The 288,358-nt window shown below is 41.9% G+C and overlaps 6 long non-coding RNA genes and 1 pseudogene across 8 annotated transcripts; 3 read left to right on the top strand and 4 right to left on the bottom strand.

Moving 5' to 3' along the window:
* Positions 1–50,781: 50,781 nt before the first annotated feature.
* LOC102151674 lies at positions 50,782–68,769 on the bottom strand. The gene is made up of 3 exons (XR_005385735.1): positions 68,498–68,769; positions 67,732–67,900; positions 50,782–51,425 (listed from the first exon to the last, which is right to left on the bottom strand). It is a non-coding gene; the product is annotated as an uncharacterized LOC102151674 (long non-coding RNA).
* A 168-nt stretch (positions 68,770–68,937) lies between these two features.
* On the top strand, positions 68,938–157,424 carry LOC111094562. Its single transcript, XR_005385736.1, has 5 exons — positions 68,938–69,077; positions 76,300–76,365; positions 77,968–78,081; positions 123,568–123,748; positions 157,270–157,424. It is a non-coding gene; the product is annotated as an uncharacterized LOC111094562 (long non-coding RNA).
* LOC119868050 lies at positions 131,225–147,794 on the bottom strand. The gene is made up of 4 exons (XR_005385737.1): positions 147,672–147,794; positions 144,496–144,639; positions 135,152–135,324; positions 131,225–131,515 (listed from the first exon to the last, which is right to left on the bottom strand). It is a non-coding gene; the product is annotated as an uncharacterized LOC119868050 (long non-coding RNA).
* LOC106558351 lies at positions 136,521–137,554 on the top strand. 2 transcript variants are annotated; one of them, XR_005385734.1, is made up of 3 exons: positions 136,521–136,583; positions 136,887–137,010; positions 137,245–137,554. It is a non-coding gene; the product is annotated as an uncharacterized LOC106558351 (long non-coding RNA). The 2 variants fall into 2 exon arrangements; XR_005385733.1 differs by lacking the exon at positions 136,521–136,583 and having other exon boundaries at positions 136,652–137,010.
* Positions 157,425–164,730: 7,306 nt separating the features above from the next.
* LOC119877923 lies at positions 164,731–165,002 on the bottom strand (annotated as a pseudogene).
* A 66,861-nt stretch (positions 165,003–231,863) lies between these two features.
* LOC111094583 lies at positions 231,864–240,025 on the bottom strand. 2 transcript variants are annotated; one of them, XR_005385730.1, is made up of 3 exons: positions 239,364–240,025; positions 239,108–239,280; positions 231,864–231,985 (listed from the first exon to the last, which is right to left on the bottom strand). It is a non-coding gene; the product is annotated as an uncharacterized LOC111094583 (long non-coding RNA). The 2 variants fall into 2 exon arrangements; XR_005385731.1 differs by lacking the exon at positions 231,864–231,985 and adding an exon at positions 231,995–235,248.
* Positions 240,026–240,104: 79 nt separating this feature from the next.
* Positions 240,105–241,684, top strand: LOC111094584. Its single transcript, XR_005385732.1, has 3 exons — positions 240,105–240,193; positions 241,140–241,186; positions 241,525–241,684. It is a non-coding gene; the product is annotated as an uncharacterized LOC111094584 (long non-coding RNA).
* The last annotated feature ends 46,674 nt before the right edge of the window (positions 241,685–288,358 follow it).

Below are 288,358 nucleotides of genomic sequence, written 5' to 3'. Positions count from 1 at the left end.
TCTTACTCATATGTGGAATTTGAGAAATGAAACAGATGAACACAGGGGAAGGGAAGGGAAGGAAAAATAAAATATGCTGAAAATGGAGAGGGAGGCAAACTATAAGAGACTCTTATTTATTTTTATTTTTTTTAATGAAATACCATTTATTTTCTCTTTCTTTCTTTCTTTCTTTCTTTCTTTCTTTCTTTCTTTCTTTCTTTCTTCTTTCTTTCTTTTTATAAATTTATTTTTTATTGGTGTTCAATTTGCCAACATACAGAATAACACCCAGTGCTCATCCCATCAAGTGCCCCCCTCAGTGCCCGTCACCCCAACCCCCCGCCCTCCTCCCCTTCCACCACCCCTAGTTCGTTTCCCAGAGTTAGGAGTCTTCCATGTTCTGTCTCCCTCCCTGCTATTTCCCACTCATTTTTCTCCTTTCCCCTTTATTCCCTTTCACTATTTTTTATATTCCCCAAATGAATGAGACCATATGTTTGTCCTTCTCTGATTGACTTATTTCACTCAGCATCATACCCTCCAGTTCCATCCACGTTGAAGCAAATGGTGGATATTTGTCGTTTCAAATGGCTGAGGAATATTCCAGTGTATACATAGACCACAGCTTCTTTATCCATCATCTTTCGATGGACACTGAGGCTCCTTCCACAGTTTGGCTATTGTGGACATTGCTGCTATAAACATCGGGGTGCAGGTGTCCTGGCGTTTCACTGCATCTGTATCTTTGGGGTAAATACCCAGAAGTACAATTGCTGGGTCGTAGGGCAGATCTATTTTTAACTCTTTGAGGAACCTCCCCACAGTTTTCCAGAAGTGGCTGCACCATTTCACATTCCCACCAACAGTGCAGGAGGGTTCCCCTTTCTCCACATCCTCTCCAACATTTATTGTTTCCTGCCTTGTTAATTTTCCCCATTCTCACTGGTGTGAGGTGGTATCTCATTGTGGTTTTGATTTGTATTTCCCTGATGGCAAGTGATGCAGAGCATTTTCTCATGTGCATGTTGGCCATGTCTATGAAGAGACTCTTTTAACTACAGTAAACAAACAGGGTTGCTGGAGGGAGGTGGGTGGGAGGACGGGGTAACTGGGTAATGGGCATTAGGGAGGGCACATGATGTAATGAGCAGTGGGTGTTGTATGCAACTGTTCAATCACTGAATTCTACGTCTGAAACTAATGATATGATATGTTAAGTAAATTGAATTTAAATTAAAAAAATGGGTTCAGAGAGAATTGCATGAGTGGTTTCAGAGATCAGGTCTGGAGATGGCATGATTACTCCTACCAAGGTTCCCTTGGTCAGAGCTTGTACCCACCATCTCACTCGTATGGGATTTGTAACCTAGCTATGTACCCTGGGAAAAGAGGAGAAACAGGGGTGTTAGTCAGTACCAGCATTCTCTGCTGCAGCAACTGACCTTCCTGGGTTGGAACACCAATGGAACACCAATGGAACCCTTCCTGGGTTGGAACACCAATCAGGGTTGGAACACCCTGGATGTGGTGGCAGTTGTGAGAGAAAGTTGTTGAAAGGATCAAGTAAAAAGGTAAAGCCTAGGAAAATAACTACTGCTGTTTTTCATTGAATTCTTGACTATAAGCCACTGTGTTTTGTGTAATGCTAATAGAGAAAATTTTCTTTGAATTAAACAGTGACCCTGCCTTTCCATCACTTAGAATTTTTGTTTATAACTTACCAAAAGAATTCTTTTAGTTTTAGACATTTTAAAATTATAAAATTATACATCATTTTGTACATCCAATAGAATGGAAAATAAAAGCAAAAGAAGTTGGTTAGTGTGACCCTAAAATCTATTCATACAGACTCTTGATTTTTCTGAATTGTTTCTGGTCTGTCATCAGCATCCATGTTTTTCCACTTGCTGCTGTCCTCTGTGCCACCAGGAGCTTTCTTTAAAAAAAAAAAAAACTCCCTTCACAGTGTCTCTTCAGTCTTCCTGTGGGTCCCTTCTAGCATTTCTGCATGTTTTGAAACAAGGACTTTTTTGATCTTATAAGACAGTGGCAACCAGAAATTATATTGCTCCTTCAAGTGGTCTTTAAATGTTGTCTTGGCTGAAATGTGTAGTTGTCCAAACGATGTAGTTGTCCAAACAAGCTCCGGGAATAAACAACCAAGTTCATGTGCATGCAGGCGATGATATCTCTGTCATGATGACCATGTGGCCAAGAGTGGTTGTGGGACTTTGTTGATTATCAGATGAATCCTGGTTTAAGAGATGTTAAAATGTGAAAAGCACCTCACATCTTACAGTAAACTAAATAGTGGGTTTAAGATGTAAAGGATGAAGAGATTCCTTCAAGCTATTAAAAACATCAAATACTGACTTAATAGTACATTTCTAAAGGAGTCATAGCATGGGGTTTGTGGGTTTCACATCTGTGCGTCAGTAATGCAATCGTGCCTAGGACATAAGAAGCCTGATTCTCATCTCTGTTATTTATCTCACAGACTCAGCAAGGGGAAGGGAACACTGTGCGTGTCATCTCCTGCCCTAGCCTACTCCAGGACAGATACTCATGTCTTCTCCCTGGAGCTTCTTAGGGCTTTGGCCAGGCTGGCTTGGGAGACTTGCCTGCCATTCAGCTCTGATCCACCAGCCTTGTAGCATGGCAGGTGTCGTGCTGCATTTCTGGTGGCCTGGGATGAACCGCTGGTAGTGCTGCTCATGATGCCGTAACCTGCTAAACTGGGCTGTGGGTTCCCATGCTGCGGCACTGGGCTTCTGCTAGCTCCTTACCCAGCCTCAAGTTTCATATTAAGACTGTGTTGCTCTGGATCTTGGTCCTATTGACTAGCATTTTACCATTTCACCTGAGTCTTACTAATATCCTTTTTTTCCCCAAAACAAACCCCTTCCTGTTTTCTTTCTTGAAGCTGGCATACTTTTGTTGCATTAGATTGGATTTTGCATGGACGTGGATGCCAGTTAAAGACATCTCTGTACCGACCAGTCATTCAGAGGAGTTTATGTGGGAGTCCTGGCTTTCCTTGGCTTTAGTTTTCTTTGGACTCATCTTCCAATGATACCTGCTGCTTCATTCCAACTGAGGGCTGGGAGGGCTGGAAGGGAAACTCCCCCAAATCAGGAACCAGTGGGGATGAACATGAACAGAGCACACAGGCTTTTGAAAATCTGATATCTTAAAGGAGGCCCTTTCAAACATGGAGAAGACTCCCCTGAGGTTTTCAGAGAGTTCTGTCTTAATAAAATAAGTGAATGCCAAGACAGAGATGTCTCAGAGAGTTGGGGAATGACATGTTGAGTGGTTGATGTCTTGTTTGAAGATTTCACAGCCATTGTACATGGATCGCTGAACTGTGGTCCCTAAAACCCATGGTCAGGAGCTGTTAAGATTAAACTATAAACAAGAAGCTGTATTTGTAGAATGGATGAGCTTATAAAATCAGATTTCCTCTTTCTTTTTCTGTTCCTTAGATTTTCACTTAAATAAAACTCCTTGGCTTTTATGGGTTTTATTAGCCTTACATTTGTTTAACTTCAAATCACTCGGATGATTTTCAGGAATAATTAAGACCATTTGATTATCAATGCTGTGGTGTTATGGGATTTCTGTTATTTTTCAGAAGATATTCCCCCCGCCCCCCCCCCCGCATCTTCACACATCATTGTGTATGTAACTATCGTTTCTTAGATGTTCATAAAGGTGTTTTAAGATATTTTTAGAGGGGACATTTCTTGCCAAATTTCCAAGTAACTCATCAGAAATTGGACAGCATGAGTCATTGCTGGGCGACTCATCACAGCCAATTCTCCGAGCCAGGCGCCAAGCTCCATAGACGCTGGTTTAGATGTTAGTGCAGGTGGTACAACCAGGCTCAGTTTCTATCAGAGCTAGAAGGTATTACAATTGGGAAAACTCCAGTAGTTTTTAATATCAGTATATATTTATCCTTCCTTCATGTCAGTGGACTCTCATGTAAAATTTGACTTACCATATATCCAAACATGGAGAGACAGTCTAGCCTTTGACCAATGAGGTCACCTCTTTGGAGTTTAGCTTTTGCCATGAAGAAAGAATGGTGGGACAGAAGGGGAGTAGTATTTCAGCTCTTCTTTGGAGGGGTTTCCTTTTCTCTCCTTTGGTGTAGTGAAATTGCCTTTTCTTGTATTTGATTGTATTTTATTTCTCTCTCATTCTGTGGGAAACATCTTGGAAGGCAGGAACTTGCAACCTCATTCCAGAAACACGAAGGGACATGCTCCTCATGCCAGAGGAAGCTGGGGCTCATCATACCTTCCTCATTTTCAGACTAGACCCTGGGATACATTTCAATGACCTGAGTAAAATTGGCTCCAGTGAGTTCCGAGGGAGCTGTGGTCCTGAAGGGGATCCAGAAGGACACATTGAAGATGGGACTGTGCCTTCAATTCTGTCATGAGAATTGAAGCCAAGGGTGCTGAGAACCCATGGAGGTAAGAAGCAGGTGCCTGTAAACTCGCATGATAAGTGTGTGGACACTCAAGCACCCCTTGGAGCCGAGCTGTCAAGATCAATTACTGAGATTCTGTACACAGAGTGTGAAGATGGAAAACTCCTGTGAGTGCCAAGTGTTATCGGCTTGCATCACAACTTAGATATTTAGTGGAACAGCGGACAGATTAGACATTTTCAGGAAATCTAAGTTTGTTGACTTCTGCCCTCAGGATTTTTTTTATTTTTTATTTTTTGGAAGGAGTGCCTGAGATTTCATTCCACCGAGGCTCAACATCTCCTAATTCGTGGTAGATATTTTTTGTTGTTGTTGTTATTGCTTTTCAATCTTTCTCTTGCCGATATTGTACATTACTTTGGCTTTTGTCCTTACTCCACATGTTTCAGATTCAAGCCAGTGCTGTATTTTACAACACAACTGGAATCCCCTGTTTGGGTAAGTGGAAAGAGTAAGTGATGCTGTGGGCAGATCTCAGAAACTGTGACAAACTCTTCCCTTCAGAATAGGACCCTCTTCCCCCATCCCAACACCACATGTTTGGATGACATCAGCTCATCACATCCACATGATTCCGTTGCTGGTGTTGGGATGGGGAAAAAATACGTGTGGATGTGATGAGCTGATGTCATCCAAACATGTGCGAGAAAAATGGTCATGCCCCATAGGTATGCCCCCTTTCTCAGCAAGTGCATAGTAAGTACTTTCTTCAAGAACACCTTTCATTTTCTCTTCTCTGTAAGCAGCACATGTTTATTAAGCTCTGCAAAGATCTTCATAGGTTCTAGTGAGGCAAAAATGAGTATGACACATTTCCTGTTCTTAAGGGGCTTGTCGGAGTGGAAAGATAGACAAGAAAGTTGATACTTACTTACTATCCCATTTTTTTTCTCTTGGATTGTTACTATTTTTGTATTTTAACATTTTATGTTATGTAGAGAACTGAGTGCCTGATCTCAGGATGAGGTCTTTCAATTTTTTTTAAAGGATAGATTTATGGACTTTACTCTGAAAAAAATGTATTAATTATTTGGGGGAACCGAAGGCATCCAAATTATTTTCACTTATCGTGAATCTTTTGTGGGCAAACTTTTGCAGATTACTCGAAACTATCAGAGCCATGTACCAAGGAGGCCCCTACTTTCAATGTCTGTGGATTTGAGTTCTTAGCATATTTCTTTGAGTAAAGTAGACTGCTTTCAAACTTCCTGCCAGGTGGGACTCAGCCCACCATAACTTCCCATTCCCCATTCTTCTGTTCTGATTTCTAAGCAATTGTAAACCCCAAATCAGAATAATTATACAAACCACAAAGCTAACTTCCTGGTCTCGGTTCTGCTTCATTACACTTGAAGTAGAATATTGTAGATTAATATTTTGATGAGGAAAACATCTGTTGTGTTTTTATATTCCTGCTTATACAGAGTGGCTTGGAAATTTTCTCTGCAGCCTGTTCTCCAGATTCTTAAGGAATAACTGTGGGAATAACTTTCTAGCATAGATCCACACTCTGCCATATGCTCATTTATTAGGTAGTTGAAGAAGAGACTGGGACCTACTCTCATTATCATCATCATCATCATTATTATTATTTAAACAGTCTTTCCTATTGACACCAAATGATGGGAATATTGCTCTGGTAAATTGAGGTTATTGGCTGAAGTATTCTGGTTTAATTGTTTCTAAAATTGATCTTTATGAACTTGGTGGAATCCAAGAGGTTCAGAGGCAGTGCATCATGGATTGTCATATGCTTAGGGCAGGGCTGAGGTCGAGACAGTCAGCTCTGCCCTGCTTCCACCAGAGTAATGCCATCTCTGTTTGTTTTATACATTGGAATTGAACATAAAATTTTGTTTGGCAGAGGGTTTCCATAGATTTTGTTCATTATATAGTCAGTCAGGGTTTCCCTATATGGGGAAAACTGAACAGTTAATGTTAGCCACTTTAGTGGGGACAAAAGTCATTCCCAGTGGGTTGGTTGATTAAAATTTTACTTTCCTTGATGTCGCTTATGGATTGCCTCTGCCAGTGAATGCTGAGCATAATAGGCACCATGAAAGAGTGAGAAATCTTTACCTTCAAGGTGTTTAATGGTATGGGAGGAAATAAAGTATATAGCATCTATGCATACACCATGTACTAGAAAATCTCCATGATATAGAGGAAAACATTCAAAAGAAAAGAAACTAATGGCGTGTGTTCTGGTGAGTTAGTGGGTCATGTTGAGTAAAAACTGGAATTTTAGATTCTACTGACCTTGGTTGAGGTCTACGCTTCTCATCTCTAAAACACTACTGACTATGCAAGATTGATGTGAGGACTGTGGGAGAAAAAGCATTTGGAATTATAGTCATTACACTGTATAGTTGCTCAATAAATGCTACTTCCTTTTCATTCTCTCTGATCTCTTCCTTCTTTTGTAGATGTTAGCTGCTTATATAAATGTCCATCAATCCAGTTTATATTCTCAAGTTCTAATCTTTGATATTGTACACTATGTTTGTGTATATGTGCATACACACATGCATGTGCTATATATTATATTTCTTTTTTTTTTATTTATTTATGATAGGCAACAGTGAGAGAGAGAGAGGCAGAGACACAGGCAGAGGGAGAAGCAGGCTCCATGCACCGGGAGCCCGATGCGGGACTCGATCCCGGATCTCCAGGATCGCGCCCTGGGCCAAAGGCAGGCGCCAAACCGCTGCGCCACCCAGGGATCCCTATATTATATTTCTTACTAGACTATAGAAACCTTAAAGGCAATGGTATTTTTATTGCTTCATGCTGCCTGTTTTAGCTTCATATTTGATCCCTAATATATGCAAGATAGATATTCCTCTGCCTTCCTAACATAAAAATACCCAATAAAAGAGCAATGCATCTGACTGTTAGATCTCTAGACCCATAAATGTTTTTTAAATTAGATTTCAGGGAATATAAAATTTCTGGCAAAATTAATGGGAATGAAGAGATGACTAAATGCATGTTAGAGATACTTCTTCCTTCCCCCCACCAATATGTCTATTCAAACATTTCACTAAAAATCTCTTTGGAGAAAAGTGGTCAATGGGTCACTGGAATGTTATAATTCTTAGTGTGATTCTCATCTGCAAATGATTTTTGGAAATTTCAGTCCAAGTAAGATTTGAGTTGAAGTTAATACTATGTCAACAAACTATAAAAGTTTGAAGCAAAATCAAAGAGAGTCTTTCTTTAAGAAACAAACAAACAAAAGATCACGAAAGGTGGGCCTTTTGCCAGTCCAATAAAGAGAATTTATATTATTTTCTATGTTCAGTTTCAGAGATTTATGTTCTAAGTCTCAGGTAATTCTTCTAGCTAAAATAGTAAACTGCACCCAAATATGTGTTTAAATAAACCCTATGACTAATCTAATGATAATCAAAACATTTTGCACTTCATGTGGTTGAAATCCTCTCAAAACCTTGGTGAATGCATTTACTATTTCTTACACTCTCTTGGGAACTTGAGCTCCATCTGGCATATTCTCAAAGGCAGCACTGTTTGGGTTTTCACAACACCTAGTATCTAGATGTTACCAAATACCCAGATGTTGGGCTTCAAGAAAACATTTGCAGGACTTAATGGCTCTTAATTATTCAATTGAGTGAGTAAATGTATTGTATCAAGATGACCATGGTGGCTGGGTGCTGATTTGTTCCCAGGCATTGGAGTGGGGTGGGGTGGACAAAAGAAAACTAAGAAGAAGCTTCCAGGAAATTTCATACTTGGCTAGTCTTAGGCTTAGGAAAAATAATCAGAACATTTTGGACTTTCAAGAGTTATGTAAAATCTTTAAAAATGCTGCCATTTTTTTGCCTTCAATAAAGGAGAGATCCACATTGTGAACTAGCTATAATTCTTACTCTCTCACTTTAACTTGGGTTGGTTCTTGTTTTTCACTTCTTGAAGGTTCAATGTCAAATATTTTATTCTTTTAATGACTCAACCATAGTAAAGTGATTGGGTCATACAGCCCTTTGCCAACTTTGGATAAAGAAATTTCTTTTTTTGTGGAAAGAAAGCTGTGACCTCAAGCTACAAGTTACTGGGCTTACAAGGTACCAGGCAGTGATTTAAGTATTAGATATTTATAGACTCATTTAATCTTCATAACAATATTATAAGGTAGATGCTATAATCATGAGCATTTTACAAATGAGGAAATGGAGGCCCAATGTATATAAGTTACTTGGTCAATGTCACACTGCTAATTATTCAATTTGGGATTTGAATTCAGTGGCCAGATGATGGGTAACAATTACTCATGTTGTGCCCAAGCTGGGCATGTCATTGGGCATGCAAGTCTATTGGAGAGATAGGCTCATTCTGCCAACTGGGAGTTGGCATAAATTTTCAAGGATTTAGGCAGGAGGGTTAGAATTTCTTGAAGCTTGATTTCCATTTGGTGCAGGGTTTACAATCTTTCCTATTCAGACTGCTATCTTTAAGCTTGACTGGCAAGATTTATGGGAATAAATTGCCTCGTGTTGATCTAACAGGTTCTTGGTTCTTAGGTTTCTACTATTGGCCAGTAATTCCTAAAATCTTTATTGGTGTGATTTTATGTGCTTTCAGAAAAAGCCAGACACTTTTTTATTATACATCATGCCATATATTAATTATGTGGGCTGACTCCAGCTCAGTGAAGTATACCAGTGATCTGATCACATCCCCTAAAGTGGGATCTGGAGTTTGTGTCAAATGCTAAGTAAGTGGTCTTGCCCTAGAATTTGTAGCTCTCATATCTTTTTCTCTACTTTCTAAAAATAAATCCAATCAGATAAGATTAGCATAACAAGCAGAAACTTTCGCCTTGTAACTTTCCTGCCAAGGACACAAAGTATCTTCTTTTCAAAGTATCTTGTCTTGAAAACCAAGTGCCTTTGAAGTGATTGGGGTCTATGAGAGCACAGGCAAGAGTAACCACAAACAAATTTTGCATGTGAGAATGCAAGTAGGATTTGCATCATCTTGTATTAAAACCAAAGAAAAAGTCAAAGTTTTCAGTTCATGTAAGAAAACAAGGAATATTCCAGAAAAGGAGTAGTACTACTATGCAATGTATTTAAAGTACTGCCAGAGCGCTGGTGAGTCATGCATTCAGCTTGTAGTTACACAAGCAACTTCTGGAAGGAGGCTTTATAGGAGAAAGTAACACATGGCATCAAGACCAAAAAGTAATGAGAATTACAGTGTGTTTCTATTGGGAGTTATGGAGAAAAATGAGTATGCACATTCGAGGGACCCACTATCCAGTAATGTAAACAAGGGACTTCAATGTTAAACACAATGAGATTGATAATACTGCCTTCTAATCGCAGAATTTTGTGACTACAGTGGTGTGCCAAGTGTCCCTAAGACCACCCCAGGTTCTGTGATTTTGCTAGGATGGTCCACAGGACTAATCATACAGTTGTACTCACAGCTGTTGAGTTTTTTCAGCAAAAGTATCAGAAACAAAATCAGCAAAGGGAAAAGGTGCATGAATGAAATCCAGAGGAAACCAGATGCAAGCTTTCAAGAGTCCTCTCCCAGTGAAATCACACAAGACATGCTTACTCCCCCAGCAACGAGTCATGACAACATATGTGAAATGCTGTTGGTTGGGAAGCTTGTTAGAGACATGGTGCCCAGAGTTTTTTTGGGGGGGTGGGGAGAATTATCTTATAGGCACCTTTTGTCAAGGAAATACCAAAATACCAGACCTCTATGACAGCAGATGTTTGGCACAAATTATATTGTTTGTACAAGGGGTATATATAGGCCCTGTGAGCCACTTACAAGTTAGGGTGGTGGGAACCCTCCTAAAAGTCAAGTTACCAGATATTAGCTAAAAGGCCAACCTTGCAGGAAGGCCTTTCTGAAGACAGATGGCTATGGTAACCCTTTGCTGCACAACTGGAAAGTAGCATGATTGAGTGGGAAACACTGATGCACAAAGAACCTTAGTATAAATGCTCAAGCTATGGGATTTCTGAAGTTTAGACTTGATACCACATGATACAACTCTGATAGTGGGATAGAACACTATCTTGCTTCCATGAGAATTCCAGATCTGGGGTCACATCACCCACTCCCATTGTCCTACCCCTACCTTTGCTTTGAGGGTGACTGGACAAGTTATTTGAACATAATCTCTTTATTTTAAAGGAACATGAGAAATTCTCTTCTGAGATAACATCTGCAAATTCTTTGGCCTATTGAGGTGAAAGGTAGTAGTTAAGGGTGAAGTTCTTATGAGACTCTCAGGACACGTAGGCATTTCAAAGCTGTGTTGCAAGCATCCGTTGAAGGGTGTTTCTTCAGATGGGTGTTAGTTAGTTGTTAACGTTACACAGTCAGACATTGCAACCCAGTTTGTTTCTCTGGATACCCTAAATGTGGTATGTCAAGTGTGTCATTAAACTTGAACTTCTCTGAATTCCATAGTTCTGGCCTCATAAACAATGAAACCAGACTCTTTCAGTCTTTAGAAAGTAATGCATCTACTCTGGAATGGGAATAGAAACGACACGCCTGTAATCGGAGATTCTACAGATGAAAAAGACCTTATTAGATCATCTAATTTGCAGCTGGGCTCTTCTCAGTATGGTTGCCAGTGTTTGAACAGGGCCAGACTCAACATTCCAGTGTATCTCTGAGAAGGCTCCACTACCATCCAATTAGGCTGGAAATTTCACTAAGAAGGTCTCTGTGACACCTGTCTAAGAGCTATTCCATGTAACTGGTGAGGGAAGGTATATTTTCATGGTGTTTAGGAGAAAAAGACCTGGTGCGAGGGCCTCTGGGGGAGGAACAAATTAATTATATCAGTATAACATATTTACACATGCATTAGTTTAATATACAAGGGAAAAGTAATAATACACGACTTATAATGTTTCAGATTTATTGTAATTCTAAGTAAGGATTTGGGAAGGTGAAAAGAGAGGATCCCAAGTGTTTCCTCCTTTTTCTCTTCCTTTCTTCCATCCGTCCTCCTTCTTTTTCTTAATCAGTTCATCTAACTAATACTTGTTAAAACATTCTGTGAAAAAAAAAATAAAACATTTCTGTGTACTGGGTACCATAATCAGTGCATGGTCCCTGCATGTAGAGAACTTTACTCAAATGGAAGATCAAATTTATAAGCAAAGATAACATAGTGTGGTGAAGTCTGTGAAGACAAGGGAACAGGGAGCTAGAGGAAACACATGATGTGGTGTCACAACTCAGTTTATCTGGCTCAAAGAAAATGCCTCATAGGAAGTGAGATACAGGTTGACTTCTAAAGGATAAGCAGGACTTAGTCATGTAAAAGAAGGGTGAAAATAATGGTCATTGGCAGAAGACATGGCAATTGAGTAGGTCTGGAAAAATGAGAACTAGGCAGGCAATTGAAATAAGCCGAGTGTACATGGAGCATACAACAGAGGGCGAATGGAATGATAGGGTGAAAAGAGGAGGAACAACATTTGTTGAGATATAATGGTGAAAAGATTATCAGAGACCGGGTTGGGAGGCTGTGCTTTGCAACTTGAATTTTCCCCAAATAACAACAGGACTCATCAAAGAGTAGTAAGAGAGAACCATACTAAAATTTTCTTAGAAATATCACTAGGACCCTCCTGCATAAGATTGGTATTTAACTCTTTGAAGATGTTAAGCCAGTGGGACTCTGTGCTTAGGAACACAAGGCAAAGTACTATTTGGGGGTTTTAATGAAAACAGAGTAATTAACTGAAGGTTGATATTCTGAACAGTGAGATCCATACCCTCTTTCTTTTTCCCGCACTTGCCTTCTGATATGGTCACAGTTGTGTTTATACTTATCTCTCACCCTCAACCTTCAGGCAGGAAATTTAAAAAGTTATTTCTGGAAAATAGAAAAGTACTACAAATAAGGCTATTTAGGGATCTATAAGGGAATAGCTCAGCCCTTGTCATACTGCATTGTGGTGAAGCCTACTAGGTGATAAACCTCCTACCCATGCACAAACTTCCGATTAAATTTTTAATGCTGCCTTAAAAATGAAGACATGACCAACCATCAACACATTTGAGGAGAGCTTCTGACATAAAAGTCAGAATCCAAAATGCAGGGTGGGGTGCAACTTCAGAAGAAAAGAGAAAATGCGGAAAAGTAGAATACTTTTTTAAAAAGTATATATATATATTTAAAGATTTTATTTATTTATTCATGAGAGACACACAGAGAGAGGCAGAGACACAGGCAGAGGGAGAAGCAGGCTCCATGCAGGGAGCCCGACGTGGGACTCGATCCCGGGACTCCAGGATCATGCCTTCGGCTGAAGGTGGCGCTAAACCACTGAGCCACCTGGGCTGCCCTAAAACGTATATTCTTGAGGGAAAATTGAATGACAAAAAATTAGAGAGAAAGACAAACCATGAGAGACTCTTAACTCTGGGAAACAAAGGATTGGAGAAGGGCAGATTGGTAGGGGGATGGGATAACTGGGTGATGGGCATTAAGGAGGGCACATGATGAGATGAGCACGGGGTGCTATACTGTATATTGGCAAATTGAATTTAAATAAAAGAAAAAATCAAATAAGAACTATATTCTTAGAGAAATAAATGACATTTCATCTCTAAAACAAAGATGAATATACAAAAGAAAGATATATTATTATGATCAGGAAGAACTCTTTGAAATGAAAATAATTATAGAAGATCTAAAAAACCCAATAAAAGACCTGGAAGACCAAGTGAGGTAATGTTCTAGAAGTAGAATAAGAATAAAAAAAAGAGAGAAGTTGAGAATAGAATAAGAATAGTAAGAAGTAAGAAGATTAGAGATCCAGATTAGGAGGTCCAATTTTTAAAACTATTTATTATTTTAGGACACGGAAAATTGAAAGAAATGATCAAAGGACTAATTCAGGACAATTTCCTGGAATGAAAGAATATGAACTTAGACTGGAAGAATCGGAGGATGCCCAGCACAGTGGATGTGGATCAAACAAGACCCGTTACAATGCACATGAATGTGAAATTTCAGAACCCTGAGGGGAGAGAGAAGCTACTGAGACCATCCCTAGGGAGGAAAGAGGTTCTCTTACAGAAGATCAGAAACCAAAATGGTTTGCAACTTCTCAAGAGCAAAAATAAAGGATAGAAAACAAAGGAAGAATGTCTTCAAAATTTTATGATGTCCAACCTATCATTCTATACTCAGAATAGAAATCAAGTGTGAGACTTAAATGCAATATTTCAGACAGACAGGATCTCAGAAGTTTTATTTCCTCAGAGAATGAGTGGAATGAGTAAGGGAGTAATCCCAGGTGAAGGACAGAGAAGTGGGATCCAGGAAGCAGGGGATCCAGGACAGGAAGGAGGAGACCAGATCCCCTTGGATGATGATGAAAGATGACCTTGGGATATCTGCTCTGTGGTGGACCTGGAGAGAGGCACTCAGGACTGAGCAAAGTGAAGGAGGGTTTATGAGCAAAGCCTGTAAGAAGATGAACTCAATGGTGAATGTGATGAATAATATGAGACTAGATTTATATTGATGTGGAGAATTTGGAAATAATGAGTAACAAGTAGAATCTCTGTCTTATAAAGATACTTGTGATTGCTTCTAGCACCTACCTGGTGAATCCAGAATAATCTCCTTACCTCACAATGCTTAATTTAATTGCATTGGCAAAGTTTCTTTTGCCATAAAGGGTACATGTAGAATTTCAGGGATTAGGACCTGATTATCTTTGAAGGCCATTATTCAGCCTTCCATAGTATCATGTTAATTATGAATTCAATCCCACCTTTGATATAATTGTTTCAGAGGTTGACGGAGGGAAAGTTTGTGTGTGTGTATGTGTCTATGTGAGTTTGAGACAGAAGGCAGCTAAATCTTTACTTTCCCCTATAGGCACTCAAAAATGCCTAAGTCTGAAAAATCAAGTAATGTCAGTATTGTGTTGAGAGTAATGTAAGTATACAGTTGGTATCTTGTAAATACCAAAGTAGCTAAGAAGGTTGGAAGGTGATGGTCATTGAGCATCGAGGGAACAGGAATAGTGGAGAAGCTTAGGGACTGCTGTTTTTCCTGATAAATCTTGTAAAATTCCATCTAAAATTAAAAAAAGGAAACCACCAGTAATTAAATTAAAGTGAAAAGATTAGGTTAAATCCTTTGGCAAGAGTACAGAAACTTTTCAGGAGTGAGATTATTATGTGGGGGAAAATATGTCTTTCTTGCTGAAGTGTAAAAGGGAGACGTTTGGAGATTAACCAGGAAGTGGAAATGTGGCAGGAGGAGGGATTAGGAGATCCCCCAGAGGGTGCCCTTGTGGATCTCCTCCATCCTGATAGGGATGGATGGCTGATTGGAAGTGAGGATTGAGAGGAAAAGTGGTGTCAAGGTTGACACTCAGCTCTGGTTTGGGTATTGGGTTGATGTGATGTCATTCTGGGACAAAGGGGGATCAGTAAGAGGAGCCACTTTGGAATCTGGCAGGTAGGGGTATGTGTGCATGTGCTTAGGACTGGGTGTGCATTTGGGAATTAGCAGCACAATGAGAGGCATGGAGGGAAGGAAAGTTTCCTCCAAGGAGAGCCTGCCTCTGAGAGAGTTTTTTTTTTTTTTTTTTTTTTTTTTTTTTTTTTTTAGAGTTCTGAAGAAAAAAGTGTATGCATTCTTATAAGCCCAAGAGTCAGGCGTTTTGATTCTTTTATTTCTCTGCTTGGCTCTGCTATTTTACTTTCCAAATGGACAAGAGTAGTTAAGAAATCTGTTAATATTTCAACGCTTAGAAACATATGGAGGGTTTCTCTTTTCTCCCCAATAGAGTCTCATAAGCTGCAGGAGGGAATATGTAAATATTGTTTCAAGATTAATATTTAAATATAGAAAATGATTTATGAGAGCCCATGTATCTACATCATGTATTTTACAGTAGATGGTTAAAACTTCCATTTGTCAGCAGATTCTTTTAAAGAAGCCTTGGTAATTGCGATGTGTACAGACCCTTATCCTAAATTATCCTAATGGAAAAATGCAATGCAGAACAAATTGCATGGAATGCATCTATAATACCCGAGCTGACAATATGTGAAATGCAGGTGAGGTCAGCAGACTGGGCAATGCCGAAACACTCCTTTTAGCTTGACATCACCTCCCCCATTTTGGATAGCAACCCAAACAGAAATGCACAGGAAAAATCCTAATGAGAAGTAAGTGGCTCTATATGAACACAATTATAAAATGTTATGATCCATACTAAGAAAAAAATTTGTATAAAGGAATAGAAATATCAGACCATTGGGTAGGAAAACTAAAGGGTTATAAAGATGACAATGTTTTCATCAAATAAATGAATATATTTAACAAAATCCTAATAAAAGTAAAGTGACAATGACTAACCTAAGATGTGATTTTCTGTGATGAAATGAACACTGGGTATCATATAAGACTGAGGAGTCACTGACCTCTGCCTCTGAAACCAATAATACATGATATGTTTATTAATTGAATTTAAATAAAATTAACAAAACAAAAAACCCCCACAAAAAACCCAAACAAAATAAATAAAATTTGTTAAAATGCTGCAGTTAAGAGTGGCAAAATGAAACAAAACACTTTGAAAGAGGAAGAATCTTGGAGGCAAACTCGCTGTGTCAGATGTTAACATATATTATTAAGCCATTATAATTATACTGATGTAGAGGAGGTGTAAGAATTGATAAATTGATTTTTAAGAAGTTAGTATGGCTCTAGATTATATACTGGTATACATAAAAACTTAATACAAGAAACATTTCAAATATCATTGCTGCTGAGATGCCCTCACTGACTATCTGGAATAAATAAGATTCCCTTTGCTCATGTCCTCATAAGATCTACAGCATAATTATAATTGTGTGTGTAATATCTGTCCGCTCCATGAGACTAATGGCCATGTCCAAGTTGGTCAAACTTATATAGTCTACACTTAGCACCGTACCTGGTTTATAGTAAAAAATACATATTTATGTACATTTTTATATACATGTATATACATTTTTATTATAAAACACATATTTATAATTACTAAACATACACATTTTTTACTAAAAAATACATATTGATAGTCAATAATACTGTAATATACCTATTGTGGTGACCATTGGGTAATGTATAAATTGTAAATCATTATGTTGCACACCTGAAACTAATTCAATATTATATGTCAACCATACTTCAATTAAAAACAACAAAAGAGGCACCTGGGTGGCTTGGTCAGTTGAGTTTCTGACTCTTGGTTTTAGCTTAGGTCATAATCTCAGGCTTGTGAGATCGAGCCCCACATCAGGCTCTGTGCTCAGCTGGCAGTCTGCTTGGGGTTCTTGGGATTCCTTCCCTCCCCCTCTGTTCCTCCCCTTGCTCTCCCTCTCTCACATAAATAAATAAATAAATAAATAAATAAATAAATAAATAAATAAAATAAATGTAAAAAATAAAATAATTTTTTAAAAAATCAAATAATTTAAATTAAATAAAATGTAAAAATAAAATAATTTAAATAAATAAATAAAATGTAAAAAATAAAATAAATAAAATGTAAAAAATAAAATAAAATTAAAAAATAATTTAAATAAATAAATAACGGAAAAACGTATTTGTTGAGTTTTTGAAACAAATAGGGGGAGGAGAATAGCTTTTCAATAGCTGTGGATGTGTGGATAATCAGCATTTGGAAAAATTAAATTCGATATTTAATCTCATAACATACTTCACTTTGAATTCCAGATGAATTATAGAAATTATGGATAAAATGTAACCATAAGTATCTAAGAGAAACAATAAATTAATATGTATCTTCTCTTGGAACAACAATAAAAAAGTAACTTGCAGCATAAAGGCTATTGAAAAATCACAGGTGAAAAATTTGATAGAGCTTTAATTAAGAAATTAAATTAAATGGCCCTGAATGTCATAAACGGTATGCACAAAATTTAAAGTGGAAAAGTTATGATAAATACAGCAGAGTATGCTTAATTATAAAGAGCTTTCATAACTCCAAAGAAAGTGTATGATATTCCCAGGTATCTTATGCTTTTGGGTGCAATTGTAAATGGGACTGACTCCTTAATTTCTCTTTCTTCAGTCTCATTGTTAGTGTATAAAAATGCCACTGACTTCTGGGCATTGATTTTGTATCCTGCCACGCTGCCAAATTACTGTATGAGTTCTAGCAATCTTGAGGTGGAGGCTTTTGGGTATGTGAAATAAGTCAATCGGAGAAGGACAAACATTATATGTTCTCATTCATTTGGGGAATATAAATAATAGTGAAAGGGAATAGAAGGGAAGGCAGAAGAAATGTGTGGGAAATATCAGAAAGGGAGACAGAACATAAAGACTCCTAACTCTGGGAAACGAACTAGGGGTGGTGGAAGGGGAGGAGGGCGGGGGGGTGGGTGGGTGTGAATGGGTGACGGGCACTGAGGGGGCACTTGACGGGATGAGCACTGGGTGTTATTCTGTATGCTGGCAAATTGAACTCCAATAAAAAATAAATTTATTATTAAAAGAAAAGAAAGTGTATGATAGTAAAATGTATGAAAGCTGCAAATAGGGAAATTTTTGAAAGAAATAGAAAAGGCTTATTACAATGTTAAAATTTGCTGCCTGCCATAGAAATCCAAATAAAAAACAGGATATCATATTTTAATATGCCAAAGTAACAAAACTTTAAAGAGAAAGCTTTAGTGAAATTTAATTTTTACCACTGCTAGGTTTCCTTGGGGCGCCTGGGCTGTGACCAGCCAAGCAGCTCTGTTCCTGGGCTGGGACCAGAGCACCACTGAACCCAGAAGCTGCAGGCAGAGATAACCCCATAGAGGAAGCCTGGAACTGGAAGATTTTGTTGGAGCCTCTGCTTCATCACCATGAGGGTCCCTGGAAGCCCTTTTGAGTGTTGGGAATGATGCAGACTCTACTGCCTTTGGCACTGAACATTCATGAGAAGGAACAGAGATATTTCTAAAGCTGGAAGCAGCAGTGGTCTTTGACATCTGCTGAATGTGTGCTTTTCCCCCACTTCCTGTCTCTTGGGTTATTTTCTGTGTTGAGCTTATTGACCAGAGAAATCCTGCTTGGCCAAGTCTTCCTTTCCCCAACTCCCTTTCCTTGTTACACACAGTAGAGGGAGGCCCAGGCCCTGGAGGATGTGATGGGAGGCTATGTCATCTGCCTTAGGCAACACTAGCAACCAGAAAGAGCTGGTGAGATTTGGCACAACATTGCCAGGCTTTAGAAGGACAAAACTGGACCCTGTGTAGGACAACATGGGAGGGTCTGTTGAGCCTAAAGAGTGATGCTAGAGCCAGTTCCCTCCTTCAGGTGGTCTCACATATGCTTGCTCTGGAGGAGCAGCGAGCTTGGTTCCAGGTGGTGCTGGAGGAAATCCAGCCTCAGTGATGTACCTCTTCTGAACGTTTGAAACAAGTGGGAGATTTGGATATTTAATGATTGGTAACTAATTAAAGAAATTAAGCAAAACATAACATTGTGTTCCAGCAACATTCTGGCCAAACAAGGGCCACAGGTCTCTAGACTGTAGATTCGGGATTAGATTGTGTCATCTCAGGAAAAGTATTGTGTGTTTTGGGAGGAGTGCTTTTTGACAGGTGAATCAGGGAGGCCCCCTGTCACCTGGCAGCTTTCGCTTGTGGGGAGGCTGAGGTGGAAATGGAGGCCCACCTCCGCACCTGCTAGGAGGACAGGACCCACTTCTGATAGCCTTGGGGTGGGTCAGCAATGAGTATCCAAGGGGCAAACACTCTCCCAGCAGAAAGGAGGCAAGTTTTCCCGGGGTGGGGGGGGGGGGACTTGAGGCAAGTGTTTATGGGCCCACCTTCTAGGAGAAGGCTAGGTCCAGACTTCTCTTGTGAGGCACAAGGTACAGCCCAAGCTCGGCAGCATCATGGTATCCTGCAGAGATGTACTTTGTGGATGGACACTTTCTAGTGGGTAAGGCTGGAGGGAGCTGGAAGGAGCAGAGTGTGCCAGAAGGGACGGGATGGCTTGGCCTCTGTATTCATTTTCTTGGGCTGTTGTAACAAACTAACACAAGCTTGGTGGCTTAAAATAACAAAAATTTATTCTCCTACAGTTTGGAGGCCAGAAGTCCTGAACGATTTTGTGGGGTAAAAATCAAGGTATAGACAAGGGCTGATTCTTTCTGGAGACTCTAAGGGGGAGAAGTTGTTTCTGTCTCTTCCAGCTTTTGGTGGCTGTTGGCATAGCTTGGCTGGTGGCCACTTCACCCCAGGCTCTGTCTCCATCATCACACGGCCTTCTGCTCTTTGATTGTCAAATCTCCCCCAGCCTCCCTCTTCTAAGGACATTTGTGATTCTATCTAGGTCCACTTGGACAATTCAGGAGACTCTTCCCATCAAGACCCTTAACATACTCCATTTGCAAAGTCTCTTTTAATTTGTAACATTCACAGCTTTCAGAGATAAGGATCTGGATATCTTTGGAAGGAACTGTTTGGCCTTCAGTGGTGTTCACTGACTTTCTAGACTCTGATGGAAAAGAAGGTATCATGTCAGGTAGACATGGGTGAGCACCACCTGTGGCTAATGACAAAAGTGGAAAGACTCACAGTCCAGGAGCTAGAGAAGACCTTAGAAATGAGAATGAGTTTGGGATAATAATCCCCCCAAGTGCCCCCATGAGGAGATGTTTACACTTTTGATGAGGGAAAAGGATAGGGCCTAGTAACACCTGGTCAGTACGGACCACTGTCTGCCTAGGATGACATTTTTATTTTCCTCAAGCTGATGCCTAGAGACACACAAGCAGACAGTGAAAATTAGAAAAATTATGTCCTGGGTTTCCTCAGTGAGAGTTTCTCAAAGGTCTTCATCTCCCTCCAGAGATACCTCACCTCCATCCTCAGCCTCTGGCAGGCTGGTTTCTGCTGTTCGAGTGTTCACACGCTGAGGTTCTTGATGCTCTTGAGGTTCTTGAGGAACATATTACTATTTGACCAGTTAGCTGTCTAAAAATCCTCTTCTCTGCCCACGTTAGCCACAGAACCATGTGCACTTTCTCCTCTATAATTCCTGTCTCCATTCTTGATTTAATCTCCCCACGTAGTGCATCTCGGAACCTTTGTCCTGACCGCCTGTGTACCATTCTCCTCACTCCCATCCATCACTCCTCTGCAGCACTAGCTCATTGGTTTATTAGCATCTTATGGAGGCTGCTCTCTGTCACATCCACGAGGATGGAGGAGCTCCTGGCACTTGCTGCTTGAGGCTTCACACCATTTGCCTGTGCTGTTCTTCCTGCCCTGTCAGCAAGTGTGTTTGAGCTTGAAAATATGTGCACATATTCATTCGGCATTTGTTCAACAGATGTTTATTAAACATTGCCATGGGCTTGGCATTTTACTAGTCCTCAGGGAACAAAGACTGGATGAAGCATGAAGGAGTTTATATTCTAAAAATAAAATGGTGAACATTTATTGAGCATTTACTAGGTTTGGTTAACGTGTGCTTTTCCAAGTGTATTTTGCTAAATCCCACAAATGACCCATGGAGTAGGTATTTCCATCCCCATTTATAGAGGAGAAAGAACAGTACTTCCCAAATACCTTGGAGGTGGGCTTGGTGGGCCTATAGCCTTGGAGGTGAGCTTGGTGGGCCTGTAGCCTAGGCAATCTGAACCCAGGTTGTCACTACTAATAGGGCTCAACTCTGAACTCAGAAGGCAGTGTGATTCAGGGTGTGTTTTCCTGACCCTCCTGGTCATTCCATGTTCAGTTGCTTTCTTGGAAATGTAAGGGAATTCCTGGAAAGTAAGACAGAGAGGACAAGTTAACCTCACACACATTGCTTGAAGAGTCAAAATTGCTCTATTTCTTTTGGAGAGCAATCTAGCAGAATACATCCAGATACTTGAAACCTTCGACCCAACTACAGTCCTTCTGGGAATTTACTCTGAAGAAAGAACCCAAAACATGGAAAAGTTGTTTTATGCCTGGGGACGATCACTGGAACAGTATAAAGAGAGGTAGACATTTTACTTATAATGCATTCCGATGCACAAAGGAGATGTAACTTTGTTTTTTTGCTTTCCTGTAACTAACCTAATTTTTTTCGGGACTGCTCATCCTGCTGTGCCCACCTTCCCTCTACCCTCTACCCTGGTGGTTCAAGGGGAAACTGAAATGTCTTTTCATCTGGTTACCCTGGCTCAGCCTCTTTGGGATACAGTATCACAGTCTTGTCCCTTTCATTGGTCCACATGGAGATGGCATCTGGGTGTGTGGGAGAAGGTGTGACTGTGACTTTATGGACATGGGAGACACCTGGGGTCTTGGACACATAAGCACTTGTTTTTGTTCTGTCCTTTCCCTCCCCTGGCCTCTGTGGTGACATTTCTCTGGACATGCAGCCTGTAGCTGCACTCTGGAGGAGACTACTCTTCAGTCCTGGGTCTGTATCTATTAGCTGCTTACCAGAGGGGAGGATGGGAAGATGATGATGGATGTAAACAGTGACATTGAGAAAAAAACAGCACAGTAGTACAAAACATACCCATGGAAAGAAGACTAAAGGAGTAACTTAGGGGTGCCTGGGTGGTGCAGTTGGTTTAGCATCTGACTCTTGATATTGGCTCAGGTCATGATCTCAGAGTCATGAGATTGAGCCCTGAATTGGGCTCTGTGCTCAGCATGTCGTCTGCTTGAGATTTTCTCCCTCCCTCTGCCAGCCACCAACTCTCTCTTTCATAAATAAATAAATAAATAAATAAATAAATAAATAAATAAAATCTTTAAAAGAGCAGCTTAAACCAATAGGCTAAAAACACTCATGCTTCAGTAAAAGGTAGAAAAGAACAAATCAAAATTTTGCCAAAGCCAGGTGTTGGACTTGGAGAAAAAAATGAACTGGATCTCAGGTACGAAAGTAAAGGGATGCCCAAATATATTAGTAGCATCAAATCAGTTGTTTCTCTGTATATCCCTTAGATGAATTTTTGGTGCAATGAAAAGTATTTGAAAACCTGGAAAAAATACTCAGTCTTGTCTGAGAATCAGCCTCTGGAAGCTCTGTAATCTGTCTCAACAGAGGAACATCTGTCCTTTGCTCCTTGCATGGGAGTACTAAGTAGGCCTGGTCCTGGGCACTCCTGGCTTACGATCTTGGTCCCTGAAGAGGGACCATCTGAGTGCTGGTGGGAAGCCAGGCTGGAGTCCCTGCTGCTCCCAGCCCTTCCTCCCCATGTGACTCCATGGTAGGATGGTGAGATTATGGGTGATTTTTCCTTCCAATTTTTGATCATAATGCTTTCATAAATTATTCTTTCATCATCATCATTGTTGTCGTCGTATTCTTTTTTTTAAGAAGAAGGTGACTTTTAAATTATGGCTTTTCAAAGAACCTGATTTGGATTCTTAATTACAGGGGGCCTGTTTTTGAGGTAATACTGTTTCTAAGTACAAGAGGTCAAGTAATGTAGAACTGACACTTAAAGCGTGTAGTTGAGGCCTGGTGGCAGGGCAATCACCATAGGTGGTGGAGGAAACAGAACCTATAGCCACCCTTGATTACCTAGCCCACACCTTCTCCCTCTTTCCTCCCCTAGAGACAGACCCATTATATCTCTGGTCAAATTAGAATATGGAATTCAGGTACAAATAAGGTGAAGCCCTGAGATAGAAATCACCATGACCTCTCTCCCTTTGCTTGGAGAACCTACCTTTTAGAGATCAGAGATTATCAGCATTTTGAGAAAGGGAGTTAGTTAAAAGACTAATTGAGAAGAGATGGCTGAGGATGCATGGTGCAGCAACACTTGGCAAGGGAAAGGCTCATGTAGGATGTGGTCAGCCAGGCACCAATTCCTCTACAGAGAGATTCTCACTGGCACCCTGGATCCATGTTCAGCCTCGTTTTGGGCTTGCTGCTTAACAGGACCAAGTAGATACTTATATTTACCTTCGTATCTATTATTTAATGGGTCCCTCGTTTAAGTACTCCTATGCTTGTCCACAGTTTTAGTCATTTCTTGAATTTAATTCAGTGACAGCGTGGTGAAACTGTTCAGCAGGAAATGGCTGTAATATGTTTTGCAGACATCAGAAATACCCCGAGGAGAAAGTTAATGGGGGAGAACATAATAAGCCTTTTTGTGAAGAGTAAGATGTGGGATATATTTTATCTTAACAGTTTTTGAGAAAGCCCCTGGAGGTTGTTTTTATGTGGGTAAGAGTTTTTCATTAAAGTAGAATTTTTTTATTATTATTTTTTTAATTTGAAACATTTTTGCCTTAAATTTTTTTTATTTGCCCAAAGGAAACCTCAGGCCAAGCCCCCTCATCTTCTATGATTTCTCAATTATATTTGTTAATCTTGGTTGTAGACATACCAAGGCAAGCATTACAAAGGTATCTTTTTTATTTTCCATGAAGATTTTCCTATGGAGGACAGGTTCTAGTAAGTAAAAGTGCCTTAAAAAAAAAAGATTTATTTATTTATTTTAGGGAAAGAGAATGAGAGTGCAGCAGGGGAGGAGCAGAGAGAGAGGGAGAGAAGGATCTCAAACAGATTCCCCACTGAGCTGGGCATGAAGCCTCACCCAGGAAACTGAGATCATGACCTGAGACGAAATAAGGAGTTAGACACTTAACTCACTGACTGAGCCACTCAGATGCCCTGAGCTGAGTCAGGATAACAATCAGGCACCAAGCTTGAGCTTGTACACTAATGCTTGCAGACATGGTGGTCTGTATTTGGGGTAGCAGTGAGTCAGTGGCTTACAGAATTCCAGCTAGCCTTATTACAACTAAGAATTAAAATATTGACTACATTCCCTAATATGTAATTATAAGTACAGAAAGCAACTGCTAGCTCAATTTGAAGCCAAAAAAGAAAATTTACTGAGATTCCAACACAGAGACCCTGTCACCTATTGCAAGTCATACAATTTGAGATGGATTCTTCTCCTAACACTGAGCATGCATGAGTGCCTGTGAGCTCAGTATTCCCTAAGTGGTCTAGTTGTCCATCCTGTGGTTCCAGCTCTAATTTCTTACAAACCCTACAGGAGGTAGTCTATGTATTTGCTTACGTATGTTTAGGTGACATAGAGCCTTGCCTAATCATGAAGGGTCGTTGTCTTTATATTCTGGGTTTCAGCTGCACATGGAGGACTCAATTATCCATTCCAAAGCTATTTTAAAGGAGTTTTCAGTAATATAAGAGACTATTTACAGAAAAGTCATAAAGACGAATGAAATTCCCACAGGGTTAAGGGGGTAAAGTTTGGTTCCAAGATGGCACCTGGGGTGGGAAGGGAGGATCAGTGTCAGAGCTGGGGCTGAGAAGATGTCAATGCAAATATAAAAGCATATGTATAAAAGTGTTAATAATAGTAAAGATGGATGCAAATGAGTGAATAGTTGCTTGACTAGAAAGGGGCTAAGGTGTGGTGGGATCTTGAGTGTCTCAGCTGGTCCGTTCTGTCCCCTCCCTCCCTTCCTTCCACCCTTTGTTTCTTTCTTCTTTTGGGGGGAGGAAAGGAGGGGCAGAGAGAGAGGACAGAGAGAATCTCAAGCAGGCTCCATACCCAGCAAGCAGCTCAACTCAGGACTTGATCCACAGTCCTGAGATCATGACCTGAGTTGAAATCAAGAGTTAATGCTCAACCAACTGAGCCACTCAAGCATCTCATGTTTCTTCCTTCTTTCTATATAATAAAAGTTTCTATCAGAGGTTATTAACACTATTTGAATTTAACTGTGGGTATTTGGAGGGGAGTTGTCAGTCGTGTAAAACCTTCTGCATGAGCACCGGGTGTAGGAACTGCCTGTGATAGGGTGCGTACAGAGCTAAAGGAATGACAGCTCTAGGTCCTGGATCTGCCAATATGCAGAAAAGATGGGGAGAAAACATGGTAGGAGGGAAGGAACTGAGTCATCCTTGATCTGGAAATGATTTCATTTTCCTTAATAAAGATTCTTTCTTATGAATCCCTTCTGTAGTTTATTTCCTGCAGCAAGAAAACACTGGCTTTTTAACCAGTGCATTAGTTTGTTAGGGCTGCCATAACCTAGTACCACAGACTGGGTAGTTTCAACAACAGAAAACTCTTTTCTCATGGTTTCAGAGGCTAGAAGTCTGAGATCAAGGTGTTGGCAGAGTTGGCTTCTCTTAAAGACTCTTTTCTTGGTTTGAAGATGGCCATCTTCTGTGTCCTCACATGGTCTTCTCTCAGTGTGTGTCCTAATCTCCTCTTATAAGGACATCAGTCATATTGGATTAGGGCCACTTATATGATCTTATTTGAACTTAATCTGAATTTAATGACTTTAGAGGATCTGTCTCCAAATACTGCCACAGTCTGGGGTAATAAGGATTAGGATCTCAATACATGAATTTTGGAAAACACAGTTCAGCCTATGACACCCTAAAATAATTTCCTCCTTTATCCTCTAGTCTCTTTTAATTAATGGAATACACTAAATGAGAAAGCTTGGAAGCTTGGAATGCTTTCCAAATGTATAGAGATTTTAAATTACACAATTTAGAGACCTACTATAGATAAAGGTACAAAATACTCTCTCATTGCCTCCAAGGATTCTGATGGGATCACTTGGCATGCCTTCTGTATTTCCCAACTTTTAATATTTGATTTCATATTCATGAATCTAGGGAGTCTCTGGTAGTCTCTTTCTTTTTTTTTATTTATTTATGATGGTCAGAGAGAGAGAGAGAGAGGCAGAGACACAGGCAGAGGGAGAAGCAGGCTCCATGCACCGGGAACCCGACGTGGGATTCGATCCCGGGTCTCCAGGATCGTGCCCTGGGCCAAAGGCAGGTGCCAAACCACTGCGCCACCCAGGGATCCCCTAGTCCCTTTCTTTCACACAATTAATAAGTGTAGAATGTTTCCATATTGTTCTCCGAGAAATAATTAGCTTGCGAGATATATATTTTTAAAATTCTTGATTAATTATAACATAAATACTTATAAAGGTTCAAAATCAATTAGTATTTTTACTTCTTCTTGGATAATTTAAGGACTTTAAAATACTTCAATTCTGTTTATCCCCTCAAAATTTATAGGCCATTATTTTTGCATGTTTTAATTGTCTCTATTTAAAAACCCATAGACTATATTTTATTACCACTTTATACAGTCAGTATTTATTTAGATCAACATATAATTTCCCTTTCCATTGCTATGTATTTTTTCTTGTATATCCAGGCTTCTATCTAGGAATATTTTTCTTCTTCATGAACCTTTATAAAATTTTCATTAGAACTAGTCCACTAATGATCAATTCTCTCAAGTGTTTGTCTTGGCATGTTTTTATTCAATATTATTTTTGGGAGATATTTTTGGTAGATATAGATTTGCAGCTTAGCAGTTTTTCTCTTTCTTTCTTTCTTTCTTTCTTTCTTTCTTTCTTTCTTTCTTTCTTTCTTTCTTTCTTCTTTCTTTCTTTTCTTTCTTCTTTCTTTTAGAGAGAAATTGCATGTGCACATGTGCTTGTGAGCAGGAGAGGGAGGAGCAGAGGGAGAGGGAGAAAGAGAGTCTAAAGCAGGCTCCATGCCTAGTATGCAACCCCACAGGGGGCTTGATCTCATAACCCTGAGATCATGACCTGAGCTGAAATCAAGAGTCACACACTAAACTGACTGAACCACCTGGTATTTATTTTCTTTCAAGACTTTGAAGATATTTATATATTATTTTCTGACTTTCATAGTTTTTACTGAGAAATTAGCTACCAAACTTACTGTCCTTCTGATGGCAAAGAATCTATTCCTTGGCTTCTTTTATGATTTTTGTCTTTGTCTCCCCCACCCCCAGTAATTTTACTTTGATGGGCCTGGAAGTGTTTTTCTTTGTTTTATTGTGCTTCTTGTTCACTGAGTTGATTAAATCTATGGTTTGAACTCTTACATAAGTTTTGGAAAATTCTCATCTCTTATCTCCAAATATTTCTTTACAGCATTCTCTCCCCTCTGAAATTCTAATTACACATTTTTTCTCTAGTATCCTGTTTACTTCCTTCTCCTTTATCTATATTTTCTATCTTTTTGTCTCTCTTTATGCTTTAGCCTGGATATTTTTATTTTCTAGTCCTCTATCTCTTTCTTCAGTTGTGTCTAAACTGCTATTTAAGCCTATAACTTCAGTTATTACATTTTAAGTTCAAAAATTTTCATTTGGTGGCTCAGTGGGTTAATAATTTACTTTTTAGTTCTATACTTAAATTCTTTTATTGTCTATTTCTTTAACTTATTAAATGTAATTATCTGAAGGTTCATGTTTGATATCTTTTTTATCTGGGTGTCTGTTGCTCTATTTTAGTTTGTTTCTGTTTCTCTTGGTTTTCAGTTTTATGGGCATATCTCCTAGTATGCCTTGTTTTTTTTTCACTGTGCCAGTTATTATATATTAATAGAGATAGTTTTAGTCCCTTGATTAGGTTATTTTCCTGCAGAAAGGATTTACATTTGCTCTATCAGGCAACTAGTCTAGGAATACACAGGTCACCTTAATCCAGTCAGGAACTGAGATTATTCAAAGCTGGGTTTATGTCCCTGCAGTGGTTGCTTGTTACATTGTCCAGATCTACTTTCTTGACTGAAGGACTTATTTCCCTACTTGTTAGAAAGGATGCTTGCAGTCAGCCCTCAGCTGTTAGTTCTCTCAAGTACATCCACAGCTAAGGAGAAGCATTTTGTTTAAGGTTATACCCTCTTCCCAAAGGAGGCTTGTATCCAATTACTAGTAAATGTAGGGTGTAAAGGTCTAGCTCCCTTCTTTCAGTATGGGAAAACTCTACAAGGTTGCCCAAGTTTCAGAGCTTCCTGTGGTAATTTCCTGAAGCCTTCACTGAGATTCCATCATAGCCCTACTTCTCCCTCTGTTCAGCGTGCTTCTTTCCATTCCCCATAGGCGTTGGTCTGAGAAAACTTATGAATAAACTTCCTGTATGCTGATATCTAGTACAAAGTCTTTTTATGTTTTGTATTCATAAGTTTTTCCTTGGATATGATTTTTTGGGTCCCACCTCTAATCTTGTGAGGTTTACCAGACCTCGTCTTTATTAGAAGACCATAAACTTTACTTACTTGTCCCCACAGGATCTTTTGGAAGCTTTTCTAGGGTTCTCAACCACAGTTTCACAATTGGTAGATGCCTGAGGTGAAGAGTGGTCCCAATGAAAGACTTATCTCTCTGGTCTTCCATCTTCTTCCAGATAGTGTCCCCACAATTTCACTGCACTTATATCTGTCTTGTTCAAAGAAATATTTTAAAACTGTTGTTAATAGTTGTTTTCAGAAGGACACCTATAATTCTTTTTGCTTAGTCTGCCATTGCCAGAAGTGGAAATTGTTACCTCTGTGATTTGAATGAAAAATTATTTGAAAAGTTTAAAGTCTGACCCAATTTAATTAAATTCAACAATTATATTTTATGTACATGCCAGATGCTGAGCTGTGTTCTAGGGATAAACTTATGGATATTATATTACTTTTCTGCCCCCAAGGAGCTTATAATTGAATAACAACAACAAAATAGATGCATTCTTAAGGTATTACCCTGATTAGTAATGATAAGACTTCAAAATGCAGCTATATTTCCTGGCAAGTTGCCTTTGGTGGAAAACCAGATAAGAGTTAATGTACTAAGTAGCTGTGATAAGTAGATTTATGCCTATAACCATGTCTTGCTGCTCAAAGTTAATATAATCTTGGACTATGAAATCAGGTCTGATCACACAATCAGTACAAATCAGGAAAAGGAGGTGGAGTGACACCATTATGAGAAAACCTTTTGGGCCGGGTCAAGAATGGATATATAACTGAGACCTTGAAGTCAATAATAATACTAGCACAAAAGAAATACTTTCTGAGACAAATACTATATGATCTCATGTATATGTGGAATCTAAAAAATAAAATAAATGAACAAACAAGCAAACAGACTCTTAAGTACAGAGGACAAACTGGTGGTTGCCAGAAGGCAGAGTGGGCAAAATAGGGGAAGGCGATGAAGAGGCGCAAACTCTCACTTATAAAATAAATAAGTCAAATGAGATGAAAAGTATAGCATAAGAAATATAATCAATAGTATTATAATAATGTTTGGTGACATACTATGGTAAGTGTTGCATAATGCATAGAATTGTCAATTTAATATGTTGTACACCTGAAATCAATATAATATTGTATGTGAATTATACTCCAATAAGAAATAATTTAAAAAAGAACCCTTTCTGCAATTGAGCTTATGGGATGGCTGCGATGTAATGTCCTGGGGCAGGCAGTGCAAAGTGAACAAAAGCAAAGGATTTGAAAACCAAGGTGAAGCACAGGCAAAGAAGACACTGAAATCCAGCTGTGTGCTCCAGGGAAGATCCATGATCTGCTGAGAAATACCAACTGGATATAACAAACAATGAATCCTTATGATCCAATGGAAGAAATGGCTGTGAACCACAAGAAGAAACTTCACACATGGCAGCCTCTGCTCTGTTATGCTTAGGCTGAGAAGACTGAGGTGAAGCCTGATTGTCACACATTAGGACTGGAGTAGTACCTGTCAGAGAAGTGCAGGAATCTAAGCAGAATGTAACTGATATGGATGGGGTGCTGGGTGGGAGAGAAAATTAGGACAAAGTGCAAACTTGTTTACCAGGTGTGAATTAGGCTTCAAAGGTGGGCCATGAGGGGACAATCCCCATGGTCCATTAGAGTGTCCAGAGGGAGCTTCAGTCAATCTAGTTTAGTTGAAGAGAAGGAATGCAAGCAATAGGTGAAGTTTAGAGTTGGGGAGGGAGGTGGTAAGTGAAAGAAGATCTGCCAGTACTGTGCATGAAGCAGACTGGGTGAGTGGGATTCAGGCTAAAAGGAAAAAAAAAAAAAAAAACCCAGAGAGCCTCCTTTCCACTCTTCCATCTCAAAGTTCAACCATCTGGCTGGGCCAGACTCACTGACACCTGAATGTGTTCTGCTGTTCCATGGCTCTCATAGAATCCTTATGTCTGAAGTAAATTTTCTAAAAATTGTTTTTAAATACCTTTCTGAGATTACTTTCAAGAAGGCAGGAACTTTCCATTATCCATATCTTTTCTTTTTACTTTATTCTAGAATAGAAACTAAAGGAGAATCACAACCTAACATAGTACATGCTGTGCCCTCAAGGAACTTACATGTTCAGTATATTCTTTAAGCACCTATTAGTTGCCAGGTGTCAGGATGGGTCAAGAAGTATGGGTGTTTTCTACACTAAAATACAAGATCAACACACATAGACCAATGATAAGTAATAGACATCGATAGATAATTTCACCAAATAAAATTGTGAATCTAAATTTGGAGATAAGAGCTAAACATGATATAGAAGTTTAGCATGCATCCACACATGAGAGTTCATATATGTGCACACATGGTTATTTATATATTATTTAAAAAGATTTATTTATTTGAGAGAGAGAACAAGAGAAGAGAGAAATCAAGCACACAAGCAGGAGGGGCACAGAGAGAGGGAGAGAGAATCTCAAGCAGACTCCATGCTGAGTGCAGAGCCCAATGTAGGGCTCAATCCCAGGACCCTGAGATCATGATCTGAGCCAAAATCAAGAGTTGGCTGCTTAACCAACTGTGTCACACAGGTATACCCCCTTCCTCCATTTAAAGATGTTATTTCTTCCCATCCTATCACCTCATCCCTACCATTGAGCTTTTGTCAAGATAAGTTAACAATATATCTTTTGTTTGGATCTCATGATGAAAATGTTTTTTATGAAAAGTTACTCTGATTCTTAGATGCAGAATTAATTGGAGATGCGGTATCAGGGATCTAGAGACATCTCTCTATTGTCAGTGTCCTCACATGTAAAATAGGGAGATTAACAGAAATGGGAAATCTACATTATTGGTTGAAAAACAATTGCTGCCCAACTGACCTAGCAACAGAGAGCTGTTGTTATGACTGTTTTCACAGTTTGGGGAGTGGCTTTGTATTGATCCTTCTGTGTACCTTCTGGTGCAGGATCCCTGTGGACAGTAACCAGCATAATGTGAAATGGCCTCTCCCTAGGCGGGGAAATGGATTACCCTTCACTAGATCTAAGTTAACCTATTCATATAGTGATGAAACCAAATCTGTGTGTTCACTCTCACTTAGAGAGCAATCATAGAGTGATCAGTTTAAAAATGCAGTGGGCAATACTGAGTGCAGAACACTAAGTGTTGTATGTTTTCCTTCCTGGTAAAGACTGTCTACCACTATAAAAATTGAAAATGCCAGAACTCACATTCTTCAGCTTCCCTTATAACTGGTGCATGAACATGGCATCTAATCCTGGCCAGTGGTTCCTGAGGAGAAGTCTGCTGGGGAGCTTCTGAGAACAGGAAGTGTGAGGAGAAATTCCCTTCCCTGTCTTTTGACTCAGAATGGTGCCAATGTGAGGATGTGATGTGGGGAGCAGTAGGCTTTGGAAGCCATCGTGAGCCCATGAAGCCATAGGACTCAGGATGAAGAGCTCTACACTGAGAATGGCAGAGCAGAGAAATAGAAACACTGGGATTCTTTTTTTTTTTTTAATTTTTATTTATCTATGATAGAGAGAGAGAGAGAGAGAGAGAGAGATTGAGAGAGAGGCAGAGACACAGGCAGAGGGAGAAGCAGGCTCCATGCACCGGGAGCCCAACGTGGGATTCGATCCCGGGTCTCCAGGATCACGCCCTGGGCCAAAGGCAGGCGCTAAACCGCTGCGCCACCCAGGGATCCCGAAACACTGGGATTCTTGATGAGATCATTGTGCCCCTGAGGTAATTGGTCCTGGGAACATCATTATGCTATTTGAGATCATGACAATGTCATTAATGTGTCAACATTTATTATTTAATTATCTGCTCACTTGTAGCTGAAAACACTAAAATACAGTGAGATGTATGAGAGATAGACAGAACCCTTGAGACACTTTCAGTTTAATATAAGTGAAAGGTAAAGTAGATGTGACCAGAACTAAGGAATTAAGCCTGGAAATAGTTGAATGTGAGTGAAACATAAGTAGCCTTATTGTGTCATATGCTGGGGTTGTTAGTATGACTACAGTGATCAGAACCAGGCATCTTTATCCTGAGAATACGTCACAAAGGATGTGATTTTATTTCTCCTCTGTTCTGGGCTTCTAAACTCGGTGACTGCTGTCATAAAAGCTTGTCATTTCCACTCTGAGTGTTTTTCATTAAGACCATTATGCTGTTACCAAGGATGGGAAATGGGGAGCAGAGAAGGTTGGCAGGGGACGAGATTCACTGTTAACAAGTAAAATATTTTCAGATGTTCCTTGGGTGCAGAAAATGTTCCATTATGTCACAGAGTCATTCATCCCAAGAATCCATTGCTTTCAGACCTTGTTAAAATGATGACTTCCTGCAATGACACACACAGCTGTAGGGGGTTGTCAGCACTGAGTGATAGGATTGTTTTCTTCAGCAAGGAGCTCCACACACCTCATCCCACCCTTGCTTTCCTGACTTTCACTCACCAGGTCATCTAGAAAATCAATGGGTTCCCATCTCACCCAAGGCCAGGATGACTGAGCTCTTGAATCAAGGAAGGACTGATGTTTCTTTCACTCTATCGTGATTTTTGCTAGTGGATCATGAAATGAATTTATTGGGGGTGAGATCAGCATTTTGAAAAGACAGAATAAAACAGCACAGAATTACTAAAATAGAGAAGAATAAAGCTGAACAGATTGGAAAACATTAGAGAATGCAGAATATTAAAAGTGGATAATGTCCCAAAAGTCTTTGTTCAGTTTTAGATGTATTTTCAAAAGTATATATATATGCATATTTTTTATTGGAGTTCTATTTGCCAACATATAGCATAACACTCAGTGCTCATCCTGTCAAGCGCCCACCTCAGTGCCTGTCACCCAGTCACCCTATCCCCCTTCCCACCTCCCCTTCCACTACCCCTTGTTTATTTCCCAGTTAGGAGTCTCTCATGTTGTCACCCTCTCTGATATTTCCCACTCATTTTCTCTCCTTTCCATGATCCCTTTCACTGTTTTTTATATTCCTCATATGAATGAAACCAGATAATGTTTGTCCTTCTCCAATGGACTTACTTCACTCAGCATAATACCCTCCAGTTCCATCCACATTGAAGCAAATGGTGGTTATTTGTCATTTCTTTTTTTTTTTTAGTATTTTATTAATAAAATAATTTTTATTGGTGTTCAATTTACCAACATACAGAATAACACCCAGTGCTCATCCCATTAACTGTCCCCCTCAGTGCCCGTCACCCACTCACCCCCACTCCCCCCCCTCCTCCCCTTCCACCACCCCTAGTTCGTTTCCCAGAGTTAGGAGTCTTTATGTTCTGTCTCCCCTCTGACACCTCCCACACATTTCTTCTCCTTTCCCTTATATTCCCTTTCACTATTATTTATATTCCCCAAATGAATGAGAACATACACTGTTTGTCCTTCTCCGATTGACTTACTTCACTCAGCATAATACCCTCCAGTTCCATCCACATTGAAGCAAATGGTGGGTATTTGTCATTTCTAATGGCTGAGTAATATTTCATTGTATACATAGACCACATCTTCTTTATCCACTCATCTTTTTATGGACACTGAGGCTCTTTCCACAGTTTGGCTATTATGGACATTGCTGCTAGAAACATCGGGGTGCAGGTGTCCCGGCGTTTCATTGCATTTGTATCTTTGGGGTAAATCCCCAACAGTAGTGCAATTGCTGGGTCGTAGGGCAGGTCTATTTTTAACTCTTTGAGGAACCTCCACACAGTTTTCCAGAGTGGCTGCACCAGTTCACATTCCCATCAACAGTGCAGGAGGGTTCCCTTTTCTCCGCATCCCCTCCAACATTTGTTGTTTCCTGCCTTGTTAATTTTCCCCATTCTCACTGGTGTGAGGTGATATCTCATTGTGGTTTTGATTTGTATTTCCCCGATGGCAAGTGATGCAGAGCATTTTCTCATGTGCATGTTGCCCATGTCTATGTCTTCCTCTGTGAGATTTCTCTTCATGTCTTTTGCCCATTTCATGATTGGATTGTTTGTTTCTTTGGTGTTGAGTTTAAGAAGTTATTTATAGATCTTGGAAACTAGCCCTTTATCTGATATGTCATTTGCAAATATCTTCTCCCATTCTGTAGGTTGTCTTTGAGTTTTGTTGACTGTATCCTTTGCTGTGCAAAAGCTTCTTATCTTGATGAAGTCCCAATAGTTCATTTTTGCTTTTGTTTCTTTTGCCTTCGTGGATGTATCTTGCAAGAAGTTACTGTGGCCAAGTTCAAAAAGGGTGTTGCCTGTGTTCTTCTCTAGGATTTTGATGGAATCTTGTCTCACATTTTGATCTTTCATCCATTTTGAGTTTATCTTTGTGTCTGGTGCAAGAGAGTGGTCTAGTTTCATTCTTCTGGATGTGGATGTCCAATTTTCCCAGCACCATTTATTGAAGAGACTGTCTTTCTTCCAATGGATAGTCTTTCCTCCTTTATCGAATATTAGTTGACCATAAAGTTCAGGGTCCACTTCTGGGTTCTCTATTCTGTTCCATTGATCTATGTGTCTGTTTTTGTGCCAGTACCACACTGTCTTGATGACCACAGCTTTGTAGCACAACCTGAAATCTGGCATTGTGATGCCCCCAGATATGGTTTTCTTTTTTAAAATTCCCCTGGCTATTCGGGGTCTTTTCTGATTCCACACAAATCTTAAAATAATTTGTTCCTACTCTGTGAAGAAAATCCATAGTATTTTAATAGGGATTGCATTAAACGTGTAAATTGCCCTGGGTAGTATAGATATTTTCACAATATTAATTCTGCCAATCCATGAGCATGGAATATTTTTCCATCTCTTTGTGTCTTCCTCAATTTCTTTCAGAAGTGTTCTGTAGTTTTTAGGATTTAGATCCTTTACCTCTTTGGTTAGGTTTATTCCTAGGTATCTTATGCTTTTGGGTGCAATTATAAATGAGACTGACTCCTTAATTTCTCTTTCTTCAGTCTCATTATTAGTGTATAGAAATGCCACTGACTTCTGGGCATTGATTTTGTATCCCACCACACTGCTGAATTGCTGTATGAGTTCTAGCAATCTTGGGGTGGAGGCTTTTGGGTTTTCTATGTAGAGTATCATGTCATTGGCGAAGAGGGAGAGTTTGACTTCTTCTTTGCCAATTTGAATGCCTTTAATGTCTTTTTGTTGTCTGATTACTGAGGCTAGGACTTCCAGTACTAGGTTGAATAGCAGTGGTGAGAGTGGACATCCCTGTCTTGTTCTTGATGTTAGGGGAAAGGCTCCCAGTGCTTCCCCATTGAGAATGATATTTGGTATGGGCTTTTCGTAGATGGTTTTTAAGATGTCGAGGAATGTTCCCTCTATCCCTACACTCTGAAGAGTTTTGATCAGCAATGGATGCTGTATTTTGTCAAATGCTTTCTCTGCATCTAATGAGAGGATCATATGGTTCTTGGTTTTTCTCTTGCTGATATGATGAATCACATTGATTGTTTTATGGGTGTTGAACCAGCTTTGTGTCCCAGGGATAAATCCTACTTGGTCATGGTGAATAATTTTCTTAATGTTCTGTTGGATCCTATTGGCTAGTATCTTGTCGAGAATTTTTGCATCCATGTTCATCAGGGATATTGGTCTGTAATTTTCCTTTTTGGTGGGGTCTTTGTCCGGTTTTGGAATTAAGCTGATGCTGGCCTCATAGAATGAATTTGGAAGTGCTCCATATCTTTCCATCTTTCCAAACAGTTTTAGTACAATAGGTATGATTTCTTCTTTAAACATCTGATAGAATTCCCCTGGGAAGCCATCTGGCCCTGGACTCTTGTGTCTTGGGAGGTTTTTGATGACTGCTTCAACTTCCTCCCTGGTTATTGGCCTGTTCAGGTTTTCTATTTCTTCCTGTTCCAGTTTTCGTAGTTTGTGGCTTTCCAGGAATGCATCCATTTCTTCTAGATTGCCTAATTTATTGGCGTATAGCTGTTCATAATATGTTTTTAAAATCGTTTCTATTTTTTAGTGTTGTTAATGATCTCTCCTTTCTCATTCATGATTTTATTAATTTGAGTCTTCTCTCTCTTCTTTTTAATAAGGTTGGCTAATGGTTTATCTATCTTATTAATTCTTTCAAAGAACCAACTCCTGGTTCCGTTGATCTGTTCCACAGTTCTTCTGGTCTCAATTTTGTTGAGTTCTGCTCGAATTTTAATTAACTCTCTTCTTCTGCTGGGCGTAGGGTCCACCTGCTGTTTTTTCTCTAGCTCCTTTATGTGTAAGGTTAGCTTTTGTATTTGAGTTCTTTCCAGTTTTTGAATGGATGCTTGTATTGCGATGTATTTCCCCCTTAGGACTGATTTTGCTGCATCCCAAAGATTTTGGATGGTTGTATCTTCATTCTCATTAGTTTCCATGAATGTTTTTAATTCTTCCTTAATTTCCTGGTTGACCCTTTCATCTTTTAGCAGGATGGTCCTTAACCTCCACGTGTTTGAGGTCCTTCCAAACTTCTTGTTGTGATTTAGTTCTAATTTCAAGGCATTATGGTCTGAGAATATGCAGGGGACGATCCCAATCTTTTGGTATCGGTTCAGACCCGATTTGTGACCCAGTATGTGGTCTATTCTGGAGAAAGTTCCATGTGCACTTGAGAAGAATGTGTATTCAGTTGAGTTTGGATGTAAAGTTCTGTAGATATCTGTGAAATCCATCTGGTCCAGTGTATCATTTAAAGCTCTTGTTTCTTTGGAGATGTTGTGCTTAGAAGACCTATCGAGGGTAGAAAGAGCTAGATTGAAGTCACCAAGTATAAGTGTATTATTATCTAAGTATTTCTTCACTTTGGTTATTAATTGGTTTAAATATTTGGCAGCTCCCACATTCGGGGCATATATATTGAGGATTGTTAAGTCCTCTTGTTGGATAGATCCTTTAAGTATGAGATAGTATCTCTCTTCATCTCTCACTACAGTCTTCGGGGTAAATTTTAGTTTATCTGATATAAGGATGGCTACCCCTGCTTTCTTTTGAGGACCATTCGAATGGTAAATGGTTCTCCAACCTTTTATTTTCAGGCTGTAGGTGTCCTTCTGTCTAAAATGAGTCTCTTGTAGACAGCAAATAGATGGGTCCTGCTTTTTTATCCAGTATGAAACCCTGCGCCTTTTGATGGGGTCATTAAGCCCGTTTACGTTCAGAGTTACTATTGAGAGATATGAGTTTAGTGTCATCATGATATCTATTCAGTCCTTGTTTTTTGTGGATTGTTCCACTGAACTTCTTCTTAAAGGGGAATTTTAAGAGTCCCCCTTAAAATTTCTTGCAGAGCTGGTTTGGAGGTCACATATTCTTTCAGTTCCTGCCTGTCTTGGAAGCTCTTTATCTCTCCTTCCATGTTGAATGAGAGCCTTGCTGGATAAAGTATTCTTGGTTGCATGTTCTTCTCATTTAGGACCCTGAATATATCCTGCCAGCCCTTTCTGGCCTGCCAGGTCTCGGTGGAGAGGTCTGCTGTTACCCTAATATTCCTCCCCATAAAAGTCAGGGATTTCTTGTCTCTTGCTGCTTTAAGGATCTTCTCTTTATCTTTGGAATTTGCAAGCTTCACTATTAAATGTTGAGGTGTTGAACGGTTTTTATTGATTTTAGGGGGAGATCTCTCTATTTCCTGGATCTGAATGCCTATTTCCCTTCCCAGATTAGGAAAGTTTTCAGCTATGATTTGTTCAAATCCATATTCTGGCCCTCTGGCCCTTTCGGCGCCCTCGGGAACCCCAATTAAACGTAGGTTTTTCTTCCTCAGGCTATCGTTTATTTCCCTTAATCTGTCTTCCTGGTCTTTTAATTGTCTGTCTCTTTTTTCCTCAGTTTCCCTCTTTGCCATCAACTTGTCTTCTATGTCACTCACTTGTTCTTCCACCTCGTTAACCCTCGTCGTTAGGACTTCTAGTTTGGATTGCATCTCATTCAATTGATTTTTAATTTCTGCCTGATTGGATCTAAATTCCGCAGTCATGAAGTCTCTTGAGTCCTTTATGCTTTTTTCTAGAGCCACCAGTAGCTGTATAATAGTGCTTCTGAATTGGCTTTCTGACATTGAATTGTAATCCAGATTTTGTAACTCTGTGGGAGAGAGGACTGTTTCTGATTCTTTCTTTTGAGGTGAGGTTTTCCTTCTAGTCATTTTGCTCAGTGCAGAGTGGCCAAAAACAAGTTGTATTGGGAAAAGAAGAAAAAGAGAGAGAGAGAGAAGGAAAGAAAAGAGAAAAAGAAAAAAGAAAAAGGAAGGAAAAAAGAAGAAAAAGAGAAAGAAAAAGAAAGAAAGGTGAAAAAAAAAAAGGGCTGGGGGAAGCAATCAGAAATCAAAAAGAAAAAAAAACCCACGGGGGAGTATCTTCTGATTCTGTGTACTTTAAGTCCCTTGACTTCCCCTGGAACTTGTCCGTCTAGCTGGTGTTCTGGGGGAGGGGCCTGTTGTGCTGATTTTCAGGTGTTAGCACTTGGGGGAGCTGCTCTGCCTCCTGCCTGGTGCAGGGCTCAGTGGGGGTTGTTTACCCCGTTAGGCCCCTGGAGGAACAACCCCAGTGGCTGCTCTGGAAACCTGGATTCAGCCCCCGCAGTAACTACGGAGCTCTCAGTTTGCAGGACCTGGAGGCTCCGGGGCGGGGCCGCTGATCTGCTCAGCTCGGGGCAGGAGCGTCCTCGCTGTCCTGGGCCCTCCCGGCCTCTGCCTGTCCCGGGGGAGGCCGGATCCTGGGCTGTGTCCCGGCGCCCTGTGCTCCTGGCTCCTGTGCTGTTGGATTCGCGCTCCTGCCCCGCAGCCCCCTCCGCGGAGCCGCCCCCGAGCCCCTCTGAGCCGCTCCCGCCCTGCAGCCCCCTCCGCGGAACCTCTTCCTCCGCCCGAGCCCCCCGCAGCTGCTCCCGCACCGCAGCGCCCTCCACGGAGCCTCTTCCTCCGCCCGAGCCCCCGGCGCTGCTCCCGCCCCGCAGCCCCCTCCGCGGAGCCGCCCCCGAGCCCCCCGAGCTGCTCCGGGTCCCCCGTGCGCACTGCAGCCCTTAGGGAGCTCGGCGCACTCCCCCGGCGTGCTGGTGTCTGTTAGTGTCCCCGGGAGCCCGAGGGCCTCCCCGCCCTCCTGGATCCTGCTCCACCTCCCTGCGAGCCCCTTTCCCCCGGGAAGGTTGGTGCAGCTCCTGCTTCTCTGGGCCGGGGCTCTCCTGTCCTGGGGACACTGGCCCCGGCCTCAGCCCGGCTCCTCGCGGGGCCCCTCCCCCTTGGAGCCCTTTTGTTCCTTTATTTCTTTCTCCCCGTCTTCCTACCTTGATAGAAGCGCGAACTCTTCTCACTGTAGCATTCCAGGTGTCTCTCTTTAATTCTCAGGCCGAATTCGTAGATTTTCAGGATGATTTGAAGGTTATCTAGGTAATTTGGTGGGGACAGGTGATTTGGGGACCCTACTCTTCCACCATCTTGCCCCTCCGGTGCAGATTTTTTAAAGTTCCCACTTCTCCAGGGCTGGGCTCTCCTGTCCCAGAGGCACTGGCTCCCCTGGTTAGCCCAGCTCCTTGCGCCCCCACCCCACACTGGATACTTTTTTATTTTATTTTTTTTTCTGCCTTCCTACCGTGTTAGAAGCGAAATTCCCTCTGTAGCATTCCAGCTGTTTCTCTTTAAATCTCAGGTCGAATTTGTAGGTTTTCAAGATGGTTTGAAAGTTATCTAGGTAAGTTGGTGGGGCCAGGTGAGTTGAGGACCCTACTCCTCCACCGTCTTGCCCTGCCTCAAATCGCATTTTTAATTTTAATTTTTTGTTTCAGTACCTCTGATGGAAGATGGCATACATCGACTGAAAAAAATTAAAGATGTATCTTTCAAAGGTCATAAACCAAATAAAAACACAATAAATCTAAATAAATAGTCAAATGATGCTATTCTAAGTTTGTTGAGCTTATCCTTCCCAGGTTATTACAACTTAAAACTGTACTAAGACATTTGGGACACCGTGTCTTGCTTTGTGAAACTTGTTTCAGTTTGGGTTTGTGTGTGTGTTTATGTGTGTGTGTGTGTGTGTGTGTGTGTGTGTGTGTTGGTAAAAAAAGCATATTCAAAAGTCACTGTTCTGGTATATTGGGGATTTCTATTCAGTTCCAGCACATGGATCTAATCTGATTTTTCTAATGTCTTATTTATATCATCTGTGAGAGTCGGCATTAGCCATTGAGCCAGAATTCCTATAGAAGCTAAACACTGGATCCAAAGAAAACGAACATAGAGTCCAAATGAATCTCAAAGCTCTTTGCTTCTCCTTTTTGATAATTTTATTTTTTCTTCAGAAAAATCTATATTTTTTGGCAGAACATCCAACAGAGGGAGGTGCTGTTGAATGAAGAATATTGGTGTTATCTTCTGAGATGGAAAGTGGTAAAAATTGGACTGGCCAGCTAGAAGGAGAGGCCCAACAACAAAGGTGCTAACCAAATGGATTCTATTGTGCTTTTTGATCTGATAAAAGAATTCGCTTAGCTGGTTAAGATTTTTGATTACCAGTGAAAGTTCTCATCCATCTAACACTCTTCTTCTAAGGCCTACTTCCCCATGATCCATCCTTCTGCCCACTTCCATTCCAATCTGTCTGTCTCTGTCTCTCTCTCTTTCTCTCTCTCTCTCTCTCTCTCACACACACACACACACACACACACACACACACACACCTGCCCCAGCTACTGGGTTTTATTTTCCTCAGAGTCACATTTGCAAATATGCCAAGAAAAAACCTGAGAGTGTCTGCTCCATACAGTGAATGAAGTTGCTTCCTAGTGACATATGCTACTCTACTTGGATAAGAAACAACATCAAACATGTTTGAAGAAATACTACTCTTTCTGATGAAAGACTCACTCTACCTATCATCTATCTATCTATCTATCTATCTATCTATCTATCTATCTATCATCTATCTATCAGTCATCTATCAAAAGACTTTAATGAACAATGGTTCTGATCCTGGAGTCAAAAAGAAACATACAACATTATCCTCAATTTCAAGGAGCTTTCTGTCTCATGGCTGAGATAGATAAACATCCCACAGTGGCACTACAGAATGTAAATGCTATGATAGAGTATGTTCAGTCAGTGTGAGAATAGAGAGGAAGGCCAGCCTACTGGAAGAGGAAAACCAAGTCTGATAAAGATTCCAAGATTTAATGAGTACAAGATATACAAGGAGTGGGGAGTAATGGAATAGGAAAGGGAGAGGCAAGGATAAATGTGGAGAAGATCATCTAAGCTGAATATGATAGCATGTGTGCAGGTGCAGAGGCAGTAGCGAACACAGCATTGGGGAACACTGCAGGTAGTTCTAATACATGGGGCATGTGGAGGGGAGTGGTGGAGGTGAGCCTGGAGGACTGGATGGTGCTGGGTTGTGAAAGTCCTGCAGTTGGGGTTGAATGAATGAAAATCTTCTCTCCCTTCCTTCTGCTGGAGGTAAAGTTAAAGTGGAATTGTTGGGGACCAATTTGAGGGGAAATTCACTCATAGGGCTGCTTATAGCTGGTGATAGGAGTCTTATAACTTAGGTCAGACTAAGGGGACTTTCAAGATCTTAGAATAATAAATCAAGGTTTATTGTTTCACAAGAGGGAGGGGTTGAGAGATGGGAGGAATACAATTAACTCAACTCCTGGCATTCAAAGTCCAAGATAAAAGAGTAAATAAGAAGGCAGGTGGGCTTAGAGTCACACTAACTGGAAGAACAGCCTTCCTTCCTATGAGAAAGGTAGTTTGTTATTTGTCAGGAAAGATAAAATAACACCTTTTAATTAGGTTTTACATAAGAGTTCTGAGAGGAGGGCAGAGAGAATCATCAGGCCCTGATCCTGCTCCCTGACAATGATTTCTACATGAGCCGCCATGGTTATTGGTAATTGCATGGACCAGCAAAGAGAGGGTAAGATTGACTTACACACATGAAGTTAATGAGTTTGGGTTTTGTCCTGAAGACAATGGTCTTCTACTGAAGGATTCTAAGTAGAGTGTGAAGTGAACATATTTTATATTTTAGGAAGGTATAGTTGAGTTGGCTAAAGTTTAGAAGATGATTATAAACAAAGACCAAAGACAGGGAAGCTGCCTTTCAGGAGGCTTTTGTGGTGACCCAGAAACCAAAGAATAATGCTCTGCACCAAGGAAGATGGTGGTATGAGGATACAAAAAACATTAAGGAACTTCAGTGACTAATTGGATGTAGTAAGTAGAGGGGGCTTTAGAAAGGTTCTTTTATTTCTGGCCTTGGGGGCTGATCAAGTGCATGGCATTATTGATTGACATAAACATACAGGATGAAGAATAAGCCTGTTGGGGGACTCTAGAATGTTCTGGTTCTGACATGTTGAATTTATGATGGCTGCTGAGGCTAGTGGAGGTTGCCCACATCATTCTGGATGGAATTCAGGAGGGGAGGAAGCCAAGGAGTATAGATTGGGGATTATCAACAGGTAGGAAATAATTTGAAGCCAGGAAGATGGATAAGTTTAACCAGAGAGTGTGTAGGTAGCACGAAAAGAGAAAGGCAAGATGAGGAATACTGAAAATCACCAATATTTAAGAATAGCTGGAGGAAATAAGTGCAATGCAGGAGCCAGAGATGCAAGGATAAGAGATCCAGGGAAAAGCAAAAGTGATAGTATCATAAGCATCACATGTGGATTTCCAAAATGTTCAAGAAAAGCATGATGGAGGTGTTAAGTGTCACAAGTCAGTGAAATAAGGTGGGCCTGAGAAGTGAGGGCCAGACTTGGTGAGAGGGGATTTGTGGGAGACTTTAAGAAGACCAGTTCAGTGGAGGGGTGAGGACAGAGCCCAGATATAGGTGACTGAGAAAAGAATAGAAGGTGAGACCATAGATACAGGAAGTTCTAGACACATATACAACTTTCCTAAATGCCAATTACACTAGTGTGAACTAAAATCCTTCCTCCCCATTCCCTTCCTGTCATCCTCCTATACTTCCCTCCTTCCTTCTCTTTCTTCTTCCTTTCCTCCTATCTACAAATGCATACTGGACTACACTAAGGGCCAAGAAGCACAGAAGACATAGGACACAAAGATAAAACCAGCACAACCAGTCTCCTGCAGACCATTGTCTAGTAAGTGAAACAGGATAAAAATAAACGGTGGAAAAGGGATGTGTCATATAAGAAGCAGAGATCAAGAACAAGGTGGGTATTTAGTTTTTTGTCTACATTGGCAGAGTGGGAACAGAACCGAAGACACAGTGGAGAAAGTAGCATTTGAAGTGGGTGAGGTGTATTGAGGGTTGGGGCAGTAGGTGTCCCAGGCTTAGGAAAAAAAAAGCAAAGGGTCAAGGGAGAAGTGCTGGTGTTTGAGTGGGCAGCAGTGAGTAGATCCAAGAAGCTAGAACTCAGTGCAGGAAGCAGAAATGGGGATTAGGGTTAGAGAAGGATGGAGGACCTTGCATATCAGGACACAGGTTCTGGGCCTTACGGAGAAACTATGGGAAGTTTTGAGCAAGGGAGAAGTGAGTAGAACTGTGAGCATTTTTCTAGTAGAAAAGGGTCATCCATGGTGAAAGACCCCAAACCCAGACACAGAAGGCTAAGAAATAAGAAACCAGTTCTTCATGCTGTGCTAATCAAACTGTGTCTGTTTAATCAACATGCATTGACAATGATGAATAATTGATAAGACCAATGATACAATGACCTGGTGAGTTTGTTTCCTCCTTTTGCCTGGTGTTTGTGGCATCTGTTGTCTTCTTCAAAGAAAAAAGCAAATCTCATTTTCAGTGTCATATTGCAGCAGTGCATTGAATAAAAATAGCCTAGGGTGATTAAAACTGTTTTTTCAGTTCGTTTGCTCTTGCCATAGATTGATTTTCTGAGCACCTGTTTGATACCGGAAGTCTTATCTATTATGACTTCGGAGGTTGACTTTTTAATAGGCCGCTTATACACTTTCTAAAAATGATCTTGATTTAGATCATAGATACCAAAATGAACAACTGACCAGCACAGTTCTTTTAGAAGATAGTCTAATGATGAGTGTCCCATCTTACAATGGAAATAACACATGGGCATCTGGAGCCTGTTGACTCATTACTCAAAACCCCAATTCTCAAGTCACCCAGTATGAGTCAGGCTCAGGCTACGGGGGAAGACAGGGCCCTTTTTGGGCACTGGTCATGGATGGCACATTTACCCTGACATTCCTTGCATGGTTCGTAAGAGATATTGATATATTTGATTCATGGGTTGGTCTCCCAGAACAATGCTCTCAGCAGGGGATCAGGGCACCAATTTGTGGCCCACAGCATGATCCCTTGATGGAGTGAAGTCTTGGCTTCCACGTTTGATTGTTAATAATTCACCTGATCCTTGATTCTTCCTTCTTTAAAATAAAGACATTTTTGTTTCTGTTCTGATGGTATATTTCTTCTTTTCTTTTTCTCAGCGGCAATTTGGGGAAGATGCGGGATCTTCTCCACAAATACTTTCCCCCTTCTGAATTAATCAGTAGATGGAAAGCATTTGAGAAGACTGGATGCAGAAGGGTGGCCAACCAAATGAAGAAGAGGAGTCAGGATTTACCACGGTTTTTGACCAAAGGCCTCAACAATTTCAAAAATTTCAAAATTTTAATATGTTTTTTAAATTGCTTGGTACAGATCACTAGATGTGTATCAGAATCCTCTTCTAAAACATGTAGCCTTGTAATCAATCCCAGCCCAGTAATGTCTGTGTTGGACTCAGCATTTTGTATTTTTAAAAGTTCCTTGGGTATTCTTCATATGACCAGGTTTTAAGCTCACTGGCTTTACACTGGTATGACATTCTAGGGGTTTTAATTCACAGATTGTTCTTGATCACAGTGTCCTTTGAACTGGCTCTAGGAATTATTTCTCTTCTTACTTGTCCTAAGGACTTCATGTGAATTCAGTGTCAGAAAACTCCAGGCTCATAATAGGAGTGACCAGCCTTGCTTTTTAGCACAAGAGCTTTCTATGCCACACCCTTGTGCTCTCCCACTGAGCCCCCATGCTGGTCTCATCCCTGGACAATCAATAGCACAGGACCAGGGGCTGTGTGGCTGGTAAAACCTCAGTTCCTAGGTGGGCCTCTTCTCCCTCCCTCCCAACTCCTAGATTCTTCTTCTATCTCTCCTCTCTCCTTCCCTCCTTCACATTTTCTCCTGCTCCTGAAGGGCCCTGAAACTCCAAATTTCCACAAGCAGGAGAGTTTAACCCCTTTCTTACCTCTTCCTTCATTACTGCTTCCAGTTCATGGTCTAAAGGAAGATGTAAACTCTCACACAAAAGGGTACTCCGTCAGGTTATTTTTCCAAAGCAAGAGTGATGTGTTCTGATAGCAGCCAGGCAATTCTCTAGTACGCAAAACAGCTCAATGCATTTTCTCTGACTCCAGCTGATGTCCACATCGTTGCTACCGGTTTTGGATCACGAGCTCCTACAGCGTAGATTCATAACATTATTTTAACTCTCTGAGATTATTCATGATGCCTTCTTAAAATTTGGATGGCAAGTACTTAATTGCATTTTTGAAATGAAGACAGTTTAAAATAGGTTGAAGAGAAAAGCTGGTGGCCTCTGTGAAGATAAACCTCTGGTGACCCTACTGAAGAGCCATGACCACATCTCCTACTTGAGTGGGAGGGCACCCAGCTCTGGGTGTCCAGAGCATTTTTAGCATTGACTGTGGTCAAGATTACTTCTTAACAAGCTGGTTTCTCCAACACATAGGAAGAAGATAACAAGTAAGGATACTAACTGCAAGCAACTCAGCAAATAACTCACCAATGAAATCCTAAATATTTAAATGGAAATATTAAAATTCTGACAACTACTCATTCCCTTGAATGACAGTTACCTAGTTATTTTCACAGACCAGTGACTCGGACTGAATTTTTGTTTGGCCATCTGGCTTGCTATATGGGGGTGGGGAAAGAGTAGATTTGATTATAAGGATGAAGAGTTTTAGAAAAATGGCTTCCCACAGCTCAGCAAAGATAGTCAAACAGCGTCGCTGAGCACATCATGATTAGAGCAATCTGAGATGATTATCTGCTGAGAGATAAAGAAACACAGTTCTCAGTTTTTCAGAAAAAATTATGCAAATGTATAATAAAAACCTAAAAGTGTAACAACTTCAATTCTAGCCCAGCCATGAGATAAAAGAGTAAGTAAAATTATTATACTAATTTGAATAAAATGTTTGATAAATTGCTTTAAAAATTGTGGGTATATAAATATTGATGCAGAATAGAAATATAAAGAAAGAAAGTGTACTTTATGTTCAGAATCAGAAGAAAGATTTTTTCTTTTATCTGCTCACAGACTATTAGACAATGTCTAAACACAGACTTAGGAGAAGTAACAGTTGTTGCGGGTATATTTGGAAACTGGAAGGGAAGTGGGATTGCAGAAGATGACTCAGAATCAGGAGCAGGGGGTCCGGGTTCAGGTTCTGGCACAATCCTGCTATGTGACAAGGAATAACAGTTTCTACCTCTCTGAACTTTAGTTTTCCCACGTTGTGAAGTGAGTGGCTTGAGTTAGAAAGCCTCCAAATTCCCTTTCAATTTTATATTAGGATATTGTGATTCCAAATATGAAAATCACAAGTATTTTCACTGGCTAACCTTTTTCTGGGTCTGGTTGCTATTATGCTAAACCGGAGGTTCTGCAAGCTTGGCATGCATCAGAATTACCTGCAAGGCTTTAAAAACAGGCTACTGGGCTCTACTCCCCCAGTTTCAGATTCTGTAGGTCTGGGCGGGGCCTATGAATGTGTATTTGTAATATTTCCCAGGTGATGCAGCTGCTGGTAGTCCTGAGACTACAGTTGGAGAATTTCTGCGTTAAATGGGAAGAGCCCAGCCTTTACCTGCAGAGAACACTGGAAAGGTCAAGGAGCTCTAGTGAGCCAGCTAGCTGCTCACTGCTTGGGGATCAGACCCAGGCTTAATTCTCTAACTCCATACTTCCTGTACAAATTCTCATGAGAATAGAGAAATCGAGGGAGATAAAGTTAAAGATTTTTTTTTTGCACTGGCTTGCCAGTACTCTGGCTGTGTCCATGCAGGCAGAGGTAGAAGGAGCCTAGTGAGTTGGTTACAAAGGGTAAACTGGGCAAATGGCTTGTCTTCACTATGCCTTAGTTTCTGAATCTACAAACTGGATCTAATGTTATCTGCATTAGAAGACCGCTGACAAGCTTACACAAGGAAATGCACTTAAAATTTAAGAATCATGACAGGCACATAGTGAAATACTCAACGAAGGGCAGATATTATTAATTTATGGTGTGCTTTGAGAATTCACCCTTGCAAGGAGAAAGGGGCATGCCATGTGTGAGGAACAATGCATGCCAGACGAGAAATGAAATCTGATTGCAATGGAAAATGACCCCAACCCTAAGAACATGGGATGCCCCCTCACACACACACCACCCCAGACAGCAATTTCTTCCAGATACAGTTCACCAGACTCAATTCTGGTGGCCAATGTCCTTCAATTTCGTTTATATCCAGTCTGAATATGCTCATCCATCCTGGACTGTAGTTCCGGAGTAGAGCTTGGAAAATAGAAAAATCCTGTCTCTTTGATTGTGGATTTAAGATGAATCATTCCCTTTTTTGGTTGGCTTTCTGTCTGAGAACAGGCAGTGATTAAGGCATAATTTGATCTTATATTTCAGTGTGTTCAAATGCTTATTTGACATAACAACAAAGCACTCTTTATGGCTAACCACAAAATTCCCACCTTCTGCGTGTATATGTGTCCCACAGAGTGAAATGCAGAACAGTAATTAATAATATTTATGAGGAACTCACTGTGTGTCCAACCTTGAGCTGGGTGCTTTGGGGAGCAGAGAAGACTTGTAGGATATAGAGTCTCCTCTCCCCTCTAGGACCTGCCTTCTAGGTCTTTGTCAGGCGGTAAAGGTGAACATGTAAATTAATTATCGGGCATTGAATTATTAACTTGTGTTTTTGAAACCTCAGCATGGAGTGTTTTTCCTGCTCATTGCAATCATCCAAATCCTATACATATTTTAAATGCCACTTTATAAAGAGCCTTTTCTGTGAGGGCTCTGGAACAGGAGGGAGGAAACCCAGGAGCTGGCCCTAAAGGGTCTACTCTAAGGGCCACTTTATTCCCATCTCCCCCCATGTGGGCAAAATCACTTGGGGATCTTGGATAACCTGCTGGTTCAGGGGTCCAGGTCATTCTTATCCCATCTTAGTGATTTTTTTTTTCATCTTAGTGATTTTTGAATGTAACCATGAAGCAAGCAGTCAAAAGTCTCCAAAGTGCTGACCACGGCAGGATTGACATGCCAAGGCCCCAATTCATCATGAGCTGCAGGTGGCAGACTTCGGGGTTCAATCTTCCAGGGGATCCAGAAGCAGAGTCAGCTTGGGATGGAGCCCCCAACAGTCCCCCCAACCCCAGTATGGCGGGAACGCAGCCCTCAAAAGGCAAGCATCTTGGTTTTCAAACCATTGCAAACATGTGACTTTCATCTTGAATGAAAGATTCACATATATTTAAGGCATAACGTCATAAACACAGACATTATTTTATAAAAATAAATATATGTTCACATGCATATGTGAGGCAAATGGGTAATCAAGTAAAGCCTCTGTTGTCAACCGGGTTATCTTTCCTTGTAAATGGAAGGTGTCTATAATATGTAATAAGGCTATTACGAATGTTGGAGACTAAAGTCATAAAACCTCCAATAAAACAATTCTTTCTTACTCGTGATCCTCCTGAGCTGAGTCATAAGAAAAGTAAATTTAATAAAAATTTTCACCAAGTGCTTTTCTCTTAAACATATGATATTATGTAAAATGAGCAAGAAGGATGCAGAAAGATGGGAACATAATGTCCCAGGGAAATTTGTGAACCTGCTCACAGCCTGATGTGTGTAAACCGATGACACTGGAGAGCCTGCCAGTGTCCCCACGTCGTCCTCCATCGGGGGTTCTCCGATCACACTCTGGAGGATGCTCATTGATGGCCAGGAAAAGGGTTCTGAGTCAAGTAGCATTTACTAGATATCTGTGGCATGTCTGGACTGTGCTCTCTGCTTTCCCACATAGTCTTGCTTTTGATTACCAAGTAGCCCTATAAAGTGACATTATCCCTACCTTACAGATGAGGAGACAGAGGCTCAAAAAAGCTGAATAATTAGGAACAAGCAGATACAGAATTCCACTTGTGTTGAGTTTCTGACACTCCCAGAATACCAGGCTGGACATCTGTGTACAAGGAGGGGCCTCCTTTTTGGCAGAGACACAAAGGTAAGTCCCTGGACACTCAGAACACTGGCCACAGCCCAAATATTCAGAAGGGATGAAGTTGTAGGCCACTGTCAGGGGAAAAAGCCAATTAGAAAATGAGTTTCTGATTCAAGAGGAGGATCCTAAGCTCCTGGATGAAATATCCAATATCACATAGACCAATCAGTGTTGGGGTCTGACCCAGCACTTGTATCAGCAAAGGGGGAATGTTGCAGGTGGGACCAGAGCCTGGTGGACTGCTCAACATCCAGGTGGCTCTGCCAGGGCTGCTCACCCTGAGACACTAGGGATTCTCAGCTGCAGAGTCTCTACTGATGAAGTCTATGTTTTCCTGCAACACAGCCTGTGGTTGAAATTTCACCTAGGAGTGGAAATAGAGTAGAAAGCCAGGGGATGTCTCCCTGGACACGCTGGGGTAGGAGGCCAGGGTAGTTGATGTTTATCCAAAGGGAGCATTGACCCAAGTTTCTTGGGAGGTGAAGGTGGATCAAGCCAAGGTGGATGTAACAGGAAAAGGTTGTGGGGGCTAGATGCCTTGCCAGGTGGATATCTGATCCCTGATGGAGAATGGCCTTGCCTGGCACTCCCTTGAGCCTCCTTCTCCTCCCAGCCCCCCTCACTGTCCCTGCTGCAGGGCACCAAGGCCAAAGCAAGAATCAAACCACTCTCCCCTTGCCCATGGAGCCAGAGGCCCCCCCCCCACCAGATTTCCAGGGGTGGAGGGTTTTGTAGCCTCTGGGCATTGGCTATGATCCAGTGCACATTTTTCTGTACCCTCCCTTCTGTCTCCTGTCCTCAGGCCTCTGGATATAATAGAAGCTCCATCCTGTGCAGGGATGAATGAGAATTGATGTGAAATTTATTTTGTAAAGCTGAATTCTTGCCCTATAAGGTAATGGGATTCATCGTGCAGAGTTCGTAACAGCTGTGCCCTGGAGAGGGAGGATGGCACCAGGGGAGTGGCAGCCACACCACGGATGCCACACTCACCCAACTTCTAGCTTCCACTCCCTCCTTTGCTGGTCAAATGGAACAGTTTTTGAAAAGGGAAAAGAGTCACTGAAAATAGTGAATTTTTGGATATTTGGCTTTCTCCATATGAAAAAGGAAATCACTTTTAGAACCTAGGAGAGTTGACTGTTAGAGTGTATAGGGTGGCGACTAACTATAAAAATAGTAAATATTCCATGTTTCACAGCATCTGAAGCACCTTTGCTGGGTTACTTTGGATATGAACAGCTGCTATATAAAGTAAGTTCTGGAGTCAAACCTCAGACTTTTGGGTCAAAGTTGGCACATTCAATGTTATAATGTGAAAGCATGAAGGATAAGGAAAATCACATCCTGGATTCTTCCATTGAATTGTCTTACTTCCTCTTGGAACTAGGTTGACTTGGGACTCAGAGCAGTGTGTTGGGCTGATGATTCCAGAATGCTCTTCTCCAGTAGAATGGTCCAACATGGAGCACTGGTGGCAAACACATGGCTTCTGGCTTTGACCACTCAAGTCACTTCATGAAGGCTGGGCTACATCCTGCAGGAAATAAGTCACTTGCTTACAACCACACAACTGAGAAGTGGTGGATCCACCAGGGCTTTCAGCCTGAGAACCTCAGTTGTCTCCAGACACAGGCTGGAGTCAAGCCCTATGCTTTGTGTATCTTCAAGACCCCGCTCAGGGCCTGGGCACACATGGCCAAGGTGATGCTAAAGTTAAATGGTTTGGACTCTTGGTAGAAAAGGCAAGGGAGAGAGATTGAACTTCACTAAGGACTACAGCAGGAGTGGAAGGGACTTAGCTGACCTGGCAGGGTGAGGGAAGGAATAGACTTTCATGAAGAGGGACGCAGGTAGGTGCCGAGGGCAGGGATGAAGGAAAACTCTAGTGGATATCCAGGGTGGAGCCGGAAGAGCCTGGTCGGATGTCCAGGGTGGGGAAGGTCTCTGGAAACTGGCCTATGTAGGGCTCTTTGCTAACGAGGAGGACTGTGCCAAGGACTAGCTGAGCATCAAGCCAGGAAGGCTTCCTGGTGGTGGTAGCAGTAGTGGTGGTGATGGTAGTGTGTGTGTGTGTGTGTGTGTGTGTGTGTGTGTGTGTGTGATAGTCAAGCTCTGAAGTAGGATAGAGGAAGGAGAGTGTGAGAGCCATCCTACATTACTGCCAGTCTCCTGACATGCCTTCAATATGTATAATTATGTCCGCATGCTCACTGTATTACTTCCCACACCTAGCCCAGGGCCTGACACACATGTTGGCTATGTTAAAAGATGTTTGTTGGCTGAACAAATAAGTGAAACATTTGTGAGCCTGTTCCAGTGGGCTCCATGCTGGATACTGTAAACATCACCAAGAACACGAATGTGGGGGACACCTGCGGCGCCCCTCAACTGGGTAAGTGTGCGATGCGGACAAGCGCAAGAGTGCCACTCTCAGGGCACATTGGAGGGGAGCAAGCACCCACCACGCCAGCACCAACATTTCTCTACTGTCTGCTCTTCCATCTTCCAAGCGAAATTCCCAATTTTAGTCCTTTCCATTGGTAGCTAAAGAGACACTAGATCAAAACTTTCATTCGAAACTGAGAAAGTTTTTGGAAGTCGACTTTACCTTGACCTTGATCTTCTCTCTGGGAAAAGCTATACTCAAATATTTTTCTGAACACATGTTAAGAGCTGGGTACTACTGTTCTATTTCATTCTCAAAACAAACCTGGTCACTATTACCGTGAAGGAAATGAGGCAAGAAAGTGTGGAGGAGTCACTTGCCCAAGACCACACAACCAAGAAGAGGTGGCCAAGGCTTTTAGCCCGACAGCCTCAGAGCCCATGCTAGTTTTCAGCCACTCTGTGTGATGCATCTCTACGGCATACTCCTTACTCTTAAAAGAGCTTCCTGCCTCCTGGGGAAATGCTGACCACTCACTCAGGTCCGTGTGGATACTTTTTCACAAACAGGCTAAACCTGAAATTCAAAAGAATGAGTGCCAGCTGGGTGCCAGGCACTGTGTTGGAAGTGAAGGAGCCTAGGACTGGGCAAGCTGGCCTATCAGTTCCTTCCTCTGAGCGGTGGAGATTTGTGTGCTTACTCCCGAGGTAGTGTGTGAGCATTAGCAGGGATGATAAGGCAGGCTTGGTGTTTTGCAAACTGCTTCACACACAGTTAGAACTTAATGCATGTAGAGTCTTTTATCAAGCTGGTCTGTGGTTGCATACTCTTGAGCTCATGGAAATACTGGATTCTACACCCCTACAGAACCACCTTCTTGCTGCTACTTAAACCAGCAATCTTCCCTCCCCTTACCCCAATACATGCGCCCCCAATCTGCTGCTGCTGCATTGGGCATGCTTTCAAAGTCTCAACTCTCTGGCCAGAGTAGTCTTCTCTTAAGTGTTAGATTATTTATTTTGACTCTTCAGTGTCTAGGAATAGAAGACAATCTCACACAGTATGTCTTTGTGGAATATTATCTGGGAGGTAAATCGGTTGATTTCATACCCTGTTAGACATTTCATGTCTGTCATGCCTGGAATACAGAGTTGGAATACATTTGTACTAATTAATTGAGCTAATTGTTACATATGTGGGGTTAGGGCCACTTGCATTCGTTATTTAAATTTATGCAAAATAGATGGAAATGGCACAATCATCATACTCTTAAACACAATTATAGTGCTGGCTCTCGCCCAAGAAATGTGTTTTGAAGACTGAATTGGAATTCTCTGAAAGCTTGGCTTTTATCAACAGAGACTTAGTCTAAACCTCTTAAATCATCTGTTCCACTGGTTTCTATTGTAGGTTTAGTATCTGAAATGCCAATGGTCTCAATTGTCTTTCTAGTAACCCCACTGGTCCAAGATGGAGATGCCAACAGCTGGAGGGAGAGAGAAGGCATTAAGACAGATTTAAAAGTAAATACGCTTTACAATACAGGCACAATATACAATTAAGTGATAAAATCTACAGAGAGGTCATGCTTTAAGCAAATATGATAAATAAAAAATTCAGCTTACAAAACAGATTAAGGAACGAATGATCATATTAAAGATGAATGCTTTGCTCTGCAAAGTAATTTACTGTAGGGTACATTAAATATCACCTGTCTTGGTATATTTAAACTATAACTGCCATTTGAAAATTAAGTAATTTATACACAGATTTTCAGGGGATAATCTAAAGTCATCTAACATCAGGTGTAACCCATACAAGATGTTTTATTTATGACTCCATTAGAATTATGGATCGGGGATGGCCCTGAAATGAAATATAAGAGGAAGTGCAGACTCGGCATTGCCTGGAAGACTCGGCACAAGATAATATGGTTATTTTTCTCTCTAAAACACATGTGCAATGAACAAATGCCACTCGAGAAGTGGAGGAGCTAAAATATTTGAGGACATTTGAGAGAAGGTGTTATGATTCAACCTGCAGAAGAAGAGACCAAGGGGACCTGGGTAAGATGTGGGGGCGGTGAGGGCTTGATGCAGAGGGGTGGTACCAGCTTGGTGCAGGGCTGATGTGCTGCTGGTGGTGGTGGCTGACAGTGACAGTGACATGCATGAAGAACTTAGTGTTGTAGGAACTGTCTTGCGTATTTTCAGTGGATGATTTCCTTCAGTTCTCACTTTTGAATTGTGGGACTATTATTCATGCTCCCCCTCCTATTTTTTTATACCTGAGGTAGCTGATGCTTAGGGAAGTGATCCAAAAACTGACTTACAGCTAGAGGTTGGTAAAACCAGAAAAACCCATTGCTTCCAACCATTATATATAGAAAGTTAGAAAACTTATGTGAACCCAAGAAAGACTCATCTGTGAGAATTTTAATCAGTTTAAAAATTCTAATACATAGCTAAAATTTTCAAGATACTATTTGTTGGCAGCGTATGTTAAAAAGATTTTATTTGTTCATTTGAGAGAAAGAGCACACCCATGCATATGTGACATGAGCAATGGGAGAGGGACAAGTAGATCCCGACTTGGGGCTCAATCCCACGACTCTGAGATCATGATCTGAGCTGAAGTCAAGAGTTGGACACTTAACCAACTGAGCCACCCGGGCACCCCTAAAAAAAAAGCATACTTAAAAAAGGATTGGCTCTTAGGTGCCTTGGATAATGTAAAGGAGGATCAGGGTAAGCATTAGAGAATTTTCCAACTTTCATGTCTGGTGAATCTATAGCAATGTAGTGGCTGTATTTCTACAGGGAGTATTGAAAGTTATCCAGAGATCTAAGTCTTCAGATGTGCCATTGATACCTTTTGCTATGATTTAAAATAACCATAGGCTGTGAAATAAAACATAGATTCTGTGGTTGGCCAGAGTTTTATTTATTTATTTTTGCTTTTTTTGATTTGTGAATTGTTTAACAAAAAGTCTCACAAAACTATAAAAATGAAATTATATTTAGTTACATGTCTAAGGAATCTCATCATGGAAAATAAAGCTACTCTACAAATCCAGGTTGCTTTGGAAATTCTACCGGACAGAAGTGCTGAAGCCCCTCTAGAAGCTCCTCGCATGCTGGTAAATGAGCCAGTCACTGTGAAGTCTTCTCTAGCCAGTGCTGTTAGGAAGTACCTCTCATTTCAGATACCATGTAACTATCTTTTGACCATCTGCCTTGTTGCCCGGCCTCTCTGTCTTTATTATCAGCCTCATGATTGAGTGGTTTAATTTCGTTATCATGAAATGTCTTTCCATTACACCAGTGGTTTTTATAATTTGTACTATATACTGTCATCTATTTTGGAAATTTTAATTTGGTAAAAACCACTCTAATGCAGTGTGTATGAAAAAACTCTACAAGAGAAAATTATACTGTATTGATTTCTCTGGATCTAATTGTTCTCCTGGGTCCTGATAAATTTGACTGTGTCTGTTTTTCTCACGTATACTTGTACAAATCCACAGAATTGTTAATAATATTTTATATCTATACAATGCATTTTTTGGGTCTGACTGAAGATAGTTAATAGCTTGAAATGCCGATTCTGTTGTATTACAATTACTCAGTAGCCAGAATAGGAAATATTTTTGGTCTGAGAGCAGTTTTTAGCTCCTTGTTTGTAGATCTTGTTGAGTTTTTTTTTTAATTTTTATTTATTTATGATAGTCACAGAGAGAGAGAGAGAGAGAGAGGCAGAGACACAGGCAGAGGGAGAAGCAGGCTCCACGCACCGGGAGCCTGATGTGGGATTCGATCCCGGGTCTCCAGGATCGTGCCCTGGGCCAAAGGCAGGCGCTAAACCACTGCGCCACCCAGAGATCCCGATCTTGTTGAGTTTTTAGCTTCTTAAAGATAGAAGGTTAGTGGTGGAAATAAGTCAGGATTATTTTATCAACTACTAGAGCATTTTGTTTATATGAAGATTATGTAAAATTTTATGGTAAAAGTAGTCAATTTATTTTTTAAAAAATACTACAGTCTGTGTCAACATAAACCCAAATAGTTGAATTCAGTTAATTTAGGGGAAGATTCAATAATCTTTAGCCTTGAAATCTTGTTTGGGGGTGGCCTGCTTTGGGGAAAAGAAAGAGAATTATCTTTTTTATGAATAGAACATTTTTTCATTTTGAAGTAACCTATTTTGTCACTGATGTTGTCTTATGTCTAAGGACAATAGTTTCCCAGCATTTTTTAGGTTTTAGTAACTCTAAAGTATCTTCTTCTATCCTTTACTTTCAAATTTTATTTAGTATTTTGATGGGTCTCTTGTAAATAGAACCTGAGTTTTTTTTTTTTTTAATTACAGTCTAACAGCATCTCTCTTGAGAATTTAGTCCATTTACAATTAATGCAATTTATTTTTTTTAAGGATTTTATTCATGAGAGAGAAAGGAGGCAAGACATAGGTGGAGGGAGAAGCAGACTCCTCATAGGGAGCCAGATGTGGAACTCCATCCCCAGACCCCAGGATCACCATCTGAGCTGAAGGCAGACACTCAACTGCTGAGCCACCCAGTGGTCTCCAATTAATGCAATTTATAATACCATTTACATTTTTGGATTTAATGGATTTATATGTATCATTTAGAATTGTTAGAATTATTATTTTTTTCCAAACTTTTCCTTCATTTTGATTCCCACTTTTTTTGCCAAAAATATTTTCTTTAAGTGAGATTGTTGTAGAAGTCTTCTGATTGTTTACCAACATGTCATGGCTGTGTTTTGGCAATGGCCAATATTGTCCAAAGTGGCTCAGTGCTTTAACAACCTTCTTCCTATCTGAAATGTCCCTGTCTCTAACTTTCAGGGCCCCATGGGGACCTTTTTGACTCTTACTTATCTCCACATTGTTGAACTGGCTTATTCTCCCTCATTCCTTTATTTGTGTAGCCTGGAGCCTGGTCTTCTCTCTGCGTCTAGTCCCTTTGAGTTACACTTTACTTAATCTGTGCATCTCTTTGATTCTGTCATCCCATCATCTCTGGGTGCTGCTTTTGTGGTTCTCTTGGCTCCATGTTTTGAAAGCTGGACCAATCTTTCCTCTAGGCTTGGAACTGGCCCCAGGATCTCAGGACTGAATATGGCTGCCTCCTTCCCCAATGTTCTGGATGCTTCAGGGGGCAGAGAGGATAGTTTTGGAGAATGGACATGTTTCCCTTGTCTACTTCTCTGGTTTTCATTTCTGGCCCCTCTTCTGTGAACAGCAACTTCCCCCAGGATATGCTGAGAAATTCCAGAATCTCAGAACTGAGTTCTTTCATTTTCACTCTGCCGATGAAGGTTTAATAACTCAACCAGAATTGAGGGACCCACTCTTTAAGGTTAAGAATACAGAGCATTAGCTTGTCTTCTCTCTGTCTCTCCTTTCTTAAGCTAGAAGCCCTCTAAGGCATTCTATCTTATCTAAATTTCTGAAGATATTTTAAGAAGTTGGGCTTCTTACCAACTGTTTGTGGTAGATAGAGATGCATTCTTCTGTTTATTAATCCATTAATATTTATTGAATACAATACCTTCTAGGTGCTGTTGTAGACACCAGGACAGCATATAAACAGCAAAGAAAAACTAATAAGTGAACAATATTTCTGCTTTCAGGGAATTTACATTTCTTTTTTTTTTTTTAAGATTTTATTTATTTATTCATGAGAGACACAGAGAGAGAGGCAGAGACACAGGCAGAGGGAGAAGCAGGCTCCATGCAGGGATCCCGACGCAGGATTGATCCTGGGTCTCCAGGATTACGCCCTGGGCCGAAGGCAGACGCCAAACTGCTGAGCCACTCAGGGATCCCCAGAGTTTACATTTCTTGTGAGACAGAAAAGTACAAATAAATACACATATAAACTTACAGGTACTAATTATTACTCTGACAAATAAAGTAGGGTAATTGGTTAGGGAGTGATGAATGTGCATTTGAGTGTACATTTTGCTGTATAGAGTAGTCAGAGTAGGGTGTCTTAGGAGGTGACACTGGAGCAGAGGTCTGAAATAGTGAAGGAGTAAGAAATACAGATAGCTAGGAGGACTGTCCCAGGCCGAGGGAACAGCAGAGATGAAGGAGCCAGAGGAAATGTGTGGAGACAATAAGAGGCCAGTGTGCTGGAACAAGCAAGGGGGAGACAGGGACTGAAGGCTCATGAGACCCACTGCATTCATTTCATAGGATTTAGGTAACATCTGTATACTGTCAAAGTATGTCAACATTGTACCCATCCAAATCACCTGAGGAGGTTGTTAAAAATATAAAGTCATAGGCTCTACTCCACACCTTAGTAAAAATCTCCAGTAGACTTGAGAATGTGAATTTTTAACAACCTTCTCTGGTGATTCTTAGGAAGCCACACCAGCACTGCTCTGCAATCTGGTATTTGGAGGCCACTGTGTTTGATGAAAGTTTAAAAACTGCCTTTTGAGGATGCCAGCAGGAACTAGAAACCCTGGCAGGATGCATGCCCACTTTCTGCCCTTTTGGATAACAGCTGTAATGGGTAGTTAGGAGGAAGAGGCATTTGGATCACAAAGCATGTTGAATGCTGTGAAGGGGGGTAAGAAGCAGACTAGAAATCCTGGTTGTAAACTTTTAAGCTAAGTGTACACTTTACAGCCCATTCCCAAGATCCTGTTGGACATCACGAGTGCAACAATTTATCTGAGCTAGAAGGGTAACCATTTTTGATATATCTTTCAGGAGGTTTAGCAGGTTCCCTGGCAATCAGGAGCCTGCCAATAAGAAAAGATTGTATTTCTTATTCATTTTTCTCTTCTATTAATGGAAACAAAGCCAAGTACAATCTAGTTGAAACCCAGAAAATGGAGAAGAACTGAAGTATATTTTTTGTAGTGAGTTGAATGACGGTTTTCCAGAAGATATGTCTATGTCCTAACCCCTAGAATGAAGAACTTGTGAATATGATCTTATTTGGAGAAAGAATTGTTGCAAATGTAATTCAGTAAAGGATCTGGAGAGATCATTCTGGGTTATTTAGATGGATCTTAAGTTCAATGACCAATGTCCTTAAAAGATACAGAAGAGGAGATGTAGGCACATTGGAGAAGCCTACATGAAGATGGACGTAGAGCCTGGTGTCCGGCAGCCACAGGCCAAGGAACACCAGGGTCACCCTAACTGGAAATGATGAGGAAGAAACCCCAACCCCATAGTCTTCAGAGGGTGATGGGCCCTGCTGATGCCTTGATTTTGGACTTCTGGCCTCCAGAACTCTCAAAGAATACATTTTTGTTGTTTTAAGCCACCAAATTTGTGATAATTTGTTATGGAAGTCATGAGAAAGGAATACATTTTCCTTCACCTTCTAATGCTATCTCGTGACAACTGTGGTCCCTTCAGCTCTGGCCTGTTTCAATAGTTACTCAATTGTGGTCATACTTTTGTCCTGTTGTCTTTGAGTGGTAGATATCTTTTTATATGCCATTTGAATTTGTAATGTTGTTTTCCTTCTTTTGATACAGGTTTCTTCCTTCTCCTTTCTTAGCATTTTCTTTTTTGTTCCAATGTGTCCAAAGAGATGCTTATTTCTAGGAATTTGCCTTTTCTCTGGTTGCTGATACCTCTCAAAACCTTCAAGAAAGGGAGGAGGTTGACTTCTACAATGAGAGGTGTGCTTTCTAGGTCTTGGAGAACTGAAGACTCTAATAGTTCTCTGAAACCTGGAAATTGTCACATTATCAATGTAGGGACAGAAACGCTTACAGAAATGCAGATGGCGATAGTGTTTGGACTTGTCTGGCTCTCGTTTGGTATTAGCTGGCACGTAGCTCTCTGTCCGAATTCCTCAGACTGACCTTCAAGGCTGCCACATTTGGACATTCTTCCAACTTTCCCAACTTCTGTCTGTAGTTCCCCTAGGTGTGCCTTGGCTCTCATGGCTTCCCACATCTACACTTTCCCTTCCTTCCTGTCTACTGGCCAGATCTCTGCTCATCCTGAAAAACTCATTCTAAATCTCATTTTCCCCAGGGAGACCCTCTTGATTCCCCGGCCTGGGGTAATATCTCCTTGCTCTGGACTAACTCTGAGACTAGTCAAACTCCAAGGCACCCCCTTTCCTTTGTAATTCCCCTGTCCCTGGCATAGTGACCCACACTTAGTAGGAATTGCCCCTGTGGACTGAGTCAACCCTGACCATGATTTTTTGTTTGTTTCTTGCTTGGAAAACTGCTAATTCTAGGAAAAGATGGCAGGCCCCTTTTCTAATCAGATCCCCAAACTTGGTGCTGTTCTGGGATACTTAATTGTTTCTCGTAGATAGTTAAAGTCTACTTAATTTGTTTCAGCCCTAACAAGGTCTCTAATTCACAGAAGTTCAAGCAGGCAGTAGATGGGTAACTGGCAGTTGGAGATCTCTGCCAAGGCTTGGGCCAGCAGGCAGATACCTTGTCTAGCATCCTTACCTGTCTATGCACCAGCATGGGTGTTATGGGGGCACTTGAAATGGCAGTTGGGTCCCTCCTTCCCTAGCAGGCCGGGAGCTGGGGAAACAGAAAACACTAGGACATTGTCCCTGCTCAGGAGGGCCTTGCTGTATCATCACACAGAACCCAAAGATTCAGGCTGATAGCCCCTGGGACTCTCCCCTGCTTGGGTGAGAGCACAGATGCTCCAGGTCAGGCGGGTGAGGGGGAGGTGGCCTAGGGAAGAGAATGGCTGTGAGCCCAGGCCCTAGTTAGAGGGACTGCCTCAGAATCACTGTGTCCTTGTTCACAGCATCTTGGCCTGGCTTTTCATTCCTTTTGCCAGCAGCTAGCATCTCTGACTCCTGTCTGCCCCTGTGTCCTGCCTACTGGGATTCTGGATCCCCTTCTTCCCTCCTGTAGCAGCATGCTCTAACTTCCGGGACTGCCCTTTTTCAGTTGGCATTGTCTTGACAACTGCTGCTTCTCTTCTGCCCAGAGGCCGGTCAGCCAGGGGCAAAGGGGACCCGTTGATTCCATTCCTAAAAATGGACATTTCTATAAATCCATCCTGAGCCAGAGTTTTGCTCATCGTGAGAAGATGCCCCCATCGGAACATGGGAGAGCTTTGGTTTAGTGGGGTTTGGGTTCCTTGTCAGTGTTCATCCGCATCATCTCACTGCATCCTGAGAAAGGGAACAATTTGGGTCCATTCTGTCCTAAAAAACTACAGCTTAATACATTTTTTTAGGTGTGTGAGCTAGTGATAAAAGTTCTAATCTCTGCAAAGCAAGAGAAGAAGTGTTAATACAGCTTGGGAAAATACCCTTCCGTCCTCAATTTCCTGGCACGCTCCAGTCCCTCGCCAATGCAGAGCTTATCTCACCAAGGCAGTGGATTCCAGAGTGACACTTCTTAGACCAAGAAATAGAATCTATTTTCTCTATGCCTGCAGTTTCCTTGCAGTATTTTGGAGAGGCATTTAGATTCTCAGGGGGGAGAAACTTTATTGATTTGGATAGCTCCTTGTTCCTTGTCTCTTTCTTTCTTTCTTTCTTTCTTTCTTTCTTTCTTTCTTTCTTTCTTTCTTTCTTTCTTTCTTCTTTCTTTCTTTCTCTCTTTTTTTCTTTTTCCAGTTTTACTAGAGTCATTGGCTTTATGAGGGCATCAGAAGGGAATCTAATTTTGAGAGAGGAAAAGGAAATGCTTGGAAAGCTCTCTCTGGAAGGAAATGGCAGTATGTTGCTATAGAGCTGGATGCCTCAGGACCATTCACTGGAGTCATTCTCCTCATACCTTTTGTTAGGATGCTCAGCCTAGGGAATCCCATGTGGGTGCTAAGTGTGGGTTCAGTAAGAGTGAAAGCCTTGTCTTATGAATGTATGTAACCTCAGCACCTCGTCTGTTTACTGGGGAGGCTTGTTGAAAGAATGAATAAATAATTGCATTGGAAATAGGTCCAGGCACAGGTTGTCTTTAGACCCAATTGCCTTTCCTGTGTCATTAGGTGTTTAGGTAGGTTTTTATTTATTTATTAAACATTTACTAAAAACCTCCAGAGTGATAAGGACTTTGCTGAATGCAGAGGGAGCAAAAGTGAAGAAGGCAAGGTCCCTTTTTAGAGTGTCTTTGGTTGATACCTAAAGAACATTTCCACCAATAACTCTTCTGAAGTTAAAGCACAATAGCACTTACTCAAATATTTTGAATTAAAGTCATCCCCACTTCCAGAGCTAGAAGCAGATCATTCAGAAAAGACCAATGGCTAGGATTCACACACACACACACACACACACACACACACACACACAGTAGGGACTAACCCAAAGCAGACTTACAAATATTCATTGATATGTGTAATTTTGAATTTGAAATCTTTTCTGTTTTTATTGTTCATATTTAAACTAACTTTCAGAACTGGGGTGGGAGCAGCAGGACATGTAACCCAGGCTTTGGAATTTGGCTCCCGGTTAGAGGTCATCCTGACCAGCCTGTTCACATCATCTTCTTCAATATCAATGTCCCACTCTAGGGTTGATTTGGCCAGCCTTTTAAATATTATGTTTTTTATGTCATACATGATGTCATTAGGTATGATGTTTTATTCATTATTTATACACAGTAAAATTCACCCATGTTAAATATACATTTGATGGATTTTGGAATCATATACTAATTTGTAAACACCAACACAATGAAGATATGGACTATTTTCCTCAGTCCAGAGATCTTGTGGATGTCTTTGGAGTTAATGCCTCTCCTGGTGCCTGGCTCCAAGAAACCACTGATCTTCTTTCTGTTTGTATAGTTTTGGTTTTCTAGAAATTCATATAAATGAAACCATAGATTACATAGTCTTTTGTGTTTTCTTTATTTCACTCAGTATAATGTTTTAGGACTTGATAAAACAGATTGCTGGGCACATCTGGGGTATATTGATGCTGTTGGTCCAAGGGCCATATATTGGGAACCACTGCACTATCCCCCACTCTCTCCCAGAACACTTTACCATCTTTCAAAGAAGGGCCCTATCAAAGTGCAAGTGTTCACTTTTCAAAGGGGAAATTGAGGACATTAGGGGATCCATGGGCTATAACTCTCCTTCTGTGGAGCTTCTTCAATAAGCCTGCCTGTTGGGGGACTCTGCTTGCCATCACAGAGCAGAGACCTTGAGTTATCGATGGAAGGGCAATGATTCAGCACCTCATTCTTGCCATCACTGCTGCAACCCTCGTTATCCGCAACCTAGATGGTTGTGGTCAAGTATAGGATCCAGATTTACTCATTCTGCTTTCTTTCCTATCTAACCGCAGCCCTGAGGCTAGACTCGGGGGCTCTTTGTTCTGTCTGGGGCACCCCAGCTCTGCTCCTTGACTGTGGCCAGTGCCCTTGGTGCTTCTCTGAGCTGTGACCTGGAGCTTAACAACCTTCCTATTCCTGAAGGACAGTGTTAAGGTTAATGGCAGGCCATGGGCAGACCTGGGCAAAGAATAAAGAGAGGGCCCACTTTGGAAATCATGCCAGACTCAAAATATCTCAGTGCCATTCCCGACCTCTGCTCTTACTGGCTGTACAATCTTGGGCAAAGACATCTCTCTTCACTTGGCCTCAGTTTTCTCAACCATACAATCATGATAATAAATAATTAAAGTGTGATCATAAAGTTAAAACGATCTTATAGAATTATTCAACAGACATTGAATATCCATCTCATGCTAGATATTGGGCAAGATGGTAGAGCTAAGCTGAATAGGACTCAGTCCCTTCCCTTCACAGGTGTGATGGAGGATCACCTGATTTGCATAGTGAAATACATATGTGGACATGCTTTGTATTGTACTGTGTAATTGTAAATTCAATAATTAATGGAGGGATGGGAAGGAAATAACACATAGGCTGGGATGAGTGGGATTCCTTGAAGAGTTGATTTGTCAATAGGTAATTTCCTATCCATTATAATGATCTGGAGAGTTTTTTTAAAAGTATGAACACAGGGGCCCAAGTCCCAGCTATTCAAATTGAATTGGTCAAGAAGGGTGTGGGGTCTGGACATTGTTTTTTAAAAAAACCATACCAGATAATTCTAATTAGTATCCAGGGTTGAGGTCCACTTTACTTCATGATTTGCCCACCCAAAGGGAGAAGAGATTGTTGCTTCTGAGTACGGAGATAAGGTTTAACCAGGAGTCACTGGCTCCCTTGCAAAGTGACCTTGCATCTCTGTCCTTAACTCCAGGGCCCTGTGTCCCTGAGATAAGTCCTCATTTCTCCACTCCACATTGGAATTCAAAAGAAGGTCCTTGAGATCAGAAGGTGATGAGAATGTCTGAAGAGCCAGCTTATTATTTACCACAAACCCAAGACAGATGGAACGCTCCAGAGTATTCTTACAATAGCTGAGTTGCCAAGGGAGGAAAATGAGTAAAATTAATCAGCAGCAGGAAGGGAAAGGATGTTGTGGAGTGGTGAAGCAATTAGAGCCACGTTTCAGATGGGGAGCCAAGGCCCTCGGACCAGCACGGGGATGCTTGGAGGAGGCTGCAAATGTGGCCAGCAGGGCCATCTGTCTGAGACCCCGGGAGTCTGAGAACTTTGTAGGCAGAAACCAAAAGCAAGTTGTGAGTGCTTCTTGTCCTGGTACTGGCTGTTGCCCGTGCCCTCTCCAGGGAGACACTGCAGGTTCCCCCTGTCTCTGTCACCAGCCTACTCTGTCCAGGGCAGGAAGGGTAACAACAGCATCAAGGGTGAGGCCAGGAAGAACCAAGATGGCAGGTCATCTGTACGCTTTACCTGTCAGTCTTTTCTATAGACTGTGTTCTATATAGTTTGACATCTCTTTGCCCACCTGTTCCCGCTGGGGCTGGAGTCCCTCTCTGAATTTGTCTGTGACACTGTCAGTGGGTCAGGAGACTGCTCTTTTATCTACACCCCAACAGTGGTCCCAATGCCTATGGCAAGACCACCCTCTCCTCTCATGGCCTACACCTACCTGTCTCCTTCCAGGTAGCATAACTACTTTGAACTCCTTAGATTGTAAAATTGTTTGAGCTCACTGCTGCCTGAGGCCCAGGAACCAAAGATTTGAGCTGCCTGGCTGGAGTCCAGGATTAAGCCTCAAACTGTGAGAATGGAGATGAGCAACTGATGGACATATTCACTAGATCCTCATTGCAGCCAGGTGAGTATCCCCAAGCCCACCCTGCCTGGACTGGATTCATTGTTTCAGGGTGTTGCTGGGGATGTGCCCTGCATCTCTCACAGACTAAGTATGACATTTCTCCAGGGCATCATCATCCCTGCCCAGGGCACCCTGACCAGCAAGCCTTTGAATGCAAATGAGATCATGAAAAGTGCTTTGTAAACAGCACAGTACTCTATGCATGCAAATCATCGTTACAAATGGCACACTTACTTGTTTGCTGTGAACTTTCTTCCTGCATCAGCCTTGCATTGAGATCCATCAACCTGGTATCTTAAGTGGGATGACTCATGGCAGACATGTTTTAAATGTGGTAGGCTGAGCAAGGTGGCAGGCACTGAGTTCACCCACTCACACTGCTCACCATCCCCAGCTCTGCTCTTTGGATACAGTTTGTCTCCCCATTCCTTACTGTGAGGGGGAAAACCTGTGAGGGTGGTTTTTAACCTTTCTTTTTTGCATGCACATCATTTGACCAATTTAGTTGGTCTCTCTTTCTGTTCCTTCCTTTTCCCTGAAGCTCTGTTGTAGTGACCATGTCCCTGGGCTCCAGTGTTTTGTGGCAAAGGAAGGATCAAATTACATGAGTTTTCCAATCATAGCCCACAAGAACTTAAGCATCGAGATCTGCTGGAAGATGAAGGTGGATATCTCATAGGCAAGGCTGGACCCCTTCCCCCAGCACAACAAAACCTCTAAATCTGTATCACATTATTCAGTGTGCTTTCAGGAAACATTTCATTTGAAGAAAGGATTACATTGATGTTAGATTTGAGAATAATGAAGTCTATAAGGAACCTATCAAACTCAATACCTAAAAAAACAAAAAATCTAGTGAAGAAATGGACAGAAGACATGAACAGACATTTCTCCAAAGAAGACATACAACTGGCTAACAGACACATGAAAAAATGCTCAACATCACTCAGCATTAAGGAAATAGAAATCAAAACCACAATGAGTTACCACTTCGCACCAGTCTGAATGGCTAAAATAAGCAACACAGGAAACAACAGATGTTGGTGAGGATGTGGAGAAAGGGGAACCCTTTTATACTGTTGGTGGGAATGCAAACTGGTGTAGCCACTCTGGAAAACAGTATGAAAGCTCCTCAAGAAGTTAAAAATAGAGCTACCCTATGACCCAACAATTGCACTAGTAGGGATTTATCCAGAGGATACAACCATAGTGATTGGAAGGGGCACATGCTCCCCATGATTGTAGCAGCAATGTCAACAGGAGCCAAACTATGGTAAAAGCTCGAATGTCCATCAACAGATGAATGGATAAAGAAGATGTGGTATATACATATACATATATTTATATATATTTATATTTATATATGATGGAATATTACTCAGCCATCAGAAAGGATGAACTCTTGCCATTTGCAATGACATAAATGGAGCTACAGGGTGTTATGTTAAGCAAAATAAAAATAAGTCAGAGAAAGACAAAGACCATATGATTTCACTCATGTGGAATTTAAGAAACAAAACAGATGAAAATAAAGGAAGGGAAGAAAAAATAAAATAAGATAAAAAGAGAGAGGGAGGCAAACCATAAGAGACTCTTAACTCTGGAAAACAAACTGAGGGTTGTTGGAGGGGAGGTGGGTGGGGGGATGGGGTCACTGGGTGACGGGTATTAAGGAGGGCACTTGAAGTAATCAGCGCTGGATATTATATGCAACTGATGAATCACTAAATTCTATTCCTGAAACTAATAATACAGTTTATGTTAACTAAATTTATTTATTTATTTATTTATTTTTAATTTTTATTTATTTATGATAGTCACACAGAGAGAGAGAGAGAGGCAGAGACATAGGCAGAGGGAGAAGCAGGCTCCATGCACCGGGAGCCCGATGTGGGATTCGATCCCGGGTCTCCAGGATCGCGCCCCGGGCCAAAGGCAGGCGCTAAACCGCTGCGCCACCCAGGGATCCCCTGTTAACTAAATTTAATTTAAATAAAACATTTTAAAAAAGGGAGGATAATGAGATTAAATAATTTCCAATTTTTGGAGCTCGAATATTCTGTTTTCTCTTTTATATCCCTGCGTGTTCTTGGGAAAGTTACTTAATTGTTCTGAACCTCAGAGTATCTGTAAAATGAGACTTATCTCGCAGCAGTGTTGTGAGGACTAAAAGAAATACATGACTAGTTCCAGTGAGAAATAGGTTACTGATCAGTGAAGATGAACATCAGTATTTAATACATGTGTGGTCCTTCTGCTTTATTAGATGTGTAGACTGAGATCCCACAAAACTGTGACTTACCTGAAGTCACAGCATTGGAAGTAGCAGAGCCTGGAGCAGAAACTTGGGCCACTGCCTGTATCCCACTGGCTTCACACCAGGTCTCCCGTCTTATGTGGATATGCATAAGGCTGTGGCCTGTCTTCTTCTCCTTTCTCCTTGCTCTGCTTTGAGTCATCTGCCCAAGCTCCTAAGAAAAATGAAATCATATGTATGTTCATATGAAGTAACGACACTACTAACCTCATTCAACTTCCAGAAGAGCCTAGTGAAGAAGGTATTACTGAGCTTTCTATTTCTGAACCAGCCAGCCTCATGTCTGTCTTCAGGTCCTGGGCTCTTGGCTTTTCCTTCTCCCCAAAGCACTTTTGTCCCGCACATCCATGTAATATTGTTGGAGAGGTCGTCTTGGAACACTCTGTAAAGAATCACCCTTACCACTGCCTCTCCTCTAAACTTGCTTTGTCTTTCTTCATAGAACATAACACTACTTGGCATGGATCTCTGTGTTTTCTTTGTTTATTACCTATTTCCCCCAGTAGACCATGGGCCGTGAGAGGGCTGGAGCTTTGTCTCTTCTGACTATGTGCGGATAATAAGTGCCTGGAGCCAGGAGGCAGTGAGAAAACATTTCATAAATTACTAAATGAATGGATCCCATTTTACAGATGAGGAGACCAGGGCTCAGATGCTGTGCATCTTGCTCAGGGTTACCAAGACCCAAAAGGCAGATTGGGACCTCAGCATGATTCTGCACAGGCAGTGTGTCCCCGATCATCTAGATTACCTGCTTTAGAGTATTTCCTGGGCCATATGTAGGGTCCCCAAATTCAAGTGTGTTGTTGATTGTTCTGGCTGGTGATTCCAGTCTCTCAAGGCTGAGACAGTTCTAGATCTACTCCTGTCCTCATTCATGTCACACTGTCCTGCTTCTTGCAAATAGAGTATGGCTCTGTAGTGAATCCCATGTGCCAGCTGTTTTCCAGACTTCACACCCTCTGTTTGGGGGTGCGGGCTAAGGAGGGTGGGAATGAGGGGTGGTGGTGCCTCCATCTCTCTCATCAGCTCTGGGTTAGAGCAGGCCACAGCTCTGCCTTTTGTGAGGGAATAATAACCAGAACCAGAGAAGACAATGGGACTTTGGGCATGTGCATTATGAGTCTTGCAGTGACGAGGAAGTTGTGCTTTCTTTCACTCCCTGGATGACAGTGATGTCATTGACTCAGAACCAGCTAGTCATCGAGGCACCTGCCATTACAGTAGGATGAGCTCCTCCTTCCCCAAATATGCTGCTTACAACTCACTGGGTATCGTCGAATCCTTTGGATGAACAAAGCAGGCAAATGAAGAGTGGGGAACAAAATGGGGTAAGATCTGGCATGACGCCCACAATGCAGTCTTCATATAGGCTGAGAATAACTGGCACTGATGCTCTTACAGAAGGGTGACCTGCATTTCACCCAATGAATCACAGCCCTGCTTCCTGATCCAGCTCAAGGCAAATTCATCGTTTATTTCTGAGAACAATCCCCCAATCTAGGCAAAAAGTCTGACTGCAGCAAGAAGCTGAGATGAACATTTCCCTGGAGAACTGAGCAAAATTTCACTGTTTGTGTTCAAAAAAAATTTTTTTTCTGCTTATAGGTCAGCCATGGGGCCCCAAGCCTCCCCTACTTGAGCACAAATGCATATAGTTGAGAATAAAACAGCCATGACCAGGCAGTGCCACTGGGTATCTTTAACTGCTCTCAGTCATTAAGTAAGGTGCCTGGATTGGATTTATCACCAACGATTCGATCGATTACTTGGTGCTCAACTGCAATCTAAGTCCTTCTGTGGCTGACTTCAGGCATTGCGTTAAGATGAATGGACTGGTGAGGTGCACCCCCTTCCTGTAGGAGGTGGGGCTGGTGGGCTCCCCCTGAATGAAGCCTCTGAGATAAACATACACTGGGTATACATGAGGTAAAGGAGTAGAGAAACAGGATTCTTTGTTTGGGCCTCCTGGTGCCCAGGACCCAGGCAGCCTGGCAGGTGGTTCTGTTGCAGTGGGTGGTGACAGCTCATGAGAAGGGACTCCTTTCTCCCCATCACAGTCAGGTTTGCCTTTGTCAAGTGTGAACACTGTTTCATGGAGCTATGCAGAGCCCTTTCTCCCAGGCCTGGCCTTACCATCCCATGCAAAATTAACCTTCATTATGATTTAGGTCTCTTGGCAGTGCAGGCAGGGCCATCCCTGCATGGTGGGGAGCAGACTTTACTGGAGAAGCTAAAACATCCTTGGGGCTATGACCTGAGTCTGTGGGTCCTGGTGGGCCTCCCGGGGCAACTGCAACAAAATCATGCAAGGAATAGACAACATCTGATCTGTTTTGTAATGAGTAGAGTTCAACAGCTCAGGGTTCCAGAGACATCTGTGCTTACTGCGTGCCTTGTGATACTCTAGGTCTCCCCTTTTCAGCCAATTTGCTGGAATATCCCACAGGCCCTTGCTGTGTGACTTAGTCACACCATTGCTGGCCTCACCCCATGGGATATAGGCACCCCAAGAAGCTCCATGCAGTCAAGTCAAACATACACTTGGCCTTGTGTGCATTCAATGTGACACTGAGTGTCCCCTTCACTGTCACTCATATCTCCTAGCTAGCTTTCAGCAGTCTGGGTGGATAGTTTTTGGGATCCTGGCCATCACAAGAAACAGAGCCTGCATTGCCAAGGATTTAAGAAGATCAATATTCCTAGCTTCTCCTTTGTAGGACTTCTTCACTTAAAGGCAGCCCTTGATTGTTGGGCTCAATTTGGGGCCTTTCCTTCCAAATTGCTTGACCCTCATTGAACCCAGTATGGAAACATACTCCTGGTCACCTAGACTTTTGCTTTTGGAGACACACTCTTATTCACACTATCATTTCAAACTTTCTTTGGATATTATATTTCTTTTCCTTTCTTGACTTCGATCCATGATTTGGTGGCTCTGGGTAAATCCTGCCTGGTCTCCAGATGCCTCTCCCTCGGACCAGGGCCTGTGGGACAGTGAACTGACCAATGTGCTGGTCTTCCTGTTCAGTTAGACAGATTTCTTGACTTCTTACGTTTGATCTTCATAATTGCAATTCTTTCACTCCAGAGCACGAAAATATTGACTGCAAAAAGCCATTTGATGTTCGTGAAGACTTTGGAACATTTTAATCAGCTTCCAAGAGTTCTTTAGGTCACAAAGATTGTGTTTTACTGAATCTGAACAGCCTCATTTGAGAAGGGTTGGAAAATTGTTCAAATTGAGATTTTTCTTCAGGCTAAGGAAGTGGTTGCTTTATGTGGGAAGATGCCAAAACTCTGTGCCTGTGGGCCAAGGGGGTAATAATAATCACCGAAATTCATATACTTGGCATGTGTTGGCACAGATCCAAGTACTTTATGTGTATTTCATCTCACAGAGCTTTCCCACCACCACCACCACCACCAAGCTGGGGTGTCAGGAGATAGAGAATAGACACAGGCCTTTACCATACTTTTGATTCCTACTTCTCTAACTGAGGTGATGGCGATTCCCCCAATCCTTCTTATCTCACTGTTTAAGTCTTATAGCTATTTTTCTGAAAATCTCAACTAGCAGAGTTTTAGAGAAGATAGGCCATAGAGAAGGTTTGGGTTCAAGTAGATCCTTGACTCTTACTAGCCAGATGGCCGTGGGCAAGGCAGTCAGCCTTTCTGAGGCTCGTTCATTCACTGCACAATTACTGAGTGCCCAGTGTTTAAGGGACTGTGCCATGTTCTGTCCAGGTGCCTGGTAATAATGAGGACAACACTTATTGGGCTAGGATTATGTATTAGGCACTGGCTTATGTATTTTATTTGTAACTTCTCATTTAGTTTTTCCATAATCTTTTAAGACAGGCAGCATCAACAGGAGGAAGCTAAGGCTAAGAGTTTAATGAACTTGCCCAAAGGCCACACAGCTTGTAAATGACAGAGGAGAGAATCAATCTCAGTTCTGTTAGGATCTCCAAGCCAAGTAATCAAGACGACTCACGGTGGAATCCTGGTTCAGGCATTTAGAGCTTGGAGGGGAGGTTAGTGTCCTTAGAGAGATTTGGGTTATCAGACCACAAGAAACAGGTACTGAGAATTTGGACACCAGTGTTTTTAGCTGGTGGAGTCAAGGAAAACTTTGTAGAGAGGTTGTTTTAATTTTGAAATCTGGTTATGATTTGAGTATGAGATATGTGAACTGGGGCCCCTTCCTTTCTGGGTGCTCTAGCAAGTGCTATGCTAGAAATTTGTAAGGGCTGTGGAGGAAGTAGGGGGTGGTTCTATCTGGCATAGCATATTCTTAGTCAAAAAAAGGTATAGATTAAATATATCTATATTTATCTTTGTAATCTAAATCTACTCATACCTATATCTACACCTACCCATCTATGCCTACTCATCTACATCTATACATATATACCTACACATCTACACCTACCCATCCACACCTTCACATCCATACCTACCCATTTATACCACATCTACACCTACCCATGTATACCAATACCTCCACACATACACATCTACACCTACCCATCTATACTTACACATGTACACCTACACATTCACACCCACATGTCTACACCTACCCATCTACACCTACACAGGTACCCCTACACATGTACACTTACCCATCTACATCTATACCTATATATTCCTGTATCTCCATATCATCTGTCTTACAGAGCTTAATTTAATTTGTGGAATATGTCCCTAAAAGAATCTCACCCAGATCCATAAGGAAATACGTGTCATGACATTCTCAAGAGCATTGTGTGTGTGTGAGGGTGGTGCAGGGTGGAAGGGCTGAGGGGCCTGAGATGGTGTGGGCATGTTGTAGCTTATAATAAGAACTCTCCTGGACCCAAATCTAGTCCTCTAGACTCCCAAACCCCACCCTTGACCCCTGTCCTTGGCCCACTTAGTCCCCTACCCTCAATATCTGACATAATTTGTCCTTCCTCATCCTCGATATCTTTTTTTTAAATTTTTATTTATTTATGATAGTTTCTCTCTCTCTCTCTCTCTCTCTCTCTCTCACACACACACACACACACAGAGAGAGAGAGAGAGAGAGAGAGAGAGAGAGAGGCAGAGGGAGAAGCAGACTCCATGCACCTGGAGCCCGACCTGGGACTCGATCCCGGGTCTCCAGGATCGCGCCCTGGGCCAAAGGCAGGCGCCAAACCATTGTGCCACCCAGGGATCCCTCATCCTCGATATCTTATCACCCTGCCTGCCTCCAGCAAGAATCCTGTTAAGTCGGTTTAACCAGAATCCCCCTGTCTCTGATATTTCCTCTTAGGGATTTTCCATCCCCGATCCCTACACTTCTCCTCTGATATGAGTCCTCACTTGTCCTTATTGTATTTGGACTTGAACCCAATTGTATTCTGAGGTCTCTCTTTTCCCTTTGTGATAGCTCTAGAACAGAATTCACCTTTACCACTTTTTCTCTCCAGCTCTGGTGTTCCTTGACACCCACAGTGCCACAATTAGGAGCACACATAGCAACATGCATGCATCTTAAAAGTATAGTGTTGAGTGAAAAAATATGAAATACCACTTACATGAATTAAAAATAGATGTACAAAATAACAATATGTTTTTACAAGGACACTTACAAATAAAATGGTAGAAACTAAACACATAGATACCATTGCTTATGCAGGGGGTGGGAATGGAGAACAGAAATAAAAAGGAAAAGTAAATAAAGGATTTTCTCAAACTGAGGATGTGAATGTGTTATGAACTAAGGACATAATTAGTTCAACCCCCTGAGATTCACCTCCAGCCACCCCACATACGTTTACACACATTTATCTGGTTGGAGGGCAATGGGCCAAGATGGGCATCAGGAAAGACTATATGATGGCAGGTTAAGTGTCCACCAGACATGCAAGGGATTCCATGATCCTTGATCATGGGTCAGCTTCCAAGATTTGACAGTATGAGTAACAAATAGGCCTAGAATCTTAGGGCCTGACCTACAGATTACTTGCATATGTATCAAATCAGAGAAAAGAAATAAAAGCAAAGCATGAAGGAGAAGTAGCTGAAATTAGAAGTTCCTTGACGGGAGAAGGTCAGCAGATTAGAGCTGCAGGGAGAGCATGTGCATAACTGCATTTGTGGCAGAGGAGTAAGGAGGAGAAAGCATGAAGTACGAGGGGGCTCAGTAGTAAGTCAGCCCATACTGGGCATGTGGGGGACACTACTTATATGCAAAGCATTGGGTGTATTGCTCAGGCGGGGATGTGGTGGGGTGAGATGGGGAGGGGAGGGTGATTAAAAATGTTCTCCAGGGACAAACATCTTCTCCCAGACTGAACCCTTCTCCCTTGCCCCACTCGCTGCTTGGCATAGCACACTGGATGTTTGGGAGCTATGGTCTGCTTCACCCAGCACTTTCCACATTTGTCTCTCACGACCTGACTCATTTGCCTCTTATCCTTCCCCAAAGCCTCTTTCTTTCTCCCCATCCTCCTGCTATTTCCTCCTCCCAAACACCCCTGTGCAAAGCTCTCCTTCTCTTTCTCCAACCTTATCTCACTTTTACCCGGAAGCTTTCCTGGTTAGATAAATTATTTGAATGGCGTTGGAAAAGGTTATTGAAGTCTGCCTTTCGTTTTCCTTTATAAAATAAGAGTGCTGCGTGGCATGGTCTCCCTAGCCTCTTCCGGTGCCAGCCTTCTGCGATTACAAATAATCTGATCTCTTCCTTTCCCTGGTATTCCCTCTGCAGCTGTGGACTTTGTTTCATATTAGCTTGATTCGCAGTTTCCACCACGCTACTTTGTTTTTATCCTTGGGCTGTTGCCATGTGCTACACTTAGGTATTCTATCTATACTGGAAACTCCTGGAAAGGAGGAATCATGTGACCTTCAAATCATGAACCTGAGGTTATACAAACAGCGCCATCAATTGCCAGATACATGACAGATGGCAAAACCCATCCAGAGCCTTGTTTTTTTGGCGTCCCTGCCATGTTCCTGCCACTCACCTTTTTAAAAGGTATCTTTAGTTCCCCCTCTGTCTGGGAATTAGGTCTTAACTGTTGCCTTTTCTATGATTGGCTCTATTAAACAAACTGGCCAAATCTATGTCCATGCCCTTGGCTGGGAGGAGCGATCTAGATATACCTGTCTCCTTGTGATGTTCTCTGGGTTTTGGGAATAAACTTCAGGTCCTCTTGGTCCTCAGGTTCATCAGGGATCTGTCAGCACCATTATGGTTAGATTTAAATGTTTTTCTCCTAAATGCTGCTTTATGCAGGGTCCGATGTTTGTATCGTGGAGGCAGAAGGCAAGATTTGTTTATTCAGTCATGTATTCAAAAATCATTTTACTGACTACTCAGGATGTGTCAGAAACTGGGGGGTGAAAAGATAAATAAAACCTGGTTCTTGCCTTTAAGAAGTACTTGACCTAACGAGGAAATTGATATGAAAATCTTACATTCATGCAGTGAGATACCCTGTCATAAAGGTATAATCAAGGAGAAGGAGAATTACTGAGGAGCTAGGAATTGCTTATAACCATGGGCATCACAGATGTCACAGCAGAGGTGAACCTGCGCTAAACTTGAGTGAGATTCGGCAGCAAAAGGCCAAAGGACATTCTAGGCAGAGGGAACAGACTGCATAAAGGCATGGAGCAAAGGAGCTGGTGAAAATAAGATTTAAAAGGTGGGCAGGGGCTAGATGTAAGAGTCCTTACATGTCCTATGGAGGAGGCTGCAGGGCAGTGGCTCTCCACGGGTTGAAGCCTCATCTACAGAGCTGACTGAATGTACAGCTTTCTGGGACCCACAGATTTAGTCATAGTCAGTTGGTTTGAAGTGGGGTTCAAAAAATCTTTAATATGAGCCAGCTTCCCAGGGGATTGTGATGTAGGCAATCTGCTAATCACTTTAGACAGACACTGCTATGTTGTTGCACTTGGCAATGGGAAATACCAAAGAGTGACATCAGAAAGACATGTCTAACCAAGTGAATTCAAAGGAGAATTGGGGAAGAAAGTCACCCTGTGGGGTGGTCTGTTAGCAGTTCACTGTGATGGGTCTCCTGCAAAATACCCCATGCCTGAACTATGGCAGCAGGTGGTGGTGATGCAGAGAAACGAGTGGAGAAAGCTCTCTAAAGGCCGAGTGGACGAGAGTTAGTGAGGGAATGGAAATTGTGGGAGGGGGACCTATTAGTCATTGGACTAATTGGGAGTTGGATAAAAAAGGGAGAAGATAAAAAAGCGTGGTGTAGGACTTACCAAGGTTTGGGAGTCTGTAGAATCTACAAATAAAGATTTAATTCAGTTCCCCAGATTTGCATTTGGGAATTATGAGCATGTTGAGATGAAAGCTGAAGCCATGGGATTCTCTGAGATGATTCTATAAGAGAGACTAGAGGACAAAGACTGTGCCTTTAGGAGAAAGGCAGAGGGAAGAGGCCTATTCCCTAGACTGCAGGTGAGCAGCTCAAGGCAATTAAAGGGAGGGGAGAATTTTAGGAAGGACTTTTCCAACATCAAGCTTGGACTGATGCACAGTTTGCCCCCTAGAGGCCAAGACGAGCATTGCAGTAGGAGCCAGATGTGCTAGAAGGAAGGGGGAGAGTCTACATATGGGTGAGTGTGCTAAGGAGTGTGTCCTTATGGAGGGATAATGCTATGTGTGTGTGCACTTGTGTGTGTGTGGGCTATGAAATACATGTTGATTTATGAATGCATATCTAATAGTAGCCTTCTGTGTGCCAGGCATCCGACAATCCTCTGAGCAAAGTGGAGGAATGGCAGCCAAAGTGTGGGTGCACACCCGAGGGACAAGAGTCAAAGAGTCAGGGAAAATGAGAGCCAGGAACTGTGAAGCAGACAGTGGCCTCGATGAATTCCAGTGAGGGGTCCTGATACACAATGGTGACCATAGGAAATAGACATGGCCAGGATGAGGCCAAGTGGAGCAGACTGTGGTGCCAAGTGCCACAGAGGGCCTAAAAGGACCAAGAAGTGGCCTGGATATTTGGAGGGTCATGGGACTTTTCAGAGTGTTTTCTTGGAGCTCAGTGGAGCAATGGGCAGAAGGTGAGGGGTGGAGGAGAGAGGCTGTGATTCTTGAGTTGGAAGCAGGGATGGGATACAGCTAGGCAAGGCGTCCATTAACCTTATTGGTACAACTTGAGAAGCTAAAAGGACTTATTTGGACAACTTGCAATTTCAAAAATTAGTTTTTTTCCTAAGAGGTTATTAAAACTGGAAAGAACCATAATATGCCTTTCTGCAATATTTAAATAGCTTCTTATCCTGACAGTTGTTAATACTTGCTTCTCCAGGAATTCCAGGCCTTTGGCAGTAAACCAAGTGAATATTCTAAAATAGAAAATAAAATTGTCCTTTATTATTCCTCAGATATAGTCAGTGTTCTGAGTCTGAACACTTAGATTCAGGTGTGTGTGTATGTGTGTGTGTGTGTGTGTGTGTGTATACGCACGTGTAGAGTTGGAGTGTGTCTGTGTATTTTCATTTAACTAAAGTATTTCATATTCCATATGTCAGGTAGTGTAGGTGCTAGCATTACCAGTGAGCAGGAAGGGCATGGGGGAGCCAGTTGATCTTATGCAGGGATACCCAGGTAACTTGGTTCTCTGGGGGTACAGAAGGAAGGCCTGATTGTACCATTTGCCAATTACCATGGTGTAAATGCTCTTGCCATGGTTGATTTCAAAATATCAGCATGATGTCACTGGATGTGGACTTGGGGGAAGAGTTTTGCACAGTCTCTTCTTGCATGCCAGCACAAGCCAGCTCCAACACACCATTGATCCTTAATGCAGGAAGAGAAATAATTATGACACTAATAATTCCTTTGACTTATGGGTCTGTTTGTGCTTCCCCAAGCACTCCAAAATATTTTTCTTTACCTGCACTGTACCGTGTGATTTGAAGGATATAAAAAATCTCGTTGGCTAGCCACAGGCCTTACATTACCACCAAGGAAACTCTTTTTAACATAGAAACTGTGTCTTTTAAGGAATAGAGTACAGGATATGTTAATGTGAATAACCCAAGATCGTACAAGAAAGATCTAGATTGTGGGATATCATTGGAGAGAGAAGATCTGAAAGAGGGATCAGAGGGGGAGAGGGAGGACGCAGTAGCCAGGTAAGGAAGATGTTCAAAAGAGAGATCCAAGATATTAAAAATATAATTTTTCCTACTTCATAATTTTGCTAGGGCCTGGCCTACTCCTGGATCACAGATCTTGCCAAATAGAGTTCATGCTCCATTATCCACTCTAATGGAAGAAAGTTGGACAACATAATTCAAAACAACGGACAACCTTGAAAGGTAAGTACAATTGGATGTGCAGAGGATATGATGCTTGTTTCTTGGTATCTTTACCATCCTGTGAACGGTTTACCTGTTCTACTTATGGAACTTGCCTTACTCATGGCATGAAGGGAACTGAGAGAAGCCATAGGATTAGTGCTGATCTAGATTTTTTTTTTTTTTTGTATGAGTAAGGGTGGGATTGGGGTGGTTACATCTCCTTATAAGCAATTTAATAAAGTTTTATTTAACAGTTGCTTCTTATTAAAGGGTGAAAAAATCTTGTCTTAGAAAATGAAAATATGTTTCCTGAGAGAGACATATTTAATTTACTTGGCCGTAAGCTTGGAAGTATCATCTGTGTGTGTGAGTGCGCACGTACACATGCGTGTGTGCCTACCTTCAGTTGCTGTTGAGTACAGGAGAAATCAATACCTAGCCACTGGCGGTTGTGGGCTGTTATCACTTGGTGACAGTTGATATATTAGTGGCCAGCAATGAGGAGAATGGTGGGTGTGCATCCTATCAATTTTTAGAGCATATTTTATCTGTACAAGTAACAGCGCCTCCGCATTCCATTTGTCATTTCTGTCCTTGAAAGCAGGAGTTGATAAATGACAAGAACTTTTAGCCCACCAAACCACATGCTTCTCTATGTCCTGCGGTTCAATTTCAGGGTAGAGAGAGAGAAAAAGAAAACCTCTAATCTCCGGTGGAAGCTGGGGGTACTGGGACATAGAATGGGGTAGGAAATGCAAGCCAAGTGGTAGCTTCAGTAGAAAAGCCTGCTGTGTTGATGCCACAAATGCCTAAGTTGAGGTTCCTTTCCTTGGTTGGCATTAATGGGAAATGATTTTTTTTCTTATCCTACTTAGGCTCTGTGGCCCCAGCCTCCACCAATCCGATCAATGACCCACTTTGGGGTCACTGGGGTCTCCTTCATTATCTTTTGTGTCTGTTTCTTCTTGTCAGTGCTTTACTGCCTTCACGCCATTCCAGGATCTTATTACCCCACCTTGGGATAAACAGCACCTTCCTGATGGTAATGTTAATCATAGCAATATCTCACACCTAAAATCTGAGTAATGTTCACAGTTGGCTAAGGACTTTTCCGTCCTTTGTCTCACGTGATCCTAATGGCACTCCTGTGATAATGGGAAACTGAGGCTCAGAGGGCTAAGTGATTTGCCCAGACTGGTAGGGTTTGCAAGTGGGGATGAACCTTAAGTTGGTACTGGCCCCAACCTGAACACCGCCAGCCTATATTTGTGCCCTTAGCGTCTCCTTGTTCTGATCTAATTTTATCCAGTTGCTAGAACCATCATCTCGTAAACTCTTACATCCTGTAGGGCGGCTAACTCCCTTTGCCTCTTTGCCCACAATCTAGAACCATCATCTCGTAAATTCTTACATCCTGTAGGGTGGCTTACTTCCTTCGCCTCTTTGCTCGCAATCCCTTGACTGCTCTTGGGCCCTTGGTTTCCTCCTACACTTGACCTCATATTTCCCTTGCTCTTGGTGAATGTATCATCAGATAAAATCCCTACATCTTTTCCATGAGAACTTTTGAACCATTTGATCTGTGTGACCGTAAGCACTGACATTATCGAGAGGAAAACTGCCTATCAGAAAAAGGCCAAAATCGGTTCACGAAATACCTCCTTCTTCCTTTGTGATTGAAAATCTCCTCGGCCTTCTGGGCTTATCTCAAATGTCATTTTTTTTTCATGGATTATCTTTTTGATTCTCTAATGAAACCTGATCTCTTCTCTGACATTTTTCTTCTTTGTTCTGTTACATTTATTTTTATTCTTTTTCTCCTGGTTCCTACTCCCCGTGTCATCCTCGGGGTCAGTGAGGACAAAGAGGGGATGCTCAGTAAACATCTGTTGAATTCCGTTGAAAGGAATTAGTTCGAATGACTTCTGGTACAATGGAAGCCCTTTATCAAAGGCGATTGCTACCAGTATTTTTTGCTTAAGTAAAAAAGTAGAAGGGGATCCGAAAGCCCTGAGCAGCCTCGCGGTGAGGGGCCAGTCATCATCGCACCCCGGGCGGGGGGGAGCCATAGCAGCTGCAGCTGCAGACAGCCCCATGGCCCCCTTCCCACAATATTGGAGGAGAGATGGTCCTCACACTGAAGGTAAAGAAATTGAAAGAGAGGAGGCCCAAGGTCAGCAGCCACCTCTACGTGGATGCTCAGCTGCCCAGATGCCCAGAAAACCCCAAACCACTCAACCGCGAAGAAACAAAACAGTTGGTCCACCAGCTGAGAATTCCACCTTAGTGGGGCTGAGTAAGCAGGCTGGGCCTGAAGCATGGACTCTAACCTCCTCCACCATCACCAGGTGTAGTGATCTCATGTGAAGAAGTGAATGCGAAATCCCAACTGTAAGAGACCAGCAAAAGTTGGCCCTGGAGGCCTTAAATGCTTACTTTTTACCACCCCCTGATCAGATAACTAGAACTAGCTGCATTATTGATGCAGCATGGGGTTTTAAAAATTGTTTTTACCTAAAGACTTTTCTTGTTCGTAATGACAAATGTGCTTTAATTAAAAAAAAAAAAAGCCTGATTTCTCTCAATACACCTTTAACAGGTCCCCCACTCTTAGCCCTTGACAGTTTTAAAATTCTTTCATATTTGGCCACATTGAGATTTTTGAGACCCCCCCCTTTTTAATTTGTAATAAAAATGTACAACTTGGTTTTGTTTTGAAACAACAAGAAAAATCAAATGGCAAGCACCTGTTAATAGAAGTATTAATTTTTTTAAAAGACTTATTTATTTATTAGAAAGAGGAAGAGAGAGCAAGAGTGAGCATAAGCAGGGTGAGGGGCAGAAGGAGAAGGAGAGAATCTCAAGCAGAGTCCTCGCTCAGTGCTGAGTGGGAGGTGGAGCTCATCCCACTGTCTCTTTGAGATCAGGACCTGAACGGAAATCAAGAGTCAAACACTTAACTGAGCCACCCAGGTGCCCCAAAAGTCTTAATTTTTAAATTTCATTTGTTTGAAAGATTTTTATTTATTCATGAGAGACACACACAGAGAGAGAGAGAGAGAGGCAGAGACACAGGCAGAGGGAGACGCAGGCTCCATACAGGGACCCTGACGTGGGACTCGATCCCAGGTCTCCAGGATCATGACCTGGGCTGAAGGCGATGCTAAACCGCTGAGCCACCCGGGCTGCCCTTAATTTCTTTAAAAGTAGGTTAACATAGATAATCATTAAAGAGAAAAATCTATATGTATATGTAAAGCATTTTGTTTAAAACCTACATTCTTTGTCATGTTTTTTTGATGGAGAGAAAAGGACTCTCCCTGTAGTATGTTTTCTCTGATTTGAGTTCTGGTTTTTCTTCTTGCATTAATCATATTCACAGTGAAGCATTGTAATTTCTAATTTCAGTGTCTTCAATATGGAGGGAGAACTTATAGACCCAGCACAAGCTGAGTTCAATAACTATCTATCTAAAGTTTCCCTTAGTCTATAATAGTTGGGTCTGTTAAATGAATTGCAATTCTTTAGACTTGCACTGTCCAATATGGTAGTCACTTGTCATTTATGATTATCGGACACTGGATACATGGCTGGTCAGGAGTAGCATGTGCCAGAAGTCTAAAATATACTTGGATTTCTAAGATAGCACAGAAGAAGAATACAAAATATCTCATTAATAATTTTATATATTACAGGTTGAAATGATAGTAGATGTGATGACTAGAAAATGGAAAGTTACATATGTGTTTTGCATTATATTTTTACTGGATAGTACTGCTTTAGAGAGTCATGCTTATTGATTTTCCATAAGATGTTCAATTTTTTTTGGGGGGGGAGCGAGAGGGCGGGTGATGGAAAGGGAGAGAGAGAATCTTAAGCAAGCTGTACTCCCAGCTCAATCTCACAACCCTGAGATCATGACCTGAGCCGAAATCAAGAGTCAGATGCTTAAGTGACTGAACCACCCAGGCACCCCGTCAATGACACTTACATAGAAATACTTTTTCCTTTTTGACTCATGTTTCTTAAATGTACTTAATACGAAATGAAGTTACATAATTATAGTAGGGACAATGATCACAATTAGGGTTGAGAGCAGGCATGCCTGGATTTGGGCATGGTCACTTTTGAAGTTGTAGGATCAGAAATCCACTGGTAATCTAGAGTCCCCATCTTGTGCCTGGTAGATGCTTCCTTTCTGACATGCTGTTTTAAAATGACAATATGACAATTCTATTTTCTATTAACTTTACTGACACCCTTAGAGTTGTAGACTTGAAAAATGAAATTTAGGAATGTCCTGATTAAGTGGAGAACAGATTCATTTCATTACAGGAAAATGAAAGACGCAACCAAGTGAGTAATGGTTGTCTCAACAAAAGTGGCTCATGTGGCTAGGGTATTTGGAGTAGGAGGTTGTCCATATGCTACCAGCAAATTAGTAGGCTTGCTAGCAAGTTAATAGGCTGTTTTGGTTTACTCTCCAGTTGGAAGGGTAAGGAAGAGGCAATAGCTCTCTTGGAGAGGAATTTGTTCTGGGTCAGGATCTGGCCTGCTGAGTAAAGTCATCCTTATCCCTCTTACTCCATCGTGGTCTGCTGGCGTCATGCTGAAGTTCTCACTTCCATATAAGAAGACAGTTTGCCTCACCCACAGCCTTGTCTGTCTAGAAGGGGTAAATAGCTTGCCAGTTACATTATGTCTGCAAGGCATGTGAGAGAGGATTGTGGAATCCATGATCCAGCTGGGACTAGAGTGAGAATTACGAATTGTCTCCTGTGTGTTGGGGGTAGGGATGGGTTGGCTTGGGGAGATGAAGAATACAAGGGGGTTGATATAAACTGTTCCAGCCACACGTTACTTCCCTTGCCTGACAACCTCAGTGTGGCTGAGAGTCATTGCATAAAGTCTGTGCATAAAGCAATGCAGTTCTAGTGTCTCAAGGGCCTGGCACATGCAAACAAATCAGCTCACCAGACATTACTGGAGTAGAGGCAAGACAAGTGTTATTTCTTCGACAACCCTCTCCCATAGGACTTTCTCCTTGAGCATCCAGTGTGATGGAATGGGTGATTTAGCCTAGATGAATTGGGGTCATGTAACTCTAACCCTGATGTAAGCAAATGGCAAGGCTGGAGCCTCTGACTCCCTGAAACCACTAAATTGTACAGTATTAGGAATAAGCACCAAAAGTTGATTTCAGGATACGAACATTTGTAAGGAGATGAGTTTTGCTGAGCATTGTTGGTTTGCTTGTAAAAGGTAACAAAGAAAATAATAATCAGAAGAGAAAATGGCTATGTTTTGCCCTACTCCGTTTTGTAATAAATAAACGAACCGAGCATATGAAATTTCGATGGTCCTGTTTATTAGAGAGTCGTTCTGCTCCATAGGTTCCCTCCAGGGAGATGTGAGAGGCACCAGGCTGCAGATTGGAAGTGGCTGCGCCGAGGAAAAATGAGAGGGGTCATGAGGGCCTTGCAGAAATTAGGAGTGAGGTGCCCTGTCTCACCCTCTCCCTCTGAACTGAATCCCTGGGGGAACAGGAGATACCCCATCCACCCCACCTCAACTCCTTCTCATCATATTCCAGCTCCTAGCCTGCAGTTTGAAAATCTGAGGCTGTGTGCACCGTGGCAGAGTGCTTTAGGGGTCTGAAAGCCAGCCCTGAGTTTTTACATAAACATGAGGGGAGGCCTCAATGTAGTTCAGTTCTCGAGAAGCCAGTCTATGAGTCGCCTGGCTTCTTGGCTACACGGTGAGGAGTGGCAGAGGGAAATGTCAAGAAGGAAGTGATATGCAACATGGAAACCAACTGCTTTCCTCAATTTTAAGTGTGTGCGAAGTATCTTGTGATGTTTCTGCATCCCAAGCCCGAGAAAGGAGAGGCATCTGTCTCTTTGTTGCTATTCACAGACAGGCTCTTATCTGTGTAAATCTTATATCTAATTCTCAAACTATCGCCAAGGGAGATACTAACTATTGGGTAGAGGCAGCTTACAAATGGTCAAATAATAAATGTTAATAAAAACATTTACAATGTAAATAGATTGCTTGACGGGAGCGCTGACTGTGACAAATCTGAGAAAACAAGAGCTCAGATAAATTGCCTGGCATGGTTGGCAATAATAATAATAATAATAATAATAATAATAATAATAATAATAAAATTATAATGCCACATTAACTGTATCATTATTATTGTCACTATTTATTGTTTTCCAGGACGGGTTAAAACCTTCGTATACAGTATTTTATTGGATTTAATCCTTACAACAGTCCAAAGGGGGAGGTATCAGTATCCATGTTATTCAGGTTTGTACGCCAAGGTTTTGAGAGGTCAGGTCATTTGCCCAAGGTCATCAAACTTGTAAATGATGGAACTGGGATTTTAATCTGCTTTTATATTAAGACTACAGGACCTGGTCTTTCTTTTTTAAAGCAATATTTCAAACAAGAGTCAAAATAAAGCCAGAAAAGTCCAAAGGCTGATTTATAACCTGATTTCTTCTTGGCCTTCACAATGCTGAGTAAAAATTGCTGAGTCTTTAGTGTGGAAGGAGCGTTTGAAGTGTAATACAGAAGATCCTGCTGCCAGGGGTTGTCTCATATTTGCCTTTAAACTATAGTGACCCAGAGCTCCAGTACTGGTGGCAATTTATTAATCACCCCTACGTGCCAGGTACTGCAGGCCTTTTGTTGATGGAAAGTGCTGGCTTTATAGTTGAGAAAGCACACTTCCTTACATAAATCCCTACACCGAATCCTGGACCCAACACATCATACATAGTAGAATGGAAAACCAAGCCTCAGAAACATGAAGATGCAGATTGAGGAAATGGAAAAAAGGAAAGGGCCCAGATAAGACCTTCTGCTCCCCATCTGAGAGCTACCTTGACTCCTTCATGCTCTTTTATGAGGGACACATGCAGAGTTCATTCATACTGTATAGCTTGTCCTCTCTCATTTTCACCCATAACAAACCTGTCTTGAAAAAAAATTCTAGTGCTTTCTGATACCTCTCTTGAATTGAGGTTTTCAGCATCAATAGGGTCAATTTGAACTGCCTCACTTTGTATGTGGCTAAAAAAACACATGCCATCTTTTATCCTTAAAAATTGCTGTTCTGTTAGAACAACTGAGTGGTACTTTTCCATTTCTCTTTGAATCTATCTGTAGGATCTAACAGTGCTTAAAACTATTTCAATAGTTGCCTCCTTGAATATAATCTTCATCCACTTTTCCTTCTTTTTAGACTTAGGCTCTACAAGATAAAAAAATTAGTTAGCATCCCTAGGAACCCTACATGGTCCATATGGCTTTCTAAGCAATGCCTGTATTTGAGACTCTCCTATCTTCCTTCTTCCTGGAAGACATGCATTCCCCTCAATCGATGTAACACCTTGCTGCTTTCATCATAAGTATCATTTAAAAATATTTTTTAAAGATTTATTTATTTATTTTAAAGGGTATGGAGGGGCAGAGGAGAGGGAGAGAGAGTCTTAAGCAGACTCCGCACTGAGCACAGAGCCCAACACCAAGATCATGACCCTAAGCCAAAACCGAGAGTCCTATGTTTAACTGACTGTACTACCCAGGTACCCCAAAAATACTTTTTTTCTATGAAACCTCTTTGAATTTTACATCATGGAAAATTTAAAACATATACAGAAGCAGGGAGATTATTATAATAAAGTCAATGTAGGGATCCCTGGGTGGAGCAGCGGTTTGGCGCCTGCCTTTGGCCCAGGGCACGATCCTGGAGACCCGGGATCGAGTCCCACGTCGGGCTCCCTGCATGGAGCCCGCTTCTCCCTCTGCCTGTGTCTCTGCCTCTCTTTCTCTCTCTCTCTGTGACTATCATGAATAAATAAATAAAATCTTTAAAAAAAAATAAATAAAGTCAATGTACCAACTTCAAAAGTGATCATTACATGGACAATCTTCCTTCATCTATACCCACCCATCCCCACCAACAGGATGATTTTGAAGTAAATCTCAAATATCATGCATTTCATCTGTAAATATTTCATATGCATCTCTGGAAAATGAGGCCTACTTTAAAAAGCATAACCACAACATTATTACGACACAAAATAAATCAATAGTCATTCTTTAATATAATTAAATATGCATTCATTGTTCATATTTCACCGAGTGTCTTTTAAATTGTTTGTTTATTTGAATTGGATTCCAAGAAAGGTTCCAACTATGTCATCTATATATCTCTTTAAATGTCTTTTACTTTATAGATTTCCTCTCTCACTCATTTTTTTTCTTGTCATTGATGTTGAAGAAACTGGCTGCTTTTGCTGTTAGAGTTTCCATAGTGGTTTAGATACTTCAGAGATCCCTTCTAGTTTGACGGCTGTTCTCAGATGGGCCCACCATGGGAGGTTTTCTGGTGAGGACCCAGGGGTGGTTTTGAGTTCTGTTTTCAAGGCTATTTAGAACCTCATTACATTCCCTCCACTTTATCTTGCCTGAGTGCTGACACCATGAGGATTTGGGAGCAATTGGTGGTTTGTCTCCACATCAATTATATTTGAGAGTTTGTAGGGATATCTTTTTATCTTGTTTTCTTGTGGTAGTTTTTAAATAAATCTTTGCTATTCTAGTTTTCCTATTTTTAAATATATCAGATTGAATATTTTTAACACCAAAACCTAACTATAAAACACATTTAGATTTAGGTGAAAGGCTGCCTTTCATTGAATACCTTGATTTTCTTTTGCCAGTACTCAGAATATGTAAAAAGGTACCTGTGAATGTGCACTAGGACCAAATTGATCAATATCATCCCTTTTTGTTTTGGCGTGGTTTTCTGATGCATGATCTCCCATGGTTAGACCAGCAGTCAAGAGATCAAATGTCTGTATGCATGTGTGTGTGGATGTGCGTGTGTTTAAGAAACCTGTGCCAACACTGACCCTAGATTTTTCTCAATTTTAAGAGGCTGAGCTTTTGTAGTGTAGGATGGTGGTTTCTGGGTCTGTAGACACTCATATAGTTGCTCTCCTTACCCTACACATGTAGTCGTCTCTTTGTAGGGGTATTGTAAACATCATCTGAATTTTTTTTTCATCTGAAATTTATACACCTTGGATCTTTGTAGTCATGGCCTAGATTCTTTGCATCAATCAAGATACATATTCATTATCAAAGGCATTCTGGGAAGACAGAGGCAGCAGCATAGTTTTTGAATTTCTTCCTTAACACAGAGAAAATAGATAATAAAACCAAAATCCTATATACAACATTTAAAATAAAACTAACAGGGTGTCCTCTGGAACCCCCAAATTCAGCTGGGTAGAGAGAAACCAGCAACAGGCTCAAAACCTACATGGAATCAATGTCTGTTCAGGAGGAAGCAGAGGAAAGCAATGCAGCATTTACTAAATCTGGGAAGAAGAAAACCCAAAGTAGGCAATAAATATTCACTAAAAATTTCAGAGTCTAGTTTGAGAACAGCAAGTAAATTTTGGGCAACTTTTGTGACCTTATGTCAGTGGGATATAATGAAGTCTCCAAGGTGTGGAAGAGTCTAGGCTCTGTGAATTTTTGAAACGTCATCTTTTTCAGGGTAACACCTCATGTGGAAGGAGAAAACAATGGGGATGGGATTAAACTTACCTGAGATAAGGGCAGTAGAAACAAGAAACAGAATGTACCGATGAAAAGGGGGAAAGGGAAATTACAGCAAGGAAGTCTCAAATAGCAAGCTTCATATTACCTCAAAACAACAGAAAAGGAAACTCTTAAGTTAGAAAAGCTATCCTGAACCACACCTCTTTTTTTTTTAATTTTTATTTATTATTTATGATAGTCACAGAGAGAGAGAGAGAGAGGCAGAGACACAGGCAGAGGGAGAAGCAGGCTCCATGCACTGGGAGCCTGACGTGGGACTTGATCCGGGGTCTCCAGGATCGGCCCTGGGCCAAAGGCAGGCGCCAAACCACTGCACCACCCAGGGATCCCCACACCTCTTTTTAAATTTTTTTTAATTCTTTTTTAATTTATTTATGATAGTCACACAGAGAGAGAGAGAGAGAGAGAGGCAGAGACATAGGCAGAGGGAGAAGCAGGCTCCATGCACCAGGAGCCTGACGTGGGATTTGATCCCGGGTCTCCAGGATCCCGCCCTGGGCCAAAGGCAGGCGCTAAACCACTGCGCCACCCAGGGATCCCCCCACACCTCTTTTTAAAGTTCAAGAAGCTAACTTCAAATTAAAGTGAACAATAGGGAAATATCAAGACCAATTCTCTCTTTTTTAAAAGATTTTATTTATTTATTTATTTATTTATTTATTTATTTATTTATTTATTTATTTATAGAGACAGAGAGAGAGAGAGGGTCAGAGGCACAGGCAGAGGGCGAAGCAGGCTCCATGCAGGGAGCCCGACGTGGGACTCGATCCAGGGTCCCCAGGATCAAACCCCGGGCTGCAGGTGGCGCTAAACTGCTGACCAAATCTCAAAGGAAGTTACTATGAGCAAAAAGGAGCAAAAGCAGAATAACATTCCAAAACACAATGAAAGGATATATGAAAGTTATATTTACAAAACAGATAAAAATTGTAACTTCCTATTTCAAAACAAGCTTAGTGACATTAAGAAATTGATACAAAATATGATAAAGCAACACAAATTAGAACCAGAATTCAGAACATGATTTTAGAAGTCAGGAAAGCATTAGAAATGAAAGAATCATAATGTCAGAAAAGAAGACTAGAATAGAAGAAATGCAAAAAATTGTGCCTTAAGATAAATGGAAACTGAAAAACAGAAAAAAAATAAAAATAAAGAAGAAACAGCAACTGGTAAAAAGGATTCTGTGAAATGGCAAATACTGAAGATAGGCAAAGAGGATCCAACATATGGATAATTAGACCTCTTTAAAAAGAAAACCAAAACAAGAGAATATAGCAAATGTTAAGCTGTAGGTGAAGAAACTTGCCTGAAATTAAAAAAAGAGAGAGCTAGTTTTGAACTACATATTGAAAAAGCATAATACCTTATAATATCAACTCAGAGGGATACACATATCAAGACATATTCTACTAAAACTGCTTGAGGTGATGATAAAACAAGCCAAAAATTTCCTTCTGCAGTCTTGACAAAAAAATATAGTGATTTATGAGGAAAAAGTTAGATTATTATCAGAATTTCAACAGCAGCACCTTTTGCCAGAAGAAAATGGAGTGATATATTTAATCTAATCAAAGAAAGAAAATATGAGCCAAATTGTTTATATCAATTAAAACTGATTTGAGTACATAAAAAGACATAGAACAAGTGTTACCATCACATAAGGACTCAGGGAATATGTTCTTTTCTAGTATTCTTGGGAAATCTGCTAGAAAACAAACTTTCAATATATAAAATGACTGCAAACACATTACTAGTAATCTCTGGTGGTGAGATTTAAATATATATTTACTTATAGACTGTAGACTAAAGGTAATTTAGCTTTAAGAAGGGAGAGAGCATAATATGTAATGGCTAGATATATAGATATAGTAAAATAGAAATAAAATGGGGGAAGTTTGGAGAAAGCAAATGCTAAAGAAGTTTTAACTTAGAATGGTTTTATTGGGACTCTTCAGTAGTTAACACATGATAAAGCACAAAAGTATATGTGGGCTACTCTAATTCTATCACCTCTTAATATCGTTGAAAACCAAGTGTCTTGGTTTGGAAGAAAGGGAACACATATAATACATAAAGTTAATAAAAAACCCTGTGAACTATATATTAGAAGTACCAGTATGGGTGCATGAATATAAATATATAAACACACGTGTTGCCTTTAAATCTGACAAGACAGGGGTGCCTGGGTGGCTCATTTGGTTAAGCCTCTGCTTTTGCCTCAGGTCATGATACCAGGGTCCTAGGATCAAGGCCCATGTCAGGATCCCTGCTCAAGGGGAGCCTGCTTCTCCCTCTTCCTCTGCTCCTCTACTCGTTCTCTCTCTCTATCTCAAATAAATAAATAAGAATCTTTAAATCTAATAAGGGAAAGAATGAAGCATTTTTTCATACTTTTACTATATGAAACATAATACTAATAACCAAAGAGCTAATAACTAATATAGAAGTGTATTATTATAGAATCATTTTGCTGAATAAAGGAAGAGGATAATGATAGAATATCACCCTTGTGGGGTGTAGTCATTGAACACCAATGGCTGTTGCCTTAGAAGGAAAAGAGAAAACAGACATAATAGACTTGATGAAAATGCACCACCACCACCACCTGTACTTTCGTCAAAGGAATTGAACCTGAGTTTGGTCCAGTGTCTAGATCCAGTTGCACATTTGTAGGAAATGGAAAGGACAGAGGAAATGCTGAATGGCAAGCTGTGAGCTATCAAAGAGAACTAGAGCTGGACACACGTTAAAGCAGTAAAAATGGATTTTATTCAAAACTATTACAATAGGGGAAAAGAGACTTCAGTATAGAACTGAGCAGGATTCCAAATACTAGAACAAGTGGGGATTCATAGCCAAGGAATAGGGTAAAGGGATTGGTATATGGAAATTTATTAGGAGGAGACATCATCAGGTGGAGGGTTGGAAGATTCTTGCTAACCTGAGTTAACAGGATTCTGGCTGAGGACAGGCCAGGGTGGTCAGATATCAAGAGTGGAGGGATTCTTGCTACAGCTGGCCCAGGCAGGCTAATGACAGAGTCCAAGGATGAGGTATAGTCAAAAAGAGGGCTCAGAACAGCCTTTCTCAAGTTTGGTCAAATAGAGGGTCTTTATTTGAGTGTACAATCAGCTATATCTAGACTGTGGGAACTACAGGTTAAATGGCCTGGGCTTTCAACACATAAATTATAAAGGAAAAAAAGGGATATGGAGGGAGGCTTGCAAATTAAAAGACAAAGATTAAAAATAAAAAACAAGCAATATGAAAAGATTGAGACTAGGGATACACACATGGTATAGTGGTCGAGTAGTAGTCCCCAAAGACATATTCAAATCCGCATCCCTAGTAACTGTGGATGTGACATTGTTTGAAAACAGGGTCTTTGCAGATAAGTTAGGATCTTGGGATGAGAATATTTGGGATTCAGAGTAGGTCTTAAACTAGTGACTGGTATCCTTATAAGAGAAAGGAGAGGGAAATTTTAGACACATAGACACAGAAGAAAAGGCCATGTGAAGACAGAGGCAAGATGGGAGGGCAGACACAAGTCAAGGAATGCCAAGGATTGCCAGCAGCCACAGGAGGCTAGGAGAGAGGCCTAGAATAAATTCCCTCTTAGGGTCTTCAGAGGGAATCAAGTCTACCAACATCTTGATTTTAAACTGGACTCTAAAACTGTGAGAGAACAAATTTCTGTTATTTTAAGGTACCCACTTTGCAGTAATTTGTTATGGCAGCTCTAGGAAACTAAGACATGTGACTATATCGAGAAATACAAAGTGCTGATTACCATGCAAATCAGAATTATTTCCTGGTGCAGAGGCTGGGATTAGAATGAGGTACATGGAGGTCTTATGCAGAGGTTGAAAATTTCTGTTCTTGATCTAGATACTGGAGGTGACAGTGTCTTCCTTACAATAATGCCTTGAGTCCTACGATTGTTTTCTGTGTTCTTCTATTTCTGGGTCCTTTTCTCAGTAAAGTTTTTAAAGTCTACACACAATGCATCTGTGGCTCCACCCCCATATATAATTCCTGCCATTATTTCTAGAAGGTAATGACATTATCTGAAGATTTATTTTAATTTCAGTGTAATTAACAGTGTTATATTACCTTCAAGTGTAGAATAAAGTGGTTTAACAATTCTATACATTACTCAGTGCTCATCATAAGTGTATTCTTAATTGTCTTCACCTACTTTCCTCTATACCCCCACCCATCTCTGCTTTGGCACCCACCAGTTTGTTCTCTACATTTAAGAGTATTTTTTGTTGTTGTTGTTGGTCTCTTTTTTATTTATTTCATTTCTTTTTTTTTTCTTCTTTCTTTTCTTTTTTTTAAAAGAGGTTTTATTTATTTATTCATGAGAGACACACACACACAGAGGCAGAGACATAGGCAGAGGGAGAAGCAGGCTCCATTCAGAAAGCCTGATATGGGGGACACCTGGGTGGCTCAGCGGTTGAGCGTCTGCCTTTGGCTCAGGGCATGATCTCGGAATCCGGGATCGAGTCCCACGTCGGGCTCCTTGCATGGAGCCTCTTCTCCCTCTGATTGTGTCTCTGTCTCTCTCTCATTGTCTCTCATGAATAAATAAATAAAATCATTAAAAAAAAAAAAGAAAGCCTGATATGGGACTCAATCCCGGGTCTCCAGGATCATGCCCTGAGCCAAAGGCAGACACTCAACCGCTGAGCCACCCAGGCATCCCTATTTATTTCGTTTCTTAAATTTTATATACAAATGAGATCATATGGTATTTGTCTTCTCTGACTGACTTATTTCACCTACCATTATACCCTGTAGATCTATTCATGTTGTTGCAAATAGCAAGATGCCATTCCTTTTTATGGCTGAGTAATATTCAAGCAGATATCTCTATATCTATTTATCTATCTCTCACATATTCTTTATGCACTTATCTATGGCTGGACACTTGGGTTTCTTCCATAATTTGGCTATTATAAATAACGCTGTAATAAATATAAGGGGTGCATATACCTTTTCAAATTAGTGTTCTCATATTCTTTGGGTAAATACCCAGTAGTGAAATTGCTGGATCACATCTAATTTTATTTTTAATTTCTTGAGGAACTTCCATACTATTTTCCACAGAGGCTACGCCAGTTTCCATTCTTGCCAACATGCAGAAAGGTTCTTTTTATACACATCCTTATCAACACTTGTTTCTTGTATTTTTGATTGTAGTCATTCTGACAGGTGTGACGTGATATCTCATTGTGGATTTGATTTGCATTTCCCTGATGATGAGTGATGTTGAGCATCTTTTTGTGTGTCTGTTGGACATCTGAATGTCTTCTTTGAGGAAAGTCTGTTCATGTCCTCTGATCATTTTTAAATTGAATTATTTGGGTTTTGTTGTTGAGTTGTTTTAGTTCTTTATATATTGTGGATACTAAACCCTTATTGGATATGCCATTTGCAAATATCTTCTCCCATTCTGTGCATTGTCTTTTTGTTTGGTAAATTGATTCATTTGCTGTGCAGAAGCTTTTTATTTTGATGTAATCCCAATAGCTTATTTTTATTTTTGTTTCCCTTAAGAAACATGCCTACAAAAATTGCTATGGCTGATGTCAGAGAAATTGCTGCTTGTGTGCTTTCTCCTAGGATTTTTAAGGTTTCAGGTCTTATGTTTAAGTCCTTAATCTATTTTAAGTTTATTTTTGTGTCTAGTGTAAGGAAGTGGTCCCGTTTCATTCTTTCCCATGCAGCTATCCAGTTGTGTTGTGGCTGAGCTACATTTGCCTTCAGTCCAGTCATCTGCAATGTCTCTCTGTGCCTGTTGTGACAAGGTTTAGTCCCTGGGTTGTTGGTGGGGCAGTCTTGGACTGCTTTGGCCTTGAATTGGGTTAGATCAAGTGTTTGCCAGAGTTCCAGTAGCACTAAACTGCAGGGCACTCTCCCTGTCTTGTCCCCTGAGAACTTTTGTTGGTGGATGGGGTGTGCAATCAGACCAGATGTCTGCCCTCAGTCCTGCTGGGACCGCAGTTGAACTGGTGTGTATGGTTTTCTTCCCTTCTTCCTAGGGTGGGGTCATTTTGGATTGGGTCTGCTTGCACACCACTACACTTGTGGCACTGCTTTGGATGGATAACTGCCAAAGGCATGGATGTGTGAGGGTGGGTGTGCAGGACCAGCAAGTTCTGCAATGATCCTCTGGGATAGGGAACCTGCATCGGCCTGGGAAATCCCCTGCCAAGTCAGGCTGGAGGGGGCTAGTCCACAGAGGAGTGAGGGGCAGGGCACACTACTAAGTTGGGTGAAGAGTCTTGATGCTGTACTAGTTCCCTCCCTCCCCCGCCCCAGGCTGTCCATGTATCTAGGCTAGGAGGCAGGGGAGAGAAATGGCACCCTTTTGCCATTTCTCTTTTGCCCTTGGAGAAGTCTCCCAAAGATCCCTGCCCCTCCAGCACATGCTCTGAGATTAGTAAGCAAATTTCCCTCCCATATACTCTGCAGGCATTTTTCAAACTGCTGCTTCTATGCTGTATCTCAGTGGGGCTGTTTATTACACTGTCCCTTTAAGGATGGGGACTCAGTTTCCTATCACCCCCCTGGCTCTCTCAGATCTAAGCCCACTGATTTTCAAAGTTCCAGGTGGTAAGACATATTGATTGTAAGAATTTGTGAAGTTAAGGACCTCTTGTTTTCAAAGCCAAATATTTTGGAAGTTTGTCTTTCCGGTGTGGGTCCTCCATGCCTAGGGCCCCTGGTGTGGATTACTCCTCTCTCCCCTCCATCCATGGTGTCCCTGCCTCCTGTGGACAGTCCTGTGGATCCATTTGCCTCCTGACTATGTCTCTGCTCTTTGATGTGGCCTCTTCTTTACATTTAGTTGTGCAGTCTATTTTTCCAGTCTTCAGGTCATTTTCTGGGTTATTTCCCCTGATGTAGGTATTTTTGAAGTATCCAGGGGACAGGTGAGGTAGGATCCTTCAACTTTGCAATCTTCCCCAGAAATCCACTGATAATTTACTCTTGACAAAGCCATGCTAATTCCATCTTCTATTTTTCTTGCCATTTTTTGGCCAATTATTATTTTTTTTTATCAAAAATATTATTTCTTGCAGCACCTGGGTGGCTCAATTGGTTAAGCATCTGCCTTTGGCTCAGATCATGATCCCGGGGTCCTGGGATCAAGTCCCATGTTGGGTTCCCTGCTCAGGGGGAGCCTGCTTCTCCCTCTCTCTCTGTCACCCACCCCTGGCTAGTGCGCGCGCTCTCTCTCTCTCTCAAATAAATAAATAAATAAATAAATAAATAAATAATTTCTTTTTATCAAAAATAGCAGCAACTCATTTTATTTCTCAGTTGCATATCATGCTCTAGCTCTTATAAAGAAGTGTCTTTCACTGCCAGTTTTGAAGCAAGTGGCCCACCCAAAAATACATGTCATTGCCCTTTGCTGATGTGAACATGCCATTTAAAAAAAACAGTTTTGAACTACTTCCTTCTCCAGTCCAATTTACTTTTTGTCCTTCTCACATAAATGATGCATACTCTGTATCATGGTTGACCTTTTAAAATATGTTATCAAAACAGAGACTAAAAATAGCATGAAGCATTTCTCCTGAGGTTTTTAATATTATCTATTATCTGCTTTTCATTTTCTATTCCTGTAGGATGGAAAATCCTTCTTGACCCCCTCACCCCACCACTCTCCTTTGGATGATTAAAAAAAGCAAAGTTTTCTCTATTGTTTTCCTGTATCTTATTAGATCTATTGTTTATTGTTTGTCCACACCACAGCATATGGATCGCAATATAAGTCATATTCTGTTTCCTAAGAACCATATTGAACTTGGAAAATTTTTTTGAAAGATTTTACTTATTTATTTGAGATAGAGAGAGAGCACATGCACACGTGCACCAGTAGGGGGAGGGGGAATAGCTGAAGGAGAAGCAGACTCCTCGCTGAGCAGGGATCCCAAAGGATCCCTGGGATCATGACCTGAGCCAAAGGCAGATGCTTAACTGACTGAACCACCCAGGTGCCCCAACCATACTGAACTTTAAAAGGTAAATAATAACTACTTTGTTTACTTCATTGGGTGATTAATCATAATGCCGGTGATCTTCTTATTCATGATCCCATATTTGCAAATTTGCCTACTCACTAAAATTTCTTTGTAGCTCTTCAAATCAATACCTGCTGTGCTTTCCTGGTCATTCACAGATATGTGCAGAGCAGTGAAATATGTAAGTCCCTGATGCACATGTTCCTAAGATGAGGGCAAGCAAGGTGACATGCTACTTTTTTGTTTCAGATCATACTGTAAGCAAATATCCTTTCTGTTATCTATTTAGTGTCACATTTTTTCATGTTTGTGCTTTTTGTTGGTGATTTTACTTTTATTTTTATTTATTTATTTTTTAATTTTATTTATTTATGATAGTCACAGAGAGAGAGAGAGAGGCGCAGAGACAGGCAGAGGGAGAAGCAGGCTCCATGCACCGGGAGCCCGATGTGGGATTCGATCCCGGGTCTCCAGGATCGCGCCCAGGGCCAAAGGCAGGCGCCAAACCGCTGCGCCACCCAGGGATCCCTGTGATTTTACTTTTAAAATGGGCTCAAAATATAGTGCTCAAGTGCTTTTCCGTGATGCAAAGTGTAAGAAGGCTGTGATGTGCCTGATGGAGAAAATGGGTGTTTAAAAATTTTTTTTTATTTTTATTTTATTTTTTTTTTTTTTAAATTTTTATTTATTTATGATAGTCACACAGAGAGAGAGAGAGGCATAGACACAGGCAGAGGGAGAAGCAGGCTCCATGCACCGGGAGCCCGACGTGGGATTCGATCCTGGGTCTCCAGGATCGCGCCCTGGGCCAAAGGCAGGCGCCAAACCGCTGCGCCACCCAGGGTTCCCTAAAAATTTTTTTTTAAAGTAGTCTCTAGTCTCTTCACCCAGTGTAAGGCTTGAACTCACCTGAGAGCAAAAGTCACACGCTCTACTGATTGAGCCAGCCAGGCATCCCTGAATATAGGTGTTTTTGATAGGCTTTGTTCAGGCCTGAGTTATAGTTTTGGTGGCCAGGAGTTCAACAATATATATTAAGCAAGATGTCTCTAAACAGAAATACTGATAACATGTGATTGTGTATTGACTGATTGATGAAAATGTTACCAGAGGTAGAAACCCACCTAGGAGCAATGTGTCAGTGTTTGTGAATTCATTTTTTGAGATGAGTTCATAGACCATAACTACTGTGAATAACAATAATTGACTCTATAGTAGACAATCTTTACTGAGCACCCGAAGAGCTTTATGTGCATTTTCTCACTTAACTATAAACACAGTGAGTTAGGTGCTATCATCATTCCCGTATTACAGGTGAGAGAACTAAGTACAAGGAAGTTAAACACCTGACCTAACATCACTCAGCAGAGAGGGAGGAGCCAAGGCTGGCAGTTTGGCCTTAGCCTCTGCACCCACAGCCTCCTCTTGAGCCAGTGTGGCAAGGGGATGTTTATGGAAGCCTTTAGAAATGTATAATGTTTTATTTTTATTTATTTATTTTTGTAAATTTGTTTTTTATTGGTGTTCAATCTGCCAACATATATGTATAATGTTTTATTAAACATGATTTATCCTTATTAACTATTGATTCATCTCATAGTAACTGGCATGAAACAAAAAATCTTTGAGCCATGGAGAGCAACCGTGAAGTTCTATCCAGCTTGGTCATCAAGACGACACAATGTGGTCACCCATAATTAGAATTTTGTCCAGACCAGCTGAATGCTCAGGACTCAAATCATCGTTTGGTCTTCAATTTGTGAGAGGCTAGATGCCAAAAGCATGGAGAGCCAGGCTGGGATTTAATTGTAAAATGGCTGCCTTGTGAGGAAAAAGGAACTGACACAGGGACAGAACTAATCCTGGCTCTAAATGTTCCTCACTTCCAAAGTATGTCCCTCCCTCCCCCTTCCACCAAGAGGCTTCTCATCCCAAGCTTTTCAAAGGCCACATGTTGTCAGCAATTTATGAATATGAATAATGTGATTTACATTCCTTTGATTTAATATAATGATTAAGCTTCTTTGTACTCTGTTCTGATTCACTGAAATGAAAAATACATTTTCTTTGTCCTTTATTAGTAATTTTTTTTCCCTTCCAAATTTGCTTGGCTTTGGCAAATGAAAGAGAGATAAATTTTGCTTTGATTTGGTGGTGCAGAGAGTGCGAAAGAGAATTAAAACATTAGTTAAAAGGCACAAGGGAATTGAACAGGGAACAGAAATTAAGTTAGTTGAAGCAAATTACCTTATGGTTGTAAACCAACGGGGGTTCAGATAGATGTAAGGAATTCATTTCTGCTTCTAAATAATTATTTTTGCTTCTCCACAATAGCAGTGGACTGTGTTTCTATGGGCGGTTAGGTGCTGCATAGCCAATCTTTAATTAAGTGGAGGGGGCCCCTCTGAATATGAGTATAACCTGATTAGTTTATTGCAGGCTGGGATTTGGAACTGATCACACCCCTACCCTCTCCCTCGTAACCTTTGGGTGACCCCAGAATTCACTTCTTAGTGAGTTTCTCATTTAAGGAAATATGAAAGAAAAAAGATGTAAAGAGAGGCTTTAGAACAGCCTAATAAAAAGATTGAAAGGCCTTATTGCAAAGGGCTCTTTGAAATGGAGAATGGGAAGATTGAGTTGGGAAACTGGAAGAGAAGGAACTGGAATATTTCTCCTGGTGAGGGCTCCTATACACTTGGGCTCCAGGAGGACATGCAAGAGAGGGTTGGAGAAAATTGCTGGGACATTGACACGTGTGCAGAGGCAGGGGTGCAGAGCTGGACTTGTCAAGAGAAGTGGGACACCGCTCCCTCTCTTTTCTGTCCATTCCAGCCTGGCACAGCAGAAAGAAGCCAGGATCTGGCTGGGGTCTGAGTTCTAGGTGGGATTCTGTGAATCTGGGCAAAGGTTTTTTTAACTCTTCAGGTTTCATTCCCTTGCCTGTAGAGTGGGATTAGCATTTTGTGCTCTGTACATCTCAGAGGGTTTTGGTGAGGATCAAATAGACAACATGAGTGAAAATGCTTTGCAAAATTTAAGGCATTTACAAAATATCTTACCTTGAGCAGAAGAATGGAGTTTCTGAACCTGACCTTGTATTACATTCAGTCAGTGTGAGATTTCAGATATTACATCTCCTCTCCTGAGGCTCCATCCCCAGGATACAAGGGCCTGAAATCATTAAAAAAACAGAACTATAGGGGATACTTGGGTGGCTCAGCGGTTTAGCGCCTGCCTTTGGCCCAGGGTGTGATCCTGGAGTCCAGGGACCGAGTCCCACATCAGGCTCCTTGCACGGAGCCTGCTTCTCCCTCTGCTTCTCTCTCTCTGTGTCTCTCATGAATAAATAAATAAAACCTTAAAAAAAACCAACAGAACTATAGAAATAAAAAGATAAAGATAGAAATTCTTTGGATGGTGATGCTGGTGAGGATGGTGGCGATGATGATGATGATGATGATGATGGCGAATATAATGGTTATGATGGACTTTGAGCATGAAGTGGTATAAAGATGGCTTTTGCTAATCCAGTGGAGCATGGTTGGAACTTGTTCTCTCTCAGGCTCCAGGTGATAAGGAGGCTTGGTTGACAGATGTTTTTAGGGGACAGACCTTGGCGGGTCTGGTGCCTAATCCTTCTATCCTGAAAGAGAGAGGCAAGGGGATAAATACATTTTAGGGTCTTCTCTGTGTCAGAAATGGTGCTGGGTAAACTTCAAGTGTTCAGAGGCCCCATGAACTCCCAAGCCCCTAGACAAATGGACAAATGCCTGGCTGGTCCCAGAAGGTGGTAGGAGCCTGTCTGGAATAGGGAATCTGTCCTGAGCAGAGCTGGAGGTTCTGTGAGCGATGGCAGCTTTTGTAAGTTAGGCTGTCTTCTTACATCTACCTCCATGATGAGCGGATATACCTGCCATCTTGCAAGGGCAGCCTAAATAGCCCTCCTTGCTAGGAGGTACGCAGTGCTAAATCAACTAATTCTGTTAAAAACTTGGAAGAGGAGGCGAGGCATTGTGATTGAAGTTTCTGCAATCCCAAAGAGAAAAGGTAACAAAAATGAGTGGCTCCAGCTTTAATCTAAAGATCAATGCGGTATCAACGTGAATAGCCCTGCCAAGCACACCATCACAGCATGCAGGGCTGAGCTTGCAAATCGGCTTCCTCTTAAAACTAAAGATCAGAGCAGCCTCGAAATTTTTGGTCTCTACTTCTGCTCACTTATTCCTTGAGGAGCACAGCTGACAGTTTCAAAAGGGCTGCAAACAACTGCCTATTCATTTGCTCATTCAGTCTGTGATAAGTTCCTATCAGGCATGGATCCAAACCCGTTTCTTCTATTAGGATGGCCTGGGTCACAGCAGGACACTTCAAAAGAGAGTTCTCCAAGACCATTTAGAAACAGGTTGCAGATGCACATTGATTATTTCCAGTTGCTTTAAAAAACCAATGGGATTTTAACCTCATTACTTTTTTTTTTTCCTTTTAATAAAGTAACTGTTGGTTGAAAAACATCCCTTGGTAAAAAAAACAAAAAACAGAAAAACCAAACAATTTGTGCATCCTTTCCTCTAGCTGTGAAAGAGAATGCATAGGAATTGTGTGCATAGGAATGCACCAATTGTAACAGTCATTATTTTTTTTGATAACAGTTAAATTTAAAGAGGTGGGAGCTCCATGAGGATACGAAAAGGAAGGAGTTTCAAATGCAAGAGATAGTGACTGTGGAATGAGCTATATAGGGTCTTGTCCTGTTTCTTTGTGATCTCCCCTGAGTCTCAGAATTGCCGATAATTATATATACTTAAATCTTAACAGTATGTACCTTTCTGGTGATATATTGTTAGGTTAATATAGTATCAAGACAGCATATTATAGTTACTCTAGTATAGTATGTCTGGGTCGGTGTGCTCACACTGTGGTGTTCATGGTCCAATTCAATTGTCTCTCTGCTTGCTGTCCTTTCATTCTGCCAAATACCTTCTAAACCCATAATTGTCCCTTCGGTTCCCACCACCAATGCCTTCGGCTCTCATTTCTCACTTGGAGTGTACTTGCCGCCTCCTGCTGATCTTCTCATTGCCTCTCTTGTCTTGAATCTCCTCTTCACACCAGGCTTAGGGTTGTGGGCTGAGCGTGTGGGCCCGCCTCCCACCAGTAATATATTGAAATTCCTCCCCCCAAAGTGATGGTATTTGGAAATGGGGTCTTTGAGAGGTAATTAAGTAGTAGGGCTGGAGTCCTCAGGAATGGGATTTAGGTGCCCTTGCTCTGAGGACCCCAGAGAGCTCTTTAGCCCTCTTCCTGCCATATGAGGACACAGCGGGAAGACTGCAGTCTCCACCCCAGCAGAGGCCCCATGCTGGCACCATGATCTTGGACTTCGGGGCCTCCAGAACTGTGAGAAACAAATTTTGGTTGCTTATAAGCTGCTTAGTCTATGCTACTTTGTGGGAGCAGCCCAAACTGACTATGACACTTACTTATCTAACTACAAATCCTCCTTGGGATGCTTCTGGAGCTCCCCTTTCTGCTCATAGGACCCGGATATTTCAGCTCTGCATGCAAGGTGCTTTGTGAACAGATCACTATTTGGGTCTTTTGTTTCTCCTCCCCAAACATCCCTTTCTCACAACATACTGCTTGTAACTCCCTAATTTTCCTTCATTCCTGTACTAAAGCTTTCCCCCACCCCAAAATCATTAACTCTTTCATATTTTCATTCAATTTTATGGAAAGACTTTCTCTTTAAAACAGCCACCCTACAAATGCCCTCGCTTTTCCTCTTAAACCTGGATAGGTTTTGTTCTTTCAGGTGTTTTTTGCTCTCCTATGATTGTTCCCTCTATCAGCTTCTTCTATTGCCAAGTAGGTGCATAGTCTTCTTAATCTTGGGGAAAACAAAGATCACTTCACTTAGCCTGCTAACTCCTCTATCCCTTGTTCTTTGGTCTTTCTGGCACAACTAATCATCTCAAATGACAGATCTGCGTATAATGATGCAGAGCTGCCTGCCTGTTGTGCCTTGGCACGCCGGTGGTTTACCAGGCATACCAAAGCACAGTGTTTCAGGAGCCTCCCGTACTGGTGTCCTCAACCCTCAAGGTGGCCAGGGGGCCCCCCGGGATCATCACACCTGACTACAAGCATAGCCTGTGTTTACGTACACCAGTGTGTCATGCAAAATAGAGAATTCCTGGGCATACCATGATATGGGAAAGTTTAGGAAACCCATGTGAACCCTTCCTCACCCCTCAATTGTTTCTTAGCCTCATTCCCTGCTCTTTGGAAAAGAATGACATCCTTCCAGTTGAATCCAAAGAACCAATTCAGACTTCACCTTCGTGAACTCTTCATCATTTGCTACACGCATGTTCTTTATCTTTGCCCCTGCCTTGGTCACTGTAACTACATTATGTGGTTCCTTCATCTTCCTGTCCAACTAGAGTACTGTTACAAGTGTATCCTCTTCCATTCCATCACAGGTATTGACCCCCAAAGCACTCCCCCAGTCAAGTTCTGCATGTAGATCTCTGTCTCAGAGTCTGCTTCTTAGGGAAGTTTATCTGTAATGGCAACCTTCTTTGAATTTTGTAAGATGAATTGTTGAAATCTATTCTGAGCTGCTATAGCATTTTGTTTATATGGATAGAAGAGGATTCATCCTCTTAAAATAAGAGTGTTTTTAGACTTCTGTCTCTATACTAAATCATGAGTTCCTTGAGGGCAGAGGGCCCACCTACCAGACACTACACCCCCAACTCAGTACTGGTCTAGTGGCATTTGCTCAGCAATGGACATGAGCCTGTTGTTGACAGAGTTAGGAACACCCTCTGCTATATAACTCCACATTAGAAACAGTGTCTGTCTGTACCTCCCACCCCCTACTCTTGCTTATCTCATGTATCAGCCCAGTTGGGCTCCATCATGCAGTGGTAACAGCTCAAAAGCTCACTGTCTTAAAACAACAGAAGTTTATTTTTGACTCATACATGTGTCAACTGTGTTTGAGCAAGATTTTTTTATTCTGCTTTATTATCCTCTAGGGCTCAGGTTAACAGAAAAGTCACTGTCTAAAATCTTAAAAATCTCTGTGACAGAGGAAAAGAGACCTCTGAAGGGTCTTGCTTAATCTATCAAGTGCTCTGGTCCAATGTGGTCACGTGACACCTTTCTTCACCAGTCATTGGTTGGAAGTAGCCACAGGATTTATGATTTGGGTCTTGCAGAGTCCTAAGGGGCCCTGTGTGTAATCCACATGTCTGGAAGACAGAGAGTTGAAATCATTTGGAGAGCAACCCCAGGGCTACCACACATCACAATAAAACTGCCCTCACAAAGGGTGTGGTGGGCCTTCTGTGTCTCCACTTGGCACCAAGAGCCCAATCAGATGCTCACAAGAGTTGTTACGTACTTTTGACTCCAGCCAACCTGGCATCCTTAAAAAGCCCAGAGCAGAGGTGCAGGATGCCAATCGCCAGAGAAGGAAGCTACCTCACCCTGCAGACTGGCCAGGAGAAAATCTGCTCTGGCTGTAGTCTTCTTCTCTTAAAGAAATGTAATAATGATGGAATAACAAAGTAACCAAACTCCACTGAAAAGGGGACAGTCTGTTTGTGAAAAGCAGAATTTTTATGCACACACAGGAGCATACCTGCATACAAATATATATATATGAAGCGTTCTAAAATAGTACTTTCGAGTACATTCTGTACTCAGACTGGCCTAAGGAGCCCAGCAAGGCTCCACTGGGATCTCTGTTGGTGATAAGCAATTAACACAGCACTCGTTTTTTCTTAATTGTCTTTTGAGAGTGGTTGAAATCAGATTTTAAAGAGTTACCTCCTTGAGGTAATTTATGTGTAAATTTATATTATTATAGAGAAAGGAGTTGCTAGCCAAAGTTTTGTAGTGTTGTATGCTTGATTATTTATATGATATGTGGGTTTCCTTACTTTTTTCCATTTAACAAAAGGAAATTGCATGGAATTAATAAATTAAGACTTTTCCCCCCTTTATTCCCTAAAATAGTTCCAGGTTGGCCACAAAGGAAGAACAAATCCTGTTTATCTTTATTTGCTTTGATGAATTATTTGAAAACCTGAGTAGGGGGTTTTAGCCTGGAAAATGCTTCCCATAAAGGATCAGAGATTTCTTGGACTTTTATGTATGTTTAGACCAGTGTGATCCAATAGAACTTTTGTGATGATAGAAGTGTTTATATCTGTACTCTTCAAGATGGTAGCCACTAGCTTCATGTGGTTATTGGGTGCTTGAAATGTGCTAGTGCAACAGAGGAACTGAATTTTTCATTTCACTTACTTTTAATTTATTTAAATTTAAATGTAAATGGCCACATGTAGCTAGCAACTACATTGGACAGTGCATCTTTAGAAACTTGACCCAGAGCCTGAGTGATTTTACAGCCTGGGAACCTTGCTTTCTGGCTAGGCTGTGGGAAAGCTTGTATGTTGTATAACACTCACTGCACCCTGTTTGTAATTCCCTAGTGTCTGCACACATGTAGGGTCTTTAGTCCAGAAAAGGTGGGTGGCTTTTTAGTTATTTCAATTTGTTATTTCCAGGCAATTCACTTAGAATTCCTTAGATTGCTAAAATCTGCTGGCCTCTGAGACAACACGCTTCAGTGTGGGACCATGTCATCGACAGAAAAAGGATCCTTATCGGGGACCCTAAGACCTTAGAAGAGTAGCCCATCTTAGGCCCTCCCCACTTTTCCTGCCCCCCTCAGCCCGGTCACAATCTTATTTCCTTTGGCTGTGACATTAGTTCTTTGTGCCGAGGGAGATATATCCAATTTAGGTTTCTTGTCTAGACATTTTGGATGTATTTTAGGCAGGCAGATTATCTTTTCCCCCCGCCACTCTTGGTGGAAATTAAAAGGACACAAAATCATCGGGGCTTAGGGAGCATGGAAGGAGGTCAGGAAGATTCCCCAAATGCTCCTCAGTGAGCCACACTGTCGCAGGTCCATTTGACAGAACTGGCACTCGACGAATTAGAGCTAACACACACAAATCCAGAAAACTCCTTTCTGTTGCTGGATCTCAGCATACATTTGCATCACCAAAGTCATGAGAGGGAGACCCATGGCATAAGAAACTACAGATGCTGGAAAGCAAGGTTAAGGCAAAAATCAGAGTTAAAAACATTCCCATACTCATGGCTTCTCGATACAGAATGAACGTAATTTTACACTGTGTTTAATTTAATACAGTTCATTTACTCTGAACTAATGTGACTCCTATTTAAAAGTCAGAGTCATTTGTATGAAGCCATGTGACTGAATTTTATACAACCATGTAAAAACTTAAAAACATCAGGATGCATTTTCACTTGAGAATGGGCAACTCTGGATTGAGCTGCTTGTCCCAACAATATCGCCCTTGCTAGGTGCGCCTTTCCATCTGTCTGCTGAGCACATAGTACATACATCCTTTGGAATAGTCTTCAAATTAATAAATCAACCTCCTTATTTGATGGTAGGCTCCATGTGAAGGAATCCTGATTATAAGGATTCTATGCAGCCACAAATAGACAGAACTTCTTCTTCTTCTTTTTTTAAGATTTTATTTATTTATTTAACAGAGAGAGAGAGAGAGCACATGAGCTGGGGGAGCTGCAGAGAGGGGGAAAAGCAGGGTCCCCACTGAGCAGGGAGCCCGATGTGGGGCTCAATCCCAGGACCACAGGATCATGACCTGAGCCAAAGGCAGATGCTTGACTAACTGAGCCACCCAGGTACCCCTAGACATAACTTCTTTTCTTTCCTTTCATTCATTTTTTTAAAAGATTTTATTTATTTATTCACACAGACACACACACACACACACACACACACACACAGGCACAGACACAGGCAGAGGGAGAAGCAGGCTCCATGCAGGGAGCCCAATGTGGGACTTGATCCTGGGTCTCCAGGGCCGAAGGCAGCACTCAGCTGCTGAGCCACCTGGGTTGCCCCTTTCCTTTGATTCTTAACAGCCAGAGTTCATTCAGAGTCTCTCAGGTGAGGAGAAGCTGGATAATGAAGCTGGGCAGCATCACTCTGGCCCAAGCCTTGTGCTTCACTTCATGTCATCTAATCTCCCCAGCAACCACGAAGCCTACATGTGGGGCCAAGCAGAACATCCCCTCTCCTGGGTGCTAATCTAAATGAGCTGAGTGCTGAGAGGTCCCTGGTGCCAGGACATGAGTCATTGCCTGTGGAAGTTGATTAAATGTGGTGGTCTCCTCTGCTTCCCCTTCTAGGTGGCAGGAAGGGGAGGCAAAAAGATGCCAAGCAATGGGGCCTGGTTACCTTGCTGTTCTCTTACCCCTCTCTTGTTCTCATGCCACCTGGCTGGCCTATGTCTTGCTGCCCCAGGGCAGGCCTGGCCACACATCTTGGGGTGATTCACCACTTTTTAGTTGCTCTCCTTTAAGGGGTTGGCAGAGGGTGAGCAGGTCCTAAGATGTGGCTTGGGCTAAAGATAGCAGGATAGGATGTGCTGGAATGGGGTGGGATGGAGTAGAATGCCAACCTTGACCACAGGATACAATGCAGCTTATCAAATTCTTCCTAATTGAATTCAGAGGCATAAGTTGTACTTATAGTAAAGTGTTTCTTTGCCTCTCTTGGTCAGAATGCTTTGTGTGTGCAGCTTCTTCAGAAAGTGAGAAGTGATCCAGTTCTCCTGCTAGTAGTCCTTTAGTTGTGCCATTATTTTTCTAGTATTATCTTCCCCACTATATACAAGTAGAAATTGATATTCAGAAAGGCTCAGTGGCTTGCCTCAAATCTTATACTGGGAAGTTATGAGCTGGGGTTAGTAGAAGGTCTCCTGGCAATGGGGTGTTGGAGCTGGCTGGCATCAGCTCTTGAGAGCCAATTATTGCCATCTTTGACCAACTCTGTGTTCAGTGGCATCATCTTGACATCTTGAAATGAGCCATGATGGGAGTACTTATACTATAGAATGACATGACAAATGTTACACATCAGAGCTTCCTCCCTACCAGTGGAGATCTGGTTATTAAACCGGGACACCGCTAGGTCTATGTGACTTCAAAGCCTATATTTTTTTCACTGTTCCATAGTTTTTCATGTGATTAACAACACTATGGTCTTGAAAGATTTGAGTTTCTAAAGTTTCTACAAGTTACTCATTTGGATTGCATGTACCATCATAAGACCAGGGGTTTGCTTCAGAGTCAGCTAGATCGCTGTGTTTGTGCCACAACCAACTACCTGAAAGAGAGACATTTTAGTATTGACTGCCACACCCAGGCTCCCTGGCTCCAAACATTACATGCTGCCCACCGAAGTGATCACATGCATGCAGACCCACCTGAATTTGGGTCCCACTAATGGAGACTGGTGGGCAGTTAGCACTGCTCACTTCGCATACATAAAACAAGAGAACAACTAGGGGTATAGGAGGTGCAGTGAGAATATGGAAGGTGTGGGAACTAGCAAATCCTGACCTGGATCACTACTTATATGGCCTTAGGCAAGTCACTTAACCTTTTTATTCTTTAGTTTCCTTCCATCTGATATATGAAATCATCCTTGAAGTGAAGTATTGGAGATAGTACAAAAACCAAAAATACCGAGGGACGTGGCTTTATTAAGCACTTAGTAAATTCTCAACAATGGCTTTAAAATATGGACTTATAACAAGTTAAAGTCTCCTGAAACTGATGGCTAAATTCATATATATCCTGGTAATATATCTGTGTTTGTCTATTTTCCCAATTAGAAAACTCATTACCAATAAGGACCACATCTGAGTACAACTACTAGCCTAGAAGTTCATGGTAATTGTATAAGATATAGGTAGGATGTGAAGAGAAGGGCCTCTGAAGGGCAGCTCAAATTCGAAATCTGCTATTGTAGGCCATGATCTTTGAGTTTGTAAAAGTTGGTATCCTCCCATGTAAAATGAGAATTAAAAAATCACCTACATTGTAAACTGTTAGGATGAACTGAGATTTTTATAAATGTGCTCAGCACATTTCTTTTTTTTTTTTTTTTTTTGCTCAGCACATTTCTTAATAAAGAGTTCAGGACAATGAATGTTAGTAGTCTTTGTTACCATTAGAATCATAGACTTTTAAACATTCTGATATGGTGATCCACACATTCAGACAATCATATTTTAGAAGTCAGCCTGGCTTAGGGGCAGGGGGCATGGGAAAGAGTTTCTGGGGAGACCCTTTCACCTCGAGGACCTGGGAATGGTACAGGCTAGCAGATGTGAATGAAGACCCCCACTCTTGGATTAATTACAAGGTTGGTTTTATTGCAGTAGTAACATTATAAAACAAAAGGGAGAAAGACCAATTTGGACCCTGGTCTAGACAGGGGCCGGCAACAACATAAGAGTAGGAAATCATTTGCTACTATTGATTTATGTTTTGGGTGATGGTGTAATAATTGCTTTTGCTTTTTGTACTTTGTATTTCTTAGAAGCTGTGATGCTAAAAGGGGGGGTGAGACAATTCAGTACTGACCATGATAATTGAAAGTGAGTTTTGAGCAGAAAGCCAAGCAGTATAGGGCTGTTTCCTTGTGCTGGTTTCAATATAAGAATATGCATCCTCTTATAATTTAATAAAAATGCCCATGAGGGCAAATGATGCACTGCCAATTTTCTAACCTCTTTGAAGAATTCCCCAAGTGTTAAGAAACTGTGGAATTAGACTTAAAGGCTTACATAATGACTAATTTGGTTGCATGATGCTGTCCATTCCCTTTAAGCAAGCCTGTTTTCCCAGGTCCCTCTGTGTCCCAGGCTGATGGGAGATTAATCTGGATTCTTGCTGGGACATGTCAGATAGAGAGGTCTGGCTAACCCTTCATAGAAGCCCCAAACTTTTCTTGAAATAACAACGCTACTGTGAGACCACAATGGAAAGTAAGCGGGTCGGGCCAAAATTCTGTAACTATTGTAATGTGAATTCATTTGGGGTGTCAGGTTTTTATCCATCAACTAATGGCATTGAGCCCTAGAGCAGTGGTTCAGCCCCTTTAGTTTCTGGGGAAATATATGACTTCTCTTTCCATCACAACGCACCTAGATGGAATTTCAAGGGCCACCAGGGCCCAGGCTTAAAAACTTTGGTTAAATTATTGTAAGAATTTCTTTGAATTCTGGGATCAAGTACAAATATATTTTCCTAGGAAAAATTTTAATGACTCTTCTCATTTCTCCTAAGTTAGACAACCAAATGATACAAATTAATTTTATGTCTTTGTTCCCACATCTTACAAAACCTATTCCAATGGATGCTTGTTTGCCTCCATTTCCTAGTGTTTTCACTGAAATTATGACTTCCGAAGAATGAAGCTTTGTACATTCTAATCGTGTTGTAAATCTTGCCTCATAAAGCAGTGAATTTTGAGCCAAAGAGTGGCAAGATGGCATCTTGCATAGTTTTGCCATGTCCATGCGAACGAATGGTATGCAACTGTTGCCTTATGTGCGAGAGCATATGTCTGGTACAATGTGATAGGAGACTTAAGGACTCTTGACTCTGGTTGTAGAGGCTGTCTAACATCAGGAACTTTGTATCTGCCCCTTGTGTCCTTACAGGGGCATGTGTGATAATTTTCCTTCTTAGGAAGGGTCAACATTGGTGGAGCCAGTTGGCAAGAATAATGTTCATGAAAGTAGGGTTCATGCTAATGGCTGTCCTAGGTTGGCTCAGATGTCCATGAGACACAGATGGATTGGCTGCTTCCCAATACCTATGCTGTGGAGTCTCTATCTGATGCTTCCAGGCACTTCTGTACCTGGGTAGCTAGTTGCAAGGTGCCTACTCAGCTGCCCAGCGGTCTCTTGCTGGGTCATGTCACTGTCCTGGACCTCAGCTCACAGCAGGTAGTCTTCTGAGGATCTTGCTTCAATGTCGGGCAGTGCTAACTATGCCAGGCTAGGTGTTGACTCACGGGAAGGCTGAGGCTAACATGAGGCTTTGTGTTCCAGTCTAGGGATCAGGCCATGTGGCAGGGTGCTGTGGATGTTTGCTTCGGCATGACCAATTCTTCCTTCTGGTCCCAGGGCAGAAGGTCACATTTCTGGAGCAGAGCAGATGCTGTTTTCCGCTTCTCTACTCCAGATAGGTTTGGCCTTGACAGAAGAGCTTTGGGAAAAAAGATCACAAAGTAACTGGAAGATTAACTAAAATAACCTGAACACTTGAGCCCATTCAGAAGATGGTCAATATACCATAGTTGAATTGGAATTGAAATCAGATTCTTGGGATCCCTGGGTGGCGCAGCGGTTTGGCGCCTGCCTTTGGCCCAGGGCGCGATCCTGGAGACCCGGGATCGAATCCCACATCAGGCTCCCTGTGCATGGAGCCTGCTTCTCCCTCTGCCTGTGTCTCTGCCTCTCTCTCTCTCTCTCTGTGACTATCATAAATAAAAAAAAAAAAAAAAAAGAAATCAGATTCTTGGACGCTTTAGTGGCTCAGCGGTTGAGTGTCTGCCTTCAACTCAGGGTGTGATCCCGGGTACAGGGATCAAGTCCTACATCGGCCTCCCAGGAGGGAGCCCGCTTTTCCCTCTGCCTATGTCTTTGCCTCTCTCATGAATAAATAAAATCTTTTAAAAAATCAGATTCTTAAGGTTTTCTACACCTTTATTTGGCCTTGCATTTTAGAACATCTTTATTTCTACTGAACTAAGGACCAAAACTTTATATTAACAACTGCTTGGGAGTCTGGCTTAGGTCCGAGAAGTTGCAGAGCTTGGAGGGGTTAGCCCCCTTAATTTCAAATTAAGTTTAATTAATCGGTAGCCTTGCTCTAGTTTTTCTTACATAAATTAGGTACACTTTTTAAAGGTTAATTACTATTTTAGAGAGAGAGAATGTGAAGGAGGGGTAGAGGTAGGAGGAGAGAGAGAATCTGAAAGCAGACTCCCCACTGAGCATGGATCCCACAACCCTGAGATCATAGCCTGAGCTGAAAATAAAATTTGGATGCTCAACTGACCAAGCCACCCAGACGCCCCATAAATTAGGTGTATTTTTAAAGAAATCTTGAGCCTTTGTTGAAACTAGCGGTTTTTCCTTTTTAGGTTGAGCTATAGATTACCTGCTGGGCATAACTCATGAATTCATTTGGCAGTTAATTTTTTGCCTGTTTAATTAACTCACTTGAAGACAGGGATCTAAGACAGTACCTGAGCCAGAGGAATCTTCAAGAGGGGAGAATAGAGAAAGGCAAGAAGTTTGAGGACTGGAGTCAGCAGTGTGAGGCTCTGGGGCACCCACTAGGTTATGTGGGGCTTGGCCTACTGGAGGGACCCCAGAAAATAGAGCTGGCAGAGGCAGATACCACAAGTTACCGCAATTGAGTGGACGGGCATTGAATACAGCAAATGCAAACCCTATTTGCTTTGTCCCTAAGAAGAAAATGTATCAGTTCTTCTGAGGAAGCCAACCTTTTCTGGTTACTGAGCTCTGAAGGATTGTCTCACTAGGCTCCATGCGCTGAGCACAGAAAGCTGCGGTGGACAGTGTTCTCAGCAATGCCTGAGCATTGAAAAGCAAGGCATTTACTAAGGATCCCTCCCAGAGGCCACACCCCTAATATGTTCCTCTGGGAGAGACAATCTGTGGGGAACCACATTGTGGTCCCAGAGAAGCTGGTTTCTCCATTGCTAAGGGGAGACACACCGAGCGGAGTTTCTGGAAGAGTCATACCACCCTAGAGTGCATGTTTTACCTCCAGACTCCTATCCCACCTCTTCTATTTCCAGCTGTGTGATTTGGGGGCTCCCTACAATTGTGTGTCTCTCTGAGCCTGTCTTCCCATCTGAAAAACTGGGGTGAATGCCTCCTGGGATTGTTTTGACGATTATGAGAAAAATGGTTATGAAGGACTGGGCATAGTACCTGTTAACAAAATACACAAAACATCATGGTGAGACCTCTCCTCCTACAGACAGCCTATTATAGATAAAAGTGTGGGATAGAGATTCCCAGCCTTTTTGAGTTACGATAAATCATTTTATCATCAAATATTTCACAGACTCACACATGACAGCTGTTCTACTTTCCGTACCCACTAACAGAGAAAATACATGATAGTGATGCTTTGAAAGGACTTTGTAAATCACTAATCCTAATAGCATCTACACACATTACAAGGTGTACTACATGCTGAGTGAGATGCGGCCCTCCAGGAACCGCGTCGCCCAGGCTTTCCATTGTTACCGGCAGTCCCACCAGGACTCAATGGTCCGTGTGGGTCTGACAGGTTGCAGACGTTGTGTTCTGGCCTGTGTTGTGGGCACATGCCTGTCCTCTAGCTCTGGCCCCACTCCTCAACCCAAACAGAGGCTGAGGGAGAGGCTGGCCATGTAAACCTGGTGGCTAAAGCACCCCTTCTCGGGAGTGAAGGCTTCATAGGGTCAATGGTCACCTAAATGTCTTCAGGGGGATTAATCCCTTCATTGTTATGGATACTGGGTTGAATAGTGTCCCCTCAAATTCATGTCCAACTAGGGTCTCGTCATATCCTGTAAGGTCTTGGCAGGTATAAACAGTTAAAATTAGGGTGGATGTCCCAAAATCCAAGACCGGGCCCCAAATTCAAAGATGGGTGACCTCATAAGAAGGCCATGTGGAGGCCCAGACGTGCATATAGGGAGCACACCTGTGGAGGCAGAGGCAGAAATTGGAGTGACGTGTCTATAAGTCAAGAAACAAACATCAAGGACTGCCAGCAACCACCAGAAGCCAAGAGAGAGGCACCAATAGATTCTCTCTTAGAAGCTCTAAAAGGAACCGACCTTACCGATGCCTTGATTTCAAACCAATGGCCTCCAGAACTGGGAGAGGATAAATTTCTGCTGCTTTGAACTGCCTGGTTGTTGTATTTTGTTACGATAAACTTAGCAAACTAGTTCATTGCGTAGGCTTGGTTTTTTCAGAGTTTTTATTAATCAATTTTTCTTCTTATGACCAAAATAATAAACATTTGTCATAGAACATTTAGAAAATAAAGTCATACACAAAAATAAAAGAGATCATCCTTTATTGCACCACGTGAAGATAACTACTGCAAACATTGTGATGTTTATTCACCTGGACTTTTTCTGTGAGTGTGTCTGCGCCTGTGCACGCACGCACGTATGCGTATGTGTGTGTGAGTTATGTTTCGAAACAGTTTCCGGGTGATCAATATCTGTACTTGTGTGCCTTCCTTACTTCTGACTCGGTGAAAGCAGAGAAATCAAAACCCACGTAACCCAGTCCTTCCCAATATGCTCAGACATTCCAGACGATACTCAGTCTTTCCCCAAACCAGAGTGGCCCAAGTGGCAGGGAGGCCTTCAGACAGATGCTGACATATGTCTAATAAATTTAGCGCTTAGCTATAGCTGATGTTCGACCCCACAGTGCCCAGGAGATAAGACAAAACTGGTTGTATGTAAAACCTTTGACAGCCTCTGGGCTCCGGGACTTAGCATGTCTTTATATTAGGTCTGTTTACAAAGAAAAGTCTTTTGAAGGTTTTCCCTGCGGAACAGGGTTATTTCCAAACGGCATATGGTGAAAATGTTACATGAGCTTCATGCAGCTTGTCTGCACCTGACAGGTTACAGGGGGAAATTGCTCTTGGCAGCCCAGAGTTGCCCCTTGAATTTGGGCTGTTTGCTCCCTGGCTCTGCCGCGGGGTTAGCTCCCCCTGCCGCTGATGGTGAGAAAGCCGAAGCAGAGGCGCAAAAGTGGGTGCTGCCCATGGATGGCAAGACTGGAAGAGGGCTTTGTGCCAGCTCTTCCTTGGATAAGAGGTAGGGGGTCTGCTTTGCGCCCCAGCATTGAACCAGAGGCCTGGCGTTGGCCCAAAGGGATTCAAAATATTAGCAGTGGGGTGGGGGGACGGTGGGCTCCTGGAAGGTGGGGTTCCCAGGCAGAGGTGTGCTACAAGGGAGGTGCCGGGGAGCAAGCATCCCCACCCTGCTCTGCATTGCTACCCCTTGACTTCACCTGCCTCCCCCTTGGGGGTTCCGAGCTGCAGCCCCCCCTAACACAGATCAGGCTCCCGGAGCAGGTCATTTTCACAACCTTCACAACTGGTGCAGAGTGTCCAGCTCTCCACTGTCCAAGGGGACTTCCTCCGAGTACAGAGGAGTCAAGCTGCCCCTGGGAGGAGGGTGGGCCTGGGCTCCTCAATGTGGGTGGTGGGGAGCGCTAAGCCCCTGTTGGCCTAATCATCCCCCCCCCCCCCCCCCCCCCCGCCGAGGCTGTGGGCTGGCCAGGTCCCCAAGCACACAGGTGGCCGACCCGCTTCAGAGGTCTTGTTTCTCCCTCTTCCCTCCTCTCCTCCCACCTTCCCTCCTGCCCTCCCACCCGCCCTCTCTTCCTTCCCTTTCGCTTTCCTTCAAGGAATTTGAATTTGTGCCAAAATATAAAAAGTTGGGGATTTCAGGCCAGAGGGGAGCGGCATCCTCTGGCTTTTTCACAAAGAGCCAATTGGATTGGGCCTTGCTTGTGTGCATTCCGGCAGGGCGAACCCCCCGCCCCGCCACCGCCCTGGGTTGAAGCTAAGTAGTGGCTCTGCCTTTACGTAGGAACTGTGGGTCCTGTTTCCCTAGCTACGTCTCCCCCACTGCTGTGACCCCCTTTTGTATTATTACTTGGCCCTGGGGAACATTTGGAGGGTGCTCTGCCCACCTGAGCAGGACCTGCTGCGGTCCAAGCTGTGTCACCATGAATCTCCCCAGCACGGAGAAGCGTGGGGACCCCTGCTCCTATTTCTTCCAAGGTCTCTTTCACCTGCGGAGGTGCCTACCCTACCGGATTCAGTTTCCCCGATCTGGACAACAAGGGGATGAGAGGACTGGGATAGGTGGAGTTTTTGTGACTCTCCATCCCCAGGGAAATGCAAATGCATCCTCAACTTGGAACTGGTGCAAACCATCAGGTATAGAAGAAGGTTATGCTTGCTGCCCCACAGGTGAGAACCTGTGACCTGAGTGCATCCTGCAGCTGTGGCCTCTGCCCGTCTAAGCCACCAACACCCTCCCCCCAGAAGCTCTGATTGGTTCTCTGCTTCCATGCTCATCCCTTTATGGTGTGTTTTTGGTTATTGTTAAACATGAGTCAGACCCCGGCCACCTCCCACTTCAAGACTGTCCTGGGGCATCACCTGCTCAGCAGAACCAACCCCTGCTCGTCTCCTTGTCTCCTTGGTCTATGAAGCTCCAACCCTCTCCTGGCTTTCTCTGTGGCCAACCCTTGGCCCTCTGTCCCACCCCTTCCATTTGGGCCCAGCCCACAGTGGGGCTCCCTCATCATCCCAATCTAGAATCACCTCGGATTCCCCTCTTGCTGTTTGGGGTTGAATATTTGTGTCCCCTACATGTTCATTTGTGGAAGCCTTCACCCCAGTGTGATGGTATTTGGAGTTGGGAACTTTGGAAGGCAACTAGGTTCAGAAGAGGTCGGGAGGAATGAGCCCTCGGGATGGAATTTGTGCCCTCGTAAGAAGAGGAAGCGAGACCTAGTGCCTGGTCTCTTTCTGTCTCACTCTCTCTCCACACGCTTGTACCAATCAAAGGCGATGCGAGACCCCACAAGGCAGGAAGCGAGTTCTCACCCAGAACCAAACTGAGGCCCTTTGATCTTGGACTCCCAGCCTCCAGAACTGTGAGAAGTCAATGTCTTGTTGAAACCACCTAGTCCGTGGTATTCTGTTATAGAAGCCTGAGCTCAGACACTTATTTATAAATTTACTCTTACCTGATAGAAACTGAGCATCAAGAGGACAGGGGTGATTTTTTTTTCTTGCACACTAGTATAACCCTGGAGCCTAGAAGAGTGACTGGCATGTCGTGGGCACTGGATAAATATTGTTACCTGTGGAATGAAAGGCCCTCTGGGGTATCTTCCAGTGCCGTGCTTCTGTGACCACCTATGAGTCCATCTTCTGTGGGTACCATGTGAGGAGCTGGTGGTTTTCTGAAGAATTTAGACTGATCTTCATTTCAGGGAGAGGCTCGCACATGAAGTGGGAGAGACTCGGCTGGCAGTGTAATGACAGCAGCTTTAACCATCACTAAATTATTAAACTACATTGGGGCGCCAGGGTGGCTCATTTGGTTAAGCATTTAACTCTTGATTTTGGCTCAGGTCCTAATCTCAGGGTCGTGGGATTAAAGTCCCATGTCGGGCTCTGCACTGAACAGGAAGTCTGCTTAAGATTCTCTCTCTCTCTCTCTCTCTCTCCCTCTGCCCTTTCCCACCTAAAAAATTATTAAACTAGATAAAACTAAAGTAGTCTGAGGGTGAGGGTAAGAAAGGGCGAGCCAGTGAGTAACAGCTAAAGGACAAATTCAGGTGGCCCCAAGCCCTGTCCCATCCCAGGCTGAAGTACTGCTCCCATTTCTCTTGAGAGGGCTGAGTGTTCTAAAGTCGCTTGCCCACTAATGGATAGTTGGTTTTTTTTTTTTTTTTTTAATTGCTCTTCTCTTTCTTGGATTCCTAGAAAGCACTTCTTTATCTTTTTTAAAGTCCTCCTTTGGTATTTCTTATCACTCTTTAATTTACAGATGAGGACAAATGAGGGTCAGGGAGGTGAGACTCTGGGTCACACGGCAAAGTGATGGGCCTTTCCAGAAGGCAACGTGGTGCTGCGGACACAACATGGGAAGAACACTAAACGTTCCACGTAGACACTCTTGTCACTAGCCCCTTGGTGGTTCCCAACAAGGAATTCATTTTCTTGAATCTTACTGTCATCAACTCTGAAAGGAAGGCTTTCCACTGGAAGCACCACTCTCCAAGTGTGGACATGCATCAGAGTTACAGGGTCGTGGCTCCAGCCTGCAGATTCGGATTCAGTCGGCCTGTGATTAGACCCAAGAGCAAGTATTTTTAGAAAGATGCCAGGTGGGGCATCGGCCAGCTGGGTGGCTCAGTTGGTTAAGCATCTGCCTTCAGCTCAGGTCATGATCCCAGGGTCCTGGGATGGAGCCCTGCATTGGGCTTCCTGCTCAGTGGGGAGCCTGCTTCTCCCTCTCCCTCTGCCGCTGCCTCTGCCATTACTCCCCTGCTTGTGCTCTTGCTCTCTTTCTCTCTCTCAAATAAATCAATAAAATCTTAAAAAGAAATAGAAATAGAAAGATGCCAGGTGACTTGCCCAACTTGCCCAGGCTTACCCCTGTCCTCCTGGTGCTCTCTCTGGAGAGTGCCCCCTTCCTTCTGAAATGTGCCCATGTGGGTCTCCCTGGAGGTTCCTCCCCAGTCTGACCTTCCTGGAGTCTGGACTACTTAGAATGTCCTCAAGGCCTAAGTGGTTGGAGATGTCTTTCTTCCCCCCAGACGTGATGGAATCTTTAATGAATGGAAGGCAGCCTGCAGTTCCTCTAAGTGAAACCTCGCCCCATCTGCAGGGAGGCTGCTCTGAGTGGGAATTTCACTAACCGTACAGGCTGTGGGATCCTGCTCAATCTTTTGAGATCCTTCACTTTCACTTGAGCAAGGCAGGAGAAGCTACTCTGTCCCCAAGTAATAACTCTGTCGGCCACTCCCCCATATCACGTAAGCAGAATTGCCAAGTATCCTTTTATTTAATTCATTCCTCTTTGTCCTTCTTAGTTTGTCTAGAAGTGAAATTACATTTGCATGAAAATTAGTCTCCTTTGAGAAAAGTATTTGAGTAATTCTGGTACGGCCATATGGCAGTCCAATGTTGGCATCATTAAAAAAATAAAGGTCTCCAGTAAATATCCATGTTGTATTCACAGCATATACACAAACACCATTTGGCTTCACCTCTTCTCCTGCCTTTTTTATGCGATATTTTAAAATATTGGACGACAAGTGCATTTAATCATTCCACAATGTCAACTGAGGTCATCGTCCTAGTACTTTCTTTAGGGAAAAAAAATCCCTTTACTTTTGAGGGGTTCATGGTTTGTTAGGATGAGTCAGGGAAACCACACGACGGGTTTTCAATGGAAATGCTACTCTGTTTATAATTATAACCTTCACTCAATGCAGACAGTCAGGCAAAAGGGCCACAGCAAATAGCCCCAATTAGAAAATGATACGTTTGGTGAAAATTCTCCTAAACAAAGGCTTTCCGCAGTGGCCTGACTTCCTAACATCCCCCACTCTCTCAGAAAAACAACTGACTGGACAAAAATGTGGGAAAAAGCAACAAAAGGCTTGGCTAGTCTTCCAGAGGCCCCTCTGGGGACCAGTGATCTCAAAGGCCCACATCATCCTTCCCCTAGGCCCCCGCTTCCTACAATGGGACCTTACGCACATCCGAAACACACGCCCTCTGTCCCTGGCTGGCGTTGAGCGGACCTTTACGAATGAGATTTTCTTGTGTGTTCCTTTGGGGGAGTGGAAGGCAGGTGGAGGTGGGGTGGGAAGAAACACGACAAGAAACCCTCGTTTTCCCCCCATTCCCTCCACAATAAGCAAGGAGATAAAAATCTGGTTCTAATCCATTTTTATTATGAAAACTACCTTCCTTAGTTCCACGATAGTAGGCATTGAAGTTAGAGTTTCAAGATCTGTTTGTGAGTGACAACATTAGTTATAAACTCAGGCTCCAGGGGACCTGGGTGTCTCAGTGGTTGAGCATCTGCCATCGGCTCAGGTCATGATCCCAGGGTCCTGGGATCGAGTCCTCCATTGGGCTCCCCTTAGGGAGCCTGTGTCTCCCTCTGCCTGTGTCTCTACCTCTCTCTTTGTGTCTCTCGTGAATAAATAAATAAAATCTTAAAAAAAATAAACTTAAGCTCCAGATAGGTTGGGATCCCAGGTTTTGTCAAGATGGCAGAAGTCATCTCTACTGTTGGAAAATTATCATGATGGTGTTACCCTTATGGTAGAAAGAAGAGAGCAGGGACTGGGAGGGAGCCTCTTGGTGGCTGGAGATTCCATTTCTTCACCTTGGGGATTGTTACAAAGGTGGTTCTGGGAACACTCATTGAGCTGTGGCAGGTGCCCTTGTCTAGATGTATGTCCTATGACCATGAAGCATTTTGAAATGTTCAGTCTTATGCAGTAATCAAAACTTTTGATTTTGCTCAAAGTTATGACTTCTCCTCCAGCTCTCTGTTATAGGTGGGTCTTTTGTCTTTGGAAAGGGATATGTGTGTGTGTGTGTGTGTGTGTGTGTGTGTGTATGTGTATACACACTTGTGTAGAGAAGGTCCACTCCTCTCTGTCTCCCTCCTCCCTGTCTCACTTACTAGCTGTCTCTGACCCCTGAGGGATGGAAAGAGTAAGGAGAACCACAAAGTTCTGAGGTGATGGGCACGAAGTGGGCAGAAGGAATGTTGCTAATGCTCCTTCCAGGGTCCGTACCCAGGTGCTATGAGTATCAGAGGTTAATGGCCCACAGTTGCCTCCTCCCCACTTTTGGAAGAATTTGCCCTTGGTCAGATAAAGCCACCTTCCTCGGTGATGACTCTGCATCTCCCCAACCCTTCCTACCCCTTGGCTTCCCCCCTCCCTCTACATTATGAGCAGCAGCCAATGACCAAGTGACATGGAGGTAAAGCCTGGCCCCTTTCCACAGGACAGACTAGTGCTCCCTGTGGGGCCAGTGAGGAGCTAGCTTCTCACGGAGACCTTATCCTTGTTTTGTGCTTGCCCCATCCTATCCTGATTCCTCAGCTCCCCTTGCCCTGACAGCTGTTCCTCTGTAACCCTCTCACAAGAATTCCTGTGGTAGACTCTGCTCCAAGGGAGCCCAACTGCAGACAGCTGGCTCTGAGCTTTCCAAGCCTACAGAGAGTTGAAGGCTGGTGGCTTCTCTTAAGTTTCCTTGTAAGCCTTCCCCGCTCACTGGTGGCCTTTTACCTCCAGATCTTCTCACCCTCTAAAGCTCTCCATTGCAGTGGCCACAGACTTCCCCCTCCCCATCTGCCCCTGGAGACCAGAAAGTCCCCTGCTGACTTCTCTGCTGACATCCCCTGTGCCGGCTTCCCCACATGGCCCACAATGAGTCCTTGGAAACCCTCTGCCAAACCCAAAGAGAGCAAGCTGCCTAGTGCTGTCACCTCTCCCCTGCCAGCCATCCCTCACGTTTTAAGGGTTGTTGGTTGAGAGAAAGGTGCCAGTTCATGTTATACCCTTAATTATGAGGTGGCCTTTAACAAACTAAGTTTTCCCTTGAGATTTCATGAAAAGACTTTGAGGGATGGGTGGCACTCAGGGCACAGCTTTCTCTAAAGAGAGGGTCAGGGAAATGTGAGGTGGCTATTGAGTGGCCTTTTGGATAGTTTTATGCCTCGTACTTATGTCTTGATACCCAATTAAAACTTCCAATTTAACATCTTGTTACACTAAAATACCTGAGAGCACTTTAGAACTTGCCAGAAAGGGCCCTTTGCCCATTTGCTTTTGTATCACTTGTGAGTCCCTGGACTATCCTGATGTTTCACCTCTGTAGTCTTCCTGAATTCTCCACTTGGCTTATGGCTGAAAGAAATTCTGGATGCTACTTCCCAGCTTCAAGAGGACCCCCGTAGACAATGAGGACCCAGAATTCTGCTCATATCACTGGGGACACCCAGGTTTTCCTCTCCCCCACACTGTGTAACACATTCAACTAGTCAAATGTGAAGTTTCCGAAGCAGGCCATATCTCAAGATGCCAGATACCTCCTTGGGTTGTGTGATCAACTGGTAATCCTGCCTTTGAGTCCTAGCTCATCCCCCCAAAAAAGCTCATCAGTCTTCATTTTCCTCAACTGAATATGAGGAAACTGTCCTATGCAATCCCTAAAACCCGCTTCATGCTAACATTCTGACATTAATGATCTTGAACTCAATTGTTAAATCAAATTAACTGGTCAGTTTAGAAAAAGTAGTTGGCACAACAGCCATCTTCAGAGGCGGCCTCGGTCTGCCCATCCGGTATTTGTCACGAAAATGCGATGGTATCAAGGGGAGCAAGGCATGTGAGCAAATGTCACCCCTGATGATGGGACTGTGAGTCTTCTTTTAGATACCATGGAACAATCTTGCAAAACAAAGTGTAGCAACAACCCAGGTCAGACAAGTAGGGCCCCTTTACAAATAGCAACCCTGTGGGTTCATATAAACAGATGTGAGGCAGATCCTATTTTAACTGAATCACCCACTTGGCAACTGAACAACAACAGTAAACTGCTTGTTGCTGGCTTCTGTCTCTGTCAGAAAAAAAAAAAAGTGGACTCCCAAACATTTCTGAGTCTTTTGCTTTATTAAGAAACTTGATAAATATAGTTTAGTAAGTGTGTGGTCCATCTTGGATTTATAGCCAGCTTTCAAGCCTTACCAGAAGGGGTCACAGTGTAAAAACCTATGCCTCATTTTTGCTTTGAGTAGAGAAAAACTCAAGAAAACAAGAAGCCCTGGTTTCCTGACTTGATCTCCCAGGTGTGGGGTGGCTGCCCTTCCCACTCTCCTTCCCTTCTGCCCTCTGGGCCTGTGTCTGCTGTGGTGCTTCCTGGAGCTGCCCAGGCCTTTGTTTGTGGTACAACCTTTTGAGAAGACTGTTGACAGGCTTGAAAATAAAGCAGGTGATGTGAAGAACAACACGAAGTCATAGATAGATGAAAATCAACCAGTTTGTCTCTACAGTGTAGGGATTAGCAAGGATCAGCTGTCCAGCCAGGCTGCTTCTGGGCAGCAGGCCTCCTCCTGGGTGGAGATGGGGCAGTTGAACTTTCTCTGCCTCAGCTGCCTGGCTGCTACTCTGGGCCATCTCTGTTATCCTCAGACACTCCTGAGTGGTCTCAGGAGGCCAGGGCACATGGGCCACCACATTGCAGAAGAACCTAAAAGTAGGCTTGTGACATGGTACTTGGGCAGAGTCTTCCCTGTGGCTGGGTTTACTGCCCCTCACAGTCAGCAGCTGGGGGCAGAGCCCTCTGGTTGGAAGGTCAATGTGGCAGGGACAGACTGTGGTTGAAGAGACCTATAAAGGGCAAATAACACCCCAGAAGCATTTGCTGGTTTTGCTTGGGGTCATACATGTGCTTCTAGATTTGGGGAGAAAGAGTAGAACTATTATCTGAGAACAACACCCAGGGAATCTGCGATCTTCACAGGGTAACATCACTCAAGTCCTGGACGTGGGGCCATGTGTCATCTTGCCTTCTCATTTTCTTACTTATTTCTGTTCTTTATTCACATCGGTGTGCAAAACCATTGTTCCTTCTTCACACATCAGTGAGATGGGCGCTTGTGATTCTTTGAAACCTCTCTAGAAATAAAAAGGGGGGGGGGAGCTATAAAAGTTTCCTGGTATTGGATACTGGCATATGCTCTGGAAAGAACCCAAATGATAATAGGGACCATGAGAGAATCTTTCAGTAGCAGATCCATTATAAAAAGTATTCATATTCACTGTGATCCCATTTTATTTATTTTTTTAAAAAGATTTACTTATTCATTTGAGAGAGAGAGAGAGAGCATGTGCAAGCGGCAGGAGGGGCAGAGGGAGAGGGAAGAAGAGAATCCTTAAGCAGACTCTTTGCTGAGCACGGAGGCTGATGGGGGGCTTGATCCCCAAACCCTGAGATCATGACCTGAGCTAAAATCCAGAGCCAGCTGCTTAACTGACTGAGCCCCCCAGGCGCCCCACCCCACTGTAATCCCATTTTAAACACGTGTTGACTCTTTCAGAAACCCTGTGTCTCTGTGGTCCTCCATGACTTGGCATCCATCAGTCCCTCCCTGCTGCCATGATGTAGAACGTGGCTGTTAGGTCCAGTATGAACAAGCTACTTTCTGGGTAAGGTATTGGGATTTGAGAATCTACATAGGTGAGATGGGGCCTGTGGACTTCTCCTTAGAGAGCAATTCTGCAAGCCTGCCTCCCTCTCACCAGACTGAATGATCTCATTGGCATCATGAAATTGTGAGGTTTATCACAATGTCAAGAATGGTCCGGTGATGTTGAGGAAACCAGAGGAGTCTGAAAATAGGAACGGAAAATGATCCCCTTGAGGACAGAAGGTGGAGTTTCTCTGAGTGGGGACGACGGAACTTCCTGACTTTAGGGAACCTATCAGCTGGGGGGAAAGGTTGAATGCATACTGTTGAAGATCTAGAGGACATCACAAGGGAATGCAGAGCCTAACTCTGTGAGGATGCACAAGAGTCTGACTTTCCTAATGATGTACTCCATGGTTTGGCCCAAGTAGGATGTGGTGCTCCTTTCATTGTCCTGTGCGTTCCTCTTACTTGGAGACAACACGCTAAAGACATGTGCACTAAGTGAGCTAGCTCATTTAATCCTCGCTAAGCCACATTGTGAGGCAGGTATTGTCATGAGCTCCATCTTACAGATACAGAAACTAAGGAGAAAAACTTCAGCAACTTGCCCGAGTGGTGCTGGTAGTTGGAGGACAGAACTGGCTTCCCTCTTGAGTGCCTCTCGTCCTTAACCCCTAGGTGTGCCAGGGGAGAGAGCCCTACTGTTCTAGGAATCCTCCAAGGCCCAGCTTGTGTTCACAAGACTTTCTCTCCCCAAGATAAAGTACTTCTTTGCTGGGAGCCCCAGAGTCCAGGCTGGTGTCTTGAGTCCAATGTGGCATCATCCCCCTGCCCTGCGCAGAGCCATTTGCGTCCACATCCACGTGTCAGGGTCTGACATCACCACATGGTGTATCCCCGGTGTGGCCTTTGTTAGCATTCAACAAATGCTCCTACTGGCCTGACAAGTGTATGAGTTAGTTAAATAAAAAAGTAATGTTATAATTTATTAGGCTCCTGCTGTGTACATAAATTATTTCATTTTATCCATACAACATTTATTATTCTCATTTTCAGTGAGGAAGCAGACTCAGGAAGATGAATAACTTGCCCAAAGTTGCAGAGGTAGAGAGGCAGCCTAGAGATCCAGCTGCCAATCTGCCAGATCCCAAAGCTCCTCTCCGGCTTGACCTCCATGTCCAAGCGCTGGGACAGTGGGCAGGGAAGGCTGTGTCAGTTTCTGGATCAGATCTTGGAGGTGAGCTTCTCACGAACAGGGCTTCCTGGAACCTCTAGTTTTGTGCAAGTCACACCAAATGGTGTGAAACCAAAGCATCAACCGGTGGAAACAACTCTAGCCCAGAAAAAGCTGATTGAGCCCAAGAGCCCCCAAAGCCAATCTAGTCACTGTTCTGAAAAAAAAAAAAAAGAAAAAAAAAAAAGAAATAAATCAATCCCCCCTTGCTCCTAAAGGAGGTATCAAATACATGAAACATCATATGTAATCAGAGTCCATGGGCATTTGTGTCACTGCGCACAATTAAAACTAGCTTTTGCTATTCCTGGGAAACATATTTTTAGTTTAAGCTGGGGTGTAATGAGATCTCTAAAAATAACACCGTGAAAGGTGAGGCTGAGTGTGGGGGGTGAGTTCACCCTGGTGCTGAGGCAATAAAGCATTATTCATGGTCCGTTTAAAGCTCTGCAGCCCTGGGCCAACTTTTTTGCTTGAACAGAAGTTTGGTTCATCCTGTTTGGACCTAACTCAGTTTCCATCTAAATGGTGGTGGTCTGAGCAAGAGGAACTTCGAATATAATAGGCCACGGGAGAAATTTCTCAGCTGCTGGAGCACCTCAGGCTGGCTTCTCTCTGAAGGGCTTTGGTTACACTCGGGTGAGAGGCTTGGATATCCAGCGTTGAGACCCCCCCACAGCCCGGCCAGCTCACTGCCCTGCAGTGTGTGCTGGCTCCTCTCTGAATCGTGCTCCCTGGGTCTTGGCTGTAAGGATGGCAAAACCAACTCCAGGCTTGGCAGTGGAGGGCTTGGGCATGCTTGTAACCTCAGATGCAGAGGGTGGCACCCAAGAGCAAGCGGAAATTGTGATATGAGGCTCGTAGCAGATGTGGGGAACTTCAAGGTTTTAATAATTCAGGCTCTGGTGGGGATATAGTTTTCCTGGACAGAAAAGCACCGTATTAAGTGTACCGTCCACAAGTACTTTGAACACATGCACACACTCGCACCACCTGAAACACATTCACATTGGGTGCCCAGGGCCAGGGCTCCTGTTACTTATGGGAGGCCTGACAGCAGCAGCAGGTGATCCTCAAATTTCTTATCTCACTCTTGCCATCCAAAAACATGATTCCTCCTCTGCCCTTGGGCTGTGCTAACGAAGCTGAACGACAGGCTGGATTCTGTTGCTGATCCAGTTGACTTCATTCTCTTTCGTGGTCGTGTTTGCTCGCTTGTTTATCTGTTTATTTGTACTCAATCTCCACCAAACACAGATCCAGAGTGAGGTCATAGACTCCACCCTGTCCACTGGCTCATGAATATCTTGCCATAGATAATTGTACATGTACATAAACGTGGTCCAGTACAAGCCAGTCTCCACTATGGGAAAAACTGCCTATAGTTCAGTCTATACTATAGATACCAGCAAGGTGGCTAAAGGAGGTTATCACCATGGGGACTAGACCAAACTCAATTTTGTATACTCAGTGTCAGCCAAAGGCAACACTAAGAATGGATTTTATGACCTTTGACATGTATGGAGAATGTGATCACTCTTAGAGTGCTTTGTCCAGAGGCAAACCAGAGCCATTGAAATTTTTTGTTAGTACTTAAATAAATTTAAGAAATTATTTTTTTGCTGTGCTAAGATGCTTGGCTAGTACTTCCTGGGGCTGTTGTGACCCTCCTCCCCCCACCACGTATCTGTGTGGCTATTTGCTCTATTTCCATTAGTCAGCTGAAATGGAAATAGAGCAAGCCCCCCCTCCCAGCCCTACCTAGTTACAGAAGTTGTCCCCTAGTCACAGACGTCAACCCTGAGTCACAGAAGCCTTGGCTTTAAAAGCAGCAGGGTCTTGTTAGATTATCAAGGCCAACTCCATAATTTTTATAGCTGATATCAAAACCTAGGTTGGAGAAATGACTACTCAGTGTCACCTGGCGTTTGGTTGAATTTGGAGCTGCCTAAAGGCACGAGTCAACTTTCATTGGACCTTTTCTGTTCAGTTTTATAAAGTAAGACATGCCCTAGATGGACCTTTGAGTAGTTTATTGTTATCTCTGCTGCTTTCCCTTTGAGTCTTTTTCCAGGAAGCAGCCTCATGCTGAGTGGACTCCATTCCCATTCCTGCTCTGAAACCATGAGCCAGAAACAACCAGAAAACTGCAATCACACTCTGGCAAAATGACCAATAATAGCTATGTCCCCATCCATGTATGTAGGAGGGATTAAATGGCATTCAGAGTGTTAAAATTTACGATAGAATCTGAGGTTGCCCTAGGCCAGTGGGGAATATTTTGGATAGGGGAAAACTGAAATTACTCTAGAGTGAAATGGTGAAATGGACATGATGTAGCAGAAATGTTTGCCTTTTTTTTAAAATTTATTTTTTATTGGTGTTCAATTTACTAACATACAGAATAACCCCCAGTGCTTAGCGGGGAGTCTGCTGGAGAGTCTCTCTCTTTCCCTTTGCTCCTCCACCTTTTTTTTAAAGATTATTTATTTGAGAGAGAGAGAGAGAGAGAGAGATCTGGAGGAGGAAAGGTCCGGGTGGCTGCCCATCTTAGCAAACAGCAAATGCATTCTTCCTGTGGCTCCTGTCAAAACCTTGGCATCATCTTGGAATCTTTTCTTACTGTTATTTGGCATTTCTGGCACATCTATCAATCCTATAGATTTTACCCTTAAAGTATATCCAGAACCCAACCATTTGTTGATTACTTTTAATTTCTATCTCCCTGGTCCAAGCCAATATCTTTTCTCACCTTGTTAGGGGAGAAAGCTCCTAGCACCTGTTCCTCTGCAACCCAATCTCAACACAACAACCCAGCTGGCCCTTTCCAAATGGAAGTTGGATCCTTTTACTTAAAATGCTCATTCCGCTCAGAATAAAAGCCAGAGTCCTCATGGTGGCTGACAAGACCCTGTAAGAGTTGGACCTCTGCTTTGGGGGCCTTCATCTCCTACTCCTCTCTTCCTCCATCTGCCAACAGGTCCATTATGACTCAGGACCTTTGCACTCACTGATCCTTCCACAAACCCCCACATGGCTTATTTCTACTCCTCCTATATATCTTGCTCATCCATTGTTCTTTGAGTAGGGTCTCTCCAACCCCCTCCTATAAAATGATATCCTGGCCCAGAGTTCTCCCTCTCATATCTTATTCCTTGGCATGTATCACCATCCAATATGGTCTGTATTTATTGGTTTATTGTTTATTGGCTCCCACTAGAGTAGAGGCTCCAGCTGGGCAGGGAGTTTTGTCTAGAGCCTAGACACTGATCACAAAGTAATCAGCAATATTCGCTAAATGAATGAATAAATGGACAGGAGCTCAGGTCTGCAAAGGGCCAGCTGCTGGAAGCTGTGTATAAAGAAGCTTCCTGGCAGAGGGAACCATATGTATAAAGAAAACAAGGGGATGGAACCTGCCTCAGAGAACCTAAAAGAAGGGAAACAAATGGCCTACAATGGGGCTTGGAGAGATCAGCAGAGACTGGCTTGGGCAGACCCTTTGAAACTGTAATTGGGACTTTGAGGTTGAGCCCAAGTTGGTTGGAAAGATGTCAATGGGCTTTACTCAGGGAGTGTTTTTGATGCGGAAGTCCCCACAGTGCTCGACCTAAGGTACAGCACTTGACTTCAAGGAAGTCATTGCCTATGAGAGGAGTCCATACAGACACACAGCTCACAGTGCAGACCACCCTGGGGGGACCTGGGAATACACACCTCCTTGAGGGCAATGAGAGGAACCAGGAATATTAATTTTCTGATTTGATTGTGGAAGATAATCAAATGCAGGGTGTGGTGCACAAGGCTGAGTAATAGAGGGTCTTCGGCAGAAGGTAGGGGATATGGATTGCCATTTCAATGAGGGGCATGAGGCCCAAACTGCTAAATAAAAATGTGCTTTTCAAGTTTGGACCTAAGTCTGGCCAGCTCCCAAGTTCATGTCTTTTCACTGCACTGTGCTGAGACGTGGCTTGGAGGGAGCCAGCTGGGGTGGATGGAGGGCATTTAAGGCTCACAAGCATGCTAGCTCTTCTGTGTGTAGGAAAAGAGCATCCATTCTTATGGCCACATCTCACAGAAGAAAATGAGGCTCAGAGAGATGAAGTCACTTGTTTAAGATTACAACAGTTTGTGAGAAGAAGGCTCCAAGGCCAGTTTCTCAGGGGTGGTTAAAAAAAAAAAAAAAAAAAAAAGAGTGTCATCTAATATTGAACTGAATTGGGAAAATGCTCATGAAGTTCTTTGGAATGGAAAATGTTTGCAGTTAGCACATTTTTCCCAGGGTGTGTGTGTGTGTGTGTGTGTGTGTATGTGTGTATGTGTGTAGTATTTTTTCAAAGGAATTCACTAATGGCTCAGTTCTGCTCCTCCGGTTTGATCAATAAGACTTCTTTAGCAATTAATACTTGATGTTCTTAACAACCAGTTTTTCTTTTATCCAAGATAAAATTAAATAAGTTATATCCTTATTTGTAATAATGGAGATCATAGCAAGAATATTAATCACTATTGTGATGGGACAACAGACACCTGTCATCCCTTCACACCCAATCCAAATGGCAACTGAAGCAGAGTTAACATCAGTGCAAGCACCACACTAAATTCCTTTGGGGGGTTGAATTTATTACTGGTGCCCTCCAGCCCCCACCACAATTCAGCTGTGCTTATGGTAGTCTACAGTGTAATTTGGGAAACTTCTGTCAGCTACATACACTTTATTTTATTTTATTTTTAAATATTTATTTATTTATTTGAGAGAGAGAGAAAGTGAGTGGGAAGGGCAGACAGAGAATATCCAGCAGACTGTCCCACGAGCACAGAGCAAGACATGGGCCTGAATCTCAGGACCTCGAGACTGTGACTTGACCTTGGCTGAAATCGAGAGTTGGATGCTTAACTGACTGAGCCGCCCAGCCATCCCAGCTACATATACTTTAAACGCAATATAAGGACATAGCCAAATCAGAGCTGGAAGACAGCTGGAAAAAGTGGCTAGAAGAGTGCCACCAATTAGGAATGGCCTGTTTGGACCACAGAAATACATCTTTAGTCCTAGAGCTGAGAAGGACATTAGAGTTTCAACAAGACCATTCTTTGGCTTTAGGAAGAACCATACTTAAGCCAACCCAGGCAAAATCCATCCTGCTATTCTAGATCAGAGTCAGCAAATATTTTCTATAAAGGACCAGATAATAAAAATTTTAGGCTTTGTGGGCCATATGGTCTTTGTCACAACTCCTCCATTCTATCCTTGTAATGTGAAAGCAGCCATAGACAATATGTAAATGAAAGAGTGTGGCTGTGTGCCACTGACACTATTTATGAAACCAGGTAGCTGGATTTCACCCATGGGTAGTACTTTGGCAACCCCCATTTTAAATCTCCAGAGGAAAAAGTTTCCTAAACTTCTCTAGGAAGTTTTTAGCTTTTATGGCTGGATATTCTTTACCATGTCTAGTTTATATCCCTTGGCTGTAATACAAATCCTTCTTCTATCCTTTGGGGAGATGGAGGACATCTGTTTGGTGCTTCCTTTTGTTGGAAGGGCTAACTCTGCCTTGGGGAAAATGATGACAGATTGACTTTGCTAAGGGCTCTGGAATCAGAGGACACACATTTATACCCTGGCTTCACCACTTATTTGCTGTATGGCCTTAGGCAAGTTGCTAAAACATTCTCTGCCCCAGATTTCTCATCTGTAAAATGGTTGTACTCATGATATTAAACTCATGGTGCTGTCATCAGGATTAAGTAAGATACTGAATTGCGAAGCATTTTAACACAGTGCTTCAATAAATGTGAGCTGGAAGGAAAAGGATGAAGATGGCAGAACGAAAAGGTGAGATTCTCCTGACATTGACAAAAATAAAATCATCTGAGGACAAACTTGGAGAACCTATCTAGGGACCTTAGCAAAGGAGCAGACAGTCACGTATGTTGAGTTGAATAATGACCTATCACACTACCCTTCATTATATATATCATTGTGAAATGATCTTGCCCATTTGTTTATTACTATATCGCTTGACTTTCCCAGCTAGAACATAAGCTCCCAGAGGGACCAACACAGGTACCTAGAAGAGCACCTGACACATACTGGAGATTCAATAAGTAATAAATAATTGTTCAGTGAAAAAACAAATGAAGAGGAACATTTTCTCTTCTACAGAGCACCCGGCTTCAAGAAGAATCCAGTGTGGTGAGGAAAGAACAGCCTGTTTCCAGCCAGCCATCATCGTCTGCATGAATTAGTGCTGGTGAATACCCTCATGGCAGACATCATTGCCACATCACCCTCACATGGCCTCTGGACCAACTGAAGATTTCTGGTGTTATAAAACATTTGTGAATATTCTATATTCACAAATATTTGTGTCTCTCTAAAACTCATATATTTGAAGACCCAACCCCGAATGTGATAGTGTGAGGAAGTAGAGCCTTTGGAAGGTGATTAAGTTTAGATGAGGTCATGAAGGTGGAGCCCCCATGATGGAATTAGTGTCCTTGCAAAAACAGGAAGAGACTGGAGCTCAGTCTCTGTGCCATGTAAGGATGTAGTGAAAAGACAGCTCTCTACAAGCCAGGAAGAGGATCTTCACTAAGAACCAAGTCTACTGGCATCTTGGTCTTGGATTTTCATCCTGCAGAACTGACTAAGACACCTGCTAACTGTTGTATCAGATTTTAATCCCAACTCCCTTGCTTGTTGACTCAATTTGTACTTCCGGATGCATTTAAGGGGGATAATAAAGTAGATTTTCTTTACAAGAACAAATGATGGTTTGACAAATATAAAAAATATCTGGAAGGTGGTCACCTTTGTGAAATCCCTATAACAATGAGAAGTTAAACTGAGTAAAGAGGCAGACAATATGTGCTTCATTCTCTGTATTTTATGGTTTCTCTTGGTTTTCTGTGTTCTGTTTTTATCTTATTGAAGAATAATCCAATGGCAATTATTTTATTCATCTGATTTGGCCATGATGCTGCATTTACAGAAGCAGTGTATATTAGGCATTCATACATTAGGAATACTCCTCTACCTTTCTTATTTTTTTGTTCTTTCTTCTTTCTCTCTATGCATTCCATTTTTAATGCACATTTTTTGAGAAGGTGATAAATGCCTAACACAATTCCAGGTATTCATCTTTCTGTAACTGGAAAGGAACAGATATTATAAATAAGTCAGTTGGAAGACCTGTATAAAGCAACCAATATGCAGCCTAAACCCTCTGAGGCTGAAGGAATGCCAAATGTGGGGGAGGGGATCACGGAAGGTATGGTTAATCTCAGATGACTTTCTGCTAGAAATGAGTTTGAGCCAGGTCTTGGAAGAATGCCTTAGTCATTTTTAGTGAAAGGAGATAGTAAATGGGAAAAGAATAGGAGGCCAAGTGGGGGGCAGGTGCCAAAGTCCACACAATGCAAATTGAGTTCAGAGAGAAGAATAACATTCAAGAAATGTTTATTGAGCAGCAATTCTGTGTCAGTACCACCCCAGGGATTAAAAATAAATGAGGAGACTTGATCCCTGTCCTCAAATTGCTGATAATACAATACAGAGAATTAGCAGACTTTTGCTAAGCAACTTCAAACTCCACAATTTCTCTAAAGGAGATTTAACTTAAAATGTCAGAAAGTGATAAAATATCTCTAGTCAACCGTCATCTCCAAATGACTCAGTTGAATTCTCTGAAGAGTAGTTTCTGATTCTGACACCTCAGCACCGAGCTTCTGCTGGATGGTGTTTTTCTTTCTGGGTGTGGATGGCTAAAGGCAAGAGAGAAGCCGAACAAGTTAATTTCTAACTGCTCCATTCAGTGAATCTGCAAAGCCACAGTGGAGGGTGTTTTGGTTTTAGTTATGGATGAGGTTTCCCTAATGACTTCTGGAGGAAGCCCCCTCTCAAGCTCAACATCAGGTAAATCTGAGGAAGAAATTTTATCACCGGGCTTTCCCAAGTCCATCCTCCATTAACTAATCTTGGGGAGATAAACGTCTTTAAATTACTGAGAGATCTTGCTCAGACACAGAGCAAAGACTTCACATGTGGAGTTCAAGCATTAATCCAAAGAGGTCAACTGGTCTCACCCACACATTCTTAGAACTCCAAAGCCGTATGTGTTTTTTCTTCCATCAGGCTGGGATTTTTTCAAAATCAGTTTGGAACCAATTGAACAAATTAACAGAACAAGTTAAAAGATAAATATGTGTATTTTTCTTTGGTCAAATTCAAATGTGTAGTGGTCGGGGGTGAGATGATAAAATAAAATATTATTTATTTATTTCTCTTTGCCAACACTTTATGTATAAGCTCCCATTTACTTCTCAAAGTAAAGGGTACCTTGATTAAAAGCACACATCTTAAATGAGGCAGCACTAAGTATTCAAACCTATATTTTCTTGTTGTAAGATTCAGTCTTTGCCCATTATACAATCCTGCTTTTCATTCATATTATTCGATTATCATTAGGGAAAAAAAGATTATTTTATATTGTGCATAGCAGTTTTAAGAACATGTGTACAAATATCTCTTTTAGTCTTCATATTTACAACAAAGGAGGTGAGAATCTTCAATCTCATTATACTGTGAGGGAGATGATTTCATTCTTGTTATACAGGGAAGGAGGCCCATAAGAGCTCTGTGAATTGTCTATGGTCCCTTGCTAGGAAGTAGAAGAGTTGGAGTTACATGTGGGTCTCCAGACTCCAAAGTTCAAGCTCTTTCTCCTCCAGCACAGCTGTTTAGTAAACCTATGACCACATAGAATACGGCTTCAGCCACATGACACACCAGGAAGGATGGCCCAGCACTGTGTCTGACCTTGCATAATCTGTCTGACTCTTTTAAATACACTGTGTATTGGAAGCAATGATCAGTAGAGAATAGCTAAGGTGGGCATCATGCCAGTGGCTACATTTTGTGAGACATTAATAGAGTTTGCAAACCCCTTTGTATGTGAACCAGAAACCTAAAGATGGGATGAAAGGGACTTGGTTTGTACATTAATTCCTCTGCATTTAGTAATTTTGAGTGATTGTATTCCAAAATGCAGTGTGTGTGTGTGTGTGTGTGTTATCACCTTACATCTGCACACTTACACAGTGAAGTGAGCAGTTTATCAGGATTATTAACTTCAATTTCCAGTTAAAATTTTTAGTGCTGAGTTAAGGACTTAAAATGAGCCACTGACCAAGGCAGGCTTTGGCCCTCACTATGCTGTGTTCAAGATTCATTGGCGTGTCCCCTGAGAAGCCCATGAATTAGTATGTCTGGGAGCATGGCAGGTGACTGATCATTTTGTATCACTGGTTCATTACATTTTATTTTAGCACCTTTATTCAATTGGTGTTGGCTCTTGATGCAGGAGATAAAAAGTTAGATAGGTCTTTAGCCTAGACCTCTTCTCTGATGGACAAATTGCTATAAAATATAAATTACCAGAATTAACTCAGGCAGACACAGAAATCCTGAATGGTGCTATAATTGTCAAAATTTTTGAATGAATAAATATCAAAATCTTCCCCTAAATAAAATACAACATCTTTTTTTCCCCAAGAGATTTAATTTATGTATTTGACATTGAGAGAGAGAGAGAGAGAGAGAGAGAGAATCACAAGTGGGGAAAGTGGGAGAGGGAGAAGCAGGCTCCCCGCTGAGCAGGATTTGATCCCAGGACCTGGGGATCATGACCCGAGCCAGTGGCAGATGCTTAACCAGCTGAGCCACTCAGGTGCCCCAAAATACAACATTTTAATGACATTTCAGACTAGTCTTTCTAATACTCGAGGTAATTTATTTACTTTTTTTTTTTTAGGTTTTATTTTATTTTATTATATATATTTTATTATATACCTATATTTATTAATTTTTAGGTTTTATTTTATTATATTACATATTTTATTATATATATTTATTATATATATATACATATATATACTATTGAAGTTCGATTTGCCAACATATAGTATAGCACCCAGTGCTCATCCTATCAAGTTACTCAAGGTAATTTAAATATTATTTAAATTCTTCCAGATAATAGCAAAACAGGAAATGCCCCAACTCATTTTGTAATTCCAAAACCAGATGATGACTGTATAGAAAGGGAAAATCACCATCCAATCTAAATCATAAATATGGATGTAGAAATCCTTGGCAAAGTATTTCAGCAAACAGTGTACAGAAAAGGTAATTCTACAAATATCAGAATATCATAATCATATTGAATTATTCCAAGGAATGCAAATTTGCTATAACGTGAAAACCATATGCTGATCTTTTTAGATGAAGAAAACACATGGAATAAAAGATAACACTTGTTCATGGAAAAAAAACTCTTAGCAAACTAAGAATATGAAGAAAATTCCTTAACCTCATAAAAGGTATTGACCAAAAGACCTTCAGCTACATCATACTTAATGGTAATTAATTAGAAGCATTCTCCTTAAAATCAGAAACAAGAAAAGGATACTTCTGGAACATAACCATCATCAGTTGAAGGCAGTATTTTTGTCCTACCCCCAAAAATCTCAGATGGTCTATAGACAAACTATCAGAATTAATAAGAAGTATAGCTAGGTTGCTGGATTTAAGTATTTTAAAAATTGGATGTCAGCAATATGCATTTTGAATATACAGTTAAAAAGAAAAAGAGCATACCATTCACAATAAAAAGCAAATGGCCAAAAAGAACATTCTTGAAGAAAAACAGGGTAAGGAAATATTCCTTATGTGATATTTTTGAAGCTATATTAATTGGCCGTGTACCAGCAGTACAGAGATTTAAAAAAAAAAAAACTAGACCACTAAAATAAATTCAGGAGCTAGGAAACCTACCTTTGCACATATAAAACTTGGTGTCAGATAAAGCTTGCATATTGGGCTAGAAATAGGCACAGTGCTGGGAAAATTGATTATCCATATTAAGTGAAATTGGGTACCTACATTATACAATATATAAAAATAATTTCCAGGAAGACTAAAGATTTAAGTGTGAGAAACAAAACCTTAAATATTTAGGGAAATTTTTGTCTTATGTATTTATTGATTCAGGGTAAGCCGACAATTAAAAACTACAAAACATTGATGAAAAATTTGACAAATCTAACTGTACTAAGATGAAAACTTTCCAGTAAAACACACTACTAATAAAGCAAAAAACTCCCCACAAATGTACCTAGTGTTTTATGCATAAAGAATTCCTACACTTCAATAAAAAAAGAAAACTATCCCAATAGAAAAGATATGAATAGATATTTTACAAGGAAACAGAATTTAGAATAAACAGACAAAAAATACCCAACCTCATTGGTAATGAGAGAGATTCAAATTAAAATTATAATGCAATATCACTTGATACCCCAGAGAGGTACATGCTAAAAAGTCGAGTGATACTGAGTACTGACCAAGATGTAGAGTAGCAGGTGTTTTCATGCATGGCTGAGAGCAGGGTTAAGCCACTTGGTGAAGTGATTTAGCAATACTATATTTGGGATACTTGATAAGGAGGAGCATCTTCTAAGATCCAGATATTTCCTTTTCAGGCATGTACCCTAAAGAAACTGCTGCACTTGTGCACCTGTAGGGGAATGTTCATAATGACGTTATTCATTACAGCCAAAATGTATAATTTCATTGACCATTAATAGAGGGATGACTATGTGAGTTGCAATATATCATACAGTGGACTACTTAACTCAATAAAAATGAATGAATGACATCTATAGGCTTCAAAATGGACAAATCTCACAAATGTAACCAGGAGCAAAAAAAAAAAAAAAAAAAGCAAGTCACAAATACATGTGGACATTTCCATTTCTATAATTCTGAAACTTTCAAAATTAAACATGTTATTTCAAGATGCATATAGGTATAGTGAACCTGTGAAGGAAAACAATGGAGGGACACTAACAAAAACCTAAAATTTGGCTACTTTGGGAAAAAAAGCCATGATCAGGGAAAGAGGTATAGGAGCACGACTGGTCATTCATAACATTCTGTTTCTGTGCTGTTTGGTGAGTGTGTGCACGTTTATTAGATTATTCTTTGTATCTTACATGTAGTAGACATTTTTATATGCAAGAAATGTTTCATAAGCTTTTTTTCAAAATATGAAATTTGTATCATTAGTGTCCATCACGTGGTTTGATGTGCTGGTAATATTTTTTCTTCAGGTACATGGAATTAAAAACAAGTCTGCTAAAATAAAAATGCATTTTTATGTCACTTAAAACTATTTCTTTTTTAAGTTAATTTTCTTTTTTTTTAAAAGATTTTATTTATTTATTCATGAGACACACAGAGAGAGAGAGAGAGAGAGAAAGAGAGAGGCAGAGACACAGGCAGAGGGAGAAGCAGGCTCCATGCAGGGAGCCCGAAGTGGGACTCGATCCCGGGACTCCAGGATCAGGCCCTGGGTTGAACGCGGCGCTAAACTGCTGAGCCACCCGGGCTGCCCTTAAAACTATTTCTTACACCATTTTTGCTGCCCATATGTCACTTCTAAAATTTCTGTCTTAGAGTGGTGCCTGGGTGGCTCAGTCAGTTGGGTGTCTGCTTTTGGCTCAGGTCACGATCCCAGGGTCCTGGGACAGAGCCCCACATCGGGCTCCCTGCTCAATGAGAAGCCTGCTTCTCTCTCTGCACCCAGCTCATGCTCTCGCTCATTATCTCTGTCATTATCTCTCTCTCCCTCTCAAATTAAAAAAAAAAAAAAAGAATTCTGTCTTAGAGAATGGTGTCACGGAATGGTAAATGATTCTAGAAGCTGTGGCCATTGTGGCCAGTTCAGCCATTGTTCCAAAAGCTATGGCTTTGGTGACAGCTGACAGGGACAAGGTTTTATCCATATTTCTGCCAGTGGAGGGGGGAGCGGTGGGCTGAAGGGCCCACAAGCAGCCAGAAGGAACATTACTGGGGGCGGGGGGTGGGGTGGTGAGGCCTGGAACTCCCTGTAGCCACGTGCTCCTTTGTGCCTGAGGCCAGGCCCCTCAAGCTGCATGTGGCTCTTTGGCAGTTCCAGCCAGGTGCTGGCAAGATTAATTTTTCATCCCTTAAAGTTGAGAACTCAGATTTTATGTGACACCCACAGATTTTTAAGCCTTGACGATTAATTCAAGTATTTAAAAACAAATACTGCAGATCTGTTGTCAGTGTCTGGGAGCTGTCCTGGTCTGAGAGCTGTCCTGGTCTGCGACCCACGAGTTAGCTCACAGACTTGTTCTAGAGCCCAGCATATCATCTTGTGCTCAGTGGTGGGCACCCCGTAAGTATTTGCTGAGGCAATGAATGAGGTTATGTTCTCTCTGCCACTCTCTCAGGAGCCTTTCTTGGAGGTACATCAAAGAATGGCTGCAAATTCTCTTCTGTTTCTTCTATTGAAGGGTCAGGTCTACGTCCCCTCCTATGTGAGCTCCAGGACTGCTTGACCAATCGGCAATGGTGGAAGTGACACTCTGTGGCCTCAACAGACTGTGAACTTCCACCTTCTGTCTTTCAGAGCAGTTGCTCAGTGGGAAGCTAGCCCCACAGGAAGTCCGATTTTTCTGAGGTGACCGTCTTGGAATGACCCGGTGTACATCCTCCCCTTGGCAGTCCCAGCTGAGTGTAGCCTCCCAGGCATCTGTCATGGTACCAGATCTGTGAACGAAGCTGACTCTCCAGACTAGCCCATCTGCCTGTGGACAACCCCCAAGTGTACTTGCTTTATGCCATAAAGAACCTAAGAATTATGCCGCTGAGCCTTGTGTGAATTCCTGACCCACGAAATTGAGAGACATAATAAAATGGTTGTCGTATTAAGCTACTAAGTGTTGAGGTAGTTTGTTATGCATTAATAGATAACTAAATACTCTGGTCTCCTTCATTTAGTTTCTAATTAATCTAACCATGAATCACTATCTGCCACGAACTTCATTGTGTTCTACTTTGAAGAAAGAGACCAACGATTTCTTGTAAGTGCCATTATGCATTGTATCCAGGAAAAAGAGGCCTGCATAGATGTGTAAGAAGAGAAAAGTCACCAAAGGGTAAGACGTTTGAGATTGCACTGGGAAACTAAAACACAAACCTTATACATGATTGACATATAAATCATCTGACTTTGAAGAATACACTTAAGGAGTTGTGGGTTTTTAAGTTTTCAAACTCTGCTTCCAGTGTCATCAGGGAGCTTGTTTGTATAATTACACTTCACTGCGGAATATAAGATCTTCAGACACTTGTACAGTCCATGAGTGGGGAAAACCCAGATTTTGTGCAAAGCTCTAGAGTTATTCTATAACCCAACTGTCATTGATTGAGAATATTGACACATTCTGTCAGCAGAGCCGGGAATAATGCCTCAGGGGCCTCACAGTTCAGGAGAGGGTCTGATCCACTTTGAAGGGGCATCTGCTTTATTCCAGTAGAAGAGGCCATTTCTAAGTAAAAGTATGGAAGGTCAGAAAATTAGGCAGGGGTCAGGGATTGGGGGGCAATCCCCTGCAGAGAACTGATCACCTAAGAGAGAAGTCTAGATGCATCTTATTTGCACGAAAATTAGCGGAGCTCTAAGGGAAAAGCCATAGTTGACATTTTAAGGTACTGGAATTAAGGGACCCAGAAGGGTGAAGTTCAAACTTTATACAAGGTATCTGAGTGTTGGCACAAACTAAGATGGTAAAACTGAGCTCTATCACGTCAGTTCTGTTCCAGTTGGGCAGGACAGGCACCCACAAGGAGCAAGAGGTGATCAGGGGTGAGAAGGGAGGCACTGGAGGATGTCATTCACATTGTTCTTCAAGTTACTCCTCAGGGAATACTTTCTAATTTTGGATAATAGGGAGCTGGGTTATAACAAAATAAATTTTATTACATCATAGGGACTATAAGAAATGGCAACACTAAGTCTCCATGGTTGGGTACCTTAGAAGAAATGTAATGCCATGAGGGAAAGAGTAATACCTAATGGCTACAGCATGAGTTGTAGCTGGAATTGCCCTGACCTATCACTGTTGGCATCAGCAGAGGCAGCAGCAGCTGGAGAGCGGGGCTGCCAGATGTCCAGCAGAGATTCATGAGGAGAGGAGAGGAGAGGAGAGGAGAGGAGAGGAGAGGAGAGGAGAGCTGAAGGGCTCTCAAGAACATGTTAGATGTTTCTGTCTCCATGGTCAGATCCACTGACTGTCATCATCTCCTGTGTGAAAGGTGCTGTTTCAAGCATTTAGGACAGAGGGAATGAGGAATATCCTTACCCTCAGGAGGCTCATAGTCTAGCTCAAGATAAGTTCACATGAAAAATTTTGATGTTGTGCAGTGTTATAAGAAGGAGCTATCCCGGATGTTGTGGGGACACAAAGGAGAAGCATGTAAACCCAGCTTGAGGTTGGGGTCAGGAGAGGATGAAGCTGAGAACGATTGAGTTTAGAAAGGCATTAGTGGGAGCTGGCTAGGCGGTAGAGTTGCTAAGAGTGTTTCTGGCAGAGAACACAGTATTAGCAAAGCTACTGAGGTGTGAAATAGTGCTGCATGGGAGAGAGAACACAAGCAGTTTTCAGAGAGTATAAAGTTCAAGGTCAGAAGACTAAGGTGGGAGATGAAGGCCACGAGTGTGGAAGGGTCTGGTTCCCAGAGCCAGTGGGGAATTAGGTAGAGCAGTGACACGGGTTGGTTTATCTTGTAAGAATGTTCCAATGATGGTGTGCACAATTGATTTGTGGGGGCAGAAGGCCCTAAATTAAAAGAGGGAAGTAAATAGAAGGCTATTTCCATAGTCCCAGCAGATTTAAAAAGGGACAGGGACAGGTGAGTGTGAATGGAAAGAATGAAAAGATTAATGTAGTCAGAAGGCAAAATTGGCCAGTTTCATGACTTATTCATTTTAAGAGAGGAGGGAGGTCTAGCAGGACCTTCTTCTGGCTTGAGCAATGGTGATGGTGGTACCATTGATGGAGCAGGGCTTATAGGAGGAGGAGCACCCTGTGTGGAGCTTGGTCAGGTGCAGTTTTGAGGTGTCAGCAATTGCAATAGTGGAAGCTCAGAAATTTAAAAAAAAAAGCTATGCTTTTAATTGGTATCTTTAACCCTGGTCATCTTTCCCCACTCAGGAACAGCCTGGGGAATCAAGGATTACATAATGTTATATTTTAAAAATAGGGTAATAACCTCTTTTACTGGGGATTTAGCTACCTCAATGTCATGCATCTGAAACACACTGCTAAGTTGTATGTCACATAAAGCAGAGAATCTGGAACACCACTCAGCAACAATAAATAAGTGCAGTCTTCCTTCTCTAAATGTAGCAAATCTATTTCTGAGGAGCCAATGCTATAAAATCTAAGTATTAGAACTCACAAGTTTTGAAACTGTGAAGTACAATATTAATATGGAATCTCATAAAATTCCTAATGCCCTCACTCAGAGTCTCATGTATTCGTATTTTAAGTACATAAATAGTACTATAGTACCAAATATATAAAAAATATAATAAATGTAATAATTACCAAAAGAAAAAAAAAAACCTCTCTATATTTGAAAGCAAAAGAGGCAAACATACTACCAGCAGCAAGCTGTGACCACTGACAGCGAGAACATAGCTAGCATACATCTGAAAAAATAGGCCCTCCCAAATGAAAGTTCCAGTGCAGAGGCTAACAGTACATGCAACAAGAGGCCTTGAACACACACCCAAAACTGATGCAATGATGACCCCGTATTATCAGGAAATGGTTAATTGTATACTTCATGCCTTTTGTCTGTTCAAACAGTGATCGTGTATGTATTTTATTTAATTTTATTTTTTGAGAGAGAGAGCAAGCAGGGGGAGGGGCAGAGGGAGAGGGAGAGAGAAAATCCGAAGCTGACTCCATGCTTGGCTGGGAGCCTGATGTGGGGCTCCATCTCAGGACCCTGAGATCATGACCTAAGCTGAAATAAAGAGTTGGATGCTTAACCAACTGAGTCACTCAGTCCTCCCATTGATCACATATGTATTTTAGACAGATTTCCATTAAAGGCTGGGGGACTGGGCACATCACTCAGGCCACCCAGCAATCTCATCTTTGGGAAGGTGCCTCATTCAAACTGGTTTGGTGGGGAGTAGATAAAATACATAACAGCCAGTTAAATTCGTATTTCAGGTAAACAATAAGTGATTTTTAGAATAAGTATATCCAAATATGGCATCCTGCAATTTTATTTGCTAAATCATGAAATCTTAGTGGTGAGCGCCCCAATGTAGATATGTTCTAAGCCCCAGGATCTTGCTTCTTTCTTCCCCTACCATCTGGAAACCAAACCAAACCAACCAACCAACCAACCAACCAACTGACCAGACAAGAGTGACCTGGTATGAAAAATCTCTGTAGAAGCAGTGATAATAGTGATTTGCAAGGTCAATTGTTTTTTCTTTCTTGGCTTCTGGAATTTAATTTGGAAAATTAGATGAAGGTAGGAGACAGAATTGTAGTTAAAACAACACATGCACATGCAGACACATACGCGCGCACACACACACGTTTCACAAAGCAATGATGACAAAATGGGCTCTAAAGCTAAAGCTGTGACTAAGGCCACATTAGGAAGGAATAGAAAGGATGGGCATTTCATTCATTCATTCATTCTGAAATATTTATTGAGGTGGAGAGAGGGTAAAGCATGAGGCGGATGGTGCATAGAGGAAGGGACAGGAGAAATAGCTGGGAGGGTGGAATCTTCCCAATGAGGAGATTGGGGAGATCCTACTGTCAAAGGGGGAGGGGTCCATTCTCCATTTTCCCGAGTTTATTTCCTTCCTTAATGCTCTCTGTGCCTTGCGGTAAAACCCTATTATCTGAGGTGGCCTGTGTGGCTCTCTGTTTCCTGCAACAAAAGAGACTGGTAAATGCCTATAGAGAAAACAAAACCACTTCTTGGGCAGGAGGCAGCAAAGCCTCCACAGTAAGAAAACAATTCCCTGGAAACAAAAATAAGCCCTTCCTGCAGAACCTGAGATAGTTGGGTCTTCAATGGGTTAGCTTTTGTTGTTTGTTTGTTTGTTCGTTGGTACATTAAAAAGATCAGCTTTCTCCAGAGACTCCCAAGGAATTGAGGTACCACCTTCCTGATCAGTTTCCCTGAGCACGCCCCCCTTACCCCCACCCCACCCCAGCATGTTTCCACTCTTCCCATGGGCGGTGTTCATGGGCCAGGGGCCTGCTGAAGCCTAATAGTTGGCTCTGAAGAATTCAGCATGCTCAGTCTTTCTTTTCATCTTTCTCCAGCCTCCTGACTTTTCAGGGCTATTTTACGATTAGGAAATCAAGGCTACTTTTGCATAAGTGATGATTTCCATCTGCTTCCATCTTGGTATGCTTGGAGTGCCACAACAATACCATAGCCCAGGTGGCTTAAACAGCAGACATTTATTTCTCACAGTACTACAGGCTAAAAATCAAGGTGCTGGCATGGAAGGTTTCTGGTGAGGCCCCTTTTCCTGGCCTATAGGCAGCCACTTTCTCACTGTGCCCTGGGATAGCAGGAAAAGGGAGAGCCCTAGTGTCTCTTCCTCTTCTTATAAGGGCCCAAATCTAACTGGACTGGGGGTGGGGTCCTGTCCTCATGACTTCATCTAACCCTTATTGTCTTTATATACCATCACATTGGGGGGCAGAGCTTTGACATTTGAATTTTAAGGGGGCATAATTCAGGCTATAGTAGCTTTCATAAGAAACATTTTAGACTCTTTTTTTTTTTTTTCCTACAAAGCACAGCTATGAGAAAGAAGGCTAAACCTTACTGTTTAGGGCCTAAAGCTATTTGAGTGGCTCCCTTCATCTGTTCCATGAACTTGGCCATTCCAATTCAGATGAGGGCATCAGTAGTGACAAAAGGCCAAGGGGTCTTGATGAAGGGAAATGCTCATCACCTATGTGCTAGGTAGATGTAAAAATTCTCCCAGGGAAGTCAAGAATGGTGACGACTATAGTATATTGGCTTCTAAACGTATTCTCCATGTGAGAGCCACCTCCTGAATACATGCAGAGCACAAAGTCATTCGGAAAAACCCAAATCAGAAAAAATACTGGAGGGGCATCTGGGTGGCTCAGTCAGTTAGACACCTGACTCTTGATTTCAGCTCTGATCAAGGTCTCAAGATCATGAGATTGAGCCCTGCCCAGTGTGGAGCCTGGTTAAGATTCTCTTTCTCCCTCTGCTCCTTCCTGCTCACATGCTGTCTCTCAAGAAAACAAACAAACAAATAAACACCAAACAACCCCCCCCCAAAAAAACCAACCCCCCCAAACCCCCCAAAACACCAATACATTTGAGTTTGCTTCACTTATAAAAATAACATACATCTTCAGAAGGAGCTTACCCTCATCACCACTGTGATAATTGCTCTGCCTTATTTGTTTCAATGCATGTTAGCAAGACCCCCCCCCAAAAAAACTTGCTTGTGAGGTCTTACGAGCCAGCTGTCACTTGTATCTGTAGCAGTGCTTTGCCTGAGAGCATGAACAGGGCCTCGCAGGTTCAAGTCTGGGGAGAGTCTAAGTGGGAGGAGGACAGGCTTTGGCTGCATCACTTTTGATCCTCTGGTAAAGGTGAGGAGAAGAGCAGTAACTCTTAGAAAAGAAGAGCAATGAGGAATTGTACTGGGGGGCATTCGTAAGAAACTTTTGTCCCAATGAAAAAGAAACAAGAGAGCCTTTGGGTTATATGCTTCCTTTGAATCAGAAGAAATGGTGGGATTAAGAAAGAAATGCAAGGGACTAGGGGAAAGCAGAGGACAGCTGGGGCCCTGGTTCAGTCCTGGTTCCCTCTCTTGGGAACCCATGACAGCATCATGGGCTCTTTTGTGGGCATGACTTTCTTTGTAGGTGTTTATTATTGCAGAGTTTGAAACTCAGATTCACCGCTCCAAGGAGTTCCGTATCGCTGGGCTCTCTTGCCAATGAAAAAGCTTGCCAGGAATCATGGATGAGCTGTGTTTGATGTAAACATTATTAGGTTACCTTTTTTTATTTGGTGAAGTGACATTTTCTTATTGAGAGTGTTGAAATAAGAACGCCAAGAGTCAAGATCTTACAATTACTCAATCCCATCTCTTCCCAGACATTCAAATCTATATTGGTGGTGCTGGAATTTATTGCTGTATGAAAACCATCCAGCTTCTTAACATCCTGATGGAGCTGACATCGTGAATTTGGGAGATGGATGGAGCCAACTCTGGATGAGTTCAGTCAATTCAAATAACTGGATGCAGTGAATCCCAAATCCAAACTAACTCTGAATTTCATTAAAACAGAGAAACTCTGGGACACCTGGGTCCCAGCAGTCGAGCATCTTTTTTGGTTCAGGGTATGATCTCAGGTCCAGGGACTGGGTCCTGCATCGGGTTCCCTGTGGGAAGCTTGCCTGTCTCTCTGTCTATATTTCTGCCTTTCTCTCTGTGTCTCTCAGGAATAAATAAATAAATAAAATCTTTAAAACAGAGAAATTCTGACATGGAAATCAAAATAAAAGTTTTGCACAAATAAGAAATAAAACCTCATTGACTTTAACAAATAAAACAATACCTCCCAATCCTAGTTCTAGAAGGGTAGGAGCCCCTAGGTGATAGTGCCAGTTAGACTGTATGTAGAGCTTGGAGGCATGATGTCTGCTCAAGAAGGAGATGCTCTCTCTGCATCCTCCCAGACATGGGGTAAGTAAAGTGAAGTTTTCCAGAAAGTAAATAAAAAGCACCCTGACTCAAACAATTAGCAGTCCAAGGTAATCTGTTGCTTACTTGAAAATGACTCTAGGAGTTTACTGAATAGGGTGGTGTTGTGAAGATCCCAGGATGCAGCCTGTCAGAATGGCCAGCTGTGAATCCTGATCCTTTCGCTGATAGCATTGTGCCCCTGGGCAAATCACTTACTCCCTCTGATACCTAAAATAAAAATGCTAATGAAAGATTCAATTTACAAGATGTCAGAATTAAATATCATTATATGTTCTAGTGGATAAGAAAAATAAAATGAAAGGCATACTGTGTGTCAGGCAACGTGCTAAGTGTCATTGTTATTCCTGTTTACTACAAAAGAAATTAGAGTTCAGAGAAATTTAAGTCATAGTCCCAAGGTACCACAACTAGTGAGAAGCATATCAGGGTCTAAATCCAGGTTTGTATATAGTGTCAAAGCTCATAATCTAATAAACCTTGCTCAGAACCTCATACATTATAGGTGCTCACTTCAGACTAGGCCATTCATCCCTTCGTCCATGAACAAACATTTTATTTGACACCTAATCTGTACCAGATTCTCAGGTGAGCTAATGATGCCATAATGAGTACAATATAGTTTGGGCTTTAAAATCATAGTCTGAGTGGGCTTTGGGCAGTTTGTTATGATGCAGAGATCATTGGTTTGGGGGTTTGGATTCAAGGTTATTGATGTTAATCCAGAGGAGATGAAAGTGACATAGGGCCTCATAAAAACTGGAAGCATTAAGTGGCTCATGGGGATGTGAGAGAGTCACCGATCTGGTGCTTTGTGCCAGTGGAAGACTTAGCTGGGTCTCTGGTGAGATGGCTGTCTCTATCCATCCTGTCCCGAGTGTGTTGTGACAACAGCTGGCCAGACAGATGGTGATAGCAGTTTGGTTGCTTCTGTTCAAAAGTGAGGATACTCTACCTCAACCCTTGGTTTTCTAAAGTGAGTCTGGCTCTGGATCCTAGCCGTTTGTAATATTTAGATGACCTCAGTGGTAGGTGAGTCTCAGTGGTACTCAGACGGGAGCAATTTTGGCCATGAGAGACATTTTTGCTTATGTAGTGGGACTGCTGGAAGGTAAAGAGGGAGGGTGGTGCTGGGGGTGGAGAGCAAGGATGCTGTTAAACATCCTACAATGCACAGGACCCCATAACCCTAAGAATTACCTGGCCTCAAATGTCAATGGTGGTGACGTTGAGGACCTCTGTGTTAGGCTGAAAGCAGTGAACTCCCAGCTGCCTCTTCCTGCTTTTGGTCTTGGAGATTTGTAGGTGGCTTCCACTTCTACTTATCTCTGGGTATTCTCTTCTACTTTTTGCCCATGAATATGTTTGTCCTGCTTTTGAGAATGACTATGTGTCTCAGAAAGATATTTTAATATTTTAACTGTCATACAGTGTGTTTGGCAGAGGAGGGATAAAGGTATTCCTTGGTGTAAATTAATCTACACTCTGGTTTGTTATTTCAGTCTGTGAGTTTGGTTAATGTGATTCCATCTCTTAGAACTAGACCCCCAGCTTGCATAAAAATAAATATGAATCTCACAGTCTATAAGATCGGGGCCATGTCATGGATGAAGTAGTATTCAGCAAGATAAATGCCATTCTCAGTGTGAACCTCATAGGGGATCAAGCCAATCTTTTCCAAGGGACAACCTCATTTACTGTTGTGCACCACATGCCTTAATGTGCAAACCCCAACTGCTTGTAAATCAGGTTTTCCAGTGCCCACTGTGTGACTTTGAGCTAGTCACACTTTTTTCCCACTGAGCTTTATTTTTTTTAATAAATTTATTTTTTATTGGTGTTCAATTTGTCAACATACAGAATAACACCCAGTGCCCATCCCGTCAAGTGCCCACCTCATCCCGCTGAGCTTTAGTCTCATTATATGTAATATAAAGGAATTGGACAAGATCTCTGAACTCTAAGATTCTAGGATTCATGCATCAGTTGTGATGTGTGTAAGGTAGGGCTAGATAGTTGCAGTTTATTTCAGAATAACATAGTTAATATGTAAGTATTTATGGTAGAAGAATTTTCATGGATTACTTGTGTTATGTGGTTTGCTCTTTAAGGAACTAAGACCAAGTATAGCATTTCAGCATGACACGGTTAATTTCTTAACTTCTCTCTCTTCATATATCTGATCTGCAAAATAGAGATAATACCTCTACCCTTCTGATTGATTTAGATAAGCAAATACACATAGTAAACAGTCAGTTGATAGCAGTTTGTAAGACTTCCAAAATAATCTATTGAATCCATGAAAATATAGTTGGACCGTTGAACATCGCAGAACAAAAACAACATAGGTTTGGTTCTACTAAGGCTCTAGAAAGGCAGAGCAATTCCAAATAGGAATCTTCAATTTTCCTTCAGCTGGGAGATATCAACTCAAAGCCTTTATCTACACTTAAAAGTTTGTCTTTTTTGCTATGTGTGCTCCCATGCATAAGAAGGAGTGCAACATTTTGGCTGGGTTTAAGAAAAAGAGCTTTAAGTTAATGTGCAAAGGAAAGTTGCAGTACAGTCTAAATCCAAATCCACATCCAAACACACAAGCCCCATTTCAAATTGGAACCAGAGTCAAATCCCTTCGAGGCTGGCCTATCTCTAATTAACAATAGTTAGTCCCTGTGCCTAGCTAGGAACAGCCAAAGTGGCATGTGTCATTGGTAAGATAAGGATTTGTCAAAAAAAAAAAAATTTCCTCTTGCAAGAAATGTATGTCCTCTTCCATTGCAGTTCAATTACTCTGGACAATATGAGAAGAGGAAAAGAGATTTTAGGTGGTGGAGTATGAATCTCAGAGAGGGGATATGCCTTTAATTAAGAGGACAATAAAAAAGGGAAATGAACTTAGCCAACTGTAGCTTCTCCTAAAAATTCTTGATGCAAAATTAAGTAGGCTCCAGTAAAGAAGCCTAGGGGAATAGAGGGAGACAAAGTCATTGTCTAATAAAAGAAGAAGTCTGTGGCATTTATAGGGGGTTGAAGATAAAGATACTGGAATTCTATGTTGGATAAGGCGACAGATTCTTCAGAAAGCCTTTAGATCCACAGAGAAACACACTCTTTATACCAACTGGCCTTCGCAGGGGCACAGACCATCCCAAATTATGGGATGACTTAAAACAATGACTTATTATTTCTCATGACTCTTTGGGTTATTGAACTCAGCTGAGTGGTTATTCTGCTGGTTTTACCTGGGGTCACCCATATGGCTGTAATCACCTGGCAACTTAACCAGGCTCAGAGGAGTTAAGATGGGTCACTCATCTGTCTGGAGCCTTGACACTGGTTGTCATCTTCACTGTCATTCTAGATGGTTCTCATCATGCAGTAGTCTCTCCTGGGCTAGTGATGGGAATTTCAAGAGGGTAAAAAACAGGTGCCAGTCCTCATAAGTCTCATCGGCAAATGACATACATATTAAGTCTGCAGCATTCTGCTGGTTAATGCAAGTTGCTAGGTCAAATTCAAAGGGTAAGGAAATGACCATCTCTTGATGGTCAGAGTGACAAACTTATGATGCAAAGAGGCATGGATATAGGGAGACATGATTTGTTATGGGCCATTATGAAAACAATCTACACATTTCTGCCCTAATGTATGAAGCTGGCAGAAATTGTATGCCTATTATGGCATTCCTGTGGTAAAAAAATATCAGCCCAATGTCCCCAGCCAAGAGGGTAAGGCTCAGCCTCAAGCAGTAACTGACCTTCGAGGTGTGCTGTCTCTCTTCCTTCTGTTGAACACTAATACCCTAGATTGAGTGATGGACTAGTCCTTCCTTAAGATGCAAAGTTCTTTCAGACTTAACTCTAGCCTGGCCATGGTTCTCTGGAGTAAACAGTTTCATAATGCTTTTGGAATGAAGTACATAACTCTAGAATGCAGAAAGGAGCTCCGTCTTACTCTCCCAGTGACTTTTTAAAAAATCTCTATATTATATACAATCTTCTGAGATATAACTCTATTTCCTTGTCTCATTTTCCTGGAAAATGTGGTTTAATGTAACTATGCAGTATAACTATAGCCCTATTGATGGACATCCCACCTCAGTGAGGGAGGCCTTACTTACAAGACAAAAACCTTGCCCAGAAAAAATCATAAGGAATGGAGATACTGAGAACTCATCCCTCCAAAAGGAAAATGGGAGGAGATGAACTGTGCTTGTCTAGTTTATTCTTCACAAATTTAATAATCAGCTAATTTAATCCTCCTTTACTGGGACAGGATAAATAAAACTGGCAGAGAGAGACCAGAAATTTTGCCAGAGTGGGGTTCTCTCCACTTGGAAGGAAACATTAAAAATGGAGAAGTGTTCCTCCAAACATAGGTCTATTTAAGCTCTCTTGAAACATTATGGGAGTAAGTCAATACAATTGGTTTGCTGAAAACAAAGATGCCTGAAGAAGATGCCACGGATTGAGGTCAGATGGCAAAGAACTTGTAGACATTTGGACAGACTGGGAGTGTTCTCTAAAATACCAGCATTAGGATTTTGAGACCACCATGTCTTGGTTGAGAAGGAAAGAAGCCTATGATAATTTGATGATGTCTGTGCTGGGCACAGTAATGGGGTTGGTGTTGGGTTTACCTGTAGTTGTCAGTCCTGGTATAGATTGTATAATACCCTCCCCACCTTTACTCACTTTTCAAGGTTCGGCTCAACCATTTACCTGCCCTCCCTCAATGTGACTTACTGATCACCATTCACACCTTTACCACTAATATCCATGTACTTCAATCATACCATCCAACTCACATTATGCCATTTTATGCTTATATTCTTACTCAGTTTGGGGTCCCGGAGGCCTAGCACTGTGCCTGGCATAGTTAAGAGCACAATACCAGTTTGTAAGATTTAAGTGGGTCTTATCCCATAAATTTTGCCTAATTCCATTTGGCCACTGTGTTTCAGAGACTGCCCTGGGAAGACCATGGACATCAGCTCCAGTTTTCTTGCAACGATGCATTCTCTGGGGGAGAATCTCAAGCAGACTAGAGTTTGGGTGGGTTCTATACATTGCCTTTGAAGAAACACACAATCCTGTGAGCCACATTTGCAAAACTGAATAAAAAATGACTCTAGAATAGTTAAACCCAACTCCAAAGGCTTTAGGAAATGACGGCTTAAATAGGAAGCATGAAGCATGAAGTCTTTCATGTCTGGCTGATTTGAGGAAGACTAGTGGCTACATTCCTATTATCTCAAAGTTGATTATTTTTAATTTACTTAAGAATAGAAGTGACCTCTGAGTAGTGACTTGGGGAAGGGGTGGGGCTTTATTTATTGCAGTTTCCAAATCACTCTGCAATTCCATCACAAGGAAGAGTGACTAGTTGCTTAGGAGTAGTTGGGATAAGCCTTCGATAATCTCTCAAGTGGTGTGTAGAAGTGTGTAGAGAGGACACAACACTGCGTTGGAATCACAGAGCCCGGATGTAGTTATGGTTCTGGGACTTGGTAGCTGTCACAATGGGAGATTTACTTCTCCGCTCAGTACCTCCTTCCTTACCTGTAAAACGGAGAGGGTAATGCTACCCTCTCAGGCCTTGTTGGTGTCATGGAATATTGAATAAGAAAGTAAGGGGCTGAGATCTACTGAGAGCTAGTTGGAATCTGTATTATGCTTTTCTTGTTAGCCAGTAATTATGGTGGCTTTTCAAATATTTCAATGTTACGAGTGTTTGCTCTTTGCAGATGTGAGTGTATAGCTCTGCTTCTGATTCAGTTCCAAATGGAGCTTTTTGGTTTGGGGATGGCAGTAGCTATGCCTTTGCTCCTTTTCAGCAGTGAAGCACTGGCCCTTTGTCCATAGATTTGTAAATGGTCATCCTGTTTGTGAATAACTCAATGGAGAAATAAGAAGTTGGGGGAACCCAGGAAAGCTAACAGAGCTAAATGTGTCTGAATTTGGTCTCCTTTCCCATAAACTGGGTATATGCTGTGGCCTCGTGCTTTTCCCTTCAGCCAGAATTCATCTGTCTGAAGGATTTTGTTTGCAAACCTCTGCTAGGAGTTCTTGGCTACAACACTGGCTTGGCTGGGCCTGATGGTCCGGTCGCATAGCTCAGTTTCCCACCACACATGGAGGGGAGCCACCCTCATGTGAACATTAACATCTTGTAATTTCTTTTCTGCAGCCTGAGTCTATGGTGAGCTTCCCAGTATGACCCAACAAGGAGAACCATCTGATGGTCTAGTCTATGTGTAAAGCTTTCTCATTTATGTGGAATGTAAATGTTTTTGAGTTTGAAATGGTTTGGGCACTGCTTCCCAAACTTACGTACATATAGGAATCACCTAAGGGGGATCTTCTTAAGAAGCCCTGATTCTGATTCCATGGGTCTGCAGTGGCATCAGAGATTTGGGTCATTTGAACTGTCTAGCTCATGGGCCTCACTTGGGAGAGCAAGGCTGCAGAGATAACAGGAGAGAACTGACTTTATAAAAGAACCTCTTCCATTCTTAAAACTCTCTACAGTCACACAACTCTAGACACTGAAGCCTTCTTAGCTGATAGGTGCTAAGTAAATCAAAACCTGTCTGAGGCAAAAGATTCACTGCTGTCTGGAACACACTTGGTGCATTTCAGTAGGAGGAAAACAGGTACAGATGGCAAAAGTGTCACTCAGGGCGGAAATACAAAGCTCATAGCCAGACAGTTCAAGACGGGGGAGATGAACAGTCCCCACGAAGAGAGAAATGCCAGAAAACATGGAGAGTGTCATGGAGACTTGTTACTTTTTCTTGTTTGGTATTTAATCCATCACACCCAGTCATTGGCTAAGGAAGAGCAGTATTTATTCGGGCAGTTTGTCCACAAGTCTCTCTATCAGTGGAACTTAAAAATAGTTTGTTTCATAAGTGTAAACGTCTTTGGCTTTGCCAAAAAAGCCTTTTATTGTAATTGTAATTATTTTTATTTTTGGTGTGAGGAGAGAAAGAGGGCACTATAGTTGTATGTTGATGAAACACACTGTTGGAAAAGTGAAAAAAAAATAACACAAGTTGATTGTTTGCCTCTGTGCCAAAAAGATCTCATTTGATGGAATTTTACTTATTTACTTTTGACAGGAATTAACTGTTGGTCTTGTAAACTAATATGAAACTTTGGTCTCCTCCACCCCATATTCCTGACACGTGCAATGAAAACTGTACAGTGTTTGCCATTGTATTTCTCTCCAGAATTTTATTATACAATATGGCAAAAATAACAAAAAATAGTCTCAAAGAAGGGATTATTGCAGCCATCTATGCATTCCTTTCACCACCAGTTATATTAGAAGCATTAACATCTTCATCAGCATCTTACATTAACACCTTTGACTTCCTTTCATCATCATAGCAGAAAAATTGTAAGGTGTATTTCTTATAAACATCAGGTGTGTTCCTGAAAATCTCTGTGAATTAAATAATTTTTTCATTAGTTTACAAGATTATTACAAAGTTTCTTCTAATGCTAACATTTCAATTAAAGATCCTTTGGTTCCCAATCTCATTGTCAAGTAAGCAATGATCTGAAAACCAATACTTACGTGTACTTTGTTGCTGCCAACTTACAGAGTCCTTCAGAGAATTCTTTTGTCATTTGAATTGCTACCCTTATGATTCATTTTTGAATCATTTCTATCCTGAACTATCCTAAAGAGATTTTGGAAGTTTTAAAATATGTTCACATGTTGCTCGATATTCCTCTCTTAGACAGGTGGAGACTGAATGTCACCCCCTCCCATCCTCACCCCTTGGACATGGCTTCAGCATTTCTAAATGAAGAGAGTTTTCTAGAAGTGATGATGTATGTCTTAAGAGACTAGATCATAAAAGGCATGATGTCTTCCTTCTTGATCTCTGTCACTTGGATCACTCATGCCAGGGGATATCGGCCACCATGTTGTGAGGACACTCAAGCAGTGCTATTGAAAGGTTGGCGTGGAGTAATTAAGACTTCCCTTCAACAGCAATTAGGAATCTAGGACTCTTTATGACAGTCCTGTGAGTGAGTCATTTTGCAAGGGGATTCTGTAGACTCAGATGAGGGTTCAAGTGACTGTACCCTGGGCCAACATCTTGACCACAGCCTCATGGAAGACCTCCAGCTGAAATCACCCAGCTTCCAAGGTAACGATCTACAGAAACTCTGTGAGATAACATATATTTATTGTTAAAGCCACTAAGTTTGGGAGTGATCTATTATACAACAGGAGATAATATAGAAAATACATCTATTATCAAACAGGCATCTATTGAGGGTTGGCTGTATCTCTGAATATTTAGGGAATTTGGGCATGTGAAGGATAAATATGGAAACAGCTATACATCAAGACTAACTAAAGAAAGGGGATGGAACCTGAATGGTTAAAAATAAGGGTTCCATAAAAAAGTTCCAAATCCCTAAGTGACCACAAGTCATGAACTACTGTAAAATTCCCTGCATGTCCCAAGAAGAAAAGAGGCTGGGAGGCCACATCTGGGGGAGGAAGTGTGAGGGATGACAGTGCTTCTATGATCTGTTGACTTTGTAAAGTAGGCTGCACACTTACTCCCCATTGATTCTTCCTTTATATTATCAAGTCCAGTGTGGTTTGAGTGCATTGCTCTGTTCGATTTATGTTAGTTCACAAAGCAAGAAATAGGACAAACCTGTTATGAGGACAAAGGGCTCATACTACGCAGTTTTTCTCTCCAGTGTCAGTACAAGTCGATCTTACAGACTTCAAGTGGAAGAACATTCATGTTAGCGAGTGCTCTGGCACATTCCATCTCTTTTCCTTGGAAGGGGCTCAGTGTCCTGCATGGCCAGTTCAAAGGAGAGGCTGGAACTCTGGAAAAAAACCAAAAATACTAACCACCTTCTTCCTCTTTGACTCTTAATTAGAGTGGACCTAATTTTTTCCCTGTTATTTTCTTTTCTTCATCTTTAAAATGACATAATGTGGATCAATTTCCATTGTGCTGGACTTCACAAACACCTTGTACAGATGGAGACACAGGACTCTGGTTGTTGTTGTGGTTAACATATTCCATTTAGAACCATAGAGCTTTGGTGCTACAGAATGTCTACAAAATCAGTTGGTCTCCTAGTTTGCAAACAGAGTCCCACAAAGCGTTAGGGTTCCTCAGTAGTGCTCCAATTTTATATCTTTTCATATGCTTGGGTTCTGGCCATATTTATTTAAACAAATGCTCCTGGGCCTCTGATTTAGTTATTGCCCTCATATTTAAGATGCTTAACCTGAGGTTTCAAGAAATAAATGGATTTGTGTAAAGTCACATAGTTTGTGGTGGCTGGTTTGACATGACCCTACAATGTAGGGTTTCAGATACCTGGAGGGTGGTCATCAAACATCCCATGCCATCTTCCAAAGAGCAGGATAAATGTTACACATTTACAGGTACAGCCAATTGGGAAATACAAGGATGTGGCTCAAGTTAGGTGTGCTTCATCTCCTCCTTCTCCCCAGTAGTTAACTCACCCCATCATTGGGAAGACTTTTTTTTCTTTATCTTGGCTAGATTTTAATTACTAGTGCTTTTTGACATTTTACATATCTAGTCAAATACTCTTCTTTGAGAATTTGTTAACACTTCAGGGAGAAGGAACCACTTTCCTAAAGTCATGGATACATTTCTATTGTGAGAATGAAAAAAGCCATTAAAATGTTTGAATCATTAAAAATGTAATTTCTCCCCCAAATAATCTTGTTTTTACCTAGGGTGGACATGGACAATGTAAAAGCAACACAGTAGGTGGCTCTCTTGAGCAGAAAGATGTAAAAGGATTTTGATTCTGCAGCTCCCCTCAATTCAGGATAACACCTGAGGCGTCAGAACACGACCCCTCCTGTGGTCTCCAGGGGCTGTTCAACCCCAGTGGAAGGCTTCAAGCCATTCCATCCCCTCCAAGTCTTGTCCAACAGTAATTCATGAAGCTATGAAATGCCTAAGGAAGAGGATTTTCAATATAAGTATTTCCCACAAAGTTTTAAAGAAATCAATTTAATTATAAAGCAGGCAGTTATTAAGTGTCTCTAATTTTTCAATCTGAAGAAGAATATCCAAATTTTATTTGTATCTTCCATCAGGTTTATGTGGAGGGCTGGCCAAAGAGAAGGAAGTGCTGCTTCCTGCAGTTGTTCATAGGCCCCCTGGGTCTCTGGTTCCCCATTTCCCTCCCTCTGAGGTGACCATCCATTTTGATATTTGTAACTAACTGAAAACATTCTTTCTGCGAACTTAAGTTGGCAAAAATGTCAACAGGGAAAGCATTTCCACCTGATAAAAATGAAATAAAATTCTGGGTAACATTTAGCCTTTCTTTGTCTGTCAAAAGACTTTATCATGAATCTTTTAAGCTACTTACCAGTATGTAAAATTGAGTCAAAAATCGAATGTGTTCTTAATAAGTAAATCCAAGGGTTCTTGAAATGGTTCCATATTCTTGTTAGCTTGCTCAGATTGACTAGTGGCTGGCAATGGGCCTGTGATCCTGCATTTTTTTATGTGAATAAAGCTAATTAAATTGTTTTTAAAAAGTGCCATTGTGTTCATTTTGGAATTTGATTACGGGGCACTTGCAAGAAATTAGTACAGAAGGTTTACTTAAGAATAAATAAAAATAAAAAAATAAAATAAAATAAAAAATATCAGGTCTTACAAAATATTGTACAACTAACAAAATATTTGTAGTTGTTATACTTTCTTGAATACTTGTCATATACTGGTTTCTGCATCAACGATGCCTAACATACGTTAATAATATGAGGCATACAACATATAGTACTCTACCTAATTTCCCAATAACCCTATGAGGTGGTATAATTAGCATGGTTTTACACATGAGAGAACTGAGATTCACACATGTGGGTCTCCTGTGGTCTCACTGTGTGGAAGTGGATAAGAGGCAGAAACCCAAGAAGCCCCTAAACCTACTTGAACCACTCTCCTGTATAGCTTCCCTACTGCAGATTGGGTATAGTGTACCAGCAATCAAATTTACTGGCTTCCCTTTAATCACTTTTAGGTGATTTAAAGAAACATGGTTTTGCAATCTTTTATTTGCATCCATGAACCATGGGGTTTCCCTTTTTAGAAAAAGGCAAAGTGTCTGGTAGTGTGGCAGCAAGAAAACTGTACTTGATTCACCTTACTCCACTTTTCCATCAAAGCAACTATGATAATTCAGATGCCAAGTTACCACAACCAGAAAAGAAGATTATCAGTCAATTATTTGCTAATGTCTGTTAAGAACAACCCATTAAGGAATACTCAGGTGGCAAAATAAATCCTCAAGTTCCATTAGTCAAGGATGAACAAACAAAAAGATAACATGAAGCCTATAAAAAATAGTGCAGTTGTTCATAAATCTATACTGTCCAAGGATAATACCACATGAGAAAAAACATACGCAGAAGAGAAGAAAAGTCACCTAGACCACATTCTCTTTACGTTCTCAACAAATTGGAGAAAGCGTGAGCTTGTGAAGCAAGAGTTGAGAGATGAGATAAAAGTGGCTTCGGGAATGCCAGCAGACATGAAAAAGGATCTGACAGGGGCAGGAAGAGAATTCTGGGAACCTAAAAATGCAACAGAAGAATCAAAATATGCCTTGAAAGTAGTAAGTAGAATAGGTAATGCAGAGAATCAAGTCAAGTCAGTGATATAGAGACAATGGTGATGTGGAGATATGTTGTAGACAAATATATCTGGCTATAGATGCTGAAAAAAGATCTTAAAAAATTAGAGAGAGGAATTTGCTATAGAGAACAGAAAACCAATTTTAGGCAAGCAACATTCAGAAGAGAGAGACCAAAACAAAAGAAAGAATAAGGAAAGATACATAGACGAAAACTTGACTGATCTAAAATGATCACCATTATCAGCAGCATTAGCAGCACTTCACAAATGTGGATTGTGATCCAAGGAGCTTACACCATCTTTCAGGATAAACTATTGATAGACTAGCATATTCTTGCAACTCTTTTTTTTTTTTTAAAAAGAATTGAAAAACATGTAGTTTAACAAAGAAGAAAATTTGTGCTGCCCTTAGGCTATTCTTCCTAATATTTTATAAAACTTTATAAGAAAGTTTTAAAAAGGCAGAGTTTTGATGAAAAATGTTAACCCAAGAGTTCTTACAGTAATACAAAAGGTTGTTGTCTGAAATGTTCATGCTTAAAGGCCAAAGAAAGGCATTTTTAATCATGGAAGGATTTCGGAGAAAAATAGCACTCTTGTGGATGTGTGCTCGAAAACATGACAGCTGCTCCGAAGATGAGTCAAACACTCTTACCCGTGAATGGACAAATTCAACCATTAAAGAACCATAGTGTAAACTGATAACATTGAGAAAAAAAATGTTAATTCTAAATAATTGTTACAATTATGATTCCAAAATTCAGTGCAAAAGTAACATGATATAAACAAATTCAACCAAAATGAAATTTTGGTTTCACAAATTACATTTATAAAGGTTGGAGAATGCAGATAATTAGTAATATCCTAATTTGTTTTATCGCATAGAGAATTACTGCAGTGTACTGCCTTTATAATTAAAAAATTGTAGTTTCACATATGTCTTTGAAAAATTTGAAGTAGATATAAAGATATATTAGTTAGGAATGTATTCAACTATAAACACACCATAACCAATAAACAGTATATTCAACAATAGGGATTACTTTTTCTCTTATAATAAAGATTCCAGAGGTAGTTAGTTGTTGGTGTTGTTTTGGGAAATAAATCATCTTTAGAGATATATCTACAAGTCTTGATCCTGCCCTCCTGTTCACAAGGAAACTGCTGTGGCTCCAGCTGGTTGACCACATCCAGGCCAGAAGGAGAAAGTGGAGAATCAGATGCTCCAGCAGAATCGTGCTTCATTTTACTGGCCAGAACTGTATCAAGGGGCTCTGTCAACTGTTACTGAACAGGTGAGCATTAAATGAATATTTGATGAATGACTTCATGAACTAAAATAAAGCAGCTGAAACATGCCACACATATATTTTAATAAGTTAAAGACTGTAAAATTGAGTTCAAAAATAAAAAATACACATATAATAAAAGGATACAGAAATAAACAGATGTAAACTTGTAGGAAAATTTACCATGTGCCTCTCATATTTTGAAAGATTAGGGGACTGAAAATCAAGGACTTAAGTTAGATAATATAATTTGGCAGGATTAAATAGTAAGTATTATTTAATAAAAATGAATTAATGTATATCTACTGAAAATAGAATATACATGTAGAATGTTCACAAAATAAATACAGGATTTTTAGGGATACAAAGAAAACCTCAACAGATTTGAAAATACAGATAGAGCATAATTACATTTTCTGATAACTTTGGCTCTTCATCAGGTTTAAATAACTAAAACAAGCAAACGCATTTAACCATGTGATAATTTTCTTAAAATTTCTTAAACAACTACTGAGCGAAAAGGGAAAATAAAATTTTCACTACAGATCGTGAACTGATACTGGGAAAGTTATTTAGAAAATTATCATATGAAGTGAACAGTATATCTATAGACAAAACAAGTAATTTATGTACTTTTGTGATTTATTAGCAGTGACAGTTTTATGTTTCAAAGATTATTTATTTATTTATTTATTTGAGAGTGAGAGTAAGCAAAAAGAGAAAGAGAGCACAAGCAGGGGGAGGAGTAGAGGAGGAGAGAGAAAGAATCTCAAGCAGACTCCACTCAGAGCTGGGAGCCTGGGGCAAGGGCTGGGGGGTGGGGGGAGTGGTGATCTCATGACCCCCAAGATCAGGACCCCAGCCAGAACCGAAAGTCAGTTGCACAACCTACTGATCCACCCAGGTGCCCCTAGTTTTATGTTTCAAAAGCAACAAAACAAATTTGAGTAAAATAGGGAAAATAAATAAGAATAAAAGCAGACAGTAAAGAATTAGAGAATGGAAATAGAATAATTAGTGTTGATTAGAAAGTTCAAGGGGCACGTCTTTAAGAATATTTATAAAATAGATTTAGGATAAGATTTATAAAAATAGAATAAGGATAAGGATAAGGATAACCGCAGCCCGGGTGGCTCAGCGGTTTAGCGCTGCCTTCAGTCCAGGGCCTGATCCTAGAGACCCCGGATCGAGTCCCACATTGGGCTCCCTGCATGGAGCCTGCTTTTCCCTCTGCCTGTGTCTCTGCCTCTCTTTCTCTCTTTGTGTTTCTCATGAATAAATAAATTTTAAAAATTAAAAAAAAAATAAGGATAATCAGGAGAAAGTGAGAGAGTATTCAAAAATAAAATTGAGAAATAAGAAAGGGCTATAAAATAGACATGGTAGAGAGGAAAACTATTAGAGATTTATTTGCATAATTCTAAGGCAATAAATTTGAAAATCTGAATAATTTGGACTGAAAATATAATTGACTTGATGTGATTTAAAAAATAAATAGAAGATTGAATAGAAAAATTAGCTTTGGAGAAAATAAATAAGGTATCAAAGACTTATTTCCAGAAAGACACTTGTCTTATTGGCAATTTTCCCCCCCAGTTGTCCAGGCATTGATAATTCTGATGCTATATAACTTTTCAGATAATGAGTGGGAAAAATCAGAGAGGATGACAAAACATGAGAGACTCCTAACTCTGGGAAATGAACAAGGGGTAGTGTAATGGGAGGTGGGAGAATGGGGTGACTGGGTGATGGGCACTGAGGGGGGCACTTGATGGGTGAGCACTGGGTGTTATACCATATGTTGGCAAATCGAATTCCAATTAAAAAATTTTTAAAATAAAAAAAAACTTTTCAGATAATAGAAAATCATGGACAGCTATACAAATCATTTATTTATGCTAATTTTTATTAAGTTTCTCATTTTAATTGCTGTATAGTTAATATAGTGTTATATTAGTTTCAGGTGTAAATTATAGTGATTCAACACTTCCATATGGTCCTCAGTGCCATGCAAATAATTTATTACGATAACTTAACCTTGGTATCAATATCTGAATGAGGTAAAATGAAGTAGCATAGCTACAGAACTGAGATTTTCAGTATATTTCTCAGCTACCTACATTAAATGTATTGGGAATATGTGCAAAAATTTCAGATTTGTGGGTCCCACTCTTCCCCATTGGATCAGAGTCCTTAAGGATGGGGCCGAATAATATTAAATTCTTATTATCAATTTAATATAGAAAAATATATAAAAGAAAATGCGTTTTGAAAGTCTTAGAAAAATGTTTGCTCATATTACACTTTAATAGAAGAAATGTGGAAGATTCCAACAGTGTAGAGAGTACACAGTAAAAAGCATCCGTATCCCCCTTCTCTCGCCACCATCTTATTCAAGTTTTGTCCCCAAAGATATCTTCTGGTGTGAACAACAAAAAAGATGCATATACCAGTATCTATCTTTACCTATCCATCTTCAATAAGTGTAAAAATGTGGCCAGAATATGCTCATTCTTCTTCAAGTTGCTTTCTCTCATTTAATAAGTTATACTGCAAACTTTCTATATATTGTACACAGAAATCTATTTTTTTCCCTAATGGCAACATACTATCCCATCAAAAGGATATGTGTGTGTGTGTGTGTTTTTCTTTGAAGATTTTATTCATTCATTAGAGAGAGAGAGAGAGAGAGAGAGTGCACAAGTTGGGGGTGGGCAGAGGGAGAGGGAAGCAGATTCCCCATTTAGCAGGGAACAGGAGTGACTCCGTTCTCAGGACCCTGAGATCATGACTTGAGCGGAAGGCAGACACTTAACCGACTGAGCCACCCAGGCGCCTCAAAAAGATATGTCTCAAAATTAAGACTGATTGGTAAATATATTGGTTGTTTTGGTTTACTTTTGCACTTTCTGCATATACTTTGTGAATACCTCTATGTGGTAAATATTTAGTAGCAGAGTTGCTGGGATCTAATATACATGGATTTTTAATTGGGTACCTATTGCCAAGCCCTTCCCTAGAAACAATAAGGAATACGAGTACCTGGTTTCCCACATCCTTGCCAGGACCGGGTGTCTTCATCAAATGTTTGGAATTTTGCTATATTAATAGACTTAAAATACTATCTGTTTTAGTTTTAAGTTGTATTTCTTTAATTATCAAAGAGTTTGGGAATTGTTTCAAATTATATTGTCCACTTACAGTTTTTCTTCTACCCCCTGTGAACTACCTGTTTGCAACTATTCTTTTTACTACTGGATTTCTTCTCCTTCTTGTGATAGATTGCTTGAGCACTTTGAAAATAATGGAATTGATCTCCAATTCGCTGTTTTTAACAAATTTCTATTGTCTTTTGGCTGAGGGGCATGTTTTCTATTAGAGAATTAAAATTATTCAAAAGACAAATTTATCTTTTTGGTTACGGCTTCTGAGTCCTGTGATCTTCATCTTTAAATTGTTTCCCACGTGGTGATTCTACTGCCTCACAGCTGATCTCAGTTATAAAAATGTATGTGAAAATCCATATTTCTGTAAAGAATTGGTGCAACTCACCCACTACAGTAAAATAGTCTATCCTAAATTCAAGAATGGTTCACCAGTAGGAAATTGATCAATATATTATTTCATAGCAGTATTTCAAAAGAGACAAATATAGTAATTTCAGCAGATATAAAAATGTAGGATACAATGTAACCTATTTCTCATGGAAGAAAAAGAAACTCTTAGAAAGCTGAGAACATATTTCTGTAGATGATTAAGAATAAGTGTCATGAAGTATCAGCCAGTGTGATGTTTAATAGTGAAGCACTAGGGACAATTCCAATTAAGATTGGAAAGCTGACCAGAATTCCTGCCCCTGCCATCATTATTTCAGATTGTTATGAACAGAATGTCCAGCACAACATGCAGAAAATGGAAAGAGGGTGCATGAATATTCAATGGGAGAGAACAAAATTATCATTATTTGCAGACGACATAAGTATATAGAGGAAAAATTCAAGGAAATCCACTTGAAAATTTCTTAGAATTAAAGTAATTTCAGAAAGGAAATGTTTTGGTCCCTTCCGGCTAGTATAGCAAAATACCACAGACTGGAGCTTAAACAACACACAGTGATTTATCATGGTTCTGGAGGCCATCAAGTCTGAGATGAAGATGCCAGCAGATCCAGTGCCTGGTGGGGGCCCACATCCTGGTTCATGAGCAGCTGCCTTCTCCCTATGCCCTCACGTGGTAAAAAGGGACAAGAGAGCTCTCCGGATTTCCTTTATAAGGTAAAATGGGGCAAGAAAGCTCTCTAGATACCTTTTATAAGGGCACTAATCCCACTAATCATGAAGGTTCTGCTCTCAAGACTTACCTCCCAAAGCCCCGCTTCAAATACCATCATGTGGAGGGGGAAGGTTTGAATACTATATGAATTTGTGGGGGAAACATGACCATTCAGTCGATTCAGGGAGGCAATAGAGAGTAAAAGGTCGAAGAAATTTTTGTTTTCTATGAACAAATAAGAAACAATGAGGAGAATTAATGGAGAAAAAATGGCTTAGTGTCTTTCAGAATGACGATTAATGCTAATTCATGGCCATAACTCAACAAAATATATGTGGAGTTTATCTGAAGGAATTTAAAAATCCACCTAAATCCAGCTAAAGATATAAAAGTAAACCTAAACAAAGGGATAGGTTTCTCATGTTCTTCCATGGGATGGTTAAGTACTTTAAAGATATTACTCCTCAGATGAATTTTTAGGCTTAATGTTATTGCAGTGAAAATCTCAGTCTGAAGAGTCATTTGGTAAATGATTCTGAAGTTAATTTCAGAGAGTAAAATGGGTGGGAATAACAAAATTATTTTGTAAAAGAATAGCAGTGCTGAAGGAGAGACTTTAATTATTAGATTTCACCATGTTTAATGATGATATTAGAATTAAAAGGACACCTGCATTAGGTAAGTTTCAAAATACACTCAGTATTGGTCCAAGTGCCTTAGCTGAAACTCTTGGGGCCAGATGTGTTTTGGAATTTAACATTTTGGAATTTAAAAGGTAATTTGGTTGTATCCTAAATAATACTGAATACCTTCAGTGGAGTCTGGACCAGTTACTCCATAATCAAATACACTGATATTTCTGTAACAAAACTGGGCAGGATACATCAAAACTATAAACGGCCTCCTACTGATATGGATCATATTTTTCTCCCAAATGAATGTTGGCACCAAACTCATGATAAACAGCTTTCAGTTTTCAGAAGTTTTGGGTTATAGATTGTGGGCCGCTATGTATGTGTGTCACAGGCTGTGTTCCTGGGACTCTGGGATGATGATTAGGGTGCAGGATGTGGGATAGGGAGTGTTCTTAGGATCATCATGGAAACAAGTAGGGAATGGAAGTGAAATCAGGCAAAGGGAGAAATTGAGCTTTGATTCAATCCCAACACAGGCTTCAGCCACATGGGGAGGGGCTGATAGGGCCATCAGAATTCTCCTTAGCTAGGGGAAGGGCTGTCTTCTGCAGCTGGAGGAGTGAGTCTTTCATTCCTGAGGGGGGAGGGAGTCTGGGTGATACACCAAGGTGTGTACTGCATGTATGGCAGTGTAATATGTGATAAGGAAACATCATAAACCAATGGATTAGTCAAGAAAGAGTTTGGAGAATGATCTCCAGTAAATTCCTTACTTCATACTATATACAAAAAATAAACATGAATCATAAAATTAAATATAAGAAATAAAGCAAAGCATGTAGGAAATATGAATATATATTCTCTAGTCTTTAAAGTGGAGAGGGAATTATAAACATAAAAGCATGGAGGAAGTCACAAAGTAAAGGCAAAGATTTGAGGACAATTAAAAATTTTAAATAATAAAATCATCATCAAAATCAAAAGGCCAAAAACAAATGGAGAAAAAAATTTGCAGTGCACATAGCCCAGGATTAATATACAAATGTACATACATATGTATAAATATACTGCTCACATAAAGTTCATAAGAATAGCTCATAAAAAAAAGAACAGCTCATGTAAATAAGAATCACCAATAGAAAAATGGGCAGCATTATAAACTGAGAGTTCTATAAGCATGGGAAAAATGTTCTCAAAATAAATTCAAAGAAATCCTAATTAAAACATTGAATTATTGGGACACCTGGGTGAATCAGTCATTGAGCATCTACCATTGGCTCAAGTTGTGATCTCGGGGTCCTGGGATTGAGCCCCACATCGGGCTCCCTGCAGGGAGGGACCCTGCTTCTCCCTCTGCCTATGTCTCTGCCTCTCTCTCTCCTTGTGTCTCTCATGAATAAATAAATACAATTAAAAACAAAACAAAAAAACCAAAAAAAGTCATTATATTTATCACATTTTTACCTATGTTAAATTCTACTCATGAAACAGAATGTTTAATGTTGGCAAGTGTCCAATACTTATACCCCTAATAAATTGTTGCCACTTACTTAGAAAACTTTTCTCTCTTTTTTGATGGTCATTCTCTCTCTCTCTCTCTCTCTCTTTTTTTTCCAAGCCAAACTGTATCCAGCCTTATTAAAGATACTTTTCATAAACAATCATGGTATTTCAGGCAGGACTTGGGCGGCCAATTGTTAACAGTATACAACAACTTTCAAACTCCCTTCTTCAATGGACTACCAAAATCAGAAAGCCACTATAAAACCCCATGAAGTCTTCATGTGATGCTCTGAACAGGGCAAGTTTAGAGTGAGGGTTGACAGTTCACATTTAGCATGTTGTTTAACAACTTTTCACAAGCAGACCCGGACTTTCAGGAAATGAAATGAAAATGGCAGAATTATCAATCTGAAGATCCACAAGCTAAAAAAAGGAACTCTTTTGAGGGACGCCATCTCAATGGTGACACTGTAAAGTCCAGATTTCCTGACATACTGGGAACCATTTCATGGAGTCAGGTTCCAACAGGTCTCTGGGTTTAAGGGAGTCAAGTCTATGTTGAAGGCAGAGAGGGAGAAGAGTACATAAAAAAATGAATTTTAGTTTTTCCACACCACCAAGGTGGCTCATGTGTGTCAACATCGAGGAATCCCTCCTCCTGGGAGCCAAGAGGAAGTTTCTTAAAACTAGAAGGGGAAGGTGTTTTTCCCTCTTGTTATCAATCTAGCTTCGGAGATATTCTATTAGTGACATGCCCTTCCCCCAAAACAACAATGAAGTGTTCCGTGTGTTAACAACATAGCTTAAAAAAAAAAAAAAAGTAAAACAAAATTCTGCATTTTTATAAAACTTGATAAAAAAATAGTATTTCAAACTGTACAGTCACCAGAAGTACACAGTTATCAAAAATGCACACACTTCACTTGGCATCTCCAGCACCTTCAGCTTTCTGTGCCTGGTCTGTTTAGGCCTTTCCATTTTCTGCAGGTTATTTCCATCCTTGCCAGCATCAGCTTTCCCTTTTTTCCCTTTGGGTACCTTCTCTCCCTTCTTTGCAGCGGCCTTTTTAGGCTTGGGCTCTGGCTTTGGAGGAGCAGGTTTAGCAGATAACCTTGCAGATCTTCTCTGTGGCTCATCCTTCACCTTGGCTTTATCTCCTTTAGCCTCCCCTTCAGCCATGGCAGCCGTCGAGGGAGGGAGACTGGAGGCGCCAGCAGCAGGGGGAACTCGTGGGCGGCAGCTCTGATGGCCATTCTCATTCAGACTTAAAACATCCCCTTTTTGACTGGACTCAGAGGCAGAAGCCCTCAGAGAGGATAGGCTCCATCTCTTGTTATCTGTTCCTGGCATTTTTCTTTGGCCCCTTCATTCTTTTGGTCAAAAGTTTCATAACCTGCAGCCCTTCCTTATTCTTCTTAGTACACTGTTTGGAGCAATACACCCACATTTGTGTGGACCCTCGAGTAACAAGATGCAGAATTTGGGCTAATTGGTCCTAGGTGTCCTATCTTCCTTGTTTTGGGGCTTTCTCACAACATACTGGGAGGCAGTGTCTTCTTCAGAGAGACTGGTCTGTGCATTCTGCGAGCTCTTCTGGGCCCCAGATGACGAGGTGCAGTCCTATGAGTGAGTCCAGGGATATCCTTCCCCTCCTTGTTTTTACAAGAAATTGAGAACCCTCAGATGGGCATCCACAGATGTGTGCATTCGTTCTCCAGTCCTCCTTGGTCTGTAACAGGAATGCCCATCACTCAGTAGCAGATGGATATGGACATGGGTGGAGACACCCTGCTTCATGGGGAACCTGGCTTGTCGTTCCCAACAGGAATTCACACCACATAACCCTTCCATTCTTCACCCAGAGTATCAGCAGCAACTTCTGCTCCTCATAAAAGATAAGAAGTTTGCAAACATCATCCACTGCACTGAATTCCCGGCAGCCCGTGGCTGGGAAACAGATGCTCAGCTTCATCCCAAAGCAGCCCACCACCTCTGCGAAGCCATGAAAAAGAGCTAGAAAAATTTTTGATAATTGATTCAAGAGCCTTAAAACTCTTTGTTCCCCTTTACACGTAAAGTCATTTTTAAAGGAATCTCTGCTAAGGATCAACTCAGCAATTCGAAGAAATATGCATGCAGGAGGATTTTCTTTGCCATATCATGTACAATAAGCAAAGAATTGGAAACAATATCTCAATAATGGAGAAATTTATTTACTTGTTTTAAGATTTTGTTTATTCATGAGAGACACAGAGAGAATGGCAGAGACACAGGCAGAGGGAGAAGCAGGCTTCAGGCGGGAAGCCTGATACAGCATTTGATCCCAGGATCCTGGGATTACAACCTGAGCCAAAGGCAGACACTCAACCACTGAGCCACCCAGGTGCCCCTCAATAATATAGAAATTTAATAAATTATTATATATATAATAATATAATATATTATCATATATAAAATAATATATAAATATATATTTATATATAATATATAAAAATAATGTATATAATATATAAAATATATATTATAAATTATAATAAATTATAAATTATTCAGTATGCATTAAATTAGATGTAATAGACATTAGAAAAATCAAATGATATAAAAATGCTTACAAGATTGTATAAAGAAAATGTAAAATATAAAGCATTATGTGGAACATCTGTCTACCATCTACATCTATCCATCCATCCAACCATCCATCCATCTATCTATCCATCTATCTAATCATCATTTGTCACCTTAGAAAAGAGAATAAAAATAAGTAAAACGTTAATGGTGCTCATCTCTGAGTGTTAGAGTATAGCTAATTTACATTTCCTATGGGGTCCTGTCTGGTATTGTAAATGTCCAATAGGGCTGATTTCCTTAATGCAGGGCCACCCACAGGGAATCAAACTGACAGCAGAATCTGGAGAGGAGTCCTTGCCCTGTCCCTGCCCTGTCCCTGCAGGCTGAGCCACCCTGGAACTGAGCGGCTGACCCTACTTGGTCTCTGGAGGCTTAGTCTGGAGGCTTAGTCTCTTCAAACCTCTGGCAAAGGATCACCTTCTCCTATGACAGCCTGTACCCTGTCCCCAGCCACACTCTCCACACAGGCCACTGCAGCGTTCATCACACAAACCAACAAAGTCTGATGTGCACACAGGCGATTGCTCAGTGGAGGAGACCTGGCCAGTGTCTGTACTGTCGCCCTTCCTGGGGCTTGCCCGGTTAACCTCTCTATGCCCTTCCTGCTAACGAGCTAATGGATACCCAGTGAGTGCAGCCCAAACCAAATATTAGATTGTTAGTCAGACTGGAATGTTCCTCAGTCGTGTATATGAATAGTGTTTGCAGTTTGGGGTTATCCACATGACCCGCCTCTCATTATCACAGATGACAAAGAACCGACTGTATTCATAACCATATGAACGTTACTCACACGAGCTAGATTTTAGAAGCAAGAGAAAACAGAGAAAGGGGAAAGAAAAAGATGAAAATAAATGGACAGAGGAGTAGGGGGCTGAGAGAAGGAAACAAGTGAGAGATTGTGTTAACTAGAAGGGACCGTGCAGGGCAGTCTGCGAGTCCAGCCCCAGCATCTCCTGGCCTCTGTCTTGGAAGGGACATGGGAGGGGAAGGCAACTGGTGCCAGGCCAGCTCTGGGATGGGATCTCCTCAGTGTCTCTAGCCCTTAGAGACCTGTGCGTGGTCCCTGTCACCCTCTAAGCCTTAGAGAGCTGTGCATGGTCCCTGTCACCCTCTAGGCCTTAGAGAGCTGTGTGTGGTCCCTGTCACCTTCTAGGTCTTAGAGAGCTGTGCGTGGTCCCTGTCACCCTCCAGGCCTTAGAGAGCTGTGCGTGGTCCCTGTCACCCTCCAGGCCTTAGAGAGCTGTGTGGTCCCTGTCACCCTCGAGCCCTTAGAGAGCTGTGCATGGAAGAGAAGACAGACGGGGTGAGAGAAGAAGAAGACAAGTGAATGTTTGGTCAACATAAAGATGAAACCAGGCCCTGACTTTTCTAAAAGAACTAGAAATGTCATCATTTCCATTTATTGACCCCTTTTACTGTTAACGCAGTTACTCACAAGTGGGTGCACACGTATCACTTTTCCCACATCCTCTTGGCCTCTGGCTGGGCCCCTCGAGGCCTCAGCATGGCCTGTGTTTATCTCTCATGTGATGGCTCTGTGAAGTCACTTCTCTGCTGCCATGCTCCGTCACTGTGCTATTCCCTGTCACCCCGGCAGCTCCCCCCGGCTCCTCTGGGTTGGCTGGACTCAAGCCCTGTCTTCTCTGAGGGCTGCTGTGGCCCCAGTTATCTTGAGTCCTCGGCCTCAGACCATCCAGTCTAACAGGACCAGTATCTGGAGTATCTGGTTCTCTTCCCGGGTCAGGCAAGCACAGTTGGTGCCTGAGAACTCCGCTCTTTTTCTGGACAATAGAGCATCAAAGGCCTGCTCAGTCAAGACCAGCTCTTCCTTCTATTTAAAGGATGTATATTTGGCAGAGTCCAGAGAAATTTGAATCCAGGTTCCCTCTGTCTTTCCCAAAGGAGACCCGAATCCCCATGAGCCTTGAAGCTTTGAGGACCCAGTCTGTTTCTGAAACATCCTCTTAGGAATGTGCAAACCTTTAAGGACTGATCTCATTTAAATGCATACCTACTAAGTGGTCCCAAGGATCCTGGTTGGAGTCTCAGGCAGGTCTCCTGGAAACTCTCAGAATTCCAAGTACACACCCCCTGGGATTCTATGCATCCCTGTTAGTTAATGAAATGTCGCAGATATGGCTCCAGCCTTCCATGTCTCTCTGCTGCGCTCCTGTCATCATCTCTTTACTGGTCCCTCATCCCCCCACCCATAGCATTTCATCAGTGCCTGGGAATCTGACTTTTCCATCATCCTTCACAGGGCTATCAAAGCAGCAGCTGTAAAGGGCAAAATCAGATCACGTTCCCTATTTCCACGGCTCGTCACTGCCTGGAGCTGCTTATGGGACACATGAGGTGGCTCCCACTTCCCACCTGCCTGCATCCCTGCCCTTAAGCGGTGGTCTCTGATTCAGTTTGATAGCCATAATTTCGTTCCTTTAGCTCCCTCTACCTGAGTAACTGTGGTTGTTCTCTGTTGGGGGAAACCTTAGTGATTGTTTAAGGCCGGATCAAGTGTCATGTTTTTAAGGAGGGAGCATTGTAGTGTTAATACAGGATGTAAAGCACCAAGTACTAGATCTGGGAACATCAGGGAATTTATTATGCCCACTTTCTCTTAACTTTAAATTGTGCAAAAAAAAAAAATCTACCACATAAGATGGATGAAAAGATAAATAAATTCATGTATATAAAGCAACCAGCTTGGTATCTGGCAGGAAGAGTCAATAGCCTTTTCTCTACCTTTTGCTTTTCCTGTGGCTTATGACTCCTTATTTCCTTTTTCTTCCCTCTGTTCTTTAAAGGCCTTTCTAAGCCTTTGGATGATGTTAACTGTGCTCTTGTGCGGTCATTTTCCAGGACCTGCTGCTCTTGCTGGAGGGGGCACTTTGAAGGCAGGACCTTTGTCTGGTCCCTCTTCCCAGCCCAAGGCAAACAAGGACTCAAGAAACCTGAGTGAAATAGTGAATGGACAGTATAGGCAACCTCTCCAGGGGAAGGCAAAGACTGCATGCATGCCTTGTGTTGTTTCTTCATGGAAACCAAGAGCTATTCTCCACGGTCTCCCTCAACTTCTCCGTCACCCTGGATAAGACCTCATGGCTCTGAGTTATAGAACCTTGGGGATGTCAAAGGGTCAGAAGGGGTGGGGTGTCAGGGATCACCAGAGTTCGAGACTCAGAGTGGTGAGGGCTCTGGTCCAAGGTTCCAAAGATGGAACAGACATAGCTGGGCCCAGACATGTTTCAATCAGGGTCCTGGGCCAGGGGTCCCTCTGCTCCCTGCTTTTGCTTGCCCCAAACCTCAGGGAAGGGGCGTGCTGACTCAGCAGGAGTGCTTACAGAATTCTTATTATCTTGAATATTTCCAAGCTACAGGCCTTCAGGTGACTCAGGATAGAGTCTTAACATGCCTGACTGTCTGGACATAAGCATTCTGTAGTGAGAAGGTGGAAGAATTAGGTGCCTCCAGAGAGTCCACATTTGATATGACCACATAACTCCGCAGCTCCAAGTGCTTTCAAACACGGACTTCTCTGCCCTCAGAAGCACCCTGCTAAGAAGGGGATATCACTCCTCCCTCTACCAAGAGGAAACCGAAGGCCCAGAAGTGAAACCATGTCTCTTGGATGCCTCAGTGACTCAGTGGGGAGGCTTTAAATAGAACCCACCACCCTACCACTCCCACTTCCTACCCATTAGACCACACTCTCTTCTGAGCACAGGAATGCAAGCCCTGTACATTCCTTCTAAGGACAAAATGTGCTCCTTGGAATTAGCTACAGGATTCCAGATTGAACGTCATGAGTGAGGGAGAGAGGGAGGGGAAAGAGGACCAGGAAGATGAAAGTGACTTTCTTCCCTTCTCTGTTTGGACTACACGTTGGCAGGGAGCCGGAGTGTCAGGGGAAGGTGGGCAAATACTGAGACTTTGTGCATTTAAGTGGTTACTCACATCCCTAACCACCGTACAGCATTGGTGCTGGGGACCGGTGTTACCTGCATTGGCTCATCATGGCTAGAAGGAAGCTCAATGTCTCAGATCCCATTTAATAAATTTTGCTTCTCACACAGAAAGCCAGAAAGACAATATCTTGTTTACTCCTTAAAATAGTTCTGTGAGGTTATTATCATATTATTACAGCTGAGGATACAGAGCCTCTATGAAAGCAAATAAGTTGCCTGGGTGACTCAGCCGTCAGTGGCTAAATTCATAATGGAAGTCAAGTGACTTTGGTGCTTATGTTCTCTTCTTCTGTTCACCAGTGGTTCTGAAAGTGTGGTGCCTGAACCAACAGTGACTGGGAAATTATGAGAAAAAAGCAAATTCTTAGGACCCCACCAAGTCTTACAAATCAGGAAGTTGGAGGGAGGGAGCCCCAGGAGACTTCTCTAACAAGCCTTCTGGGGGAATCTGAGGAAGTTTGAGAACTGCTGTGCTCCGCAGAGGTGCCTGGGCAAGCAGGAGCACCCAGAAAGGAGACCAGCAGTGGGTGAGGGAAGCCTGGAAATGGTAGGGAACAGCCCAGACAGGACAATGTGTCACCAAAGATGAGAGAGCAGACTCAGGTCAGCCCCCTCCCTGACCCACTGTGGGGAACACGGACAGGTTAACAGCATCACAGCGAAGGTGCTACCTGAGGGTCCAGAGATGCACCTAGTGGGAAGGTATTTAAATCAGCCAGTGGTTGGGTCTCCTGGGTGGTTCAGTTGGTTAAGCATCTGCCTTCGGCTTAGGTCATGATCTCCAGGGTCCTATACTGAGGCGCATGTTGGGCTCCTGCTCAGCAGGGAGTCTGTCTCTCCTTCTCCCTCTGTTGCTCCCTCTGCTGTGCTCTCTCTCTCCCTCTCCCTCTCTTAAATAAATGAATAAAGTCTTAAAAAAAATAAGCCAGTGGCAAATGTAGACTTCCCTAATGCAAGTGTCCACAGGGACTAATAGGAAGAAGCGAAATGGAGAAAGGAAATGGGTAACAGAGGAATAGGGAAAAGGAGAACAAGGGGAAAAAGGGAAGGGAAGGCATCGAGTAGGCTTTGGGAGAAAAATATGAACAGGAAACATGGATGCCCCTTGTGAACTGAATGCCCTTACCCTGCATGGAAGGGTTCTGGATTGCTCTATCTTTCTACTTTTAAATAAACTGTTTGGGAGTAAATAAACATGCCCTTGCTGATACTTTGCTACTGATCATCTCAGCTGGAGTGTGTGCGTGTCAGAATTACCTGAGACTCTTCATCAAAAGACCTTCAACAACAGATGAATCGAAACCTTGGCATTTTAGGAGCTGGTAGGGGAATGTTTATCTATTTATTCTGACAAAGTCTTCAAAGTGATTCTGATCCCATCTTTACTACCACCCCACACAACTACACACAGACAAATATAGACACAGACGTAAGGACTACTTTATTTCAAAAACTAATAAGTAGATTTGCGCCTCCCCCCCCCCCCCAAAAAACCCAAGAAGACCTATAACCCTCCAAATTATACTCTTGCAGAATCTCAGAGATGTAGGAGGTGACACCCATCTCCCTGGTGCTAACACCTCCAGAACTGGTTCCTCATGCATCCGTAGGGCTCTGGCTTCCTGGCTGGTCTGGAGGTGCTTTCTGTAGCTACCCAGATTTGCTCCTACCATCACTGTGACACCCAGATGTTTTCATTAGAATTGAGCCAAATGTGGAAAACAAACATTTTTATCTTTAATGGGCTTCTGGGCCCCCTGCTCTGGTTTTGTAAAGGTGGGTGTGGGTGTGGCTGTGTGTATGTGCATGTACATGTGTGTATGGGCATCTCTCAGGGAGCTCCTCCCCTACACCTACCCATTCACTATCATGTGATTGTGATATTTGTACTCTCTAAGATGGTGTGGAACACAGAGAGCAAAATCTCCAGGTGAAGTCAGGGCAGGTGGTGGGAGACACAGATGTCAAGGGAACTTAGAATGGAATTAAGGACTTAGACCAGCTTTTCTGTTATTAAGACAAAAGCAAGGTCTCCCAAACTGTTTTGATTTCTCTCTCTTTTGCTTTGTTTTGTGCAAATTAGGATGAAAGTGAAGGTCATTAAAAGGCAGACCTTCTAGCTGACGGCTTCTGAGTGTACACTACTACATGCCAGGAACAGTGCTAAGTACTTTATATGTATTCTTTTATTGAAACTTTCCTTTGATGACCATCTGTCATTATTATCTCATTCTTCAGAGGAGGAAACTGAGACTGTGCACATGGATTTTTGCCAAAAGTCCCACTTCCAGTAAGTGGGGAGCTGATACTTGAACCCAACCTTGTCCTGTTGATGGCTTGGATGCTTTTGAGTAGGATGATACAATGACACAATTTATAATTTTGGGGGGCTTTTCTAATGCATTGCCCTTGGGGTTTTATGGAAAAAAGAATAGGCTTTATACTCTTAACTCTAGGAAACAAATTGGGGTGGCTGGAGGGGTGGGGGAACCGGGTAACTGGATGATCGGCATTAAGGAGAGCACCTTGATGTTATAAGCCCTGGGTGCTATATGCAACTGATGAATCATTGAACTCTACCTCTGAAAGTAATAATACACTATGTTTTAACTAAATTGAATTTAAATACAAATTAAAAAAAAAAAGAATAGGCTTTGCTCCTACTGATAAGGATGATGGAAAGAAGGGAAAGAAGCCAATACTTACAGAGCCTGCTATCAGAGGATTTTGCATATGTCCATCCATTTATCACAACAACCCAGCTGTTTCTAGGGGATTCTATATGACATGAATTCCAAGGCCTAGGGAACTGAAATACATGTCCTAGGCAAAGTGAATGAAATATATTTTTATTCTGGCTTTAAATTGTGAAGATCCTGCCCCATATCCACTTGAAGTATGCCTTGGGCCTCTGTAAAAGTCCAGAGGGTGGCTCAGGAGTCAGAGTTTATTAATATCTCTTTTCTAGAAAGATAGAAAGGACAGCTAAATCTGAGCATTCAGGTTCATTTGGCACTTTTTTTCATTTCCAACTATTTAAAATTAAAAAGCATCAAACTCCTTAATGTATAATGATATGAGTCTCTCCCCCCTCCACACACGCACCCTCACACACAGAGACCTAAACAGAGCAGGGCACGCCTCACTGCAAATCCACATCAGCTTTAGAGACTCCATGTGACAGATGTCATGGGTGATTCAAATCCATGAATCACTTATCTCAGCTCATTGAAGAATGGCATGACACAGCCCACACTATAGGAGACATTTGTTCTTTTTGGTAAATCCCTAAAATTCTGAGCAGCTGTTTTGTTCCTTACATGCTCCATCCTGATTATGGGGATGAGGGTGGAGAAAAAGTGTCTGGAGTGTATTTTGGCTGCAGTTAAATTGTACATCACAGTTCTCTTTGTGGTAGAGTGTGGCCCTCCTACGTAGCCCTCATAGGCCTCGGTCCAGGCTGAGACATTGTCTCACTTTCCTGGATTCAGTGCTTGTTCCTCATCAATGTCTGTCTTTCCTTGGGCAATATCAGCGTCTGTATGGATCACCCATCTGAGACTGGCCTACACAGCTAGTTAATTTCTTTAGCCCTAAAGTCCTTCAACTCCCCCGAAGCCAGATGAACAAACCACGATCTCACTCTAAAAGAGGTCGTGACCCATGGGAAGTTCTGGCTGAAGGAAGTAGAAATGTGGGATGACTAGTGGAAGAAGAAAGCCATAGATATCAATTATGGAGGGTATTCTGACCAATTATAGATGGGGACTCTGGTAACTTTGCATATTTCTCTTACAATATGTATATTTATATAGGCTAATCATTTTCTTCTCATTTTTTTAAAGATTTTTTAAAAAAAATTTTTCAGGAGAGACAGAGAGAGGCAGAGACACAGGCAGAGGGAGATGCAGGCTCCTCATAGGGAGCCCAATGTGGGACTGGATCCCAGGACCCTGGGATCATGACCTGAGCCGAAGGCAGATGCTCAACCACTGAGCCACCTAAGTGCCCCCTCTTTTTTTGTTTTATACACAAGTCGTTCAAAGTCAACTTTACAATTTTAACTTTAAGCAATAGACACTGGGAGCATTTGAGCAAAGTGTAGCTGGTGTTGGATACAGAGTCAGTTCGGACTTTGTATCCCCTTGTTTTGGGGAGAAGTTGGGAATTTCTTCCCTTTTCAGGATAGCTGCATCTTGTTAGATGAAATATAGAAATAAACAGGTTCCCCCCCCAGTTTTATTGAGATATAATTGACATATAACACTGTGTGAGTTTAAAGTGTACAATGTATTGATTTGATACACTTATTTATAACTAAATTGTAAATTGTAAATGTAAAATTATTACAGTAGGGTTAGGTAACAAGGTGACACTCCTATCACTTCACATAATTACTATTCCTTTGGTAGTGAGAATTTAACGTCTATTCTTTCACCAAATTTTAAGTACATAATATAGGCTTGTTAACATAATCACTGTGCTCTATATCAGATCCCCAGAACTTACTCATCTTATAAGGGGGAGTTTGTACTCTTTGACTAGCATCACCACATAACCCCACTCTCCTAGCCCTTGGCAATCACCATTCTGCTCTCTGTTGCCATGAGTTTGGCATTTTTGATTTCACATAAAAGTAAAATCATACAGTATTTGTCTTTGTCTGTCTGACTTATAATTTACTTAGCACAGTTCCTCGAGGTCCATCTATGTTGTTGCAAATGCCTTCTTTTTCATCATTATGTACATCACATCTTCTTTATCCATTCATCTAAGACAGCCACTTATGTTGCTAGATTGTTTCCTTATCTTGGCTATTGTGAATAATACTGCAATAAGCATGGGAGTCAGATATCTCAGTGATACCCTGTTTCATTTCCTTTGGATAAGATATCCAGAAGTGGGATTAACTGGATCATTTGAAATCCTATTTTTAATTTTTTGAGGAATTGCCATACTCTTTTCCACAATGTCTGTACAAGTTTACATTCCCTCCAAAGGGTTCTTTTCTCTCCACATCCTTGCCAACTTGATATCCTTTGCCTTTTGATGATAGCCATTCTAACAGCTATGAGGTGATACCTCATTATGATTTTATTTTGCATTTTCCTGATGACTAGTGATGTTGAGCACTTTTTCATGTACCTGTTGGCCATTTGTATGTCTTCTTTGGAAATTCAGTTCCACTGCCCATTTTTTAATTGGATTTAAAAAAAATATTAGGTTGTATCAGCTCCTTATATATTTGGATATGAATTCCTTATCAGATATGTGATTTGCAAATATTTTCTTGTATTCGGTAGGCTGTCTTTTCGTTTTGTTGATCATTTCTTTCCTGCACAGAAGCTTGTTAGTTTTGTTTTTATTCCTTGTGCTTTTGGTGTAATATCCAAAAAAAAATCATTGCCAAGGCCAATATCAAGGAGCTTTATTTCCCCTATATGTTCTTGTTGGAGATACATGGCCTAAAGTATTATGTTTAAGCCTTCAAATAAATTTCAAGTGTTATAAGATGCTGTGAGTGATATAAGATGGAGGTCATTCTTCTGCATGTGATTATCCAGTTCTCCCAACATCATTTATTGAATATCTTTCGGTATTGAGTATTCTCACCTCCCTTGTCAAATACTACTTGACTGTGTATGTAAGGGTTAATTTCTGCGCTTACATATTTTACCCGAATTATTCATTCTTTATATCATTCACAAATGGAAAAAATGCAAGAAAGGAAGAAGGGAACAAAAGAAGGAAAAAAGAAAGACAAAAGGAAGAAAGAAAAAGAAAGAAAGAAAGAAAGAAAAGAAAGAAAGAAAGAACAAAGAAAGAAAGAAAGAAAGAATAAAGGTCTATCATTACTTTACTCCATTCTTTCATTACAGGGTAGGAAAATCTCATAAAATTGATAATCTTTTTTTTTTTTTCCCCAGATAAATATGGTTGTAAGTGGATGAAGTGTTTATGGCTTTATTTGGACAATGTAAATGCCCTGGGTCCTCTTGTAATGATCTTTATTCAGGGAGAAAATTAAAACAATAGATTAGTGGGGGTCTTCATGCAAACAATGTGACTGTAAGGCCATCCCAGTTGTCCAGGGCTGCTCCTTTTCATAGTCCATACCTGTGCCTGTCTCTGTACCTGAACAGCCATGCCGAGCTGCCTCAAGACTGGCCCACCTCCTTAGAGGCTGTGGCATCAGGAGGGTGGGGTTAGCAGCTGTTTAATTTACCTCAAGATCGGCAGATAAATGGGGGATGGGCTGCAGTAACTATTGTGTAAACTGCTTTATTTTATTTGAGATACAAACTCACTAAATCAGAACAGGCTTCTCCCAGGATCTTGCCAGCCATTGCAAAACCTTCTCTAATTCTTTACACATCTTTTAGGAAATCATATACAATATCTAACCCTAAATATAATGCCTGAGACTTTTTTGTGGGGGAGGGGGGTTAAGTTTCTACATCAAGAAAATCCAAAGTTACAATAATTTCAATATAACAAAATTTTTGTTTCTTTCTCATTTAACAGTGCAAAGGGGAGTTGTCCAGAGTTGGTAGGATATTTTTTACCACAAAGTCACTGAAAGACTTAAAGTAAAAGGTGGTTCTGGGTCAAAGTTGGTTGCTACACATGTGACATTTAGAAGTTTTTTTTTTTTTTCTTTTTAAAGATTTTATGTACTTATTTTGAGAGAGAGAGGGAGAACGCAGGAGCGCAGTGGGGGCAGAAGGAGACCGGATAAACCCAATTCAGGGCTCGATCTCAGGACCTGGGATCATGAACTGAGCCAAAGGCAGATGCTTAACCGACTGAGCCACCCAGGCACCCCAAGAAAAGTTTCTTTTTAAAGATATAATCTGGAAGTTGTAAACATCATTTCCACTTATTGGCCAGAACTACATCGTATGGCCACACCTAATTGCAAGGATAGCTAGCAAATCCTGTATTTATTTGGGCTAACTTGTACCATACTAAAATTCAGGTGATTCTATTGCTAAAGGGAAGAGAGTTTGAATGGATCCTGGGAGACATTTAGCAATTTCTTTTTCTTATTTGTATCTAATGCTTTTTATTTTATTTTTATTGAGGTATAATTGACATATAATGTTAGTTTCAAGTGTACAACATAATGCTTTGATATTTGTATATATTGCAAAATGATCTTTGCAATAAATATAGTTAACGTCCATTACTGTACATAGTTATAGATATTTTTCTTGTAATGAGAGCTTTTAGAATACTCTCTTTTAGCAATGTTCAAACATTCAACACAATATTATTAACTATGTTGCCATGCTGGACATTGCATCCCCAATAATTATTTATTTGTTTTATAACTAGAAGTTTGTACCTTTTGACTCCCTTCACCCATATCACCTCCCTCCACCCCTCGCCTCTGGCAACCACCGATCTATTCTTTGTATCTATGGACTGGTTTTGTTTGCTTGCTTGTTTTTAGATTCCATATGTAAGTGAAATCATGTGCTACGAATTTGTCTTTCTTATTTATCTGACTTATTTCACTTTGCATAATACCCTCAAGGTACATTCATATTGTTGTAAACAGCAAGATTTAATTCTTGCTTTTGTGACTGAATAATTTTCCTTTATAGATAGGTAGGTAGATGGACAGATAGATAGACATATAGATCATATTGTCTTTATCCATGTATCCATCAATGGACACTTTCCATGTCTTGGCTATTATAAATACCAAGAACATTATAAATTATAATGTTAAAATTATAAATAATGTTGCAATGGACATGAGGATGCATATATCTTTTTGTGTTAGTGTATTCATATTCTTTTGATAAATATCCAGAGGTGGAATTGCTGGATCAGATGCAATTATGTTTTTAATTTTTGAGGAATCTCCATATTGCTATCCACAGTGGCTGCATGAATTTACATTCTTACTAACAGTGTATGAGGGTTACCTTTTCTCCACGTCCTCCTCAACACTGTTATTTCTAGTCTTTTTGATGATGACAATTCTCATAAGTGTGAAGTGATATCTCATTGAGGTTTTGATTTGCATTTTCCTGATGAATAGTGTTGTTGAGCATCTTTTCATGTACCTATTGGCCATCTGTATGTCTTCTTTAGAAAAAGGTCTATTCAGATCCTTTGCCCATTTTTAAATTGTATTGTGTGTTTGCTATCAAGTTGTATAAGCTTTTTATGTATTTTGGATATTAACCTCTTATCAGATAAATGACTTGTAAATATTTTCTTCCATTTATTAGGTTGCCTTTTTGTTTGGTTGATGGTTTCCTTTGCTCTGCAGGTTTTCAGGGATTTTAAAAAGATTTTATATATTTGTTTATTTATTTATTTATTTATTTATTTATTTATTTATTTATTTATTTATTTATTTATTTATATAGAGCATGCAAGCAGAAGGGAGGGGCAGGAGAGAGAGAATCTCAATCAGACTTCGTGCCGAGCTAGGAGGCTGACTAGGGGCTTGATCTCAGGACCCTGAGATCATGACCTGAGCCGAAATCAAGAGTCAGATTTTTTTTTTAACATTTTATTCATTCATTCATGAGAGACACAGAGAGAGAAAGAGAGAGGCAGAGACACAGGCAGAGGGAGAAGCAGGCTCCATGCAGAGAGCCTGATGTGGGACTCGATCCTGGGGTCCAGGATCATGACCTGGGCCGAAGGTGGCGCTAAACCACTGAGCCACCCTGGCTGCCCAAGAGTCAGATGTTTAACTGACTAAGCCACCCACATGCCCCTTACAAGGTTTTCAGTTTGATATAGTCCCACTTGTTTATTTTTGTTTCTATTGCCTTTGGTTTTGGTATCAAATCCAAAAAAATCATTACCAAGACTGATGCCAAGGAGCATACCACCTATGTTTTCTTCTAGAAGTTTAATGGTTTCAGGTCTTATATTCAAGTTTTTAATCTATTTTGAGTTAATTTTGTGCTTGGTGTAAGATAGTGGCCCACTTTCGTTCTGTTTCATGTGGCTGTCAAATTTTCCCAACACCGTTTTTTTTCGCGAGTAGGAAACCACGTCTATATACTGACTAATAAACCAAGTAGCTACAATGACAATGAAGAAAAGCTTCAGTTGCCCAAATAGATAAAGTTCATGATTTCTGAGCTTTTCTATTAATTGTAATTATGGACTATTTTTTTTCATTGTCCTGTCATCTGCCTGTCAATTAGTGGCAAGCATGGAAAACTAAAAAAGCAAAAGTAGGAGAAAAGTTAAAAATTGAAAAAAAATTCTTAATCGTCAACTTAATTTTTTTGTGATTTGGGAAATGACTGCCATTATTAAATTTTATCAGCAGAATATTTCTGCCAAATAAGGGAAAACATTCTATGGGAGACAAATTCCAAGAACCTCTGGAGTGGATAGTAGACAATTTTTACTAAATCTCGATCAAAGTAATTATAAAATAAATGTGGTATTTTAAAAGTGAATTAATTTGTCAACGGTGCTCATGATGGATAGGAGCTAATGGAGAAAAGGAAGTCACCATGTGCATGACAACATTGTACTAAGCACGGTAGGTTCCTGATGAGGTAAGTCATGCAGAAGTGGAAGGAATTGTGTGAAAGTAAGAATCATTACAAAGAAAAGAATGTGAGGGCTTGTAGAGTCATTCGGGATAGTAAATGATTAAGATGATATTTCTAGTCTGGATAAATGGGAAATTTACAAAGAACAGGAAATTTGGGAAAGGAAGTTCGAGGAATAAAAGTGCATATATTTTTAAGTATATTCAAAGTGATGGTATGAAACTTAATAAAGATGAAAATATGGTAATGGTCAACAACTATAAGAAATGCTGCTCAATACTATTAATCATGAGGGAAATGCAAATCAAAGCCACTATGATATATCGCCTCATGCCAATTAGGGCAGCTATTTATGATCAAAACTCAGAAAGAAAAAAAAAAAACCCCAGAAATTAACAAGTGTTGGCAAGGCTGTTGAAACATTGGAACCCTTGCACCATTGGTGAGAAGGTAAAATGGTCCAGCTACTATGGAAAACAGCATGGCAATTCCTCAAAAAATTAAAAATAGAATTGCCATATGATCCTGAGTTAGGGACAAATGAGGCTAGGCAGGGAAGGATAAGGGAAAGGCCCAGAGTTGGGGTCCCACAAATCTCTGGGTTCTCACAAGTCCCAAGGACATTGAGAGGCCCCAAGGTCAGGCTCCCATAAATCCCAAGGTCACTGAGATGCAACAGAGATAAGGCAGTAAATCTGGCCCCCTGGCTCCAAAATACTAAGGAGTATCTTCCTTAGCTATCAAGTAATCAAGTCTTGTTGTTCACTCAAGATGACAACAGAAATCTCAAGGCCCTCACCCCTCCCAGTCAGGTTTTCTATAAAAGGCCAGCCAAAAAAGCCCTCCGTGGCAACCCTGTCCGGACCCCTCTCACTTCTAAGAGCTTTCTCTGCTTTAGCTTTTCTCCATTAGCTTTTCTCCTTTTCTCCATTAGCTCCATTAGCTCCATCTTTGCTTAGTAAACTTCTATTGCTTTACTCCCTCTCCTTTGTTTGGGAGATTCATTCTTCCACTCTGTGAGACCTGAACTAAGCTCTCCTCTCCCCCGCTCAAAACCCCATTTCAATCCAACAATACCATGTTTGGGCATATGCCTGCTCCCCCCCGCCCCACCACCAAACTGAAAACAGGGTCTGGAAGAGATTCTTGTATACCCATGTTCATTGCAGCATTTCCCTACCAGCCAGGCGATAGAAGCAGCTCAAATGTTGGTGGGTGGATATACATGGATAGACAAATGGGGTATACAATAAAATGAAATATTATTCATTCCTAAGAAGGAACTAAATTCTGCACGTACCATGCATGGATGAACCTTGAGGACGTTACGTTAAGTGAAAGAAGCCAGGGACAAAAAGAAAATACTGTATGATTTAACTTCTATGAAGTGCTGAGAATAGTCAAATTCATAGAGACAGGAAATAGAATGGTGGTTGCCATGGGCTGGGGGGAGGGCAAAATGAGCAGTTATCTCACAAGTATAGTTTCAGTTTTGTAAGACAAAACAGATCCTGGACTTAGCTCAACAATGTGAGTAGTTAGCACTACTGAACCGTACGCTTAAAAATGGTGAAAAAGGCAAGTTTTAGGCTATGTGTCTTCTAGCACAACAGAAATACAAATACAGTACTGTGCTGTGGCAAGCAGTTAAAGACAGAAAAGTCTATTTGAAGTTAGCAGAGTTTGAGATAAAGTAAGACAATGCTGCTAGGTACACCTTGGTTTTGTGAAGCACCCACCTGGTGGCAGGAATGTTAGAAGCCATCTCTCTATTTAATCATTATTAAAAACCTTCTGAGGCAGATATTGTGTGACTTATTTTTAAAGATGAGACGTTGGAGATTCAGAGAGATTAACTGGTTTGGCCGGGCCCACCAGCTGGCCAGTGGTAATGCCAGGCTTTGGGAGCTACAAGACATGATGTTCCAAGATGCCATGTCACCTCTGTCGCAGGAGAAAAAGAACTGAAGTTTTAGCTCTAGGAGAACCCAGATATGTCCAGGAGGGCAGAGAGGAATCAGAAAGAATTCAGCAGAAGAATGATTAAAGGGGGAGAGATACTAGGGTCAAATAGATCAGAATAGTACAGCGTTGTGGTTGAGAGAGCGAAACCAAAGAGACCCCATAAAAATAGCTGTTTTACCCCTTTGCTCCAGCTTCTATTCTTGCCCAAACCTGCAAACCACCCCCTCTTCAACTCTACACATGCCTTGGCATGCAGATAGCATATGTTGTCCTGGTAAGTGACAAAGAGAAAATGATATCTTCCAGCACAATAGCTAGCATCTAAGGAGTGATGAGTGATTGGGTGGAGTGTCATAAAGGTCTTCCAAAACCACTGACTCCAAGCACCTTGATGCCAAGACCCCTGGCCCCAGGGAACAAATGACTTATGAAGGACACCTGGACACTGTCTTTGTTCTGACCAGATAGTTCCTGGATGCCTGAGAGGACATGTGCACCAGGCCACAATCACCAGTAAAAACACCAGACGCCAAGCAGAGGAGACACGTGCTCTTTTCCTTCCCGTCTCCAGGACACTCTGTATCTCGCTCTCTGCCTATATATATCTTCAATAAAATCTGCTTTCACCTCCTGCTGGCTTGAGTCTGATTTCCATCCTTCCTGAAAGCAAGGGCCCTCTTGGCTAGTCCTGTGGGACATTCTCTAGGTGCCTGCCTGCCTACATCAGTGGGAGTCCCAAAGAGAATTTCAGAGAGACGATGAATGATCTCTAAGTGCCTCTACCTGTTTTTGTATAATTGTTTATCATACTGCCTTTGTATTTAATTTCTCTAGTTGTGTTCGGGAAAGAAAGCAAGATGAGCCTCATTTGTTTTAATTCTGCTTCTATTATGTTAATCCTTTGAAGTCCCGGTTTAGAAAGTCACTGTGCCACTGTTTAATGGTTTATTATATTGTTTGATCGCACTGAAAATACTCCCCATAGGTGTCACTTAAAATACCTTTTCACTTAATGATCTGATGCATTAGACCCTAGGAAAAACCAATTTACCCAAATTGGATGCCCTGCCTCTCTTCCTGTGAATCTCCCCTCCCATCACTTACCTCCATCCAAAGATGTAGCCCAGGTCTCTTACTCCTTAGGACTAAAGAACAGGAACGCTTTTGTAAGGGTAGCAGAACACACCACCTGAAATATGTCTTTTGAGTTGATAATTTTGAGAAACAGCAGACCCAGGGGAAGTTCAGAAAATAGAAGGGAAGTTACCCTTTTGTGAGAGAAATTTACATTTCTAAAGGAAATCTCCATTTGTAAGGGCGGCTCCCTCTGTTCAAGAGGAGAGAATGACTAAATCCAAATCACAAGAAATGTTCATCCAAGGAGAGGGGTAGAATTAAATCTGCATAATAAACTTTATCCTTGTTTACTGTGCTTTTCCTGGTACCATCCTATAGGGAGCCTCTCCTTACCCCTGGACACCTTTCTTTTGCTTATAGCTGAAGATGGCTGTAGGGTGGTGGGTAGCTTTGGCCATCTCAGCGAGCTACTCAAGTGTACATGTTGTTTAGGAACAAAAATTCAACTAAGTAAATTTGAACATCTAATTGGCTTTATCCAAAGATTCACAAATTGGGCAACATTCTAGTAACCTGACATTCACTCCAAGGAGTTGTACAAAACAGAAGTGTTTTATACAGAGAAGGAGAGAAGGGCAAGATAGCTATTAGCAAGAAAGATTGTTTCAGGCATTCTTTTTGGGAGAAGGGATGAGCAGAGGTCTTCTGTAAATCACTTTGCTAGTGCTGATTAGGAAGTTTTAGATTGTCTAAAAGTCACATTTCTGGGAGAGGTTGGAACTTAAATCAAGTCTGGGTTTGGGGCCCTGGGGACAATTAACTCCATTTTGGACCTCGATTTCCTTTTTAAAAAACAATGTTAATAAGCTTCCGTTTGTTTAATCTTGTTATAAGCTATCTTTTATTGCAGGCGGTCTCAGCCAAGAATTCTGAAGGATAGAGGGAGTATGATCTTTTCTCCTCTGCACTCTCAACCCCTTGCCGTATCTCCTCGACCTCTCTGAAGTATGAAAAACTTAGCTCAATGTTCATGGACCGTTAGATATTTTCTAAATGGCTATGGGGGAAGCAGTGTGCCTGTGGCACAGGGTGCCTGGCACGCAGTGCTCCCTCGCTGGGGATGTGCTCCCCATGAGGAAACTCCAAAGGTCTCTACCATTAAGTTTCTAGGACAACTTCTTTTTTTTTTTTTAATTTATTTTTTATTGATGTTCAATTTGCCAACATATAGAATAACGCCCAGTGCTCATCCCATCAAGTGCCCCCTTCAGTGCCCGTCACCCCCACCCACCGCCTGCCTCCCCTTCCACCACCCCTAGTTCGTTTCCCAGAGTTAGGAGTCTCTCACGTTCTGTCTCCCTTTCTGGTATTTCCCACTCATTTTTTTTGAGACCATATAATGTTTGTCCTTCTCTGATTGACTTATTTCACTCAGCATAATACCCTCTAGTTCCATCCACGTCGAAGCAAATGGTGGGTATTTGTCATTTCTAATGGCTGAGTAATATTCCAGTGTATACATAGACCACATCTTCTTTATCCATTCATCTGTCGATGGACACCGAGGCTCCTTCCACAGTTTGGCTATTGTGGACATTGCTGCTAGAAACATCGGGGTGCAGGTGTCTAGGACAACTTCTGATGTTGTTATGAGCCATTGCAATTCACCTTATTTCCACCCATTTTTGTGGTTCCTTTACCCTCTGGCCCCTGCCAAATTCTCCCCTACTCCTAACTCAGGCTGCAAAGTAAGCACTACAGCCCTGTCTTCCTTTTTGGCCTCCAGGAACAAGCCCTCAGGCCATTTTCATTCTAAAAGCTGTTCTGCAAATCACTGTAAAAAGCAAAGCCAGAAGCACAGAGTTGCTTTGAGAGACCTTCAAAGTTCTCCTAGCCCTCCCTGATCCTCAGCCTCCACTTCCTGGCTCCTTGGCTGAGGGTGTTACTGGAAGCCTTCTTGGATTCTTGCGCTGTATTTTTGTTCCCAGGCTTGATGATTCAACTTCAAGACAGATTAAAGATGTCAACTCCAGTTGTATCACCCTGCTACTATTCATACCATGTGATCTAGTGGAATAAGGGAAGGAAAGAGCACTGGACTGGGAGTCAGGATGTGACATTTAGGTTCTTACAAAATTACGAAGTGGCTGTGTGGTCCAAGGTCATACATTTCCCGTGGCCGAGTCTCAGATTTCTCATTTAGAAAATAGGTTAGTTTCAGCATAGAGTCTCCTGTGTGCAAACATGAGAGTATTGAGTGAGGAGAATATATTTAATTCCATGAAAATGTATTGAATGTCTACTGTGTGCAAGACACATTTCAAATATTTATTGTGTATTTACTATGTGCCAGATACTGTTCTAAATGATATGGGAAATAGGGAATACCAAGAAAGTTTAAATAACGAAACAGAACACAAGGTAAAGAGTTGACACACAGAAAGGAATGATTGATAGGAAACAAGTGGTTAGATAATAAACAGATTCAGCACCGAGAGAAAGAGCTACCCTACAGATGGACAGTACTGTCACCTTAAAAGACAAGGAATTTATAAGAGTGCTGTGGAAGGTATAAGATGCTAAAAATTCAAGATCGGTACTATTACTCTATTGAAGTCCACAACTCTTCATGCTGAAATAAGACCATACGGAATGTTCATCTTAATAGACGCCTTTTTCAATGACTACTGTGATGGAGTGCAGGGCCCGTGTTGGTTGGGTATGGATTTTGACATTGGGCAGATCTACTTTCACAATTCCTGCTGTACAATGTAATAGTTGTCCATTTTGCCAGCAATCACTTATATTCTCTACCTCAGTTCCCTCATCTCTAAGATCAGTGTAATTATATTATCAGCCTCATCCACTCATTGAGGATCAAATGATATAAAACTCGCCAGGTACTGAGCTAAGACGCTGAAGGTACGTTAGCTTCTTCTTTTTTTTTCACAGCATTTATCTTTGTCACATTCCTAATGCCATTTCCAATCCTACTGGCTATGATACGACACACTTTTTTAGACATCGTGGGGACCCAATGAAGAAAACAGAGCCCCTGCCACTGACAGGCAACTGAGGAGAAATTCAGAACATACAGAAGCCTTTGATAACCAACACAAACAAAGCCACTAAGTGGCTGCAGAATGCTGCCAATCTCAGCTTCTTGTAGTTGCCGGGACCCTCCCAGGTCCTGCTTCCTCGTTGGGTGCTTTCCAATGACTCCCATGTAGAGTCTCTGTGGGCCTGCTTTCCAGCTGCTGGGCTGGGGGTGAGACTAAAGTGTAGCTCATTCTTTTTGGATTGTCCCAGTCTGCCTGACACCACTTATGTAATTATCCAATGTTTATTTAAAATTGTTTGGATTTAAATAGACCTTAATAGGATTAGTTGCACTACCAGTACTACCTCCGTGACTTGGAAGGTCTTTGTCTCAGCTTTCCTTATCTTTACAATGGGAACATTGATGATCTCTCTGTGTCATGTGGATTAAAAAATAATGTAAGCGAAGAGCCCAACACATAGTAGGTCCTCAAAACAAATTGTTTTATTCTTATTTCCTTGTTGGTCTCACCCTTTGAGCTGCGTGTTCAAATCATAGTGATTTCATTTGTACTCTGCGACGTGTCCCTCCAGGATGAGGTCTGCACTTCGGCTTCTTAACGAGGTTCACACAGTGGTCTCTGATTTGGGTGGAGACTGTTACGTTTTGGGGCAAATTAATGCTCAGAGATTGAGACAGCCTTTGCCAATAGTTTATTTAACATAGGTGCATGGTGGGAATTTCACAAGCCCATAGCAGGAAAGTGTCTCTGAGCAAGCCAATGAAGAAATAATACATCCCAAATAGTGAGCGATTGATCATATTATTGATCATACTGTTGTTCAGGAAAGGAGAGTGAAAGGAGTAAAGTCCAAATGAGTTGATGTGTACCTTTATAGGAGTTGGTACTCGGGAGGCGTGGCTCAGCCAATGGAAAGTTGCCAGCACAAAAGTAAAAGTCCTGTGTTGCTAGAATGTGTTGCTGAGAAACGAGGGTGCTGGTGTTGCCAGGCAAGATGATCTTCATAAAAGAGTTGCCTTCAGCACTGCAAGAGCTAATTGCCCCCAAGGTCTTCAGAGAGCTATTTTCGATCAACAAAATACAGGCTTGCCCAGATGGAACACTGTCAGACAGTCCTCACAAACTCTCAGTATTTATAGTCTAAATATCCCCTTGTTGTAGTTGCTTCTTCATGTTTTTATTGCTGAGCCCTCAGTGGGACCCCTCAATGGCTGAGCTACTGAGTTCTTATTGGTGACAGCAGAAGAGATGATGCTACCCTGACACAACTTACTTCAACTTTATATCAAAACAACTTTACTTCTAAACATCACATTATATTTTTCCTTGTCATAAACAAGTGGATTGAAACAACTTCACTTAAGTCATAAACAAGTGGGTCGAAATTGTATTAGCCTTATATTTCTTTGTCTTAGCTCTGATGAACATTCGTTCCAGACTATCGGGTATCTCAAATGGCTTAAAACTTCAGGTTCCAGCCAGAGGCATTCATTCTTGTTTTTTTTTTTTTTTGGTCAGAGGGAGGCATGACCCTTGGGTTGCACGTCAGCAAGTCTACATATTCAGAAGATTCCTTTGCTCTTCAGTAGTTGCCTGCCACGCGCAAGATGATGTTTGTCCCAGAGAATAGAGATGGCTTTCTAGAGCTTGGGCTATGACAGCTGCTCTGGCACAGTTGGTCCACTACATGGGTGCTGGCCTCAGACCGCCTGAGTTCAAATATGATTTTGCTAGCTGTGCCAGCTTGCGTGAACTGTCCTATCGAACTTGCCTCCAGGCTTCCACTTTTGGGTACAGATCCTAGCCCTTATGTCACAGGACTTGGTACAGATTACATGAATTACTGAGTGAAAGGTGCTTAGGACAGTGCCTGGTCCAGGGTAACTGCTGTTTTTGCAAAGAAAGAATCGAGACATCGCAAATCCAGTTAGCATGAGCAAAATGGCAAGGGGAGCCCAAATGGCTGATCAAGGGACCAAGATCCTTAGATTGGATAAGGATGTGAGACTTGTAAAGGTCTCTTTGTTTCCCTTGACTGCAGTGCATTTGCTGCTAACTGTAGCTGCTAGAACAGAATCTCTGGGTTTAAAGAGAATGTGGTAGAGAGGGATGTTTGGGACCTCTTGGACAGAAATTATTTTAGCCTTGATGTGAGCTATCAAAATCTCTTCTGCTGCAGGCAAGGGTCTTTGCCACAGTACTCCACAGCAGAGATCCTGAATTACTCTTGGTTGTTTTTTTTTTTTTTTTCCCCAGGTGAAGGAGGAAGGGTCCTACCTTCTTCCTAATCAAACCATTCCTGGTTCATAAAGGAAGGTGATAAGGTACAGTGTGGACACTAAGAATATTGCTCAGAATTGCACCACCTGCTAAAATACATTTGAGGACAGGCTTTAGGGCCTGTGTTTAAGGATGCTGCTGAAGCTGGGGTGTGTTTCTGCCCTGGAGAACCCCACCTGCTCTAGCACCAGGATTCAGCTATAGGAATGCCAGTTTTGGACACACTGAAGACACAGTACTACCAAATGTTAGGTACCAAGGACCAGTGAAACCAAGGAAACCAGAAATAGGAAGCCTGAGGAACCTTGTCGTCTTGCTGTGGCCTTTCCCATATCAAGCAATTAAATGTGTGTTCACACCCATGTTTGTACACCTGGTCTAGCAGTGGCCAAGGGGGAGCAAATTCGGAAGTCTGGAGAAAAAAAAAATAGAAATGTTATTCAGCCATTGTATTCACATGGCATTTCTGACCATGGTTATCTGTCAGCAGGTTAGTGGGATTTTGCAGGGCTTAAAGGAGGACTTTTGCTTTTTACATTGGTATTTTTACTTTTATTACATGATCTTTATTTGTTAAATATATGTTATCAGAAAAGAAACAAAAGAAATGTCACTGTTGCTAAATTGACATGAAGGGACAAGTGTGTATTTTGTAGCCGGTGATGTGGTAAGAGGGATTTGTAAGATAAAGGTAAATTGAGAAATAAGAATAGTATTGGGGAAGGAAAGTCATTGCAGTGTGTGCGCCTAGGGTCTGCACAGGTGAAGAGCCGGGACCCAGGCAGGACGTAAGGGGCATACCTGGTTGATGGTAGAGGTGAAGAGTCTAAGCGGGCAAATGAGCCCTCTGAGCAGTTCTGTCAATAATGACCGCAGCAGGTACTTCCAGATGGCGCAGTACCAGGGACCCCAGCAGGTGAGTGGAGCTAATCATGAGAACTCAGGTGGGAGACAGAAATTCAGACCAATGGGCAGGTAGCGTCTGGATCTGCCCTTGGGTGGAAGGGTCTGCCCTCTGGGCTGAGATACAGAACAAGAATTCAGAAGAGAGAATTAGTCTCAAAAATTGGAGCCCGTGAAAGCATTTTGGCTTGTGAAGTGTTATTTGTGCAGAAGCTGGAATGCAGCTGGAAGCAGAGCCCTGGGTCCCAGGTGCAGGTAACTTGGGGGTAACCCGGGCTGCGTCTGTGTCAGCACCTCTGCTCTGAGCAGCGTCTGCTTGGTACCCAGGAGTGGCTATGTGGGGAAGGAGGGGGGCAGCTGCAGCAAGCAAAGCGGGGCTGGTGTAGACGATGGTAGGAGTCTGTGGTACCCATTAATCAAAGACCAGTTAATTGAGGGAAAGTTGTGCAACAAGCACCACACTAAGTCGGCACGGTTGTTGTGTTCAGACTGTTCCGGAATTAACAGCACCAAGACTGAGAGAAAGATTAACGTGCTGGAACATAGCATACTCATTTCTATCACCAGCAAGGGCCACTTAATCACTCCGGGAAGCAGTGTCATCATCCAGAAAAGTTTATCTGCGTTGCTGTCCCCAGTTCTACAAACATCCACTGTGGCTCCCCCATGCCATATATGGTGCTAGGGCCACACAGAGATGAGCAAAGAGGGGCCTTGCCTGAAGGTGGTCACAGTCTATCAGGAAGGAGCAGGAGAAGAAGGAACAGATAAGACTTGCTTATGGGTCACCAAGCTCAGTGCTTGCTTCCTATAGATGATCTCATGTTCAAGCTCAGCAAAGTGATGGGGTGGGTATTATTAATCGCCCTCTCGAAGATGAGGATTTGAAGGTCCAGAATGGGGTTTAGGTAAACTGTTCAAGGTCATAGCACTGGTAAATGGTGAAGCAGTGATTTGAACCCAGCTCCATCTGACCACAAGGCCCAGGATCTTCCCGACACCCCCCTGGCACAGGGGCGAGAGCAACTGGCACGCCGCTCACCTTCAGTGCAGGCTCGGAACTGAGCATCATCAGGGAAGAGGCAGAGAATGTGTCAGGGAATGTGTTTAAACGGTTGACATGTAGAGAGGGATGAAAAGGGCATTTAGGGAAATCAGGCAGTATGATTTGTGTGAAAGGGCACTTTTAGGCTGTGGATAGAATCTTGGGGTGTGAAATCACAAAGGTGAGCCTCTCATCATGTAGCCTTTCCTGCTAAGGAGTGTGTGGCTGAGCAAATCACAAGCATGGGCATCATCTATCCCTTGGGAGGTGAGAGGGAGGCTTTAATGGGACAGGAGGCAAATCAATAATGTTATCACTTTGAAGTGAGGAGCCGGCTGACCGAGCACAAAATGTCAGCAGCCTGACAAGCCAAAGGCAGCCTTGGCCTGGGGCAACTGATATTGATTATAATGATCTCAAAGCAATTAGCTCATGGATCTGCCTCCCATTTATTTTGCTTTCCCTTTCAAAATATGTACATCCAGGCCCACGATGAACCATCGCTCCCTGGAGGGCTGGCTCTACTATTTGGAAGGACATCAAGAGTCCTGGCCTTTGCCATCAGCAGCTCATCTCACAGGGTATAGCAACAGCCAGAACAACTTTCAGAATGTCTGGGGCACCCAGGACCCCAGGCCGGATAATACAACTGGCAAACCATCATATGGGTTTTATGGTCAACTTCTGAAGTCCTGTGAGCTAGTCCTAGAACTGCCATTTGCTCTGTGACTTTGGGCAAGTCACTGTCTCTCTGGGCTTCAATTTCCTTGTCTTTAAAGTGAAGAGGTGAAGCTAGAAATGCTCTCTCTCTGGTTCGCTTTTGTTTGGGGGTATGTATGTGTGTTCTCTCTAAGGGATCAGAACTAATAACCATTGACCTTCACTGGATCATAGTTTATATAGGTGGGTAGGATCTATTTATGCTATTGGTCCTGTTTCTCTGAGTAATAGAATGAAAAAAAGTACCCATGTAAAGAAGTGCTTCCCATGCCTGATTCTTGGTCTGCTGCGCTGGGGGCCTCCAGTGGAATAGGAAGCCGATTTCCACCATAACATGGTGGTTCCAAACTTGGTTGCACATTAGCATCACGGGACTTGGAGAGCTTTTAAAAATCTCAATGCCTAAATTGCACCCCAGATCCACTTAGTCGGACCATATGAGGTGGGACCCAGTTATGAGTGTAAAGATCCACAGGTGTTCCAAATGTGTGGCAAACCATGGGAATTACGGCCCTAAACATAAAGCTTGAAGGTATTTGGTAAATTTTGATGATTGCAGCTAACATAGGAAACGTTTTGCCTCTCAGCATATTGAAGTAACTCCGGATAATGATAATTACCATGGTTGAGCACCTGCTATGTGGCGGACACTAATGCAGCCTTGACACACATTAGCCCTGTAGTCTCATTTTATGGATGAGTTGACTAGGACTCGGGGAGTTAAATGACTTTCCTGAAGCCACAAACATAGTTATATGCAGATTCAGGATTTAAGCCAGGCACAGAAGAGGAAGCCCACAAACCACCCACTCCACCATTGTGTGCTGCCCCTGCAGGTGGGGGACCCAGGCTTAATTTTAGAGTTTTAGGAGTAAGAATGAGGTATCAGGGTCCAATTCAGTTCTATTCTTTCATGAAGCATTTCATGACTTCTTTGGTACTTCTGGATTTCCCTTTTCTCTTCCTGAATGTACAACTTAGATTGGCTAATGGTATAGTGTTGTCTTTTCAGCCAGCTTACATATTCCTTGGGGTTAGGGATGATCTCCTTTTATCTTTGACACTCTCCCTTGATACCTGGAATAGTGAGGTGTACACAGTAGGTGCTCACTAAATACTTCTGAATTAATTTTTATCTAGGCATAGGGCAGGGGCTTCTCAAATGCTGACCATAAAGTACAGTAAAGTAGACTTGCAGTATCAGAAGAGGCAGTGCGTAGTGTGGGTGGGAAGAACAATAATAAGGATGGGCATATCGGAGCTCATCCCTGGGTTTTGCCACTCACTCTTCCAGATACTACTATTTGGGATTTTCCCTCCCTGAGCAGAGTCCCCATCCTTATGTTACCCTGCAACTGGGCTATGGGTCCTGTTATTTTTCTTACATATTTTGGGCAAATGATGTTAATGTTTGGAACCACAGAGATTTTCATACTTGAAGAACTGTTCAGATTCAGAAATAAGCCTTTGGGATGACAGATTTTTCATCAATTTTTCTTCCAAGAGGAGACTCAACATCATCTGATTATGATAGGGACTCTTGCTTAGATCATCCCTCTCTTTTCTCCCTTTTCTTTCTTTTTGTCTGGAGGCCCTTGGCTATAGTCACTATAGAATCTCCAGAAAGAGCACTAGCAGCTAGGAGACCGGAGTTCACTGCTCATCCCCATCACCTGCAAGTGACATTTTAGTGTTTGCTTTCTATAAAAGTCAAGCAATAATACTGAAGTGTAGTGAACAAACTAGCTGGTTCAGTGTGAAAGCTTTGATTTTTCAAAAGAGAAGTGTTACAGAAATCAAAGATGACATCAGTACGGTTCTCAGGGTGAGGTTTTTTTTTTTTGCAGACGAAGAAAGTATCAACCTCAATACAGAGGTAACGTGAGGCCAGCTCAAATGACCAAAAATTGGGTTTCTTTGGGAATAGTGGAGGAATTATAATTCAGTAAATGCGCACTGGAGCAAGCTACAAGTGAGGCTGTGGGGAAGCTTGGGGTTGGCGCTATATTTAAAGGCAAAGAATGCAGAGAGGGCAAAGTCCAGCCAGACTTGAAGCAGTCAATTTGTCGGTTTAAGGATGGAGAGAGATTCTTGACAGATGTTCATCTGTCAGGAGATAAGTCTCAGTCTTCCGTAAAGCATACATTTAATGGAAATCAATCTCTCAGTTCTTAAAGGTCTGATTTTCTGAGGATACATTTGTGAGAATCTTCATTTCACATTGAAATTCTTTCACAGAGGTGCTCTGCCTGGAGCAAGCAAATGCATCCCTGCTCCCCACCCACCCCCTGCCTTTGGGATGTGTCTCATTCTGTACTTCTGCAAATCTTTAGGATGGATGGGGAGATTAGCAATAGGAAGAAAAGGACATGCTTGCAGTTCCAGTAATAAGAAACTCTACCTCCACATCTAGATATTTTTGTTTTTCCTTTGTCAGGTAGGAAATGAGCATGGGAGGTTTTTGGTATAGATATGTGAGCTGGTGTATGAATGTGAGTGTGATGTGCCTGTGTCTGTGTGTTGATGTATATTGTAGAGAAGGAAATTTTCCCTCTACCCTTCTAGATTCTTTGCTGAGACCCTCCTCTGTAATAAAAAGACAGATTAACAGGAGAAAAATGGACAGAAGTCTAATATCATGTCCACCTTCTGTATGTATGGAGAGCCCCAGGAAAATGGAGTAACACCCTGAAATAGCCCTGGCCATCACCTTATGTATGATGGCCAGCTAAAGACAAGAGAAGATGTTGGTGGGGGCAGGCCAGCTAGGGGAGGTAGCCAGGAAAAGCATAGTCAACTGGGGTAAGACTGTTTCAAAGATTTAAGTCCTCACATTCTTCATTGCTAAGAGTTTCTAGAGATGTACTTAACCTCCTCTTCTTGGAACCTCTTCCTTGTAAGGAAGAGGTCCTTACAAATGGAGATTTCCTTCATAAATGTAAATGTTTCACGGAAAGGCATTCATTTTTCAGAGTTTCTCCTGTGTCTGTTATTTCTTAAAAATAACCAGCCCTAAATAATCCTTATGCCAAAAGGTAGATTTTGGGGTGGCATATTCTGCTTCTCTTCAATTACATACACAAGTGTATTTGAATGTGTGGTGTGAATGTTTTGTGTATGTGATTGACAGTGTCAGCAGGCCTGATGGGTGGTTTAATAGGTTTGATTATTTTACTTCTATGCTTATGAGTTTATTGAATTATACATCAGCACCCATGAGGTCGGATGTTCTAGTCATTAGCATCATTTCCTGCATTGTAGCTCACTTAACTGGAATCAGTATAATCATGGCGATCAAGTTTAACTGAAGATGACTTTCACTTTTTATTTTGAGAGGAAAGGAGATAAAGGTACCATGAGAGAGAGGGTAGGCTCTATTAATCCTCTGTGTCCTGTCTGGAGAACATTCATCCTGGTGGTAGTTACACTGACATTGTACTTGGTCTTAGTGCTAACAGACCCTAAGGAAGCAGGAATTCTGAGCCTTTGATGGGGTCAAACTTAGCTGGCACATGGCAGATACTCAGGGTTTGTCAAGTGAATGTGGCACAGTGGAATGGAGACAACTCCTTTAAAAAGTTTTAGAAATAATAGAAAAAAATTAGCTCCCAGAATGAGTGTTTCACTTAAGAATGAAAAAATAAATAAATAAATAAATAAATAAATAAATAAATAAATAAATAAATAAATTTTTTTTTTACTTTGATTTAACTACCAAAAAAAAAAAAAAAAAAAAAAAAAAAGAATGAAGATGTTGGGAACCCTGGGTGGCTCAGCGGTTGAATGTCTTCCTTCGGCTCAGGTCGTGATCCCCGGATGCGGGATCGAGTCCCACATCGGGTTCCCTGCTTCTGCCTCTGCCTCTGTCTCTGCCTCTTTCTTTCAGTCTGTGTCTCTCATGCATAAATAAATAAATAAATAAATCTTAAAAAAAGAAAAGAATGAAGATGTTAAAAATTAAAATGTGATTTTTGTTATTTTTTTCTAACATTCTACTTTCTTTATATATTCTGAGCTTCTATAACAATACAATAGCCTTGCTGTGATATCATTTCAAATAAGCAAAAAACCTTGATTTAGCAAAATTGTACTTTTTTTTAGACTTTAAGCAAAACAAATGTCTGAGCTTGTGTGGAGAGGCAGCTGCTCCAGGTGTAGGCTCTGGCAGCAATGCTCCCTTTGTGGGCTCCAGAAACTTAGGAAGAGATGTGCCAACTCTCTTTCTGTCTTAGGTCTGACAACTTTACATTCTCTCGACTCTCAGTACAAGACGTAAGGCTCCGTAAATGCTTAGGATGAGATTTCAAACAGTAAGAAGCACACCTGAGTGGAGCAGACCTATTTGCCTAAAATCAATTCATCGAAAGATGAGTTTCCTAAATTATCATTTATTGCTACCTGTTGTTTCTATTAATTATTTATACAGTTTGTAGTAACTTTTGTTTTACTACCACACAGCATATTTCAGGGGTTTCTGTCCTTTGGGCTTTTGCTTGCTGGAAAAAACAATTTCATGTCCCTTTGGAATTTTGAAATGAATTCTATCATGATTTGATTCAAGGCAAACAGCAGAGTGGGCTCATTTCTTCTGCTGAGTTTTCAACACATTCATCTGCCTTCTTAATCTCCCTCAATTCACAGAACTTCTTTCTTTCTTTCTTTTTCTTTTTCTGAGAGAGAGAGAGAGAGAGAGCTTGCATGGGGGGAGGGTAGAGTAAGATAATCTTCAAGCCGACTTCCCAATAAGCACAGAGCCTGACTTGGGGCTTGATCTCATGACCCTGAGATCATGACCTGAGCTGAAACCAAGAGTTGGATGCTAACTGACATTCCCACCCAGGCGCCTCAGAACTACTTTCTTGAGTGGGAGAAAAGGGAGGATGGAGTGACAGCTGGGTCATGAGGAACTGGATTTGAGTTTGGGCTAGCTGTAGGTGTCTGTCACCGGTGGTATGTGTCGTGGTCCTCTGCACATCTCCACTCCCCCCACCTACATTCATGTGTGCACACACAAACACTGACATTTATGTCCATTTCTATATAAGTCTCTTTCCCAGTCACATGTGAACTCTTTCCAAGAGGCACATTATTTTTCTTGGTTAATTGGAGAAATGAAAAAAATCTCAGTTTCTGGTAAATTTTCACATATTCATGACAACTTAAATTAAAAAAAAAAAGCTGCGTACTTTCGTGTAAAGCAGTGAGATTTCAAAAAGAGCTCAGATTTCGAAATAGAAAGTGTATATAAAATTGGCCTTCAAGTGCACTGGGCTGGCAAAGCATAAAAAATAAAAAGATGAAGTGGAAGAAAGAGCAAATGGCTGAAGATAGTAGATGTACCTCAGAATTGGTTAAGAGCTCTGCGATTCTTTATGTTATGATACCTCGTGGAACCTTTTGGATACTGGCATTTCCATTCTACTGTTTTGAATAGATTCTTCCTATGCTGTGATTTGATTTTGGGGAGAACATACCTAGGACCTCACCACGTGCCGTGGCTACGGTAGACCGTTGGAAATCTCAAAGCAATTGAAGGCGGCCGCATCCTCCTTCCAGGAGCCAGAAGTCAATGCCCTACTTGAAAGGTCCAATGATTTCCTTTACATGTAAAATAAAAGGTAACACCACTTACAAAAATATGACCTGCAGCCTGAACCCAGTCCTCAGCCTCTACTCCTACCAGGCTCCCACCTGGCTTTCTCTCACCCCCTCATACAGGCCTAGTTCTTCCTCCTTCACATCATGCCTTGCACTGGCTGCTCCCCCACTTGGAAAACCTTTGCCCCAAATTTCTGCTGCTCTTTGCTGTCCTTTGGACCTCAGTTAATGATTACCTATTCAAAATGACCTTCCCTGACCCCCTGCTCCTCACCGGCCCCCACTAATCTCTCAGGCAGCATTGGGCTTCATTTTAATCATACTGCTCATCTCTGGGTGACATTAAAGACTTTTTTTCCCTATCTGCCTCACTCATCACTGGATCATAAGCTCAGTGAGAGCAGGAAACTCATCTCCCTGCTTAGCTGTGTCCTTGGCACGTAAGAGCTCCTGACCGAGTGTGTCCTCAGGAAGTGTTTCTTGAAACTGCATTTTATTCCAGAGAAGCATGAACATCTTTTTTTTTTTTTTCTCTCAGTATCCTGTCAAAGAGGCTGTGCCATATGTTTTATTAATTTTTTTTTCTTCTGATGTCGGTGACAAAGGGGTTTTGCCATACAAATGTTTTGAATTCTTAGACGTTCAAATTTATCCTTCATGGTTTCTCACTCTGATGACATGATTAGAAAATTCTTCACATCAGAATTGTAAAAATTTCCACGTAAATTTTCTTCTAGTGTTTTTATGCATTTGATTTACATTTAAATAATTAATCCATCCTGAATTTATTTTGGAATAAGACCCATGGTAAGAATCTAAATTAAATTTTATTCAAACTGCTAGCTAGCTGTCCTCATACCATATTGGAAAATTTTTCATTTCTCTACTGATTCAAAATGACACCATAAAAACATGCAAAATTCCTCCATACGCTGGTGTCTTTCTCAGGACTGTTTCCTCTTCTGTTGATCTATAAGCTTAGTTCTGTCCCGGAACCCCAAAATTTCAGCTATTGTAGCTTGATTATAACAAGCTTCTTGTCTGGTAGGACAGTGTCTCTTTCTCTAGTACCATCTCCACTCTAGCATTATTTTATTTTATTTTTAAGTTTTCTTTTTTTCTTAAATTAACTTTAGAATTCTTTAAAAAATTTTTTTAAATTGCTAGTCTGATTTATTGGGGTTGTTTGAATGGAATATATTATTATACTTAGGCTTGCTCATTTAAGCATTTGGGATATTTCTTGATTGAGTGTAATAGTTTGTGTCCTCCGGGACTGTATTTCCATTTTCTTCTTAAACTTGATGTTCTCTGGGGAATAAAACAGCCTTAAAGTCTTCCACCCCACTTTTCCCATTCCCATATGTTTACTATTGCTTGCTTCACTGGGTCTCTCTATAACCCACTATTTTCATATGGGTTGAGTCAGGTGGAGCGAGAGTCACAGTGTTCTAAAGGTCTTGAGAGATCTTCTGTTTGAAAGAATGATTAGAACCTTCCATGATCATCACAGTTTTGGAAACAGATTAATTGGTTAGGTCCCAGCTCTTTGGGTCAAACAATAATCCCCAGCAGACTGTGTGCTCATCTTCCTGAACAGGTAATTCATTTGCCATGCTGAGTTTGCTAAAATAGGACAAATATTCATTTTGAACTCACATTCCTGATGCATTAGCAGCTTGACTCGGAGGGCCTAGGTTTTGACAAGTAGCCCCCTAACCTGAAAACAGACATTAGATCAGGGGAAATGTTGCATGTGTGACAAGCAAAAGCAAGGATGATTAGCTTCCATTGGTGAGTGCTTTGGTTCTGGACTCAGACTGTCTTATTCCATTCCTGACTCCATTATTTACCTGGCTGTCTCTCGGATCAGGTGCTTCACCTTTATGTCCCTCAGTGGCATTATCTGTCAAAGGGGGGACAGTAATCATCCTTCCTTCATGGTTTGCTAGGAAGATCACATGAGATAAGGCCTGTAAGTGCTTAGAACAGCCTCTCACTCAGCACATAATAACGATCATTTTATTTAGTCTCTTTCCATTGTTGTACTAGACTGAGAGATCCTTAAAATCAAGGAGTATCCTCCAGAATCTAGCAGAGTGCCCAACATGTAATAAGGCACTCAGAGAGTGTGTGCCAAATTCAACCTCCTTCCTATTCTTGGAGTAGAATTTGCGCCACAACAAGCTATATTTACCCATGTGTGTGTTTATAGATTTGTTCTGTGTGTTTTTATCTTTTTTCCTGGGTCTTTGGTTCCTTTCCCTGCTGGCTCTTTCTCCACTCTCTGCCCTAGTTATTCTTAACAACTAGCAGGAACAGTCCTGTCTGATTGTTGCCTCAGTTTGTGTAAATTCTGAAACCCCTCTGTCTGCATCCGTTCCTCCATGCCTGTGTGGAATTCTCTAGTGACCACCTAGCTAATGGCTACACTTGATGATGATTTTCATTCCTTCCTTATCTGACTTGATCTGTGTGAATTTGCACAGGGTCATAAACTTTATGAGAGAAAGGACTTTATCTGTTTTATTCTCAGTTGAATTCTTGGTGCTTAGAACAATCTCTGCACATAGTAGATATTCAATAAATATTTGTTGAATAATACATTCGCAAATAGGAGTCACTATTGGCCAGTCCCTTCTTAAAACATTCTTTCCAACTCATCCAGAAAAACATCATGCTTTTGTTTTCTTCTGGCAATTCCTTGGTTTCCTTCCATTCTTTGTCTCTCAAATGTTGGTATTCTTCATAGTTCAGTTCTTGGCACCCTTCTTGTGACTTTCATGTCTTCATTTCTACCCCAATTAATATGAATACCCTTAGACAATTTAGCCAATTGTCTATAAAACACCTTGATCCTCCCTGACATTTAAAAAATATTTCCAGGAGAGCCTGGGTGACTCAATCGATTAAACAGCCAACTCTGGATTTAAGCTCGGGTCATGATCTCAGGGTCTTAGGATCAAGCCCTGAGTCAGGCTCTACACTCAGTGGAGAGTCTGATGGACGATTCTCTCCCTCTCCCTCTGTTCCTTCCCCTTGCTTGTGCACTCTCTCTCTCTAAAATAAATAAATAAACCTTTAAATATAAGTAAATATTTCCAAAATTAAGCTTATTATTTTTTCAGGTCTTTATGCTGAAAATGGAATATAAAAAATAAGTGATTAGTTGGAAGCCAAAATATTGCCATACTTGCTTAAAAGTGCTAACTTGAAGGGTGATAAAGGGTCCTACTGACAAAGCCCCAGAATTTTATGGACCTACTTAGTTCTGAACTGGGTGAATTGAGTGTGGGACACTCCTGCTTACACAGCAACCATATTCTCTTATATGTGGATGTAAGACAGTCCTTGACAATATGGTTGTGTGGTTGTTGAAGGCTAAGACACAATCTCCATCATATGTCCTTAGGCAATGAGACCAACTTGAGACCTCTTCTTCGTGGCTCATTTTTCAGTTGGGGAAGCACACCACCTAAATCCAAGTTTCGTTCCTCCTTTTTGCATTCTGGCAAGTGGAGTTCTGGAATTCCACTTACTACGATGGTCCTCACGGGCACTCACCTTGTGTGGCTGCAGCAGCTCTGATGTCTCAGGGTAGCCATCTGCTGTACTGCATGCCATCCCTGGGTGTGCAGCCTGTATGACACAGGGCACAGACACCTGTTCATCCTCACTCATTCCCTTTCTCTGGGATCAGTGGTCCCCTTTGCATTTGGGCAATGTCCCAGGATTGTCCAGGAAAGTCTGTCCAATTTCTCTCCATCACCCTGTCATATATCATTGTTTTCAGCCCAATTGTCTATGTTCACAAAGGTAGGTCAGTGGTCCGCTGAGCCTCAGTTTGCTTTTCTGGGCTCAGTGAGATTTAGAGCAAATCAAATCTGATCCTCAGTTTTCTCATTAATGGAAATGAGATTCTGAAGTTGATGTCTGGCATCCTTTTCTGTTTCCAGGAGCCTAGTATGCAAACTATGTAACAGCTGCAATAGACTGACTAATGCACTCTGTAGTTATCCACTCAACACCAGCTACGATCCAGGATTTGTCTTAGGTGCTGCGATAAAGCAGTGAACAAAGCAGCCTTGGTTCTCAGTGGGGGGCGGGGGGGGGACGCGCTACACTCTGACTGGAGTTGCCAGGTAAGCAAGTGAAGGCATGATTATGTCAGGTGGTGATGAGAATGATAGTATAGGTACTGAGTAGGTGATGAGCAGAGGCCTCAAGTAAATGAGTACTATTCAGAAATCTGTCTGCTAGCCCCTCAAAGATAGTGAACCCATCCCCTGCAACCCATCCCATACTTTTCTCCCTGTCAGTCTGTGACTGCAAGCTTATATCCGTGCATTTCCTATTTCTCAGAAAACCCCCCAGAAAGGCAGAAAAGAGAATGGGACATGCCACTTGCCATCATTCCCAGCTCCACTCCAAGCCTGTGTTCCAGGTCTTGAGCAGAGAGGAGGATGGTTAGTGGCCTTTTGCACCCTAAACCCAGGGCACAGCTTCTGGACGGTGGAAGGCAATGCCTCATAGCAGAAGAGCCTTCATGTGTGAGTGCTCTCCTTGCCCCACAGGTAGCACGCTGGAGCAGTTACTGAGAGGAGACAAGTGTTGACATGGAAGACTGTAGAAAGGACTTGCCAGCATGCTTCATAGTGCAAATGGCTATAGTTGGACCATCTGTCACTTCAGCCCTCCTCAGAATACTCCACCTGCTTAGGTTGGTGTGCTGGGAAAATCACGTGGGACTTGTGTGCCCTTACACCTATTTTCACTCCACACCCCATTCCCAAGGGTTTTTCTTTTGGAAAAGGATGATAAAGTGAAATGGAACTTCCTCTCGCTGAATTTACTTTCAGTGCCTTTTCTTTGCCTTATTTGGAGCTTCACTGCAATTTCTATAGTCGATGGTGAATTGAACATAAGCTCTAATCTGGCGAAGCTAATGGCCATATTCACCTTCTGATGCCTCAGTAGTTCAATGACAAAAAAGTAAGCTTTGAGAAGTCCCACTTCTGCTTCATTTCCTTTGTGTGCCCTATGCCGGGAACCCCAAATAAAACTAAGTAAGATTGAGTTGTGTTAGGAAGAAGGAAACTGCCCAGAGTCTTCTCTTCCTTGAAAGAACTCTTTGGGTAAACTATCAGTGGATCAATTTATTAGCCACTTAGTGGGCTTAGGGTCACACATATGCACACACGACTTGCCTGCATTGAAAAGAAGCCAGTATAAGGAATCTTAATATTCACTAAGTAAAATAAAACACGCAAATATTGAAGGAGATCCTTTCTCCCCCTTCATTTTTCAGGTGAATTTTTTTTCCCCTCAGGTAGAGTAAACCAGTGAGAGAATGGCCTTCCCATTTGTGAAGTAGCCCTCACCTGGCTTCCTCCTCTCAATTTGTCATAGATCCCAAAATGAACTAGTTGAACATAAGGAGGGGACATTTTCTTTTCCAGTGGTAACTGAGGACAAGAGGAGGCAGTGAGGTGTAATTTAAAAGATTAGGTTCGGGATCCCTGGGTGGCGCAGCGGTTTGGCGCCTGCCTTTGGCCCAGGGCGCGATCCTGGAGACCCGGGATTGAATCCCACGTCGGGCTCCCGGTGCATGGAGCCTGCTTCTCCCTCTGCCTGTGTCTCTGCCTCTCTCTCTCTCTCTCTGTGACTATCATAAATAAATAAAAAATTAAAAAAAAAAAGTTTAAAAGATTAGGTTCAAGCCAAGGTCCTTGAAAAGCTTGGGAGCTAGAAATCAATTCTAGGAAGAAGTAAATAATGATGTGAGCTAACATTTATTGTTAACACATTTATTGAATTATCCTAGTAATGAACTATCATTTATTGCTTAGTGTATCTAGGTAATATGGTGAGCATTTTACAAGCGCTATTTGTTTTGTTCTCACAATTGTCTGAGGTGGAGACAACAATCATCCCCAATTTATAGATAAAGGAACAGAGGTGGAAATATACCATAGATAGCAGCCCTCCCTCTTCTATGGGGGTTATATGAAGACGCGCAGTGGATTCCTGAAACTGGATACTACAGAACCCTATTTATACTATTCTTTCCTATACATGCATACCTATGATAAAGTTTCATTTATAAATTAGGCACAGTAAGAGATTAACTACAATAATAATAAAATAGAACAATTACAACAATGTACTGTGATCTCTCTCTCCCTCATGCTGTCTCTCAGAATATCTTAATATACTAAAATCACTCTTCCTCTTGTGATGCTGTGAGATGATAAAAGACCAACTTGATAAGTGAGGGGAATGATGTAGGCATTGGGATGTAGTGGTAGGTTACTATCGACCTGACGATGTGTCAGGAGGATCATCTGTTTCTGGGCTGTAGGTAACAAACTGCAGGAAGTGAAACCATGAAGAAGGGGGCACTACTGTTACTTGCTTAAGGTCATGTGCTTAGTAAGTGGAGTAGCTGGACAGATCCCTGGCTGGTTCCAGAATGAGAACTTCACCTCCATGCAGTATCACCTCACTAAATGGCTCTCTGAGTTTTGGGGATGCTTGCTGTAAAAGAACAGCTCTCACCAGCTCCATTGTTAGCAGTCCCCAATTCACACAGGTGTGCTGGCTATACTCCTTCCACATGTGAACCACAGTGTGGGGAAAATGCAACAAGAGGCATCATCAGGCCACGGGAGAAGTAATGCCATTTACCTGGAGTATTTTCAAAAACAGTAAAAATTTAGTTTTATATTTAAGTGGCTTCTAATGTTGAGGGTTCTAGTTTGCACAAGATTAAATTTTTACAGTCTTGGTGTCATTGTGGGGTGTGTGATGATGACAGATGGGCAGGGTTTGCTTAGGTCACTCCTGTTGGGGATGGTCTCAGAGTATGATTCAGAGGGAACTCAGAGTCTGGGAGAGTTGTGGGAGTAAGAGATGGATTTGTCTCCTCTGGTTTTATGTCTGCAGTAAGACAATGCATGTATTTCCTTTCAAGGAGGAAATAAAACAAGAAAACTTCCAAGTTTATAGATTCAAGATACAGACTTTCAAAATGTTACCATAAGCTCTAACACGAGGTGGGCAATATCCTGTTCTTGGTTGCTGATTCCTTTCACTATAAAAATTCAGATTTGAAAGAGGTATTACTAAATATTGGAAAGAGATATTAAAGAAATTTTTAATAAATATATAATACCTATAATAAAATTGATATGAGCGGATACTTTCTATAAGAACTGAATAGATATTTAAAAGAGTAGGGATTTGGTAAAAAGTGAACATCTTCCCTTACCCGGCATATGTATAAGGAATGCGTGTCTTAGTTAAAAGTCAAATCAAAAGATTTTTGCAACCATGATGGGTAAAAACTATACAACCTGCCATTTAAACTTGCTATCTATTTATACCTAATTAAAATTGGAAATATCAATATTTTTTAAAGAAAGACTATCTCTTTCTTCTAGAAGGATCAATTAGAATATGCCATTTGATTATCAGTTTTTAAGCAAGTTTTGAGTCAACGTTCAAAAGTGTCATTAACCTGAATAAAAAGGTGTAAAAAATAAGTGTCTTGCTTGGTCATGTAAATTGTAATACAGAGTTGGGTCAGGGCTATATTCATTTTTTTAAATAAATTTATTTTTTATTGGTGTTCAATTTGCCAATATATAGAATAACATCCAGTGCTCATCCCATCAAGTGCCCCCTCAGTGCCCGTCACCCAGTCACCCCCATCCCCCGCCCACCTCCCCTTCCACCACCCTTAGTTCGTTTCCCAGAGTTAGGAGTCTTCCCTTATATTAATTTTTTTTAATGTTCTAGAATTTTTTAGAGGAGAGGAACGGGGGATATAAATATTTTTGGCTTTGTGTGAGTTTAGGGTACCCTGTGCTAAAATCTGTAACACGTTCTTACGGAGTTGTAGGTTTTGGTGTGAGCAATGACTGACAGCTAAGTAAGCATTGAAATTGCAGAAATGATTTGCCCCACACTGTTCACACTTGATACTGTAGGAAAGTTCAGCACTGCTATCCCCATAGGAAATTTTTGTCCTAATTGTAGGGTTCTTTTCTTTTCTTTTTTTTTAAGATTTATTTATTTATTCATGAGAGACACACAGAGAGAGAGAGGCAGAGACACAGGCAGAAGGAGAAGCAGGCTATCCCACAGGGAGCCCCATGTGGGACTTGATTCTGGATCCCGGGATCACGACCTGGGCCGAAGGCAGGTGCCCAACCACTGAGCCACCCAGGTGCCCCTGTAGGGCTATTTTCAAATGAAATGATTAAAATTTGGGGAAATGTACTAATGTTTTGATCTCATATTCTAATAAGATTATCCTTCTGAGTCCAGAGAAGGAGGCCACACTTCCTAGGGATTCCCTGGACAGGTCAGGGAAGGAAGGTATGTGCATCATTACGAGTCCTGACAATGAACAGATATTGAGGCAAGAAATGGAAATTTGAGTGCTGGAGATTACACAGTGGATATTTTTTCTGTGTGGGGTTGGTAGTCTCAGTAGGTGGTGTGAACTCTGGAACACAGACACATTTGGATCCTTGTAAAGGTGGGATGACTTAGCCCAATCATTCCCTCATTTATCTAATTTCCAAAAAATACATATGGATTACAGTATGGTAGGCACAAAATACAGCAATGAAAAAGCAGACATAGTCCCCATCTTCAAAGAGCTTATGATCTAGAGGGAGAGATAAGTATTAAATGAAGTCTCTAAAATTAATTAATTAATCAACCAATCATGGTGAAAAACACATGACATCAAAGTCACTGTTTGACTCACTTTTAAGTGTATATTCCAGTGGCGGAAGGTCCATTCCCATTGGGCACTTGTCACCATCATCCATCCCAAAACTTTTTCATCTTCCCAGACTGACACTCTGTGCCCAATAAGTAGTAACTCCTTATCTCTCCCTCCCCTCTAGACCCTGAAAGCCACTGTTCTACACTCTGTCTCTATAAATTTGATTACCCACCTTGTGCATATCCTGTGAATACACTCACAGTATTTGTCTTTTCGTGACTGGCTTATTTCGCTTCAGATAATGACCTCAAGGTTCAACCATATTGTACCATGTGTCTGAATCTCCTTCATTTTTTAAGGGTAAATAATATTCCATTGTATGTGCAGACCACGTTTTGTTTCTCTGTTCATCTATCCAGGGACACCTAGGTTGCTTCTGCCTTTCGGCTGTTGTGAATAATGCGGCTATGAACATGGGTGTGCAAGTATTTCTTTGAGACTCTACTTTCCCTTCTTTTGGGTAACAAAGAGATTTTTAAATATGAAAAATAAAACATGTCTATGAAATAAAAGGACACACTAAGTGATGAATGTAAAAAGGCCACTGTTGTCTGTGTGGTGAGAGGCTCATCATGGCAGTTTCCTGGAAAAAAGGTCACTTAAGACATAGGAAAGATTAACCCAGAGTTAACCAGGGGAGGGAATAGGAGGGAGAGCATCCCATTGGCTGAAGGAGCAGGCCTGAGGCTCGAGGCAGCCCAGCATGGAACACTGGAGGAATGTTACGTGTAGATTGAGCGGGAGGTCCACAGGAAGTCAGGATTTCCCAGGCTCTAGACCTGTTGGCTCTGGGCACAGTAAGATATGCACATCCTTGCAAACCTCAGTTTGCCAGGCTATGTTCATTTCTTTATTCCTGGACATTTAGTAAAACCTTTTCAAAAAGTTCTATTGCAGAGAACATTAAGGGAAGCACTTGTTCAATGTCGAAAATGGAGTGACGGGGGAGAGGACAGCGTCTGTGGGAGCAGAGGTGATGACCAGAGAAGTGGCATCTTCCCCAGGGACTTCGGTGGTGGGGGAACAGTGTGGCAGCTTGATGGGAAGGCTGGAGCAGGAGCAGGTGGGACTCTTACAATGACCTGGAGTGCCCTCGGTAAGTGAGCTTATTTGATGTCCGAGGCTTTTGTCCCAACATGAGGCTGGGCATGCTAGTGTGTGTGCATGTGGCCCATGGCCCATCTTCCTAGGTTGATTTACTTGTCTTAATCCTCCCTTTGAAGAAGTGGGAAATCTTAGTACTTTTATAGAGTTGGGATGTGGAAGACCATATACAAGGAAGGAGAGAGAATTTCTAAAGTGTCTCAAGAATCACGTAAGATCAGGCTAACAACACATCAAATTATTGATGAGTAAGTGTGAATCATATTTAAGTTTGTGGCTATTAAAGGAGGGGAACTGAGTGGGAAAAATTAGAGTGGGAGACAAACCGTGAGAGACTCTTAACTCTGGGAAACAAAGGGATGTGGAAGGGGAGGTGGGCGGGGGCATGGGGTAACCAGGTGACAGGCACTGAGGAGGGCACACAATGGGATGAGAACTGGGTGTTATGCTATATGTTGGCAAATTGAATTTAAATTAAAAAAAAGAATTTAAAAAAGAGGAGTCAAATACAGCAGTGAAATAACAGCTATAAAAATTGGGCACAGGGGATGCCCGGGAGGTTCAGTCAGTGAAGCATCTGCCTTTGGCTCAGGTCATGATCACAGAGTCCTGGGTTCAAGTCCTGTATCAGGCTCCCCGCTCAGTGAGGAGTCTGCTTCTCCCTCTGCTCCTCCCCTTATTCTTGCTCTCTCTCTCCTCTCTCTCTCTCCCCCATAAATAGATAAAATCTTTTTAAAAAATAAGTCAATCGGAGAAGGACAAACATTATATGTTCTCATTCATTTGGGGAATATAAATAATAGTGAAAGGGAATAAAGGGGAAAGGAGAAAAAAATGAGTGGGAAATACCAGAAAGGGAGACAGAACATGGAAGGCTCCTAACTCTGGGGAACGAACTAGGGGTGGTGGAAGGGGAGGAGGACAGGGGCTGGGGGTGACTGGGTGGCGGGCACTGAGGTGGGCACTTCATGGGATGAGCACTGGGTGTTATTCTGTATGTTGGCAAATTGAACACCAATAAAAAATAAATTTATTATTAAAAAAATTGGGCATCTACTTCACTGAGGAATGAAAAGCTTGAATCCTGGCCATTTGGCGTCTGGGTGTGTGTATGTGTGTGATAAGTGTGTAAAACAGTATGACAAACCGTGAGAAACTCCTAACTCTGGGAAACAAAGAGATGTGGAAGGGGAGGTGGGCGGGGGCGTGGGGTAACCAGGTGACGGGCACTGAGGAGTCAGTATGTCTTGTTAATCAATTAACCGCTGGGACAAACTCGTCATATGAAAAGGATAGCAAGCCGAGAGCGCAGCAATCTGGAGCTGTGTGCCCTTGCCCAGGGAAAGGAGCTTACAGCCAATACTAATATATTAAAATAATCAGACACTGTGCATAAGGAGAGGACTTTGTGGTAGCGTTTTAGGAAAAGGTTTTAAAGATATCTATGTGCAGGTCTTTCTAAAGCCATTATCTGGAAGATTCCTATCTCTACTGGTCCTTTGTATCAGACCATGTATCCTATAAACATAAAACTCTGCCCTTGGCCAGTGAATGTGTTTGTGGTGATCCTGATAAATTTATGTAAGTGGGGACTTACAGTGTGTTCTACATGCTACAGATGGTTTTCACACATAGAAGATCGTGTTTTCCTGGTTGACATACTGCCGGGGATTCGAGGGTGCAGAGCAATGAGGTAGATTATTGCTTGATGGATCTCAGACAGGGCATGTCGTTCTGAGAGAGTGACACATCTCATTCATTAACAGTTGCTGCCTTATGAGCTGTTCCCCTTGCAGGAATCTTCCATAGAACTGCAGGTGGTCCCTGTAAGCGTTAACACTTTCCTATTTTTTACCACTTCTGGCATAATTTCTAAAGTGCATTGCGCATTTCCTTATCGTCTTAAATGTTGGTAGACATTTGTGACATGGAAGAAACATAATATACTTACTCGAGGTAAAAGTAACCTCTGCTGTCACTTGTCTCTGGGAGTGACCTGTACCATGAGCAGTAGCTGAAGGCCCGAGTAGACCCGGGCCTCTGAACTTGTTGCAGGGTTGCTGTCCTCTCCAGTCACAAATGAAGAAGCTGGGAATGTACGCCTGACTGAGGCAAGTCCCTCATATCTGTGCTGTAGGAATTTTGGAATGGAACACAGGGATGCTGAGACAGACAGGGGAGGAGGGGCTGGCTGAGTGGGGTGTTAACTCTGTCATGGAAGGCATGCTACCCCGGCCAAACAAGGCTCCCCACAGGCAAGCAGAAGCTCCAGGGCAACAGAAGGCAGTCAGTCATAGGAATGCAGACAGGAGATGCTCTCCAGGCAAAGGGGTCACCTCCAGGCAGGATAACAGGGTCACATGACACCAAGCAGGACAACTGCTGGATAAGGACTGCCCCTAGGTTTTGTTTTTGGAATTGTCAGGCACTTTGGCTTTTTTATTTTATTGTATTTTTTTTGAAATTTTTATTCAAATTTTATTTTATTGTATTGTTTTTTGAAATTTTTATTTAAGTTCAATTAATTCACATATAACGTATTATTAGTTTCAGAGGTAGAGGTCAGTGATTCCTCAGTCTTATATAACACACAGTGCTCATTACATCATGTGTCCTTAATGCCCATCACCCAGCTACCCCATCCCCTCACCCACCTTCCCTCCAGCAAACCCTCAGTTTGTTTCCTAGAGTTAAGAGTCTCTTATGGTTTATCTCCTTCTCTGATTTCGTTTTGTTTTATTTTTTCCCCTCTCTTCCCCTATGATCCTCTGTTTTGTTTCTTAAATCCCACATATGGGTGAGATCATATGATAATTGTCTTTCTCTGATTGACTTATTTCACTTAGCATAATATCCTCTATTCCCATCGTTGCAAATGGCAAGATTTCATCTTTTTGATGGCTGAGTAGTAGTCCCTTGCATGTATGTGTGTGTGTATATATATATATAATCTTTATCCATTCATCTGTTGTTGGACAACATCTGGGCTCTTTCCATATGTGACTATTGTGGACACTGCCATTATAAACTTTGCGGTGCAGGTGCCCCTTCAGATCACTACATTTGTGTCTTTGGGGTGAATACCCATTAGTGCAATTGCTGGGTCATAGGGTAGCTCTATTTTAAACTTTTTGAGTAACCTCCCTACTGTTTTCCAGAGTGGCTGCACCAGTTTGCATTCCCACCAATAATAGTACGAGGGTTCCCCTTTCTCTGCAGCCTTGCCAGCATCATTGTAGCCATTTTGTTGGGCATTTTGAAACCTCCTGGATCCAGTATTCATCTGCTACTTCACTTCAGGCACTTATTCCTCCCCTGAACTCTGCTGACTGCTCCTGACTCATCACCCCAGCTTGGTCTTCGCATGTAGGACTCCTTCTGCCTGAATTTTCTTTTCTTCCTCCTTGCATCTTCCATGTGTGCAATTCCACTAGTGCTTCAAGGCCCAGGTCAGAAAGCATTTTCTTCAAGCCTTCCTTTGATCACCGAGCCAAGGGAACCTCTCCCTCTCTTGGACTCCCACTGTGCTGTACGTCCCCGCTGGTGGCTATCTGCTGTCAGGGTCATCCATACACGGCTCTTCTGTCTGGTAATTGACTACCAGACTCTTATGGGCAGGATCTCTTTCGAAGTCAAATCTCCAAATCTCCAGTGTACGTGGCACAGAGCACTGTACAAAGTAGCTTTCCTTAAATATATTTAAATGAATGAAAGCATGAACATCTCATCAGCTACAAGAATTTGGGATCAATATTTTTGGTTTATACTAAATCTCACCATAATTGTATAAAATTATGTGCTCAGGCTTCTCGTCTGCCATCATTTTTAAGACAAACTGTATGTGGTTGTCTTACCATAATAGGCAACCATTTCCCTTTTAATGTTGAAATAAGAAATCCTACTATTGTCTGAAATTTCAGCTGGCACTATCTTCCTGTTTCCAGAGTAATCAAGCAGGACCTAAAGGAGCCCAGCGCATGCCTGAGGCACTCTTGGTGCTGGGATTGGGGTAGAGAGGGTGAAAGGTAATGAGCAAAGTCTGGGCTTGGTGACTTAGCTGTTCTTTCTCATCAATTTAATCATGGCTCTGTCCAGGAAAAGACCCAATAATGCACTTTTGAAGTGGCGGCATTGCAGGCAGGCGATGAGGATGGAAGAACTTTGATTTGCTCCCTCTTTTATGTGATTTAAACAGCAAGAAAGGAGGAAGCAGGAAAAAGAAAAAAAAAAAAACAACCCAGAACTCTCTCAAGCTGCTGAGCCACTGACGTCCTTGCTTTCCTGGTGCATTAAGTGCAGGCCAAATGCGTAGTGAATGCGTAAGCAGGAATATTTAATATGCGTGATATAATTATGTGGTGTTGGTTCACTGATTTCCTAGTGTTATTTTGCACATCTCTCTCAAAGGAGCTATCCCAGTGAAATGAGATTTTAATAAAAGGAATCTGTATGGTATATTGTTGAACATTCAGGACACTGTCTGCCTTCCCCAGTGATGCTGGGCTGAGAACACAATTCTATTTGAAAAGATGATGTTTGGATATAAATGTAATTTGCCAGAGCAAAATAATTTCCCCAGGATCAATTGAACACATACATTTTATTAAGCTGTGCTTTTGCAGGACACTTTTTTTTTTTTTTTTTTTAGGTGGGTTCTGTTCAATCGTTTGGGTTATTTCCTCCAGCTGTTGCATAGGAGCCTCGTGCTCCAAAGGTGAATTGTTCTTGAAAATTCAGTAATCAATAATTTAGTTGGGTTCAGGACAGCTCACTGCAGCCTGCTCTTTGATGCCTGCAAATCTCCACGGTTGCAGTAGCTTTCGCAAATGTTAACACATAAGCTGCTGTTGAAACCAATCTGACGCATTTAACATCAGTACGCATACGCAGAGCGAGGTGGACCTCAGGATGATTTTCGTCTTCCACTCTCCTCCCTTTTTGACTACTGGCCAAGATGAAAAATTTCTTGGCTGTCAAGGTGTAAGCTGTTGCTGGTCTCCTTGTTAAAGTCATGCAGTGCGGTGTAATGCTGACCTTTGAAGACCTCGGCAATCCTTGTAGACATTATCTAAAGGAGTGCTCACACTCAGGTTTTGGAGGGGCCCAAGAAGTCAAATATCTTTCTAGCCAGCAAAAGTGCATCTGTAGCTGCCCCTCCGGCAGCCTCATCAGAAGATGGAGATCTGCAATGCATTAATTTCCATATCTCAGCCTTCCTACCTCCCCATCAATTTGAAGTTTTGTGTGTGTGTGTGAGAGAGAGAGGTGGGGACTGTGAAGGTGAGAGAGAGAGGTGGGGACTGTGAAGGTGAGAGAGAGAGAGAAAGAGAGAATGCCCTAGTCACAGCAGATGAAAAGGGAAAGATTAAGGAAAGAAGACGTTTTGACACTTTTGCTCCTAATAAGGTTAGGTCACTAGGAAGTTCCTACGGGTCCTCAGGAATGTGGACCAGAACAAAGGAAAGAAACCCAGGCTGGAGACACGAATTTGGGTTCTTTCCTGTTTCCAATCCATTTTATAACCAGTAGGATGCTCTTCTGCCTCTTTAAGCCTCTACTTTCTTCCCTGTGTGTGGGGATAACTGGAGCATATAACTCTTGCCACGTGTGGGTGTGCTGGGTGGTGGCCGGGAAGAGCTGGGTTGAGGAGAAAGGATAATGTTAGAAGGGGAAGGGCAGGGACACTGAAAGCCTGGAAAGTCAGAGAGAGAACATGAGTGACTGCAGAGGGGTATTCCAGAGAGGCCGGGGTGAAGTGAACAGAAGGTGAGCTCTGGCCTCAAAGAAAACCAAAGCCCAAGGCGATGCTAAGTTGCCAACCCCACCCATCTTAGGTAGTCGATTTCAGAATGGAGTTGTAGGTCCCACTGTGGAAATTCTAGGTCCTTTCCCTGGTTTATCAATTCCTGACCGACTTTTTATTAGAGATGTTCCCACTGCAAAGACCTAAGGCCTGACAAGACTTAGGTTCTGACCAAAGGTGGAAAGGAGCATTGAGCAGCAACTATACAGCCAGTCAGGTGTCCTGGGTACATCGGAGCCATCTTCACTCACAATCCAGCTAATGGGGGAAGGCAATGGGGCATCTGAGCACAATTCCCAAGATGTCTCACTGAGTATCCCTGAGGGAGGGTTCCATGTTATGGGATTCAAGGGAATGCACCATCTCTTGGAAATGACCAAACTGGGGCCAACTCAGTGTTTGGAGAATAGTGACATACAAGGTGACTTAATAGAGCTAAGTGCTAAGTAAACCAAGACCAAGGAAGAAATATAGTTCTAGAAACTGGAGACCCAGAGGGGTTAGAAGGTATGATTTGGGGGAATGACAGCAGGTAAGTCTATTTTTAGCTTTTAAATTTGTTTCTTTCTAAATCTCCCCATTAAAATGTAAGCACCAAGATCGTAGGGGTTTTTGTTTGTGTTGTCACTTGCTGTGTCCCAATATCGAGAATAAAGCCTGGCATCTAGAAAGTCTTCTGCAAATATTTGTTAAATGACTGACTCCAGATTGTTCCCAAGGTGGTGAGTGTGCTTGTGTGTGTGTGGTGGCGGTGGTGGTGGTGGTGGGGCAGTCTGCATCTTCATGTGATGAAACATGATTCCCTTGAAGAGCAGGGTCCTTCAGTGGCTGTCAAGCCAGATAGGAGCAGACATGCAATCTTCTCTGCCACGGCGCTGCCATTGTCTATGATGATTTCATTGGCCAATTTGATTTTATATATGGTCACTGCGGCTTATAGGCAGGCTTTTGAATCAATGACTACGAAATAAAAATAGCCAACATTCAAATTAGAGTACAATGGAGGAATTTGGGGCAGCAAAGTGGTTTTCATCTTAATTTGCTCCCAGTTTTCTATCAAGGAGTAATAGGATGTTAATAATCAGGAGAGAGAAGGGAGATGCAGAACTACCCCCCCCCCCCCCGTAGATCCCCAAACTGTGTAACCTTCTGCCACTTTAACACACCAAGAGATGGATATCATGTACCCATTCCTGGTTGTGTGCCTGTCTTGCCCTAAGGGAGCTCCCTGTTGGTGAAGGGTGCAGGGTGCTCTGGCACCCTAGGGCTGTCTCACCATAGGGACAACTTTGAGCCTAAGTTAACAAACCTTCCAGCTTCCAGAATCTTGAGAATTGAAAGACCTCTGTTGACACAAGAGAAGAGGGTGGTAGTGGGAGTCCTAACCTAGACACTGTCTGGGCTCTGTTTCTAATTCCTTATCTGTCCTGGGAGATGACATGGACCTCTCCAGGCTTTTGCGTCTATCCTCAGGATGGACTCAGCTGGTTTCACTCACAGCATTGTTGTGAGGATCAGAGGGGAAATCTCTGGAAGCCTTACATGATGGTAAAGGAGTACCAATACTTATACATCCCAAATCTAATTAATGACTGGCAAATATATTTAAATCAATACTTGTCCGGTTTTAGTGTTGGGACTATGTGTGCATGTGATGTAGATGAAGTAAACCCCCAACGCTTTCACCCGAAGCATTAAGATAACCAAAGCCAACTGTGAGTAGCATTATTACTTGGTGGGGGTGGGAGAGGGGGTTCTGTGGATGGCACCCCGAGCATGAGTATTCTGGAGGGGTATCATGGGTCCTGAGGGAGCTGTTCTAGTAATCTCTGGCCAAAATAACCACCACTGAGCTCACTTTGAACGTGATGGAGTAGGAGGTAGTGGGTAAATCTGAGGTCTCTTTGCCCCCAGCCACCCGCCCCAGACTTCCGGTGTAAGCAGTATGCCACACTGGCACCTGCACACAGTGTCAAAGGCACTTTATTATTATTAATTTTTAAAGATTTTATTTATTTGTGTGAGAGAGAATGCATGAATGGGGGTGGGGCGGGGAGAGGCAAAGGGAGAGGGAGAGGGAGAAGCAGACTCCCCACTGAGGGGGGAGCTGGAGGTGGGGCTCGATCCCAGAACCCCGAGATCACAACCTGAGTCGAAGGCTGAGACTTAATGGACTGAGTCATCCAGGCTCCCTAAAGGCATTTTGTTTTTTCAAAGCTAAATTTCAGTGTAAAATCACTGTGCTAGATCCCCAAGGAGAGCTTTCTCCTTACTATGCCTCCTACCTCCCAAGAAGCCAGAGCTCCCACTTATTGGAAACTCACTTAATGGCAGCCCAAGGGGATCCATTTTAGAAGGATCACCAGAAACGGCCCCTGTCACCCCCACAGCTTGGGCTGTTCTCCGCTCCCAGCTGTTCTGCGGTCCCCGCGAGCCGAGTTCTGGCTCCTCCTGTGTCACACTATTTTTAAAGTTGTTACTATTTTGGATGTGACTGTTGATATTTTCTTAGAAAGTTACCATTTTTTCTTGGCAGTATACATCATTTCTTTCCTTAAATGTCATCTCATTACAGCCAGGGTCTAGAATGTCTCCCAGTGCAACATCTCCCCAAGAGTTACACAGGAAATCAGTGGGAAAACAGGATTGCTTCTTAACTTTTTTTTCCCCCTCTTGTCTGAAAGATGGATTCTTGCAACTTTTCTGATCTATGTCCTGTAGCATATTTAAATTCTGGATCTTTCCATCTGCTTTCCCATCGCATGAAAACACATACGCTCTTGGCAACTTTAGAGGCGGGGTAGGTATAATCATTACCATTTAAAAAATGTATCAAATCTTTTTCTTTTTTAAGATTTTATTTATTTATTAGAGAGATTGAGAGAGAGAGAAGGAGCAGGGGAGGGGGCAGAGGATGAGGGAGAAGCAGGCTCTCTGCTGAGCAAGGAACCAGACACGAGGCTCGATCCCAGGACTCTGGATCATGACCTGAGCCATCCAGGTGCCCCAAACTTTATATGCTGAGTGACTTTCAAAGTTATCAGCTAGTAAGCAGCAAAGTATCGAACCTCAGGTGTCCTGGTGTGGTGGTGTGCGTCTGTTTGGCTGTACCATCATGGTATATATCAGGAAGTGGCCTAGCTAAGCAGTTAAAACTGCAGGTTTCTGAAAACTGCCTGGTTGTGACTTTGAACATGTAACATGTCTGTCTACATTGGCTTCCTCATCTGTAAATGAGGCTAATAGGAGCACTTCTGTGCATAGAGATAATAAGAGTACCCATCTCATACTTGCATGTAACGTGCCCCAAACGGGGCACAGCACATATGAAGCACTCAGTCATTAATTGTTAATATTTTATTAATCAGATTTTTTCCCCTTTGAATTTATTTAAAAAGTTTAAAATTGGGGGCGCTCGGGTGGCTCTGTCAGTTATGCATCTGACTTTGGCTCAGGTCATGATCTTGGGGTCCTGGGATTGAGCCCCATACCAAGCCCCACGTCAAGCAGTGAGCTGGGCTCCGGACTCAGTGAGGAGTCTGCTTCTCTCTCTCCCTTGCCCTCCCCCAGCTTGTGCTCTCTTTCTCTCTCAAATAAATAAATAAAATCTTTTAAAAATTTAACTTTTATTGTATTTTATTTCGTCTGTTTATCTTTAATAAATAAAATCTTTTGAAAATTTAACTTTTATTGTATTTTATTTCATCTGTTTATCTTTATTAAAAATTTGATTTGGGCATTTTGAATCATACTGGTCTCATATGGACCAAACATTCAAATGATCAAAATGCATATTCTTAACATTTTCCCTTTCACTCCCATGCCTTATCTTCCCCAGTGTCCTCTCCTGTCCTCAGAACAGCACAACTGTTACTAATTTCTTTTTGTGTATCTGCCCTGGGATTTTCTCTGCATATCCAGGTAAATATGAATATTTAATTCCTTAGACCTACAAACTTTTACATGAACAATAACTTACTCTGGCCGTTGTTTTGTCTTTATTTTCTTTCTCAGTACTAGCCTTGACCTTATTTCTATCCCACATACTTGGAGCTTTCTTTTCTTTTCTCTGTATTGAATTTTACCCGTGCACTCTATTCCGTTGTATGAATGCATCCCCCTGACGGACTGGTAGGCTATTTCCTGTGTTTTGCTGTTATTAAGAACAGTGATGGAGTGAATGACTTTGCACCTATGTTATTTTGCATGACTATATCTGTAACACCAATTGGACAGGTCCCCACATCCAAAGAGTGTATTTACTTCCAATATGGTAAGCACCATTAGCCAAATTGCCTTCTATGAGATTATACTAATTGAAACTGCTGCCAGCAATGAAGGAGTGTGTGAGTGAGCGTTTCCCCGCAGCTTTACCAATACAGAGACCATGACATCACAACTTTAAATCGACGTAGGGAAATTGATATATTTTTGATGATGTGTTTTCCTGTTTTCCTAAAAACATGGTTTGCCTAGTCACATGTTTTGTGTCTCTGGTCATTAGAGGCTGTTTTAAAAGTGCTTTATAGATAGTGTAGCCCTTGCACATTTCTTATGACACTTATTTCTAGATATTTTATTACGTGTTGTTGCTAGTATAAATGGGATCTTCCATTCTCTAATTTGTTGGTGTTTGCATGTTTCATTGAATTCTGCAAATTAATTTTGTCCTCCATAACCTCACTGAATTCTCTCATATATATGATCCTTTTTCAGTTGATTCTCTTGGATTTTCTAGATATACAAATAGCTTTATCTTTTCATTTTTTTACCCTTCTCTTTTCTGCTTCCATTGAGTCTGCTTCCACAATACTGGTATCTCTTTTATCCCTGGTATCAAGGAGAATATGTGTGGTGTTTTCCCATTAAGTATGGTGCTGGCTATTGGGCTTATTTTATAAATCTGTATTGGCTAGCATTCTCCATAGTAACAGTAGGATGGTTCTGTTTCTAAAAGAAGACTTATTTTGAGGAATTACCTCATGTAATTATGGAATCTGCAAGCTGGAGACTGAGGAAAACCAGTGGCGAGATTCACTCTACACCTGAAAACTTGAGAACCAGGTGAGCCAAGGATGTGACTCCCAGTCCACATATATACATTTTTTTCCTGACATATGTACACATGTATATGTATAGTATGTGTCTTTTTTTATTCTTTTCTTGAGTGCTTTTTATCAATTCAATTATATGAGTAATGTCAAATATCTTTTTAACATCTGAGATGATTATTTCACTTTTCTCTTTCAATATACAATTAAGATAAATTTTCTTGATATATTTTCCCATATTAAACTATCCCAGAATAGTTTTACTTCCTGGAGTATATACAGGAAGTTAATGGTATATGATTCTTGTTAATGGTATATGATTCTTAATGTTCCACTAATTTGCTTTTGTTGTCACTAATATTTTATTTGGGATTTTTTCATCTAAATGAATAAGTGTCTAAATTAATAAATGTTATTTTTTTGTGTACTGTTGGTTTTTGCTACCAATATTGTATTCATGTTTTATAATGAATTTAGAAGTTTTAAAATTTGAATTTATTTACATGGAACTGAGCAAGAGTCTTTTGTGATTATTTTGTTTTCTTCAGTTCTTGTAGTTATTTCCCACAAACTAGTTTTTCTTTTTTTCTTTCTTTTTTTGTTTTTTTATAAGCTATCCAACTTTTTTCTTGATCAGGCAATCTAGTAATTGACCTAGTTTTTTGCTTTTGCTCTTTGGTTTATTGTTTGTTTACTTTTTTCTAAGATCCAACTTTTGAATCTGTTTGTTGGTCCTACTAGTTTTCTGTTTTTGTTTTTTGTTTTTTCTCTAACTCATTAATTACTTTTATCTATACAAATTCTTCCCTACTGTTTCCTTCAGGGTATTTTATTTATTTTTCCAACATCTTGAGTCATGTACTTAACTCATTTATTTTCATTCTTTCTTACTTTCTGATGTATGTATTTGAAGTTATCAATTTATAAGAAGTTAAGTATAAATGTACACACCTTGAAGATGTAACATGTCATACAGACCAATAAGTGTCTGTTCCCTGTCCTTTCTCCTTGGTGTCTTCCACAGTATTAGGCATGTACTATATTCTCAATAATTATTTGATTCAACAAATGCAAAGTAAACAGATCCATGGCAGAAGAAAATGCCCCCGTTTCTTGCCCTTCTACCCTGCAATACAAGTTTTGTTGCATCATAGTCGTTAGTAAGCCCATGGGCTTTTGCTTCAGCAGAAGCGCTGGAGTGCTTTAGCCAAGATGATTCCCTTGCCAGCCAAGAGTCCTGGATTGGCTGCTCGATTTCTCAACAGAAAAATATTTTGATAAACTGTTTGAGTTGGCAGCAATGCTTCCAGATTCCTTGCCTGAGGGCACAGGGTTTAGGTCCATCTGTAGATCTGTGCAATAATAATGACAGCTTGTATTATACAAGACTTATGTTGGAAGAGTCTGGTGTGCCTTAAAGAGGCCATGTCTTTCACCTTCTTACCATCCCAGAGAGGCAGAAGGAAGAATACCAGGGACATAAGGAGAAACTAGAATCCTGAGTCTCTTTATAAGAATTTTTATCTCCTGTCAGTGTTGGTCTATAATCTTTTTATACTAAATATGGTCATTTAAAATAATATATATTATTATATATTATAATTTAATATATGTATATGTAGATATATATATATAAAATCAGCTTTGAGAAATAATCTACATATAATTTACCGATTTTGAGTGACAATTCAGTGAGATTTAACAAAAGTATACAATTATGAAAGCACCATAAGCATCCATTTCCATCATCCCAAACAGAACTTTTGTGCCCTTTTGCAGTCAATACAATTACTTAAATTTCTAGCAACCACAGAAATACCTCTTTCTTATCACTATACTTTCTTTTTAGAATTTCATGTAAATGAAATTATATAGTATGCAATCTTTATGACTGCCTTTTTTCACTTAGCACCAGTTCTTTTAAAATCCATCCATGTTGTTATATCCATCAGTAGTTTGTTACATTCTAATGCTAAGATGTATTCCATTGTGTGGATATACCGGTTTGTATTAACATTCTCTGGTTGATGGATATTTGGATTCTTCACAGTTCTGGATATTTTAAATAATGCTGCCATGTACATTCACATAAGAATCTTTTTACAAACATACATTTTCATTACTTTTGGATAAATGCCTATAAGGAGAAGCGTGGTCGTATGACATGTGTGTATTCCCCAAGTGGCTATACCGTTTGCATTCCCATCAGCAGAGAGAGTTCCAGTTTTTCCACAGCCTCATCAACACTTAATTTTAGCGATTTTAATGAGAATTAAATGGTATCTCATTGTGGATTTAATTCATATTTCCTTAGTAAATAATAGTGATGTGAATCTTCCATGTACTTTGCCATTAATATATCTTCCTTGGTGAAGTGCCTGTTCAAATCTTTTGCCAACTTTTTAATTGGGTTGTCATTTTACTATTGAATTGTAAGAGTTCAATATGCTGGACACCAGATATTTTTTTTTAGTGATTTTTAAAGAATTTATACATGAGACACACACACAGAGAGAGAGAGAGAGAAAGAGAGAGAGGCAGAGACATAGAGGGAGAAGCAGGCTCCTCATATGGAGCCCGATGTGGGACTCAATTCTCAGACCCAGGATCACACCCTGAACCGAAGGCAGATGCTCAACCACTGACCCACCCAGGTATCCCTGGGTACCAGATTTAAATTAGATACATGTTTTGAAAGTATTTTTCTCAGTCTGTTGGTTGCCTTTTCATTTTGTTAACAGTGTTTTTGAAAAGCAAAGTGTTTGATTTTTGACAAAGTTCAGTTATCATGTGTATGCTTTATATATCCTATTTAAGAAATTTTTGACTAATCTGAGTACACAAAGATTTTTTCCTCTATTTCTTCTAGAATTTTTATAGCTTCAACATTATATTTAGATCTGTGATCCATTTTGAGTTGATTTTTGTATATTATTGAGGTAAAGGTCAAGGTTTATTATTTTCATATATAGATATTCAAGTGTTCCAGCATCATTTGTTGTAAAAACTGTCAATTTGCACCTTTGTTGAAGATCAATAATCATATAGGTTGGATTCTTCATGATTATCCATACAGATATTGGGTTGTCTGCAATACAAGTGATTTTTTTCTTCTTTATTTCACAGTATGTCTTTATTTATCTTTCTCCCCTTATTAAACTGGCTAGGACTTCTAGTACAATATTGAATAGAAGTGATGAGAGCAGGCACTCTTGGCTTATTCTCAAATTTAAAGGGAAACATTCAGTTTTTCATCACCAAAGGGATTTGTTGCCACAGAAGACCTAAGGGTGTTTAGGGCAAGATGTTTGTGAGGAAGCTGAGACTGGGAGAAGCTAGTTTAGCATCCCAAGGTCACCAGGTAATCCAATGGTGGAATGAGGAACAGATTCCAGATAAAAAATTTTAGGTTCTTATAAAGACTCCTAACTCTGGGAAACGAACTAGGGGTGATGGAAGGGGAGGAGGGCAGGGGGTGGGGGTGAATGGGTGATGGGCACTGAGGGGGGCACTTGACGGGATGAGCACTGGGTGTTATTCTGTATGTTGGTAAATTGAACACCAATTAAAAAATAAATTTATTATTAAAAAAAATTTTAGGTTCTTAAACTTTAAAGCTGGGTTGGATCATCATGACAGTTGATGAGCCTGCATAGGAGATCTCATCTCTAGGTAGCTCCAACTCTACTCTCTCCGAGAACTTTAGGTACATGTACCCTTCTTCATCTCTGTCCTTCCTCCATGATCATGTAGGGGACCAGAGCAGACTGTCCCAAAATATGCCACAATGGCATATTGGTTATTTTGAATTGAAGCTATTTGTGAAATGGTTGATACAAGAACACCCAGGCCCTCCTTTACCTCTTGAAAGCAGGAAACGGATCTCCCACATGAAGGATGCCCTTCCTGTACTAAGAAGTAAAACGACATCCTTATTACCAGAGATAGAAATTTTAAGGGTGAGAAAGCTATAGAAGCAAACTTGGATACTTTTTACTAATCTACTACCTCAGCCCAAATTCTGCTTAGAATCCCTTACTAATTAGAGCTCTCAAGCATGTCAGTTTCTCATAAATTTATTCTCTCTCTTTCTCTTTCAAATGTATAAAAACTGTCTACTTAGGTCATTTCTTTGGGTCTCATTTCGTTGTATGGCCTCTGTGCACACGTAATGAAACTTATTTTTTCCTGTTAATATGACTCATGTCAGTTTAACTCCTAAACCAGCTGGAAGAAATTTGAAGAGTAATATAAATGTTTTCCTCCCCTACATTCTTTATTTTGATACAGTTTTGTCTCCCTACATTGTGGTAAGAGGCATCATCAAGGCTAAAATAGCTGTTCCCAACCAAGCCCCTGCTTCAGATTTCCATTTAGAAAACTCAGAAACAGGTCTTAAGGCTGAAATCTTTGTCACAGAGAGGTTTTACTTTTTTCTCCCTTGATACTTGTCTACCAAAGCTTCCTCTCTGCTATAATGAATCCTGCCCCAAATGGCTAACTTCTGAGGCCATTCAGATAATAAAGAAATGATTCCATGGAATTAACTAACATGGAGATCTTCATACTGAAGTGGAAAAATCTCACACAATCTAAAATGTGTAGCCCATTTTCAGAGGCTTGGATGCTGTTTGGAATAATCTCATTGTGGATTTAATTCATATTTCCTTAGTAAATAATAGTGATGTGAATCTTCCATGTAGATTAAGGTTAACTAGGCCATTTGCACGTTCAGAAGAATACCTTCTTGCTTGTTAGGAAAGATATATTGTTGGATTTTAGCAAGCATTTTGTCTTTTGTTACTAGAAGCTTTTCCAGTCAGGCAGAGGGGTAGTTAATTAAGAAGGCTGAGGTCACAAGCTGGTTTATTGGAATAGCAGCTGCTAAATGACAGATTTGTTGTTCATCAGGCATCCTGAAGGTGATGTCTTGGTGTTTAGCTTCTCCTTATCCAATATTTGGGGATAATCTTGCACCACCCTTGTTAGGATCTTGTTCAATGTATAATGGTGGTATAGTGGTTTAAGGTGAGAATAGATCTGTTCCCTGGGCCTCATAAGCTTGAAGATCTATGATCATCAAACTTTCTCTCTGCTGGCAAGGCAGAGAGGGATAAGAGAAAGTTGATGAAAATATTACAATTCTGTTTCAATTAGTAAGTCAGTCTGGTCAACAAGAAAGATGCCTACAGATTTTAATTGGTCTCAGGGGAGGAGATCAGAATGTTCTAAGATGTCCTTGCTCACCCTGATATTGCATTATCTGGGCCACAGGGCAGCTGCAATCTTTCCCCCAGGGCTCAGAATGTCTGCCTGGAAATAAAATTTAAACTTAGTATTAACCTTTTTACCACCATGTTGTTTCAAAACAGATATTCTTCAGTGGAATTAGTGTTAGACATGCAAAGTCTGTCCCATTTCTAAATAGGCCAATCTTATTCCTAGAATACTAATCCCCATGGACACAAATATTGGGGGAGGGGAAATTCCAGTCAGGAAGAGTGATCAGAAATACCTTAGATGAAATTTAGATAATGCTAATTTCACTCAAAATTCCAGAAGCCAATACTTTCACTTCTCTGTGCCTTGTATTCTCCATCAATATAATGAGGATGTTTTTGTTCTCTTAGAAAATGGCTTGTATTTGCAATCATCAAGTCCAGGCACAAATCCTGACTTGTTCTAGGTTATAAAAAGGTTTCACTATCAAATGATAGCATCTATTCCACGAGCTTCTCTCCTACTTACATTTGCACCTTGTGAAACTCATACGCTATATTAGTCAGGGTCTGCTAAGTTTTGCTGTGGCAACAAACCTCCAGACCCCAAAGATTTGTTGCTCACTTTCAGTAGTCTGATAGAGGTCAGTGTGCTGTGCTTGGGGGCTACTTTCTAATAGCGGTGAGATTTGAGTTGTTTCCAGCTTTCAACTTTGCTGTCTTTGAGTTCTTTGCTTCCAGCCATCGTGGCAGAAGAGAGAGCATGCATGGAGCTCACGTCCCCTTTTTACTGCCCCAGAGAGCAGACACCACGCATTACTTCACTCACTCTCCCCGCCACCCCATAAACCAGAATCAGTCACATGATCCCATCACAAATGCAAGGGAGGCTGGAAAGTATGGAGGAGCTTGTGGGATACATGGGGAGCACTAGTGTTTATGTCACATGTCCCATGAGTGTTATTATTTGTTTTGTTATGTCCAACCCAGGCAGGGATTCAAAAATGAGAAAAAATCTATTTGGAAAAACTTGCCAGGTACTATCAACTAGAGATACAAAGATAAATAAGACCTAGGTCCAGCTGAGGGATTCTTAATTGGGAGATGAGGGTGGGGAAAGATGCACATGAGTAAATGGTTGGGCTACACATAATTGCCTGGAAGTGTAAACAGAGTTTTTTTTTTTAATTTATTTTTTTAATTTATTTTTTATTGGTGTTCAATTTACTAACATACAGAATAACCCCCAGTGCCCGTCACCCATTCACTCCCACCCCCCGCCCTCCTCCCCTTCTACCACCCCTAGTTCGTTTCCCAGAGTTAGCAGTCTTTATGTTCTGTCTCCCTTTCTGATATTTCCCACACATTTCTTCTCCCTTCCCTTATATTCCCTTTCACTATTATTTATATTCCCTAAATGAATGAGAACATATAATGTTTGTCCTTCTCCGACTGACTTACTTCACTCAGCATAATACCCTCCAGTTCCATCCACGTTGAAGCAAATGGTGGGTATTTGTCATTTCTAATAGCTGAGTAATATGTGGAAGGAGCCTCGGTGTCCAACGAAAGATGAATGGATAAAGAAGATGTGGTTTATGTATACAGAGTTTGTGGAAGGCAGAGGCAAGAGTGATGAATCCTGTAATAATCAGGTAAGACTCCACAGAGGAATGGACTTAAAAGATGGTTCTCAAGTTCTTGAAGGAGAATTAAGAGCTCACCAGGTGGTGGTGTTAGGATGAATGCATCCTGTAGTACAGAAAAAGAAGCTTAGGGTCAGATTTCCTTTCTTCTTGAGCAGAAGTCAACAGGAGACAGTCCTTTAGTCCACTGGGTTAAGCTTTAAAAACAGTGAGTATGTAAATGCAAAGGCCTCCAGTTGACAGCACCCAAAATAACTGGTAAAAATGAGAAGAGAAGGGTGCCTGGGTGGTTTAATCAGTTAAGTGTGTACCTTCAGGGTTCTAGGATTGAGTCCCACATCAGGCTCCTTGCTCAGCGGGGACCCTGGTTCTCCCTCTTCCCCTGCCTTTCCCTGCCTCACCCACTGGCTCATGCTGTCTGTCTGTCTCTCTCTCTCTCTATCTCTCTTTGTCAAATAAATAAATAAATAATAAAGTCTTCTAAAAAATGAAAAGAGAGAAAATAGATGGAATGGAGATTTTGAAGAAGACAGAGCAGAAGAGAGGCCCTCACAAATTATTCCCGGCTAAGTGGCTCAATAAAATTTTGGTTGGCACCAGTGGCCTGTCTACTGTGGTATTGGATTATTGGACGGAAAAGCTCTGTGACTAGTGATCACCGCCTTTGCCTGAGGGCCCCTCCCACTCATAGTTACTACCCCATCATCCTGGAAGACTGACATTTTGGCTTAAGAAATTAGGATCCCAAACCTAGAAACATTATTTCCAGAAAATGACAGTTTATAGAATAGGACCCTTTGGAGGGTACTGCCCCACTGGGGTTTGGACAGCTACTTTCGATATGGGGCTTCAGAAAAGGTTACTGGTCATACGACCTGGTACTTGCCTAGCATTTAATCATTTGCAAAGCACTTTTAAATATCCATTAGGTGAGCCTTAAAAAATAATAATAAAGTCCAGTGTTGAGAAGGGTGTGGTGGGGAGCCCATCACTTCTTTGCATTATTGGAAGAAAATGTAAATCACCACAGCCTCTTTTGGAGGGCAATTTGGCAAACTAAGCAATCATTCTTTTAGGATTTATCCTCTACATTTGTGCAAAAGCTAAAGAGAAACATACAAATGAGTTTATTGCAGTGTAATGTGAAATAGAAAATGGTGAGGGCAAACCTTACTACCAATTGGTGAACATCCAAAAATTTCATTATAGACTGGAACTAGGAAATACTAGATATCTATTAGACAATGAGAGAAATTTAAAGTCTTGCTATGGAAGAGTATCCACGATTAATTATTTAGGAGAAGTTCCAAGGGTGTGCAGGGTGTGTATGTGTGTGCGTGTGTGTGTGTGTGTGTGTGTGTCTATAGATATAGATATAGATATAAATTGTATAAGCACAAGTATTACATCTGCAATATTCAGTGGTTACCTGTTGGGAGTGGGTTTGAAGTTGAGAGGGACATTAGATATGTAACATTACATCGTTTCCTTATGCGAACACAAAACTGGCCTCTTGCCCTGCTTTAGAAGTGTGTATATCACCTCCAACAGGACAGGCAGGAGGAAAGCACAAAGGACAAGCACTATGCCAGTCACCTTGTCCCCATGGAATCCCCCAAATAAGTGAGATCTTAGCTTAGTTGCTGCAACTTCCAAATTCCTTACCAAACAGCATTATCTTTGTAGCCAGTGCACAGGGATACAAGCAGAGCAAGAACAGCTGGTTCCATGCTCCCAAACAGCCCAGGTCTGGCCACTTGCCACTGACAAAACCCAAGGGCAGAGAGACAACAGAGGTGAGGCAAGAAAGGGATTTATTTCAGTGAGGCCAACACTGGGAAAACAGTGGACTAGCATCTCAAAGACTGCCCCAAATTTCCAAAAATAGTTCTAGGTTTATGGAAGGAAAACGTGGGGCAGAGGTGGGTGCACATGTGCAGGTAGGCGGTGAAGGTTAAATCATTGTCTGGGGGTGAATCCCGGGTGAGTGGAGTCTTGCTGGCTCAGGGCCAACCCTGCCGATTGAGGGGACAGTTTGGGTTCCCATCAGGAGATGCTCTGCCCACAGGGTCTTCCTCCTGAGCCCAGAGACAAGGTGGAAACCAGAACCCAACTAAAATGTTTGAGGTCAAAATGGAGGCAGCCAAAGTCCTCTTCCACCTTGACCTTTCCAATGGCTGATATCTGTGTGTGACTTTGCACAAGTGCTAGCCATTTGTGAAAATGGTTCTTTTCTCAATATGAATGGACAACCTGTGATCTGTGTCTTTTCTATCCATGCCTGGGGTATATATTCTTTAACCTGGTGAGCTAAAACTGTACTTCTCAATCATAGTTGCACCTTGGAATCATGTGGAGAGTTTTAAAAATGATTCATGTGCAGGTCTCCCCTCCAGACATCCTGATTTCATTAGTCTGGGGTTTCAGGGCACCAAAACTAAAAAGTTCCCAAGAAATTCCAATACACAGCTCAGGTTGACTACCACTGTTCTTAAACTTAGACTCATGTGTGTAAGTAAACGACTATCATTTTTTAATGTGCTTTTGTTTCTACATCTTCTTTTCAGCACTTCCCCCCCCCAAAAAAAACTATTTACATTCATCATGTGGTATTTTTAAATTACAGAAAAGAAATAAAGAAAAATGTTCTCTAGGAAAAAAAAATCATATTGCTTAATTGATTTCTAGATTTTCTCAATATTTTGTTTGTAGATGTAAATTAATATTAATATTATGTTTGTAGATGTAAATTAATGCATCCTCTCCACTAAGCAGTGAGGAAATTGAGGCATGAAGGGGATGATGCAATTCACCGAGTTCTGCAGTGACCGAACAAAGAATGGGATTCATACCCATGTTATCTCAGTGTAGCCCCGGATCATCCATGGAATCCCCTCTCATGCAGCACTGGGCTGGGATCTGGCCATAAATGAAATTCCTTACCAACTGGCTCCAGGAAGTTGAGAAAAGACAAAAATCTAGAGATCATTTTGGTGAAAAGTGACAAAATTCAGGCTTCAAGTCCAGCTCTTCCACTGTCAGCTGTGTGACAATTTCCTGACATCTCTGGCCTCTAGCTTTCTTACCTTCCTTATGCTTTATCCCTCCCTGCCCAGACTCCTCTTTGTGCTGTTCTATATGGGGCAACCATGGGCTCATGCCCCCATACCCACGTGGAGCTACTGAGCCCTTAAAATGTGCCGTGTGTGATTGAGGTAGTGTATTTTTAGTTTGTTTTAAATTTAAATTACTTTAGACTAAAATGTATTTAACCATGTATGGCTAGCGGTGAGTAATGGACAGTGCTCTTCAGAGTGGTTTCAGAGGACCCCCCACTGGCTTGAGGACTGTTATGTACAGGATAAAGTCAAAACTCTTCAGGTTGCCATTTGCAATCCAGCTGCCATGTCTCTGCACTTCCATTCCAGCCATACTGATATTCATCAGGCTCCCAGAGATCATCATTTTTTCTCCATGCTGTTCACCTCTGTGTCACATGCTGGCCACCATGTTCTCTTTATCTGGAGTCTACCCTTCCTTCAAGACACAGCTGACTGTACCTGCACCAGGCAAGCCCTTTGACCTTCCCCAGCTTCCTGCAGTAGTGACCCACTCTGCTGGCTTTCATCTCCTTACGTCCTGGCTAGTGGTTCAGGCCCAAGGAGGAGACCCATAGAGTCAGCACAAAGCAGTGTGGGCAGCCCTTTGGTGGAGAGAGAGATCTGGGTTGCTCTGGAAGCCCAGGAAAAGGACCGTGAGAGCCAGGCTGGAGAGAGGGGGGTCCTTCAAGAAGCATCTGTGAAGACAGGATCACAGGAGGAACAACATTTAGGAGGAGAAATACCTGTGGGATAAAATAGGGCTGGAGCTGGAGAAGCTGAACAGGCCATCAGACCACACTGCGAACATGTCGTGGCTTCCAGGGCAGCGTCGGGTCTCTGAGCCAAGTGTGTTCTTCACAATGGAAGATTCGAGAGGTACAGGTATGCTGCCACAGATGGCGATGCACTAAGTAACAGTGCCTGTGAAATCACTTTAGAAGTGACTAAGTGTCACACAAATAGCAGTGGTTTTTATCGTAGACCTCTAGGAACAGCTTTAGTGGTGACATGAGGAGAGCACCTCATAGCTAACCGGGAGGCCCACAGGTGGAACATGGCCAGTGAGACTACAGAGGTTGTTCTGGAACTGCATTAGAGATGGTGTGCACAATGAGGGCTTCAGTTTTGTTCTTAAAAACCTCCTTGTAAATAAGTTTAGATTTTGGATTTGGCAACTGGTGGGGCTGCAAGACTCCTTTTCCCTGGAGCATTTTGGATTGAGAACAACTGAGCAACAAGTGTTGAGCAAGTGTCCGCCATGTGCTCATCCTTGTGCTGAATGCCACAGCGGGTTAGAGCCTTAAGAGGAGGCTGGTTCTTGGAGGACCACGTTGGTGGGAGGAGACCTAAACTCATAAATGACAGAAACAGAAGGGACTGTGCAGGTTCAGCTCTGTGATCTGGACAAAATACAACCTTGCTCAGACGAAGGAAGCTGTGTCTTGTCATGGCCTGGGAAACCAGACAGCACCCACCCGAGACTGTGCTCTAGCAACTCCTCTCATCTGAGGTTAAGTAATTGACATGACGGAAACAAGATAAAGCAGGAAGTGAAATCAGCAAGATGGAACGAATGGAAATCTGAAATGAAATCTTGTCATTAGGTGACTGAGCAGAATCCTCCTTGGGGTTCTGGACACAAAGCCCCACCTGTCACCCATGCTTCTGGAATAAACTCATGTTTCACTCTGAGTTTCTGAGCCACTGACCTGACCTTTACTCACCCTGTCCTTCATGCTTTCCAGGTGAGGGGCAGTCCCTGCTCTTGCAGCCATAGATGGGTCTAATCGACATTCCCGCCCCTGGCCCTGGCCTCAGATTCCCTTTTCAGGGAGAGGGAGGCTTGGGCTGAGTCATTCCAGTGATAAACGCTGTAGTCACTCTAGGGAGGTGTCCCCAGATGCCCCTGCTGGAGGGCAACCAAGTGAGTAACCCTGCCAGTGTCACATGGTCTTGGAATGGAGCTGGCTTGTGCCTGTGCCAGGTCCATGCAATGGACAAGGTTGCTCACAACACACACATACCCTGGCGGGTTCCATTGAGGGGACAGAAGGTCTGTCTGGGGGTCTTGTAGACTTACCTGAGCCTGCAGAAGGAAGGCTTATGACCCAGTGGACAGGCAAGTGATGCTCACATGATGGAGTTCTAGAGAGGAACATTCCTGGGGGAAATGCTGCCTGCAGATCTCCGGAGGGAGCTGTGCAGGAATTACCTGTCCTTTTCCATGCATTTCCTTGCTCTCCTCATCACAGCTTCTGTGGCTGACATAGAAATGCCAGCAGCTTGCTCATCTTGGGCAATGAAGGAAAGAAATGGCAATCTCCCAAATACAGGTTGGTGTGAAAGCTAAGAGCCATTGTTAGACTCTGAGTCAGGAGCTCAGGTGACCAGAATGCTCCCCCTGGGAGTTGATGACAGTGGCCAGGTGTGAGGGGTGGCACAGAAGCTCCAGTGCCAAGCTTTGTGCGGCCTCACCCAAGGGAATTTCTTCCTGGGTCCCTCGTATTACTCATGGTGACATTTGGATATTTGCTTTGGGTTTTAGTATGTATGCTCTTCCAATTAATCTTCCATGTCCCTTGAACTCTCATATTCTCTTTCTTCCTCCCTTTCACACCACTTTCTTCCTTCCTCCTTCTGTCTCTCCCTCTCCCCATCCCATCCCAATTTGACACCTGTGCCCTGTAGGCACTCCATTTCATGAGACCTATTAATTTTGGGTGGGCAACTTGTTCTTCCTCTCTCTTTCTCTCTGCATCCCCCTTCAGTGTCTGTCCGGGGACTGAAGGCCAAAGCCTGGCTCCCAGAAGTGGCAGCCCATCAGCAGGAGCAGAAGATGCCTAGATCCTCTGTCTCAAAGGCTTGTCGTGCGTGCAGCACACGGGTCATCATTTCCAGCAAGAACCCATCATTTCTGGGATTGGCTGTGCAGGCCAATGTGCTCTTCCAGCCTCAGAGAACATCATTAGTGGCTTCTACATCTGAAAATGGTGGTAAATTAGAATAAATTGTGTGTGTGTGAGGGCTTTGACTTTCTAAATTCTTTCCTTCTTTCCTTTATTCAACTGATATTTTTTTCTGCATTTGTTTAAAGCAAAACATTCTTGTATATTCAGAATAACAGCCCAGGGACACAGGCCAATGTGGAGAATACCCTGCTCATTTTTGTAGATGGACAAATTGAGTTCTAGACAGTTAATTGTGGGTCACCCAGATTCCTGGTGAGATAATATGGCCTAGAGATTAGGTCTTCTGATTCTTTACCACAAGGGCCCCTTCTTCTTGAGCCCTAGTAAGGATCAGATTGGTAGGGATAAACAGTTCTGGCTTAGGAGCTAAGAAGCATGAGTTCCAGATCCAGCCCAGCCCTAACTAGCTCTGGGATCTAACAAATCCCACCACTTCTCTGAGCATCAGCTTCAGAAGAAATGAAGTGATAAGCTTAAATTATTTCCAAAGTGTATCCAAATCCCAACATCCCAAAAGTCTGACTCCCTGGAACCAAGGAAATGGTCCTGAGTGAAGAAGACTCTGGGTCTTTCCATCTGGCTTACTAGGGTGTGGCTTGCAGCATTCAGCCTACACAGCCCATGGATTGGCCGCCTTGGTAAAGTAGCAGTACTTTTTAGGTTGATCTGTCTGTGTAGGTACACCAGAAAACAACCTAGAGTGTCCTTCTTTAGTGTGGCCTAGGGTCCCCAAATAACCCACAATAGCTTGCCGCTGGCTGATAGAGAGATCTCCTAGCATGAAGGTATCTTTTGGCATTGATTTTTTTTTCTACCTGGGGTGTTCAATTACCAGTTTTTCACTACATGATGTTCACCCATCTGGGCAGGTCACCCATTAGCGCTTATTAAAACATTGGCATAGATGAATTGATCAAATTAGCCCTATGCCTTCTACTTAAGTGAGTACTTACCTGGGGAACATGGGACTCAAATGGTGAGGTAGAGAGAAAGAAAGTTAGAGGCAGTGTATAGGGAAATTCAGACAAGATACCAGTGGTAGTGGGGGTAATGAAAAAGAGTGGAGGCTAGTAGGGAATAAATGAAGAATTGCTGATAATAAACTTGATCAATGTGCCAGGATGGCTAAGAGTTCAGCTTATTTCAAAGAGAAAGAGGACTAGCATTAGCAGTGGCTAAAGTCTTGGGCCTAGAGGAGATAGATGCCTGGTGATTACTTAGCCCAGTGACCTGGTTCCAGACAAAAAATTACTTGTGTCATCTAGAAGAGAAAATTATATTATGTACCATTTATTTAGTGTTGACTATGTGTCAGATATTATTTTGAAACTTCATAACAACGCTGAAAAATAAATATGATGATCTCCATTCTACGTGAGAACCTGAGGCTCAGGGGAGTACTTTGCCCGAAGCACCTAGCAGGGCTCGGATTTCTTTAACCTGACAGTTGATACCTTGTCCACTCTACCACAGGGCTCATCAGTGCCAATCTTACAGACCTCTAAGGAGGAGTGCTTAGTAACATGACTCCACACATAGCTAATAATATTGGTACCAAGGGAAGTCCTTACATTGGATAGAAAGCTCCTCTACGATAAATACAAGTCTTTTTATTATGTCTTCATTGATGATAAAGCCCAACTGAGTAGCACTCTTTCTATGTGGCCGCTTCATGAAGACATCCTTCTAGGTCCTGGTTTTGAGGAAATAAACATTTGATTTTAGTTGATGGTAACTGTTTTTGGTCCCGTGACTTGAACTGTGGATTCTTGGGTGGGTTTGGACAGTGACAGTAAGTGGCCTCTCTTGGTCCAAGTCCAACCTACCCATTGAGTTCCATTACAGTAGCACCTCCACAATGTCCCCCAAACCCTCCTGTTCCCTATACTGCTTTTAGTGTGTATACACCTTTGTTATGACACTTGCATTAGCCCTTAACTTTGTGCTGGAGTAATTTGTCCACTAGACTAATTTCCTCTATTAAGTAGAGACTGAGTATCCCCAGTGTACAAGCTAATTTGCAGTAAGATTCATTTCTATATTGTCTTTTCTGATGTAAGTTATTCCTCCTTTACATCCCAAGAAGGAAGCTAAAACTTTCTATTACCTTGACTGAAATATTTATTAGTGGCTTCTGTGACAGGGCCCAAAGCAGATGTTACCAGACCCCTAGAAAACAATCTCTCTCTAAGGTGGTTTTTGTTATTGGAAGCTTCATCTGTGCAAGTCAGAGGTAAGTTTTCCAGGGTGGGGGAGATCCAAGGGTTGGGATGAATAAAATCATACATCCCAATGGGGTTGGAGAAGGAGTTTTCTTGAGAGAAGGCAAGATTCTGCAAGTCCTATAAGCAGTGATGCAAACCTCACCATGAGAGACTCTAAGGAGAAGTCAGAATCTCAAGGGGAGTGGTTTCTTGGTTGCTTACACATGTTGGACAGTGTTTGAGCAGACATTTCTGTTCCCTGGTTTGGCAGAGGACAGTGGAGCTGTCTACATTCATAGACAATGAGCAGGCCATCAATAATTAGTGTTGACTAAAGGTCAAAGGCTTTTCTCAGAACTCTGGACTGGTTTAGACCCCAAGACTCTTCTATGACCCTAAGATACAAAGCAGCCTGTCATGATAAATATTAGAATTTGCATTTACCTGGATGAGTGAAGATTTCAAGAAGATTGAATTTGATTTAAAACAATAAAAGAACTTTATATTTCTCCTAGTTGAAAATAATAAAGTAAAAAGCAACACCTAATACCCTCATCTTTCCTCACCCTACCTTAACTATCATATGGCTTCTCTGAATCATAATGCTGCTCAGTATATCTTTTAGGCTATTTCAGCAGACCATGACCAACTTAAGTTTGGTGACTTGCTATAAGGACTCACTTATTTTTTTTATTTAAAGATTTTATTTATTTACTCATGAGAGACACGGAGAGAGAGAGGCAGAGACACAGGCAGAGGGAGAAGCAGGCTCCATGCAGGGAGGACCTGACGTGGGACTCCATCTCAGGTCTCCAGGACCACGCCCCAGGCCGAAGGCAGGTGCAAAACCGCTGAGCCACCCGGGCTGCCCAGACTCACTTATTCTTACAGCTAAGGTTTATTATAGCAAAAATTCAGAGCAAAGGCAAGAGGATAAGGATACACTTTGGGGGAGCCCAGGGATGTGAGACATAGGCTTCTGAGTCCTGCCCCATCTGGGGCCATGCAGTCTATATTTTTTCTCTAGAAATAAACTACAGTAACGTGTAGAATGCCTCTGCCCAGGGAAGGCCATTACAATATCAGGATATGAAGCTTTCAAGGAGGGCTAATCATATAGGCACATACTTCTGTGCAGCTATCCATGCTAACAAAACTCCCCCAATAATGAATCCAGATACATTGTGACTCTTGCTAAATAATCATTCAAAGTCTTGACTAGCTGGTACAGTATGCCTCCTTTACCTGGACATACACAACATCGTCATTCAGTAACACAGGGAACACAAGGAGTTGCCCAAGGGTCAGTCATGGTTCCAGGCTTCCCTGAACATGTAATGACTCAACAACCAGACCTGCTGTGTCAATTCCTACTCCATAGTTGCTAATTAAATGCATGACATTTATAAAGATATAATAAGAGAACTACTAGAATTCTCAAGTATTTAAATACCACCATATCAATACTTATCTTTCTGTTCTGGATCATTTTTTAAATATGTATATTTTAAAGATTTTATTTATTTATTTGAGAGAGGGAGAGGGGCAGAGGGAGATGGAGTCTTAAGCAGACTCCATGCTCAGTGAAGAACCTGATGCAGGACTTGATCTCACGACCCCGAGATCATGACTTCAGCCAAGACCAAGAGTAAGACGCCTAGCTGGCTGTACTACCCAGGCGCCCTAGTTCTGGATAATTTTTTACATGCATACACACACGCACACACACACACACACACACACAGACCTTTTTAATTACTTCATTATATGTATGTTAACTATTGAGAACAACGAAAGTTAATCAAAGTGTGTTCCTGGCATCAAACACTCCACTTCACCTACCAAGGTACTCTCATGGCTGAGTTGGTGCTCCTCCCCAGTGTGTTCTCAGAACTTTATACTTCTCCTATCTCACATCTCATCAGTCTGCATAAGGAATGCTCATCTGTTGATGGTTCTCTCTCTCTCTAGAAGGTGAGCCATCTTGAGTATCTAGACTATGTCTTGTTCATAGATATAAACTCAGTACCTGATGTAGGACCTGGGACTTAGTAGGTGGTCAATAAGTGTTTTTCAAAAAATGAATAAATGAGTGAGTGAATGAGTTTTTCTTGTCTACCAGCTTTAAACCCTCAATTATGATCCTTTCCTGAGCAAAAGATCTTCTGCCTATCATGGATCCTTATAATTCAATGGTCAAAACAAATATTACATGTAAACTCTCTAGGTTCTACTATATTATTATGTGTAGACTTTCTTCGCAACATTTTCTAGTTGGTAAGAAAAATTCTGGAGCTTCCCCTGACATTAGCACCCAAAAGTTCAGTCTCAAGCACCTGTCCCAAGCCCAGAACATGAAAAGTCCATATGAAGTCCCCCAATTCAAGCTCAGTTCCCCAGACACCCTATTTTCCCCACATTTTGTCCCTATTTCAGAGGACATGTGATGCCAATGGTTTTTGTTACCTTCTTTCTGCTCCCTTTCTCATTGCCTTTGTTTTTGGCTTTTAAAAAATTTGACTTTTTTCTAAAATTTATTTATCCTGTTTCCTCTCATTATTATCATTATCATCATTATTAATTATTAATTATTTGTATGTCTTTTCTAATGGAGAGCCCATGGATTTCCTCTCATTCTAGGGATTTACAACATTGTGCTAGATGTGGCTACTACCTGCAAAGGATATGGCACGTAGGGGATCCCATGATCCTTGAGAGTGGTCTGGACAATAGCACCATAAAATCTGAAAACCTAAAAGCCAAAAACAGTGCTTTAGAATTTTTCTGGCTCTTCCCACCCCAAATCATTTTTAATAGTGAGATCTCTTTAAAAGAGTCTTCAAAAGTAGTGCTTGCAAGACTTGAAATCTAGTCAATTAAATGAATCCAAAATATAAAGTTTAAAAAAACCCAGAAGTTTCTTTTCTGCTTAGTTGGTATAAGGGATAGATAAGGCAATGTTCTTAGGTAATCAGTGTCATGAACTTGGCCCTCTTTCATAAGTCCCAACTAAAATATATTCAAAGTATGCTTATAATTTGTCCCTAAAGTTCAAGGCAGAATGAGACAATCTGTGGTCCCATTTTGGTTTGTTTTGTTGGTGGGGAAGGGAAGAGGGAGGAGAACAGATAATAGAATCTATACTAACGTAAGGTGGATAATCTGTAAATACATCTCCCTACCATCACTACCTCACCCCACCCCAAAACATATTCCAACATACTGCATTTGAATCTCAACCTTTCTAAACCAAAACTATGTGGAACATTTTTATTTAAGTAAATACATTTCTTACTTTGGTCAACTCATAATCTTTCCTGAATGAGGATTCTTTACCCACAATGACAACAAAAACAAAGAAATAATATCAGAAGAATTCACCTTGCCTTTTAACATGCTTAATAACCAGGTATTCAGTGGAGCAAATCACAGTCAATTCTCCTGAAATGAAACTGCCTGGATAATCATTATTCAGTTACCTATAGAAGACTTATTTTGTGCCTAGCCTAAGCTAATGATGGCATAACAGCATAGCTGAATGAGCTTTTGAATGTCATGGACTTGGGTTTGGGTCCCAGCTGTACAATTTACTAGCAGTCTTATATTGGCCAATGTACTTAGCTTCTATGAGCTTGAGTTTCTCGCTTTATAAAATGGATATATTGATAACTATTCCATTACTTGGGATAAGGATCCATTTAAATAAGCAAATTTATGTGAAATTTTGGGCTCAATGCCTGGATATAAAAAGTGGTCAATAATTGCTAGTGATTATAATAAGGATGGAGTGAGTTTCAAGGGATGATAGAATATGGTTCCCACCTTTAAGATGCCTTTCATCTAGTTCTGGAGTCAAAAAAAAAAAAGCATGATGAGTACTGAAGATTAGTATTGAAAGTTATGTTATTTGATTGTACAAATTAGGGGGTTTGTCAGTGGGACTTGTGTATTTATGAATACCAATGCTGGGTTGCAATGTATCATCTTTGGTGGATATTAAATACAAAATTAAATTAATTACACTTATTAAAAAATTCAATTAAATTTGTTAATTTATTACAGATTACAAGTTAAAAATAAAACTTCAACTCAAGTATTTCCAAATATTTGGACATCTAAGCAAAGAGGGTTATTCTTTCCCTCATAATTTAAGGACACATGCTGGTAACATGAGGAGGGTATTTCAGGTCGATGGACTAAAACTGGCTTCTTTGCACAGTTTTCTTGTGGGTCTGAAATTATTATCATGTTGCTGGTCACAGCTCCCAAGAATGGGTCACAGATGAGGAACAAAACTGTAAACAAGGCTAAAACCCGTAACTGAGCACATATTCCTAAATTCAGCCTCTCTTTTCTGAGTTTTTGTTGGGTGAGGGTTCAGGAACACATTCATCATATGTTGTTCCAAGAACAGTGTCACCCTCCCCATGATTTCAGAGTAAACAGATCTCAGTAAGTGACAGGTATAAAATATTGCAGACAAGGTCAGGACCATTAAAAGGTCCTTGAAGAACCTCATGTACTCACTGGGGTAAGAGGAGTCATGACTGTCGCCTGTTGTACAGGGAGGTCACTGCCTGGAGGCATGGGACCAAACCAATGGACGAGACCTAGTGATTGCCGCGTGGTCAGGCATAAGCCCTACCCCCCATTGGGCTTTGACATTGGTTTTTCATCAAGGGCTGCAGCTGCCTTCCATCCCCCTGCCTCCCCCAGCCTCTTATCTGGCTCTGGATTGGGATATAAATATTCAACATTATCTCCAGGAAGAAACTTAGAATCAGAGACTCTTGGGGTTGGAGGGGACTTTAATGGTCACCCCATCCAAGGACTGTTCTGAAGTGTGACTCCTTTCTGCTTTGTCTTCCCAAGTGGCTGATTAGCTGTTGTGTAAGAACAGCTGCTGATGGGGATTTGATCCCTATAGAGATGTGGGCTTCTCTCTCAGGACTATTCTTGCAAATATCAATCTACTTCTAGGCTGGATAGTCCTTGGGGACTGACTGTGTGCCGTTTACCATTGTAATCATGACACCTAGTGCAGAATCTAGCATTTAGTAAGTGCTAGTTGAATTATAATAATAGCTAACAGTTATTGAGTGACTAGTGTATACCAGACTCTATACTAATTACTTTCCCTGCATTGACTCATTTAACTTTCAAAATAGCCACTCTTTTTATCCCTGTTTTTGCAGAATAAAACCATTAGATTCAGAAAGACTAAGTCAATTGCTGAAGGTCATGTAGCCAGTTAATGATAAAGTGGGGATTTAATGCAAGCATGCAGCTCTGAGCTTGAACTCTTAATTGCTAGTATAGATAAGTGAAAATAAATAAATAAATAAACAAATGAAGAAAAAAATCAGTAGACCTGTGACTTCTACCATGAATCTTAAATCTCCATTTGTGGCTGGTTGAATGCTTATTCATATGACAGTCATATTTAAAGCCAACCTCAGGTCATCTTTCCCTTTTCTTCCCCTTTCGATTGTGCATAATGATTATATGTTCCTCATAGGAGTGGTTCCAAGTTCCTTCATCTTCCAAAAATCTTCTACGGACTCAACTAGTGAATTTCCTTTAAATTATCTTGGCTATTAATATCACACATTTTACCTGGTCAAATTTTGAACCTATTGCTATTCCTCTCATTTGCTGGGTGTCTTGCCAATGGGCTCTTTTGGTGGGTTGAGCTTCTTTCAAGGGTGGAGTCATGCTTGCACTGCAAATCCAGCTTCCAGCTGCTCACTGATTACTTACTAGCCCCCATGCTCTGTTGTGCTACCTGGAAATACTGGGTGATAAGATTCTCTCCAATTACCTCCCTTGCCCTTAGATAGCTTGCTTGCCTGCAGATGCAGCAGTGGTAGGCTCCGAGGCATTCTCCCTCCACCTCAAAGGCCCTGGACCCAGAGTCTGGTCTCATCAGCATGGAGTAGTTTAAAAGATAGAAGCATTGAAGATTATATGTTTAATACAAATGACAGATCTGAATTTTCTTTCATGCTATCCAGGGTGCATTATGTATAAAACTGACACACACACACACACACATCAGTTGTGTCACTGGATGCTCCTAACAGTAGCTTCTAAAGTGGGTTAAGAGGCACCTGGGTGGCTCAGTGGTTGAGCATCTGCCTTTGGCTCAGGATGTGATCCTGGGGTCCTGGGATTGAGTCCTGCATTGGGTTCCCCACAAGGAGCTTGCTTCTCCCTCTGCCTGTGTCTCTGCCTCTCTCTGTGTGTCTCTCATGAATAAATAAATATAATCTTTAAAAAAAGAAAAAGTGGGTTGAACTGGGACGACGTGACTTTCAAAGGCAACACAGCCCATCAGTGCCAGAATGAGGACTCAAGACTTCCAGCCCCCCAGGCCATGGCTCTCTTTTGCATCAGACAGCTTTCTAGTCCAGATGTCTAGAAAGCCACTTCCTACTTTGAACCCTGCAGATCTCTCAGTTACTGATTTAACATGAAGGGGCTCTAGGAGCTTAGTTATAAATAAAACATGTTGGCTCTAGGAAAGAAGGAAATCAAGTGTCCTGCCAAATTGCCATTCTTCATGAGGCCCCTACCAGCCCCTTGCTCCCTGGGTTGGTGGAGTGGCTCACCTCTCCCTCTTCTTTCTGCCTTGTGCTGGGGCAGAGGTGACTCGGGAAGTTGCAGCATCTATGTTGCTGTACCCATATTGCTCCATTTTCATCTTACTATCCTCGTGCCTCCTAAATCTCCTGTGAAGCTAACAGGAAAAAGTCATCTGTCTGGAGAAAACAATCCCATGGCTCTACAAAGGAAGCAAATAACATTTTAAATTAAAAGTAAGGAAAGCTTCTCGATCATTTACAATAATGTTCCCCCCTGATATACCTCATCTCCGCAGGAGGCCCTGAAAATGGACATGCTTACTGAGGTCAGGTAGGTGGGTCAAGGAGCGAAGCAGACCAGCTGTAAGAAAAGAACGGAGAAAGGAGGGGACTGTGCCACATTGGGAGGCTTGTCTTCCATCCAAGGGGGCAGCTGTTTGCTCCTGCTAACGGGTGCTGCCAGGACTTCTGACTTGCCAAGAGGAGCTAGACATCAGGGTTTATATAAATTGTTAAATGTCTGCAACAAATTCAATTAAAAGCAAAAAAATGAAGACACCATGTGGGACATGTGTGTCTCCCAGTTCTCATTCTGCAACTCTGCAATATGAAGTCTCCTAGAGATGAGACAGAAGTGAAAACTCCGTTGTATGGAAGAGCCCAAAGCCAAGATGGTTGAAGCATATTGCCTAGTGCTCCAACTGGTACATGGTGGGGCTAGATTTTGTCTAACTCAACAGCCAAACTCTTTCCACTAGGCTGGATTGCCTCTCATACCAACCAGGACATTGAACTAAACCAATCTCATCTAACAAAATGGGGTGTTGACCCATGGATTCTAAAACCAGGCAATGGGTCTATAAGCTATCACCTTCCCCAAATTCCTTGTCTTCTCTGGGCCTCAATGCCCTCAACTGTTTAGCAGTGTGCCAGGACTAGAGGACAGCTAAGACCTCCGAGTTGAGACTACAAGTCATAAAGGACTTTGTGAGGTATGGTATCCCTGCAACCTAGCACAGTGCATAGCATGTAGAAGACCCTCATTAAACATTTCTTATCTGAATGAAAATGTTACAAAATGCATTGTGAAATACCTACAATGTCGAAAGAAAGGTTAGTCCATCTGCTCATTCATTCAATTCACAGAGAGATATTGAGCACCTGCCACGGAGGTAGTAATGCTCTTCTGGCCCTGTGAGACTGCATAAATGAATCGTTCCTACATGAGGAGGAGAATGATGATAAGAGCTCAGCTTTGTAACACTTACCACACATATGGTCAATATTGTTCCAAGCACATCACATATAGTAATTTATTTAAATCCTTGTAATATCCTATTGGAATTAGGTCTATGGTTCTTATACAGTGAAAAACCGAGGTGAAAAGAAAGATAAGAAATATGCCTAAAACCACTGAGCTAGTTCAGTGGAGCCAGATTTTTTTTTTTTTTTTTTTTTTTTTAGCGGAGCCAGATTTTAACCACAGCTGTCAGACGGCAGGGTCCATGCTCTTAGCCACAGTGCTACACACTTGTCAAGAAAGGAAGAACAACAGAATTTTTAAGATCCTGCTTCTTTCCAGATACTGACTTAGCTAGACACTTCTGCAAAAACACTAAGGATTTATTTCTTATAGTAATGCAATAAGTTGATACTTTTATCCGCATCTTCTTATCAAGTTGCTCGGTTACCCAGCAAGCAAACTATAACACAAGTTAGTGACAGGATTCAAGTGAGGGCCAGTTACACACCCAGGAGTTCCCAGGAAGGGGACACTGCATCCAGACGAGGGGGAGAAAACCTCGTTTTCCGCTTCTATTGCTATCATCTCTGGCTTCCTGTTGCTTTGGCCCATGGATGGAGTCATTGCTGAGGGCTTAGCCTTCCCTGGTGGCCCAGAAGGCAGCAGTGGCCAATTCTGGGTTCTGGACCTCAAGCTCCTTACTTGTTTGTGCTTCTGGTAGATTATCTGGGTCCGGCTCAAGATTGTTCATTAAAGGTTCTTTCCAGAATTATCTGGTATTCAGCTACAACACGGAGGGGCTTTATTTAATTCCAGGTATGAAAGTGGATTTTCTCTGAAGACATACTTCTGGAGAGCTGAAGGTCTGCTTTTTCCTCAGATAAGGAGGAGGCACTCTGGGCAAGTGGGCAAAGAGGGGGTCCCCCCTGGGGACTTTGGTCTTGGAAGTCCAGCCTAGCAGAGAAGAAGGCAGTTTGCCATTGTTTGGGTTGGTGAATGCATGGCCCTGGAGCAGGGCCTGGGTTGGTGTGGTCTTCCAGCTGGACAGTAAGCGGCAGTGGCAGGGCTGTCTCTCAGGATTAAGCTCCGTGAGTGTACCTCCAGGCTATGGCCTGGGATAGGAAAGCCCTCAGTTAATAAATGAAGCAGAAAGCCTTGCTCTCTGTGTTCCTCTGACACTGTGATTTGCTTGATTCTCCAGGAATAAACAAAACCAAACTACTACCCGATTCGGCATGCAAACTGTTACCTCAAGAAGGAAAGAAGAAAATGGAATGCAAAAGCCATTGTGTCTAAACATTGACCAGATGTGTGAAAAACTTATTTTAATGAGGGGCACTGTTACTCACTAAGCAGTAAAACTTGGGTCCTGATGTTTTACTTTTCAGTGGTTTGAAAAATCCATATACTCCTTTAGTGGAAAGACCGCATTGGAATATTGGAATCTAAATTTATGGTATGATTTTCAGACAGAGATCTTCTGTGCTTAAAGACCACCACTCAGGGGCTTGGGGGCTGAGAGCAAAGCCTGACACTATGCCCCCAGTTCTGGTCTTTTAAAAAGATATATTATTATTTTTAGTCTATGCTTTCTGTTCACTCCCCTGCCAGGAAACTCGTCCCAACCTCATCCTCATTCATTAACCTCACTTCCAGGTTAACCCTGAATAAGTCTCCCTGCTTTCCACCTCGCTGTCACTTCGAGTAATGCTGCTGCACAGATCCTTCCTTTCTGTCTTCCTACTCTGCATATGTGCTTCCATTCTGCCTTCTGTTTTTTCTCTTTCTTGCTGGTGGATGCCCAAGTCCTGTGCCATGTTGGGTAATCCACTGGAATTTTAAAAATGAGGAAGACTGAGGGTCTGTACCTGGAGGCCTATGGAGGAGTGGAGGAAGAAGGGCCTGTGTAATGAAATGAATGTGTATGTTCCCCTCTTCCTCCCAAATTCATGTGTTGAAACTGAGCTCCCAAGGTGAAGGTGTTAAGAGGTGGGGTCTTTGAGGAGTGATTAGGTCCTGAGGGTAGAGCCCTAAAGAATGGGATTAGTGTCTTTGTAAAGGAAACCCCAGAGAGTTTCCTTGTCCCATCCACTATGTGAGGTTATAGCGAAAAGACAACCTTTCAAGAACAGACAACAAACCTGCTAGTGCCTTAATCTTGGACTTCTCAACCTCCATAGCTGTGAGAAATAAATGCTTGTTGAACATTATAAATCATCTAGGCTATGGCATTTTTGTTATGACAGCCCAAATGGACTAAGATGCCATATAAACCATTTAATGCAATATAAATGTAAATTCTATTATGGAAATGTATGCAAGGCTCAAGTGGAAAAGTCAAAGATGAGAGTGGTCAACTATACTTAGAGTAGGTGGCCATGGAAGGCTTTCTGGAGGAGATGGTATCTGAGTTAACTACTTAAAAAGATAAGTAGTTATTCCCAAGAGGGAGAAGGCAGAAAAGGACATTCCATGCAGAGGCTTGAAGCAACCTGCCACATTATAGGACACGGATGTAAGTTGGTGAGAAACAGGACTAGGAAATTATGACAGGTTGGCTTATGCAAGGTCTTAGGTGCCATACTTCACATTTAGATATCAGGAGCCAGGGAAGGATGTGAAGAGGGGAGAAATATATTTGGGTTTTCATTTTGAAAGAGCAACATGGTTGTAGGGTGGAGGATATCTGAAAGGAGTAAAACTCTCAGCAGAGTAAGACCTAGACATGGAGCCCAATGGTCCATGAAAGAAACAATCAAGTGCTAAATTGATAAAGTCACAGTGAATGTGGAGAGAAGGGTTGGATAGGAAAAGTGAAGAAAAGCAGAATCAACGGTACCCAGATGGTGACCAGAACTGATGCATCAATGAAAGAGAAGAAGAGAGGTCAGCTCCAAGGTTTCTGGCTTAATGAATGACACCGAGATCCACTCAGCCACAGGAATGAAAAAAACAGAGGAGCAGATTGAAGGAAGTAGGATCATGGGTGGGTCAGTCCTGAAGGCCCCGTGGGACACTGAGGCAATCATGTCCAGTAGACAATTGACAATCCAGAAAAGACATTCTAGGGAGCCCTGGCCTCTAGCCACTTATTAAGAATTGGGACCAAAATGTGATGTTTAGACCATGAGAGTGTATGAGATCCTCTATGGAAAGCATAGCCCCACATCCCACACCCCCGTGTCCATCAGAAGTGCAGTGTGGCCAGAGCCCCTGCAATCTTTATGGCTTTGCCCTTTCTCCTTAGTGGGAGCCTGACATTTGGATAAATGTATCATTTTCTTCTCACCCTTCTTGTGCGTGTAGAGCGACACTGAATTTTAGATCTCATCAACACCCTAGATTTCTGGATAACAAAAACAGCAAAGATATGTAAATGAGCTGTACCAAATGTCTAGAGAGGGACTAACTCCCCTCTACTCCAATGTAGGAGCACATGTGAAATAAAAAAACAAAAACCAAAAAACAGGAGGGCATCCTGGGGCTTGTTTATCCTGGCTCTAGGATTGACTGCTTAGGAAGTACGCAAAGCCAATAATGACTAATGTCCTCAAATATTGCTTATTATTCATATAGCATAATCACAATCAATACTGCGAGGACCCCACACACTGTTTGTTTTGCTATTTGAACCACAATCTAAGGTCTACCCAGAATGGCATCTCCATAGAAGAGCTATTAGTTTGCTGAGCTAAACTATATTTAAAGAGCAGTCAATTCTACGGATTCTTTGTTCTTAATTCGCAGCTAAGTTCCAATTAAATCTATGTTGTATATAATCAAGTTAAATTGCAGGGCCTGTTGTGTTAGGAAAAAATGTAAAATGATTTTGTCCGGCACCCAGTTAGACTGTGGCTGGCCCTGATCGTGATTAGTGAAGGATATGGAGATACTTGGAATTCTAGAACATAAGTCCATACTCATTCTATGACAAGGTATGACTATTTATGTCTAGACAATAAGTTTTTATTCAAGACTCACAGCCTGCCTGGGCATTGTGGAGATCTCCAAAAATATATACAATACAGTTTATAGCTCCAAGAATTGGGACTGTGGAGAGTCCTATTGCTGTGGGCACACCTAAGGAGTGCCAGGTGATAGTTTGGGTCATTCTAGCTGTCATACGGATCAGTTGTCTAAGAGTAGACCAGGTTGCTTAATAATTGATCTACTTTCCTTGTCCATCTTATAAAAAATAATAACACTTTCCCCTCTCCACCTTACAGGGCAGTTATTCAAAAGCTAGTGTCTACCGAATGCTAAATGCATTCCAGCACCATTTAAAAGACTGTACACATGTTAACTAACCAGTCTTTACAACATCCCTCAAAAATAAATATTATTCTGGGGGGGGGGGGGCACTTCATGTAATGAGCACTGCGTGTTATATGCAACTGGTGAATCACTAAGTTCTACCCTTGAAGCTGATAATACACTATATGTTAACTAAATTGAATTTAAGTGAAAAATTAAAATGAAAAAAATTGATATTATTGTTCCAATTTTGCTGAATAAGAAACTGAGGCATGGGGTGCTTGGGTGGCTCAGTCAGTTAAGCAACTGCCTTTGGCTCAGGTCATGATCCCGGGGTCCTGGGATCCAGCTCTGCGTTCGGCTTCCTGTTCCGTTGGAACTCTGTCTATCCCTCTCTCCTTCCACTTGTGCTCTCTCTCTCTCTCACACACACAAATAAAGAAATAGAATTTTTTTTAAAAGGAAACTAGGCACAGAGAGTTTAAGTTCTGCACTTGAGATCACACAGTACTTTTGCTGGTAAATTATTTTATGAACTTCCCGCAACTCCAAGCGTTCTTTCCACGTTGAATCCAAATCTGTCTATAATTCCTATCTGGCTGGTCATCGTTCTGTCCTCTGGATCCAAACAAAATAAATATAACTATTCTTCTCTATGCCAGCCCTTCAATATTTGAGGATGGTGGTCATGTCTTTCCTCCAGTTTTCTGTACTTGGCTAAGTAACCTCAGTTCCTGAAACCATTGCAAATCTGTCCACTCTGAAGGGGTCCTTCCTTTGCTATATCCGAATGGTAGACCCTATGCCCTCAATGTGCAAACAGTCAGGAAGTGTTCCTATTTAGCATTAAGTAGATCACTCCCTATCCACAAAATGGAGGGAAAAGCTCATTTTTGTTGTAGACATTGCTCCTTTGCCTCATCTTACACCATACCTGTAATACCTAGACCCATAAATACATCCTGTCATGGTCAATAATAAAGACAGCTAAGATATACCATGGCATATTACCTGCCAGTCACTATTCTGTGATGTATGTTTTAATTTAATGAATCATCACAACAAATGCTAGATGCTATTTTTATTCCTGTTTCACCGAAGAAACAGAGCACAGAGGAGTTAGGGATTGATGCTATGTTGTACAGCCTATGACGGCCCAGTGACTAGCTATTGGTAAGGGGTGACAGCGTAGAGGATCACAGTGGCTTGGAAGAGTATATTTATTAAGGAACTCATAGAGTATGGTTTTTAAAAAGGACATTTTTAAATATGTACTTTGTCCAAGCAACATCTTGTCTCATGAATCTCTCATGTGATTCTCAGATTTGAAGTTGAGTATATCAAGAAGGAAGTAGACTTGGACTCAGACAACACCAACCACCCAGGGCCTGCAGTCAACCTCTACTAACATTCCGCCAGACTGGCTGATCAGGACCTGCCCCAGTGATGAGCCATAGGTCAGCTGGAGAATGAGCCCAAGATAAGTGGGAGGCAGACTGTGAGTCTAGGAAGGGTGTTGTGTCACTTGGGTGTGAAACGTGGCCTGTCTCCAGGTACCCTCAAGAATGTTTCATGATGTCAGGCTGGCGTTCGTGGTGAGATACTTTTATATCCTGGAAATGATGAGAGAGTTAATATTACCTATTTGTTTTATTTTTATCTATCATCTATCTATCTATCTATCTATCTATCTATCTATCCATCTATCTATCATCTATCTATTATCTATCTATCTATCTATCTATCTATCTATCTATCTATCATCTATCTATCTCTCTATCCATCCTTTGTGTTTGGTATCTGGGCCTTGTAGTTCTAGTACCTATTTCACCTAAGAGGATTGAATTTTTTTTAATTTATTTTTTATTGGTGTTCAATTTACTAACATACAGAATAACCCCCAGTGCCCGTCACCCATTCACTCCCACCCCCCGCCCTCCTCCCCTTCCACCACCCCTAGTTCGTTTCCCAGAGTTAGCAGTCTTTACGTTCTGTCTCCCTTTCTGATATTTCCCTCACATTTCTTCCCCCTTCCCTTATATTCCCTTTCACTATTATTTATATTCCCCAAATGAATGAGAACATATAATGTTTGTCCTTCTCCGACTGGCTTACTTCACTCAGCATAATACCCTCCAGTTCCATCCACGTTGAAGCAAATGGTGGGTATTTGTCATTTCTAATAGCTGAGTAATATTCCATTGTATACATAAACCACATCTTCTTTATCCATTCATCTTTCGTTGGACACCGAGGCTCCTTCCACAGTTTGGCTATCGTGGCCATTGCTGCTATAAACATCGGGGTGCAGGTGTCCCGGGGTTTCATTGCATTTGTCTCTTTGGGGTAAATCCCCAACAGTGCAATTGCTGGGTCATAGGGCAGGTCTATTTTTAACTGTTTGAGGAACCTCCACACAGTTTTCCAGAGTGGCTGCACCAGTTTACATTCCCACCAACAGTGTAAGAGGGTTCCCTTTTCTCCGCATCCTCTCCAACATTGGTTGTTTCCTGTCTTGTTAATTTTCCCCATTCTCACTGGTGTGAGGTGGTATCTCATTGTGGTTTTGATTTGTATAAGAGGATTGAATTTTAAAGTGAAAACATTCTTGGGGTGCTTGGGTGGGCTCAGCTAGCTAAGCATCCAACTATTGATTTTGGCTCAGCTCATGATTTCAGGGTCATGGGATTAAGCCTTAGGTTGGGCTCTGTGCTAGTGTGGAAACTGCTTAAGATTCTCTCTCTCCTTCTTCCCTTCCCATCTTCTAAAAAATAAATGAAATAAAGTGAAAACATTCTGGTAGGTGGGCACAGTTCTGCCCCTTTAGCATGATAGCACAAGAAAGAAAAAACAGAATTCTAAAGAAGAAAAATCCCTGGATAAAAAATGAGCAGGAAATCCCTGGAATAAAAAATGATCAACTGCAGGTGATTAAAAAAATGAAGTTAGAGGTGGAAGAGGTACAGAGAGAGAAAGGGAGAAGGGGACAAACTCGGATAACCCTATAATCTAAGAAAAGGGTGGTAAGATTAAACCCAGCCCCCAGGACCACAAAATATCAACCCCTAAACACATAGCCAAATACTAATGCCTGCAAAATCATATAAACAATTTCTAACATAGTAGCTTGACAGGTGAAGAGCAAACTCACCTGCCAGTAGCATGGTCAGCTCAGGTCTCCAAACTATTATCCATATTGATTTGAAGTGAAAGCCTGCTACTTAAATCAGTAGGGAAAGAATCTTTCAAAGGCTATTTGAGTAATTCCCTGCCAGGTACCATGCTGCTTTTTTGGGATGGGAAGTGCGACAGGGTGGAAGTATGGTGGCAATGTTTCCCAAAGATCTCGCTGTAACCTGGCCCTGGCCCCCGGTGACCCACATCTTTCCATTCTCCTTTTTTCTTTTTCCCATCACCGAAGCAGAGAAGCTTCTCATGGGGATGTAAAGTCACATACATCCCCTTGGTCTGCCGAATGAGAAAAAGCTACACTTTCCTATTGAACTCTGGCTCTCATTGATTGCTCTGGAAGGATGCTGTTGGCGTTGGGTAACTTCAAGTGCCATGGCAATGCATTTCCAGGCAAGATGAGCACACCCCACTTTCCCTGGTGGTATCTTGCCTTTAGTGTATTTAGCACTCAGCAGAACCACACTACGTAAGAAAGGATTGCATGTGTTTCCTTCCATGGCCGCCCCAAGGCGGGGAAATCGTTCCAGCTCAGGGGCCGAGCTGGCCAGATAATGGGGGAAGTGAGAACAAGCTGGGATTTGCTTCTTGAATCATCCACCAGCTGTCTGCACAACCTCAGAGGCAGACCTGACCTGCTTTCATGATGAGCCGTGATGTTAGGAGAAGGGAACTCCAGCTGGATGAGTCAGTCCCAGGTGGGCTCTTCAGGCAGCAGCATCTGGAGGCTTCATCTTCTGGACTGCACGTGGAACGTGCTTGGTCTGGAAGTCATTAGAAGAACATAAAACCAGATCACCCTGATGTCATCTTTAGAAGGTGACCTGATCCCAGAGCACAAAGGTGATCCTTACACGACTCTCCCAAACTACACGCTTATGGCTGACCCCAAATTTCCAGCAGATACTCTAATCTTTTTACCATCGCCAAGTTTGGAATCATCTTTGTGGTACCCAAGCACACTAATGAGATATTGCTGAGTTTAACTTATCTCTATGTAAGCCAGGGTTAAAGGGCTAGCTCCTTGTCCATATCTATGACACAAAATGGATGTTACTGAGGGCATCCAGAGAAGCCAGTGGTAGGTGATCAGCTGGTCCCTTCTGTGTGGGCTCCAGAGCTACAGAGCCCATGTCCACACCTGAGCTCAGATTACTCTATGTTGCATCCATTACCTGGTTCTTCCTTTTCGGTAGGAGACCCACCAGAGGGCTAGTACTTCACGTAGGAGTCCCACTGGCCCTCCTGCCCTTGTGACATTGCCTTGCTACGTCAACCATCTTGGCAATGATCTCTTCAAAGTTAGCAGTTATCATAGGGAAGTTGCCAAATAACTTCAAAGCAATGCTAGCAAGTCTGCTTCAAAGCAGAAGGATTATCTACTTCCTTTGCATTTATTTTTTCTTCCCTCCCTTCCTTCTTCCCTTCCCCTCTGTCCTTCCTTCCTCTCTTTCTGTTGTTGCTTAATACAGATTTTCAAACTCTACCTTAAACCTATTGATTTAGTTTAATAAGCTCTTGATGTGATAATGTTGTGCCAGTCAGGTTTGTAACTACTGATCTAAAATGCTTTTCTTAGTTTTAATCTAGTTGTTAAGAGTTGACAACATGAATATGATGCTAGGTAACAACTTGTGTCTATAATGCTCTGATGGTGTTATTCCCTTGGCTGGGTTGAAAATCTCCATTCTCCTTCTTTATAATGAGTCAAGCATGAAGACAGGCTACACTGCAATAGCTGTCCCACTTTCATAGGCTGAGAATCTATAGATGATGTCTGTACTTGTGCTTTCTCATTTGTAAAAGCAAGTTCCTAGTCCTCATCCTAGATCATGATTTATCCACAGAGGTGTTCACTGAAGCAGCAGAACAGAAAATACTGGAAATCAATAAGTTCCAAACATTGAGAATTTATTAAGTACATTATAACACATTCTTCAATGCAATGCTATGCTGCTTTAAGATTATATTTGCAAAGAAGCTTGAATAGAAAAACTCTTTGTGTAGTGAATACTTATGGTATAATATTACCTGAAAAATAGTGCACATTATATACATAATATCTTAGCTATTGCTAAGATATTGCTAAAATATGCATGGAAAAATAATGAGAATAGATTTACTAAGATATTAACAGTGGTTTTCTCCAGGTGGAGGTATTTTTATATTTCTAATTCAATTTCCCTAGATCTAAAAAAATTCTACGGTGATTATATTAATAACTTCTATATTAACATGTCAAAGGCTATTTGACAAATTTTATATGGATATTATGAGAATAAAATGAGATAATAAATGGAAGGCAGCTTAAAAAATGTGGTAAGCAGTGTTGTTTTTATGGTGATTACTCAACTTTAGGGGAAGCAGTAATAAAATCTTAATGTAAAAATTATCCAAGAACAGATTGTACCTTCTCCATAGACAGGTGATAATTGTATGCCAAATTAGCACATCACCTTTCCAGTTCTGCTTAAAATGATGATGTCAGTCCTTAGAAATCTCAGTGGAGAATACTAATCTGTACCTCAGAGGTGAAGTATGCTATGTCTCAAACACCTAATATCCATCACTTTACTTCACATTGTCCAAAATCACTCCGTGGTGAATGCACACCATCGCTTGGCTCAGCCTCCATTGGTCCAGGCGAGGATGGTCCAGCTCTGACCTCAGGGCCTATCCTCTCAGCACCTTGGGTAGTAGAAACATCTAGAGATGGGTGGGCTCTGGGTTTCCCACCTTCCGTGCCTTCGCAGCTCTGGTGTGCATCTGTGAGAAGCATAACCACTTTGGGAGATGACATTTGCCCAGGCCAGATGCTCTGTTATAATCTCGCTTCCTCTTCTTTCATGTCTCCCAAGGGGCATAATCCCAGTCTCTAAATATAAACTGTGTCATCTTAAAATATATACCCTTTTCTGCCAGGGTTGTTATTTTTCTTCCAGGTGACATTACCCAAGTTTCTATTAATAAAGATAAGGCTGAGTGGGCAAACATGGCTCTCTATTCCTCTACCAGGGGGGCGTCAGGGCTCCAGGTGTGCAGACATGTGTTGTCCCATTGCTTTTCTCTTGGAAACTCTGGAAACTTTTCTCACAAGACTCTGACAGGTGGAATTAGCCATCTGGGACCACACACATGCTTGTTTCTCATTTTCACATTGCAGTCAGCCTTGACCACCAGCATTGCACCCACAGAGAGGAATCCCTGAGGGACGGACTGAGCAAGGGGTGGTTGTGAGCATTAGGGGCCCCATAAATTTGGCCAAGCCACAGCTTTCCAGTGCAGCTTCCACCTACCATTTCTGATTCCTACCATCAATTGCAAGGCTGACCCCTCTTAGTTTAGGGAAGATGCCAATGCGAGAGCAACTTAGTGGCCCGTACAGCTCTTGTCCTTACTCTGGCCTTGTGTCAGGGAACATACAGGGAAGAACTCAATACTCATCCTCACTGATCTCTGCCCATACCATCCAAGAACCTCCAAATAAGCCTTGCTTACTCCAGTTCTAATAATAGCCACTTCGTATTGAGAGCTCACGATGGGCCAGGCACTTCAAGCACATATGACTGATATTCACAACACCCCTAGAAGGTGGCTGATATTCGGTTTAACAAATGTGGAGACCCATACTCAGAGAGACTAAATAACCATCCCCAGTCACATATCTCAACATGGTGGTGTCTGGATTCAAACCCTGACTCACTAGACTCTAATTCTCCCTAAACCACTTCGCTCTCTTCCAGGGTACTATTGCAAGTGTTTTCAAGACTTTCAATAGCTTCCTATCCTCCAAAGATAGAGGGGTGGGGTCAAGGATTCTCTATACTTATTTGTCCCAGGCTCACTCGAAGTGACCTTAGTGAGCGGGACATTAATTTGTAGCTATCCTTTCTGAAATTGAGAAGGACCAAAATGTTACCTGAGCTGCCCTGGTGGGGATTATCCTTTTGGGGACTTAGGACATCAAGTAGGCTTCTTAAAAGGGGAGCTGAGGCTGTGTGGTATCATTTTATACCAGAGTGCACAAAGGCTGAGAGAATTTGGTTCTAAAATTAATAGCTCAGGGTGCCTCTTGCCAGAAAGACAAATGTGACAAGTGTCCCTCCTGAGATAACACATGGGCTAGGATAGAAGTGTATTGGAGGAAAATACTCTACCAAAAGATGCAATAGCTAATGGCTCATGAAATCTTTACAAGGAATGGTAGACCCGATTGTCATCCCAGGATGGCAGCTTGTTGCTGGGCCTCTATTGCTCAAAAATGAATTGAATGGGTTCTGGGAACCCTCTCATCTAGTTACATTACAGAATGGGGAAAAAGTGGTTGTCACGGCTCTGAGGGCTTCCGCTAGTGCCTAGTGTCCTAGCTGACACTGCCATTCTGATTCAAATGGAGAAGCTGGATGGGAGGACCCAGTCAAATGGGATGGGAAGGGTTGGGCTCCCTTCAAGGAAGAGCTAGGGTCTATTCAGCATGACCCTAGTCAGGGCAGCCCTCTCTGGAAACTGGAGTCACAGCCCTCCAGTCTGTTCTGTGGAACCAGCAGTCAAGGGTCCTGACCAGCAGCCTTGACTGAGTGAAGGCATCTTTCCACATCTGCATTTCCCGTCTTCTATCCTTGTGTGTATTTTGATATACATTGTCAGAATCCAACTCAAACGACATATGACGAGTTACCTGACAATGGAGTGAAAGTAAGGAGAATCAAGAGGACATATTCCCTACACTCTGGAGAAGGTCGCGCTCTGAAAGAAGGCATGATACAAGTTACTAAAGGAATCTAATAGCAACCCAGTATGTGACGCTGTGTCATTTCAGAGGAGGAAGAGGTAATGTTCTCTCAGAAGCCTGATTCTTAAAGAGAAGAAAGCAACAGGTGGTAAAAGGAGCATCACAAGTCAGTGGAGAGATGTGGTATTATCCATACTCTATTTATGGTCACATGAAAACTATGAGCACCGAAGGGGAACAAAACAGTAGAGGGCTTCCCCTTCAGAAGTCTAAAAATAAATTAGAACTGGAAAAAAAAAGGGGAATTAAGTGTTTAAAAAGAAAACCACAGAAAAATGGCAAGATGATAATAAAAATAAGTCATCTGAAACCTCAAAAGGTAAGAACTTTTTTTAAAGTATAGAAGTAATGGAAGAAGTCTCCCAGGGATGTGATAAATTACAGATCTGGGTCCTCTAAAATTTAAAAGTTCTATGTGTTTAAAATTTCACTACATGTTGGCCATGTCTATGTCTTCTTCTGTGAGATTTCTGTTCATGTCTTTTGCCCATTTCATGATTGGATTGTTTGTTTCTTTGGTGTTGAGTTTAATAAGTTCTGTATGTTAGTAAATTGAACACCAATAAAAAAAAAAATCTTAAAAAAAAAATTTCACTACAATACAACCAAAAATGAAAACTTTTCCCCCAATTAATTCAGGAAAAAACTGTAGTTAGCTGGACTGGCAAAAGGCTAATATCTTTATTCATCTCCATAGTGCATAGCAAATGCCCTATCAACTCATTAGAGGAATGGTGGCATCACCCCATTTTGCAGATGAGGTTATTGACACCAAGCACGAAAGGACCTCACCAAAGGGACAAGAGAATTCATTGTGGAGTTGGAGCCAAACTCATGAGGCTTTTCCCACCTGCTGTCAGTTGTGGAACGCCATGTGAGTTTCTTTAAGCAGGGACTGGGGAGGATTCACCTTCTCCCTGGAAAGGAGGATGAGCATTTGTAGTGCGACTGGAATCAGATCGGAAACAAACTCTGTGAATTTTTGGAAAAGATTGGGATTTCAGAGAGGTGGTTATTTATCTCAAAGAAAGTAAATATTTTATATCCAGGAGAGCTGAAAAATGAATAGACCAAACCCTCACCCCCCCTAAACAAACTTATATACATCGTTGTTCTTTAATATGCAGTCATTCTTGTATAGTAGAGAAAACAGAACAGATACTGATTAAAATCAGAATATGCTAATCATCCTAAAGAAGAAGTTCTATTTAAATGCCCTCAATGTGTTAGTGTTCAGTTTTTGATAACAAATAAGAAATTTATTATAGAAATCTGTTGTGGGATTTCATACACAGAGGGAGTAATGTATATCTAATGTTTCTATTCTATGGAGCCTGAACAATGGACTGAGGGTGTTTAGTAATCCTTCCACTACATATATACACATTTAAGTTATAATAACCTGTGATGTGTGTGCTGTCCCTGGAGAAAGAGGTCAGGGTGACAAGGTGAGCTTTATGATTCCAAGTCTGGCGGATAAAGACTGTCAGACAGAGAGGAATTAAAAGAAAAATTTCCATAAGCCCCAAATGCATCATTGGAAAACAACATTTTAATCAGATCGTTTCATATTTTTACAGAGGAGTCATCTTTTACTGGAAAATATTTTTTCCCCCAACACATGAAGGACAAAAAAATGATACCCGTGGGAATTGATTTCTTCCCAACGCAGCTATTTAATTGATCTATTTGGAACTCTTATACCATGTTGCTGCATGCTAATTGGAAGTCATTTTAAAGCAGAATCAGCTTGGATCACAACTGATTTGATGGAGAGGAGCTGGCCTGCCCAACTTGGGAAGAAGGTATGCAAGAAAACCTGGCTTTTACAAGCCCCGTGAACAGAGCATTTATTTGGATGAGACAGAGGAACAAATCTGGAAGTCCAGGGATGACACAGACCTTGGCGGCCTTTCAGAAGTGACCTGCCAAGTCTTCCGTTACTCAGTCCTCACATCCCTCCAGTGCAGGGCAACAGACCGGGTGGGCTGCCTCCGCCCACAAACCCTTCCCACTGGAGCCTTCCCAACCCCAGTGGCCCTGTTAAAAAGGTAGGTGCCTTCTGGAAAGAGGAGTTCAAAAACTCCCCATTTTACATACTGACTCTGTGGTCAGTGGTACCTGATGATGCACCACTGCAGCTTCATCTTGCTGGGTATAAAAGTTTGCTTCCTTTCTTTTTGGTTTTGGCCTTTTAAAAGAGTACCTAAAATTCAAATTACTTCTGGAGAAATTGTTAAATGTGTGACCCTGAAAGATGACACCTTGGGACTCTGGTAGCTCATCTGTAAGTATGAACACCCAGTGGAAAACAAGAATGATGCTCAGCCAGGCACCTTGGATATTGGGAGTAGTAAGATCATCATGAAGGAGAAAAAAGGGAGAAAGAAGACGAGGACCAGCCTGAGCTGGCCTCATGGACCTTGCCTTTCACCTTGATCTTGTCCAATGAAAGGGACCAATCTCTGATCTGGGGCTCTCATACTTCCTCTGTCGGGCTTACCGGGCCACTCAGGAAGAGAGAGTCATTGTTTACCACCTGTTGGCATTAACTATAAAATGGGTACACCAAGAGGATAGTTTGGCCTCTCCAAATATTTAACTGCTGAACTTGACAGCACCATAACCACATATAGGTTGACAGTATGGCACACGCCCCTCTAGCCCTCCCCAGCTCCCTTCTCTATCCAGTACTTTCTTCTCCAAACTATTCTTCATTGATATTCCAAAGTGCATATGTTAATGTAAATGTTTAATAAGCAATTTCAGAAGCAGATACTGTGCTTTATGCCTTTCGGACAAGTTCTGCAATAGGACCTTTCTTGTGGCACTGTGGCATCACTGAAATGAATGAAGAGTGACAAAGTGTGACCATGTAATATAATTGGGGAACTTAGCACGGAATCATATTTTTTTTCTACCAAAGACAATGTGGGTTGCTTTTTAGTTTAAAATTGACTTTAAATTTCCAGTTGGTGAAAGTTTTGCTAAGAGGCTAGGGTTATGCAGAATCATGCAAAACAAAACAAGTCTGTGATCAAAAATGGACAGTTGGCTAATTATTTGATCTATTCATCGATGTCCCATGTTTGGATGATTTTCACAGGAATCCATTGATTCTGGAGTGGAAGAGGGTGGAACTCTTCTATAGTTAATAAAACTACACATTTATTTATTCAAGAGTTTGTTTTAAGTGAGCACCTGCTTTGTGTCTAGCATGGTACAAAGCTCTGGAGTTGCAGTGATGAGTAAGAGGGATTTTCCCTCAAGGGGCTTAGAGAGGAGCAGGTGGTAGACAGTAATCCAAGCTGATGCAGACACCTACGCAAAGTCGGAGAGAGCAGTCCAGACAGCTGGGTCTCCGGGAAGGCTTCTCCAAGGAGACAGCATGTGATCTGGCCTTAGAGGACATGTGGAATTTTCACAGAGAAGATGGGCATGGGGGGACTTCTGTGGGGGCGGGGGGGGATGAATAGGATGAGCAGAGGTACACGGGGTGGAGGATGAAGTGATTTGGCTGGATTTCACCTTTCACCCCAAGTGAAAAGGCATTGGACAGAGTGGAATGCCTAAGTGAGAAACAGGTCTTGGAGTTTGCAGGCTCCTCTGGTGGGAAATAAGGAGCTGCTGTAGGTTTTGGTGAAAGGAAATGGGGTGATTGGCTCTGTGCTTTAGGACATCCTGGATGGGGCAGAGACAGTGAAGGGCAATGTGACGGGGGGGAAGGGATGTCTCATTTCAAATAGTTCAAATCATTCTGAAGTTTGGATGACTTTCTTCTAGTGAATCGAGAGGCACAGTGCAGTGAAGAAATGCATGAAAAATTAAAAGGTCTGAATTCTAGCTCTAGCTTTGCTTCTAATTAGTTTTGTGTCAGGATGAGTCACTTCATGTCACTGATCCTTAACGTGCTCATCTATAAAGAGGTGTGTGTGTGTGTGTGTGTGTGTGTGTGTGTGTGTGTCTGTTGATTACTAAAGTGAATTACCTGCCTTCTAAGATGAGTTCTATGATCCTGTATGATGTGTGCATTCTTCATTTCCTCCTTTGATATTTTCATCTCAGAATATCCAAAGTGATTTTAATAGGATATTTAGATATTTCTACCTTCTTCTAGAGCAAGCCTTTTCCCTTGAGATGGTTACATAGCATTTACCCCTCAGATGTTCTCTTCCTGTGTCTTTAAATTTGTCAGTTAAATATGATATCCAAAAATAAATAAATAAATAAATATGATATCCAGGAAAAGAAGAAGGCAACACACTACCGCCACCACGTCTTTCTGTTTCGGTCTCTAAACTTTAGGGTCTGATGGACTGGACAGCAAACGGATACCTCTCTGTGCCACTGGTGTGTTCTTAAGGAGAGCTGATCACTGAGTGAAGTCGGGAGATGGCATCAAGAAGCACAGCTAGTCCAGACTATTAGAGAGGGTTACCTGGATTTCCCTCCTGTCCTCACCTGGATAAACCTCTCCTTGCCGTTTGACTCCATCATGGCTAGCCTGCTAAAGACAACGTGTGTTTTCCAAAAGAAGACTTTCCAGGCACCTTTGACTGCTGTTCCAAAATGGAGAAATGTTACCAGGATGAAAATTATGTACGGCAGATGTTCATGAACAAATATATAGGGTAATGGAAGTCGCTTCTATAAAATATCCGATGCTTAGAAATAAATGAGAATTCTATCATCTAAATGACTACATATTGGGGATTTTACATAGCAGATCACCGATTTTTTAAACACTTTGGCCAGATGTTTATATATGGTCTTTACATTTTTATTATTTGATTTTTATTTTATGTTTCATTTATGGGCAGCATTTTTCACCAACCCATACAGTCTACCAAGGACAGCAATCCTTTCCGGGCAGGAGGAATTTGGCAAAAAGACAGAGCCATCCAATGCAGTGGGTCTCAGCAGCTCATGCTGTACCATCTTAACCAAGAGCTTGTCAAATCCACTCAGCGACCATGATTTTTCACAGTCAGATGTTTTCAATTTGTCTTCCAATATGATGTTGACTCAAACATTTGGCAGATTTATAATTTCTCCATTCTCCCCTGCCACTCATTCTCGGGTTTTAGATTTTCTCATTTAATAGTTGTAGCAGTGTTTTACGCTTTCTATAAATCTTTGTGAAGTTTCTGAACCCAGTGTCATACAAGTTGAGAATTGCTATCTAACAAAATCCTTTCAGGAACTGAGTGCTATATTTTATAGTTCTGCATTAATTAATCCTCTGCCTGAGGTAATGAGCAGGTTTGAAGGTACTTTTTAAACTTACAGTAGACACAGGCTGATTCTTCCCACTGGAGAACAGAGTGGGGGCAGGTAAAGTCCTCTCTTTAAACCTCTGTCTTGCCTGGGAGCCCTGACTTTGCCTAACCTGGAAATGGGAGCAGTAGGTACCTCAGGTTCTGCTCTTCTCCCATCCCTGTGCCTGAGGTATCACCAAGAATTCATTTCTTCAGGTCACCTGGGTGGCTCAATTGTTTAAGCATCTGCCTTTGGCTCAGGTCATGATCCCAGGGTGCCGGGATGGAGCCACATGCTGGGCTCCCTGCTCAGTGAGGAGTCTGCTTCTCCTTTTCCCTCTGCCCCTCCCCATGCTTATGTTTTCTCTCTTTCTCAAATAAATAAATAATATCTTTATTATTTTTTAAAAGGTGTTATTTATTTATTCATGAGAGACACAAAGAGAGAGAGAGGCAGAGATGTAGGCAGAGGGAGAAGCAGGCTCCATGCAGGGAGCCTGATGTGGGACTCAATCCTAGGACCCCAGGATCATGACCTGAGCCAAAGGCAGATGCTCAACCACTGACCACCCAGGTGCCCCATAAATAATATCTTGAAAAAAAAAAGAATTAATTTCTTCCTCTGCTTCTATGAAACCAGACCTTTCTTGGCTGCCTACTTTGCCCCTTCTATGCCTCCTTCCCTGCTTGTGTCAGTCACCAGGAAGTTCACCTACCTCTGAGCACCTCTGGGACCAACTACCTATTTTAGCACTTAATCATACTCTGCTTTGTACGGTCTCCTGAATGCTAGGTCTACTGTTGACTGTTAAACCATGAAATTCCCCAAAGATAGAGAGCATAGCTATATTGGATTAGGGAAGTTCTATTATGAATCCCAGCAATTTTTATAGCAGTAGGCATAGATATATGATCCCTAAATACCTGAATGTAGAATAACTACACAAATGAAGAGAGAGAGAGAGAGAGAGAATGAGAATGAACTTTACTAATCCCAGACACACTACCCTGTCCACTATCTCTGGGATGTTTCTAACACAGCCAAGATAGAGGGGCATCAGAGCTATATTCAAGTTTCTCAGAAGGAGATTTAGAAGAGAGAGATAGTGTGCATGCATGTGTTTGTGTGATTAGTCTCAGGGAGGTCTTTCTGCAAGTTACATTTTTTGTAAGTTACATGTTCATACTTTGCAAAATGATATTCTATGATTATATGACACATTAGGTTCTTATGTAGAAGATGTAGACCTTTTATGGGTCTTTCCCTAAAGGAGAGGCCTTGCAACCCATAAGCATCTCTCAAAGCAAGAGCTTCCCTGTGGTTAGCTACCAACTATTTTGTGACCCTGAGTATGTTATTGTTCATCTGTGGGCCTCCAAGTCCTCAAGAGAAAAGTGAAACCAATAGATCTGATGATCTCCAAGTTTCCTTCCAAACCTGGGTTCTGAGCGCCTACTCATTGTCACTATTGCTTCCATTCTTCAGAAACTAAGTGAATGCCTATGCCATGTTGGTCGTTCGAGTTCTCTGAAGTTCAGGGACACAGTGGAGCAATATACCTGGAGCTGTACAAGTGTTCCAGGCTGCCTGTCCCCTCATATCCTCTTTCTATCTAAGTGTAGGAGACTACAGTGTCATTTTCTATACTCATGCCTTGTTTGGCTGATACCTGTTCTCTTCATGTCATAAACAAAAGCTTCAAAGCTAAGTGGCTTTTCCTCATCTTGTTTCCTCAAAAACATGGCAGTGTTTGGAGACATCATACTGGAGTGACTCTTGTGTCCTAGGAGCGGGATCAGCTACGATCATAAACCACAAGAATCTGGGTAGAGCCCTGAGATTTTATGCTTCTGCCTTTTCTGGGCATGTCTAACATTTACTCAATATCCTCAAGTGACAGAGATTGTACTCGGTAAATACAAAGATATATCTACCTTTCAGAAACTCATAGCATGATTGAAGAGTGATACAAAGCAATGTCAGAATATGGGGTTTATGGAGATCTAAACTGCATGCCTACCTCCAGAGATCTGGAGGGCACAGATTTGATGGGGTTCAGGAGTGGATATCTCTGTGGACTTGGAGACCAAGGATCAGACTTGGGAAACAGATTTAGATCCTAGGAAAGAGGACGATAGACCACACCAACTTAGCTCAGAGAATCACTAGGTGAGTTAACAACCCACTTGAGGCCTTCTGTGTCTATGGCCCTCAGTGGTTTTCAGCAGACAGACATGATTTTGTTTGGAACTTTCGTTTGTGCCATATAAACTTAACCCATTTAACCCAGCCTAGAACTCCTGTGCTGAGATCATTGGAGATAGGCGTTCTAAGAAGACCGAGAATGTGCCCACACTTTGGGGAGCCTTTTACTAAATTGCAACCCTAGTGGGGAAGTAGCCCTCTCCTATATGAGCCATCATTTGTTAGGAGAAGTGCTCAAGCAGAAGTCAGCAGTCCAACCAGTTGTGATAGACGCATTAGAGCACGAAGTAGTGAGGAACTTCCACGTATGACAGAGATGGTCACTGCCCAGTCCTCCTGCTCTTCCCAGCTCAGTGAACAAGGGCCACCTTTCAACCACCAACCTTTGCATCTCTTTGCCCGATGGCTTTCTCTGGCCATGAGAGTCTGGTTTCCCACCTGTGCCACGGGTCAGAAATACCAGGGAATTAATGTCCTCCTCACAAGAGCTTGTAACCTATATACTGGAGTTAGGGTATTAATACTCCACTTCCCCCACACCTCTGGACATCCAGCGAGGGGGATGTCCACTGAAACATGTGACACATGGAGTACCCCAGCAGGAGTAAACTTCAGTTGCCCTAAGTGGTCACTTACATCATTACTCTTTATCGGCCACTTTTTCCTGTCAATCTTACATCCCCAATCCCCACTCCCTACTGTTGTTTGCAATCTTCTCCCAAATAAGTTACTTGCTCCCTAATTTCTGTCTCAACAACTACTTCTCCAGGTGAGGAAAGACCCAAAATAAGACTCATCTTCATCACAACATTTCCTGATACGTGGTATCAGAGACTTATAAGAAAGGATAGAAACTTGGTCATTCCATGCTCAGTAAATCTAAGGGTTGGAGACTCAGAGCTATGAATGGCTTCTGTAGCTACCATGTTTTTTTTAAGATTTTATTTATTTATTTATTTATTTATTTATTTATTTATTTATTTATTTATTTATTGTGAGCGAGGGGAGGGGCAGAGGAAGAGGGAGAAAGAGAATCTCCAGCAAACTCCATGCTGAGTGCGGAACCCAGCTCGGGGCTTGATCTCACAACACTGAGATCCTGACCTGAGCTGAAATTAAGAGTCAGATGCTCAACTGCCTGAGCCACCCAAGTGCCTCACCACCACGATTTTACCTTCACCATTGCTTCCCCTCTTACAGGCAGGTGTGACAAAGGGAGGTAGTGGTTTTAGGAAGTGGAAACAGTGGTTACAGAAGTAGCACAAGGGCTTGAGTGAGTGGAGAGAGAAAGTGAGAAGGACTCTTACTATCACAGCAATTCCCCGAGGGACTGTCCTTGTCACAGGTGTGACATTTTCCCCTTACAAGTCAAACCCGTTCAGAAGACAAGGTTGGCATTTTCTTGAGTTTTACCCATAAAGACATGATCACCCAGAGCTTCTCTGAAACCTGGTGGCTTCCTTGGGCTTGGAAGGTTCCTTCTCCAGTTGTGAGGCTCCTGGCATGAAAAGTGGGTCCTCAGAGCCATGAACCCCCTAGATAGAGGTCTATAGGCACTCGACTGTCCCATGTCAGCATCCCCTTGCTGGGATTTTCAGTTCTGTTCTTAACTTAGCTATTTCCTACATGAGCTATGCTATAAAAATAAACTGGCCATCACAATAATAAGAAATGTAGACTTAAAAATATATATACATAGCAACAGCAAATTGCCTTGTTTCATTTGTTTAAAATTCCCCAAAATCCAACTTGAAGGAAATTGCTAATAACCTGTGTACTTCCCTCTAGGCTACACCCCTAGGCCTCCCCACCAGCTATGGGTAATCTTTTCTTCAGTTGTGTACTTTTACTCCTATGTGTCTTCACCTCTCTTCCTAAAGCAACAGACTCTAATAGCTGTGCTTGAGCAACTTCCCAGGTCTGCTGGTGCTTGCTCCTACACATTCTACTTGTTGCTTCCCAGCTTAGTTTCTTGAAGGAAGCAAGTCTGGGACCCAGCCTTCACCTTGGGTACCACACTGGAGGGCTGGATCTCATATTGGAAGCTATATTACTGCCCTCACTGTCTGGCTGCTGAGGATGCATTTATCAGGTTCTGGTTAATTAGGATTGAAAGTGATTCACAGAACAGCAGGTATGGGGTTAGAACCAGGGAAGAGGGTAAAAGGGCACTCAGAGTTGATGTATCAACATTGCTGCCTCAATACAAAATAGATTGGCTCTGCAACCTTCATCAAGAACATGGGAGGGAAGGGTTAGTTGGCATTCCTCAAGCTGGCAATTAATTGAAAGCTGAACATAACTTTGTTGGAGGAAGATAAAGAAAAGAAGTACATATATTTTTAAAGATTTTATTTATTTATTCATGAGAGACAGAGAGAGAGAAAGAGGCGGAGACATAGGCAGAAGGACAAAAAGACTCCCTGCAGGGACCCTGATGGGGGACTTGATCCCAGGACCCTGGGATCATGACCCTGAGCCAAAAGCAGACACTCAACCACTGAGCCAACCCAGGTGCCCTCCCCTGAAAAGGTATATTGTTGAACATTATCATTGCCTTTGAAGATATCAGAACTCAAGGTAATGTAGATCTTTTGTCTGTGACACCCTAGGGTCAGTGACAACAAATACTATCTCATCTTTTCCCATTCTATTCCCATTCATTTCCTTAATTAGGCTATATTATAGGTGTGTTGCCAACGGTACAGAATAGCTAAACTATTTACCAATGTCATTTAGCCAAGTTACTGATAGCATCTTTGTTCAAACAATAGAAAAATACAAATAAAGAAAATTTAAAAATTTTCACACTGTCATGATTTAGACTCTTTGAGTACCCTGCTTTCAGGCTCATTGAATTGGACTTTTTTTAAGCACTCAAAAAATAATTTTTATTGTTACTTTTTTTTTTTTTTTACGTTATCATGGTGTTTTTACTCTAATTGACTGAGAGGTGTTTTTTTTTAAATATAAGGGAGACTTATAATTTATTAGCCAGAAATCTCTTTTCCTAAGCAGTGTTGAATTATTTATTAGGAGTCACAAAATGACAAAGACAATCCTTCATCTCAGAACTTTTATATTATGTAATTGTTCATCAAATATTTTCAGTTCATTTGGCTAAAATTCTCAACATGCATCAAGCCAAAGGGTAGAAATCTCAGCCTATTTGTAGAAAAAAATAACAGTCATCATTTTCATTGTAACAGAATAATTCAATATTTATTGCAGTGGAGTTGACCCACAATGTTACATTAGTTTCAGGTGTGCCACATAGTGATTCAACAATGCTATGTGTTATGTTCTGCTCACAAGGGTGGCTACTGTCCTCTGTATCGTGGATGACAAGTTAGATCTTTTAATAGTGGATAACAGCTGTTTTCTAGAGCAGTGATAACCATTTAGAAATTTTAAAAGAGATTTAAAAATATTTTTTATTGTGAATCTGATCATTATTTTAAGTGAAATGTTATTGCTGGATTATAGTCCTTTTCATCATAAATTAGTGAGAAAAATACTTGATCTTTCATAAAAATATATGAATTTCATTGATCTGGAATTGTATAGCAAGGATCCAGGGGATTAATAACATGGTATGACCAAAGGATTTCCTGAACTGACAAAGTACTCTTGCATATGTTTCATATACAAATACGTTGTATTATTTGAATTATGTAAATGAGAATAGTAAAGTGTGGAGTGATAAGCCAACTTGCTGATAACAGATAAAACCAGGTCTCTTTCTTTATTCCTCCTTTTTCCTTAATTCCAATCACCCACTCTAATACCTGACATTATTAAGAAAGTTCTCATTCAACCATCCTTTGAGGATTCTTCAAACTCATAGAAACTTTACTCCTGCTCTTAGCAATTGTTCCTTTCTAGAGCCAGCAATGAGCTCATGTTTCAATTGTTAAAGTTGCTCCAAATGTCTACCATTTATGCCTCGTCTACTGGTCTCCAGACTAGCAGGACTTACACAGAACTTGATAACTGTTCATAGTATCTCCTAGCTTTGCACTATTCTCTAAAATGGTCAGGAAAAGAAAAGATACTGGGGCTCTGTTATCAAACACTTAAAATCAGGTCCCAAACCAAGGTTTTTCTTGAGCAGCTGGTTTGCTGTCAAACACATGATTCCACCTCACCGTGATTTCTAGCACATTATGTTTTCCAGGGTAAGAAGCATATTTTCAATCCCTATCCAATAGGCACCAAGGTAGGCTGATGGTGCCACAGCGCCTTAACACTTGCTGTAGATGAGGCTAAAAACAGTCACTCATATTTTATAGACCTTGGCTCCAAACTCATATCCATTTAGGATGTCCTTCTAGATTAACTGTGCATAAACAGACATTTAACTCTCTACTCTTGGTGTGCTGTTTTTAATCCACATTACAGTCTTTTGTCTTGGCTCGTGGGATATTTTTTTTAAAGATTTTATTTATTTATTCATGAGAGAGAGAGAGAGAGAGAGGCAGACACAGGCAGAGGGAGAAGCAGGCTCCATGCAGGGAGCCTGATGTGGGACTCGATCCTGGGTCTCCAGGATCAAGCCCTGGGCCGAAGGCAGTGCTAAACTGCTGAGCCACCCGGGGCTGCCCTCATGGGATACTTTTAATTGTTCCAGAGTCATTTCATTTTCAGTAATCTCCTGGAAGGCTGAAATGACACCTTTAAGTTCTCTTCCATTCCCTTATCCCAGAAAGATGAAAAAGGATAAACACAGGATTTGCAGGTAGAAGCTATGGGTGAATGTTCCAACTCAACCATTCACTAGGAGAGGGGCCATGGGGTCATTCTTTGACCTTTCTGAGCTTCTGGAGTCTCATCTGTAAAATAAAGATGATTGCATATATCTCCCAGGTTAGTTGGAAAGATTAAATGGAAGGTAGATTTAAAACACTCAACACAGTGCCCAGAGCCTGACAGATCTTTTGTGAGGGTTTTTTGCCATCTGCTTGGTAGACAGTTGTTGCAAAAATATTCACCTTACATGTGTACCAGGGCGTGGGCATTTCCAGAGATGGTTCCTTAGTAACTTATGGCTTTTCTCTCACCCTAGGAAGGATTGCTTTGAACCACTTTAGAATCAGAGCCATCTGCTCTCCGTAATTCAGTTGTCCTATAAATGGATCACCTACCTCTTGGCTTCTTATGGCATTTGGTCATCTCAAGAGGATGTGATCATGCCAGTGAAGTAAGGAAGCAGGCACTGCTTCCCAAATGGCAGCCCACGCAAAGACTCCATCTTTAATTACTAGGTAGTTTGCAGGTATAATTGGCCAGTAATTGCCTGAACACATGTAGTGACAAGATGTGTTTATAAGTCATGGACCACGCAATAGATGGCCCACTGATTCCCATTCCCCCCAGCCAACAATGACTTGGGCTTGGAAGATTCAAATGCCAGCTGTTTGATAGGGAATGAAAATGCCGGACACACTTCTTTTTTCAAAATGTTTTTGAAATTTTTTTCAAAATTTATCTTCAAAATCTCCCTGAAATTCACTTCTTTGTGTCATTTTGGAAGGGCATTCTAATCATGGTCTAAAGTCAATTATTTACTTGCCTGCTCTGTAAGCCTCAAGTAAGCTTTTCTTCAGCAAGTATGTGAAACGGTCCACTAACATCCTGAGGCTTTTCCATTCATTTCTCAGCAGTCTATGAATCAGAACAGACCCAGGTTACACGGAGTATTTAGGAGGCAGTGTCTGCTTGTGTCTCTGTGACTTTAGCATGACTATACGCTTCAAGGAGACTTTATGGGGATGTCTCATTAGGGCCAGACATGAGGAAGTCATTAAGTAAAGACTACTCAGATTGAAACATGTTAGAATTTTTCACTTGTTATGCAGTTGAGCGTGGCTGTTGGAATATTTGTTTTTGATAGTGAATTGTTCATTCTTGCCAATGAAATCCATTGCCTCTGGAGCATCAGAACGTGGATTTGCCATTTGAACATCGGTAGCATATGGTCCTTGTGATCAAGTTAAGGTTTCGGGGAAAATTAATGCATGATATAGCGAGAGGTTCAGAGAAAGGTTTTGGGTCTAGGCTCTGCCATTTGTAACTTGCATAACAATTTACTTTCATTCGTTAGACCCAACTTCTCCATCTGGGAGATGATGGGTTGGAAAAAGATCCATGTATTTTAGAGATGATACCTGTGAAGCCCTGGGGTTCATATCCCATAAATTCTGGTCTCTCCCTTACCTGCCTCAACAGGCCAGCTCTGCTTTCATCTGTCTGGCATACTGGGCTTCCAAATTAGATTATTACTATTATTTTATTTATTTATTTATTTATTTATTTATTTATTTATTTATTTATTTATGATTGTATTTATCTATTAATGAGAAGCACAGAGAGACAGAGAAGCAGGCAGAGGGAGAAGCAAGCTCCATGCTGGGAGCCCGATGTGGGACTTGATCCCGGGCCTCCAGAATCAGGCCCCGGGCTGAAAGTGGCGCTAAGCCGCTGAGCCACCCGGGCTGCCCTTACTATTATTTTAAAGTGCTGTATCTCTAATGTGTGTTGGAATATCACTGGACTAGGTGATCGCCCTGTTACTCTTGGCTGTTCTCACTTTCTTGGGAGCTTAAATTTGTGCTCCAGGACTTATAAGAGACCCAGAGGGCAGGGGCTATGAAAGAGAGAGGCAGACAGTGAGAGAAGGAGGGATAGAGGGAGGAGAAGAGAGAGAGAGAGACAGTGGAGGTGAGGAGGGGCTCTTGGTCTGCTCCCTATGGGCTCTCTGACAACAAGCAGATCCATCATGGCCCGGGCACAGCCCCATCAGGGTCAGCTTGGCCATACTGCATGGTCTGATGACAGGAGACTTTAAAACGTAGTTTGCAGGGGCCACTCTGCTTCCTAAATGTCATGGTTAGAACCTGGAAATAGTCCTCAGGGAGTCGACTGCGTAGCCCCATGTGAGTACTTGTGCACCTGCTATAGCAAGGGAGTAGCAGGCAGCTTCTCTAGGAAGCAGAGAAGCCAGAGGACCCAGAGTTCTCCCCTCTGCCATAAGGCAGCATCAGTTGCCCGGACACCATCTCTGAGGACACTACTTCCCAGGGAGGGAGGAAGAAGGCAGGGACAGCTGAGAGCCTCGCGTGTGACCTCAACATTCATGGAAGAGGCTGTTTAAACCATCAGACAAGACTAGGTTTGCAAGTGCACAGTGAGCCCTCAGAAAAGAAATCATAACGCGTGCAGACAAAATAAAGAGTTGTGTCTCGTGTGCACCCTGGGTCAGCATGTGAATGAGATGTGTGATCTCACTGCCCTTTGAGACCATGACAACTTTCCACCGAAGACCATCGTCTGGAGTTTGAAGGACCTCATTCTGCTCGGGACTCCCCTTCCTGTGTGCCTTCACTTCCATATCGTAGAGCACTTCTTAATGCCTCTTCCCATCCTAGGAGCAAGTCTGATTTGCGGTGCACAGGTTCTCACCCCCTCCCCTCCAACGAGGTGTAACGTCGTTCTTCCTCCTGCACAGATGTCATCGTGTGTGGCCTCGAGCACGTACTGGCTGCACGGGAGCTTTGCTCACCCTGGCCTGGGAACACACGGCTCCTTTTGGCCTCTGAGCCACAGCACAAACTAGACTGAACATGACAGGTCATCCTCCTCCTTTCGGGACTTGATGTCCTGCCAAGAGCTGGAGGGAGCACCTCTCACGCAGGTATCCCCACCAGCCTCCTTGCCTGCTTTCCCCGAGAACACGTCCACACGTACCTTGGTGCCAGCCTGGGCCTTGTTCTTCGACACCGCGTTCCTCACACGTTGGTGCGATCATAAACACTGAGTCGCAGCCAGAGAGCCAAGGAGCTGGAGGAAACAGCACGCCTTGCAGAGATGACCTCACAGGCCGTGGCTGCCAAGCAGAGACATTAGACATCACTGCTGGCAGGGCCCAGCGAGACGAAGGGCAGAGGGAGAACCGGCCGCCCCCTCCCTGTGTGCCCCAGAGGTCAGGCTGCGCTGTCCAGCCACGGAGGTCACCAGGGGCCACGTGCCGGATGACCCAGGAGGGGAATCAGATCCCATCCCCGTCTCCTCGGAGTGTTCAGGACGTGAGAGCAACCGCATTTACCAAATGGTGCTGCACCAGCAGGTGGGGGCGAGACGGGGCAAAGTATTGGAGAATGTACTGGGCTTTTCCTTTGGCTATTTGAGGTCCCTGAAGAACTGCCCTTAAAAAGATTGAAAGGAAGGTGAGCTGCTGGTGTAGGCTGCACATGGTTAAAAAAAAAAATAGTAAAAGATCTCGACGTAAAATTTGCATAGCGACAGAGGAAGATGAACGGAGTGGTGATGGTGCCTGTCTGGCCATCTGTGCAACGACACTCACATTATATCATGCCGGGTGCGGTATGGTCTGGAAGCATCATACACTACGTGCCCCTGAACTATGTGTGTCACACACTGCAGGCATGACAAGCTACATGCAATATACGGTACCCACATTATGCTCCAGGGGCATTACACGCTGGACACATTATACTTGATGAGCATTATCTGCCAGGTGCTCGACCTGGGCCATAATGGGACGCCTGGGAAGCTCAGTGGTTGAGCGTCTGCCTTTGGCTCAGGGCGTGATCCAGGGGTCCTGGGATCGAGTCCCACGTTGGGCTCCCAGCATGGAGCCTGCTTCTCCCTCTGCCTGTGTTTCTGCTTCTCACTCTGTGTCTCTCATGAATAAATAAATAAATACAATCTCAAAAAAAAAAATGGGCAGAGGGCAATAGGCAGAAAGAGGAGACGTAGAGTGGTATTTGGGCCTTCAGGGTGCTTGGAATCTAGTTCCAGAGAAGCAGCAACTCCTAATGACCAGATAACTCCTGCAGGCTCTGAAGGATTGCTCTTTTTATCATATATGCTGAGAAACGGAGAAGTCTTCCACAGGGGGTAGGAACCCGAGTTCAGAGAACGGCCAGGATGTCTGTGGAAAGGTTCTGTTGTGGACATGGTTAAAGACTTGGGGCCCCTGGAGACCCCGGCTCAGGACTAGACCAGCTGCAATCTAGTGTTGTGTAATAAAGTGTAATAAACGACCTGTCATGTTTTTCAAAGAAGCCTACTTGCTTTGTTTTTCAAAACTAAGTTTTGAAAAAAAAAAAAAAAAAAAAAACTAAGTTTTGAAAACAGAAATACCTTCCCCCATAACTTCGTATTGCTGTGTTTTTACTGTTACTACATTGACCTGGTTTATGATGAAGGGAAGACTTCCACACTTGGGCTGCATATTTTTTTTAAGATTTTATTTATTTATTCATGAGAGAGAGAGAGAGAGAGAGAGAGAGAGAGAGAGAGAGAAGCAGGCTCCATGCAGGGAGCCCAATGTGGGATTTGATCCCAGGACTCCAGGATCATGCCCTGGGCCAAAGGCAGGCGCTAAACCCTTGAGATTTGGGCTGTATCCTATGCGATAGTGGCACCTTGGGCTGTACTCTGTTCCTAGACCTGGAAGAGAGCCTGGAGAAAGTGCATGTTATCAGCTGCTGGTGGTAGATTTTCTCCTTCTCCCCGCTCTGGAGCCTAGGCTTCTCCCTCCACTGTCCTTTCTCTTAAGGAGTTAGCATGAGAGTTAAAAATCTATCTGAACCACCTTCCATCCTTCCATGGCTGTCTTTTTTCCCCTGTATTTTCCATTTCCCTGCCCTGCAGAGCCCAGGCTTCTCCCAGCTACAGTTGACTAGGGTTTCCTGGGACCTGTAGCCAGGATCGATGTGGTCACTGCACCTCAGGAAGGAAGGGAGGATGGAGATTTGCCTTGGTGTGTGTGTGTGTGTGTGTGTGTGTGTGTGTTCCTATAAAGAAAGGCAGAGCTGGCCAATGACTTTTTGGGCTCGTGTGAGGCATGCGGAAAGGGCTGCTTCTATTTCTAAGCTCTAAAGAATACCTGTTCATTACCATCTGTATCCACAATGAGATATTTGAGCAATTGCTTGGGTCTCTTTTCTTTCCATGCATCTGCTTGCTGATTTAAGTGTCCACCGCCCCAGGAGCTGATCTCTAGGAGGTGAACATCTGCAAGAGATAAGAGGAAAGGAGGCTTGTCAGTGTCTTTGTAAAACTCTGCCGTAGGCTCCCATGGGCACCTACAGAAACCAGGCCATGTGTGGGAGAAGCATCCCGGGCAGTCAGCAGCAAGTGGGGGATTGAGACAAGTAGCATTCAACAATGTATTATTCTTACTGAGCATTTACTCTGTGTCAGATATTGTTTTAGTGCTTATTTGTATTAAATCATAACAACCCACTATTTCTACTTAGCAAGTGGTAAAAACTGAAATTTACAGAAGTGAAATAACTGACTCAAAGTGATAGAGACCTCTGTTTGCTCAACACAAGCCTTAATAATAACTGACATTACATATATTTTTCCAGTTCACCAAGTTTTCCTCAGGAATAGTATTTTATTCAATCCTTGGCAAAGGGCCCAGGAGGTTAAGAGACAATCCAAGGTAATATAACTCATGAGTGGACCAGGTGAGATTTAACACTAGCTCTTGGAAAACATTGGCATCAAAAAACTAAAGGTAGAGCTCCAGGTCATGTGAGCAGGAAGATACAATCTTCTGAGTTACACCCATATCTCTACTATTCACAGCTTATCTCTAATGTTGAAAATTATGTTAGTTGGCCCAAACCTTTGCTTTGATCATCACATTAAAAAAAAAAAAACCCTCTTGCAATGGATGAGGGTGTACTAGGGATCCTCAGTGAAAATTTACTATGAAATAACCTCATTAGAGTTAAAAATAACCAAATTAGTCAGAACCATATCTTTTATATGGCACACACATTGCTTCAAAGCAGGCAAAATGAAGAAAAACTTCCAAATTCTTTTCATGAAGCAAGTATAACATCCCTAAACCTGATAAAAATAGCACCAAAAAGAGAAAGAAAGAGAAGAAAAGGAAAATTATAGACCAGACCTACTCGACTTATGAATATTGGTGGAAAAATTCTTAAGAAAATTTGAGTGAACACGCTCTAAAACCACATTAATAAAATAATGAAAACAATACACTGTGAACAAATGGGGTTTATGCCAGGAATCCAAAGATTAAATATTAGAAATTATATTAATATAATTCATCATATTAATAGGTCTAAAGGGAAAAAAATCCATACAATTGTTTCTAAAGACACTAAAATACTTTGACAAAACTTAACATCCCTTCCTATTTAAAACTCTTGAGAAAATATCTCCCTTTTTTTTGGTATATATTTTTTTTATTGGAGTTCAATATGCCAATCTATAGTATAACACCCAGTGCTCACCTGTCAAGTGCCCACCTCAGTGCCCGTCACCCAGTCACCCCATTCCCTCACTCACCTCCCTTTTTACCACCCCTTGTTCATTTTCCAGAGTTAGGTGTCTCTCATGTTGTCACCCTCACTGATATTTCCCAACTCATTTTCTCTCCTTTCCCCTTTATTCTCTTTCACTAGAGAAAATATCTCCTTAAAACAATAAGAGATATCTACTCCACCCTAAAACTATCATCTTAATAAATGCAAAATTCTAGGGACATTCCCAACAGGATCAGGGACACAGAAAAAGATGTACACCACCTCCATGGCCACCTAACATCATTCTCATGGTACTAGTTAAGGTAATTAGAATTAGGACAGTCATAGGCAAATGGATAGAAAAGGAGAAATAAAAAAAAACTCTACTTGCAGAAGACATAATGGTGTACCTAGAAATCACAGAGAATTAATGATGAAAAAATTCAGTAAAAGAATTCAGCAAGGCAGCAAGATGTAAGGTTAACATGAAAAAAAAAACAGCATCCACATACACAAATAACCATCAGATGTACAATGAATGAGAAAACCAAATTTACAATAGAAAAGGATGCAATAAAATATTTAGTATTAGAGTTATCCCACTAAAAAAAAAAAATAAGTCCATGTAAAATTGTATGGGTCCATAGCATCTTTGTTCATCCATAGCCAAAAATGAGAAACAACTCAAATGCCACCAGCTTGTATTATGGATAAACAAATTTCACCTTCATACAGTGGAATATGACTCCACGAGAACAAGGAAAGACTTGGTGATTTGTGGGCCAACACAGAGGAATCTCACAAGCAGTTTGCTACGTGGAAGAAGCCAGACTCAAAGGCCACTTATTGCGTAACTGCATTTATGTGAAATTCTACGGAAGCAGACGGTGGTAGCAGGAAGATCAGCTCTTCCCAGGGGCCAGGGCTACTGAGAGGATTCACTGCAAAAAGGCATGAGCAAACTTCTGGGGGAAAAGAAGCTGCTTTATAATTTGATTGTAGTGATGGTTCCAGAACTGTCTGCATTTGCCAGACTCACAGGATTGTACGCTGGGCTTTATTATGTATGAATTATATTAACTTTTTTTTTAATATTAATTTTAAAAAAATAAAGTTGATCTTTTATTTTATTATTTTATTTTATTTTATTTTATTTTATTTTATTTTATTTTATTTTATTTTATTTTGATCTTTTAAAAAGAACTTTACTCTTTACTAGAGTAGCTTCTAGAAGAATGTCCCAGGAAGCCAGCGAAGGCCATTCTGGAGTAAAGCTGAGATAGAGAAAGGGTGTCTTTGTACAAAATAGCTTTGTGGGATGTCGAGATGTAAACTAGATGTTTTCAGGCAGGAAACTCGGTGTCACCAGGTCATTTCTTCTGGATTTACAGGTTTGGAGCTTCTCACCACGTGTGGTAAAGCTCCGAGTAGTTGGACGGAGATGCAGTGAGCAGAGAACAGCACGTAACCACTTCCTTCATGGCACCAACTACTTGTTTCTCTTCTTACTTCATCTAGCTTGCCCTGCGTGTTTGCCTCACAATCGGTGGATGTGGTTAGGGATGGGGACATGCAGGATCAGGGCTAGGGGTTTGCAAGGGTGTATGTGTGTGTGTGTGCACTTGTGTGTGCACATACCCGTGTATGGGCAGGTTGAAGTTCATTTCCTTTTCTCTACGTCTCATAAATCCAGGAGTATTTCTTGCCCTTTCAGAACCATATAATCCTGGTTTCATAATAAAACTATTGACCTGGAGCAATTTTCTTTCACTCTGGTCTCAATGCCAACTCCAATAGAGAAGAGATGAGGGGGAAATTGCTTTTTTGCGTAACTGGTGACTCTTGCACACACATGTTCTTTCATTTTCCTTTAAGTAGGCTCAGTGCCCAGTGTGGAGCCTAATGTGGGACTTGAATTCATGACCCTGAGAGCAAGACCTGAGCTGAGATCAAGAGTCAGATGCCTAACCAACTGAGCCACCCACGCACCCCTCGTTCATTTTAATACAAGCATTGCTGCTGCCTATTGAGAGTCGGTGGGTTTCTTGGCAGTGTCAGTCTGAGAGTGAACTGCTTTTTGGGTGACGGACTTAATTCTGGGGTTCAGCTTCCTGTGCGTCCATCTCCTCACTGTCATCTTCCCACTTTTCCCAGCACTAGTGGCGCTACAAGGAACTCCAAGCAGCACACTTCATGACAGCCCCTTCCTTTTTATCTAAAGGAAATTTAGATTAGATTAAGACCTGACACTAAAACCTGAGAGAAAAGGGTACTCTAAGTAAATGTCTAATTTACTGTATAGATTACTCTTTCCTAGTCTTTTCCTTCTTGTAGTTGATGTGAATATGAGCCTGTCTGTGTTATATCATCACTTTGCTTCATTGTGTGGAGTGTTCTAGCCTGTTGTTGGTGTTGCTACTATTACTGATGTCATTGTTATCCATTTAAAGAGAGTGGGGAATTGCGAGACCTGTGTGGCCCCGTCGGTTAAGTGGCCAACTCTTGATTTCTGCTCAGGTCATGATCTCAGGGTCCTGGGATGGAACCAGGCATTGGGCTCTGTGCCCAGTAGGAAGTCTGCTTGAGGATTCTCTTTCTCTCCTCTCTGCCCCTGCCCACCCCCCACATGCTCCCATGAGCATGCATGCTCTTTATCTCACTCTCTCAAATTAATAAATAAATCTTTAAAAAAAAAAAGATAGTGGGGGCCCAGAACTCAAACTTTGATATTATTCCCTTCCAACTTTTCACTGTTGATTTAAGAATAACATGTCAGTATAAGAAGAAAAAAAAGAATGGATCAAGTCTAAAAATATGACAAGTAAACATATCTGGTACCATAATATCTAATACGAGGCATCCTCCTGTTATGAGTTTGCAGTTTGCAAAGTGGATTATAGCCCAGTATTTTCTTCCCAGTGACCAGGTAGCAGGGACTCACCCTGGAAAACGAGGGAAGGAAATGAGGGAGGGAAATGAGGGAGGGATGTCCTAGAATTTTATCTACTGCGAACCTTGGTGAGCATTAACTTACACCTCAAGAATATCCTCCATGGAAATTGTTTCTGTAACATTTGCCAATTTTAATATATATCTTTTCTTATGTAGACAAATAAGGAACCAATATCCCCACTAATCCCAATTGCTATTAACCAACTTGTTGGTGACCTAGAGTGTTAGTATGTTGGATTGCCAAAACATAAGAATTCAGATTTGAACTGAGGGGCCCTACGTGTAAGAGAAGTCAGGCATGAGACTTGTGTCAAACACAATAAATTCCTTACTTTTTTAAAAAAGATTTTACCTATTTACTCATGAGAGACACACACAGAGAGAGGCAGAGACAGAGGCAGAGGGAGAAGCAAAGCAGGCTCCCTACGGGGAGCTCAATGTGGGACTCGATCCCGGGACTGCAGGATCATGCCCTGAGCTGAAGGCAGATGCTCCACTGCTGAGCCACCCAGGCATCCCTAAATTCCCTACTTTTTATTCTACTTGTTAAAAATCAGACGAATATAATATTTAACTTATGGAATTTGGAGCCAGCTAGGGTTAGAATTTCAACTCTAGCCCAACATAGGTAACCTTATGCAAGTCACTGAACCCTCTCTAAGCTTCACCATTCTCATTTGCAAAATGAATTTAATAATAATACTGATTTCATAGGTTGCCGAGGGGATTACATAGGTAACAAATATGGAATAAATATTTATTAAATGAAATAATGCTCACCAAATGCCTAACACATAGTAAATTACTTTCTGTTTAATTTTCACAGGTATCTGGGGGTGATTATTTGAAGTGTCTGGTCTGCTTCTGGCGGACAAGAAAGTTGAACCCAGACATTTCAAAGGGAGAGGCCATTCCCTTCCCTCCAGAATCCCCTCACATCACATCCCTATTCTCTTCCTCTCCCCTGCATGAAGGCAGACAGGGTGGCTGACTGGAGGTGGGGGGAGAGAAAGGGGATCGTGGCCAGGAGTGCCAGATGGACAGAGCCAGTCACTGCCAATCTGCAGGAACTTTGCTTTCCTTTATAATCCACATGACTGTCATTATCCATGTCCTCTTGCAGGAGAGAGGCAGCCCCTACATGATCTGTTGGGTTTGATCAACAGTGCTGAGACTTGCTGCCTCCCAAAGGCCTAGTGAAGGGATATTCCAGTCTTTTTTCTTTCTTACTTTCAACTTTTCAAGGTCTGGAGCAGTCTAGAGTTCCCTTGGCTTGGCTACAGTGATTGTACAGCCATGGGAAAGGCGAGGGAAGGGGAGATAGGAAACACCAGGAAAGGCAGTTGTCTGGATATGGCCAAAGCATAATTTATTTGCCAAGGAGTTTTTTTTTCCACATCAGTTTAAAGTGAACAGAAAATCACCTGCTGGTCCAGATTTTATTGTATAGGTCATCATTTTATACAAATATCTACACAGAGAAGAAAATTTCCTTCTAAATCATATGGTGGGAGAGTTTCTAGCTTGACTTGGAGTGAGGGGTGTATAAAAGGTGGGAGAAGACAGAAGGATGCAGAGATAAGAGGCATCAGGTGACAGAAAGACCAAGTGACTTGGAGACCGAGTGACGAGGCTGGACGCATGGCCTGCGATGATGGAATATGGAACCAAGTAAGGAGGCGGAATGCCCAAGTGTAATTACAGAAATGCCTAGACCAGGGCCACCTCCACACAGTAGACTTGTTCTTGCAAAGCCAGACATCAATGGGACCCTCAGAGCCGAGATCATTTTTAAGTGTGAAAATACAATTCACTATTTAAAAGATCCTTTTGCTAAAGAAGAATCCTTACTAAAATTGGAACAATATCTCATCTGATTGACTGAGTCATAGTTTTAGTTTTGTGAGTATCTGAATGCAGGGCCCTTATAATAACCTTGAATGGACTTTTGCAGCAAATGGAGCTTGTGGGTGGATGATTGCCCATCCTAATCAATCAGTTATCAATCGATCCAGTGCCAGCACTGCGCCTTGTGTGCTGATGGTTCCTCCAACATGCTGGGCACTTTCTTGTGTTAGGGCCTTGGCTCTGGCCTTCCCCCTGCCTGGAATATTTTGCCTTCACATATCTACTCTCTTACCTGACTCCCTCCTTTATATATTGTCCTCAATGAGATCTACTCAGACTAATCAATTTTAAGTTGCAACCACCCCATCTCTTATAGTCTGGGTTTTCCTTGCTCTGCTCTATTCTCCTCTTTTTGGAGCACTTACCACTTTTATATACTTTATACTTCACATTGTTTGCTGTTGTTGACTGTCTACCTTTCATAGGCAAGCATCTTTGTTTGGTTTGTTCATTAATCTATCTTCAGCATCTGGACCTAGCACACAGTAGGTTCTTCATAAATATTTATTGAGTAAATAAATGAATGATTTCTAGAATTTCTACAGTTAACACAGAGTCTTTAGGTCCCATTTTATAGCTCATCTTTTTAGTGTCATACAGACAACGCTGTTTGATGAACGTATTCGTGACTCATGCCACTGTACCACTAAAGGCATAGCACAAAGATGCACAGGACTTGGAGTCCAGTCCTGGACTTGCCAACCATATGGCTTTGGGCTTCTGTCTCCTTATTTCTATAAAGGGAACAATAACATCCTAAGATGATTCCTTGGGGAAAAATGAATTGACATAAGTGAGTGTTCATATACCACAAGACGGAATACGGATATGTTTTCGTATTTGGAAGCAAATGGGGTTTTGAGCTGCAGTTCTCACTGTTCATAAAATTTTCTGGCCTGGTTTGCTCATTCACGGGTGGGTTAGTTCTCACTTACAATACTAGTGTACCTTCACTGATGATCTACTGTGTGACAAGGCCTGTGTTTGGCAGGTGTATATACTGTTCCCTCACTTAGCAAGTTTAACATCATTATCCCACTTTACAGGCAGAGGAAAGAAAGTTTACAAGTTGCTAAAGCCACCTGGGTGGTGAAGACTGAGGGCTTCACCAGGGCTGAGACCCAATCTGTCACTATCTGAAATGACCATCATTTGGTCACATTTCTTGTTCCACCACGTGGCTCTACCCTTCAGCAATACATCCTATTCCTCCTCCTCCTGCCTCTCTAACCACTTTTAAACACTCACATGCATGTGCATGTTTGCTCCAGCTACCTTGACCCAAGTGTCCATAACGTGGTGTAACACATGATTTGCCGAATCACCAACTCACAGCATAGAGGCTATCCAGCATGAGCATCTTAGCTCACCTCTGTTCTTTTCTACTTTAATCCCTCTTAAGGGTCAGGAAAAGGTCACTTAAAACTCTGAGTTATGCTTTTCCACAGTCTGTGGGGATAAATTATGGGCCCTAATAGTATTTGGGAGAGTCACAGAGACCTCTAGATCTCTAGATCTATCCCATGTGAATGCAGAGTAATATCATGTATCCTGCAGACTGTCCTCGGCCAGAGGTTTAATAATTAATTCGCCTTCCCAGAGGAGAGATCTGATGCCAACAGAGGAAATAGGGAGACCCAGGCAGGGCAAGCGGAACTAAGCATATCTTTGTTCTGTCATTGAGCCTGCAAATCACATGCTGACAGATGTCAGAGTCCTGCCTGGGTCCCTGCCCATAAGTACTGACAATATACAGTGAATGCAGTCTACCTGCTTGACATAGGAGAAATCATTCACTCCTTTCATGAATTCCTCCAGTTTCTTGCTTTCTCTAGGCTTTGGGGACAGTCTAAGTGGAGAAGGGAACGGGAAAGGAGGAGGATCTGTGCCTCAGTAAAACTTTGGATCATACCCAGTTTGGTGAATAGAAGCTCCTCACTTGAGTTCTGATGTAGTTTTAGAACGAAAGGCCTCTCCCAGATGGAAGTGTGGGTTCAGTTTCCACCTGTAATCCCCTAACTTCAAGATCCTGTACAAGGGAAGGTCATATTTCCAAGGCTGGAATCTTGCCTGAGGATCTTGGGAGAAAGGAAGGAGAAACGTGTGGTGTGTGCCACTGTCCTGTCATCGGGCCTGTGAGCCAGAATGCTGACGGCCTGGGATCCAGGCTAGCATCATTACCCATCATGATGGGTACCAGGTGCGTGGTGTACCCAGCCTCACAGCTATGAGTGATCTGTGCCAGGTGAGTCAGAGACAACACAGACAGGAAAGATCCATGAATTTGGCCGGTGCAGCCATAGGTCTGTGACTCTGCAGCTGAATCTGGGTCCCTGGTGGGGACTTTTGGTGATCCTCATGGGGTTGCTGAATGCAAGTCTGGAAGGGCTTTTGGGAGAGCACTTGGTCTGGGCCCCTGCCACTGAGCAGAATCTCCGCCAATGCATCCAGGCTGAAAATCCATCTTGGTCCTTAGTGAATGAAAACAAGAAAATGAAATAATTTCTAATATAGGGGCTAAGCACACAGGATGGATCTGGCAGGTCCAGCTGAAATGAGCCTTCCACACTCTGAAAGGATTGGTGTCATGGTCTCAGAGCAGTGGAGATGCCAACACCTTGTCATCAAGACTGGAACATGTGGAGAAACTGCTGTGCCCATACACTGTCTACAACTAGTGTGGTCGAACTCCTGCTCATCATCTTCCTCTCTGGGCTCGCAGGGGCTCCTGGGCTGACTTGGCCTCATCTCAGCTCCTGCCATGGCTAGAGATGCCTTTGAATGTCCATGAGATTCATTACCTCCTGCCCTGGCTGTTTACTCTTCTCTGTTTCACCCCAGCGAGCCAGGCTTCCAGCCACACGTGGGTCACAAATCCAACACCCAGGTGCTCAGGGAAGCTCAGGAAAGTTAGACCTCAGGAACCTCCAGTCTGCCCACCCAGCACTTGGCACATATACTTACTGAGTCCCCTAATGGGAAACAGGGTCAAGAGCCACCCTCTGTCTTTGATGTTTCCTTCATTTATCATTTTCTTCTCTGCCTGATAAACTTCTATTGCTATGCATTCATTCAACAAGCATTTACTAAGTGCCTCCTATTCAACAAGCTTAAATGTCGTGTCCCTCAGAAGGTTTTCCAGAACCTCCCTAAAAAGAGCTGGTTACTTTCCTTTCTGTCTCTCCCTGGTACTTTAGTTGTGCCTCCAGTTGTGTCTTTTGTAGATGTTGTCACTCTTCTCTTACCTGCAGACTAATGATATTCCTGCTTATGGGGAGAACCAGTCCTTATTTTTATTTTTTTTTATTTAAAAATATTTTATTCTTTAAAAAATACATCTTATCTTTCAGTGACCCCCTCCCCAGTCCTGACTAAACCCACTCCTGTGTCCAAAGGCTTTTGGGCTGTGCTAGGATCCTAAGTCTGAGATAGTTATTCAACCAACCCAGTCTTTTTTTTTTAATTTTTATTTATTTATGATAGTCACAGAGAGAGAGAGAAAGAGGCAGAGACACAGGCAGAGGGAGAAGCAGGCTCCATGCACCGGGAGCCTGACGTGGGACTCGATCCTGGGTCTCCAGGATCGCGCCCTGGGCCAAAGGCAGGCGCCAAACCGCTGCGCCACCCAGGGATCCCCAACCAACCCAGTCTTTAGGCCACCAGTCTCTGACGCTCTGAATGTTCATTGAGGAAAATAAATAAATGGAAACAAAGTGGTAAGCTTAAATATGGGGCTCTGAATGCTCAGGGAGGTAGCAGAATTTCATGGTTCAGGCCCTGAAATCCTTTGGCCTTCATTTTAATCCTGGCTCCAAGATTTAGCACACCAGCAGTATGATGTGAGACAAGCTATTTAATTACCCTGTGCCTCCATTTCCATGCTTGAAAAATGATGATCACAATAATATGTCATTCTTTCTCTGTGGATTTTATTTTTTGTTTTCTTGGCAAAATCCTTGTGCATTTGGATGGTCAGTTGCATAGGTTTAGGATGTGGGGGACAGAGGAAAATTCAGATTTCATTTTCCATGAAAAGCAGAGAGGAAAAGTCAATGGATTTTATGATTTGCTTTCATTCTCCCCAGTTAGACTTGAGCTGCACTCCTTGGCTTTATAAGGACTCTGGTGGAACAAGAAGGATGCTGGAATATGGCCAAGTGTAGCTGTGAGGGGAATTTCTAGCCAAAGAAAATATAGTTGAAGGGCAAAATATGTCATCAAACAGGAAAAAAAAAATCCTGCATTTTTCTTATTGAAAAAAAAGGGAAGTGGATTGGGACAAGTTGTGCTACATTAACTGCTAAGATACTCAAGAGATAAATGACACTTTTAGGGAGCTGGCGCCATTTCCTAGTCTGGAGACCTGATTTTGAAACCATTTAGGTAATCTTAAATTTGGCCTAGCTTCTTGATCAAGTTTCAAAAATAAATGCCGAAAGGTTCTTCCTCTCAGGATCCCTCAGGTACCCACCTCTCCTCTTGGAACCGTCACTCAGGCTGCACCTCTCTTGTTCGATGTCACATCTTTGATAGTAACTAGTCACAGAACTTTTGAAATCAGTCACTTGAGTCATTTAAAAAGTGCCCATAAACATGGGAGATCACTTATAGTGATATTGGTTATGAGAAGAACCTTTGGAAAGCACTGAATCTGCCCTATACTGCCAGCATGTGAAGGAGAAAGGCTCTCGCTAGCCTGGGCTGTCTGGAGACGCGTGCCAGGTGGAAGGAGGCAGGTGGACATATAACTTGCAGAACAGGGGAGGGGGAATTTGGAAAGCTCGGAAAAGTGAAGTCTAGACTTGCTCAGACCCCTCTGGCTGCCTACTTCTTCTTTTCTGGATCTCTGGCTTTTCCTGGATAAGGAAAAGTGGTTTCCCATAAGTGGGTTTTCATTTCCCTCCTGTTCTTCTCTCTCTCTCTCTCTCTCTCTTTTTCTGTCTCTTTCTTATGAACTGAGGCTGCCCTTGATTTGACAGTGACAGAGCAAAAGTTTAGTCCAGTCTCACAGTTCAGTGAACTTGAGCCAGTGCTGGACAGCCTCCTTTTGTCTCTGCAGATCCATCACTATCTGTACCCTGCCCTGCCTATACCCTGGGGGCTGACCTGTAGGCCTCTCACCTCTGGGGAGTCCTCAAGGCAGGTTGGAGGTCAGGAATCAAGAGACACTGGGGTATTTATTCTCCTGGCTCCTTGCATCAGGAGAATCTTAAGGATGTCTGGTCTGGTGGTCCTTCCCATTCAGGCTAGATGCTCCAGTTTCTAGGAACCCCTCTCTCTCCATGCCCCACATACCTGAGCTGGGGTCCTCACACACGAGAACCTACCTCTTGGAGAGCGGCCTCTTTATTAAACATCCCTCAGATGATCCTCATTTGAGTGTGTCATCTGTTTCCTGCAGGGGCAAAGATCAACAGGAAGCTGGTTTACAATTCAGATTCCTGGGTACAGACCATAGAGATTCTGAATGAAGAGTAGGTCCAGAGAGGCATCCACATTTCTAGCAAGTGCCTACTTCTCATGCCAGTGGTTCAGGGATGACTTGGAGACAGACTTGAGCGGACTCTGTCAAGCTGGATGTTGTCCAGATTTAGTCAAATGGTAAGAATAACGCAGCCTCCATAGTTCCCATTGTTTCAGCGTCTCTTCTGAGAAGTCCAAATTTTTGTATGAGATCATTATGAGCTAAGTTGGGAAAGGCAGGGAGATTTCTAAACCAAGTCCTGGAGTCTGTGGGAGGGCTCCAGTAACCAGAACCAGAGAATTACAGAGTATCAGTGAACACGACGTTGAACTGCTCAACACCTCATTGATTTATGCTGGCACGGTTTACCTGTAGCCGAGGGCTCCTGAAGTTTATTTGTGCTGATTGCACCATCACTAATAAGATAGAGAGATGTAATGGATGGCAGATGCCCAAATCTGGAATTAAAGAATTCCGTCCATGCAAGCCAGCCATGCATGCCACTAGCCCAAGCTAACAGTTGTTAATTGCACAGTGTTACCAGGAGGCACTCAGCCAGGGAGAAAAACCAGAAAACTAATGAACTTGTATGAGGAAAACACCAAGGAGGGACCAGCCAAGCACGCAGAGAAAATCCAAAACTATCTGGATTGGTGTGGACTTACCGTTTCAGAAGCCTGTCCTGTTTTGAATTTATCAGGTGCATTCTTGGAACATGATTCTTTCAAATATTTAGAATAATATTTGTTTAGGCAGCAGGGCAGACAACAGAGGCGGTTGGGAAAGAACATTGCTCTTTCTGAGAACTGTAACCTTTTGCTGCTTCTCTGGTTCACTTCTTAGAACAGTAGCTCAGAAAGTAGAGGGGGTCAGTTCACATTTCCCTTCACAAGGACATGCTACAGGAGCAGGCCTCCCATGACTACTGGCTTTCTTAAAAGTCTTAAAGCCAGAATCTGGTTACAGATGCCCCTTCAGGATAATCTAATTTAAGTCTTTTGTTCTTGCCAAATCATATGTCAGAAAAGTTCCACCGAATAAACTGATGTGTGATGACATGAATGAAGTACATGTTCTCTTGGCACTCTGTTTCCCGCTATCAATGTCCCATTAATCCCATGGTCCTCTAGGAGAGCAGAGCCTAAGAGAAAGAGGATGGACCGTAGTGTCAAAAGCTGGGTCAAAGTCTTGACATTGCCACTTACTTTAAGAAACTTGTTTAGTGATTCTGATTCTTTGTTTTCTCATTCACAAAACTAATAACACTGAGAACTTCATAAGAAGATGCAATCATTAATCATATTAATATATCTAATTACAGCCCAGCAGCTATCATATGGTACTATGTTCTCAATAAATGAGTAGAGTTGTTCTTGTTACTTTTCTAGAGGCTCTATCTAGTTAAGTCCCTATTGCTTCTTTCCTTCCCATTGGTCAAAGCCCCCAGGTCAGAGACATTGCCACCAAAAGGACATTCTTGCTTCAAGGCAAATGCAGAACCTAAATGTGGAAGCCGGCCCAGGATTGAAGCTCAGAGACCTGACAATCCATTCTGAGCGAGCTAGGTTTTAGGTCAGTTTCTTCCCGCATAGGAAACTGTCTCATCAATGATTATCACACCTCCCACTGAGTCCAGTTTCCTGGGTACCACAGACTTCTCCTCCCCCAGTGGAGAGTTAGGCCACAGACTATAGACCCAGTCCATTACATCTCAATGTCTCTGTCTCATGGGCCAAGATAAGTGGGTGAAGCCAGACAGTCTGTGATTAAACAGAACTCCTTTGCATAAGCTTTTCTTTGTGGGAAGCTGTAAAATCACTAAATCTATTTGCTTAAATGTTGGTGGCATTTGTAACTCTTGGAGTCATTCCTGTTGTTATTCTCTAACATATTTTCTGAATATATATGAAACCACCCAGAGGCTACAGAACTCAATCCCTCATCAGTATCAGTTCATCATTGCCTTACCCTAAACCACTACCTGGGCCTATCTAACAGTCATGATTCTGGATTATTTGCCACGTAACTATTCAAGCAAAGTAGCTATGTCCTGTTATTAACATTAACATCTCTCCATCCATCCATCCATCCATCCACCCATCTACCCTTCCATCTATTTGGACATCCATCCATCCATCCATCCATCCATCCACCCACCCATCCATCCATCCACCCATCCACCCATCCATCCACCCATCCACCCATCCACACATCCATACATTTTATTAAACTCTCATTACATGTGGGTACTCTCTTGAAGTGGGAGTGTGAGGATATCTGGTCTATTGAAAGAAACATGAAGGTATCGGATTGGGGTGTAAGCATTTGATCTTGGTGGCCTATATCTGCCCCCAAATAGTCAATCTCCCTATGGAATGTAGAATCTGTCCAGCACCAATTGAGCCATTGGAAATGTATCTTTTGTTCCCACTGGTGGTTCTAGGCCTCTCCTTAAGCCTCTCCAAGCACCAGAAAACCTGGGATTGCCTCAGTGTAGTCCCCCTCTCTCTGACTGAAGGGCTTGTGGATAAAGAAGACTTTGTAAATCAAATGACTCCCCTTCATTATCTGGGTGATTTAAATTTTCCATAGATTTTTTTTCCTATTAAACCATTTCCTTTCAAGCTTCTTCCTAGAAACAGTAGCATTTAAGAGAAAATTGAAACTCTGACTGGCTCTGCCCAAAGTCTCCTAGTGGACCTTGACCATTTTATCCTGCAGGGAGGACTTTGTGGAATCTATTTAGTTAGAACATAAGATGGGGGTTGGGTGGTGCTTTTTCCCACATGAAGTAGGGAGTGAATACCCCTGGAGGCTCCTCAGTCAGGCCAGGAAAATCATCAGTGACCCTGGGGCAGAGCTTGGGTCTTTCCATTGGCCTGTTCAATTTTGCTCTAGCATCACATGATTTATCTAGAGGCTAAAGTTCCTATGAGATCCTTGGCCATTTCCATAATTATACATTTATTTTAAATTCACTCTGAAGACCTCCTTGAAACCCATAATTTTATTCCGAGAGTCTTCTGTTCTCTGTCTGCAGATTTATATTTTACTGTTTTCTGCCACAAAGTCAATTTCCCTTTAACTATGTTTATGCTGTGATAAATTACTTACCTTTAGGATCTTCGAGACAATCACTATGTTTTTCTCTCTTTAACAGAGCATTCTAAAGTAAGTGTTTATGACATTGGAACCTAAATTTGGCCAGCTTTTCTTCTTGACATCACAGCTGGGTCAGCATTAACAAAGTAGGGGTCTCCACTTCAGAGAGGAGAGTGAGCTCCTGATGACAGCAAGTTCAGATCACACAGGGCTAAATTTCTACTTATAGCTCAGAGTCATAAGTGACAGCCAGTGAGGAGAGATCTGGAGCAGTGCAGAAAATGCCTTTTCCACCAGAATTCTTTCATGTTTATTGATGCTGAGGAAGTGATTATAATTAGTGATGACTAAGTAAGCACTATGAAAGAATTTACTATTAGTTCATAATTCTGTTACTACTATTACCACTGCCATTAATGGAAGCTGTGTTGAAGGAGGAAGAGGACATAGCGCGGTGGGAGGTGGGGACAAAATTGGGTGGGCTGGTACTACTGAAGGCAGCCTGACAGACACCTGACCATCAACCATCTGTTTAAAAGGAAATGTGTTGACAACAGGGCAGACATTCGAGAAAGTGTTTGCTATGTACTGGGCGCTGTTCTAGGTTCTTTACCTGCATTAATTCATTGAATGTTTACACCAGCCCATGAGATAGGAACACTTAAGATCTCTTGGGGTAGATAAATTACTTTCACATTGCATATGGAATTGTGATACTACATATTATGTGATAGGGCGTATAGATTGATAAAGGTTGATATTGCATGTAGATTGCATACAGAAGGGTGCCTTCGGATCATTTGTCAAGATGGCACCCCTTACTTGGAAACTGACTTCCCCTGAGCTCATAGTAACCAGAGACCCAGTTTAGAAAGTAACCTTGTGCCTCAGGGAAGAAGAGTAGAGAACAAAACTACTAGATACTTGCAGAAAGCACCAAACCAAACCAAACCACAAACCTCAGAGAAGATAGCTGATCTCAGAGTGACATCTGAAATAAAGATTAAGTGTGTGACACCCCGCCCTCCCACACACATACATCCACACCAGGAAGCAACAGGTATGGCTCTTCTTACAGTGGGGGAAGGAAGAGGAAGCAACCATCTATGTGTTATGGGTGCTGAGAAGCAGGAGCCCTCTTCCCTCTACCTTCCCCCATCTAATAGATTAATAATCACTCAACATAGCAGAGCTGACATACATTAAAACTCCATAAATGTTCGTTCCCTTCTTTATTTGGTAAGACACAAATGATATAACAGTAAAGTATACCTTCCTACAAATTTATTTAAAGATCCATTTTTAAGAATAGATTTTGCTAAATTAGAAGGAAGAGAGATCTTGGGGATACCTGGCACCTGGGGGTAGATGGAGCAAATACCTCAGGGAAGATGAAGGATATAGGAAAAGAGAGTGAGGCCCTGAAGCGAAACCTCCCATGATCTTTCTAGTATTGCCTGGGGCAGCCCTGGGAACAGAAGGATGGGGCAGAGGGATGATTGCAGCAAGCTACGGACCTGACCTTGTGCCCATGCCCTTGCCATGGGCACCTGGATGCTGCCCTCATGTTAGTGCCAGAGCAAATATATGTGTTCTTCATTTATGTCTATACATTCCTTTAGCAGGGAAGCTATGGACAGTTCCACCAACTGAGTAGCCATCTTGGGGGTAACTTAGGGGGATATGTAGGTGCATTTGGGTTTCCAACTTCTCCCTGATTGCACAGCACGGAAAGTTATGAAATGTTGATGGCACAAATATTTGAATCTCCTCAGGATAATCAGGAGCCTTTCACCCTTCACCTAATCAGAGGCTTCTTCTAATTGTGTCCTCCTCTCTCAGCAACTATCCTTCTCTTAGCAGCCCTTCCTGGCCCCACGTATGCATTAATAACCAATAACATTCTCAACAGCCTTTACCCATAAGCCAATGACTGTGGTCTAAAAGGACTAACATTGCTTTTACCCTCATAGCTCCAGTGCCTGGCACAGTAAAGATGTTTAAAGTGTTTGTTGAACTCTTAGGAGATTTTACTAGACATATATGTCAAAAGATTCATTGAAAAGTATCAGCACTGTAGCTAACATTGTGTTAGGTACAGTAGGAAGGTAAGACATGTCCTCTAGTTTACAATACATGTATTCTTAAGGCAGACAAGCTGCAGTAGCAAGGTATGATAAAATACTAAAATTAGTCACCTATATATTATCTGTGTTTCTCAACCCCAGCTGTATGTTGGAATCGCCTGTGAAGTTTTATAAAACCACAGAGGCCTATAGCTCACCCACAGAGATTCTGATTAGGTCTGTCTGGTCAGGGTCTATATTTTTTTAAGTAGTCCCCAGGTGATTCACATGAGCATCCAGGATATGAATCACTGTAACAAGTGCTAAAGAATATAATTAAAAGAAAAACCAGTGAGAACCAGAGTGGAGAGAAAAACCTATGGCACAATTGGAACTCGCTTTGAACCTTGAATCATAGAGAGGATTTAGATGCACAGCATTGAAGACAGAGCATTCTGACTGGGAAGGTGGGAGTGTGGGTAGAGGTAATGTGAACAAAGGGAGCTGGAAATCAGTTTGGTACACATCTGCTGAGCAGCAACCACTCAGAGGTGCAGAGGTCATGGCCAGCTCTGTCTGGAGTGGTACCACCTGGCTGCATGGTGGCAGAAAGTGTACCCTTAGTGACCAAAAGAAACACAGAAGGAAAGTCCGCTTGATCCACAAGCCTGGGAGGTACTTTGTGTCCACCAAACAGCTGTGAGTGGCTGCCTAGGTTCTGAATTGAAGATTCCATTAAGACTCCGCTATGAAATGTGCAGATCCCCAGGTCTGGGGCCTCAGGTTCTTGGAACTGTTACTCCCAGGAGCTTTACCTTTATGGTTGAGAGTTTCTCTGGCCTTCCTTAATTTCCAGATTGTCAGGTTTCTTCTTGGTGGAAAAAATCTTTGGCCTTTGTACTTCTTTTAGGAGGAAATAAAGAAGCTGGTTGGGGTTAGAGGTAGAGGTTAGTGGAGGTAGAGCAGAGGTTCAAGAAGATGAACCGAACATATCCTTAATGAAAAATGCTCTAAGTGGAGGCTGAAGGAGTGGATATGCTTGATTTCTACCTGTTAACATGAAAAACAAGAAAATTAAAAAGAAGTGTCAAGGCTACCTGAACGGTCAGGTGAGAGTGCTGAGGGTACATGGCAAATTTAATGAGCGCACTTAGGATGTGCATTAAAGATGGTTTCATTGCAGGAAGTACCTTGAGCAGCACATGTCGGGCCAGGGCAGAAAATTATGGGAAAAGTGGCTCACTAGGACAACTCAGGATACCCTGATATCTTAGTGATTTCCTCCATCCACTGCTTGTCTATTTCTCTATGCAGACCATGGGCAAATAAAGAGAACCAAGCAAAACAATAATAAAGAACTTACAGAAAACTAGGAGATGAGACCCCCTCCCCGCCCATGTCCCCAGGATCATGCACACATTTGTATCATGTCTGCCCAACAGCAGAGCTATGATTAGAGGGTACAAAGTAGCAGCAAGTGAGACCTAAAGAGTTTGCCCCGAGGCTAGCAGACAAGAACAACACTTTCCCAG

The sequence above is a fragment of the Canis lupus genome, chromosome 38 (genome assembly GCF_011100685.1).
Source record: "Canis lupus familiaris isolate Mischka breed German Shepherd chromosome 38, alternate assembly UU_Cfam_GSD_1.0, whole genome shotgun sequence".
NCBI lineage: Eukaryota > Metazoa > Chordata > Mammalia > Carnivora > Canidae > Canis > Canis lupus.
Note: the sequence above shows the minus strand (reverse complement) of the source record. Positions and strands in the feature narration are given on the sequence as shown.